Genomic DNA, 243,793 nt, shown 5'->3' with positions numbered 1-243,793 from the left:
AAACTTCAGTATTCAGGTTAGACAGCAACATGGCAAGACAGTTTTAGGCTATGAACAACCAAGCATAATGGATTTGGCTCTGCCAGCCGTAATATAGAACTATGTGTTTAATATCTCATGCAGGTAGAAAAGGAAAGAGCTAGTCATCCCTCCACTACTGGGGTAGGTACTACTGGGAGCTCTGTAATAATGGAATGAGAAATTAAGTCCAGTTTCAGAAAGGTGTTAGAGAGACATGCAGCTCCCATGGAAATGTAAACATACTAACTATCCAAACAGAATGAAGTACCTAATATCTCTGAGAGTCTGCACTGAATACCCACATCCAGTTGGAAACTCACAGGGAATTTTGGTGGCTTTTGGTCCAGGGACTAACTTCTTTCTAACTTCTGCAGTTTCCGTGATGTGTAACAAAACGAGTGCAGATTTGCCAAAGCAATACGCTCCAAGAAATGTCCCTTATACAAATGATCGGGACAGAATTCCCCTGGCTCACTAGGGGAATATTTCTAAATTGATTTTCAGTCAGGAGAAAATATAAGTAGCATCAGGAAAATGTCATCTAAAACACCTTGGCTGCTACACCAAGGATTCAACTATATGATTTGAAACTGATGAAGCAAGAGTCAATTCTAGGCAAATGTGGTCTGAGGACACGGCACCAGCTGAAGTAAGTGTAATGTAAAGCAGCAAAAAAGAGAAGAGAAACTAATAGCCATCCTGCATGCAAAAGCCAGATGCTAAAAATGGATCGTCCTTTCAGACTAATAACCTCTCCATCTCCATACGCATAATCAGCTGCTGATGTAAAATAAAGGACTTTTCTCCCAAACAAATTAATAAGACAGTATAAATAAAGGCATATAGACCATTCATAAATACTCTCTTGGCAACAGAACACACTGGAGCTGCCTTTGCCGATAACTGCATTAACACCCGCAGTTGGGCTGCTGTGGAGGCGGGGTGTCCTTTAGCCGTGTGTTCTGCTTGCTGGCAGCAATGGTGGGATCCGTTTCCAGACTTTCCGACATTTTGTCACAGATGATATCCACGAGTCGCTCGAACGTCTGCTTGACGTTAATGTTGTCCTTGGCACTTGTTTCAAAAAATTCAAATCCTAAGAAAATAAACAACATGTTCACATTCAATGCATATTCCGGTATCTCCACTAAATATACAAACTTTTCTTGGGCAAGGAAGAGTGGAGAGACATTCAGAAAGGAAACATGTGAGAACTCACATATTAAAGAGTGATATTGCAACAGCAGTTAAAATTGTAACACAATCAGAGTAAGTACACTGGTGCTATTTGCTTTATACCCAGCCAGATAAAATCAGGACTGGCCCAAATACATTCCCTTAGAAAAATTCTACTTTAAAACTATTTAATCTAAAAATTGACACCGGTTTGAAAGTATTATTATTTTAGAAATAGTCTATATATCCAGCCATTGGAAAGGAATAATCCACTCCTCCATCTCTAACTATTATGTTCCTCTGAGCATTATTCAGCTGGAAAAGCCACTTCCATTGTGTTGTTAACCTGGTGCCAAAACAGACAACTGTGTTTGGAAATAAACAGGTGAAAAACCAAGCAAGACAAGGAAAGATTTCTGCAATTTGATATTTACTTAAGTTAGAGATGAATCCATGGGACCAGAGGGACTCCTGACCTCACAAACCAAACTAATAAATAAATACATAAATGTATATAAGGAAGAAAATTTCCTTAATTAATTCATATAGAAGGACTTTTTATCTATCCATTCCCAATGACTACCCTAAAGGCTACCCTTAACCCAGAAGGGACACTGGAAGCCTTTATGGAGCAGAGACAGCTTTCCCAAGCTCTCTTCTCTGGCCCCATTTGTCCCATGTCTCACCTCCCATGCCTGCCTTTTTCAGCTGGGCCAGGTTAGCAAATTGCTGGTCAGCCTGCAATCCAGCAGGCTGCTGCCAGCGCTGGATCTGGCCATCTTCTTACTTTCTTTGCAAGAAACAATTTGTTTGTTTCCTAAGCCTTTTCTCCCCATGCTCCACCTTTTCCCACAGTTACCACATTGCTCACCTGAGGGTTCCCTGGTAACTTAACAACTTTCTCCTGCCTCTGTCTTTTCACTACCTAAGGGTTCAATATTAAAAGTTTACAAAACATCTAATCCACTGGTAATTTTACAAAAGTGGCTTAACCTTTGCACAGCTATTTAGATTATTTCTGATTAAATCTGAATAACAATATGCAACTACCACAGTGTTTAATTATGAGCAAAATCCCAGTAAGAAAATGCCAATCGCTTGAAAGTCTTGGCAGAAGGGCAGAAAATGGCTTTTTGTTGGACTTTTTTAATGTTGTGCGTGTTTTCTAGTGAATGAGCTAATCTATTTCAAAAGGCCACTTGAAATTTATATGCAACTGCTTCAATCACATTAGTACTATGCATTCAATATGCCATCTAAACAGGATGTGATGTACAAATTCAGTCTTGTAACAGCTTACCATGCAGCTTTTGCATGTGTGAGTACTAGCCTAGAATTACAGCAGATAATTGTATTTATCTTGCCATAATATCCCAACATGCACTAATAACCCCTGCAAAAATGTGACTCTATGTTCTGAATTTTCTTCCTATTTTTAATTTACATAAGGTGCCTTGCACTGAAATGTCAGGAAGTGCTAAATTATTTAAAAGCAGAGAAGCTAAACACACACCAAAGTTAGCATTCATAGGTAGTTTAGATAATAAGTGGTATAAATATTGTACAGGGATTTAGTTATATAACTTCTATTAATGTCAGCAAGAAGTGTAAGGAAAACCTCACATGTACGAGTATACGTTGTCATGAAAACTTTTCCTTTCGACATTTCTCTGGAAAGAAGGAAAACTGTGCATAATAAGAGACCCTATATAGAAATCATATACTGGGAGGAGGTTTGAATCTACATGTCTACATTGCTTTAGTTTAGCTTCGCTTACACAACTCCTTTGTTATAAACTAGAAGGAAAATAGGGAAAGCCAGTGTAGCCTCACTTGCTGGTGGCTTCAGCCCTCCTGCAGAGCTCCATGCAGGAGAAAACTGTTCAGATCGCTTGGGGGTTGCATGGGGCAGGAAGATCCTCCACATTTTCAGTGCTCTGTGCTGAAACTTGGCTGCAACTCTAGCATGGCAACACAATCAGATCCTTCCACAGGTGATAGTGTCTGCTCAACAGGAAGCAGGAGGAAAGCAGACATTCCAAATAGGAACAAGGAAGACCAGGGGGCTGAAGCACTGAAGGATAACGAGGAATGGCACACCAAAGCCTTGGAGAAGATCACAGGAAGAAGAATGAATCCTAAGGACATTTCTGAGGGGAGCAGTTTTTACAGATAAGAAGACAGAATAACTGGCACATGAGATGATCATGAAATGGCAGATAGGACAGACAGGTAAGAGATCTGGACAGAGGAAAGCAGAAAGTGAAAGGAAAGGAGTCACAAAGGAGAGGAGAGACTGATGTCAGGAAATTCTGTAACATGGACAGGATCAAGACAACAGGTCCACTGCCATGGTGAGGATGTTCTGCATAAGAACACCATGAAAAACCCGGAGACACCCATTCTACAAGTAAGATAGAGATTTACATAGTGTTCAAGCACAAACATATTTATTCAAATAAAATAAAAATATACACTATAGCTATGGTGAAATCTATGGAATTTCAGTTACAATATTCATATAAGAAGGAAATTGTAGTCAGAGTAGTAGTGTAGCTGGGCATCAGGCTATGCCTGTATACACATCTCATCAACTTAGTCATTAATTTCCTGGGTGATCCAGGACCTTACCAGCTAGACCCTGCATAGATGAGACAATGCACTGATGTGTGAGAACATGACTGAACCCCCAGCTGCCTCCACAATAAAGTATTTGCTTTATTCTTTACAGGAACTGTACAGATGGGAATTCTGGACAACCCTGGAGATTCCCCGAAGCAACCCCTGCTGTGCATAGCCCAGCTGTTGGGAACTATTTGTATGTTCAAACGTGCTGAAAAACACCCTAAGAAGAGAAAGGGGCTGTGCGGGTGGGCTTCCCCCAAGCTAGGTCCTGCTGTAGAATGGATTCAGCTGCATGTAGGTAAGACTTGTAGGTTGTCTGTGGAAACTGTTCTTGCTGATGCAGACATGGTCACACAGAACGGTCTTTTGAAGCCAGTTAAGACAGTTAAGAGATGCTTTGTGCACAGTTTAAAGTAATCACTGCCAAAAGATCATGGTATGTAGTGGGCAGGTAGGACCAGCTGGATTACAAGAATTCAGCAGAACATGAATTCAGAGAGCCTCATCTGATGCAGCTGAAGCCACCATTGCAAAAACCCTTGCAACACAGGCTTTTATTGCCATCCAGATAGCAACTAACTGACCTGTGCAAGAGATTCAACTCCCCATGTGAGTGTTACCATATACAAAACATCCCAATAAATTAGAGTCGTGTTTCTTCTTTTTTGTTTAACAGAAACTCTGTCTGTGGGCCAGCTTCAAAGAGACAGGGAACATTTTTCCTAGCAGAGTGTGCCTGGAATAAATACCTCAATTCTGGTTGTTTTGCATTTTGTTGTGGAATATTTTGTGGACCTTTTTCCACATGACCTCTCCTCCTGACTCATCTTGCAATTATTTTACTAATAGTGCTTAGAGACCCTAAGCTTCTAAAATGCCTGTGTATGAGGGCCTCAATTCTATGCCTTTTAATACTTTCTTCAGTTTTTTTTCCACTGCTCATTATTAATGGAGAGAAAAGATTTTCCATGTGAGTATAAGCCTGAAGTGAGACTACTCTGGTGATCCTCAGGGCAGCTGAGCTCAGAGAACACCGTGTTCCCAGTACCCGTGATGATCCGTACTGCCGATGTGGATGAGACTGGGCAGAGCAGATTACTGCAAAGATAAGACAAAGCCCAAGAGGCAAGTGGGCTGGTGAGGCAGAACAGAGCAGAAACAGCAGAAACAGAGAAAATCCAAAATATCAAAGTGCCTGAACGTATGAACAATGTGTGTGGAACAGGCATCAGGATGTTCTAATTTATATGCCTTTTTTTGTGTTTAATACAGTTTTCCCTTTGCTGTCCTTACACTCTGTCTCTTTCCCTTATCTACCTTCTTCCCAATAGTATTGGCTCAAAGCAAGCTGTCAAGCTCTCAGCATCCCCTGCAGAGCACCACAGCAGTGGGGGGCCAGCCAGGACACGGTCATGCTTCTGCTGTTCACCTGGTGAGCTCTTGTGCACACAGAGCAGCTTAGCTGGATGCCCTGAAAACACCTGAACAGCCTGAATTACTGACTTTGTTCCCCCTCTGCTTCACACTACTTCTGGCTCTGCAGAGGCTCCTTCACCAATGCTCATTAACGCTTGTTTATGCCTGCTTTCGAAAAATAACGAAGAAAAAAAAACCACAAACCAGAAATGAGGGCCATATGCAAAGGGAAGAACACTCTGCACCCTGTCATTTTCCTGAGAAAATGTGACATCAAGAGGATACACTATCTAGAAAATTTTAAGCACAATTCCACAGACAATACAGACCAGAGCTATGTTAATATTTTACCAGCTGATCAAGAAGACCTTCTCGTTTCAAAGTGTTTGTCTACAATCAAGACAATGTTATTTACCACCCCTGATGCTATGTTTAACAGAAATCCTCAAGCATCTGTTCCTATAACTCTCCTTCCTTGAAGAGAAGCTTGAACTGTGATCCTTAGTGCTGCTCTTGCTGATGCCCTGTTCAATGCAGTATTTTGAGGAGCAGTAGGAGACTGCAACATCAGAATTAGAAGTGGCTGAAGGAAGCTGCTCCCTCTGTAACACAGCGATATACAAAAGACAAAATCAAGGAAGCCATGGGGATGAATCCTTTAACAATGTCATCATATATAAAGGAGAGGAGCTAATGATGCCTTGTTTTCTTGCATTTGCATCCTGTGGGCAGTTCTGAGGGAGCACTAGCAGGCATTTACCTTCTTGCCTGCTGTGAATAGGATCTAATAGATTTACATTCACATTGCAGGCTGTCAGTCAAGGCAGCTGCAAGGCTTTTCTCCTCTGCTCAGATGTCCACTCCCCCAGAACTTTCAATATCTTTGAGACCTCTACCCCTCTCTCAAAGAGAGACAGACACATGTGGCATGATTGCAAAGGTCATCCCTCCTGGGAAACTGGGCTGAAAGTAGCTGGTGACCATTGCTGTTCTTCAAAGTATCTCCTACACCTGCAACTGTGGTAGCAGATCTGGTTACACTGTGCTCCGCTTTGTAGACCAGTTGGATGGGACCTCTGCTGTCCAAAAAAGCCCAAGGGCTGGACTATGTTAAGAAAAGTATTAAAACAACATTAAACCCAAAAATGGGACTTTGCTGATACTACCCTAGCAATGAGAAGTGCTGTAGCACCATTCTGTATACAGCTAGTATAAAGATTGTTAACAGAAATGCTAAGGTATTTTTCCAACCTTTAGGGTGGCCAAATTTATTTAAAAACAAAAGCTAAGGGGGATTCTCAGCTGTGACAGAATGGACAGACTTGAGGGGCAGTTACTGGTAAGGCTCTAGAGAACACCTTCTTTTCCAGTCATTCGGAACAGAAAGTTTCCATACAAATTCCAGTTGTACTGATTTTGATTGTGGCTTCCAGATACCTTTTACATGAGTGCATTTGGGCAATAAATTAGATTCCTGGCAAAGAAATCGTTTTTGTTTCTTTACATGAGACATTTGTTGAGCAAATACAATTCCTTGCTTCTCATTGTCATTAAGTAACTTTCCTGTAATGCAGCTCCAAGTGTGTGAAAGCAATGGCAGGTTGGCATTTCTCCCCTGTAAAAAATCATCCTGGGGGCAGAAGCCTTTAGTTGCTCTGCCAATACCCTGTGTGTGTTGTAACTAAACAGAAGACTCTGGTGTTTGTCAGTGCTGTCAGTCTCTCTCCTTTTTCTGGCACTAACATTTGCCCTGTAAAAAGAGCTAAAAAACAGTGAAGGGGGGAACGATGGAGAGGCATGTTCCTGCACAACCCAATCATTTTCATTTTTAATGCAAAGTTAGATGCAGCCATATGTCCGTGCTCTCAAAGTTGCTGGCGACCCTGCCTTCTGCACCACAGCCTCCAGCCAGCCACGAAGGCAAAACAGAACAGCAAGTTCTAGCAAGCTGTGTACTAAAGTGCCAAGTCCCACTTGATTCCTGACTTAGATGCCAAAATTACAGCCCTAAAAATGCCTCTTCAGTTGCTGCCTAAGCTCACAGATGCCTAATACCCACAGTGTACCCATAGATGCCTAAGGTACACACTAGCCCCAAGGGCTCATACCCCAAGGCAAGTGAAGGTTCACTCTATTCCTGACACTGGGGAGCTGCTGCCTTGTGCCCCAGCCCTGGCAGGACTCAGAAACCCGTCGTGATACTGCCCCATCTCAGCAGGTCTGGCCGGATCACACAGAAGTGCTGGATGCCGAATTGCGCCATGTATAAACACACGACACTGACAAATGCTCTGCTTTCAGACTTGCTGGGGTGCTAAATGGGTTTAATTTGAAGAAATCTAATCACCCTTGAATCGTGTCTCTGGCACCTCCTCAGCACGACCATTATGCACATACGCGCCTGAGACAAGAACAAAATGAAAACAAAATACGCAAGCCAGGCTGAATTTGGTTTGAAGTGAGAAATTTTCTTCTCGTTTTTCATGGAATTTGTTTTCAAAGCACTGGGAGTCTAGGGAAGGGAAGGAAAGAAAGAAAAAGCTGAAAATAAAGACTTTAAGGAAGAAACGGTCCAAGAGAGATGGGAAGAGGAAGGATGGAGAGTACCCAAATATGCAAAATAAGGTATGTGTTAAAATCTGAGGGGTAAAATTAATACGTCTGTGAATGACCAGCTGTGGAGGTGTACTGAAGCCCCAGGCACTGCTGACGCTGGGGATTCAGATCCCTTCACAGGTGCCCTGAATCCAGCATGAGGGCTAGCTTCTGTTGGCCCTTGCAGAAGGGACTGTGAGAGCTCGCCCAGAAAGGGCCTGTTTAATTTCATTTTCTGGCATTGGTTAGTGACCTCTGGGAGAGAGAAAGTGTGCCAGGATACGTTTAGAAAGCAGGTGAGTGCACCCTAAGGCATTGCTTAGAAGTGCTGGATGCCCCCAGCCACAGGTGACCTTGGGTGGCAGAGTGTAAGAAATGTGGAGGCACTGAAGGTCTCAGGGAATCAGGGAAGGGCACTGCCCTGAAAGCTGCTGGGCAGAACCTAGAGCCAGAAGTAGGTTTTAGCAGGACATCGTCACCAGAGGTCCTGTCCAGCTGACATTTCTACGATACAACGGCTCTGTTTCCCAGACCCTTAACCAATCTGAGCCAAAAAGGGGGGATAGAATAAAGAGGACCTTACAGAAAAGGTGGCCAGACATTTGCAGCAGACCTTGCAGTACCCTCCTAGTACCCAGTGCAGCATGAGCACAACAGGCATGGTTTGGACCTACGGCAGGATTGCACTTTTTCAGCAACCTTAGAGGGGGGAGCCTGATCTTAAAGATGTAACATACTCTGTAATGGCAGTACCTGCAATTAAAAACTAACGAGTGTTGAAATAATTTGTAGCGTGCACATTGCAAATAGGAACCGTACAGAAGCATATAAACAACCAAAGAACACATATAAAATTAAGTACCTAACTTGCATGCACAGCAAAATGTCATAAAGGGAGAAACTGCATGTCTAAGCATATATGCAACTGTCCATTTGAATGTGCAGGTACTCACAGTCTGTTCAAAGCTCTGCGCACACCTCTGCCTGCTAATCCTTTGTCAGGATATAGATCGCAATATATCATACAGATCACAAATAAAAGGAACTAAGAAATTCATGCCATCTCCGAGTCATTCTTTTTATTTCTGTTCTGACAACTGACACCAAACTTTAATGAACGTATGAAGCTTTGAACTCAGCTGAGATGCACGAGATGAACACGTCGGAAAAGCTGTGTGAGTAACACAGCTGGCAAGTGTGCATGCATTTTGCTTGCAAGAAGTTTCAAGCCTTTTTTACTAAAATGCTTTAAAGCATGTAAATGCTGACTATATTGGGGTTTCACTCAATAGCCAGTGCATGTAGTGCTCAGAGCAAACATTCACAATGAGACAAAATAGCATAAGCATTATGTTCCATGCCCTTTTTTGTAATGATTAGCGAGAAAACTTGTTTAAATGTGTTTGCTGTGATTCCTGTATCTGTATTAACATTACATTAATTGGTTTTCTCTACTGGCTGCTTTGTCACATTTCTATATTTTCTCAGTATGATATCTCTGTGAGGCAAAGTTACATGACTCAGCTGAATTTATTTGATTCTATCTGTTTTTACCTCATTCTAACATTACTCTTTTAACGATGCTAATATGTTAAACAACCATGAACTAATTTCTGAAGAATGAAAAGGATGTACCACTTACAGAAAGTACTAAATAGGGTGATAAGGAAAGGTGTGACATGCTCTTTGTGTCTGGACATCTCAGCCTGGAGAAAAAGGAGGGGTATGATAGAGGTCTCTGAAAGTAGTGGTGTGGCAGAGCAGGTAACGGCAAACAATTTTTCACTGTTTCTCAGAATATATCAGTGAAGAAACATCAGATAAAACTAGCATGTGGCCAATTTGAAGCAAAGCAGGTAACTCAGATGAACTTTGCATATTTAAACAATTTTGTGGATGGTAAGATTTTATATGATTTCAAAGACATCATTGAACAAGTCCATGCAAAAAAAAAAGGATATTGAATATAAAAATACTGCCTCTGATTCATGGAACCCATGAACATAGTTTACTACAGTCTGGGATAGTATCAGTGTTTGTTTGCCCTTTTATACCTTTCATGAGGCACCTGCTTCTGGCCATTACCATAGGTAAGGTAGTACGTTGCTTGCAGCTATGATCTGCGATGGTACCACCAGTGTCATGCCCTATGTCAATAACAAAAATATTTAAAAAAATCTAAATGGAAATGAGACAAATTCTGTCATTATAAACTTTTTGTTAATTTCCTTTCAAGGTCAGATCTGGTTTTCTTAACCATTCCTTCCCTCCTTTTGTGAACTTCTGTTAGTGTTAACGAGAGAGGTACCCAGAACTACCAGATAGAATCATAGAATACTTCAGGTTGGAAAAGACCCCTGGGATCATGAGTCCCAGCTCCCTCAGTCTCTCTTCATAAGATCTATTCTCCAGGCCCTTCACCAGCTTCATTGCCCTCCTCTGCACTCGCTCCAGCACCTCGATATCTCTCTTGTATTGAGGTGCCCAAAACTGGACACAACATTCAAGGTGTGGTCTCACCAGTGCTCAGTACAGGGGGACAATCACCTCCCTACTTCTGCTGGTCACACTATTTCTAATACAACCCAGGATGCCATTGGCTTTCTTGGCCACCTGGGCACACTGCTGGCTCATATTGAGCCACTTGTTAACTAGAACCCCAGGTCCTTTTCTGCCAGGCAGCTCTCCAGCCACACTTCCCCAAGCCTGTAGCGATGCATGGGGTTGTTGCAGCCCAAGTGCAGGGCCTGGCACTTGGCCTTGTGAACCTCATACCATTAACGTTGGCCCATCGATCCAATCTATCCAAGTCTCTCTGTAGAGCCTCCCTATCCTCATGCAGGTCAACACTCCCGGTTAACTTGGTGCCATCTGCGAACTTACAGATGATACACTCTGTCCTTACCAAGATCATCAATAAAGATGTTAAACAGAAATGGCCGCAACACTGAGCCCTGAGGAACACCATTTGTGACCGACCGCCAGCTGGATTTAACACCATTGACCACCACTCTTCGGGACCGTCCATACAGCCAGTGCTTGATCCAGCAATGATACTTGACTAGTTTAACCAGACGTTCACAAGTAACACGGCCTATTGCTGGTTGATCTAAATCACTTGTTTGGGTTGAAAAATAAGCCAGCACTGAGATTTAAAGAAATGATTGATTATACTTGTTACTAAAACTGAAGGCTACACTTTTCAAAGAGGTCAGCAGCCACAAAAGAGGCACAATTTTCCAATAATACTATTCTCAACAGGACACTGTGTTTCCTGGGGGGTTAAATGTTCAGTGCTCTTTTTGACCTTTTGAAAACCCAGCCCAAAATGTACATGTATTCATTTTCTCAATGACTTCAAATAAACCAAGGATGAGAACAAAACCACACTTGAGAACAGAGTGTTTCACAACGTGTTCTTTGTACAGCACTCGTGTGTTGTGCTTGCTTGTAATTGTGGCTTTAATCAATGTTGCAGACCATGGCATTCAAAGGGCTCACAGTCTTAAAATGTCTTACTGGACACAAAAATCTATATCGTTATTTTTAAAACTTGCCCTCAAGAGATGTTATCAACTCATTGGCAGAGACAGAAAAGGCAGTTCCAAGTGTTTGACACAACTTGTGCCCTTCAAACTGGCCAATATGGCCAGAGCACTTACTACAATTCAGGGAAACTCATTCTGCTTTCCCTGACATCATCTTCCACAACTTCTGAGCAGATTTCAGAAAAGATTGCAGCTGTACAGAAAAAGTATAAACATTTGTGCATGCAGTCTGGATACAGTAAATGACATACTGGATCAGAGCCACAATTTATCCAATACAATAATCTGCCCTTGAGATAGCCACAGGATGTATATCTGAGAAAGGAAAACCCCAGAGCAGATAAAGATGGGAATAGAGGATAATCCGCTTCCATAAAGATTGAATTCTAAATCCCAGGAGTTAGAGTTTGCTTTAAAACCTGAAACATGAGTTTTGATATCTATCTCATTACATTTTTTGCAAGCGTTGATTATTACAACTGACGATTCTTGACTGTACAACATGCAAGGTTCCTTCTTATCTTGCCAAATTCATGACCTTGGGGATACCTGGTAACTCACTGCATCAATCTTTCTATAGGAAAATAGTTCAAGGAATAGAAATTCATGTAGTTATGTGACATTAGAAAAAAAAAATCTTCAAATTCTACATTGCAAATTTTTGTTTATTGCCAGACATTTTAGTGCCTGGTGTAAATTTGGGGTAAAAGTACACGGTTACATTTTTTTGATCTCTTTCTCCATTGAATACACTTTCCTAGTTCCTAATAAAATGAATAAATATTAGAAATGCTCACAGACAGAAGAATAGATTACAGAAATATATAAAATATGACAGGTATTTCTGAAAAAAAAAAAAATCCTCTCTCAAAGAAGGTGCAATGGTAACCATTTTGGGTTTTGTTGCAAAGAGTTTTAGAGACTCAGTTCTTCACAATTGTTGGCATTTTTTCTGCGCCTAAACAGCTCCTAAATCTTTTCTGTCACCTTTCAAGGACTAATCTATGGTAATTTTTAATGTATACTTTTGAAGTGTGCTTTTACACATATGTAATGCTTATTTAGACAAATATGACAGGAAAATATGTTATTCTGATGAAATTAACTACCAGGACAACCAATTATACAACTGGAAAAATTGCTTTTAAAAAATAAGGTAAATGAGCTATGAATATACATAAATTAAGAACCACCAGCATGGGATTAGATCCAGCACAGGTGGCATACTATGAAATGCCATCATTTCTTTCTATTTCCTATGCAGTTACTCTTATAACACCCTCTGCCCTAAAGACTTATATAGGGATAGTGACAAGGAGATCTTAATTACACACATGTTCACCAGACTGAGCCTTTACCTTTTAAAAATAATAACAAACCCATGCCCAGCACAGCACAGAAATTAACTTCCAATGATATCAGGGCTTGATTTGCACTCCTGCTGAGCATGCTCTCCAGAGACCAACAAATTTGAAGGAAAAAACAGACCAGGTAGTACTATTATGATGATGCTCTGGAGATTTTCCATTACAATTTGGCCAGTGTCATCTCAAAAAAATTTCACAGTATGAAAGGATATCACTGCTGGGCAGAAACAGAAAGAACAGAGATCTTCACAGCCCTGTAATTCTCTTGGTGGAAAACATTTGCCTCCCAGAGGGAGACTTTATGAAACAGAGGTTCATGTTATTTACACCCGTGTAAACGTGCATCAGGTGAACTGTTGGCAGTGGGAGTTGGATACTGGCATCTTTCTGTTTTGAATTATTGGTATTGGAAAACATAACCCAAATGTTCTCAACTTGCAAAAAGGTCTAGTTCACATTTTGGGTAAGTTATTTCTTCAATCTCTCCTCTCCTAATTTTTTTCTTGGTTTGTTGGTGTGGTGGTTGTTTGGTTTTTTTTAATTTTTCCCTGACTAGGATGTATCTGCCTACAGCTATAGCTATCTAAACATATTGTATATATACAAACACGTGCCTGATCTTGCTGCCCCTCACAAAGGCCATGATGTACTTCCTATCTAAGGAGCAGCATAAGGAACATTTTACCATATATGTCTTTAGTCTAAGCCGGCCTCTGGTTTTGTGGACACTTTTAGATGACAGAGAAGTCACAGCTCTGCAAAAGGTCATCCCTGGACACATGTCCATTCTCATGATATTACACTATTAGTGATATCAACAAGAACAGTTCAGACCTCAGCCTGCAGAAACAAAAGGAAGGCAGTGTATGACTATTCCTTTACAGTGAATGTATCACCAATGTTTCATTAGCAGTACTGTAGCAATTAATGACATTACTCTGTGCATTCTCACAAGCAATCATGAAGCTTTTGTCCTTTATTTTCTTACCAAGTTGCTCTGCTAAATGTTTGCCTCTCTCAGTGAAGATTACCCGTTCATCCTCCATGTCACATTTGTTACCGACCAAAATAACCTGGGCGTTATCCCAAGAGTATGTTTTGATTTGAGTTGACCTTAAAAGAGAGACACAGAGAGAGAGAGACAGAAGTCAAAGCAAAGCAAATGCCCCTTAAGTAAATTTCAAACAGAATTGTAACATGATAAAAAAGACAATACTGAGTTTGACATCTAGGGTAACATGAATCTTTGTAATTCTGGATTTCAAATAAAGTAAGGATTATCTGTCAGGAATTATTATTACAGGAATAATATCAACACAGGTTTTACTTTTGCTTGTTAAAACAAGACAGTCTTTCAGCATTTTCTCCTGCCATCAATATTCTTCCCATATTTTTAGAAAGAAGTGGTCACACTTTCTCCCACACAATGAAAAAAAACAGTATTTTCACATTTTAATGCAAACCTTACCATCTAAAACCAGAGCTTTGAAACAAAATCAACAGCTTATTCATTTCTTTTTGTTCACCTTTTAAAATCAGTATCTTAATTTATCAGCAAAACTTCAAAGCCATTCTGTCTTCCTTCTGTTGTTTCTCTCCAGCATGTTCCACTGTAGGTATTTGACCCACTGGGATGACAGCAACATTTACATTGTGCGTTAAGCCATGGACAGAGGGCTGAGTTTGAACTTTGATTTACCTTCCACTTAAATTATACAATTATACAATTATAACTACAGCTGAATTGGAGTATCCGAGGCCTTAAAACACCATGGGACCTTGAGTGCTGGTGGTGAAACAGCTTACCCTACAAAGCTCTCATCTGCAATTTGAATGTGATGCAGCTAATGGGCAACCTGGGAGCACACTGGTAGCGCCTCCCAGTCTCTGAGTGCCACCACTCTGCTGATACTCACACCTGCTCTGCAGGATGGAAAGCTCCATGTCCTGGCTCCAGGCTCACCCAGGAGTGATGCTGCTGGCCACCACCCTCTAACTGAGAGCAGTGCCTGCCTTTGAAAGTAACGCAGGGTGCAGCAAGCTCACTTTAAGCACTTAGCCTTTGCCTTGGACTTGTGACTAGGTCTGGCTTTAGGCTCTGAGTCAGGTGCTAGGTAGGATATCTCTTCTGTCCCCATGTGATGAATGGAGAGAGAAAAAGATGCAGAGCTTACAAAAACCACACTGAAATAGAAACTAACCTGCTTAACCACACATTTAAGAGAGGGTACCCTGGAAGGGAATCCTGTTGTGTATCAGGGCCCTAGGTTTCTATGAGAAAAGGTGAAATAGCTTCAAAAATCTGTTACCGAAGTGTTTGGGAAGCTGGTTTGTGTGGGTGCTAAGTTCACTAGTGACCCCATCTCATATCACAGCTGTTATCTCTACATATTCAGATCCCTGTCTGCAAAATGTCTCATGCAGAAAAAAGATCATGATGTAGTCTGACAACCATTTCTAGTGAAAGACAGAAAATGGATCAAATCTCCCCAGCTGGCTTTGTTCATTCTAAGACCAGAGGGATGGACATGGGCAAAAACTGTTGCAGCTATCTTTGTAGCCCTGGGTCCAACACCATTGTCCACAGGCCCAGACTCCCCTGCATGAGTCAAAGCACCCTTCAGCCATGTGTGATGGGTTTGCAGTGCTGGGCAGAGGAATTTAAGGGGAAGGATCACACTGACTTTAGGGTTGTTTTACTTCATGAGAATGACCAAAAGGAAGCTGGGGCAAGCCCCAGCCCCAGGCATTTTGTGCTACAGATTGTTCCCTTGAGCCTGCCTGGATCTTTCCTTCAGGAAATGGACACTGTGCTATTTTAAATCTGTTTTATAGTAATTTGAGTAGGTGACCATAAGGTAGTGTGACCAAAGCAGAGGTCAGACTTCCCTGTACTCTTACATTTTACTAAAGATACAATTGCTCAGAAAAAAGGGCACCATGCATTCATTTGGCAGAAATGTTATTTCAGAACTATGCTGAGTTCTTTTGGAATTCATGGTTAAGCAAAATAGAATTTTCTTTTTTTTTTTTTTTTAACCAGAAATACATTGGGCACCATAGCAACTTTGTAAATACTAGTAGCTCAAACGTCAGAGGATGTTAGTCCTCAAACGTTAGAGGATGTAGTTAGAGCTTAGCTTTGAACAGTTATGAGTTGGGGTCAACTTGTTCTCTTTACAGCGGCAGGAAATTAAATATGTTTCAAAACCAAAATATACAGTAAAATCATTAAGCTTTACAGAAGGAATTACTTGAGTATTCTGCAAAGGTGAAGTGTATGAAATTGATGAATGAAGAAGTACAACCAGGAGAAATATCATCACACTAGTGTAAAGAGAATTCATTCAGCCTTGCTTTGCAGACTTTTGCTCCAGATCCTTACATTAATTTCTTTGCTTAAGAATGTAACCCCCTTCATGTTACTGCAGGCAGATGTGATTTTTCGTTCTATGAACTATGAACCTGTGCATTCAAATGCTTCTCATTACCAAAGAGACTTACTTTATTCTTAGACTTTTTTATCCGGTTTTGTTTATATCTCATCTTCTAGTTATAAAGAATTTTTTAAGCAACAAGAGAAGAGATCTTGTCCTTGGTGACAATTCCAAGGGCTTATGTTTTGCAAAAGACTCTGTAGTGCAAAAATACAACCGAATTACTGTGAAAATCAGTCAAATGTATCCCCACCCAACCCCACATCAGTAGGAGCTTGGATATTTCAAAGAATATAATAGGCTTATCGCTGTTATGTTCTTTCAGACATACATTTCCACTAATGGCTTCTATGGATTCTGCTTCCCACAATTCTCCATGAAAGCCAACACACAGGTCATTTAAAAAAGAGATTTTGCTGTTCCTTGCATATATGACCTTCCAAATGACCAAGGCTTCTGATTAATCCAAAACTCAAACCATTGTCCTTGTAAAGAACTTTAGCCTCAGGAAGATTGAAGACACAGAGAGGCAAAGCTGATGTTTGCAGTAAGCTGAATACAGCAATTCTTGTTTGACGTGTTGCATGTCAATAGTAATTTACCCTGTAAATCTTTCACATTCTACTTGTATCATAGGCAGCCAACCTGTAACATGCTTGAATTTTTATAATGTATAGACACCAGAGGGACAGATTAATGCAGTAGTTCAATGATCCATTGCTTTCAGTGATCAACACAAGACTTGTTCTGCCTGTACTGCAATTCCGTTACATTCCTTGTCAGAAAACAGCACTTGCTGAATGCTAACTAAAGCAATGTTTTTTGCTCATCTTAAAATAGTGCTGTATTTTCCACTACTGGTTCAAAGTACTGTAAAGTTACACCAATAAATCAAAAGAGTTTTGGGCTATCATGACAGCCTCCATATTATCTTTGACAGTCCTCTTTTTCCTTTGTTTGATGCAATAAAATACTATGTGAAAAAAATGTTCAAAACACACTTTTGTTCCTTGAACACAAAAATCCTACTTTTTTTGACATGAACCCTAAATGAAAGACAAAGTTAAACAGTTCACACTGGCATATGTCCATATGCACACTGCTTCAGTATTACCATGCTACCTAGTTCTGCTCCTAGGAAATACCTTGTAATACTTGTTAGTACACAAAATATTCTTCTGAAAATATTGCTTTTTAGTTCACTAGAGTATAATGAGATTTTGTATTACTGCTACTTTTAACACTGCCATTTACTGAAGGAGAGAATAAAATCAGTGTTGCCTAGACAAAGCTATCCGCCATTACCTCATCTCTCATGAGCACACAGGTTTCAAAGAGAGTATTACAATGCTTAAAATGGTGAACACACCATTATAAAGACCAAAGACACTATTATCACACACTACCTCCCTCCAAGCCTGCCAAAAAATTAAATGTCAGTTCTGGTTATGATCAAGCATAGTCAAATGCACCTTCATGACACAGAGGAAGCAGTAGGCATGCCTGTGTTGCAGGTCTATGTTGCAGCACATTATCTTTTGTGAGAAGAGCAGGTACAAGCTTAAAGGACTACAATTATTCTCAGATAAGACTCTGCTTGAGGTCTATAAAAGACTCAGTTTAATAAAGAACTTCATGCGGCAATGTGATCCTGCACCTCTGAACATGCAACAGCTTCAAATAACTGCCCAGGCATCAATGGTGGGGTGTCTGTGGGTGCTCGTGTGGGCAGTTTACAAGGAGTATTGCACAGCATGATGGAAGGGGATTCAGAAACACCAGCCCCAGCTGGCCAAGGTAGCTAGCACAGAGCAATATGGGAGCATTGACGTGATGGTACTGTTGCGCAAACTGGCTTGTTCACATTAAAATATGTGATAAAAGCTCATCTGCATATCCACAAAGGAACACGGAGAGACAATGGCAGGTGGGAAAGCCCAAATAATATCCTGGCCCTGGCTGCTTCCAGGCCTATTGCAGGAGCCATGAGCCTGTCAAAGGCCCACATCCATAAACCCAGGGGAGCACAGGAACACAAAGGTAGATGAGAACCCAAATAAAGGACCCAGTAGAAGGGATACCACATCCAGGACCCTCCCAGGACTGTCCCAGGAGAGTCTCAGCCCCACAGTCCAGGTGTGAAACCCATCACCACAGGTCAACATTTGGTGGAGGCTTGTATGTCCAGGTGCCAGCAACTGGGGAGACGGATCCAGGGGCTGCTGCTGGGAAGACTGAGTGTATAAGCCCAGCTGATGGAGGGGCCCACACTGTATACATGTCTACACATACATATATTCTCACTAGTGGATCTCCATGCTGCTCTGCAAGGGAAGGGAGCAGGATGAGGCTGTTGGTGCTGTTTGTGTTTGTGGGAGTGCTCTGTGTGTCTGCCTGACATCTGTGTGGCTGGCCAAGTATATATGCATATATATATGTGTTGTACATATGTACGGGGTGTGAACATGCCTGCTGGGAATACACCTTCAGCCTCACTACTGGTTGAACCTGGGGCATGGGGCTGCAGCAGCCTTACCTCTCTCGAGCTGTCAGATCCAGTGTGATATATTTTCCCCTGAGAGTTCACACGTAACTCAGCTACACCCAGGTAACACTGCACTGCACCTGGAGAAACTGCTACAGAAGCCACACTTGCTGCTTGTTGTACTCCATGCATTTCAGGTTGCACCCACTGATTGGCATACCTTAGGGTTCACTCTGAATATATCTCCACAGGATCACTTTTTACTAGTTCATATATGTCCAGAACAAACAATAATCTTACCTGGAATAGTCTCTAGTATATTCTCACCCACAGACAGAAAGGATAGCAAACAAATATATTTGATAAAGATATGCTGATACAGTAAATATCTCAGGAATATGAACTTCTAGACACAGACACAAACTACTCACTACTGTTTGGACCTAGAGCCTTTTGAGGATTCCTGCTATCCTGAGAGAGGCTAGTTTCTATGGGCATTTTACATGAATTATGTAGTAAGTCACATGCACTGACAGCAGAGAAGCACCCTAATGGAAATGCTCCAGAGGGAGTCATGTATAATGTTTATTCCAGCAAGTTCAGGGAACATGCTGTACCTCTGATGCTCTGGTTTCAGAAAGGAGTATGCAATTAACTGGAGTGCATCATCTTGCCAAGAAAACAAATAAAAAAACCCAACAAAGTGGAAAAGAAAAAAAAAACCCAAAAACCAAAAAAACCTCAACCAAAACCAAATTAACAAAACCTCTGCCAAAGCCTTTTTATTTTTTGAAGTTATGTTGAGTTCACTGATTGATCCTTAAAATTCTCCCATCTCTGTCTCCAGCATGGTGCCTTCAAAGCCCATTAGCTGAACTATCAGGGGTTGCAGTGTAGTGACAGGATTTGGGGTGGAGTCCAGGTTATCTATTCTAAAACTTATTCAGTTTATTTAAGTATTTGGTGAGAGGGAGTGTCAGAGAAGCAGGTGTGAGTTTGAAGGTGTGTCCAAAAGCATTTGGTGCCCCCAGTTGAACGTCCTCTCTTTATTTGCAAGTGAGCGTGCCAAATGCCTGGCTACTTCTGAGCAGGAAGGCTTGCTTTCCAGCATTTTCCAGAGACATAATTTTCCTTCTGTAATAGAGGCAATGGAGGGTATCTTTGCCTCCTTCCCCCAGTCATCATCCTATGATGTGGGACCGTATGGCCAGCCCTCTCCAACCCCTGACACAGACTGGGATGGTAAAGGGAAGCTCTGCCATTCCCATCTTTTCAGGGGGTGAGATTGTGTCAGGAGCCCTTGCCCACCCTCCCTGTCTGTCAGGAGCTCTGGCACTCTCCCCATTCAAGCCACCTTTTCCACAGGGCGAGTCTGAGATCTCCCCCACACTACCAAGTGTCTTCTTACTTCAGTGTGTACTATATGCTCCATTCCTTTCTCCATGCCCCCTTTTATGTCTCCAAAACCAGCAGTCCTGATAGCTTATGTGCCTTAGGAATGTCCCTCTATCTTGAGTTTTCCCACCTCTTCTCTCTATCCCACTCATCTTGGGGATATGACGGAGATGGGGCCTATATAGGATTATTCTATACAGCGTGTTAGATGCTCAGTCTTGATGGCCGTTTGGAAGCTGTCTCTATAGCAGCTGCTCTGCACTTGGCATTCAGACCCTGCTGCAGGGAGGGCTGAGAGAGAGGTGGCCTCTGGTTTTCCATCAGTTCTCCAGTAAATAATCCACTGCAATCCAAAATGTATAAACCTACCAATCACAAACCCAAACTCAACTTTCTGATTGGGATTTTGAAGACAGTGCTGAGGTTAAAAATTTGAAGCATTCTGAGCAAACACAAGACAGAAGAGCCCTGGAGTACTTGAATACTAGGCTTTTTGTGGCCATGGTTACTGGCATAGTAGGAATACACCAGCAATAATTAGTAATAACAAAACCAAGATCCTAACATTTGCCAGACTTCAGCTGAACTGATGAGCAGCTTGGGGCATACACAGCCCCAAGAAACAACTAGCTTTGAGAAATAGCTCAGAATCTTTCCTCCCTTACTGATAAGAAAGATCTGGATATTTACAACTTTTAAACTCAAACTACTACTACTCATTTAATCATTCCAGCATGCTCCAGCTGAGGGACATAAAAGCTCAAAGATTATGGACAACACAAATTCTTTTACCTCTCGCAGTCATTAACCCCTTTATAATTTTTGAAGGAATTGGTGAAAACCAGGAAAAGAAATCAATAAAGGGAATAATTATCAAAATAAAGAGCTGAGGTAGATGAACCTGTGACAGGAATGAGGAAATTGCACCTTGATTCTTCTCATCAAGTATTTAAATCTAGTGGATGTCCTAGAATCTATTTAGAATAGAGGACATATACTGAATTTGGGATGCTTATTTTCAGTGATGGTACCAGCAGTTGCTGACTGCAAGTGCTTATCAACCCATGAGAGAGAATAGGCTAAGATGTCCCACAACACAGGAGTATTGAATATGGATGGAGGGGACAAAGAAGGGGAAAAAATGAACAAAATACATTTCTTCCATCCTCAGTAAGGAAAAAGGATCTGTGGAAAAGTGGATGTAATAGCAAAAATGGATATACCAACCCCTTTACTCTTGCAACAGACTGGGATATATGAATATTGGCCAGGACTGACTGTATTTGATGTGTCAGTTATTGTTTATATGATAGTATGTTTTCTATCTGTATTGAAGGGCAAATGAATTGAAAAATGCCATATGATTGTGAAATAAACTGATACTGAAGAAACCAGAAGAACACCAATGACTCATCATTTCCTTCTGACAGGCTTTATCTTCCTTGTGCAGAGCCAGAGTGCACACCATGCAATGAAAGGCTACACATTTAGCCTTCCCTTGGAGGAAAACAAATTAATGATGCAGAAGCTGCATGACAGGTGTGACACTAACAAATTTCTGGTTCATTTTCAGCTAGAAGTCTAGTCAAAATGAACACTACCCAGAGCACCAAAGATTTTCAGTGTTCTGGTAGGAATTGCATCGACTTTAAGGAAAATAAATTTAGATTTGCCAGTGAACAAAACACAAGAGATACCTTAACAGAAGGCTCCACTAAAAGTTTCTGAGGCCATAGCTTCATTTTAGAAAACCACATGCTACATTTCAGTTTTGACAGTTTATATAGATAATCAAAGTGAATCCAGTGCTTTTGAAAGGTAAAGCTGAGATAATCTTTAATATACACATTTTTATAACACTATGCAAGGAACTATGACATAGCACTTCGCAAGAAGATTAGTTACTAAAAAAAAAAAGAAAAAGAAAAAAATGAGAGGACAGCTAAAGATGTAAGAGCTGATATTCTCTGTTTATGACATTTATTCTTATGTAAGTATCTTAGTGATAATCCATTACCATAATTGTAATGAGGAAGTACATGCTTGCTCAATAATGTCCCCTCCTGGGAGTACCCTGGGTCTGCATTTAACACAATGCAATAAGAACTGACATGGCATTGGTAACTATGTAATTCTGTATGATTCCTAAGATGGGAGGTAGGCATCACAGAGATTGATCAATCAGAATTTTCTTTCTTTCTAATCAACAATTTCTAGCTGTTCTTAACTTGCCCACGGAAGTGTCTTCCCATCCAGAGTCCTCTGCTGAGTACTTTATTGAATTACATTTCATTTCTAATGTAATAGGGCTTTCTTAACAGTCCATGAATTAGCTTTGGTGCTTTTTCTGTATAATGTTGTTTCAACTAAGAGCACCAAGTGTCTTTTGTTGTCAGAAGATTATTTTCTGACACTAAAATGCAAATCCACTGGATAATGGTATGAGGTATCAAATGAATATATTGTGGGCAAAAGACACCCATATTCAGACTGTAATTCTTACATACGTCCCTTTATTTGGAGTTACAATGAAAGACTAGAAGCCTGCAGGGCATACTTAATTTGTATTAATCAGATTGCAGATGTCCTTAATTTTTGCATCTTTGGCACAATCTCTGCATTCTGCTTTCTTCCCAGCTGTCAAACACACCTTGAAACTACTTTCCAATACCAAGGTAGCAGAAGCCCAATTACACTTAAAACATTTAAAATAAGAAAAAAGAAAAAAAGAAAAAAGAGACTGTGCTCTAAGTTAGTACTGTAACTCTGTATCCGTCCTCCACAGTACCTCCTGTACCTGAGCTCTGAGGGCTATCTCCTTAGGAGAAAAGCCCACCAGGTGAGATGTCTTCCTGTACCTGCACAGCCAGTGCACTGCAGCTGGCACTAAACAGCTGGCAGTAAGTTTAAGAACAGCCTTGGGCAGAGTAAGGTCCTGACACACAGTATGTCACCCTGACACTGCACACCCTGGAGGATTTTTTGTCATGGAGGCACGTAACAGAGTACTCCTATGGAAGCTCCTGACCTATTCCTGGGCAAGGTGGACTTTGGCAGAAGGTGTGCAGAATTAATAAAAGACAGTAAATTCCCTATCAAAATCAACTGGATTTCTTTCCTTTTCTGATGTGTAGTATATACTTTTCCAGGCTTTTTGATTAGAAAAGTTGAACAGATGTTTACACAGACAGTGGAGAAGAGACAACAAATATCGTGTTAGATATTAATGGCAGAAAGAACTTCCAACATGCTTCCTTGTATTTTCTGTCATGATAAAACAATATAAAATACATTTTAATATTTAATTCTTGTTCAGAGTAGTAAAAAATCCTCTCCTACAACAAGGTTTACTTATGAGCAGACCAACTAATATAACACATTTTTCACAGTGGGACACAGTAACGACACATGTTAATGAAGAGCTTTTATGTCATGTATAATGCTGCAAGCTGTGTCATACTGTGGGAAGCGATTTAGCAACTTACCGCACAGACAAAAGGCTGTATATTTAAATTTTCTCCCCACTGAGAAACCCACTATTAAATTATCATCCTTCAAAACTATGGCTACACATCCCCAGTGCACACAATCATCAAAAATTAGGGTTTGAAAGGAGATGCAAAAAAGTATTTACAGGAAAATAAAATTCATAGAAACAATGAAAGGCAAAATACAGTCTACACTTGCACATCACTGACTATCACCATGGTTTCATGTTCCAGATGCTTCCAAATAAATGATCCTGTTAATCACCAATTTATGTTGATTGCACAGACTGTCACTGGAACTCTGAGTAATGACCCTAATCAATACAGCTGATCCTAACTCTGCTATTTGAAAAACATAGCTGTGAAATAAGGGAGTACTGAAGTCATTTACTAGAGCAACTACAGCATCTGTTTGAGTATATTACACTTTTAAGTAAATGAGCAATTTGCTGTCACTTAAAAATATATTTTTTGCTTGCCATTTTGTATTCATATATCCACACATGAAGAAACAGATACAGACACATATGTATGTGTCCTCACATTTGCTGTTTTTCTTTTTCACAGTGATGTGCTTTTGATAATTTTTTTTTTTTAAAAAAGATAGCTAAGTAAGCAATACTGATGCTGGGCAAGTCCATTTGGTCCTACATGCTCATTTTTAATACTTTCCTTGTCACTGCACCAGCAACGGGCCCTTAACCCTGGACTATATTCATATAACCTTGGAATATATTCATCAATGACCTGGATGAAGGGACAGTGTGTACCCTCAGCAAGTTTGTTGATGATGCAAAACTGGGAGGGGCGTCTGACACACCAGAGGGCTGTGCCGCAATCCAGCGTGACCTGGACAGGCTGGAGAGGTGGGCAGAGAAGAACCTAAAGAGGTTCAACAAGGGCAAATGTAGGGTCCTGCACCTGGGGAGGAAGAACCCCAGGCACCAATATAGGTTGGGGGCTGACCTGCTGGAGACCAGCTCTGAGGAAAAAGACCTGGAAGTCCTGGTGGACAACAGGATGACCTGTTTTCCGTTGTGGTGTGCCCTTTTGGTGACTGAGAAGGCCAATGGCATCCTGGGGTGCATCAAGAAGAGTGTGGCCAGCAGGTCGAGGGAGGTTATCCTGCCCCTCTACTCTGCCCTGGTGAGGCCCCATCTGGAGTACTGTGCCCAGTTCTGGGCTCACCAGTTCAAGAAGGACAGGGAACCGCTGGAGAGGGTACAGCAGAGGGCTACAAAGATGATTAGGGGACTAGAACATCTCTCTTAGGAAGAAAGGCTGAGGGACTTGGGTCTTTTGAGTCTGGAGAAGAGAAGACTGAGGGGGGATCTTATCAATGCCTATAAATATTTAAAGGGTAGGTGTCAGGAGGATAGGTCCAGTCTTTTTTCAGTGGTGTCCTGTGACAGGACAGGTGGTCACAGGCACAAACATGAACAAAGGAAGTTCCATCTAAACATGAGGAGGAACTTCTTTACTTTGAGGGTGGCAGAGCACTGGAACACGCTGCCCAGAGAGGTGGTGGAGTCTCTGTCTCCAGAGACATTCAAAACCCACCTGGACCTGTTCTTGTGTAACCTGCTCTGGCAGGGGGATTGGACTAAATGATCTCCAGGGGTCCCTTCCAACCCCATATCATTCTGTGATTCTGTGACCATAGTCCTCTGATGAAGAGCCTCTCTTGCACTTCTGGTGTTATCTATCAATCTCTTGCCTTCAGCCCCACAAAGCACCTGCACAGCAAATGCATTTTGGAGGTAGCAGTTTTTACAGGCACAGTCAAGTTCTTTCGGTTGGTAACAACACGGATAATTCTGTAGGTATAATTTAGCTGGGTTACACAGAGTTATTTATTTTTGCTTTTTCTCTTTTAAATAGCAAATCCATATTCATATTTGCAATATATATGGCAAGTATCTGGTAACAAGACGTCCTTATTTTATGGAACTCCACTTTAAAAAATTCTCTGGATTGACCCTGACTTTTTACTGTCATATCTCATTATGAAATTCATTGCATATTTGTGGCTATTAATCCCTTTCTGCCTGTTTTGCCAGGAATGCCTTCCAAGCTTCTCTCACTTCTCAAATTCACTGGTTTGGATTTTATTTCCTCTATTGTTTTAGCTTCCATTTTTCCAGTTTAAATGAATTCTGCTATTGCTTCTCTTATATCTGATTGTGTTAGGTCATTTTGGGTTATTTTTCTCATTTGGTATTTTGCACAATCTCTCATAAACAACTCAGTCTTACAGGCATTTCAGAAGACAATTTATGTGCATGTGTTCATGTTTTAACGAAGGGGTTAAAACAATCAGATCTAATTTTAATCACTGAAAAAGCTTACTAGGTCATTGAAGCCACCTGTGATAAATTATTGTGGATTATCCTTGTTAAGGATTCATCCAGCTTGCAAGCCATGTGTCAGGGCTACCATGTGAGTCATTTTACTTATTGTTGATAAGATAGACAGCATTGTTTTACTAAAACATTAAGGACGTTACTTCTGCAACAGTACATTTTATACTGGAACTGGCATATATCCTATCAGCATTTTGTCTTGAAAGTTACTTATCTTGTTGTCTTCTAGAAGCAGAGGAAAGGAAATATTCAGAGCTGTACTTGAACCCTAGGCATAAAAATGGACTTCCAGCATTGTGTCCTTGTACCTCTTTGGAAGTAATTTCCCTATGTGGCTGTACACTTGCAAGCCCAAGAGATTTGAGTTCTGAAATTTTGAGTCAGAATATGCATGGCCTAGTTTTCATCTGAACACTTGAGCTTCTGCCTTTTTTTGCACAGATATCTGAAACTGGACAGACAAAATGTCAACTATCTTAATCCCAACGCTAACTGATACTGGTTAATAAGATGAGTATGAGGTACATATATGTATTTTTTTTTTTCTTTGAGGCCCTGAAGGTAAATTTCAAATTAGTCTGGTCACACTTTTCTTTTGTGGTACTGCTGATCAAAATTCCTTTTGTGAGGGCTGGCAGGAGCCAAAGACAGCAGTAAAAACTGTTTCACTGTCCACATCCTGCCTGGCACAGGGTGGCAGGATTGTCTTACTGACTCACCCTGCAAGCAAGTAAACAGCAGGTTTATTTCTGCCGACTCACAGAGGATGACAGGAGGCATTAGACTTTAGATTTTATTTCTAGGATTAAAAATAAGGCAAGAAAAAGAGTTGTAAAAAAATTAAAGAGTTGCATATTCATTCAGAATGTCAGTAGTGCTGCTGATTCACAAATCAAAAGACTGTGTGTATATAGGTGCCCAGGAAGGCTGGTCATACTTCAAGGAGGAACTCTCAAAAGCACAGGAGAAGGCCATCCCCAGGTCCCATAAAACGAGCCGATGGGGAAGAAGACCAGCCTGGCTAAATAGAGGACTTTGGCTGGACCTCAGGGAGAAAAGGAAAGTCTACAATCTCCGGAAAAGAGGGTTGGTTACTTATGAGCAATATCAAGGTGTAGTGAAGATATGCAGGGGAAAAATTAGAAGGGCAAAAACCCAAGCAGAACTTAACTTGGCCACCACAGTTAAAGATAACAAGAAGAGTTTTTTTCAGTATATCAATAAAAAAAGGAAGGCTAGGGAAAATGTAGGCCCACTGATGAATGAGGTAGGTGCCTTGGTGGTGGAAGACACACAAAAGACGGAGTTGCCGAATGCCTTCTTTGCTTCTCTCTTCACTGCCAAAGCTGCCTGTCATGAATCCCAGACCCTGGAGACAAGGGGGAAGGTCTGGAGAAAGTAAGACTTTCCCTCTGTTGGGGAGGACTGGGTTAGAGACCACTTGGCCAAACTAGACATCCATAAATCCATGGGCCCTGATGGGATACACCCATGAATGCTGAGAGAACTGGCAGATGTTATTGCTGAGCCACTCTCCATCATATTTGAGAGGTCTTGGAGAACAGGAGAAGTGCCTGAGGACTGGAGGAAGGCAAATATCACACCAGTCTACAAAAAGGGCAAGAAGGAGGATCCAGGGAACTACAGGCCAATTAGTCTCACCTCTGTCCCTGGGAAAATAATGGAGCGACTTGTTCTGGTTGTCCTCTCCAAACACATTCAAGATCAAGAAGTTATTGGAAGTGGTCAACACAGATTTACCAAGGGTAAATCATGCTTGACCAATCTGATAGCCTTCTATGACATTTATAACTGGATGGCTGTATGAGGGTAGAGCAGCAGATGTCATCTGCATTGACTTCAGCAAGGCTTTTGACACTGTCTCCCATAACATCCTCATTAGAAAATTAAGGAAGTGTGGGCTAGATGAGGGGGCAGTGAGGTGGATTGAGAGCTGGCTGTGTGACAAAACTCAGAGGGTTGTAATTAAGGGAGCAAGGTCAAGTTGGAGGCCTGCAACCAGCGGTGTCCCCCAGGGGTCAATACTCAGCCCAGTCCTGTTCAACATATTCATCAATGACCTGGACGAGGGGACAGAGTGTATCCTCTGCAAGTTCACAGATGATACCAGACTGGGAGGGCTGGCCGACACTCCAGAGGGCTGTGTCACAATCCAGTGTGACCTGGACAGGCTGGAGAGGTGGGCAGAGAAGAACCTAAAGAGGTTCAACAGGGGCAAATGTAGGGTCTTGCACCTGGGGAGGAAGAACCCCAGGCACCAATATAAGTTAGGGGTGGATCTTCTGGAAAGCACTACTGAGGAGAAGGATCTGGGGATCCTGGTGGATAGCAAACTTTCCATGAGCCAGCAATGTGCTCTTGTTGCCAAGAGGGCCAACGGAATCCTGGGCTGCATAGGGAAGAGTGTGGCCGGTAGGTTGAGGGAGGTCATTCTTCCCCTCTACTCTGCACTGGTGAGGCCAGAACTGGAACACTGTGTCCAGTTCTGGGCTGCCCAGTTCAAGAGAGGCAGGGAACTACTGGAAAGAGTCCAATGTAGGGCAACTAAAATGATTAAAGGATTGGAGCATCTCCCTTATGAGGAAAGGCTGAGAGAGCTGGGACTCTTTAGCCTGGAGAAGAGAAGGCTGAGGGGAGACCTTATCTATGTTTACAAATACCTAAAGGGTGGGTTGAAGGAGGATGGAGCCAGACTCTTTTCAGTGGTTTCCAGTGATAGGACGAGGGGCAACAGGCATAAGCTGGAACATAGGAAGTTCCATTCAAATATGAGGAAAAACTTCTTTACGGTGAGGGTAAACTTCACTGGAACAGGCTGCCCAGGGAGGTTGTGGAGTCCCCTTCTCTGGAGATCTTCAAGACCCGCCCGGATGCAGTCCTGAGTAATGTGCTCTGGGCAGCCCTGCTTTAGCAGGGCAGTTGGACTAGATGATCTCTAGAAGGTCCTTTCCAACTCTGACAATTCCGTGATTCTGTGATATGTTAAGTATGTATATATAAATATACATATATTTGTCTTTCAAGCCCTAGCTATTATATATTTGAATTTTGTTCTCCATCACAATTCTTAAAACAAAATTATAGTGCTTTTCACTGACCTCGGAAGCCAGAGCTAAAACAAAATCCTGAGTATGGCAGAAGCTGTCAGCTATATATGCTGGCATGAATACAACTTTTCAGTAAAAAAATTTGGAGATTAGATTTACAACTTTCTAACACTTTTGAAAACAGAACAGTGGTATTTCAATATGATATGGCCTAAACTCTCCTAGGGCTTAGGTTGTCTTTCATAAATTAAAGTTTATCTCACTCTGCCTGTGACCACTTTACAGCATACTGTTTAAATCATGTTAGGTAACACTTTTTTAAGGTTACAGCTTCTCTCTGGTAATATAAAAAGAAGTGTTTAATATTGTATTATTGACGCTTCATCACTGATTTCAGTGCGTAAAGACCCTTCTCTGAGTACATAAATGAGTGCATTAAGAAGGTGCTTGGGTAGACAGTAATCTTTGGATGGAAAACTTATAAGAGCAAGCATCACAAAATCAAAAGTTCATCAGTGAAATTGTTGTGTATCCCCAGAGCAGTAGAGTGAAGTAATGTTCTGGAAAATCAAGAGAATAAAACATTTCTTATGCACTGTTCCAGAAATGAAAGCCTACAGTTGCAAACAAGTAAGTGTGAATAAAAAGGTTGGACAGCAGGTCTTTATAAGGCATGGAGTAAAGGAAATGACTGTGCTTTACCAGAAAGTGTTTCCAGTGTGGATATAACTATATCAACAAAACTGTATTTTGCCTCGGAATGTAATCAACTACCATACACTGCCAACTCTGATCCTATAGCAAATCAAAATAAAGTAGTAAAACTTTTACCACTATAACCACTTACATATCAGAGATTTCTCTTGGCAGAGCCAGACAGTTTAAGAGTCACAATGCTTCACGGCTCAGACACAGATGGGCTGGCCAGAGGTCTTTCTGGGTGCAATTCATCTGGTCTCTTCTAGACAACTACATTAGAATGAGATGAGCAATGAGCGAAGTGTGTCTGTTTATTGCTATTGACTAGAAGGGATCCTCATGCATTTAATTTGCATACGGATGTCTGCAATGTATCAGCTAAATTTATTCTGAGGAGTCTCACCTACAGCTTTGAATGTTGTGAGTTACTGAACTCACTAATGGACTACAAGACTTGTCTACAGAATAGCAGTACCAGGTGAAGGTTCTCCATACACCTCCACTTTACAGATAGAAACTAGCAAACATCCAAGCAGACTTACCTCATTCCAGAGAAAGATTTCTGCAGAGCTAAAACACTCAGGAGAGAGTTTAGCTAATGAACTTCTAAAAGTTTTGCTGTTATGAAGCATTTCTAGCCAAGGCTGATCCCCTAAAGCATGTTCACTACCTGTAACTCACGAACGAGAAACACAGGATGTAGCTTCTGGCAGACTATGAGGACAGCCGAGCGCACCCGTGTGCGTATTGCAGAACTGCAGAAGGGTAACAGTCTGGGGCAAGATGGCACCATCTCCTGCCACCCAGCTTCCTTTCTCCCTTTCCTTTACAGTCTCCACCACCTGATCTCTTTCTTAGAAGGAGAAGAGGTCCTCTTTTCCTTCATCTCTGCTGCAGACAGAGTATTATTCTCCTCATATTCCTTCATATGGTTTCAGTCTAAACTAAGCATGCCCAGGGCAAGTGGAAAAAAACGTGATGGGTGGACATAAAGAATTCTGAGGATGTCTGGGCACATTTTCTAGGCTGAGCAGATGAGAAATGCTGATGTGATGCTCCTCTGTCATGTGGAAATCTTACAGGTATCATCCTGACCATGGAACAAGATGCAGGCCCATCTTTCCCTTTTCCTTATCATTAGAGCTGTGTAGAAACCCCAGCCTGGAGATAGAAGGACAGTGGTGCAGGGACCTCTATTTCCAATGGACGAGGTGCTGGTAGGAACTCTGATGTAATTAAGAAAAGTGGGATTCTGTGGATCACTTACAGTCAGTAAGAATTCCATGTGAGAATCCTAAATGCTGCAGCAATTTGCTCCATATGAACCATTTAACTATTTATGTCCACAGTCAAATGTAGTCACATGTATTCAAAGAGAAGGCAAGTTCTCATGTTATTGCAAACCCAAGAACTAAACCAATGGCCACAAAACAGATCTGGGGAGGAAAAAAAAAAAAAGGAAAAAGAAACAGAACATATCGAGGTTAACAAACCTAATTTCTTCCCTTGCGTTTAGTTCAGCTGTATCAAGTCTGTGAGCACTATTCAAGATATAGTGACTCTACTCGCTGTTTCTGAAGCTTCAATTTGCTATGCAAAATCCCAGCATGCATTGTTTTCTCAAAAAGGTAAAATTCAGTCATTTTAGTTGTTAAAACTCCTGACAACAGAAAGGAAAAGCAGTGCTACTGCTTGCGTGTGCAGGGAACTAGAAGGGGATTGCCAGCCCCACTCACTGCTGCTGGATGTAGTTCACAAAGGCCTACTAGAAAGTCCATGGGGAGGAGAATTCTTCATCTGACCATTTATCTGTGAATGGTGCCACATTAGGCTGTGAGCGTATTTGGGGTATTAACATGTGTTTTCCTACACTGATCAGCTGAACTAAGAAAGACTAAAAGGGAGGAGTGATGTATCCAAAAAGCCTGATGCTGTTAACCAACCACCAGGTCCCACAACAGAGAGGCCATGGCTGTCTTCATCTAGGAAAATTCCTGGGTTTCACTGAAGCTGAACTCTGCATAGCAACACTTGAAAGTGAGGTCTCTGTTGTTCACAGTTGAATGGGAGATTACAGCAAACCTGGATTCATTTTCATGCCTTTGTCAGCATCCGATGGGACTAGAGCAAGAAATTGCTGGATATAAAACCTTTACACCTCAGGAACTTCAGCTAGCCGTCTTTGTCTTCTTAGCAACATGTGCTGCTCTGAGCTCGTTTAACCCTATAGGCATGGAAGCTGCAGGTCAGAGACACAAAAGGAATTTAAGCGGTTAGTTCCTAGCTCTGACAAATTTTACTATGGTCTGAGTGTTGATCCTTCTTTTCAAGATTTGCCCAAGACAGCTAACAGGTTATCCCCAGATTGTTATCTAACACCAGGACTTTATTGATAGGCCTGCTCACAGGCAAGAGGTATCCTCTGTAGGTAGGATTTTGTACTATGGATTGTGGACTTGCAGATTGGGGAACTGCCAGTGGGACCCATCCAGTGGTAAAGAGAAGGTGAATGGTACACTAAAACAGGAAAAAAAAAAAAAAAAAACATAAGAAATTTCAAGCAGGGTGTTCAGTCTTATAGGGCTTGTGTTCCAAGACACACACAATGACTACCTCTCTTACAGTCCACAATAAGGAATTTATGCAATCCAAGGCCAACTTGAAGCACAGATGTTGGAGGCTTAGGAGGGGAAGTAGAGCGAACTCCAATGCATCTGAACTGCTCTCTTTTCTTGAGGGCCACAGAGCCCCTGGGGAACATGCAGAGACCTTCCAGAGAAAGAGGGTTTGTCCCATGGACCTAGTGCCTCCCATGATAATCCCATGACCTCCAGGTGAGCACAGATAGCTTTGGTCTCCCACATACAAGTAGAGAAGAGAATGTGGACGACAAAGTTTTAATCTATATTCTCTTTTCCCATTTTTCATAGCAGTGCTAAATAGATCGATCATTTCCTAAACAAGTTTTCACTTCTACCCTCTGGACGTCTGGTACGGGAAGGACTTAAAATGTAAGAGAGGATGTGACTGAGAAAGAAATTATGAGTTATCTGAAACCAGTCCAGTTAAGTAAAGGGGGGTATGCATTAACAGATGCTAAGGGAAAATCAAGTACCTTTCTAACATTTGTGGTAGATAATCTCTGAAGGCTGAAGTGCCACACTGTCCTTAAACAATTTAGAATAAGAAGGTAAATCAGATTAAAAAAAAGAGACCACCAAAAGTCACACAAAAGGTCCTGTTTATTTGTTGTAAATTGCATGTTACATATTTATATCTCATGCGTGACTGAGCAAGTCTGAGAGAAAAAACAAATAGCCCTAATCTTACTAAAGCCCAGAAAAAATATGCTATATTTTTGCTAATATAACATGGTTGCTAAATCAGAAAATATTTCCTCCCTCTCCTCAATTTTGCCTTGAAGGTTTTTCTAAAATTTTGCATAGCATTAGAAAACCCTCATTGGATTCTAAACAATGGCTGCTTAAAGAGAAATCTGATGAATAACCAGTATTAAACAAAAAGAAATGTCTAAAGGCAGAAGAAACCTATAAATGATATAAATCCTTAATATAAGCAAAACTCAGTTTGCTGATTCACTTCCCACTTAGTCATGCAGAGCAACAATAAATATTTAAAAGCAAGATAAATTAAGAACATGCTCTCAGCCAGTGTGAAAAAAAAAAAACCTTGAATATAAACAACTCACCTGAAGAGAAGAGATGTATGAGGAGGTAGCTGCTACACTGCACACTGAAAAGGAGTTGGGCCTATAGCACGTAAAAGCAATATGCACAAAGCCATCTTTGGCTGCTTTCAGAAGAGAGGCAGGGGTGCTGCAGGAAGATACCACAGAATCCTTATATGGAAAGAAGACAGTGTGGCGCAGCATGCAAAGCAGGATGAATTAAATGTGCTGATTAAACGAACAGCTTGCTTTTTGTACTTCAGTGAAGTTCAAAGCTTTCTGGCCAACCACTTTAAGCATACCTAGCAATCAAATAAATGAGTTCTGTTACAAAACCCTCATGCAGAGAAACAGTAGGTAATGCAAAATTGATCTCTTTATATGCCTCTGTCCCTCACCTTTGTTCAGGGCTTTAAAAAGAATACGTAATATTTTTTAATGTAGGTATAAATGATAAAGGCTGGGGGAAGGGAGAGACTCTCCGCTACACCGTTGCAGAAAGAAGCTGAGGACAATGCCCTCTATCCTGACCCCTGAAAGATGGCACAAGGAGGTTTCCTCAAAATTATACCGCAGGCATCCTGCATACTCATTCCTTGTGTGCAGATCTTTAGCTAAGGAATTTGTGGTAATACAGTCAATTTTGCCTGCCCTGTTAAGGGTATGTCTCCAAGCAGCAGGACACCTGGGCTCTAATCCTGATTGTAACAAGAGTCTTACTGCTGGCTGTAAATCCACAGCAGGGAGTAAGGTGGCACAGGTGGTCCTGAGGACTCACTGTGAAGAGCAGGAGATACAATACCTTTGGTTAGAGATGACAAAGGAAAAACAAACACATCACAACTTCTAATTCTCAGACTGAGGATGAGTCAAAGAGAAGTATTTTTACTTGTAGTCTGAAGTATTAGTACATAAATCACTGACAGATTCTAACTGTAGCATCCTAGCAGGTTTTGGTTGGGTTTTTTCATTGTTTTTTTTTTTTTTTTTTCAGTAACATATTTTGTGATATAATCCTTCAAACTTGATGACAATGATTTTCAGAGAAAGGACCAGATCTTTCAATCTGGGTGTTGAGTCGAACTAAACTGGGTTGGTTGTTGCCTCTATATGGATTTACGAGTCTATTTTTGGACTGTCAATTAGAATAGTCACAAAATGGTTAGAGCTATGCTTTGCTTGACCTCTCACAGATACACTAAATGGACGCAAGCACTAACACCTCCCTCTTTCTGAGCTTGCCCACAAGCCATGAGAACAGAAATGCAAACCTCTTGTTTTCAGTGCTCCCTATGGTTCTCAAGCACAGTGTGTGATATTTGGATGTCAGACATTCACGTTTGACCTTGAGGTGATCTTGACATGATCTGGCTCATTCTTTTAGTACCAAAGAAAACAAATGGAAGAAAGCTGCTGTTCTTTCTCTGAAATCCCTGATCACTGCTTCCGGTTGGAATACTTCTGTACAATCCCCCTCACATTTGCCATATTTCATGCTGCCACCAAACCTCATCTCTGCCTTTCTGCTAACTCCTACCTGGATGGCCAACCAACATGGTTGATTATTCTAACAGTAACTGCCACTGTCCTTTACAGAAAGCAGCATGATGTGAGCTTCCTTTAAAGCTCTGCTGAAAAACAACCTGTGTAGTGATGTCTCTGTTTAATGAGCAGCTACCTGGGATGCTGTGAATGAAGTTATTACACTAATTCTGTTTCCCTGGTGCCCTGTGTTTCTTTGCATTGCCTTATATCTTTATTCCTTATGCTTCTGCTCATGCTTTACTTTGTCAGGGATTTTTATTTCTTATTTTTTTGATATTCACATACAGTGATTAACCTAATAGTATGCCACATACTCCCTCAGACTTGACAATAACAAATAGAGCTGCAAACACTGAAGGAAAAGCTCAAGGACTAAGCCAAACAGATGGTTAGAGCAAAGCACATGGGATTACAATATAGTATTGGCTTGTAGTTGTCTCACTTCTGGGGCCAAAATAGAGCCAAGCAAGGAAACCAAAACCAGACCTAGATGAAGGAGGGAGACATGATGCACATGAAGGACTCAGGCTCTTGTTTGCTTCTACTGTGTTCAGGGAAACAGGACTCTGCATGCATGTTTGTAAATGAAAACAATATTATACCTGAATAATATAACAAATTTCTCCATCACAGAGAAACAGCTGTGCTAAAGGTTGAATATCATCTAACTCTGTGCACTAAGGAAAACCAAGAACGATAGATATTAAAAGAGAGATGCATCTAAATTTAAAGTTACTTCTAATTATTGCTATAATGACAGAATGATGCAGGGTGCTTTACAGGAATCATGAAATACTGCCCTCTCTTCCCCCGGTTCGTAGCATTCTGAAGCTTTGGTAATAACAACATAATACAAACTCTTGATGTTTATTATTCTTTCAAGGATTTTACCTGTAATTCTACAAGGTCATAGAGAATAACACTTCTTTTGCACAAAAACTATTAAGGCAAAATTGTACTTGGCTCAAGTACTCTGAAGAAATATTTTCTATAAAGCTCAATAATTGTTTTCCTCTTAGCTGTGAACCAGTTAGTTACACAGTTTATTTGGACTGTTAAAAAGTTTGAAACTTTGTTGAGAAGCTGGAGGATTTGGACACATGAAATCCCAGTCATATTTCTGTTAGTCCTGCTGGTGTTTTAGTTTAACTGACTAAACATGACTTCTCTTAGATATTTACATCAACAGCAACATTATAAGCTTATCTGATGATGAACTATGGCTCTGGGATGCGAGCTGAGGTGGTTGAGGTGCAGGCGCATGTTTAGTTCTGCTGAGCTGTGTATAGCAGCAAGAATATGGAAGGAGAGCGGTTACAGAGAGGTGAGGCAGGACTACTGCAGCTGTTTGTGTAGTAAACACAAGTAGTTCAGGACAGTACAAGCACTAAAATATCATCACAGAACAGCAGCTGGCTAAGAGACACAAGCCAAAGAGGGAAATGAAACCAACATTTAATTTGGTGAAAAAAGAGCAGTAATGCCTCCAACTATTGTGAAATGGTAAAAATAACATTCTGAAAAACAAAGTAAAATGAGAACACACAGACAAACCTATGTGAGATAGTCAGGACGGAAGATGACTGAAAAATTCCTTCAGGAGTAAAAGAATCTAAATGAATGGACAGAGTCATGGCTGCTAAAATTTAGTGTTGATAAATTCAAAACATGCATATTAGGAGGGATAATCTGTATGACTCATCTTCCCTAATGAAGTCTAAATTAACTACAATCACTTAGGAAAAACCTCAAGTGTCATTGCAAGCTGCTTAATGAAAACCTGTGCTCACTATGCTGCAACAGTTAAATAAGCAAGCAAAATGTTGGCTGCATGCATAACACAATAGAGGAGAATATTAAATAACTCTTTCTTGTCCAAGGTCATTAACCAAATTTAGGGTTTTGTAGGCAACGTTCTTTTGGGGTTTTTTTGTTGGTTTGTTTATTTTTTCATTTTTGTAGGAGAGTATCACACGTATCTTTGATGCAGTTTTCTTACATTAAAAAAAAAATATGCTCAAGACTGAGATCACAATATAAATTAATAGGAGATATTGATTTTTCTCACAATTCCCAAACTTTATAAAACAAGTCTATTCCCCAAACAAATCCCTGCACAAAGAACTCCTTGCATATTCTTGGAGGAGCACATTCCTTGTTTTTTTCTGTTGGGTTTTTGGCTGTTTCTCTTTCTTCTGCCTTTAAATACATAGAATAGGCTCTACCTTACCTAACCTGAGACATTTACAGTGTAAGTGTTCGTGACTGCAGGTCAGTCATTGCTGACTCCCTCACTGGAGAGACAAAAGCACTTTTAAAGCACAAATCACACAACCCATTTTAGATGTCTGTCTTAGGATGAGACAAATTATGAGACAAAACTGCCCAATTCTCTGCACTGACTGTAAAGTGAACCAAAAGTAACTAGCACAGGGCAAATGCTGACATCTTGTCAGGTGAATGCCAGCCTTAAAGATCATCAACATCTCATGATCTCAGCTCAATAATTTTTTTTTTCCCCCCAAAAAAGTATTATATGTAATATATAGAGAAAGTTAAAAATGTCAACTTTTTAATTAGCTTTTCCCAAAACAGGAATTTTTACTGGTTCTTCCATTTGTTCTTAATGAAACACGGCCATCATATAAATAGCATAGTTTTACCTGACCTTCATCATAAAAATTCAGTAACTCCAATACAAAAGTTGTTTGCAGAAGCTTGCTTGGAACAAGATGTTCAGTTCTAGTCACTCTGGCATAAAAATGTATACATAAAACCAGTCTTGAGATATAAACAGGACTTAAAAAAAGCACACTGTATGATATGGAAATTGGAATTTTTATGTCATGTGAACTATCAGTGTCCTATGTACCTAAAACAAATGATGGCTTCATTTACATTTATTTTTGGTTCAGACAAGTGAATTTATTACTTTCACTGACAGAAGCTTGCCATATTCATTCTGCAAAACTGTTCAGTTATTTTTGAAATTTTCAAAAAGTACTAAAAATGATTCTGTTGTCTTCTAGCGGACTGAATAACTGAGTAGTCTACAGCTGCATGGTACTTGGATGAAGGCCTGGCCTGGGGTTTCAGGCGTCCTAGCTGAAAGCCAGAGTTATGACCAGTTTAAGGCACATGAATGCAAGAAGCTGAAAGTATTCATCCAGTTTGTTGCAACGGATGGATGGAAATAACAAAAAAAGAATATTTAGTTAATATGTAGCAGATGAAAGACAAACAACAATAATTTTATCTGAAAAAAAGCACATAAGACTTAAAAAAATTGAAAAAATATTTTTTCCAGAACTCAGCCTTTTAGATGAAATCAATTCTATTCTTCATGCTCAACATCTAATTTTTCACATTAAATCTAATAATGATTGCCATACACAAATTGGAGACGTCTGCATGGGTAGAACACTAAATAAATCAAGGCTTTCTGATAAGTACAGATAATAGAGATGTTTTTAGCCCTCCCATAGCCAAGTAGTTATAAAAAAACCCAAAGCATGAAGGGCCAAGTTTGCAAATAATTGTAGATAGTAGAATAGGCTGCTTAAAAATTTTTGAGTTCATACAGAGCAGAAACCTGATGTTCTCTGAAGGTGTTAGGAAGGAGAGCTTGAACAACTTGCCATGATAAAAGATCTAGAGAGCATGAAGTCAGTCAGTGCCTTCTTCAGCTGTGTCACATAGATAGCTATAGGAGTCAGAGAACCACAACAAAATCCATCCTGCAGGGACTTGTTCAGTGCCAGATTACTTTTAGGGTAGTTTACAGCAAATAAATTGCATCATAGGACAAGGTCCTTCCAGGTAACGTTTGTGTAAGTAGATGAAGTATGCTTTTTTTTTTTTATTTTCAGCTTGCCAACCCTTCCTTTGATAAATATTTCTAACAATGTTGTGCATTTTAAACATATCTGTTTGTACCCTGCCTTACTGTGGTGATCCGAAGCCTTCACCGCAATTTTCAAATATATCGAGTGGCTTAATAAAATTAACACCTTCGCATATTGATAACTCTCTACTTATGTCTTTACACCATCACAATTACAACAGTTGTAGCGTTCTCTGTGAATGCTGTAAATTTTGGGTTTTGATTTATGTATAAAAAAATGAAGGATTTGCTCAGACCTCCCTGTTTTTCAGTTTTGATACTACAAGTGATTCTACTAATTATACAAAGCATTGGGGAACAGACAAGTGATAAATAAAACAGATCTTCTGTAGGAGGACTAAGATATTTTGAAATTATTATTTTGATGTTAACATGTGTGGTCTTTTTCCAAAATTATTTTTGTTTAGGTTATGGCATTCCTACACGGAGAGACTGGGGGAGGTAGAAGTGTTAAGTAGGATGAGTAAAGACATGGCACCAACTTCACGTCTGTCATAATGGGTATGTAGGTGTCATTTTGGCTGAATCAGAAATGGATGGAAAGGTATGCAGACCTGCAGAGGACTGCCCAGAAGTGTGAGCAATGCACACAAGTCAAGGCATTGTTGTCCTCCCCACACCCAACGCAGATCAGTATTTTATGATAACCCTTGGCAAGAGGCTTTGAAGTCGGTCATCTCAAAGTTTTACCATTGCACCAAGAATTTGTGTACAAAGTACAACCATTTTGTCTAGTCTCAGTCGAAATTCAGTTTTATTACATGTTTTTAAGTCATTCATGTTTTTTCTGTGAGGAATATCTGCTAATATAAAACATAAGATTCAGTGGATACGATCATTTTACAGTAAAAAATACATATTGATTCACAAAATAGCAGAGGAGGTGACTCTCAGTCACTCAGTCAAATAGTGGTTAATTGACCAGTCAAATACAGTACAGAGTTCCCCATCTACCCAACTGGCACTTGTGACTCTGAAGACATAAATTTGTCTTTAATTTAGGTAGTGCATTAAGACCATTCTTTGAATAAGTTTGCAGTAAATATGTTTTGGAAGGAAAGATTAAATCTATCTGAATCTCCTGAAGGACTCTAAGAAGCTTAGTTATAAAAGTTAGCATTTTCCATCAGAAAATTATTTTGTCCCTGAGGACTAAAATGTAAGACAGAGAATACTGCAGGTGAAAAAATTCCTAACTGGCTGTATAAGAAAGGCATCTACAGAATGTCAGATGCATACAGGGAAACTCCCCAAGAAGGCAATATCTTTTATCAGGCCAAGTGACAGAGCTGGGAAAACAGAAAAGATTTCATCTACATATATTCTTCTTTAAGTCTTCATGAAAATCTAAAATCTTGTCTCTTCATTCCAGCTGTATTAGTTGGTCCAATAAAAGCAGATTTTATTTGCATTCATTTGTAACCTGACTTGACTAAGGAGTGATTTTGAAAGTTTCCTCATCCAAGGTGGAGAGGAATCTAAAAATGGGGATTCCGGTGCAGCTTAATAAAAGTGCTTAGCTCCCCAACATGTTTTCCCAAGTACCCAAAAAGTAGGAGAACATATCTGCACAGAAACTGCACTTGCAGAAACACCTTCAAATAAGTGGTGATAAGCAGAAAGTGTTTTCCATGGAACGAAGCTATGAGTACCTACCTGAATCCTTCTGGTTTGGTAGGAATCTGATTCTTACAAGGAGCAAGATTTATGTCTCACACAACTTTGGGGGGATATAAAAATAACAAAATGAAAAGAAAAACTTCTATGTATGCATTAAAAATATGCTAGAAGTAAGCTGGAAATACAGACCTGATGAATGAATGAATAGGGAAGAGTTATGATGGCCTGACAAAGTCCAAGTGCTCAACAGCCTGTACTTGATGCTTTATTTAGTCTTTAAAATAAAGATCGGTTTTCATGCATAATGCAAGTTTAATAACAGGAGATAAAGGTGTGCCAGAATAGCAAATATGTTAATGAATGTTCAGGCAATTTAGACATATTTAAGTCAGCAGATCCTGAGGCTTCCTAAGGCATTAAGGAAACTGAACTATTAGTGATTATCTCTGAGTACTTGTGGTGTAAGTTTCAAGAAATTAAATACAGGAAAGCTTAGAACACATTAAAAAAGAAGTTAAAAGCAGAGGCTGAGGAATTATGGACCAATAAGCCCATCTAATGCCTGGAAATCTTTAACACCAGAACAGTTTCCTGGCTCCTTAGGTATAACAAGTTCATAAGACATAGATGTGTTACTGACATTGCTATGTCAATAACAAAGAATGTCAGACTAATTTGGTTGCCTTCATAGGCTAACTAATCAGGCAGGCACAGGTAAGAAAATGAATGAGATTCCCCTTAATTTTAGAAAGGTTAGCATGTAACAGGAATTTTCTGTACAGCAGCAAAGGAAATACGTGGAAGACAAACTGAACAAAATTAAAATCTGCCCTCAGATTACTTGTGAATGATTCACTGTCAAGCTAGAAAGGCATTCTGAACATGGTCCACCAATGTGTTTCTATTTGCTGCTGTATTAATGACTTGAGTGACAGAATAAGGAAGACACTGATTAAATCTGAAGACACCGAGCTGGAGGGAAGTATTTGCAATTGCTTCAGAGAATGGGATCAGAATTCTAAACAGTCTTGATAGACTGATGGACCAATCTGGAATCAATGAGATGAAATTTAATACAGACAAGTGCAAAGTGCTACCTTCTGGGAGAAGAGAGCAAATGCATAAATATGAGCTTTGAAATAACTGACTAGATGGTGTTTCTAAAGAAAAGGAGACTGGAGCTTCAGCAAGCAAAAATTGAGTACAGGTAACACAATGACAAGACAAATCTGACTCTTGGCAGAGTTAAGAGGTGTTATAAAGAACAAGGATTATTCATTCTACTCAGCTTTTGCAGATTTTTATACAGATCTGAAAGGTCAAAGAAAAATGAACATGAATTAATATGCAACACATGAAAAACAAACAGACTTTTAAGAGGTTGAAGATGACAAGATAGGGAAAAGATATATGAAGAGATAGAGAAAATTAAATTTGGGTTAGAAATATGAAGAGACATCACAAGTAAAAGAAATCCAGCAGTGACCTGAGAAATTACCAAGACAAACGTTTACTGACAATCTCCAAAATGTCCCCAAAGTAAGTATTTACTGAACATACATGTTCTGCAACTTTCATATGATCAAGATCATAAGCAGTTTTTAAAATAATGCAATTACTAGATCTTCTCTTGTGACCAAAATGTAAAAGGCTATTAACCATGACCTAAACAGTATACTGCTTTATTAACAACTTGAATTAAGGGATATTGTAAAATAAATATTTTAAAAATAAATATGCCCATGCACAAAGGATGCATTTTGCTTTCCTGATGATGAAGGCAGAAATGACCTAGGATGTGTTTTATGCTGATTGTTATAAGACATTTTCCAGGACAGACAGTTAGAGAATCACTCACAACTTCCATCAAAGAAATGTGAATCCATTTCACTGCTTCTCATTGAACTGTGCCCCTGCACTGAGACTCTGCAGAAGTTCCATTGTAGATGTAAGGTCTTCTGAAAGTCACCTTCACTAGAGTTACCCAAAGGAGTCACAAGCCTTGAAGTTTACTCATGACAGTGGCTTTCTTCTAATTCTGTCAATAAAAGACTAATTACAACACCCTCTTAAACTGAAGTTTAAGATGATCCATAGTGTTACAAATTAAATGTAAGGCATCGATATCTGAACAACACTCTAGTCACTCATATATAGTCAAAGGAGGCGGCCTTGGCAGAATTTTATTTGGTGAATCACCTGTTCCTTTTATTTGAGACAGTGTCTGTCACAGGTAGTAGCTTTTATTAAGGCGATTTATCTAAATGATAAAACTTGTCACTTTTCAGATAACAAATTAAATTTTCAAAAGCTAAATAGAAAGTGTGTATCAGACTGCAGGGAAGTATATTATGAATGACTTAAAGGCAGTCAGACATTTTTTGATTAACACTAGTGAATTACGGAACAGCTCATCCTGGAAGTCATCTCTAAGCATGTAGAAAAGAAAAAGGTCATCAGGAGTGGTTAGAATGGATTCACCTAGGGGAAATCATGCTTGATGGATCTGAAAGCCTTCTGTGATGGACTGGGTGGGTGAATGAGGGGAGAGCAGTGGATGTTTTCTACCTTGACTTCAGCAAGGCTTTTGACACTGTCTCCCATAACATCCTCATAGGTGAGCTTAGGAAGTGTGGGTTAGATCAGTGGACAGTGGATTGAGAATTAGCCGAGTGGCAGAGCTCAGAGGGTTGTGATCAGTGCTGCAGAGTCCAGCTCAGGCCTGTAGCTACTGGTTCCCCGGGGGTCCGTACTGGGTCCAGTCTTGTTCAACATATTTATCAATGACCTGGGATGAGGGGACAGAGTGTACCCTCAGCAAGTTTGCTGATGACACAAAACTGGGAGGGGTGGCTGACACACCAGAAGGCTGTGCTGCCATACAGCGAGACCTGGACAGGCTGAAGAGTTGGGCAGAGAGGAATTTAATGAAGCTCAACAAGGGCAGGTGTAGGGTGCTGCACCTGGGGAGGAATACACCAGCACAGGTTAGGAGATGACCTGCTGGAGTGAAACTTCATAGAAAGAGATCCAGGAGTCCTGGTGGACAACAAGCTGACCATGAGCCAGCAATGTGCCCTTGTGGCCAAGAAGGTCAATGGTCTCCTGGGGTGCATTAAAAAGAGCGTGACCAGCAGGTCGAGGGAGGTCAATCTCCCGCTCTACTCTGCCCTGGTGAGGCTGCATCTGGAGTAATGTGTCCAGTTATGGGCTCCCGAGTTCCAGAAGTACAGGGAACTACTGGAGAGAGTCCAGTGGAGGGCTACAAAGATGATCAGGGGAATGGAGTGCCTCTCTTATGAGGAAAGGCTGAGACACCTTGGTCTGTTTAGCCTGGAGAAGAGAAGACTGAGAGGGGATCTCATCAATGCTTATAAATATCTATAGGGTAGATGTCAAGAGGATGGTGTCACGCTCTTCTCAGTGGTGCCCAGTGACATGTCAAGGGGCAGCGGACATAAGCTGGAACACAGGAAGTTCCATCTGAACATGTGGAAAAACTTTTTTTACTTTGACGATGGCAGAGCACTGGAACAGGCTGCCCAGAGAGCGGAGTCTCCTCTGGAGATATTCAAAACCTGCCTGGACACCTTCCTGTCCAGTCTGCTCTGTGTGAACCTGCTTTGGCAGGAGGGTTGGATTAGATGATCTCTGAGGTCCCTTCCAACCCCTACAATTGTTTGATTCTGTGATTATATGATTAATAGATTACTAAATCTAGAGCAGTACTATTGGATAATTATACAGAAGATCATGTTTTATATCATTATTAAGTCCTTTGTTAAAGTGAGCTACAGATTTGATACATCTGCTATTGCATCAGAGCAGGAGCAGTTTCCATCTTTCAGCAATTGCTTTGTTTTATTTTACTCTGAGACCCATTTAGGAAATTCTAATTGCTTGTATGGTCAATATTTAAATAAACCAAAACCAAAAAGAAGTATAATTGGACATGCTTTCAATAAAGTACTGGCAACATTCAGAAAGCTCTTACTCAGGTATCATGTCCATACTTTTTTCCAGATAATACTTTTGCAGGGCTTTTTTCATAGCCTCCCTCCACTCTGTACTCGTCTGTGCTCTCTTGCCATGCGTTTTGTGTTCCAACCCTCCCATAGACTTACTGTCTCAATAGAAAAAATAATTTTAAGAAAAAGAAATATCTTTCAGATCTCTTACAGAAAATATTCTAACGTGTGTAGAAGTATGTGGAATATGCAAAGAGACCTCTCTAAAGTAAGTGTTCTGCTTTACATGTTGTTATCAGACCTGTGGAGCCACTACTTAACGCAATGGAGAAGATGGCAATTTGTGCATTAAATGGTATTATTGAATGTCATTTGCCTCTATTGACACATCCTCATTACTCTCTATAAAATACAGTATCCTTCCTAGCTTGTGCAGAGAGAAGAGAACAAAGGAGACTACTGTGACCTGACGTCCACGTACCCAGGAATTCATCCAAAATTAATCTGTAAGAGCTATTTGTTCATGTGCTGCTTGGCACCAGTTACAATACCTCTGAAAATGTGCTACTGAGACACCTGCATGAACAGTTTAAATATTAACCAGCTCCTATTTACTTTTGTTGTCTCCTTTGTCACAGTGGAAAGAAAGCAGCATGTGGTGTGTGTGTACATGTGTGTGTTAAAGTTCAAGCTATATCTCAGGAAATGAAAAAAGCATTCAGCTTCACAAAACAGGTGGAAGCATGGCAGAGATTTATAGAGGATGGGATTGGTTACCTTGGAAACAGGTTTGAATTCTTTCATCAAACAACAAGATGCTCAGTGTTGACCTATTTCTAACTGCTGTGTATGGATTTAAGGTGGAATTTTTTGCAGAGTTCATACAAAAAGGTCTTCCTATCAACATTGATTATTTGTCTACTGCTTATATGCATTACTTTGTTTCCTCTAGACTTCAAAGCTTTTAAAGTGAGAAAGTTGAGAACAGAAAAGCTAAAGTGCAGAAGGATGTGATAATCTCCTTGACAAGAACTTGTTTCCAGTGTATTTGAAGTACTTGTGAACGCTTAAAAATGTTTTTGCCAACATATTATCTTCCTTACAGCAAATACTTAATGAATACAGCTGAACAGTTGTTTATGGAAACAAGCGACTACCCATCCTATTACAGAACTTTCAAACCTGAGATAAGGTTCCACCAGATATTTAGCACTGTTTTGTCTTCCAGGACTTCACCTCTAAAGGTTTGTTTTATTTTTGTAAGAACTGACATTTTACATGTCATTTTTTCATGAAGCCTGTTAAAACTGGCATTCAGTTCTGCTGAGACCTTCAATGCAGTGCATTGCAATGGAAGGGTAACTAACGAAATCAATCTACCTTTCTCATAATTTCCTATTAAACTTCAGGGGACAGGAAAGTGAAAACAGAAAGGATCATTAATGTAGGGATGATATACACGCACAAATACAAATGGAGAGCATGTGTTCAGCACCATGTGTTACTAATTTAGGGATCCTCCTAGGTAGTCTGGATGTCTAAGTGACACAATGCAATGCAGCGTCACACAGACGTGACATCAAATCCCAGAAGCAGTCAGTGTTGCCTAGCACATATAACAATTATCATCTCATCTGAACTATTTGGGGTGAGTTTACTCTCTGTTCCTCAGCATCATGGAAAGTCCAAGCTGGGGAATGAGCAGAAAGAAAAAAAAGCCAAAAACTCACCAACTGAAATTTAAATGAACCTGATGAAGGAAGAAAATAATTGGGAACTGCATAAAGAAATACTGTGAAAATAGGATTGGGCTGCATTCCTAATATACAGTTAATTCACATCATTATACCTAAGGGATAATATTCTTAAGCCATTCTTAAAGTCATTGCATACATCATATTTTCTGAAGCCACCCATTTTTTCAGTAGTTTTCAAGGAGAATAGATGGATTTGTTTGCGATAGCATATATTTCTTGCAAGGAAATACATTAAAGGTTATATGTTTGCAGCATTCCAAATGCAAGATTTTATTTCTCTGAAAATTTCTCATAAAGCTCAGCACCTTCTGGGGGATATTATTGACCCTCATGATCCTTGGTAAAGGTCTGAAAACATTTAAAACACCAAAAAAAGGTGTAACGGTACCTCAACCCATGGAAACAAAACAAAGTGGGAGGCCTTTGCAAACCGCACAGTCCCGTTTACCACAGTGTCTTATCAGTTTTAAGAGAACAAAATATTTTCTTCACTCTGATATTTTTCCTCCAGTTCTTACTTTGGCAATCATATTCTTTTCGAGATAAGAGAAGATTCTTGAACTGACTTGCCAAGCCCAATAATGTAGCCAGCTGCAGGTCTGATAGGATGTGCTCCCTACCTATATATAAGGAAGTCCTTCTCTTTAAAATGCTAGGCACATATCTGCCAGATTGTAGCTGAAAATTATCAGAGCATATATTTTTAGGTCCTTCTTCAGTGTATACTGTGTTCAGATCAGATACTTATTGACACTCTTACAATACAGTTTAAAAATCCATCATAAAAATCATTCATGTGGACAAAGTGTCAATAATTAGGCTATAATTTCTTCGCAGTTTGTAATGCCCCCAAAGTCCAGTTGTTTGATTTTCCTGTATTGACATACAAGTATAAATAACATATTTTACAGACCTCATTCTCATATCCTTCCATTATTCCAATTAACACTGTCTAGTTTTAACTAGATTAACACCTTCCTTCCTAGGACATCTGTCAATGGTGTATCATCACAGATCGCACTTTACCTAAAGCAGAAATCTTTTGTAAGTTAATAGTTTCACGCTCATGACTCCGTTCTTCCCTAAATATTTTTTTTCTTTTTTTTTTGGTTATAGTTCAGCAACATCAAAAATAAGTTGAAATGTATGTGGGAAAACTGATATTGGACAGGCTGCTCATCAACAGCACGGTTGCTTAAGCTGAAGAGCTGAAAACCAACTATTTCTGCAATTCTGAATATTGAAAAATGGTATTCTATTAGTAGTTCTTCCAAGTACTCCTTTAACAGTCATACATATTTGAAAATGAAAATAAAGCACTCTGGATGTGTAATTCGTGTGAGGTATAGCCAAAATAATTGCACAATATTAATGCTGATCTATAAACAACCTACTTTAAGCCTCAATTTGCTGAAGGAACACAATGGCAATATCCTTTTAATCACCACGAGAAGCAACAGGGTGGCTGAAGTTTTTTTAGATAGTTTAAAACCCAGTGCCTCTGTCTTCTTCAGTGTGTGTAAGACTCCAAATGTTGGATGTGTTTTGGTCAACACACACTCTGCTGTTTGTTATATTTCTAGTTTATACTGTATTTGCCGCCTACTCACTAAATTACAGATACTTGATTACATAGTATTGTGTTTAAATAAATGGATACTATGAATTAGCTGTTGCAATGAATTAATACACTGAGCAAAGCAATAAATGCCTGGAGGAAGAAACAAGCTCAGCTCCAGTGTATTTTATTGTCATTTTTCATCTCCAGAGTTTTGTATATGCCAGGAGGCATACATTTTGATGTATTTTTACTGTGAACATGACATTTTGTCTTAGAATTTGTCTGGAATTTGTTTAAAACTTGACAGGCTTATATTTTTGAACACAATACTAAGGTGATTTAAAGCTCTACTGTCCACGTCAAGGACGCCTGTGCTCCAGGAAGCCTGGCCAGCCCTGGCATGTGCCCTGGCTGAGCAGATGGATTCCTGTGGCTTCTAAATACAACAACTTGCTCTGGGTTTAAATTGCCCCTGGCCTGGAGGCTGAGCAATGCTGCTCTTTTGCATCATGGTGAGCTAGCACAAAATGTGCGCTGCTTGTTAGTCGTCAGTGAAGACATGGGGAATTTCCCAAAATGGAAAACGGCTGGAATGAGTACAGCCAATGTTGCTGACCCAATGAAAGCCCATCAGAACCACTTTATTTCTCAATTCTCTTTCTTCAAAAAGTGAAATAATTTTGATGGTTGGACTAGATGATCTTAAAGGTCCCTTCCAACCTAGCCAATTCTATGATTCTATGTTTCTTACCATTTTTCCCTATCCTTCTTAAGCATGGTTTTTACTATTCACGTTCTTAAGTCCCCCTCTCTTATAACCATTTTATTTGGGCCTTTTATTTTGCACTCATGTTTTTTTCTTCTTTATGGTGTAGTCATCTCCTCAAAAGCCAAAGCCCAAAGAAATAATCCACATTCCCCAATTATTCTAGTTTACACCTTTATGAGCACAGATAACAAGCAGAAAAACACAACAAGATAGTGACCTGGTTTAACAGAAAAGATTCCATCTCATTTTCTTCATACCTTTTTCTTCTTTCCCCACTGTCTAAATCCTAAGCAAAACCAAAAGACATTCCCAGCAATCTTCATTCTTAAGGCTTAGAAGGAAACCACGTACTCCATGGTAAGATATATATACATTCTTTACAGAAATTCTCTCTTTCCACTCTCTTTGTTTCCTCAGTTGTTTTTTTTTTCTTATGAATGCAGAATTCAATTTAAAAAATAAAAAAAAAACCCAAAACACAAGGAAATCTAATCTAAATGCCGAAAATGCTAATTAACTGCTGAATATTAAATAAGCAATATTCTAAGCATTCATATTTCTCAGGCACTTAATTATGAAGGATTTGCTGATTTCATCCTTGATGGCCTTAGCTATAGCTAAAAATAAGGGAAAGACATTTAAAATCTCATTTTTAATAGAGCAGAGGACTTCAGCTCTCTGTGCAGCAGGTTCTTATGTGTATGAAATTTGCCATAGCTGTAAAAAAGGAAAAAAACAAAGAGGAGAACAATGAATGTAATTAATCAATACTTTTCAATTAAGTATACATAGGAAAGTACAACAGTGCCTTCAGGATAAACAAAAAAACTCCAAAAAGCAATATAGTAAAAATGAAGGTAATGAAATCTATATTGACAGATTGACTTAGTAATGCTTAAAGTGAATTCAAACACCTGTGTTTATGAGCATTTCCCTCCATGGGATTCTCATGCAGAATGTATTGAGTTTGGGTTTTTGTTCAAAACTTACCACATGAGAAAGTAGTGCTGCATTTCCTGCAGGTTTTAATAAATAGTCATATCAGTGATCCCTAGTAAAACCAACTTAAATATATTCAAATATCAAAATAGTTACTTTATGATGCCATTCACCTCCTTGTGACTTTTACTGTGAGGAGAAGACCCATTTTTTCAAAATCAGGATCTTTAGTCCAAGTCAGTCCAAGTATAGGAGAGATCAGTGTTGACTCCACTACAAGAAAGCACTATTAACAGGGTGAATAACCATAGGAAACATAGAAAAAACCTGGATGTGTACATACATCATGCAATAAGACAGCTAAAGATTCAAGCATTCTAGTAAATAAGAATGAACCTACATTGTAATTTGCTTTGACAGGTCTTGCAGCTTGTAAATCTTTTAAATCTTTTAAATTTTTATTCATTCCCTCCAACATCTTCATTAAAGAAAATGAAATCTAGAAACTGGTTTCAATATACTGTATTTTGGTGAGACTGCTGCACACTACAAGACCTTTGTCTTTACAAAGGCAAAAACCACTTGCATGTAATAAAGCTGTAACAGGGAGCCACACAATCAGTGGGATTTTAACATTTTAATCCAACATGCACATATGGTGCAACTTTACACTTCAAAATGCTCCCCAAGTTCTGTCTGACTGGCTGGGCACAGTCAGAGGCTAGCAAGGTCTGTCCATGGCCGGGGAATAAGCTGGCTGCATATGAGGCAGCTTTAGTCTGGAAGCCATAAAAGCAAACTTAAGCACTCCCTCTGTATATGATAATAGGAAAGAGAAGCGTAGGAGGCAGTGTCCGGTTGTCTTCACTTTGCACACCTCAAAGAAATATGAACCGCCTTAACCTACCCAGTAATTTAACAAAAGCCTTTATTTTCGTCACCTCTCTGTAACTCATGGATGGGATGAAGCCTAGTACTTGAAATTCTTCCCTCAGAAAGCAGTGTGGGTTACCAGCCACGCTCAGGGAGAAGACCTGACTGTGTTCTTACAGCAGAGTGCTGCCATACAAGTGGGGATGACTGTGTTTTTCCAAGCCATCCCAGAACAACTTTTTGGTAGTTTTTGCTGTTTTAAGCAGAGTGTGCTGTGAAAGCACATTCTAACCATTTAGTGCTCAGGAAATTATTTTGTGGAGGAAGGACTGTCATTACCAGTTTCAGCTTTGTGCTATGAATATACCAGATCAATATTGAAACATCCTTTGTTTGGTCTTTTGCTGTGTTGTTCTCAAGACAATATCTTTGTTGTCAGGAGAGACAACTTCAGCAGTTTGTTACCTAAAATCAAACTGAAACTCAAGAGAGCTCCTTCACAGACTTTCCAGCAATTTGTATGTGTCCATGAATAGGGTCTGGCACACCCTAAGTGAAAACACAACCTTTCCAAGACTTGTTTAAATATATTTTACAAACCCCCTTTTACTTTATGAAGTGCTCTCAGTCTGCAGCTTTCTCCTCCTTCCTAGCAAAAGCCTTTTCCCTTCCTCCTCTATTGCTTCCCATGAAGCTTTTCATCAGTTAAGTTTGGAAGAGGAGTCTTAAGAAGATGCTGGTGTTCTGGACTCAGGCAAAAAACTAAGAACACCAAGAAAAATGAGGATGTCAATAAGCTAGAGGGTATGGAAGATAGCCACATAGTAGTGAGAAATGATTTTTAAAGAGCTGCAGTGGAAACTAGGGAGACAAATCAGCATGAGGGGATGTATGAATTAAATAAAGATCAATAACAGAAATAGCGAATAAAGACAAGCTTGCAGCAGCAGCTCCCCATTGATTTTGGTGTGTAAGCCCTCCTGCTCCATCCCACTCGGAGTCTGAAGACAGGTGCTCAAGCTGTGGGGGATGATCCAGGCTGCCTCATTCTCCAGCCCTCACTCAGCTTCCTCTGATGAGTGGCATTTTCTGGTTCCCACAGATCCCTGCGACAACCCCTGCAGCCCTGTGACTCCTACTCCTGCTGCGAGGTCTGTGCCCCTCAGCAAGAGCTGCTGCCCTCCGCCTACTGCAGAAGATGACTTGAATAAAGCCCTGAAGGATGTCTGATCACCTTCCCTGATAGAAAGACATCTACTTTCCACCATAACTACCACTCTTGACAAACACCTTTGCTTCTCCTTGGCTGACTTGGCAAAGCTATTTCTTTTTTTCAGATCCCTTCTTTAAAAATCTCCTTTCCATCCATTTGGCATTTCACCGTCCTCTCTAAAGAAGGAGACAGGGCCTCAGATCACTCGCCAGCTCTGTCTGCACTCCCTCCCTGTTTGCTGTGTGGCACAGCACTTTTGGTCTCTTTTTAAGACAGCTGCAGTTTTGCCACCCCCTTGTACAGTTCCCTTCTGCTTCTTGGGACATTCCACATTAGGCTGACAGGACACCTCTTGTGAGCTCTGACTGGATTTTCCTTGTGTGACTTTATCAGGAAGGAGAGAAATATTTAAGCATAGAACTGGAATTAAATTAAGCTTTAGCTCAAGGTTTGCAGTTTAGATAGTCTTATGCAAGAACTTGTAACATACCCCAAATTTCTTGGTACTATGAGCCCTGGAAGTTCTTTCTTTTGGAAGGGCAAAAATGAGGACACCTAACCAATTATTTAAATTTTAAACCCTTGCCTTAAATGTGAGGAAAAGATTAGGTTTTGTTTTCTTAGTAATGTGCTGTATCCTGAAGACTGTTTTACTGTGGTAGACAGTATGAAAACCCCATTAACAACCTCAGATAAACCCAGATTTCCCCTCTAGCCATCATACCCATGCTTTTGTTTATATATCTAAGCTTTGACTGCAGTAACTAACCCAGTGGAGTCTCCATGGAGACTGAAAAGTCATTTTAAACATCCATGACTTTCAGAATATAAATCTCTCCTAACAGATATTGTATGAATTTTCAGCTAGAGGCAATATTTCCTGATCATTTTCGGTTACTTTTGTATTTTCTGTAACCTACTCACGTAAATACACACATAGACAATAAAACTCTGTGAAGATTATAAAAAAATGAATAAGCCTTTGTATTTAAGATGAATTACCAATATTGATTTTCCTTGATCTATGAAGGAAACATCTTCAAATCTGCTTAGAAATATAACTTTAACTGCTATGTAAAGTGTTGAGCATTTGTGGTTTAAAGCTCAGAAAAAACATAGATTATAAATGCTGTACTAAATAAGGAGAGAGGCTAAAATGGCTAATCTCAATTTGCACATCTAAAACTAAAATACAAAATTGATATTTATTATTTCTCTCAACTTTTCTACAGCTTATGCACATGTAGTTTTAATCTATTTCTTTCTCTCCTTTTTTTTTTTTTTTTTTTAATTGCTGATGCAGGTTTCTTGTGGGTGACTTGTCACAGGGTCTTAATGATGCGTTTGCCGATTCTTCCCCAGCAACCAAAACTGAAAGGACTGATATTAAATATTACATCAAAGGAAGGTTTTCATCCCCATCCTTTCTGGCTAGTTCATATTTTGTTCTCTTCTTTTCTCCCAGAGGCTGTAACATTCAGTTCTGTTATCTCCTTTTTTGTAGCAAGGGAGCTATAATATGCAGGCTCCTCTCACTGACTAACAGCAGAAACTGCTAGACTCCCGTTCTTTCTTCAGAATTGTTTTGAAACAGAATTTGAGTTTTTCCTTTATTTTTGCTTCCTTTAGTACACTTTGCCTGTGCTAATGCATACATATAGCTAAGCGCAAGTTTCCTATGTTCAATTAATATGGATTTCCTACAGAGTTTTGCCCTCAAGGAACCAAAAGGAAAACCAACCACTCCACATGACAGATGCCAGTTTTGTCGCTTAGTGTGTCTGAAAGGCAGTTTAAAATGTAGATATGGAAAAACTGGGGGCATCATGTAGATTTGTTTCTGTGAAACTGGGCTTGAAATCAGTTTTGTCAGTATTATGGTTTTCCAAGGGAGCCATTCCCTATCAATTGTTTTTTAATTGATGTAACACTTTCTTTTCACTTGCCGTGAACAAAGCACTGTAAATAGAGATTTATAGTGCAAGTGATAGGAGGCAATTCAAGATAAAATGCATTGACTTATTCTTCCTCTTGGAGTAAGTTCCTCTTATGATGTGCTGAGCATGATGGCTACAAGTAGAGGGGAGATGAGAGCTTATGAAAGCCTTCCCTGCTGTTAACACCAGACAGCTATGACTCTTCTTGTGATTTCACATGTGAATCAAATTTTAGCTGCCTTTTTAAAAATCCCAGTGGTAGCAAAAAAGAGGAAAGGACAGAGTAAAGTCCCTATTGTCCCTGGTAAAGTTAGACCTGACCTGATATCTAGCAGCATTTGCTTTGCTTGGTGTTTCCAGGGGTTATGCACAAACCCCGTGCCTTCTAATTACCTCTTCCCAACTCCACTGAAACCACAGTTCACAATCTCCTGCTGAAGCACTGATGTACAGAAGAAATACTTGTCATGCGATCACTGAGCCGTCACTGCCTGACCCCTTACAATGAACATCCCTAAACTGCTGAGACTATGCATGCTAGGTTTTGTCACAGGGAGAGCTGCAATGACTTTGCAGGAATAATTTGTATTTGAAGTCTATACTGCATAAACGGAGTACTCCATAGTGATATCCAGGTTTGGGTGGAGCAAATTACTTTTAAGTATTGGAAAGAGTATTATCCCAGAACCTCCCTGGGGCATTGCAGCTTGCACCTTTCTGTGCAGCATTGCATTATACAGCAAAGGCAACAGCAACATATTCAGCCACTGAGATGGTCCTCAGTTGTTTGGTGGGCAGTACAGAGGATTAAAGCAGAAACAGTCCCTCCTCTGGTCCCTCTGCAGAGTTTTATAAGCTGTTTGTGACCTCCAAGGCTTGCTGTTTTCACTGTCAGTTCTGCAAGGGTTATCACACAATGCCTGGAGAAATTAAGTCTGTTGAAGTATGTTTTCCACTAAAACCTACTTAATAAACACACAAAACCTTGGCCCAAATAGAAGACAGGCTTTTCTGTCCTACTTATTCTCCAGAAAGAGAATGCCTCTGGTATTGTGGGAAACATGAGAGAGCACTGGGTGGAAGTAGAACCTCTAATTTGGATTAAGAATATATTTGCATAGAATCATAGAATCACACAATAGTTTGGGTTGGAAGGCACCTTTAAAGGTCATCTAGTCCAACCCCCCTGCAATGAGCAGGGACACCTCCAACTACATCAGGTTGCTCAGAGCCCCATCCAACCTCACCCAGAATGTTTCCAGGGACAGGGGACCTACCGCCTCTCTGGCTAACCTCTTCCAGTGTTTCACCACTCTCAGCATAAAAAATTTCTTCCTTGTATGTAGTCTAAATCTATCATCCTTCAGGTTTTAAAACCATTGTCCCTTGTGCTATTGCAACGGGCCCTACTGAAAAGTCTGTCTCCATCTTTCCCGTAAGCTCCCTTTAAGGACTGAAAGGTCACAACAGAGTCTCCCTGGAGCCTTCTATTCTCCAGGCAGAATGATCCGAACTCTTTCAGCCTGTCCTCACAGGAGAGGTGTTCTATCCCTCTCCTCTGGCCCTCCTCTGAACCCCCGCCAACAGGTCCATGTCCTTCTTCTGTTGGGGGCTCCAGAGCTGGACGCAGTACTCCAGGTGGGGTCTCACAAGGGCATTGCCAGCTCACATTGAGCTTCTCATCCACCAGTACCCCCAAGTCCTTCTTGGCAGGGCTGCTCTCAATCCCTTCATCCCCCAGCCTGTATTTACTCTTCTTTTTCCTTTATTTTATAACAACTCTGTATTCAAAAACCTAGAAAATCAGGATATCTTTAACATCCTGTCACCAGACACTAAGGGGAAAGATGGTTCTTTTAGTAATCCTAGGCAGAATGGCGACAGCACTAAATTGTAGTTACAATCAAAGCTTTATTTTCTTAATAGAATTCTATGATTAGTATAGCACAGAATTTATGATTAGAATTTATGATTAGAATGGCACAGGATTTCTAGAAGCACAATCAATGTAGTAAAATCTATAAGTAGCATAATATAGAATTTATATTACAACTTAACTTCTGATTTCTAATCCCTTAGACCTTAATTTAACTTAACATACAAATTCTTAATCACTTAGACCCTCTGCAGACTGGGTTGGATCTTAATAGATGGTTTGCTGTATCAATATAACAATTATAATCTAGACTCAAGAATCATGTAAAAGGAAACAAGACACTCACTCAATCCTCAGAGGACGCAGATGGTGGTGGAGGTGTCCCTGGCCACCAGTGGGTCCCAGGTCTCACTGCCCAGCAGCAGCTTCCATCCAGGTTCCCCACTTAGGACTTGTAGCTGCTTAATTTTATAGACAGTGCTCTGGGTGCTGTTACACTTCCATGTTCTGTGAGGGGGCCATCAACACCACCTGGTTGGCCAGGTGCCTGGGACTTTCAAGGCTGGTGAGGAAGGGGGTAATCGGCCTTGCACCCAGGGACCTTGGGGCCAGTAGGGAGGGAAAGAAGAAATCTGTTTGGTTTGTCTACTTGGTATCAGGGCCTGATAGTTAGGGGAAAGGGAACAAATATGTGACCAGCTCAGTCACAGAGAATGGCCGTTAGCCTTACAAAATGGCATTAGTTATGCTAACCATATTACCAGGGGTCAGGAGCAGGGGGTACCGGTCACACCTGCATATGATAAAAATTGATGTCCTGGTGTAAACTCCTTCCTGAGGCTGTAGCTTCGGATTTTTTGTAACAATCAGACAGAGCTAGGCCGTAATGCTTTTACAGGTCTGCTGTGTTCTGTTCAGCAAATTTGTGTCCTGAGCTTCCCAAGAGCTGAAGTACACAGTTCCTCAAGTGCCATGCAATTTGCTCCGGCAGCCAGCAGCAATCTATTACCACCGTAATAGTTTTAAGATCCACTTCAAGTCACTGTTGATGACTTTCTTGAAACTGAAATTTCCAAAAGTTACATTGTTCACGACCTGATGTCCCTCCCGTGGATTTGGCAGTAGCTCAAACAAGAAGTGGGACTGACAAGACTAGACTTTTTTTTTAAAGATTGAAAATGTTTGTTATTAAGCATTGCCTACAAATGTCATAGCTTAATGGTCAAGGCCTTGCAATATTCTGATGAAAGACACTCTAAAGGTTGCTTCATTAGGCCAGACCAAAATAGCATTAAGTTATGCTTTGAAAATAACCACTATTACTGGCTCACATTGCCATGTAACTTTGCAGCTTGGGTTTCAATAGAAGAACATCGACAGCACTTTTCCTGCCTGATCAGAGGGCTGAATTCCAATAAAACTTGTACTCACCCACATACAGTCTGTATCTCCCACAGCTATTATCCCTTTAAAAACGCCAATGCTTGACACTCTAAACAAGCGGTGTTGAAATCAGACGCGGAGGAAAGGAGGAAAGAAAAGCAGCAGGGCCCGCAGGAGAAAGGAAGCGGCCCGAGGGGAGCAGAGGTGAGGAAGCTAATGAGGGAGAGGGAACTCAGTTATAACTTCTTCAGACTGCCCACAAGGCAGTACACTGCTTTGCTGCTGACTTGCATGGTCTTGGTTTTGTTGGCTTTTTGAAGCAATAACCTCCAGGCTGCATGAATGAAACGGCAGCCTTTAGCGCTACTGACATATATCCCAATCCACAGAAAATAACTGCAAATCTGAAATCCCTCAAAGGCACAGCTGCTTCAGCGAATCTGAAGGTTTCAGTTTGATGCAGGAGTTCAGTCCATATTCCTCTGAAGTTAAGAATAACAGATTAGAGTATTCGAGTATGGAGAAAAGTACGTCTTTGGCAACTCAGGCTGAGAGTGGGAGCTGTTTAGGGACATTACTGAGTCACTGATAGGACTCACACATTGTTGGCTGGCAGCAGTGCTCTCATTTGGGAATGCTGAGCAATAGTGTAACTTTGTCAACATGCAGGATTACAGGGAGACAAAGAGTGTATTAGTTACTGCTCAGCCAATAAAAACTATCATTGCCACAAGATTTTATGACATTTATTACTAACAAAAATAAATATTGTGAGTTGATGATAACATGCCAGGTTTTGTTTATTTTGCTACTGGCTGTGTCTCTCTATAAAATAGAGACAGCCTAGACTAAATATTGGAATCAGTGTTTCATATACCTCCTTTAGCATACGGTTATATTACCACGCTTAAGTTTGTTTATCTTCCTAATAAACTCCAGCAGCTCACCACTCGTCACTCAGAGGCGTTTTCCACTTTAACTTCTTGAAAAATAAAAGCGTTATCATATAGTCCAGGATAAAGCAGACAAAATAGAAAATCTCATTAAGAGTATCTTAGCATAGTCTAATTAATGGATAACTGTTCAGTGCAGCAGCATTTAGATGTTAATCTGATCATCTGGTTTTCTTTCATCTACCTCGGTGTAACTCTCAGTGACCATATCTGAAGAGCAGGATCTGGTACGGAACAGAAGACATCGGCTTTATTTAGCAACAGTTCTCTGAACGGCTGAGTATCTATATTGCCTCATCAGCCATGCAATGAAACTCCACTGTGAAATTTCCAGTCCAACAAAGCAAGTTTATGTTCACACTGTCACATCTGCACTATTACTGTTAGTTATTCATGTTCAGCTCAGTTACTAGCTGAGAGAGAACAGGCTACAAGATACGTACGTATGTTCTGTTTCTTGCTGTGCGATCATAAAGACCAATGACCAGAAACTTACAAACTTAGAGGATAATTCTGCCACATACGCTCCTGGGAATTAGAACTGAAGTAAGGGAGAATAAAGCCATACCTCTCTTCTTGCCGGATGAACATAGTAGCCAGGCATGATTTACTAATTTGTCATATTTTCCCATTTAAAAGATTTTAGTGGTTTTATATGACTGGACTGCCACATTTTTATGACTGAGGAAAATGGGACAAAAAAAGGAGTGATGAGGCCTTCCTTACTACTGCCCAACTGTGACAAGAAGAGAAGAAATTAATCTCCAGATTAATTATCCACAGCCTTTATCTGTAGGGGTGGGGTCTGTATAGGAGGTGCAGTCACACTCATGATGTAGTTACCAGTCTGAAACTGGTGTTAACAGAGAGGCTGCAATCCCTGATGCTGAAATAAGTGATGTCTAGTTATGGCCAACAGCAGTCCTAATTAACTACCATGTGAGCTGAAAGAAAACAAACAAACAAACAAACAAACAAGCAAAAACCAAACCAAAAAAAAGGGGCAGTTATTTAAGCCACTCACTAGGCCAGTTAGGTCCAGTGGAAGTCAAGGGTGACTTAGTCTGGCTGGTGAATTCCTGAAGCATGTGACTGAGATTAGCCCCCGGGGGAGCTCCACTCAGCCACCAGTGACTGTGCAAGATTTGAGTGAGTGATTGCTATCAACAGCTTCATGACTGTTCTGCCCAATCTCAGATTTGAGAAGGACATGGAACAGCCTGAGAGAATTCTGTCCAGGCAGTATTGATTCCCTTTTCTTATTAGACTCCCCATTGGCAGCATTAATATGGTCCGATGCGGCTGAGGACAGCTGAATGAGCACCCCGATACAAGGTGGCTGCCTAGTACCTGAGAAGATGGCACATCTATAGTGAAGGAGGCTCAAGGAGGGTGCAGGACCTTCTGCAGAAGTGCTGAGTCCCAGTGAAGTGAATGAAAGGAGCAAGTGTGAGTGAGGGCCAACAAGACCAAGAAACACATATGGATAATCTCAGTTCCACAAGTGTGGTTTTTCTATGGTTTAAGAGCATAAAAATAGGAAAGAATGAAAAATGTCATGAAAACTTAACAGCTGTCTTTCCTGATTAACTGCTACAATGCATGAATCACTTTTTGACAGTAAACCTTCTGAGAACATTTTATGATGAGGTTTGAACTTTTAAAGGTTTACTATTTTTAAGACAAAAAACACTCAGATAAGGATTTGCATAAATTTCCATGTGTAATATGCATATCAGGTTTTAGTACAAAGAAGTAGTTAAGAAAATATCTTCATCAAAGCAATGTTGTCTAGGGTTCTGTGCTGTTTAAGCCTAACATCAGATATGTTATCAGGAAGAGCTTTTAAAAAAAAAAAACAAACCAAACAGATATATGCTCTTTTTGTCACTGAGAGTTTTCCAGGCAAACCTAAAGCAATGTATGTGGCAATGTCGATGATAAGGAGGCTAATACATTACTTTCTGGCACATCCCAAACTTCAAGCAACAAATAAATCGTTTCAAGGATGTTGAATATTTTTTCTTGATCTGTCGTGAGTGTTAAAAATGATCTGCTGAAAATTGTCAAAACCCGTAATTAAAAAATTAAAAGCATAAACCATCCTTATTTTTTCTAGACATCGTGGGAGAAACATTACGGAAGACTTTGGAGTGGGTCTGTGAAACTGGAAAGCACGCAGGTGGTTTCAGCTTGCACCAGTTTAGCATCTGTGAGCCAGACTTTGTTGGCACTTTTGAGGGAAAAGATGTCATCTCAGAGAACTAAGTTTTTGGTATGTAATTTACTACATCAGGAATTTGTACCAAACAATGGGTGAAAAATGGTTAAGCAAGCTGACCTGGAATACAGAGTTTAGTTTAAATATTTTAGAACACATTTATTCCACCAATAGTAACTCTTTGATAAATGTCTTGATACTATTTTGAGTAAGAAAAAAGATTTTTTTTTCAGAAAAAATATCTAATTTGCCACTGGCCTTAGTACTTACAGGAATAAAACGTGAAAAGAAAAGTGAAAATAATTTTAGTGTCATTTTGTGCTTAACAAAAGTCTGTTTCCAGTAGTAAATAGTAAAAGGGGAAACTGTAAATTGAATGCAATTGCAACCACTAACAATATTTCAAATTGTAAAATGGCTTTTTACTTCCTATATTTATGTCTGTAAAGAATACCACTTCCCTTTCCCCTTATGTTCAACCATTGTGCAGACACAAATTAAAAAAAAATACCACTCTGATACCTTTGAAATATTCATCCTTAAACTTCACCCTCTTCTTTTCACAGAATAAAATTTATGCAATATTAGCATTTAATTCATTTGTTTTATATAGGAGAAGGGTATGAAACTATCCACGAATGCACAACTTCTTGTACCTGTTTTGCTAAAACTGTAACTATGTCAGAAAAACATGAATCTGCTTATTCTCTGTCCATATTAAGCCCAAGTTAATACATTTAATATCGGCATGCTCCATCAGAATATTTTTCCAGCCGGCTCTGAGCTGCATTGCTGTGTGGAGGTTGCTGTCAGCTGCAGGGCTGCCTCTCAGTTTGTGTGTGGATCACCAGTGGACACGATGCAGCTCAATTCCGGACAGAGCCTGAGGACGCGGGCAGGGAATGGCGTGCATAACTCGCGTTTGTGCTTGGCAGCAGAACCGCACAAATTGTGCTGCATGTCAGGTCGTATGTTTTGGCAAAGAGGGATGGAGGCTAAACTTGCCTAGAAGCGCTTTCCAGATTTGTTCCCTGATACGCAGCAAATAATGGATTTTTCTTAAATGGTAGAACTAAGTTCAATATTGAGAGGTAAAAGAAAAATAGCTTGTCTGTAAATCAAGCATGTGATGAGCATGAATATTAGACTGAAATTTCAGAGGTTGAAGTAAAAAGAAGGTATCCTTTAGAGCATATGCCCTTTAGGAGTGCATATGAGGCAGTGCTGACATTAACTTAATGGGCTTAATTTGCTTTGAGGACTTCTTACATTTGCCCATTAACATGCTAATGTACTTTCCAATTTTATTTTTTCTCTTAATGACAATTTAAAAAATGCCATCATGTCTCTTATTATAAGAGAGACATGATAGAACACAGAAAAAACAATTTCTAGGGCACTGTAGCCGTAGCTGCTAACTTCAAGACCTGAAAGGAAAGGAAAAGCTAATAGTTGGAAGAAATGGAACAATTTTTTCCACAAGTTTGTCCAGAATGATAACCGGTGCTGGCATATCAAGTAAATCCAGCTGCCCAGTGCCATGTTGCACTGAATGTGTAAAGCCTTAAGTGTGAGTGTTATTTTGAATTGATAGTAGCAGAATCGCTCTCTAAGGTTCTGCTTTAAAACAATCTCAAATGATACCTTGAAGAATTCAATTCAAGCCATGTATATTATCGGCAAAAAACCTTACATTCTTGTAATGGCTGAACTCATGTTGTACAGCTCAGGATCTACTCTGGTTTTACCTGATGGCTATTGTTTCATTTCTATTGTCTTTGCCCAGACCCAATTCCCAATAACCATCTCCCATGTGTTATGGGCACAGAGGGAGGATGTGCAATCAGTATTTCATTCCGTTGTCTCTGATTTGAAATTAACTTATTTTTCACGCTGTTCCAGCCATATTGATGAGTACTAAATTCTGCAAATAGTTCCTATGGAAATTCAGAAGTAAACACAACACACCAGAGTTCTTAAAATCACAAATTGTCTGCTGGGTCCTAGGCCTCTGTCTCCTTCATAAAATAGGCAGTTTATGCGCCTTCTGCCAGCTGTTTTCTTCTTAAAGGTGATGAGCTTGAGCTCACTGATGAGAGGGGGCTGTTTAAATGACACCAGAGAAAAAAAGCACGAGAAAAAGAAGAAAGAGAAGCATCTTTCATGGAAGACCCTCTGAATTTCTTAAGAAGATGTGTAAACATAATCCTTTCCAACAGGGACATTAAAAAATATGCATCTTATCATTTTTGAGAATACTTTATTTTTTAAAGAATGAGGGCAATGCAAGTTTTTCCTAGGATGCTATCCTCCCTGCTCCTGTAGGCCTCAGCCAAAAATGCAGGAAGAACTGATTCTGTAGGCCTTGACAGACTTTCAAAACACAGATCGCCTGAAAAGTTAAATAATTCCAAACCTCTTAGGTTCCTTCAGCCTTCTGTATCTCCCAAGGAAGCATCCCTGAGTCTGAGACATCAGCAATGTGGAATTCCCAAATTTTTAATTCCTGCACAAGGAAGCCCTCTACAGCAGTGCCTCTGTAGTCACAAGTGATAAAGATATTGCTGGATAAATACTTGAAGTTGGGACAGTGTTTTCAGGTGCAGAGGAGCAACCTAAGTGTAAACCTGAGTGTAAACAACTGTGCACAATGTGCTCTCTGTCCCTGTCTAGCCTTCAGACTTAGCAAAGTTTCAAGTCTAGGATTTTAACCTAGAACATAAAACTTCAGGCTTTTAGATCATGGTTTAAGTTCCTGCTGTTTCTGACCTAGTTAGAGACATGGCATTGAAATATCCTGAGTATAAATAACTCTTTGATTCCAATTCAGTCATTATAGGTCTAGAAAGGTTGCATTTTTAAAAATGGGTTTAACTTCAACTTAGAGGTGTTTATTTTCCTGTCACTTCTATAGAACTCAACATACTGAGTTGATGGCACTTACAAAGCTATTACAAAGCTTTTACTCTGTCCTTTCTACTGTAAGGTACTGCTGCTATAAAGCTAACACCTTATGTGGACTAAACCACTAAGAGGAAAGGGGACACAACAGCTCCCAGTGAAATGCAATGATGGAAAAGGATAACAAACTTAAATGGTACAGGCGGTAGTATAAAAGAGGAATAATGCAATCACTGACCAGCATGTACCAAACTACTGCAAGTTACACACCTTGCACTTGCAGCATTCGCTACACCTCTGAAGGAAAAAGGCTCCTGGAAATGGCAGCTTCAAAATTTGGGCAGAGCTCCATAGGAGATCTTCTGAGTCAAAGCATGTTTGATTTGCTGTTTCTGCTAGCAGCCAGATTTTTAGCACACATCCACTCTCACTGAATAAAAACAGAAACTGTTGGTCCTTGTGAACTTTTGAAAATCTCTATCTATAAAGGACAATACTGCTCAACGCTGTGACTGCTGCCACTTCAGAGCAAACACATTCAGAGGCTGACCTAAAATTGAAAAGAAATCCTCTTCAATTATTTTATCAAAGTTTTTAAACATTTAGACTAACTGCTGATAAAGGCTATAGGTACAAAAATGTCCAAATGGTAAAAAATTATTAAGGACTTGTCAATTTTGTAGGTCAGTGTCTGCCAAACTAGGCTCATTTAAGCAGCATCTGTTGTACTATGTGTGAAAGCATACAGGGAACACAGAGAACACTTAGTTCAACATACCCAAGAAGGCAGCAATTCTGAAGTGACCAAACAGTTACAGAACATAAGCACTGGCAGTATATTCTTAGCATCACCCGGTAGATGAGACTGAAAATAAATAAATCACTGGCTGTACACACAGCAGAACTATCAGAAGTCCCAATTCAAGATTTCCCATGCCAAAAGTTTTTGGATCTCAAAAGAAAATCTCTATTTAGAAAATCTCTATTTAGTAACAACAAATTTTGTTGTTACTGTCATTTTCAATCTTTAAGGTCTTTTTATTTTAGTTAGGAAGGGAAGATATGAATGTTTCCTGAAGTGTCTGCAGTATGGTTGAAATTTATTGGACCTTCAAGTGATTTAGCTAACTTTTTAGATGAAAGCCTTTCTCAGTCTCACAGAGTAGCGGATAAATGACTGGCTGCTATACTGTTACATACATTTGTGCTAATAAATTTAGATAAAATTACAGATACTGATTTTTTTTTAACATAAAATGTTAATAGTCAAATTAGATACAGAATTTGTCGCAGCTGAATAGATTCATGGTGACCTAGGCATGGCATCTAGAAATATGAGTATCCATCTGTTGTTATAAAGGAAAAATGTCAGCCAGACTTCAGACTGAAAAAAATGCCTTTCAATAAGAGTACTATCGCTTTGAACTAACTGCTTTTAAAAAATCATCCCGACACACATTTTAAACCAAAATCCTTTATCCAAATCAAAAAGGCACCTGTAGATTCATTGTCCTGACTGGCAGTTTCTATACCAAGCCTTGGAGCTGATGTGATTTCTGCTTGGATTTGGCCCATTGTGCATGTAGACAAAATGACACCACTGCCTTCAGAGGCACATTTACCACAGAGAAAAGCATTTTAAGCCCCAGAGAGGCTTAAAAGCTCCCACTTCCTCCCCTCATATCTTTCACAAATGCACAGACACCTGCACATATCCATACTTGTATTTCTGCAGCATTGGTAATTGCGAGTTTTCTTTAACTTCTCTCACATTCAGAAGCAAGCTGTAGTTTTGCTATTACTAACAAAATTGGAGCATGGGCTAATCAAAATCAATTATCAGCTGCGAGATGGGAGGAATAAAACAGAGGAAGAACAGCAGGACAGCAACCGGGTTTATGAAATTAAAAATAAAACTAATGAACAAATCTATGTCTCCTCCTCACAGGCACTCTGTCGTCCCCTTCATCATGAAGATGACTGCTCAGTAGCTCTCGGCACATAATAGTGCAATCCCTCCTGTCCACCAAATTTCTGTAGTAGCTGCCTATTGTTTGTACAGATTCTGGCTAAAAATGAGGGAAAAATTGTCTTTCACAAACCTATTTAAGAACTCCATAGCTTTTAATAATTTTCTTATTTCACTTTACAGAGCCTTTTTTTAAAGTAGTATGAAGCCAAGTTATGTTTCATCAGGAGACAAAGAGTGCCAACCATAACAGACCTAGGAGGCTGGAAAACAAACAGGTGGGAAAATTAATAATAAATACTCATATTTACACTTGCTATAAAGAAACCTTAGTGTTGGAGGAAGCTAGATAATCCATGGCATGCCATCTGGTTTGCCCAGAGATGGGGCAATGAGATTTGCAGATTACAGCTGGTCCTAGACAGCCGTTATCACCCAGTGCTTGAACAAAATGAGCCCATGGACAAAGAAGAGCAGAGGCAAAGCAGGGAAGTGCTGGCAGGCCCAGGAAGCAGTGGTGCTGGCAGCCACCTGCAGGTTCAGCTGGGAGGTTGGGTGTACTACTTGATTCCCTATTTTTGCTAAACTTTCACACAGCAGCATCTATGAAGAACACCTTCATCTACCTCCTGTTAGGTAGGAGATTCTGTCTCATGCTGTTGAACAGAGCAGTACTCACAAATGCCTAACAGCAAGCACTCAGCATGAAGCCTCCAGCTTGTATAAAATGGCCAGAACATCCTCTTGGTGTAAGAAGCCACAGTGACCAAATGCGTTTTCCTCTTTGAGTATCAAGCAAAGACTCCCTGCCTGTCCTGAAAGAAGTACGCAGTAGTGCATAAATTTAAATAAATATTTTTAAAAAAAGAGCCAAAGAAACATACTGAACAAATCACACAAGCTCTGAACAGAATCCTCTCTCACACACAGTTCTCCCATGGGAACAGCATAGAAGAGAGCATGTGGGGCACACAAGAGGAATGTTATTCGTATCACTGAGAGCACTGCTAGGAGGCTCTCAGATATTAAAATAACTTGTAAAGGAAGAGATCACTGAGGTTAACTCTAGCTGTCCTTTTGGGTCACCTTTACTTTAAAAAACCTTAAGATTGTTTGGATCCTGACTGACCCATAGCTGATTCAAATGACGTACTTTTATGGAGACATCTTGACATCCACATAATACAAGGTAATATAAGTACAAGCCATTTTTGGTTCTTCTATTCTGATAGAGTTTGCTCATCATTTCTACACTTGAGAGACAAGAGTGACAGCACAATGTATAACCAGCTATAGTTAAAAGCAACATGATAAAAAATTAAAAGACAACCCCCACACATGGTATCTCATTTTTTTCTGTTAATATGGAAATATTTTCTAGTATCTTAACAGTTACCCTCCACACCAGCATGTTGCTGGTTTTAGTAGTATGAATAATGCACATTAACCAAAATCACAGAAAACACAATGGTTACAATGAATTATATGCAATATATTTAAAAGTATTCATTGTATTTAAAAAAAAACAACATAACCACCCGCTGTGTACTTGGTTATATGAATGCTTGGGCACTGTAATTGGAAATAAGTTCTTGCAAAATAATTTACACTGTCACAGCAGGTGAATGATGTAAAATATTCTCTGTGCTATTTAATATGAATTCCAAGTTTTACTTACCAGTCCTGCACAGCATTGAAAGATTCTTCATTTGTGATGTCATACATTAAAATGAAGCCCATTGCACCCCGGTAGTAAGCTGTGGTAATAGTTCTGTATCTCTCCTGACCTGCTGTGTCCTGAAACAATAACAAACAAAATTTTTACATGTTGCAAATAAATTGAGAAATTGTAATTTTTTTTTTTAAATAGGAAAATAACTCTTGACACAGTTATTGTACAACCCTGCATGTACAATCCTACTCATAAAACTAATCAAGGGGAAGAAAATGGAGAATAACAGGAAAAAGGAGAAATCTACACTGGGTCATAATAGGATAGACATATCCATTCTGTCATGAGGTGAGAGTGGAGACAAGCAGAAAGGCATGGCCCTCTATAAGGTCATATATCTGAGTCATTTACTGATTCATGTCACTCAGCCTAAGAGTTGGGTAAGAACCTTGTCTTCTGCTCCTCCCCAGTTTGACAGAGGGATGTCCTGCATAAAATACTAGGAAAAAATAGTATTCTGAAGATCTTCATTATAAGATTGGAATGGTTCGAAGTCCAGAAACATCCTGACCAAAAAGGCAATGTCTAATGGTTCTGTTCTTGCGATGTTAAGCCATTGATGCTCATGTCAACTTTAGCACCAATACAGATCTGTGCTGACAAAAGCTGGAGGGCAGAGTTTTTAAAATAAGGATTGTATCTGACAAAAAAAGAAGTTTGCTATCAGTCCCTTACCTCAAACCAGTGTTCTCCCTCATTCTCTGTATCTCATTCAATTTCCATTAAAGTAAGAAATGTAAGTCTTCCTTTCTCCTACTGCTTGCTTTACTTATTTCCATTCAAAAAATTTCAGGATTGGGACTACCTGTTACTACATTTATGTGCAATGTCTAGCATAACCACCCTTGTCTGTTCTACGATTGTGAGACAATGGCAATAACTAAAATACAGCAAATACGTAACTATTTCCCATTGCAGCATACCTATTTAATATCTTTAAAACATAAACATTAAAAGCATTAGATGAGACTTACATAACATTTCAGTGCAATCATGTAACTGCCTAACATATCATCTGCGCATATTCAATTTTAACAAATTTTGAAACTTAATTTCATTATTTTAGATTTTTTGAGTGGATAAGAAATAGTTTACTTTACAATATGGATAAATTTATTTAATTTTCCTTCTTACAGAGAGAAGAATTACCAGTGATAAACAGTGTTTTATTTGGCTTATTTTCTGCAATGGTTCCTGGGCTAGGGAACCTACTGCCTTGTGAACAACATATTTCCATCAATAAATATATATAATTTATCTCATAAAATAATAAAGTTAAAAAAGGAGATTCTACGTACATTAGAAACCACTTCTAGTATAAGAAACTTAACCAAGACAGCTACTGAAAACAAATGAGGTCTTAGGTAAAATATATGGATTCTGTTAATTCTGGATTACAGCTGCTACTGCCTTGATGTAGTTTCAGTGATCCAAGATGGAGAGTTAATGTAGAAGTTAGACTCTTACAGGTCTCACAGGAGGTTAGGTTATGTCTTTGTGGGAAAGCCTGGACAGACAAGTTTTTCTGCTTGTACTCTGAGCTGCCTAAGCCTATAACAACTGTGGTCTGGAGGTTGGATTGCTGTATTAACAGAACTGCTCACAAATTTTCTAGTGGTATTACTAAATATTAAGACTCTTGCTCTAAGACAGTGAATATTCTGATACTCAGAGGTTAGTTCTTTCTCAGTAGGTCGTAATCTGTCAATGAGATGAAAGTATCATTGAAATACTGAGTAGAATAATTTATTAGCAGAAGAAATATCATCTGTCATTATTTAAAAACATTTATTTGTATTTCTTCAATGGAGTAAGGTTTGCTCTCACATGTTTTGCTGGCTTCATTTATGTGATTTGATATTAGAGAAAAGAGCTGGGAGGGACAGAAGGAAAATATGGCCTATAGCAAACACACAGCCTTTCTGTACAGAAGAGATACGATTTTCAAACAAGTTTTGTCAGTGTCTATCTGCTTGTTTATCAGTCAGAGACAAGTATGGTTGGAAATATGATGGTATGACAAGCAGAAGCCCACTGCTACTGAAGCAAATCTTATTTTGCTGTGGGTGATTTCCACTGAAGCCTGTCTGCAGATAAGAGCGAACAGCCCTAGCAATAAAGCCGTAAGTCAGTGAGGCTTCCTATCCAAGATACCAACTATTTTCTGTGCAATGTGAAAGGTAGATAGTGTGGGCTCTGGCACTCTCAATTACAGAGAACAAAAAGGTGACTGTAAAGGAAGACAAATCAATATAAAAGTTCTCAAATAATTTTACACAAAGAGAAATTAAGCTGCAGATGAATATCCAAACACTGACTGACTTTGGGATAGGAGATGCTCTTCTGGACCTTGGCATTTGGTTTGGGTCAATCTGGGAAGGAATCAGGGCTGTTCTCAATACAGGCATCTAATATGTGCTTGTAGCTAATGCTATGTTAATGAGATGATAAAAAAGAAGATTTTCTAAAATGGTATTTCAGCATATGGCATACATGGATATGTATCCACATGAATAAAGTGGAGTTTATTAGCTTCAAACAGCAATAATCACATTCCTTTTAGTATTATTTGCTATTGACTTAGTGTAAGTAAGCAACTAAAATTTTAACTGTCCTGATGTACAAATTATGCAGTAGAGTGTTCATGATCGTGTAAGAAATGAACCCGAATATCTGTAAGCAATGTTGTCAAAATTGTGTTCCACACATTCATAAGCATCTCCATTTTATTCTGACTAGAATATATTCATAAATGTCCTAAAGAAATTTGTACAACTGTTAAGGAACTCAAATACCATTTATCAGGAGAAACAGTATGTTAGAAACATCAAATACTTTAATATCAGTTATTACATTTTACTACAATGGTTTAATTTATTTGAAACATAATGCAACAATGTAAGTAGCCTTTCTCTCTGTTTATTAGCTTTTATTCTTATGTAAAAACTGAGCAGAAAAGAACTAATTTCCATATTTAATCACATTTATATCTGTAAATCACTATGATTTTATTCAAAGGTACTGTTTTGTACTTGTATTTGAAGAAAACCTCTTCCAATTCAGGTATTGTTACTGGCTGCTGCTATGTTATCTTAGCCTTTTTTGCCAGACCATGGAATTAATCTAATTACCATCTTTTTACGTTTAAATTCTGGAATATAACATCTGTATTTTGCACTGACTGATGCTTATTTCTAAGCAAACTAAATAGAAGAAGCCTGAGGAAGAATAAAATTTGACTTATTATTGACTGGCATTTTAACCAAAGCAGTTCATTACCATCTTTGATGGGCAGAAAACAAGACACATACATTGTCTTGGGGGCATTTTCATTCATTTGGTAAGAACAACTGACTGTTCATTAACAAAGTAGACTGGAAAAGCAGAAGGGAATGAATAACAGTGAGGGAATGCTCTATGAAAAGTTCCACGCACAGAAGACAAAAAGAGGTATTTTACAAATCTTAGTCAAAACAAAACAAGAACGGTCTCAGCAGCTGCAAGAAATATTTTCAAATACTATATTAACTTTAATGAATTCTGGTTTTAATAAAGGTCCCACAATTCCATTAGCTTCTGGTTAGGTGATCCTATCTAAGCGAATCTTTTTTAATAGGCACCAGATTTTAGATATTAAATCACAGAATAATAAGGTTTAGTTGACATAGCCATTTTGAAATTTTCCAGTTTCTGAGCATTGCAAACAGCATGCTGGCTAATAGCCCACGGTTCTGACCATTTCTTCTTAATTAATTTTTTCACCTATAATTGAAATTAGATATTTGCAAACATTTTTTTATGCTCCAGATCCTGATATGTATAATTTGAAATTACAAAAACTCATTGCTTTTTGCCAGAAATTTGATAGCGAAAAGGACCAGTAAAGCTTTTCCACCAGTGAAGATCTTGAATAGGGCATCTATACCTACAGGCAGTGAAAGAGGAATGGTAGAGGTATAGATTGAGTGAAAAATACCTGTTTCTGGCTCAGGTTGAAGATAGCAATCTGGCCTGTATTTGGCCAACTCTCCTTTATCATATCTGTACCAAATGGTATGGAGTAGATAATTCTAGATTACCTTGGCTGTTCATTTGAGTTAAAGTTGTGAACTTGACAGTACAATAAAGCTTAAAGTGAAGATATGCTAGTTATTTTTACAGTAACCACATGAACCAGCTTTTGTCCTGTGCTTCTCCCTTGAAACCTCCCTTTATTAATGTTATGGAAATTTTCCTACAGGTTCTTATTATTACTGTGTAACTGCCACACCAATGAAGGTCTTAGTGTATGGGGAATGCATCAGCTGCTGACAGCAATGCTCCAAGAGGAACAGAAAGATATAACGTAATAGCCATCTGTGCAAGTAGAAACATTTAGGAATAGTGAGCTAGCCGAGTCTAGAAGAACCTGCATTCCACATAAAGTTGATTTTATGGGGCTGGAAAACTGCAAAACACTAAACAGAGCAACCAAGGTTGTGATAGTAATCTTGAAAATAGTAACTAGTTAGGCTTGCAAAGTACAGTTAGCTGGGTTAACTTAGAAGTAAATCCCCCTTACTGTCAAGTCCTGATAAGGTAGACTTCATCCAGAATGTACCATACCAGCTTAGACTATACCAATATTTTTAAGCAATATGTTAAATCAAGCCCTTGAATTCATTTGCGGAGTCTGTGCTCTCCCTCCCACCCTTGCTTAGCACTGCACCACTGACAGGAGCAACGCTTTATGGAAATAACTTCCAAGTGGAGTTGCTCATTACTAATGCAGACAGTTTTGAAGGTGAAAACAAACAGCATTTGGCGGCAAGAACTTTCAATGAGCCCGTCATGAAGGAATTCAGTCTGAAAACACAAACTTCTCTTGTAGCACAGTTGAGTGACTCTGTGCCTCTGCATTTCTGTCCTGTATGCTAAACATACAAGTATCTTCTTAGATCCACTTCCCCACACTATGAGTTTTACTTGTATCACAATACAGCTTGTGTTATGTGCCAAAAATCCGGCAGCAGCAGAGAAGGATTTCTTGGATGGTGTCTATATCTCTGTTGCACATCTACAACATTTGAAGACAAGACAAACAGAGAGATAAAATTAGAAATATGTATTGGGTGAATTCTCACTTTGCAGGTCAAAATTTCCTTTAAGGTAAACAACATTGGCACAGCAACCAGGAACTGTTGCTCCTTTATGAGTTTCATGCTTGTTTCCTGCTGTTCCTTCCCAGAGGTTATTTATATACTCCATCAAAGCGACTCTGTATGTCTCTAATTTTTCCTATTGATACATAAAAGACTAGAGGCAGAAAGTGAATGAAAATCTAAACTGGCTCTTTTCAGAGCCGCACAAAAGATGTCTCTGATCTTTCCTCAGGGATCTCTGTGGTCTCTGGGAGGAAAGGATAAAAAGAAAAGTATGAGAAACAAAAAAAAATCAAAACCCACCAGTAAGAGAGCTAGCTGTTCAGGGAGGGGCAAGGGACACCTCTGCAAAAATCCTCTTGAGATGGTAGGCAAAGAGGGGTAAACCCACTTGAAGGCTGCTGCTAACCACCCAGGAGGAGCAGCTGTGGCCTATAGCAGAAGCAACTGGGCAGGGCACAAAGGAGGACAGGGAAAAGCTGCTGGAGCAGGAGGAGCTGGCCATTGCAGGAGCACCGTTTCTCAATAAACTGCACTTCCAACAGAAAGTGTCAGGCACATAGAAACACTGGCATATGAACATTTACAACTAGGAATGGAAAACACAGTTCAGAACAGCTATGCACAAAAGATGTAACACTGCATATTGCCAACTCAGTCTTTGCTTATGTACCTATCTCCTGTCAGCAGCTCTTTCCAGTCTTCTCAGGGCTTCAGTTTCCTTAGAATTCTGTTCTTTTATATACATATATGTGTGTACATATATGTGCGTGTGTGCATGTGTTTCTAGAAAATATACATTTGTATATGTATACAAAAACACATTTGGAGCTTGAAAAGCCAACCAGTCAGCTTGCCAGTACGCATCTGCTAGATCTATATCCTAGTCCTTAGAACTCACCCCAAAATCACAGGTGACAGTTCATTCATCATATGGGAGGGATGTGGGACCATGGCAGGGCCAGCTGGAAGCAGTTGGGGCCACAGTGGTGGGGAGACATTACTCCAAATGCTGGTAGTAAAAAGTGGCCTGGGAGGGCTTTCCTGGCAGGCAGAAGGTGCAGCAGAGGTTGCATTAGAGAGAGAGTTTCGCTGCTAGAAAGTCCAAGTTGGGGTTGTAAAAGTACTTTACTGCCAAAACAGATTTGCTTTCTGTCACTCCATCCGTGCAGCTGGTGGCTGTGCCTGAAGTTGCTTTCCTTTTAAATCTTCTGTTTTGCTCCTTTCCTGTTCTTTCTTCTCTCTCCCCCTTTAAGATTCATATAAAATGTTCACTCTCTGTAGTTCAGCTACCATGCCTTTGTAAAGCACAGAGTTTAGGAAAGCCATGGTTTCACTGCCTCCTCTCTAGCCCAGCCAAGTCTGACCTCAGCTGCCAAGGCTCTGGGGACAAGTTTTGAGCCCCACTGCCATTTCAGTGCGTGCTGCCCTCTGTCTCTCCCAAGAAAAAGAGAAAGCTGCAGCTTTCTCTCCTTCTCTTGTCTTCACTTTGGTGGTGGCCTGTCCTGCTCTGCTGGAGGTTTGGATCAATTCCTCTTGTCCTTCTTCCCCGTCTTTAGACATACTTTATAAAGCATCTGTCAGATCAGTAGGACCTGGCATTCTCTTCAATAGTAAAACAGATTAATTCAAGTACCACTATGTACTTTAACCAAGCTCACCCTTTGAGTGGAAGCAACATAAAAAAATATTAGATCTATAAGATTACAAGGAATAGTAATCTTAGAAACCTGACATAATGGACAATCTTCAGACTTCACAGAAAGCCTTCTTAAGCCCCAGGAGTGTACTTGGTAACTTAGACACTAAACAGTGCTTGTCACGGGACGAGGACAGGTTGCAACAGAGTCAATCCTAATGCTGGGAGATTTATGCCTCTTAGGAAAATAAGCAGCAGAGCTATTTCATCCACAGATGAAGCAGGGCACTAAATAGTCCTTCAGTCCTTGTCTCACTTGGCTTCGGTGACTGCTAAAGGTATTTGCAACTTGCCATTATTTCAAACTGGCTCTTCCATCTCAAAGTGCATGGTAGCCAAAAAATAGGTGTGTTCTTTTCCCATGATAAATTTGGGGGGTTTTTTGGTTTGTTGGGGTTTTTTTTGATGGGTGGGGTTCTGGGTTTTTTCTTTCTTTTTGCTTTGGTTTCATTTTTGCTGTTTTGGTGGTTTTCTTTTTGCAGCTCTACTAAAGCTTTTACATCTTTGTCTGATCTTCTACCATTTTTAAAGGCATTTGCCTTTCATTTAGCAGAGATAGAAAAAAACCACTGAGCTATAATGTAAGTTCAGAGACTTAGAGTCAAGCTGACCATTATCACGTAAACAGAGAACAACATTGAGGTGTACTGGAATGCCAGAGTGTCCTCTCCCTCTTCCCATTTCTGTACTTTGATTATATACTTATAAATCTTTTGGATTAACTACTTCTCTCTAGAACTTGTTATTCATAAAATATGAATAATAAGCTTTCAGCTTTCTCCCTTGTCATTCTGTCCTATTCTGCATCTTGAAGACAGCTTTCTCTATTAATATTCATTACTCATATTTAATTAACTTACCCTTATTACTCAGGATGAGTTGGGATCCATGGATAGAGAAAAGTTTGACCAGCCACTTTGATAATACCGCTATGTCAGTGGCTCATTGCACTGAACAAATTTGCATAATACTATCATCATATTACAATATGATGCAAATCCTTGTCCACTGATTAGCTAACAGTACCGCTTAGCTATGGAGAGCTATGAACATAATTCTTTCCTCATGACAACACATTTTTATTCTGGGCCTCTTTTAGAAGCACAGTTTTGTAACTCTCCAACTCTAAGAGAAAAATGAATTAGTGGTACAAAGGACCTTTTAAATCCATAAACTAAGCACTCTTGCCAGAAGGTCCCTCTCCACCCCTGCTTTTCCTTGTGTTAAATCCCTGCGTTTAAATCTGCAGTGAAGTTTCTCTCATTTGGAACAAATTGCAGGAACGTTCCTATTAAATATTAATAACATTCCAAACCTTTCCAGGAGTAAAAGAATGCATTTCTGGGCAGAATATTAAGTTTACAAAACAAGTTTAAAGGCTCATTGGAATTAATATAAATTTGTGCTTTTTGTCCTGTGAAAAGGAAAAGTGACAATCTGCAACACAGAAAACAAGCCACATTTTACCTACTTTAAGCAAGAAACTATAAATGCCATACTTCTGGAAGACTTCGGCCATGGCTGAAGTTCAACCTGATTCAGAACTTCTGTGAAGGCTGGTAAAAGGCACAGTTTACTGCTTTAGAAAACCTGCAGAATGAAAGTATTGGACTACAGTGTGGCTTCTAATCCTTTTAGTTTCCTTTTGGAAAAATTAAGAGGACACATCCTCTGTAACAAAAAGCTACCTTTGTCATCAATATGCTGCTAGAATTATCTACACTTGGATAGGATTTGTCTATTAATTTGGGGAACTTTTAAACCCTATTGAAGACACCAAGAAAAAACCAAGATGTAATTCTTAGATAACACCATAAGAACTGCTAGAATCTCTTCACAGAGGACAGAAAGAAAGGTTAAAGACGCCAAAAAGAAACAAGAATATAATCTACTATATGATTTGGGGTGGGTTTTCATCTGGAGAATACTTTATTTAAACTAAAGGTGTTCTCTTGCTTGCCAGTAAACATCTCTGCACTGGGGCTGCATGCCTAGAACACTTCTCTCGTCCTGGTGGTTGATGAGAGAAATGTAATTTAAGAGAGCACAGGCATTCTGACAAGGAAATACTTATTTATCCTGAAAATGTATCAGCAGTCAACATAGTTTAATGCACATCAACCAATCATGACCGTTATGTTGTTCCAGTTTGACTGTAAATTATTAAAGAGAGAGTTGCAAAAAGAAGTTAAATATGTCAAGTGTGATTAATCTATGAACCTTACATTATTTCAAGTACAGTACCCTTATCCTTGCATTCTCTTCTTGGTGATTTCTGGCATAAAGTGGCATAATTAAGTTAGATTTCAGCTAAATTGATGCTTAATTTGGCCCCTGGTCTCGTCTTTTTTAGCTCAGACTGGTTGAGAGCTACGTGTTTAGCATATGCATAATCATATTTAGTAATTCTAATGATTTCTTTGTGATTTTAAACTCTTTTGAGAAAAACACCATCTTACCAGAAAGCATAATGGCCAGAATGAATAGCATAGCATAGCATAGCATAGCATAGCATAGCATAGCATAGCATAGCATAGAATAGAATAGAATAGAATAGAATAGAATAGAATAGAATAGAATAGAATAGAATAGAACAGTCTATTTCAGTTGGAAGGGGCCTACAATGATCATCTGACCAATTCAGGGCTGACCAAAAGTTAAAGCATGTCATTAAGGGCAGCGTTGTCCAAATGCTTCTTAAGCATTGTCAGGCTTGGGGCATCGACCACCTCTCTAGGAAGCCTGTTCCAGGGTTTGACCACCCTCTCAGTAAAGAAATGCTTCCTAATGACCAGCCTAACCCTCGCCTGGCAAAGCTTTGACCCATTCCCATGCATCCTGTCACTGGATCCCAGGGACAGAAGCTCAGGACCTCCCTCTCCACTTCATGGCCTCAGGAAGCTGGAGAGAGCAATGAGGTCACCTGTCAGCCTCCTTGTCTCCAAACTAGACAAGTCCAGAGTCCTCAGCTGCTCCTCATGGGACATTTCTTGCAGCCCTTTCACCAGCTTTGTTCTCCTCCTCTGCATATGTTCAAGTACCTGAACATCCTTTAAAAATTAATATATTTATTCCTAAATAATAATAAATTATGTATAAAATTAAATACAAATATAAATACAGTGTAAGTATAAATAAAATATTCTATTTCTTGGTTTATTTTAGTAATGAGAAATTAAACCTTTTACATATGGCAGCTCTTTTAGAGTCCTGGCCACTGTGCAACAGACTGTGGTACAGTAGCTGGTATGAGTACCACCATTACAGGTTCCTATATGTTTATATAGGAAGCAGAATAAAAACCACATTATCTTATTCTGTTATTCTCTCAGAAATGGTCACATTTTGTTCCCTTAGGTTTTTGTCCAAAGAAATCCTGATATAATTATCAAATTTTATTTAACAGGTAAGTTTCCAGTGTCATTGTAAGCAGAACACTGAACATGCCCACTGGTAATCTATAAGCAGAGACAGTTCATGATCCAGCACTACAGGAAATGCAGTGATGTTACTTTGATCACTGCATGGCTTTTTTATGAGTTTGGACATTTATTTTTCTTTTTTTTTTAAAAAAAAGTATTATAACTTCACACTAGTATAAAAATAGCTATATAAGTTTTTGTTACATAAGGACTTGGGCCTAGGTGTAAATACATCTCACAAAAGTCTTCAAAAAGAGTGGTCATTAAGTTGGATCCAGATTTTATCAAAGTACAAGTATATAAAGCTACTAAATATATTTTGGGAGATTTACTGGTTTTGTTTTTAAATGCCTAAACAATTTGAATACTTAGGATTTAAATATTTGGGCATTTAATTTCCAACGTCTTGAAGACAATACAACTTCAATATACTTGTCACCTGCCAACTAGGCTTGCAACAGACTTTTCTGTGCAAACTATAAGATCTGTGCAAAAAACATAGCCATATGGGTAGTTGTGAGTATGCAAATTCACATGCCTGGACAAACTAGAAGACAGATACATTTAAAGACTATTTATGTAGAAATACACTTAGCTGTTCTTCAGCCATTTTTCTTACGCATCCATTACTGGCCACCATCACAGAGAAAGTACTGGACTAACCAGACTTTTGGTCTGATGCAATATAGTGCAACATTCAAGAAGGGTCAAAACCCGTATTTAGTGTCAGGTGTTATCAAAATCTTGCTAGAAAATCTGATATTTATTTTTTTTTCTGCAAAGAGGAATGAGCAACAGTGGTTTCAAGAGCAGGTCAAAAGAAATATATATTTATTCAAAAATTTCTTCAATAAATGGAGCAATAAGTGAAGCAAAGCACAGATATCAAAAGAAGAAGGATATTAACTAGGAAATTTTCCTCACATATTTATCTTTCAAAAAGCATCAGACAAACAAAGCAGCAGCAAGATTTCTACACCTGAAGGAACAGGCTTTGAAGTTTTACAACTGTCCATGGAACTTGGCATGAGAATTGAGAACCAGTTCTTAACAAAAAGTATAAGACAAACTTTATAAATGCGTAGATAGGCAGATGCACTTTGAGAAAAAGAAATGTCCAGAAGTCCCCATGCAGAGAAGTAACTTCCAAAAAGAATTCAAGCTTTCAGGTGCTTTGATGGATGAGGGCTAGAATGGTAATCACATTCTGGGATCAAACCTTAGATGAAGAAACATTACCTCTTGGACTTTTAAGGGAATCTTTTTTTTTAAACTTATGTAAAGAAAGAGAGGTGAGAGTTAACATAATTTGTAAAACTAATACTTTGTGTTTAGAAATTTAGAAATAGAATGTGAAACTGCTAATGCTTTATCATTTAGAAGCAATGACAATTTTAACCTGTAACATATGAGTAACAGTTTGCTGACTACTCACAGACAGTAAATAATAAGACCCTATGGAAAAAAATTAAAATAAAATTTTTATTCACTAAAAATACTCATGATTTTAGTGCTAAATTAACTGAAGAAATAATACTGCCACTTTAGATTTTTGATGCAATGTTATTTCCCTGGAAATTGCTGAATTATCCAAATGAACTTTTCCTGAATTTTATGTCTATGTGAAAAAATTTTATTACAGCAAGTAATTGGATCAAATACAATCCATCAAGGAATTAGTGGCCAAAACCATAAAATAACTCCCATCAGAAAAAGGTACTAGGTCATAGGTTGTGGAAACCCATGGAGTAGCAGCATCACAAAACTGTTGGCTGAAACAGACCGTTGGATATAGATAGGCCTGACTGCCCGGGGCTGTCTTCTACTTCGCATCTACAGGCTTATAGAGCACACAGGCACAAGAGATGCCGTATCATTTACACCTGAGAATGTATGCAATTATTTTGAAGATTTGCTTGTCACACAAACAAAACAGGTCTTTTTAGAATTCAAGCAGATAGATTTCTCAGTTTTCTGAGGAACTCAGAGATGTTCTAATTTTACAGTGCTGGTTTTATTTTCCTCTGGCTTACTTTTTAAGCAGGTGAAAGAGTGGATTATGGGATCAAATAACATGAAATTTTCAAGCAGAATACAGATAGAGGAAAAAGTCTTCTTGGTTCTGTAGCTGTAATAGTTACATTATATCCACGCTTCTTTTTCTTTTAAGTAACAAAATATATGTTTAAAGACAGAAAACCTAGATCATACAGGAAGTAAATCAGTTAACTTTTTAGGAAGATCCAAAACCATTTATGTCGATCAAGTATCAAAATTAGTCCTGAAAATACAATGCCATCACAAGAGATCATATCAAGTGCCAAAGTAAAATGGAATGAAAATATTTTGACCTGTTAAGGTAGAAGGCCTAATTGAAATGCACCTTTTTTTATGTTCAACATTCTGTAATTCTTATATGTGTTATCAGGCAGAATGATTGCCATCGGTTATTTGAAAAGTTTTGAATGCAAATATTTCAATAAAATAAAACACGCTGTTATAAATAATTCTAAAGGTAGGATTTAGATCACGTATAATGTACTATAATTAATGTTATTCTTCAGCTGTGATTTTCAAACTACAGGTATTTTTCCAGTAATCAGAGTTGTTCTGTCTTAATGCATCATAAAGGAATAGGAAATTGCAGTCTAATGGAAGCAGAAAAACGACCAGCTGTGAAATCTGCAGCACGTGTAATTATAATCAGAGCTACATTAAAGCACTAGCTACTACAGAAACAGACACCGGGCTTTTACACAGTCAAAGAACGGTCTAAAAACAAATTGAGTGTAAATTACTTTCAAAGGGCTTCTCTGCCTACAGTGCAGCACTGACTCCATTGAAGCAGTAGATGTTTGATGACAACAATTCTGCTTTAATTTATATACTGTGCTATTTCTTCTCTAATTTAAAAATTCAGTAAAACTAAGATGGAGCTTCCTTGAAGCCACCATATTCTACTACAGCCCTACCCCAGTCTTCTAACTGTCACATAATAGTGGTTTTATAGTAGTAGTAGGGTTCATTAATTTGTAAACACGATGGTCACATAGGTGGATGTTTCTGTGTATATACACCATTTTATAAATATATATGTGTATATAATATGACCATATGTATGTAACATAAATAAAACATATATATTCCACTATTCCTGTTATGATATAATTTTTTTTAAACTTAAGTGTTATGTCTTTATGTCAGGGATGAAGAAAGCAAATTTTTCACATTGCAAATTTGTCCCAGAATTCTGACTGACCTCATCAAAGCATGAGGAGAAGAAAATTAACCTATTCATAATTGTTCCCATACACATTTACATTTCATTAATTATAAACAGAGAGGAGAGTTACCTTACAGAAGAGTTAAACTCAGTAGTATGAATCAGAAATGAAAGCATGCTAAGATATTGTAATTATTTCAGGTTCATATATTATTTACAAAAGAAAATCAAATATAAAGTTAAATGCAAATGATAGGCAATCAAATGAATGTTTTTAATTACAGATTAGACTAATTTAATTTCAAAAGCCAAGTTAAGAAATCCCTTGATAGAGCAGCTGTTAAGTACACAGCAGAGTTAACATAATGCAAGTTCCTTAACCGTTCCTCTCCAGCCCTCTTTCACTGCAAAAGACATCTTTTTGGGTGGACGTGTATTTTTCCTGCATGCAATCTCTGCCTGTGACTGATGCAACCTGAATGGAAACCTCAGTAATATTTTCACTGAATGTAACACTGACCAGCATATTTACTGGAAATTGCATTATTAGATACTCAACCATGTGTTCTTTGATCCAAGATAAAAATTTAAGATTATTTCTGCCCTGATTTGATTATGTTGTGGGACATATTCTCCCATTACGCAGACATAACTGAATTATCATCCATCAGCTGACAAAACACTACTGTAACTGACAAGACAGAGTGAAAGCCAAAGAGGAGACTTAAATAAAGGAAGATCAAAGTGAGAATTGACCCCAGAAAGGATATTTTTTTTTGGATATACTTTCTAAGATACTGGTGTGGGGGGAACTGAATTCTGGTCATTTCACATATAAGCATGCCCAAAGACTGCTGCTTCGAGGAAGCAATCTAGAGTTCTTTATTAGTCAGCTCCCTGTATGCTCCTGGGGGTTTGTGTTTCAGCCCACAGCACACAGCTCAAACAGAAGTTGTTGGTTTTGCTAAATCTAACTGATGCTAACGAGGTGGGGAGGGAGGGGGAATAGCCCTTTCCAAACATCTGCCATCACAAACAGCAATTTTAGAAGATTATAGAACTCACTGCTTGAACCTGAAAATTATACTCAGTTCTAGAAACATTGAAATGTGATTTGGGCATCAAAGTCGCCTTTACGACTGAGCAGAGGCAACAAATGAATGTGGGAAACATACGATTTTTCTCCTTTTTTTTTCCTTTTAATCTTCAGTATGATGAAAATGTGACCTGTATGACACACAATTTTGGCTAAGATGGAGGTACTACAATACTTTGGTTTGTACTACATTTTCTTTGATGCCAAGTACCATCAACGTTACTGGACGCTGCAGGAAGTTACATGTTCTCCAAACTTACAAAAATCAAATTTCTCTTCTGTGCCTATACTGGAGTTTCTGAATATTTCAGGTACTCAGTCTTCAAAACTGTGAATGAGGATAGCTCCATTGGACAGCATTTGGTGTTCAAGAAGGTTAAGGAAGTAACTGACACCAAAGAAATAGCAATGAATAATAGGATTTGAAATCTAAAAGGAAGGAGGCCCAATTCTGTCCTAAGTTACACAAAATAATTATGGCTCAACGAAATCCAGACTCATGCAAACCAAAGTGAATATCTCACTTCCCAAGTGAAAGAATTAAAATTTAGATTAATTTATTCTTACTGACATTGGGTTCACCATAACATTTACCTTTTTATATAATGTAGTGTTGTATTTTGGTGTTTCTATATTTTAATTATAGTAACTTCCAAGTACTTCCTGAAAAAAAATTATGTGGGTTTCGGTTGTTTTTTTTTGAAGTGGCTCTTTCAGTGTTAGACCCTTCCCAAAGCAGATATACCAGGAGCAAAAACAACTCAAGTACTTACAGAAAAAATGCACAAACTATTGACTCATCACCAGATACTATATAGTAAAAGTTCAAGTGGTTCCAGTGTGGATGTTTCATGACAAAGTATGACATGTACTTGACAATGTAATATAGGGAAAAAGTAGATTCAATCAATAACTAGTTAATATTTTTAAATCACAAATTTAAGCAAAATACACTCAATTTAGTCACTTCATATACCCAAGCATGGTCTTAATCTCACAGCACAATTTAACTGAAATCGGAGCAAAACCACAAAAATGATTCCCTCATTTCAAATCTTTTATTAGATTTACCATATGCTGATTTACCATATGCTTATCTAAAATAGAAAAACTGGAATATCAGTCACCCTGTATTTTTTCAGAACATGCTGTGAATTAACAAGTCTTTGTAATGACTGCTGAAAATAACTTGTTATCTATTCCAATAATGTTTATCAGAAAAGTACATAGGAACAAATCTATTTTTTTTAGACCATAATATTTTCATTTTTACAGAATGAAAAAATAATTCCCTCCTTAAAAAAAAAACAACAAGCAAACAAAACAAAACAAAACAAAACAACCAAAAAAACCCAAGCATACAGGTTCAAACTTAAAATTGTAATTCTGTTTTTATATAGGATAATTTCGCCCCCCCCAAAAGGGGGACAGGGGAGGAACATAGTGTCTAAGGTAGGTGGTATACTTTCAACCCGTGATGCCCAAACAAATATCTATCTTTTCCTCCGATCATCACCCCAGGATCCATGTAGTATGATTAGAGCTAGTGAAGTTTGAACTGACTAAGTGTGGCATGAGGCATGGGCAAGGATATGGGCCATGAGGCACCAGTGACAATAAATGAAACATGGGTCCTGACTGATGACCTAAGACCTTTCATTTTCCATGATGGTGGCTCAATAAAAACTCACTTAATTTAGAAAGTTCAGAATTGTTTGGGGGGTTGTTTGCTTGCTTATATTTTATTTCAGGAAATATAGTATAACACAATACTGAAAACTAAAGCAAGAAAAACCTCTGCAGGGTAGACTTTCTTTCTTAGTCCTCAATATGCTTTGCAGTTTAAACATGATGTATTGACCTCTCTGTCTTCTCTCTGACTCTTAAAGTTCCTTTGTGCATTAATAACCTATTTATCAATATAGTACAATGAAATAGTAAGGTGAATACCTTCCAGGTGGAGTGTCTGAAACACAGAATAGCTTGAGTGAATTGTCCATGTATAGAAGCACAGAATACAAAATCCAAGACTTCTTCTAACCATGCCAGCTTTCCTCTTCCCTTTTAGCTCTCTCTCTTGCTGAGAAGAACAACAACTGAATCCTTAGCACAGAGTTCATTTTTTCCAAAGCAAAGATGCCTTCCACTATTACATTACTTACATTTACTTTTCAGAGATGTATAATCGATATTTAATGGGATTATTTGACAAAATTTGATAGCATTAATAAAAATTGACATAAGGCTAAGGACAATTTTAAGAAAGATAGAGCTAAAAATATTTACTTCTGTAAATACAGATAGCTTTTTGTAATAAATATCTTGTATTCCTCTGCATATTGTATGTTACTAACCTTACAGAATAAACTTATAAATTAGATCGATGTCATTAGGAAACATCAGCACAGATAATATCCTCTGTTTTTTAGTATATAAAAATGCATGCTATATTAATTATACTTATAACCTAACCCAAAACTCAGATCTGATAAGACACCTCTTGATTTTCAAAGAATTTTTAATAATCTATCATGACATCTTTCTTAATGAAAAACTGATCACATCAATTTGCATTTTTCTTAAGCAGGGACAGGGATCATAACTGCTCGTATTTTTAAGGGGATGCACTAATGAAAATTGAAAGCATTTTTTACCCAAGTTGCTGAAAATTGAAAAACTCAACATGAAAATCTTTATCTTCAGAGGATAATTGGCAACTGCAGCAATGAAGATGTGTTGCAGTATGAAATCTAGTGCTACCAGCAGAAGAGTACGTTACACATCTTGCTGCTGAGGCTTCCCTTTTCAGCTCCAGTGCAGCATCTTAGGCTTTCAGCTCTGGAGGAAGTTCCCCTGTTCAGTGTCGGTATCTGTTGTCCAAGCAGGCAGCCACCACTCGCATAGGAGAGCCCAGCACTTGTCAGTGTGGGAACCGTCAGTTGGATTCTGCAGCTGTGATTGTACACCGTATGCCAGTGCACCAAGGCAGAAAAGCTGTGGAGTACACAACACCGGAGTGTGACCACCTTCTCCTTACCAAGGCTGGCAGTTCATCTGCTCATTCATCCACACTACATAGTTCCACCTGATTCTCTCCTCTGTCTGCTTCCACTCTGCATGGGCTGGTCCCTTAGCTCAGCACCAGGACCTTCAGCCTTTTTCCACTTCAGTCCCCTGCTACACTCTTCTGCTGTACTGCTTACAGTGACCCATTGACCTCTTGTAATCAACTATTACAAATTGCCCCCCGTTACGCCTCTGGTCAGGACGACACTGAGCTGCTCAGAGCAAGAGCTGGGCAAGCCTCTGGAAAACAGGAAGCAGACTGTGGGCACCGCTGCGAATAAAGAGCAATAATAAAACTGTGATTCAGATATTTTCTATGCAAAGGTATGTACCAGGGGTAATATGAAGTGGTGCTCTGAAAATAATGTTAACTGTGAATTGCACACTCTTCCCAACTCCTGCCAAATGCTCTCAGAAAGCAATCTATAAATGCCATTAGCATAAGTAAGGTCATTGGGACTACAACGTGTCAATGTGTAGTTGAACACAGAAGAGATGGCCTTATTTGAAGAATATAATTCAGCTTAGGCAAAATTTTCCATTTAATATGAGCGGTGAGTACAGCTAATACCTATTTGGAGATTAAAAGATATTTTTCCCATGATTTGTGGTAATTTACTCGTTAATACTTACTGTATTTGCTATTATCCAGTTTTTGTAGAAGTTGTTCTAGACCTCTGTGGTGTGGAATATTTGATCCAGCAAAACACTTACACAGTGTACAAACACAAACACTCTCTTAAACACAGTGTTTATAGAATCCTCTGTTAGTAGAATTAGTCAGAAGCTTAAAGGTAAAATAAGCCCTAACTTCATTGCTCCTGTCTAAAATGAATTAAGATGGCTGGGTTGGAGTTAGCTCTTCTGTACAAAATTTTGGCTCCTACAATCATTTGGCAATTGAAAAAAAATGGCAGAAAAGACTGGGATGAAGTAATTTACTTTTCTCAAAACAGCATTAATAATTCTTATCCTGGATTGCAGGACTGGTTCAAAAGACTGACTGAGATTGGAATCCTTCTGACCCTAAAATGACCCATCTTAAGAACTTTGACCAAGGAGACAAACTCTGACCTCAGAATTAAGTCTTTAAAGCAGAAAGATTGACTACAGTCTTTCTATACTGGGAGGCTACACTCCCAATGCTTAGTGAAATATTCGTGTCTGAAGTAGAATTTAGGTGTCAGTCCACAGTTTTGCTGCCTGGCTCAGGCTGTATGTGCTCACCTTATCATTTGTAATAGTCCATTAACATGATGTCATTGTACATGTGTAAAACTTCCCCTTCCACTCTAGGTTATATCTTTTTTTATATATTTGGAAACTACAAACTAGGAACGTGTGTACCTAAAACCCCAAGGAGCTTGTGAGCAATAATCCAAGCATTCCTGCTGCTAAACCTTTGCCAAAAACTATGCTCTTACTTAAAGAAAAAAAAAAAAAGTTAAAAAAAATGCTAATTAGAAAATATTTTTTAAAGCACTTTATCAAGAAACGAAGAAGAAAATGAAGGAAAGACTTAGACAATACAGACATGTACGTACACATTATCCTCACAAGAAAAACACAGCCCCGGTTACAGGAAATGCAGCTACTCTTACTAGGACAGGCTTTGCACGGAACCCTGTTATCCATCACAATCCCCTACTCCTTTCCATAGGCCTTTGGCAGGCCTGCAACTTACACTGCGAGGTCTGAAAATGCTGGTTCTCAGGACAATTAGTTGCTAAATCATCCCTTCCTGTCTCATTCAAGTATTAGCTTTGTATTACTGTGTGCAAACAAATTAAATACCATGCTGGAGAAACAGCATTTTTCAGACTGAGGGACAGCCCCAGAGCATGCCTCTCTTGCTCCAGGAAACAGCATTCTGCACAGTACTTGCAGCTTCCTCTTAAGTGTAATTCACTATGTTAACAAAATGGTTATTTAACAAATGGCAACAACAGAATTAAGTTGACAAGGAGTTTGAACATGAAGTTATTATGTAAAACCCACAGTGGTCTCCATGAGTAATTTGGATTTCTATTTTTACTAGAGTATTGGGTGAAAAAAATGGACTTTAAAGTTAAAAGATAGAGCTAAGTGTTCTTTTTTAATACTGTTCACAGCTGTGCCAGACTTACTTTCTAAATTAGTACAAACAGGTACTTCTCCACATTGTGTATTTAGGAAAAGAAGTGTATGAAAAGCAAACACAGGAGCCTATTTCATTTATCCTATTTTTTTTCTTCCAAACTTTGTATAGGAAATAACTGCACTTCAAACCCACAGAATGAGTAAATGCTTTTGAACTGAACTAAACATCTAACATTAGTTTGGTTTTTTCTTTCAAGTTTGCAGAAGACACCAAGCTCAGTGGTGCGGTCGACACACTGGAGGGAAGGGATGCCATCCAGAGGGACCTGGACAGGCTTGAGAGGTGGGCTTGTGCAAACCACATGAAGTTCAACCAGGCCAAGTGCAGGCTCCTGCACCTGGGACGTGGCAATCCCAGGCACAAATACAGGTTGTGTGGAGAATGGCTGGAGAGCAGCCCTGAGGAGAAGGACTTGGGGGTGTTGGTGGATGAGAAGCTCAACATGAGCTGGCAGTGAGCACTGGCATCCCAGAAAGCCAACTGCATCCTGGGCTGCATCAAAAGAAGCGTGGCCAGCAGGTCACAGGAGGTGATCCTACCCCTCTACTCTGCGCTCGTGAGACCCCACCTGGAATACTGTGTCCAGCTTTGGAGTCCTCAACACAGGAAGGACATGGACCTGTTGGAAAGGGTCCAGCGGAGGGCCACGAAGATGATCAGAGGGATGGAGCACCTCTCCTATGAAGACAGGCTGAGAGAGCTGGGGTTGTTCAGCCTGGAGAAGAGAAGGCTCCAGGGAGACCTCATAGCAGCCTTCCAATATCTGAAGGGTGCCTACCGGAGAGCCGGAGAGGAACTCTTTGTCAGGAAATGTAGTGACAGGACAAGGGGTAATGGTTTTAAATTGGAAGAGGGGGAGATTTAGATTAGATATTAGGAGGAAATTCTTTACTGTGAGGGTGGTGAGGCACTGGAACAGGTTGCCCAGGGAGGCTGTGGATGCCCCATCCCTGGAAGTGTTTAAGGCCAGGCTGGATGGGGCTTTGAGCAACCTGGTCTAGTGGGAGGTGTCCCTGCCCATGGCAGGGGGGTTGGAACTTGATGATCTTTAAGGTCCCTTCCAACTCTAACCATTCTATGATTCTATGATTCTATGATTCTTGGTTTTGTTCATGAGCTTCCAGATCCTAGATGGCTTTTTGCATTCGTAGTGTGAACATTTTCACCACTCACAGTGTTTTACTTGTGGTCTGTGTAGTTCTCCTAACATTCTCTAAAGAGATTTATTTCCAATTTAATAAAAAGTAAAAATGTTGGGATTTAAAACATACAACCAACATTTGCCTAAGAAGGACTGACCAAGTATGCTACAATTGGCAGTATTAAAAAAGAACACTTACCTCTGTCTTTTAAATTGAGAGCCCACTTTTAAATTGAGAGCCACTTTTTTCTCGTTGTGGAGGCCCTAACCATTCTGAGGGTTTTTTAAAATTATTTGTTTATGTTTGTAACATAGCACATCTAGACTGATCTATCTATTTCTATAATTGAAATACTAAGACAATAACATGCACTTGCAGCCTTTTTTTTTTCTTTCTTTTAGAGAAAACCCCTGAAGGTTATAAGCAATTTGCATTACACTTCAATATGGAAAATATCGATCTTCTCTGCATCTGTGTTTGTACCAAGGATAGTAACAAATGAATGCATTTCCATTGCTTTTCTGAGTGATCTTAAGACTACAAAGGTAGTCTTCTGGTATATTATAGCTTGATGTTTATATAACATCTGTTTTATCAAGACTTACGGAATATACGTGCAGTTATCACAGCAACTGAATTCTGCAGGAAATTTTGTCTTTTTCAGCTATATTTTATGAACTTCTGAGTTATTTGCTAATGACATTTATGCTTTCATGAGTATATGGGGACACACTTCAGTATAAAGTTGATTCAGATCCAGAACAGGCAGTGTGGCATATTTTTACTGAATGCCCCCTTTATAGAAATTAATTTCACATGATGATTGTATATAATTTGCACAATGACAGACTTTATTGATTTAATGCAAGGTTAGAGTGACCCAGGGACCCAGGAAAATATGATATAAAGTTGTCTCATGCAAAAGGATCACAAATATTTCTTAAACAAATTTGATCCAGCAAAAGAGTTTATAAAAGGTCAGTGCTTTCTATATGCAATGGTGTGGTGGCAACTGTGATTCAATACTCCAGCACTGTTTTCTCAGAAAACCACAGTCTATACTGAGAAAGAAGTGGAATTTGATCATTTTACCATCTCTTAGCCTGGAGCATTTCCCCACTTCAGCAGAATTAGATTTTGCACTTAATGTTGGTCTAAAATATGCTCTGAAGTGGACAGAAAATGCCTGAGAGCTTATCCACATTAAAAGGCTCTCTTGTACAGGTCCTCCTGGGCCTGAAAAATAAAGGTGTAGAAGAAATACTGAGAACACTTACAAGCTTGTTGCTATGAAAATAGAAAAAGCCTGAAGAGAAGATCTGGAGAATTTCTAGCCAATTCATAGATATATGCATATAAATCGTCCTTCTCCACACAAATTTGGTCAACTTGTTGCTTGTTTTATCTTTCAAACACTGACATAATCCAAGTTTCATCATCTGTTACTGTTGGAGTGAGAACTTGAAGGCTGACTGACAACATAGATTAAGATAGCACTTGGGGATGAGAAACTTCAAGTGTCACTGTGCTCCAACTTGAATATAGGACCTAGAGAAGAAGCAGAAGTAAAAGTACTGCCAAATCAGAAATAAAAGCTAAAACATCAAGCAAAAGAGTTATGGCTGTTCAATATATTCATCAGTGACCTGGATGAAGGGATGGAGTGTACCCTCCGCAAGTTTGCTGATGACACAAAACTGTGAGGGGTGGCTGACACACCAGGAGGCTGTATCGTCATACAGGGAGACCTGGACAGGCTGGAGAGTTGGGCAGAGAGGAACCTGATGAAATTCAGCAAGGGCAAGTGTAGGGTGCTGCACCTGGGGAGGAATACCTCCTGTGCACCAGCACAGGTTGGGGGCTGACCTGCTGGAGACCAGCTCTGAGGAAAAAGACCTGGGAGTCCTGGTGGACAAGTTCACCATGTAATGTGCCCTTGTGTCCAAGAAGGCCAATGGTAATCTGGGGTGCATCAAGAAGAGCAGGTCGAGGGAGGTCATCCTGTCCCTCTACTCTGCCCTGGTGAGGCCCCATCTGGAGTACAGTGTCCAGTTCTGGGCTCACCAGTTCAAGAAGGACAGGGAACTGCTGGAGAGGGTACAGCAGAGGGCTACAAAGATGGTTAGGGGACTAGAACATCTCTCTTATGAAGGAAGGCTGAGGGACTTGGGTCTTTTGAGTCTGGAGAAGAGAAGACTGAGGGGGGATCTTATCAATGCCTATAAATATTTAAAGGGTAGGTGTCAGGAGGATAGGGCCAGTCTTTTTCCAGTGGTGCCCAATGACAGGACAAGAGGTAACAGGCACAAACATGAACACAGGAAGTTCCATCTAAACATGAGGAGGAACTTCTTTATTTTGAGGGTGGCAGAGCACTGGAACAGGCTGCCCAGAGAGGTGGTGGAGTCTCCATCTCTGGAGACATTCAAAACTACACCTGGACCCGTTCTTGTGTAACCTGCTCTAGGTGGACCTGCTCTGGCAGGGGGGTTGGACTAGATGATCTCCAGAGGTCCCTTCCAACCCCTATCATTCTGTGATTCTGTGAGAGGTCTGGCTAAGGTGCACAAGTAGAAGTGTACACATGCTGCAAGGCCAGATACAGGCTGAAGGCATGTAAAAGGTGAGGAACGCCAACTGAAGAGAAATGCAGGGTCCACAGCTAGAAGCAGGCATGACAACAGAAAGGCTAAGAAAGTCAGTCAGAAAGAGGTAGCAGGATCAGTGTGACAGAAAACAAAAACAGGGACAAGGACGCAGGTAAGAACTAAGTGGTTTGGGAGAATATGGTGCAGATGCTGATATACTGATCAGGACAGAGCTAAAGACTGGGGCAATAAAATAAAAGCTGAAGATAATACAATCCAGAAACTGGCTGAATAGCAATGGGAAAGGACTGAGATTCCCTTATACATTGGAAAGGGGACAAAGTTAAGTGTGTAGGCCAGTCCTCACCTGGTAGGGATTTGCTAGGCTGTCAGCTGCTAAGGATGCTAACTGAAGCTAGCTGAAAGGCTGAAAGCTGAGTGAGAGCCTGATGGAGACACTCTTTAAATGGCACACAGCTTTTGTATTCTACAGTGTTGCAGAGTTATTCTTCTAAGAGCTTCTTTTTATTACTATAATAAAACAAAGATGCTGTACAAACAGAACATGAGATCCCATTATTAAATTCACTTCGAGGAACAATGCTGATTCATCCTAAGTCCCATACATTGACTTCCTTATGGGAAATGTATGCCCGACATTAACTACTCATTCAAAAGGAGAATTGGACAATCACATGCAAAAGTTTAAGGGAAAGGAATCCCCTGCTTCCTTGGTACAGCTGGCAGAAGGAGCTCTGCAGAGAAATTCTGGCTTCATAGAAACAAGGACAAAGTTTCCAGTGACTTTAAAATGTAAGCATATGCCTTGGTGATCAACTCTGCTATGTGGCAAGAGCTTCACACGCCATGATGTTATTGCAAAATGGGTGGGCAGAAAATGTTCAGGTAGTATTGGCTTCTACTGTTGATTGAATAACAACTGTGTGCATCTCTCCCGCTAATGTTACATATATAAGATGGATTGGGCCCTAAAACGTGGCAATAGTATGATTTATTTTTCTGTATATACTTAATCAGGTATAAATACTTAATGTGAATAGCTTTGCTCCAGAGAGCCATGCTAGACCTTCCTGAAATGCAAGCAGTTGTACAGATGGATATACATGATGGGTGCACAGTAAATAAGTAAAATAAGTAAATAAGTAAATAAAAGTAATAAAAATAAGTAAATAAGTAAAAGCCATGACAATCAGGAAGTAGCATAGGCAAAGCAATAGTTTAGTCCATGATACGGAAAATGACCAACTTACTAAAGAGTTTATTAAGGAAAGCAAGGAAAAACTGTCATCAAAAACTGTCATCACTGTCATGTGATTCTTCCCAGCTAGAAAAGTCTGTTATTTGCATTTAAGCATCAGCTATTAAATACAGTTAATTGTGAGAATTATGCACTTCTATTTAGCATCCTGTTGTTTCCTGTACCACTTAGGAGCTGGAACGTTAAAATTCTGAAATTACAGAAGTATAGAGATGAAAAGTGTTTCATAACAGTTTTTATAACACTTGATCCTCATTGTTCCTGTCTTGTAGGACTGGAAGAAGCCAAACATTGTGGTCAATACAACCACTGGTCAGGTGTTGAAGCCATATCATTAGTATAATCTACAGTCAGTTTGATCAGTTACCTAGGTTCCAGGAAATCTGCAGATAATCTTGTACACAACTGAAAAATGATTTCTTAGAAGAACATCTGCTCATGTCTCATACTAGAGAAATAATCAGTTACTCATATAAAAATAAATGGTGGACCCCAAATATTTTTTTCTAATTAAAAATGCATTGCTAAAATGCAGGCTTTTTTAACTGGTTTAAGTCTTCCCTTTATATGCTTTACAGAAGAGAAACCTAAAATCAACATAGACATGAGATTAAAGAATCTACCAGTGGGTTCTTTAGAAAGGCAAAGTATATAACTCATAGGTCTTAGGGGAGAACAGGAGAGCCAAAACAGAATATGGAAATTCTGATAGGAATATGTCGACAGGAATGTATGATTTATTAAATCTAGTAGTTCCTAGATAATAAGGAATAAGATTTTATTAAGATTTGCTATTTGAGCAGAAGCGTGATGTTATTTTCTCTGAAATACTTTCCTCCTTAATCTCCTACCTATAATCCAGCTGATTTGTGATTCTTATCTTACTGCATCCTTCTTTTCTTACTCCATCCTGCAGGAAGCCATTACTGTGAGAGAAAACTTTTCCATCCTTCTGCTTCCCAGGACAATCTTGGCACTGATGGTAGCAAAGCCAAACCCACTACTCATCTCAATGGAAGTAAGATTTCCATCTCTTTCCCTTCATCAATTCTTTCCTCCACAGCCTTCACAGAGCACAGCTTTCCTGTCATGTAGGAAGGGAGAGTGTTAAGCAGAAAGTCCTCATCAAGGAAAGTCAAGAGGATGAGAAACATTGGGGTCTACACCTTGTCAGTGTTAGGAACTCCAAACCTTAGCTCTTGTCAGTTTTGTGGGTTTGCAAACTAAGGCTAATAGAAACATCAATTGATCTCTGAGACCTTCCTTCTCAGGTATCAGAAGTTATTTCAGGATCTGCAGCTTCACATTCATCTCAGCTGCTCACAGGACAGGTTTAACCTTCCTTTCTGCCAGTACAGGCAATTATTTTCTGTAAGCTCATTGACCACAGAGACATTTATATTCCAATAGAGTTATTCTGTGTTTTTCTATTGAAACTAAACCATAACAATGCACAGTAGAGATGGCCGTCCGCACATGCAGAACTAGTATTCAACTGTGTAATATATCCACATATTAATTAAAAGATTAGGACTTTCCTCAGTTCTTAATTACTGAGGACCAGATCTGGAATAACAGTGAAAATAGTTATTCACAAAAAATTTAAATTGAATCCAATTGGAATGAAATTGCTTCAGTTCTCCTTTTTCTTCCACAAATGTCCTCAAACTATTTTTTCTTGGGAAAGAAATGTCATTGCTGTAAGAACAATGCAGTACCATATGAATATGCGTGAGGAAAGCATACTCATATATCAGCTATGGCACTGCTTGCTCATCTAGCTTTGTGTCTTCAAGCATGTCCTCATTACAAAATAGCCATTTGGGAAAGGCATAACTTTACCAGCACCTCTGAAAAACAAAACAAAACAAAACAAAAAACAAAACAAAACAAACAAAAAAAAAAAAAAAACAAAAAAAAAAAACCAAACCAAACAAACCAAAAACCAATCAAAAAAGGAGAAGCTCAGGGAGAGAGGATGCACAAAGACCTACTGATTTCAAGCATTGATCTGGACAGGCTGGATTGACGGGCCAAGGCCAATGTGATGAGATTCAACAAGGCCAAGTGCCAGGTCCAGTAGTTGGGTCACAACAACTCCATGCAGTGTTACAGGCTTGGGGAGAGCTGCCTGGTGGAAAAGGACCTGGGGGTGTTGATGGACAGCCGGCTGAACATAAGCCAGCAGTGTGCCCAGGTGGCCAAGAAGGCCAACAGCATCCTGGCCTTATCAGAAGTAGTGTGTCCAGCAGGAGTAGGGAAGAGATCGTCCCCCTGTACTCAGCATTGGTGAGGCTTCACCAGTTTTGGGCCCCTCACTACAAGAAAGACATTGAGGTGCTGGAACGTGTATAAAGAAGAGCAACGAAGCTGGTGAAGGGTCTAGAGCACAAGTCTGATGAGGAGAGGCTGAGGGAACTGGGGTTATTTAGCCTGGAGAAAAGAAGGCTGAGGGTAGACTTTATTGCTCTCTACAACTACCTGAAAGAAGGCTGTAGCGAGATAGGAGTAGGTCTCTTCTCTCAAGTAACAAGCAATAGGACAAGAAGAAATGACCTCCAGTTATGTCAGGGGAGGTTTAGGTTGGGTATTAGGCAAAATGTCTTCCCCAAAAGGGTTGTCAAGCATTAGAACGGGCTTCCCAGGGAAGCAGTGGAGTCATCATCCCTGGAAGTATTAAAAGGATGTGTAAATGCGGAGTTTAGGGACACAGTTTAGTGGTAACTTGGCAGTGTCAGGTTTGCAGTTGGACTCAATCACCTTAAGGGTCTTTTCCAACCTAAATGATTCCATGATTCTATGATGTTATGAGTAGGGGTCAGAACCACATGGACAGTTATTTAAGAATTCAAATCCATTTTGCAGTCAGCTTATCAGCAGTGATGCCTCACAGGATGATCTTTGCCAGAGAGTGAAGGGCACTGAGACTGTACCTGAGATCTTTGAAAAGCAGACAGCATCGGTCAAAAAGTGAGATTTAATGTAGCCTTCAGCATGTTTCTGCTTATACTGAATTAAACATAAATTGCACTAAGTATCCAAAATGCTTTCCACTTATTTATGAATGGGGTTTGTGCAGAATATATTTCTGGGTCAGAAAACCAGATACACAGTGTGCCTTTTGAAAGATATCATTGGTCAACACTGTTAGTGTTCTGGGAAAAGTCAGTATCTGAAGCAATGGAATAATATTGGTTATTGGTCTTCAGTCCCCAAGTAACCTCTCACCACTGCCCTCCCTCCCGCCCCCTTTTTTTTTTTAAGTACATAACCAATGGATATAATGTAAACAAGGATTAGGTTTTAAAATACAACTTGTGATTGTTCTTGCTGCATGAGCACCTTCCCAAAAATGTTTCTGAAATGTGTGAAATACATGTAACTTCTTAATTTAAATAAAGAAGATGAGAAAAATTTTCCTATTCCCATGCTCATGTCAGGTGACACAAGAAGCAATATCAGGACAGTTGTTGGAGGGGGAGAGTGTTCCCATGGATTCTGTAAAACTGCCATTGCCTGCACTATAAATGCTGTATATCGCACATGATTAAATATGCAGGTAGATGCCAAACATGTTAGAAAGCTGTTTTGTCTCATATTATGGAAACATTCAATTCAGAAAGAACCTACAAACAGAGGCCAGGTGAAACAAAAAAACCTCTACTTCAAATTTTGATGAAATGGACCAAAATAACCTGCAGCTGGTTTTTTTTTTTCTTTATTCTTTATCTCCTGAACAGAAGAGCATCAAGGCAATTACAAAATGGCATCCATATTTCACTTTTACTAGAGAATGAACTGTTGCTCTCGTCCACTTAGATCTTCTCAAGAAATATTAAACACCAAATCCAAATATATTTCATTAAAATACAACAACAGAAAATGTCTTTCTGGAAAGAGGTCTTCTCTACTCTGTAAGGAGAATTCAACACAAAAATTTTGGTTAAAAGACCTACCCACTACATCAAGCAAAGAGCTTGAAGGTCCTTCCAAAATAAAATGTCCTTATACACAGGGTAAGTGAGCAGGAGAACAGCTGCTTCTCATCAGGGAGTGACGAAGCTGGTCAGGCTTCCTGACTTGTAAGCTTTCAAGCCTTATCTCATGGCTCTTTGTGTCTAAGCCAACAGTCTTTTCTACCACTTTATTCTGATGCTGCTTGCATTAGGTAGATTTTACTAATATAATGAAACCCAAGTGGGTAAGCATGAATAAGGTGGTAGTCTGAGAATAGAATTAGATAAATCTTTGATTAAATAAGATATTAAACAGAATTGGTCGCTAAGAGGAGTTGAATGCCTCTGTGCGACATACAAGAACATACCTAAGAACCTTACCAATTTGGGCAATAAACTTTGGCTCCCACAACTCTTTCCACTCTTCTGCTTTATCTGTTTTCCTATCACATGCTGCTTTCCCTTCCTTCTATCTGCTGGCAGCCTGCCACATGCTTCCCCACCCAGAGGCTGTTCTTCCATCACCTTAAAACACTGCAAGTGCGTCCCGGGTCCTGCTTTCTTCTCATAGGGAAAAGGAGAGGACTGAGAAAAGAACTGTCAGTGTCCAGCTCTTCAGCGCTGCAGCACACAGCCGAGGCTTTCTCAGGACAACCTGTAACTGAGTAGACTGAACCCCTTTATGACCCTGAACATGGGATGAGCATCATGGTTCAGTGAGCAGCTTGGCAACAAGACCATAAATCTACCACTTAGGAATCTGAGATACTGGTGGATAGGTAGAAGGACTCCTGAAGTCCTATTAAGTATAACAGTTCAAACAGTAGCTATTAATTCTGTACTGTTACAGCCAAATTTGAGTTCTTAATCTGCTAAATTTGCTATGTTCAGAGCACATTCCTCTCCCACCCTTTTCTGAACACACTTTTGTTTTTAACATGAAGATGCACACAACTGTTCTTACTGTTCCTTGTCTAAATAACCACAACAGCTGCAGATAATAGAGAAGTTCCTTTGTAATATGCACATAAGTCATCCAGCCAGGAAATGAAAATGGTACAAGTGTTGTACTGTGGTGTACATCACCTGATGGAACTTACATTGATAATATTGATTTTACTTTACAGATTTTATTTTGTTAACTTTGTTTTCTTGATTTTATTTTATCTGTTGCAAAACCAGCATTTTACTGCAGTGTAAATCAACTGATAAAACCTATGTTGATAATACCAATTTTATTTTACTGTAACAGTTGGCTGAGGTGTAGTACTTCTCAAGTATACATCCCAAAAGGATTCATGAGGGTCATTTCCAGTGTCCCCATTCCACAGATGTCAGGAGTATATGCTATATAGTCCAGGAGAGCAAAATTTCCTTTTTGTGTGCCATGTCAGTGCAAACTTAATTAATTAGACCTGTCAGGCAGTAAAAGAAATAGGGCTCACCTCTCTTGACATACCAACTTCAATCTGCTTTGCAGAGCATATCTACAGGGATGGACACAGAACTGAGATGGTTCTACATTGCTATACCTGAGCAAATACATGCTGTCTCCTAACCTGACTGTATAGGCATATCATTAGTCACTTTTCCCCACTACACCATACGAATACTGATAACCTACAGCAGGAAAACATCACAGAATCACAGAATCTTCTTGGTTGGATGGGACCTTTGAGATCATCGAGTCTAACCAACAAAAAAAAACCACACAACAACAAAACCAAACCAAACACCCACAACCCCACACCACACCCACCCACAAACAGACACAAATCAACAATCTCAGGCACTAGAGCATGCCCTGAAGTGCCATGTCTACACGTTTCTTAAATACCTCCAGGGATGGTGACTCCACCACCTCCCTGGGCAGGCTGTTCCAGTGCCTGACCACTCTCTCAGTAAAGTAATTCTTCCTAATATCTAATCTAAACCTCCCCTGCCGCAACTTTAGACCATTTCCTCTAGTCCTGTCATTATTCACTTGGGAGAAGAGCCCAATGCCCACCTCTCTACACCCTCCTTTCAGGTAGTTGTAGAGGGCAATGAGGTCTCCCCTCAGCCTCCTCTTCTCCAAACTAAACATGCCCACTCATATTATGGCAGAGCTCCTTTACATGCACACTGCATATAAGAAACCAAGGGGCTTATCTGCTAGCATACCTATACCTTATCCAAAGGAATAATCTCTGTATAGCACAGCTGTATCTGAGACATTGCTGGGATATTGAGGTTAGCTGAGAGCATGATAATAAATAATTACTTACATCCTCAGCCAACAGAAGTACAGCAGTAAAAAAAATGTAATTTATAGTCAAGTGAAAAGAAGATACTAGAGCATAATTGCACTTCCAGTTTTACACAAATTTATTACAAAATTCTAAGCACCATAAGAATTTAAATCCCACTGCAGCAACTATTGCAGTAAATCACAACTGCAGACTGATCAATTATGCAGTTCTCTTCTGTGGTTAACTGTAGTATTATAGTACATATCAGACTGGAAGGGTCCTTGGGAGGTCATCTAACCCAGCCCTCAGCTCCATGCAGGGTCAGTTACAAGATTAGACCAGGTTGCTTAGAGCTGTATCCAGCTGGATATTAAACCCCCCCCCCCAAACAAGATTGCGGAAGCTTGCAGGGCAACATTTCATTGTTTTACTATTGTTATAGTGAAAAAACTTTTCCTCATATCAAGCTTGACTCCTCCATATAGGCATGGGAAGGCTGCTCTGAAGTCCCTCTGAAACCTTCCCTCCTCCAGGCTGAGCAAGTCAAGGTTCCCTCCTCACAGGACAAGAGCTCCACATCCCTGGGTTTGATCCCTCAGCTTTTATACTGAGCATGGGGCAGAAGCGATGGAATACCCGGCTGATAGTTTTGGGTCACTTGTCCTGTCCGCTCCTCCTGGCAGGTGCAACCCCTCTACGCTTTTCCAGTTCTGACCCTCCAACGGGGCAAATAACAAAGTGAGATGACCTGGCTATTATAGCAATAAGTATAAGCAAGAGCCTCTCTGCATAACACTCCTTGGAATAAATTACAAATAATCAGGTCTTATCAGTTCGAGAACAAACAGTGTCTCCACAATATGATGTTAATTTCAGAGTTCAGTTAGTTAGCAGAGGCTTAGCTAAAAAGTAAAATTACTGAACCGAAATTGGTTCTGGTTTACCTCAAATGAGGACATTATCTTGGTGACCCTCTGCTGAACTTGCTCCAGTACATTGGTATCATTCTTGTATGGTGGGGGAGGTGAGGAGAGCAAAGGGAACTCAACACAGAATCATGGATGCAGTTCAATGAAGAGGAGCATGCTCCTGCTAATAGAATCTCCAATGTTACAGAATTCTATTACAAATTTGCTAGCAGCGTCAAGGGTGAATTTCTATGTAGTATGTATATTATTAAAGACCACAAAACATGTATGTGTAAACATGTGCATTGTACATGGTAATTTGAGTTAACCAACGGGTTAAATTATTTTTAGCTGTTAAAAGACACAATAAATTGAAGATAGCTAAGGAATCCAGTTCCACTTAAACCCTCAACGATTTTCCTGGCCACTAAAAGGCAACCCATACTGCACAAGGTTCATCCAGCAGGACACTCAGCAACACTTCCCCTTGATTTTGCTCTATTCACTCTGGTACTCCATATAAGACTGACACAAACATCAGCAGTTGTCCTTTTCTCTAGCTGGCAGATCAGTTTAACTTTAATTCTCACCTCCACATTATTTTTTCTTGGACTCCAACTTGGCCATACTGGACAGGCTGCCTTCTAATTAGAATTTCAGTCTGTCTGAATTCGTGACATTTATCTTCCTTCATCTTTTTTAGATAGGAAGCCTAAAACCTGACCATTTCTTTGAAGGAAAGTTGTTCTCTGAAGAATTTGCAGGCTCATAATTTCTTTTCCCAAGACAGACTGAAGATGTTGGACCTTAAGAGGTATCAGAGGTGTATAACAACTTAGGAATTCTGCTAATGCTTATTTATCAGACAAAAAAATAATAATAATAATAACAAAAATTGTACATTGCTTTAAGTGTAAAAAATATATTTCAGATTTTAAATTCCCCTAGAATCATATAAGCAAAACACCAGAAAAAAAACCTCAACATTTCCAGTATAGATTTTAAGCATTTTTTAATTACTATATATATTAAGGCTTATTTCAGTTAACAGCACTGTAACTGATATTTTTTTAATCCATACTCTTCTTTTCCAAGTTTGCAAATTAATTCAGGTACCATTTCAAGTTCTGAAAGGTCTGAAATAAAAGCACTTGGAAAACCATACCAACAGTAGATTGGAGTTAGATTCTCATGCTGCTGATGATGACTGATTTAAATCTTTTATTTTCAGCTATAAACAGAGTGGAGGTTGCATAATGTGTTAGTTTGATAACTGGTGCTTATGAAATAGTTATTAGTTTGTCCTTTGTGCAGAATTTTGCCAGGAGAGGCATGCTTACTATTATTAAAATGTGGAAAATCATAATTTTGTGGCAAATCATTCTTGATTAATCTCCTAGTAGGTTCACATAATACGAAAGAATCCAGAAAAAGAAAATATCTTCTAAGCATTAACTGTTCTTAACAAATATCCAAACCATACCAGTAATTCACGTTGCCAAAGTAACCTCTAATTTCATGATACATATTCTCTATATGTCTTGCTGAAGCTCAGCTAGACCCAGTCAAGTTAGCCAACACAAGCACAAGCCAACACAATTAGATTAACCCAGTTTGCAAGGAGAGTTGAATCTGCAATTTGGCACAAATTTTACTCTTTGTATGTATCAGCAAATTTTTTTCCAGGAAATCAGCAAATTTTAAATGGAAATCATGAGAAAAGAAAATCCAAAACCTAAACAAAACAGTTTTGGTCCTCTATTCTTACAATCTTGCTCTCTTGCATAGACTGAAGTATTTTTTTCCATTTCATCAGAGAGATTTCTTATAATGCTCCCTGGTCATATCCAGATAAAACCAAAAACCCTTAAAAGTTTTTCATTTAAAAAAAACCCAAACAAAACAGAAAACAAAACCAAAAACCAAACTCACAACAGGAGAGAAAAACAGGTTCACTCCAGAACATTCATTATATCAACAGCAGCGAGAAGTCAGTTGGGATGTGACAGACCCAGCTACCTACTGCCTTCTTTGGACTCTGCCACTTCTTGATTACTGACAGAAATTCTATACAGAACCTCAGAAAGCTTTCTCAGTAGAAATTTGATCAGAAAATTTTGGTTTCAACAAAACAACACAGAATTACCAGCAAATGTTCTTCAGTAGCTACTTTTTGTCCTCAATCCCTGTCATTTACACTACAGCTAATATATCTGTCCACTCTCAGGTTTTGATGCAGAAAGCCAAAGTTTTGCAGAAATTGAGAATACTTCTAAGCAGAAAAGAACAGGGAGAGATGTCATGGTTCCCAGAGCTTAAATTATGTTCTGTTGGGAACAGCTATAGTTCAAAAAGAAATTGGAGAAGCACATTATTCTCCTTAGTTAAAAACACGATAACATCATGGGTTTTTATACGAAAATTTATGTGGGTTTATGAGACAATGAGACCTTGGAGAAACAAGCTAAGAAAGAAAACAAGAAAAAAAAATAACAACATTAATTCTTATTGATTTGCTACTATTAGGAGTGGTTGCCCTTCATTATTGCATGAGTACACCTCTCATTGATCAAAAGAGCTCCATCCCTGTGACAATGGGCAAAACTGAAGTCTGTTTCACTAATGTTCATGAATGTTTCACTATATATTTAACATGGAAACAAAATACACAGTTTGGAATAAGTCACTCAGGTTCTAGCAAATGACAGAGCGAAGTATCTTAGGTTTGCCTACAACAAACAGGAGGAAATTTCAACAACTCAGTCCCTGTGAGCAGTGTCAGGACATGAGCGAAGCAAAGGCACTCTTTGCTTTCAATATTGACCTACTCTTGAGGCAATTCCTGTGTTACAGTGCAAGACAACTTGTTGTCCATGTTAACATATACCTGATCCCCACAATAACCACATCCGTAATCCTGTTTAAGTCTGTCATCCTTGTAGTCTCAAGGTTGCCAGCACACAGAATCTGGCACTGCAAGGTTTCTCAGTCGCACTTAGCCTGACCAGTGAAGGCTGGTGCTACGCTGTGTTACGCTGTGCTACGACAAGTGCTACGCTGCCCCACGGGGTACAGTGATTTAAATATACGCAAGAAGTGAGATCTTTCAGTAGCTTATTAATATGACAAATTTACCTTGTCCTTGTTTTGTTAATACAATTTGAACTGGTGAGCAATTCATTCTTTTCATGACAATTGTATGGCTTTTTCTCAAGTCTAATAATTACGTCTAAAAGAAATTGGCCTTTCAGAAAGTCTGTCTGAATCTGAAGCATCTCACCTGCGTAAATAATACACATTGCTCCATTAGAAAGAAGTACCAACTTTCACGCTCACAGTTTTTTGAATTCTTCAGAGGCAATAAGGAATAATGAAGATAATTTTCAACCATATTAGCTGATATGTTAATTGGCACTGGAGTAGATCCTATGCTCATGTAGGTCAGGGTAACTCCACAAAAGCCAAAGAAATAACAGAGACTTATCTCAGCTTGTAATCTAGAGAACTGCTGTAAAACTGTGTGTTGCATAAAGTAAAAAAAAACACTCCTAATCTGCCTCACACTTGGACAACTGATGAAAGAATCTGGAAACACCAAGAAAAAGTTTCTATACTGAAGCTGTAACTATAATGCCGTGAGAAAGTCTAGAAAGAGCAAGGCTGGACAGATTTTATAGTAACTGAGTAGAAACCCCAAACCATTTACAGCTCTGTGTGGATAATGCATGGATAATGAATCTACTTGTCCAGATTGATTTGTTTTTGCAGGACTGTCTCTAATAGCTTTTTTTCATTTTTTTTTGCAAGGAACATATAATATTCCTCTGACAGAAGATGCTTAAATTCCTTTGACAGAATAAGCAGTGATACTCATGCCACACTGACTATCCTGAAAGTTTGTAAGGGATCTGTGATGCCATAGGGATTTCTCTATCGCATACAGAAGGTATATCTGTTTATATCAAGTGACAAAAAAACCCCCTCTTTCTCAGCGGTCAGCAGCTTCACACTAACGTCTGCACATTGCTGTCTCAAGCTCAAGAGCACCATAAAGATGTCCTGAGGCACTGATTCCACTAAAGCATCTGCACACTAGGCTTGTTCCAGTTGCTGCCTCCGTGAAGACAATGCACACAAAAATGTACCTGTGCCATTCCTAGTTCACACAAACCATCACTCCATAACCAAATAACAGAGAGGCTATTCTGTAGTAAAACCAAAAAAAGCTGTGCTTAAAAAATGAGATAATTTTTAAATGAACAGTTGTGACCTTTTATCTGTTCCAGGTTCTCTATTTAAAATCCAATCATTGCAAACACAGAGATTCGATGGAGATCAGAACAATGATGGGAGGAGGAATCGAATGAGCTATTACTGAAAATGGAGCAGACTAAATCATCTAGTCCCAGAATCCATCCAAGGGGAACAATTAGTGCTCTTCACTCCACTTAATTCCTACCATTGTGGAGTTTGACCTTTAAGAAGAAAAGATGTGAAGAACAAACATCATGTTCAGCTTACAATGAACAGGCCAAACTATACCGAATTACTCACTATGAAGTCTTGAAAGGCAGCAGGGAAAAAACCATGAAAACAAAGCAAAACACATAAATGCAGAATTATTGTTTTCTGAAGTAAGAACAATATTTTTCCGTTTCCTAGTTGCCCTTTTTCTCAAGTACTGGTAGACATAAAAACCTGTTTTTTATTTTGGCATGAAACCAGTTCAGTGACTTTTCCTATTCTATGGGAAATCTTTGGGAATTTAGGTAGAAATTCTTCACTCTTTAAATAGCCCCACATTCTTCTGATAGCAATCTCTCATTTTCGGATTAAGACTGATATTTATCCCTATAAAAAGAGCTAGCACAAGATCTACACACTGTTTAGGTACACCTAACAGATACAGAAACCATAGTTTTATTGTTAGGATTGTCATGTAGCATGTTCTCTATAGCAGAGGACTGGGGAGAAATATTGCTTTAAGCAAAAGTTATCAAACTTCTCTGCCAAGCCAAGTACTCCCTGCCTGAATTCCCTATTTTCAAATAACATTAGAGAATAACACCGCAAAGTTATTAAGTCACAGTATTTCATAAAATGCTTGCAGGTAATTAAAATCCCAGTGTCAAGTAAGGCAAAAATCACATGCAACTGTAATTTTGTTCTGCAGCTTTTAATAAGCTCATTAGCAATCACAAAGGAAGGCGATATGCTGATTACTTCACAGATGTTCTGAGAAATTAATGGCAACGCGTGGAAACAATGTCAAAGGGCAAAGCTCAGGAGGGACAGCTTTGTTCTGAAATCCTGGGCAAATTGTGAGAGTCTTCTGTGCCTCAGTGGCTTTGTCAATGTTGTGGGGAAGACACCACTATTTACCCTACTGCCGAAAGACCGTTCCCAGCAACTACAAGAATATTCCAAAAGGTGCAGTGGTATTTGTCTTGAGCATGGAAAAGCCATTCTGATTGCACATTTCATATCCGCTAAATGCTGAAAAAACCCTCTTCTTAACTAGTGTAACGTGAGGAACTCATAGAAAGAGATAGCAATGAGAGAGGGGACACTTTAATTTTGAGAATATTTTAAGAGTAGAAAAAATGCCATAGCATACTTCTGCTCCTACATATAGTTTGTTTTGTCTTATTTTACCCTACCTACCTACCTAGCTGCTATTCTGACTTTATCTCTTTTTCTGAAAAAAAATAGGTCCCACCCTAGCCCTGCTCTAGATGAACAGGTCATGAGTGTAAAAACAAGAAGCATAAATAACGTCTTGACGATGTGACAGCCTCCTGTGAAAAGCAGTAGGTTTCCTGAGTCTGTAAGCGCATCCATCCTCCTTCCTTTCTCAAAAACTCAGTAAGGAACCCAAAGAGCATTACCATACCTCACAAAACATAGTAATTTTTTATGACAAGTAACAAGAAGAAAGGAACATACACATTTATGTAACACCAATATTTCAGATATTCCATTACAAATTAGAGACTCCAGAAATATAAGATATCAATATGAATTCTTCTTCTCTTTCTGAAGATCCTTAGGCATTCTCCTTCACAGAGAAGAAAGTAGATGCTTTCTCCATGTTAATTCTTATAATTTTTCTCTGTGCAGACTCAGTACTACACAGATCATATTAAGTGGACAATGTAACCAATATCAGGTAGCCCTGTATGTAATTAATGAGGGTCTCTAAGTGGTTAGACTCTAATAACATTTCCAGGTCCTCTGTCGTAATTAACTACATATGTTTCAGGCACATGGGTGCAGAATGTGATTTGAGAACAGGCAGCTGCTACCAGGAATTAATTGTTACTAGGTTGAAATATATTTAACTACGACTCAAATGAGATAAGTTGATGGTAACATTCGAAGCTGAATGATTGCAGATGCAGACCTCTAAGGGGAAGGTAATATGGACCCACTCTTTCAGCTTTTATTTGCCTGGGTAGCCTCTTTATTTGCAATAGTCTAATTCATTAATTCATGTGACCACCAATCAATCACATAGAAGCTGCAGAACTGAGATCTAAGACTGACAATTAGGATTCTCACTTGCAAGCGATTTCAGTTCTAGAAGCTTCTGAGAGCAGGAGGGAGCAAAGACAGTTTCTCTTGAACACGTACTCGTGCATTGCAGAGACAAGCATGTTATTTTAATGCAAGTGAACAGCTTACTGGCATGGAGACCAAATCACAAAAATGAGTTATAACTCTCCCCTTTGAAGAGCCCCAGAAATAATTTTGAAAAGACACAGGAAAGTACAGATTTGTGCCAAAGCCTATTACAGACTGAAAAAGAGAAACCCAAAATGATAAGTATCACATGCAGCTCATTTACTTAAAGACATATGCTGTAAAATCCTGGCTTGCATTCAAAGGAAATGCCTGGCTTTTAGGAAAAAATACTATTTAAGATTTCTGATGCAGAACAATATAAGGGACAATTAAATTACAGTCCAGATAATTAACAGTAAGAAGAATAGCAGCAAGCATTACAGAGTGTTCTCTGACAAATATAAATAAATCAGAAAATGGATTGGTGAGCAGAACTCTCCACTGAGAGAATTAATTACGTATCTTTTTCCTAAGTTATGGTTATGAAGCACAGATTCCTGCTCACTCCCACAGATAACAGGAAAAAACAGAGAAATTCTTGCCAGGTCATTTTAAAGTTCTTTCTTGATCTCAGTTATTGCTCCAGGAGTCTTTTGGCTGCCTGGTCCATGTCCCAAGGGAAAAATGTATGTGATCCTTTTCCAAACAGTAAAACATACCCATTTGTAGAAGATTTTGGGGAAAGAAGAAAACTGTTAGAAGCTGTTCTAAAAATGACCATTCACAAATTTTAAAAGGCTTAAGAAAACATACAACCTGCTTAGCAAGGTCTTTTTGAGGCACTATGCCACTAACTGCAACAAAAGTAGGTTTTCCCTATGAAAAATCATAGAACCATAGAATCATTTAGGTTGGAAAAGACCTTTAAGATCGTTGAGTCCTATCGTTAACCTAGCACTACCAAGTCCACCACTAAACCATGTCCCTAAGTGCCACGGCTACCTGTCCATGCCAAAAATGCTTGACAAAATGTCAAATTTAAAGAAGCGCAGCCTCTTTCTCCATGGGAAGCATCCATCACAAACAACACCCCTAGAAACTATTAGCAGTGTACAGAGGATCTTAAATATATCAGCTTGCAACAGGTATTATGACTATCTTCGAAGGACTGGAAAATACAACCTCAATCCAAAACAAACTATATGAGCTCTATTCTCAGTTCTCCACCTTTTTGTGAAAATATAGGATAAGGAACATTTTCTGGACCAAAAAGTAAAGAGACTTTCTAGAATATTCTGGATTCTGCCTCAAAGGTTTTTCAGGATAGACCCATGATTACAATAAAATTCAGACAATCATTTGGTCTCCATACAGACATCAGACCAAATCATGAAGATAACTATTTTTCTGTAAATTGGATGCAAGCATCTATCCATACACAGTGGGATTAGACAGCTTTATTGTTTTGCTTAAAAATTCTGCCTTGACGGCCACTCTCTTTCCTACCCCCTTTCTCAAAACTTTAACAATGCTGGCATATTCATGTCTTTGAGCTCTAAACCTTCCTGACTAATAATTGTTAGTGCCCATCTTAATTTCACTTCTGCAAAATCCTTTTCTTCACCAGGAAATTCAGAATAAAAACAGAGTCACCTGGTTCTAATAAGCAAAAAATGCCATAACGTTATTAACCACTACCATCATCTCAGCAATGCCATCCAGCTGAAGGAGGCTGCTGCATGCGTAACACTGATTCATCGGTTAGTATCTGTCTCCTTAATATCATTTGTGCTACTCATAACCTGTCCAAAGTGCTCTGGTGGTTCTTCAGGGCATGCTCTAGTGCCCAGGATTGTTGGTTTGTGGTGGGGTTGTGTGTGTTGTGTGTGAGGTTGTGTGTGAGGTTGTGGGTGTGGGGTTTAGTTGGTGGGTGCTTTTTTTTTTTTGTTTGTTTGTTTGTTTGTTTTTGTGTGTTGTGGTTTTTGTTTGTTTGTTTGTTTTTTTAATGTGGTTGGACTCGATGATCTCAAAGGTCCCTTCCAACCACTAAGATTCTGTGATTCTGTGATTAATTTACAGCATACAGAATTTTGCAAAAAATATGAAAACTCATGACTTAACCAGGAGTAATCTCTCAACCATTGGCTCTTCTTGTTGTCAAAGGTATCCCTTTGTTTTCCAGCTGCTAAGGGTGGGATTCAGCCATCTAAAATATAAGCACCTATTTTACTATATTTTAGGCCTACTTCTTTCTCAGTTTAATGGAACATACTTTTCCACAAAGGAAATTTTTATGGGGAATATTTCTTTTAGACACATATTTTAGCTCAGAATAAATCACCTTATGAAGACAGGGATTTCTGACCACCAGTTACAGAGCCATGGAAGACTACTAGCTTAGGGTAGATACACAAATCGTAGCTGACTAAGACCTTAAGTTTCCGATTCCACTTCTATGTTACCTCTCCCTCACCCATTTTCCAATATAAAACCTGGATCTCCACCTTACCAAGCTTTTTAACTTGGCTCTTCTCACATTGGTGGAACAACACTGATGTATATCAACTGACAGTGTGCCCCTAAGTGTAATGGTTACTTGAAGTTCCAGAATAGCTAAAACAAGAAGTTGCTATTCTATGCTTTTCTGAAGGCTTTCTTGTTTGAACTACTCAGGAGCAAACATCACCAGGTTTGGAAATTCTGTCCAAAAGCTTCACAGATTTAGAAATCTGAGTGGAAATGTTATCAGGATGGGTCTGGAAAACATCAGTCAATTTAGCAGGGTAAGAGAAAATCTTCTGACATAATAATCAGAGATTGACTTTCCTACAATGTAGCTGCTGACTCAGTCACAACAGGCACAGCACTTGATAAAACGGTTAGATCCTGAACTTAATATAATGTCAAATTCACCTGTTTCCTTGCTGTAATGAAGTTAAATCTTTCCTAAATCCCTACTTCGTTTTAAGGAGTTTGGCTAGCTTTGTGTACAGGAGATGCAAATTACAAGGTAATTGCTAAGTTAGATTTGTAACTGATTCAGTTCTGGATGAAGGACTGTCAATCACTTCAATGAAGACCCTCAGGACATGAAAAGTTGTTAAACCTATTTCCTTCCTCCCTAGCCTATTCAAAACCTGACCAAAATCCCGTCCAGAAACAGAAAACACAGCCTATTAATCTCCAAAATTCTAGAAGTCTGGCAGCCCTGGAGACACAATTTGGGTTACCAAGGGATGAATCACAGTAATTCAACATTGGTTCTTTCAGACGTGCAAGTGATTTGCCATAGAGGAGGATTTGCCCTATTATTAAAAGTTATATGTGATAAAAAACTATGAAACAGTCAACCACATTTAAAACCCTTGGTCATACACCACTTGCAGAATCCACAAGGCAGTTAGAAAAAATATTCTATATTACTTAGGTTTGCAATTATATTTAATGAGAGAAATCAATGGAAGATATACTAATGAACATTATGTGTGGGCGACTCTACCCTTTTTTTTAAGTTGCTAAAAGAAAAGAAACTCCCAGCATTTAAAATTCATTCTACGTAGGCACTAAACAAGATACCCCTCTGTCACTGGACTGTACTTGTGGTTTTAACTATATGTTTCCAAAAGAAACAGCCATACTAAAAGATGAATGCCACTCTTGAGAACTCAAGTTCTCACAAGACATACACTCATTTTGGTCTGTTGAAAGTTACATTTGGGCAAATCATTAACACAGGCTCCCTTCTGCAAAATCAGAAAGAAACAGCTGTAGGAAGTGAATTGTCCTGACCTGCAGAACGATCTTATTTCCTAAGAACTTCTGTACATAGGGAAAACCCACAAATTTACCTTCGCACTCAGTAGAATTCGTCTAGAGTTGGACTGTAAATTAGGCAAACCCACTGGATACTCTCTATGTCCTCATGGTACTACATGGAAGTAAATCAAGTAAAAAAGCAAAAGGGAAAAGAAAGAAGACCTCAAACTTTAAAAGGTTTAGAAAAACACGGCCTGCTTCTACTATGCGAGGGCTGCCATGCTGTGCTTCCGTGTCATTGCTTTATGTCTGAGATGCTTTGTGTGCTGGAAACTGCTTTGCACGCAATTGTACTGAGACAAAAGACATATTAGATGAACATGTGTCCATCATTGTCAACAGAGACAGCCCCTAGCATCTTTCCAGAACATTTTAAAAATGCAACAATCTCCTTATGCAAACCTAACCCACTCTTCCCTGAAAACCTTCTCCTGCTCTTATAAAGAAGGTATACTTATTCTTTTATAGGCAAAGAGAAAGTCATACAATTCTATTCCACTTCCTACCCATCAACACAAAACGGAAAATGTCAAGGAATTAATTCCCAAAGGCTGTTGTGTGGTCATAGTGAACTCTATATTTTATACAAAGGAAGAAGAAAAAAGAAACTAAGAGCTCAAGAGAGAATGGTTATTGCAAGTCAGATAGGAGGTAGTAGCGTTCCTATGTTTGCAGAGGGAAAACAGGGCTTTCTAAGTCAAGGTTACTCAACTGGAGACCTGGTTACCCAGGGCATGGAGAAGGCTAAGGTGCTCAATGACTTTTTTGCCTCAGTCTTCACTGGTAAGGGCTCTAACCACACTGCCCAAGTTGCAGAATGCAAAGGCAGGGACTAGGAGAATGAGGTACCACCCACTTAGGAGATGACCAGGTTTGAGACTGGCTGAGGAACCTGAAGGTGCACAAGTCCATTGGACCTGATGAGATTCACCTGCAGGTCCTAAGGGAGCAGGCAGATGAAGTTGCCAAGCCACTATCCATCATATTTGAGAAGTCATGGCAGTCCAGTGACACTCCTGCTGACTGGAAAAGGGGAAACAAACCACCCATTTTTAAGAAGGGAAAAAAGGAAGACCCAGGGAACTACAGGCCAGTCAGTCTCATCTCTGTGCCTGGTAAGATCATGGACCCTCCTGGATCCTTCCTGGAAACTCTGCCAAGACACATGGAAAATAAGGAGGGGATCGATGACATCCAACATTGCTTCACTAAGGGCAAGTCATGCCTGACAAACACATAAGTCATGCCATGCCAAATTCTATGATGGTGTTACAGCATTGGTGGATAAAGGGAGAGCAAGATATGTCATCCACCTGGAATTGTGCAAAGCATTTGCACATTTAGGGCTACAAAGATGATTAAGGAACTGGAACATCTCTCTTATGAAGAAAGGCTGAGGGACTTGGGTCTTTTGAGTCTGGAGAAGAGAAGACTGAGGGGGGATCTTATCAATGCCTATAAATATTTAAAGGGTGGGTGTCAAAAGGATAGGGCCAGTCTTTTTCAGTGGCGTCCTGTGACAGGACAAAAGGTATCAGGCACAAACATGAACACAGGAAGTTCCATCTAAACATGAGGAGGAACTTCTTTATTTTGAGGGTGGCAGAGCACTGGAACAGGCTGCCCAGAGAGGTGGTGGAGTCTCCATCTCTGGAGACATTCAAAACTCCACCTGGACACATTCCTGTGCAACCTGCTCTAGGTGGACCTGCTCTGGCAAGGGGGATGGACTAAATGATCTCCAGGGGTTCCTTCCAACCCCTATCATTCTGTGATTCTGTGATTTGACACTGTCCCACACAACATCCTTGTCTCTAAATTAGAGAGACATGGATTTGACAGATAGACCACTCGGTGGATAAGGAACTGGCTGGACAGTCACACTCAAAGAGTTGCAGTCAACATCTCAATGTCCAAGTGGTGAATAGTCACAAGTGATGTTCCACAGGGTACTGGGACAAGTACTCTTTGTAACATCTTTGTTGGCAACATGGACAGTGGGATTGAGTGCACTCTCAGCAGCTTTGCTGATGACACCAAGCTGTGTGGAGTGGTCAACACCCTGAAGGGAAGGGGTGCAATCCAGAGGGACATGGGTAGGCTTGAGAGGTGGGGCCCGTGCAAACCCATGAAGTTCAACCAGGCCAAATGCAAGATCCTGCACCTGGGCAATCCCAAGCACAAATACAGGTTGGGCAGAGAATGGCTGGAGAGCAGCCCTGAGGAGGACTTGGGGGTGCTGGTGGATGAGAAGCTCAACATGAGCTGGCAATGTGCACTTGCAGCCCAGAAAGCCAATCGTATCCTGGGCTGTATCAAAAGAAGTGTGGCCGTTCTTTACTGTGAGGGTGGTGAGGCACTGGAACAGGGGAAGTTGTGGAGGCCCCATCCCTGGGGGTGTTCAAGACCAGGCTGGATGGGGCTTTGAGCAACCTGGTCTAGCGGGAGGTGTCCCTGCCCATGGCAGGGGGGTTGGAACTGGTTGATTTAAGGTCCCTTCCAACTTTAACCATTCTGTAGGCAGTCTTAGCCTTTCAAATAAAGCAAGAAGTGCTCATGATTTTAGCTCTAAATATATATGGATCTAAACCCCAGAGCTGCTGTCCAATTAAGGGTGTTATATACAAATGTCATCTTCTATCATTGTTTTTTTCCATTTAACTTTCAAGACTACTGCTCCTGTACAATCATAATGGCATTCATTATCTTCAGTGTAGAGGCATTTCTCCTGGACTCTGTGACTTTTCTGTAAGGTCTTTTTATTCTTCAGGCTGTTAATTACTGTCCTGCTTCAGGTGTGACATTATTTTTCACAGGACTCCTCATATATGCTTCAATCGCATAATTTTTTTCTCTCTTCCCCTTCAATTAGCACAATACTGCTTTTCTAAGCCTTTCCATTTCCCAGCCAAAGCAACTATAACTCCCTTTGCCATTATATAATCTTTTTAATGCCTTTCTGCCTTGATAGATTCTATACTCCCTGCAACACAGCAAAAAAATATGTTCATACTCAGTTGCTGTTTAGTGAGTTTCTTTGTCTACCAGATTCATCATATCCAATGACCAAATTGATTTCCTGTTGATTGCCCTTAAGTCACGCTTCTGTTATTACTCTTCCTACCTGCCACCAGCTGTGTCTTATGGGATCCAGCCAGCTAATGACACTATTCTGACCCTCTCATTTCATTAAACTGCCTGAAGCGGAGTTCTGTGAAAAAAAAGCATTCTAAGCAGCAGCATGGGTGGACTTTCCAAAAGGAATTTAGCCTAAATAAGAACAGGAAGAAGAATGGTGGCTCATGGACATGAAGCAAGACAAATACTTGAGTAAGACTACTGCCATTTTCAAAATATCATAAAGGCATTCATTTCCACTGTATGTTTGGGAAGGGAGCAATTGGAAGCATTCAGAACAGTGCCAGTCAGCCCAACTCCACACATGCTTTCTAAGGCAATTCATGAATGCCTCTGTCTGTTATGCAGATCACCAGTGCATATCCTGTTCATTTGTTACAGGTTTCCTCTAACAGCACCTTAACCTCGTGTATAGCACACACGCCTACACCGTTTTCCCATCCAAACTCTTTCTCCATGGAGAATTGTGCATTTTGGACAAAATTAAGTATATTTATTGAAAAAACACACAACTTAATTAAAAAAGAAAAAAAAAAAAGCACCAGTCTTGCTTTTATTTTCTAGAGTAAAAAAGCCACACTTCTGGTTTCCTTCTATTTCCTTTAGTTCCTCAACTCACTATGATAGGGTTTCTCTGCACTTGAGTTCCTTGAGTTCCTTTCTCCACATGAATTTTCTCCAATGCAGTAGATAATGGAATAATCTAAGGAATACAAATAAGGAAGTATTCTCCTCTGGGAATACTTCACCAGGCACATGCAAGAGCCATATTTACTGTTTTTCATTGGATGGTTGGTAGGAATCCTTTCTCTTTCTTGCATACCCAGATTGTACCTTTCTTCAGTGGTTGCTACTGAATAACTTTTAGTTTATAAAATAATGTATTTTTATTGTTCCCAAAGTGCCCGATTTGGTACTGTTAAGTTAAATTTTATTTCTGTTAATCGACACTTGAAAGTCATTATTTTTTCTGTATGATATACTGATCCTCTTCTGTACTGCTAACACTTCCCAACTTCCCATCATTAGCAAGTTTCATTAGCATACTGACTATATATTAAGTTTACTAACTATTTGAGTCCTAATACTTTTCCACAATGCATTCTAAGTCTGATGTCCTCTCCTTTTAAGACATCTTGTCATTAGTTTCTTACCCACCCTTCATTTCATTGCTTAACTCCATCTTCTCCAGCAAATTTCCTTGATTCCTTTTGTTCATACATTTAAAGAATCTTACATTTACATCCAGCCAACTGGGATGCTTCCACACTTCACCCTCACGTTTCTAGTTCACACTTAGCATAGGTCAAGCCATCTCATGTGTTGTCATATTCACTAAAATGTAGGAACCCTAATCATAAACAGGTATCTCCAAAGAAATTACAACTGAAGTAAATTGCACTTACTGCTGTTAAGAAGTCTCATACGATGACTAGAATTTGAATATCTTTTGGAGAAGAGGTCAGAAATAAGCACTCCTGGAAGTTTTCAGGACACTGCAGAAAATAGAAGTCCTGATTATAGGTGAATATGGAATTATAAAATATTATGCTTCCAGGATTTTTTTAGCTCAGCTTATCCTAGAATGATTCATTAAGCTGAACAGATATAGGCCTTGCTAGCCAGTGTGACAGACCAAACCATCTAGAAAGGAAAAACAGAAACTCCTATGAGAGGTTACCTCATATTGCTTTCTGTAGGATTGGCTTTATTTCCAAATAAAATAAACCAAATTCAGTAGTATCCAATCTATATGGGGCAAAAAAGTCCACCAAGTATCATTCTCGTTGCCCTAATTTTAGAGTAAACAAGTTGGCTAAATTACATTGAGGCAAAATGCTCTGTATTTCTCAAACCACAACTAATGAATAAAGTCATAGCAGGTAAAAAACTGTGGAAAGAACTTGTTTATGAGCGGTTAGTAATAAACAAATCTGGGTTGAACCAGAAAATACTTAGATGATTACGGAAGAACAATATATCTATTCAGAAAAGATTGAAGGAGATTAGCCTTCAGCTACATTGAGAAGAAAGAAAAGTGAAAAAACCAGCTTCTCTTCCAGAGAAAAATGCAACCAATATCCTAACTGATTTTTCCTAGTTGAACAAGAAATAAAAATGTAAATACAGAACTAAATCCTCCAGGGATGCTGTTTTGCTTGATGTCATCATTTAACACGTAAAAGCTGGGTGCATTTTCCATAATGTGTTAGCTACTACAAACATTATCCTGATGTGACACAGAGCCCTTTATGGCTCTGGCTTCTCACAAAATGCACTTAAGCTTCTTCCAGAACATAAGGCAAATTGGGTAGCGTTAAATAAAAATGAATTGCTTTTGTGTGACCCCCATCCTCCCTCAGTCACTTGTGCCCTTCTCAACCCAGCATAATTTCAGAATGACTGCAAGCTGTTCTAAAACAGCACAGGGAAACAGCTTGCACTGAGCAGCAGGAGAAGGCAAAAGTGAGTTTTAAATACTGTTTCTACACACCCTTTTTCATGGTATTTACATTATGGCTCCCATCCAAGGGTCTGGTCCTCCAATTTCAAAGCAACAACTGCACAGCAAGAGTGCAACATTTTGCTCTAATCTACAACACGAACCTTATTAAAATGCAGCAAAGAGCCTGTATGGGCTTTTTTTTTGCCTTTGTAGATTCACTGCAGCTGTGTAAATGTCTTAAATGTGCCGCTAAAATGGTTCACAGGACCTGGCAGTGAGTTAGATTCCACTTTAAAGAATGCTGTCAACATTAAATTCATTTTAGAAATAGACTTATTCTTGCTTCTTAAAATGATAGTTTAGGAGGTATAAGTTGCATCTCACAGTTTAAAGCATACTGTCAGATTTCTTTGGTTTTTATTGAACCTGAACAATTAAAATAGCTTATTTGTTTTTCAGCGTTAGCCCAAGGTTATTGCTCTTGCTGCAGATCCCTATCACAGCAAAATTGTTCCATTCCCTTTTTCTTTTTTCTTTCCATTCTGACTCCTCACTTCAAGCAAAATCAAAGATCTTGCTATTTGGGTGCAAATGGATGAAAAACTTTTCTATCTTCCCTTTCCCATTCTTATCACCAGTTTTTAAGGAGCCTGTGTAGCATCTACATGATGCTTGCACACATGTAAATGCTGGTCCATGAGAGTTCTTCCACTGGTATATGCTTCCCTGCATGGGAAAAGCTGGTGACTTGCAGATCATGATGTGGAAGGCAAAGGCAGCTGAAAAAATGTTATACCAGACTGCCTAGTCACAAGATACGGGGAGCTGCAATTACTTTAGGTCTGACAGGATGATGATTTGTTGGCCTAAATGATGGCAGGATGCATTTCCCAGGAGTACAATGAAGAAAACTGCTTAAAACATACTATACCAAAGTGTTCTAGAAAGTGTCTTAAACTAGCTCAGTTTCTCTTAAAGAATCCCCACGGAAATTTCCACTTTAACAGCGAGATAAGCCTTACTTAGAATTTTAATTATGCTAAATGCCACCTTCTTTTTCCAATTAATCTTTGCCTTTGAATACAGATGTATCGTTTTACTGATAACAGGAGTCTTTGTTATAGAATATTTAAAGTCCAGCTACGATATATATAGTGCTAAGCTGGTCACAGGGACATGATTTCTATGCTGCAAGCAAAGCTATGCAGCAAAATTGTTGAAGTAGGCAATGGAGGGTTTTGTAAAGCACAGAACTTCATAAAAGACTGAAATCTTGGACCTAACATTACAGAAGCTTTCACAAAACCATTGGAATATTGGGAAAAATAGTGGCATTTAATGCTAGTTGCAGTTGCAGGACTGACATTTACCTCAGGTTTCCATTCTAAACTATCTGAGGCCAGGAGTTTGCAACCACTTTGGTGTGTATGAGTGCAAGAGCAAGCACATGGGATGGCGCCACAGGGCTCTCAAGCCCACTGTCCTGACAGTGGCCTAGAGCAGTTGCCTAAGAAGGAGTATAGAGCAAGTACACACGATACTTCTCCAACTATTCTCCTAACGCTTGTGACTCAGGAATTTTGACATAGATAACATCAAGCAAATAGCTAAAAAGCAATTTTCCATCTAAAAGAATCAGTAGAATAATGCATGTTAAGAATATGCAGAAGTGTTTGCAACATCAGAATTTCAGATAGTTATAGGAGAAGCCAAGTGAACATGTTAGTTAGAAACCACTCAATGACTGCTGAACTCATTTCACATAGATCAACGAAACATCCATCTATCCAACAGCTATTGATCAACTCTGACCTGGATTTAAATCATAGGCCTGAAGCTGAGGGGCTCTGTAGATGGTTACCATTCCCAGAACCATGTAATTCCTTAGCAGCACAACTTTAACCAGAAAACAGAAAAGCAGATGTTCCAGCTGAAAGACAATCAGAAGTCCAAGTATGCATTTATCCAAGTAGATGGATTCACAGACTAGAAGTAGAAGCAGCAGGAGGGGAAGGAGCTGAAAAGAAACATGAAGATAACCACTTTGTTTTTAGCTAAGCAGTAATACTAACATTACATCTTCTTGCAGCATTTAAGCAACCAAGAAGCTTCATATGCCTTGATGCTGAACACATCCTATCAGCTTTCACAGACATAAAGATCAGAATGTGTCTTTCAATTCATCAGCTGCTGTTGTGATAAGAAAAACATTAAGGATACTTTAAAATCACAGTAAAGCAGCAGTTTCAGCAGTGAAAGCCAGGATGCTGAAGTTATAGGCACCATCCTTTTTTTGAGTTATGTTTAGAGCCAATGCTTGAAACCCACAAGATGTGCTTTTAAGAGCAATAAAATTGTAATGTCACATCAATATTTGAATAGCCAGTGGTACTTTTTAACTAAAAGCATATCAATTTTTAAAGTGCCACCATGGGCCAACGTGGCCGGTCTCACAAAGCATGCACTCTTTGCACTGAAGTCCGTCTGAACCGAGTATGTCTTTTACATTGCCAAGATCTTCTTTGGCACTGAAGACTGGGTCCTGGTTCTATAAAAGAAATACATCAAGTTATTTTACGAGATGTGTTTTGTTTATAATGGATGCATCTGTACTTTACACCGAGAATAGCTCCCAAGGTAGCATTTCTTGCAAAAAGTTTTAGAGTTCAGTTTTATGTTTTCCAGTAAAGGACCACAGTACCACTTTTGCAGTGTGATTTGCAAGAAAATAATACAAGCCATCACATGTAGCATCTGTAGTTGTTTCTGAGTTTTTACACGATTTATCATGCCCTGTCTCATAAACTCTTGGTCCCATTTGGTTCTTTCTCTCACATCATTGTATGAGCAATTGCAGTCAAACTTCAAATAGCAGCACACATATGAAAAAAAAGGCAAAAAAAAAACCCAAATCTGGAAAAATAATGATTAATGAATACCAATTATTTCTGAGAAATAAAGTATACCAAATATGACTTGGACATTAGAGGAAGAGCTCCCAGTGAAGATGTAAGAAGCACTGCATGAAATAATACAACAATATGAAAATAGGTTCCTGCCCCAAAACTTTCAGGTAAATATTCTTTATGGCTCTTCAAATATATGTATTGTGTAGAAATAACCAGAACAAAAGCTGCCCATAATTTCACCTTGTTTCAGCTAACATGGAAAGAACAGAAGGAGTTTGCATTCTGGCCATCACAACTACATTTCTCATAAACCATGTTCTCCCAGTAATGGTTCCTTTATAGCCTTCTGACAGAACAACATTTGTGAACACATTGCATTGCTTATCACCACAGACAAGTCAGCCTAACCCAAGGCTGGCTGGAGCTGCTCTCCTTTCAGGCGGTGTCTGTAACAGCAAATTAATTTGTGCCAGGGAGCATTTTTGGCTATGGAATTTGTCTACACTGCAAAATTGCCAGCATGTTTTCTGGCACAGTGCTGACCCAGGCTCGCTAGTACTCTGCCAAACAGTTCCTGGGCAAGGTTCAGGGCTTAGCACAGGACAGAGACCTTTCCCAATAAAAAATCTGGATGCGTCCATACTCTTTCAAAGACTAAGAGAATTTAAACATATGGACAAAAGCTATTCCATGCCAGCTGGACTCAGTGCCAAAGGACAGTCTTAATATGTTTAATTTACTAGTACGGATGGATCCAGAGAAATCCCAAATCCCTGCAGTTTTCAGCCTTCTGTATTGCTGTCTTCAAATCACATGTTGCCTAATGTATTACTGGATATATGTTTGACTTTTCATGCTGAGATGAGGAAATTTCATTTTCAACATTAGATTCACTATCCTCATGTAAAAAAAGGGCGTGAATACACATATGTGTATTCAAAGCAGGAGCTACACATTGTCACCAGCACCTGAGAAACGAATCATCAACTAAACTTTGATGTGGCTATCATACCAATTAAAATACTCAGATGAGTCAGATGTGACAAGATCGGGCCCTGAAATTCCTGTGATGAAACATTTGCTACATTCGCTATCCGCTATCTCCACACGCTCTTCTTAACTCCCCTTTGATTACTTCAGCTTTCACTACCTTTCTTCTGAACCACTGTATTTAGTGATTCTTGCACTGGTGCTATATCCTTAGTCACTGTTACAGGATATCTCTGCAGTATTGCACTGCCTCCACACTCGTAAGTTACTGTAGGGTACCCCTTAAAGACTCCAATATCAAGGCAATTTTCATTCACACTGGTACTCCCCCAGATCCTGGAACACACAAACACACACAAAAAATTATTCTCATTGTAACTGAACCTCTTTTTAATGCTAAAGCACTGCTAGGAAGCTTGTAGAGCAAAAAATCAGGTTCCTAACATTTATTGATTTTTTTTAAACAGCTACTACCATTTTAATTATAGGATGATGACATTGGATTTCCTTGTTCAGCTTATAAAACCTGTTCCTTGCTTAGTCCCTAAGCTCTGTGACAATTTATAGAAAACAGTTGACACGAAGACAGCAACGTTTTGGGTATCAAATGAAGCTGTCACAACCAGTTCTAGGAAGGATATGCTGGTATAAGCAACTCTTACACTGCTCTAGGAGGGTATATTATTTGTGTGTGATCATTGTACCTAGTCCATGAAGTCCATGGCTAGTCCCAGGGCAAAGCCTCTAAGCAGCAAAACGCAGTGCAGTCTTCTTGTTTGAAAATTGCACCAACATGCTGCAATCGGATAGAAACTATGCAAATATTGCTGTCTTGGAAATTCTTGAACTTCGTAGGAGATAAATTCTTGTGACAGGTATTTAGTGAGCCAACTAGGAAAGATGCCTTCCTGGACTTGCTATTCGTGAATAGAGACGGACGCATAAGAGATGTGATGGTAGGTGGCTGTCTTGGCCACAGTGATAATTAAATGGCTGAGTTTAAAATTTTCAGTGTAATGAGAAAAAAGGACAGAAGAGTTGCTACCCCAGACTTCAAGAGAGAAAACTTTAAGCTACTCAGGAAAATATTTAGCAGAATATGCTGGGAATCTGCTTTCAAGGGCTTAGGAGTCCGCAAGTGCTGGTCAGTCTTTAAGAACCACCTTTTAGAAATGCAGGAGCAGGCAATTCCACTGTATGATAAGTCAAGCAAGTGGAACAGAAGATTGGCTCGGCTGAACAGGGAACTCCTCATGGACCTCAGGAAGAAAAAGAAACTATGATAACTGGAAGCCAGGTAAGGCTTTGCAGGAAGATTACAGAGCTGTGGTTTGCATGTGCATGGAGATGACACGAAAGCCCAAAGCTCAGAGTTGAAACCAACCAGTATTGTTTCAGATAACAGAAGAGGCTTCTTAAAGTATGTTAATAGCAAGAGGAAGTCTAAAGAAAACACTGGATGGATACTTGAAGATAGTCATTGGACACATAGGAATGAAAAAAAGCAGAGGCATTCAATGTGGTTTTTGCCTCAGTCTTTAATAATCTGATAGACCTTGGGCTGCCCAGTCCCCTGAATCAGAGGACTGCAAGTGTGGGAACAACGACTTCTCATTTCTACAGAAATTTGTGGACGCTGGAATTGTAAGGGACCAGCTGTACCAGCTGAATGTTCACAAGTCCATAGGGCCTCATGGGATTCATCCCAGAGTTCTGAAGGAGCTAGCAGAGGTTATGGCAGGACAAGTGTCTATCATCTACCAAGTGGGAATCTAGGAAAGATCCTGCTGACTGGAAGCTAGCCAACGTTACTCTGGTCTACAAAAATGGGGTGAGGGGAGACCCAGGAAACTACAGACCTGTCAGTCTAACCTCAGTGAAAGGGCTGGAAGGCATGTCCTATGAGGAGTGGCTAAGGACTCTGGGCTTGTCTAGTTTGGAGAGAAGGAGGCTGAGAGGCAACCTCATTGCTCTCTACAGCTTCCTGAGGAGGGGAAGTGCAGGCAGAGGTGCTGAGCTCTTCTCCATGGGATCCAGTGATAGAACACATGGGAATGGTTTAAAGCCATACCAGGAGAGGTTTAGACTCGTCATTAGGAAGCATTTCTTTACCAAGAGGATGGTGAAACCCTGGAACAGGCTTCCTAGAGAGGTGTTGGATGCCCCAAGCCTGTCAATGCTTAGGAGGCATTTGGACAATGCTGCCTTAATTACATACTTCAACTGTTGGTCATCCCTGAATTGGTCAGGCAGTTAGACTAGGTGATCGCTGCAGGTCCCTTACAACTGAAATATTCTATTGTAAATCACAGAATCACAGAATCTTCTTGGTTGGAAGGGACCTTTGAGATCATCGAGTCCAACCACAGAAAAAACCCCACCAAAAAACAAAAAACCAAACACAAACACCAAAACCAAAACAAATACAAAACCCACACAAAACAAACACCCACAACCACACACCACACCCACCCACAAACAGACACAAACCAACAATCTCAGGCACTAGAGCATGCCCTGAAGTGCCATGTCTACACGTTTCTTAAATACCTCCAGGGATGGCGACTCCACCACCTCCCTGGGCAGGCTGTTCCAGTGCCTGACCACTCTCTCAGTAAAGCAATTCTTCCTAATATCAAATCTAATCCTCCCCTGCCGCAACTTCAGACCATTTCCTCTGGTCCTGTCATTATTCCCTTGGGAGAAGAGGCCAACACCCACCTCTCTACACCCTCCTTTCAGGTAGTTGTAGAGGGCAATGAGGTCCCCCCTCAGCCTCCTCTTCTCCAAACTAAACATGCCCAGTTCCCTCAGCCTCTCCTCATATGACTTGTTCTCTAGACCCCCCACCAGCTTGGTGGCTCTCCTCCGGACACGCTCCAGCAGCTCAATGTCCTTCCTGTAGTGAGGGGCCCAGAACTGAACACAGTACTCGAGGTGAGTCCTCACCAGGGCCGAGTACAGAGGCACCATCACTTCCCTACTCGATGTTAGCTAACAAATGTTAGCTAACAAATTCTACTGGAGCATATATTTTCTCCTTAAGCTCTTGCACTCTGTTATTTCTATTAAACCACTGTCAAAGTTTACAAAAGTAAAGCAAACCTTTATGGCATCACAGCTACAGCGTATACTGAATGCAGTGATTTATACAGTGAATACAGTGATAGATTTATAAGTTTAAACATAATTTTATTTTCTGATTTGCACCTCTGAGCTTTTAATAATTTTATTTATTGTGTATTTTTGTCAGAATTAGTATTGACAAGCCTTTTTTTTTTTTAAATTCAAAATAATTTAAAATCTAGAAGTTTGAAACTGAAAGAATCTTAGAGTCTTCCATTCTCATCCCTTTAATATTACTAGTTCAAACCAAATATAAGAAAAATTTATTCCTTTTTATTATGACACTATAAAACATCCTAAAACCCTCTGATGGACTTCTATCCTATGCACCTATGTGCTGCATAGAGACACAATTCCTTTCCAAAATTTCTTATAGTTTCTGTTGAGAAATCAATACCTTTTTAGGTAAAAAATCCTTTTTTTATGTATTTCTCTCCTTTAAAAGGTAAAAAACCTGTTAATATGCTGTTTTCGTAATGTCCATACCAGGGCTGTCACATTTATAACTTGCTGTGAAACAAAATTTCAGGCCAGCTGGTGGTCCTATGACAAGGTAATGTCCTATCACTAATGAATATAGCACTTGAACTCTGAACCTCTCTCAATTCCAGTAAGAAATATTGTGGAAAGAAGGTGTTTGACTCAGAAGAAAAAAAATCAAATGCCACAGTTCACCCAGCAGGCTCTTTCTGACCATATGAGAAAGTAATAAGGGTAGGTATTAGAGAGAGCTCCATCCTCCCAGACTGAACAATGAAAGAAGACAATTCAATTCAGGTCCTTTGAATCCAAGAATAAGACACCATTGCCTCAAAGCAAGAAAAAAACCTCAAACAAACGAAAGAGCTGTAGGGCATCCCGGTATGCAAGATACCAGCTACTTCAACCCGTTAACCCTTGCTAGTTCATCTGTGATAATCATACAGAATATTTTGTTAAGAAATAATGACTCTGCTTCCTCGAGGGCCCATGCTGACTTTCAAACAAACTTGCACCCTTCACTGGTAAGCATCTGAGAATCTCATTCTGAGAGTCTTTCAAGCTCCTACATGCTTCAAGTTCAACACAAAGTATCATGCTGAAAGGGCTATTAAACATGAAGTTTAAATGTTTGCTCTAGAAGAGTATGTACACAATTGTAACAGGATACATGCTGGATTAACTGGACCTCTAGCTACAGATTTGTAGTGACTTAACAGCATTACGATTTACCCATTTCTGCATCTTACTGCCAGGCAAGGACAGCAGAACAGCGGCATTCCATGTATTTCTTCACTGCGGTACACGGTGAAGTAATTCAGTCTGGATCTTGTCATTCAGAACACATTTTAAAATTGCATTTTCAGTTTCTTCTGCCTATTCAAATCTGTGAGATTCTGCAGAATGTTTGATTTCATATATGCTGAATATAATTTATCACATGATGTCACCAAATACCTTGCCAGTGATTTTGAAGAAAGTGTTACAACCTCATGCGTGTTTCTGCTCAGAATTAACATCAAATCACACTCACTGTGATTAACTCAATTTTATATTTTATCTAATATAAATGATCTTTCATAAATGCAGTTTTAAATGGAAATGGATATTGAAGAAGTACTATTCATTTTAGAAAGATTTGCATAATCAAGGGAAAGTAATAAAGTATGATATTATATAAACAGATGTTACATGTACAGATACGGCATATTAAGAACAATACGGCCGCTGAGATAGCTCACGAGATGAGGTAATAGTGCTCTATTTCAGATTTTGTGCACTAGAATAGCTTTCTGAGATACTTAACTGATTAATTTAAGGTCCTAGAGGTGCAACAGTCAACTGATTTACTAGCAAGCCTAACTGCAACACAATGCTCCAGTGCAGAATGCTCCATATAAAAAGTGCAAACAGAAATAGTGAGCTGGTTTGAGTTAATTTGGCAATGACAAGGCTTTTTAAGAACTGATATTAAAATTTTAATGGGAAAAAAAAAGCCACAAACCAAGATGCAGTGCTGGCTGAGGTAAAAAGCTTTAGTATGAAACTAAGACCTGAAATCCTGTCTCTAACCCTACATCCTGGTAGGCGATGTTACAGAGTGACTTTAAGGTGACTCTTCATCTCTTCCTTCTTCCCTAAAGGACATGGAGCCCTTGTTTTTCACGTTTCAACTCCAAGTTTTTTTAGGCAAGGACTGCCAGAGTCCACTTGGACTCTGCATGTTGCTGCCATGCAAAGAACAACAAAATGTCCATTTTGCTAGAACTGGAAATGTATTCCAGCTGGCAAGAATACAGCTGCTACATCCCTTCTATGCCACAGATAACCCTGAACACATTTAGATTAATGGACTGCTTCAAGCAAGCACGTAGTTGTAGCCTGCCATGGAGAGGCATTATAAGAAATAAACTGGTGTGAAACTAATCACATTAATATAACATCATAAACTAATGTTCCTGCTTTTGCCAGGAGAGACATGAACAATAAAATCTATTGTAGAGGATACTTGGTAGTTAAAAGAACTGTGTAAAAATTATAATGTGAACACAGTTTTATTGCTCCGTTATCAAAAAGTAATAAGGTAATGTCAAAATGAATTGCCATGTGATCTCCAACATTAAAATACTACAAGGAAACTAGCAAGTTACAGCGGTGAAAGCATGCACATGACATATGGTTACCTAGTATGTAACACTGCTATGATAATCGCAAGAATCTAAGGTTAAAAAGGTAGAGAAGTTGAAAGACAAAGAGCCTGTTCCAGTTCTTGGGGGGCACAGAATGACAAAGGATTTGAGATATCAAGGGCTGAAGCCTACCTAAAAAGATATGAATGAGATACAGCCTAGGAAACTCTGGGAAATTCACCTTTGTGCCATACAAAAAAAGATACTCAGTTTATCTGCTGTTCAAAACGTTAGATGAACTAGATGTATTTGATCCACGGTTTCCCAAGATTTAATGGCTGCCCCTCATCAAATAATTTTTTTAATTACTTGTATTCATGCACAAAACCCCCAAAATTCTTGTTTAATAAGGCTGTTACAAATATCACGGAATCACGGAATTGTCAGAGTTGGAAGGGACCTCTAGAGATCATCTAGTCCAACTCCCCTGCCAAAGCAGGATTGCCCAGAGCACATCACTCAGGACTGCATCCAGGCGGGTCTTGAAAATCTCCAGAGAACGGGACTCCACAACCTCCCTGGGCAGCCTGTTCTGTCACCCTCACCATAAAGAAGTTCTTCCTCATATTTGAATGGAACTTCCTATGTCCCAGCTTGTGCCCGTGCCCCTCGTCCTATCACTGGAAACTTCTGAAAAGAGTCTGGCTCCATCATCCTTCAACCCACCCTTTAGGTACTTGTAAACATAGATGAGGTCTCCCCTCAGCCTTCTCTTCTCCAGGCTAAAGAGTCCCAGCTCTCTCAGCCTTTCCCCATAAGGGAGATGCTCCAATCCTTTAATCATCTTAGTTGCCCTACATTGGACTCTCTCCAGTAGCTCCCTGTCCCGCTTGAACTGGGGAGCCCAGAACTGGATGCAGCGTTCCAGTTGTGGCCTCACCAGTGCAGAGTGGAGGGGGATAATATCTCACAAAGGAAACATTGCGCAAAATTTTCAGTCATCCAAGGAAGATGGCAAAGACCTGAAGCTTAGCTCCGGGTTCCACATTGTTAAATGTGCTGTTATCCCCGCCTCTCTTTTAAGTGAGTATCACCTAAGAATTAGGAGATGTGAGCATCAGAGGCTCCCGCATAAATAATATTTGGCTGTCCTTTCTTTCTGAGGGAAGTTTGCAGAAAAGAACATCTATCCCCTGGCATCACACTTTCCAACATTTGACACCTTTCTACCATCTCTAAGGTGTAGACAAGGGACCGGGGTTTCTGTACACTTGGGCAACACATTTGTTACAGTCTCTCTTTCCACGTTTGCTTCCTCAGCAGAAGGAGGAAGATGTTTCAGGTGATCAGGATGACAAACATAACTAATAGAGAAAAAAGTTATGCCTTCTGTTATGCATTCACTATCGTAGCTCCTACATGAATTTATAATTTTTGTGGGAAGAAACAGATCCTAACTGGTATTTCAAGGTACTTCTTAATAATTTTCAATCATTTTCAATAGCCTATATATTGCACAGTTGTTTACATCTCACTGCACAGGTACCAATATGTGTCAACCTGTGTTATTTCTTAATGGAATTTAATTCAGAATATATACTCTGCTGTACTTCAATACGTTAAAAATACTGTCTACACTGTATTATTCAAGACAGAAAAATGATACAGGAAATAATTAACTGCATTTTCATTACTATGCGCTATATATGTATGTATATAAAGGCTATGACATTCAATGCAAACCTACAGTAGCTTAAATGCTATCTATCAAAGTGCTACAGCTCGCTTAGTTCATGGAATTATTATTTTAGGCTTACCCAAATCTGTAGCTTAATTCTTTTTTCATTTTTGAAAACTGTTTTTACTTTGAAATCGATCCCAACCGTGCTTACAAATGCAGACGTAAAGGAATCATCAGCATATCGGAACAAAAAGGAGGTTTTCCCAACACTGCTGTTGCCGATAATGAGCAGTTTGAACATGTAATCAAAGTTCTGGTCAGATGTATCTTTCTGGCCATATCTGGAATCTTGAGCAGATGCCATCTGTAATTCAAAATAAAAAGAAATATTTTATTGTCTTTTGCAGCATATAAAACTTGAAACATTTTGATCTTATTGAAGTTTTTGATAACGGATATGAATCAACTCAAGAAGAAGTTCACAGAGGTTTAATTCTTTTTTATGATTCTTGCTTCAATGTTTATAGTTCCAGTTGCAAAAGAGAATGTAAACATCATTGGTGATTGGTACAAAAAAAAAATAATTCTAAAAATCCAGGACAGTTTTTGAGTATATCGTTAAAAAGTTTTACTTTCAGAAAATGTGATGAATGAAATAGATGGTGAAAATATAGATGAAGATACTTGTACAAGAAGAAAATAAGAGATAAATGCTGCATTATAACAGCATATTTCCAAGCAAAAACTAAGTATGTTTAATATATGATAGAATTCTGTAACTATTTATTTTACTATAAATATGTTGCAGTCTTTTCTAATCCCTACAACCTTATTCAAAGCATTTTGCCATTACCAGCTTTCACTTATCATACCATTAAGTAGTAAGTTGGGCATATAGCTCTGAAATAAGGTCTTGATTTTTTCTAGTTCTAGTCTCTTCTATAGTTTGGAATTTGCAATGTTAATGCAACATCATCATAAGTGGCAGGTGTCAGTATTTAAAAATTTGAGTCCTTTAAATGCAGTTTCTCATCTATACAAAACACCTGAGTAAGCACACATTACTGAAAACTGCTAAATATCAAGATTATTTTGCTCTAGGGACTTCAAATGTCACAGGTTCCATTTATAAAAAGTGCGCTTTTGGCTTTCAGAAGAGTTGCAGAGATCAACTTGAAAACCTGACCAAAATTCTACCTGGAATGCTCAAAAACAGATGGCAAAAATAAAGAATTTAGAACTAGGTAGTGCTTCACCTCAGATGCTTTTAAAGAAAAAAACTGAAGTACCTTGAGAGCCTGGCAAGATTTGAAATTCTTGGAGTCTGGCAATACTAAGGGCAATACATTTGCACACTGATTTCAAACAGAAAGACAGACATCATATCTTAAGATAAAGGCTTATGGAAAAGCAGCTCACATCAAAGCTTTCTAAGTTAGATATCTGAGAGTGCATTTGGGCAGCCAGAAAGGACAGCTGGAACCAGAACCTTGCAGAAGGGTGAGGGCTGTACACTAACCCACCTTCTCAGCAGAATTTCAATTACTGCATACGTTTTCTGAGCTAATTCTGCTGTCTCATAGTACAAATAACAGTATGCCAGCCTCTTTGGGCTACTGAAATGACATATAGAACTAGGGACAAATGTCCTAAAGGAGACAACAGAAGTAGCAAGCCTTTGAGACAAAATTCAGTGTAAGATTTGTATTTCACAATAAATGCAGCAGGGAGTGTTTGACTTCAGAATTATCCTTTTATTTGGTAGTGACTAAAGTTCTTGATTAAATGTAGTCCTGGGTACCTACATGCTTGCATCCTGAGTGTTTGCATTGGCCTTAATATTTATTCACTTCTTTCATGAGCGTGACACAAAGAAGTTTTAAAACAAAAACCTAAATATTACCAAGCATACATATCACTAATCTTTCATCTTTCTGATTGCTATAGCAAAAGGTAGAAGAAAATCCTGTCCACCTCTACTACTCTCCGTTATTGTAAAACTATTTAAGGATGTTTTGCTTAGAACGTGAGAAAAAGAAAATCAAATCTTGTCTACACCAGTCTCAGCACAACTGGCTATAAAGTAGTAAAGAGTACAATGATACGTGCAATTTGCAACAAGGCAATAAAGTGCAGCCAACAAAAGACCGTGCAGTGGCTGGGGATGCCAGTGTGTAACCTTCCCCCAGTAGCCTGTCTTGATGCCCTTCTGGCTCCTCTCTGAAATGCAGCAGCTGAAACCAGTAGTTGCCACTTCTTGCAAGAATAATAATAATAATAATTTTCTTTCTTGATTTTATCTCCTAGGAAGCCTTCCATGTAGCTTCCTCAACTCACTTAAGGTTTACAAAAAGGGGTTTTGCTGGCCTCAGTCTTATGTGCCTTACAATTCATCCCTATGAACATCCCTTTTAAGACCTAACACTTCAGAAACAGTATGATTCAGTGAGCAGAGGAATCAGGAGACCTGGATTCTAATAATAGTCTTGCTAAATCTTGTACATTATGTAGCCTTCCTGGGTAAGAACACGCTTCCTATGGATGATTTTAAACACAGACCTTTTCCACAACGAAATTTCAGTGCTTCTCTGAATTAATGTGCTTATGCAGATTACCCATGTGGATAACCCAATAGTTTCCTTAAAAATTCTTAAAAAATAATAAAATAAAATCAAACACCTTCCCTGTGCCTTGAACTTACAGATCCATTACTTGCAATACAATAGGCAGAATTATGGGCAAATCAAACACAGAATTGCAGACAGCTTTTATTTCAGGGGTACGAGTATGTCTGCCCATACAGGATGCAGAAGGCTGGGAAAGGGCTAATGTCTCCACCTCCCGCTGAGGAATCCTGAGATGATTAGTGAGGTATTGATAATAATTCAAACTGTTTGGAGAGACTAATTTTAATCTAGAGAGCCAGTCTCCCTAGACTATTGACAATGATCCTTTCTTGTGTCCAAAACCCAAATGAGTTTTAGAAAAGTACTAGTGTTTGCACTAGTCTGAAACATCAGACTCAGTACTGGTGCTACGTCTTTGCCATTGCTTCCCAAACTCACTCATTCTGTATTAAGTACCAAGAGAGAGTCTTCAGAGTGCAATTCACATCACCACATCAGGCTCCCACTCTAAATGATACTCTACAAGAGTCTCTATTTTTCTGCTGACTGTAAGGGAAACCTAGATGGTTGGTCCTCTTGAGCCTTGTGAATATGCCTGCAGCGCTTCTCTTTCTAATATGCAAGTTGCTGACTTCAGTTAAGTATGGGATGCACTGTAGGCCACTTCCCGATGTATTAATATGTCCATTCGCTCCTAACAGGACTTCTTTTTGTGATGGAGGCATTTGGCAAAGAAATGTAAAGAAGCTAGTGCTATGTCATGTTCCTCCTTTGGAAACGATGCTGAAAACAACCACCAGGAATGCCACGTTCAGGTCTGTTAATTAAATACTATATACATTGGAGGGATCCAAATAGACATGCCAACCTTCCTAATATTATGATGTTCTGTTTCCCAGAAAGTAAAAATCTTATCTTTATTTCAACAAAGTTCTCTTCTCAAATGATTAAATTAATATATTAAACATGCATCACTTTCAGCAAAACACACTGAGTTTTCTCTCAATAAAAATTTGTTCTTGTTTAGTAAAATTGAAGAGAGAATGCACAAGGCTATTTTCATTAGCATATTGCATACTTGCTTTTTTGTAGATTGAGTCCCTTTTCAGAACCCTACGCTCATCGGTGTGTTCACACCAAAGGCAGTCTCAGGCCACCTCCCAGAGGACTCAGGACAGACTTAAGAGCCCACTGAGAAATCTAAACTCAAGACAGCGATCAGAAGACCTACAGTGAGGAGATCTCACATGCCTGCTCCTTACCAAAACTTGAGAGCAGGTATGTCCCCAGCTTGAATACAGTCCAAGGACAAAAAAGGATGGCTTTGTTTGCTTCCCTGCTTAGAGCACATCTTTAAACTCCTTAAATGAATATTATTTATGGGCACAGTCAAGTTTAATCATTAAGCAGAACTTTCTACATCAGACCCAGGTACTTTTCAAGTCTTGTGTTCAGCTGTTTTCTTGATCCAAAACGAACAGGTTAAAACAGGGCAGGGTTGAGAACAAATGTCTGAAAAAGTATGTCTTCAATAATAAAACACTTAGCTATGTTACTCTGTGTGGCCTTAGAGGACCTCATTCTTTGATAGAATTAATTTGAACAGCTTTCTCACTTAAGCAGAGCCACATGCCATGACCTCTGCACATCACTTCAGTTTGCACTTATATATGCACCCCACTCTGGACACTTTATGGAGGATGAATTGCCCTTGGAAAATGCAATGCAAAAAGTGAAAAAGGCTGGGATTGGAAATACTGAGGTGCATTCCTTTATGCCTTTATCAAATACATAATTTTCTTTTAAAAGTTACAGTAACAGGCATCTCTTAAAGGAATTTCTTAAAGGAAAAGACAGACAGTAAGCCCCGGGAAAATGTTTCGTTTCTACCGACAGTAAAGATAGACAGACACTGATTAGCTGATTTACAGTTGTTTCAAGAACAACACTCCTTTTCTATATACAGTGTAGAAATATGTACATTTCCATTGCTTTTTATCTAAAAAGAGACTGACTTCAGCCATTATTTTAGCAAAAAGACAGAGTTCCCTGCACACTCAGCTTTTTGTGAGGTGACCTTTATGCTTTTTGTCAAATATAATTAGTGAAACATAATCAATGGATATTGAAACAATGGAAAACAAGGGGAAAATTCAATGTTTATAACTCATTGGACTCTATGTAGGATGCATTGCAAGTGACTATCTCTAATGTGCAAATGTCATCACCAGTCAAAATGTTACCAAGATCCTTATATAGAAGAATGCTATGACAATATAACCCAGTCATGAAGAAATCAATTATTTTCTAGGTAAAATACCAGACCAATAATCTAGATATTAGATTTTATTTCAAACTCTTTCAGAGGCATGACTTTTGTTTTCCTGTTTTCTATATCTTGGGCAAGCTGGTTAGCTTCTCTCACTTTTGTTGTGCTCTCAATTAATACATCAGTATCCACATATGCAGACCACAGCCAATTCTCACAAATCCTTATCATCTAATTTTCAACTGACCAATTAATAAGACTTTACAGAGTTCAATGGTCAATGCACCAGCCACTTACTTGGAATTTACGGATTGCCAGCCATCTGCAGAGCACAGCTTGTAACCAATGTATTTGGCAGCATCAAGAGAAGCTTATCTGCTTCAAGGTATTCTGAGGTTAGATTCATGAATATGTGTAAGCGTATCATAACCCAGTCTGAAAAGTGTAGTTAGAAATGTAAAGGTTTATTATAAGTGGCATACTGAATTGAGAGCCTAAGCCATTTTAAAGAAGATCTGCTTCCTTCATATCAGAAGTAGCATGAGCGTGACCACAGTGCTGGCAGTTGCCCAGGACAGCAGAATGCAAGGTGCAATAAAGAACAGTCCTGGCAAGGCTCTAGCACACGAATTCTGGTGAATCCACCTGTGGTGAGCTAGGGCATTATCCCTCATTTGTCTTTCTTTAACCTAAGTTTACCTTCTCCATGAAAGGGATAGCTTAAGAAATATATTTCCAATTCCCACTGTAGATAATATGGCAAAATCCCCTTCTCCAAATAGTAGCAAAACCACAGATAAAGTCCTAAGTGGTTTAGTCAAACACTAAGGATGTCAAGAAGGCAACAAAATAGTGCAGCTCTGAAAAAAAAATATACGAGCTGTGTCAGGCAAGGTACTCCAGCAGAAATAAATTTGGATTTACTAGGGGGTAGGAAAGAGAATAAAGACAGGGGATGGCTACTGCCATTTGCCCTATGCAGTGCAGCAATCAGGGTCATGAGACTAACAAACATTGTGCAGCTTCTCAATTGCCAGGGCAGCTGCATCAGGCCAAGAGACAAAGTGAAATACTAATGCCACTGTCAAGGCCATTGGTGAGATGCCATTTGTAACATTTCTGGTCAAGTGTGTTTATGAAAACTGAGTTTGAATGGAAAAGTATAGAAAAAAGGTTATTAGGAAGACCAGAAGAATGAAGAGCTTGTCTTATGAGAAACATCTAAAGAAAAAAGAGTAAGAAACACATAAGCTTGTTTCTCTAGATAATAATCTGGAGTGAACATTAGGGAATGAGAACTATTTAGACTTATATATATGGGAACAGACACTGGACATTAAGAAGTGAGTATAAACTAGTCCTGAATGCCTCTGAGCTGGAGATTAGAAAGTATCTACCCAGCAAAGGAATGAGCTTTCACAGTACACTTACAAAAAGGGGTACTGACAGAAAGAGGGCTACTGACTCCAAATGCAGCTTGATCAGTTAACAAAAAGGTGCACATAACTTGGTCTGTGGACTGAGTGGCTTGGAAGTCTCCTCTACTCCAGTACTTCTAATTTGAACCAAGACTCACATATCTAATAATTATGCTGAGTGTAAGAGATGAATTGCCATGCTTACTCCTGTGTCTGATAGCTTTGACTTGGCTTTTTTCATCATAATTTTATAACAAGTTCTTAAGTACCTGGAAGCAGCCTTTTTGCTTGCTATTGCCATTCTCCATTGTGTTTGGATGTGTCTGTTACAGACCTGTTTTCCCTGGGCTTGTCACTGTCATTGCCAGTGACAACAGGATATGAAAAGCTAAGGAGAAAATGTTCTAATTTATTTCCTTGATTAAGCAGATTATTTACAGATTATTTCCCACATCCTAGTTTTCCCTCAACTCTGTGGCCTCAGTCACCTTTGAAATGATCTGATGCCCTGGCAAGTGAAAGAGAGGGTCTCTAGAGCTCTAGCATTTTCTACAAACTGCTGCCATTAATGCCCATATGCTCAGGTAAACACTAAGAACAGGTTATTCAAACTACCATCCTGCTTTTTTATTTTGGCAAAGTGCAGGTATGTGGAAAATTTGCATGCTACAATCAGGTAAAGACTGAAACTTGAAGCAGTGAACCACTGTATGAATCACTGAGAATTTCCCACTAAATATTCACTTTTGAAAGTACCAGCAAAGCCTTAGGGGAAACTATTGAGAGATACACAGACACTTCAGCTAATTCAGACCGATTCTTAACATGCAGAAACCATATGGATGTCTAACTTTCACAGCAAAGAGAGTTTGTTGCTTTTGACTTCCAAATGAAAGCCCTCTCCATGGCCATAAGCACTACTAAGACTTATATCTGTTCTTTGAAAACATGGCTAGAAAAATGAAAAGTTGTCACAAACTCTGACCCAGATGCAATTACATCCAGCAGATGACAATAGCAAACTTTTACACTAGGTAACTCCTTCTCTGGAAGGACTGTTTGGGCTGCATTTCTGGTAATTTTTGGCACTTCTTGTCTACAGAGAAATGGTGTGAGCTGGAGACTGAAACAAAGAATTCATAGACATAGACTATGCTGTTAAAATATTTTAACGTTTTAGTTTTCTTTTTAATTATTGCTTGATAGAAATGGAAAAAAAATGCTTACATTCTCCTCTGAATTGTTTTTGTCATGATCAAAAGACATAGACTTGATCACTCTTTCTGTTCCTCTACAGTTCAGAGATGGTAGCTCTGAAACAGACCGCTCCATAAATTTGTTGTGTGCAAAGAAGCAACTACATTTGTTTCATGTAATAGGAAATCAGATAGCTAAAAGACATAAATCAAGCAATTAGTTCAGCCAGTCTAAACCACATTTGAACAAAGACCAGCCATACTAGCCTAATGTAGGAAAACAAAAGGACTCTTAAGAATAAGAATCCACAATAGAATATTGTTTTACTGGAATCTTTAGTAAGAATAATATTTGAGTATGCTGGGAATAGTGTAAGTGGAAGAAAGAAAAAAAACATGCAGAAACTACAAGTGAAAATCAAACATTTTCTGCCAGACTGCATTTTCCCATCTTGGAAAAATCCAGATGCTTGTGATTATAATTTTGGATGAGATATGCTTAAAAATAGACACTGTTTGACCATCTCACTGGCCTTGAAAAAGTGGAATTTTTAAGGATTTTTATAGCTCTCTGATATCTCTTTATATACTAAGGCTGTGATTTCTGGTGACTTTTATTCAATTAACACTAATTCCGTTTGTACTGACAATCACATAAAAAACCCGAGAAGCTGTTCTCTGATATTTGTCAGGTAAATTTGTTTTTTAATATATAACTGGACTTCCTTTTTTTTTTTTGATTGTGTTTTAATGTTGTGCCACCATTTTGTTTCCATAACTATTTAACAATGTCAGTGAATGCAACATCTGTCAAAAATGTCAAATGCAATAATGACCAATCTGTACTTGTCATCCTTGTCATCATAACTAGTGAAATTTGCTTTTCATGAATGCTCTCCAAAGCCAACACATACTAAACAAGACTTCAGTATCTCAATAAGTATGTGTAAATAAATGGCAAATACCACATAAATATTTCCAACACATGCATGTAGCATACAGAACTAGGCATTTTAAACAACATTCTAATTATTGCTCTTCTCCAATCAGAAAACTGGAAGACATTCTTAAAGAAGAATGGCCTGTTTCTAGTGCACTTCTTTGGTTCAAAGGTTTCAGCAGGTTACATCTGAGCAACTGCTCTGCAAAAGATTTATGAGGTTATCAGTCCCTGTCCGAAGTCAAGCAAACCCAACTCCATATCAATGAAACTTAAGATTTCAGACTTCTTTTTGGGCACATAGATTGAAAGGGATGCGGATCTTCCCTTCATGCTGAAATTCTATTACTGCCAAAGTAGATATCCAGCATGAAAAATTTTAGCTAACAGAGCTGCAGTTCACAACTTAAATCACAGCAGACTGCAAAAGTGCTCTTTGCATTGTATAACATCAGTGAGATCAATTGTTACCAATCCATGCATAACATGACCAATCTTCTATTAAAAAACAGTCACGTTTGAATCTATACTCCATGGTCCTGCATGAGGTTATAAAAGAGATTCTAATTAATAACAGAAATACGGTTCACCAGTGTAAACTGTTTTGCACCAATAACCTAGAAACTGCTAAAAACTCTGCATAATGTAACTTGTATCCGCACAGCATCTGTTTCTCCAGTGTTATGGGGCATTATATTTTACCAGACATAGAAACTTCATAGAAACCCCATAGAAAAAGGGGCCACCACTTTGCTACCCTCAGTTCTAGCTGTGAGCCATCTCTCCCTGGTGCAGATGGATAACTGCTCCTTGAATAAACAGGTGGAGATGTCATGCCAACTTCCTGTGCATCCAGGTAGGGCCTCATTGCATCTCATCACCTAACAACTTACAGCCACTCACTCCAGTGGGAGCTGCAACCAATGCTCATAGGGCAGTATCTGCAACATACTGTTCAGTTTGCCTGAATGAGACCCAAAAACCCACCTGCGGCCAGGACGGTGGGGTGGTGGCTATCACAGGACCGTGCTGCCCAGCCTCCCACTCTGGCTGCCCCCTCCCCCCCCTCCCCAGCCCGGGCAGCTGTAGAGGGGACATAGTGCCCCACCGCACCCCTGCCCCGTGATGGGCTGCCCTGAGACCGACCCGCCGGGGACCCCTCTCACAGGGACACAACATCCCCTGGGCCACCTCACACACCTCTGGTCCCCTCTCAGACACCACTGGTCCCCTCCCACACCCGCACCGAGCTCCCTCACACACACACACCCCTGGTCCCCTCCCACACTCACCCACCTCACACATACCCCGGGTCCCCTCCCACACACACACATCGGGTCCCCTCACACAAGAGGCGTCCTAACCCCCGTGCTCCTCACACCCCGGGCGACCAGCGGCAGAGCCCGGCCCGGCGGCCCCGCCATGCCGCTGCAGGGCGGAGGGGCTCCTGCTCCGTCCCGCGGGCGTCCGCCGCTCCGGCCGCACTGCGCCCACCAGCCCCTTTCCGGCTCGCTGGGCTCCTGCCCGGGGACCGACCTGCATGGGCGCTTCGTGCCTCATCGCCGGGCGCGGCCCGCCGCTCCCTCCGCTGCCGCCCGCTCTCCGGCGCACGCCAACCCCCGCCGCCGCCGCCGCCGCCGCCGCCCGCCCGGGTCTGCCGACAAACCCGCGTCGCGATCAGCACCGGAGCTGTCCCCGCTCCTCCCCCCGGCACCGCCCCTCCCTCTCGGGTTCCCCTGGGAGCTGTAGTTCTCCTGCCCCTCTCCCCCGCCCCCGCCGCCGCCAGGGGCTGAGGAAAGAACTACAGCTACCGACATGCCCCGCGCCTGGCGGCCCGCCCCCGCTGGGTGTGGCGAGGGGTGGCGGGGAGGCGGTGCAGCCCTCCCGGCGGCGGGGCCAGCGCCGCGCTTTGCGAGCTCCTGTCGTGGCGGCGGAGGGGCTGGGGAAGGCGAGGTCGCCCGGGGCGGCGGCGGGGGGACGTCGCGGCTGCCATTTCACCTCCCTTTATCCCCGCAGCCGGGGGCTGGTGCCGCTCCGCCCCGCCGGCCGGGGGCGCCCGCAGCACCACCCCCCCCGCCCCATGGCGGCCGAGGCCGGGGGGCTACGGCGGACGGGGTGCTGCCATCACGGGTTGCCGGCAGGGCCCGCCGTGCCTCCGACCCTCGCCTGCCTCCCTCCGCTTTCCCCACAGCCCGGCCGAGGCAGGCTGGGTGCCTTCCAGCAAGGGGGCTGCTGTTTAATGTCCTTATTGTACAGCAACACGCTGTACATGGCTGCGCACACCATGGCTTCTCCCCATCATAGCCCGTGGTCCCTGCTTTCTCTGTCCTTGCTTGGGTGTTCTCTGGCCTTTGGCAAGCAGCAGCAGGCTAGTGCTGGGCCGTGCTGGGGTACGATGGCGGCAGCCCTGCCTGGGGACGTGTTGCCATGGCCTCTGGGTGGTGGTGGTGGTATTGAGGTCCCCAGGAGGGAATGACAGTAAAACACCAAAAAAACTTACCGCACCTTCTGCATGTGTCCCCCACGCTGGCTTTTGTTGGTCAAGAAGATGTTTTAGATATCCTTCTTGGCACTTTTTCCATAACCCCATCTTTTAATGCGGAGTCCACACTTACCTTGGGCCCGCAGAGGGGCAGAAAAACATATAGACAGTGACGTATGCAGATTTGAGATTGCGGCATGTTCTCCTATACCAAAAGGGTGACGACGAGCCGTGGGTGTGAGCAGCAGAGGTGCCTGCCCAAGCTGCAAGAGCTAGATGTGGCCCAGGCAGGAGAAGGCAGCGGTGGTGGCCAGGACAGCATGCACAGAAACATCAGACTGCCCTGAGGACCATCCACTTCAACGTATGTGGCGTGCCCTGCATAAAGTAAATCACCTATAGGAGTTATGACATAGGGAAATTGTATAATAGAGACATGAATACGGATTAAAGCATATGTCAGAAGTAATTTCACTCCATCCTTGCAGGTTTTTAGTTTCACTTCCAGCTATTTAAACCTACCTCACTATAACTTGAAAATAGGAATTAAGTGGAGTTTTGTCCAAAAACATGATGTATGCCATTGTGCATTTCTGTAGATAATTCTTCTCTCCTGCATGAAACACTGAATGTTACTTTTTCTGCCAATGCGGGCATGTAGACATCACGAATTTGTTCAACATTTTAGGCCATCTATATGTGTGCATGCATGCATGAGCATACTAAAAGTTGATTTATTTTTTTTTGTGTGTGTGGTTTATTCCTGCTATTGATTTTAGGTGAATACATACCAAAAAATCTTGAGTAACAACCCATTTCCCTCTGAAATGGGCACATTATATTTGTTATCAATTGCAGTTATGGAAAAACAGCTATATTCTTCCTCCTGTTAAAGCATTGTTTTATGGAGTTTTGTTTTGAAGGTAGTATTATAAATATATTACACAATCATTAATCTATAAAACTATAGCTTTACATAAAACAGTTCTTATTTTGGAATGTCATTTTAAATCTTAGCTGAGTAGATATTTGAAACAGTAGATTAAAATATTCAGAGAAGCTTTTGATTACAGAATTTAGAAAGTAGATACTCTGGATTTCTTATTCTATTAAACTTTTTAAGTAGATTTACTGCAGAAATTGCAAATTGTATGAGAAATTGCAAGATTTAAATGATGCTGCATTCCCAAATTTATCCAATTTATTATTAAATTCCCAATTTATCCCAAAACAAAGCTCCTTCACATCTTTTTATTATATTGGCATTTATCTTAGCATTGAAGTCTCTAGAACTTCCATTCAGGGAACTATCAATAGAACAAAAAGCAGGATGACTTTTTAAATTGTCATATGTCCTTCTTTAAAGCATGGGATCATCTTTTGTTTGTTTGTTTTTACTAAAAATGTTAAAGTAAACAACATCTCTGTATAAACAATACTTTTCTATTTCTTTGTTTATTTTTTATAGGCATAAAAACACAAGAAGTAACTTCAAGATTTTGCTTTGTGTGTTAAAGGGATGATACTGGTTTTTTTAATTCCTCAAGTTTTGTTTATTATTTGTCTTCTGGCAGTAACTTTGTCCTTTTATTTCTGTCTTCTTTAGAGGCTTTTGAAGATGGCATGGGAAAGAAATGGTCCAGAATTAAATAATAGAATGCTAGACACAAATGAAGTTTTGCACCTGAAGCACCCTAGTCCAGTGTCATGCTGTGACAATGCTCCTGAATATCCTTGTCTGCAGAGCACTGTTTTTGTGGGGCAGGAATTTCTGTTGATTACTAATCACTGGGTTACAATATGTTAGCATTTTGGAACATGGTGTGCTTGAAGCTCTCTTTTGTACATCAATACTATGAACTAGCTGTTTTCACCAGGTGTTAACGTACAAGGGACCCAGTTTAGTAAAATATCTAATTCTTTGAACCGGGAATAGTAGAAACACTGCAGATGTACTCATGAGCATCCATTCAGGTTTTCAGCAACTGCTTTGATTATACTACCTCCTTTTCATTTGCTAACACTCACAAAAGTGAATTCTTTCTTTCATACCAAATGTTGGATCATGGAATGTACACATCAAGCCAGTTATTATTTGCTTATTTGGATGGAAGAAAAAAGGAGATTTTTTTATTTTTTCCTTAGGTGATGGCAAATAGCCATTCAAATAACATATATCATTACAAAACCAGGAGATCGGACTAGATGATCTCCAGAGGTCCCTTCCAACCCCATATCATTCTGTGATTCTGTGATTCTGTGAAAAGCTAACTTCGAATGAGCATGCTGCTCATGAGATAGCTAGTGCAGTCAATCTGGCTTTTCTAGATGTAGAACAATGTGGTTTTAGGACATTTTTCAATCTTTGTAGCAGTTTGTTTTTATCTAACCCACTAATTTTACAGTACATAGAAGACAAACAATATCTTTCAGGCCTGCATACTAAATATAAGAAATCTTGTATTAACAAAGGCACCAGGAGACATCTGATTTGTGTGCAACTGAGTTGTTTTGGATGAGTGAATTCTGGAGTGATGGACACGTTAACAAAGCTGTTTCTCAATTTTTCACTGGAGATCTACATAAGCAAAAATCATATAATGCAATGTAACTTTTCACAACTTCAATGCATGTATCAGGAGCAAATATTTTCTGTGCTTTCAAAACTTTCAAGGTGTACGCTGTGCTATAAAACTAACAAGTAAGATTCAGAAGCAGAAGCCTAAATTAAGCCTAAATAGTAAGGCAAAGAGAGATAACTACTGATCACTGTTCCTCTCTTGTAGTTTTTAGATCAAAATACAAATCCTTTCAGTTTTTGACTTAAGAAAATAAAGGTTCTTGCTAGATAGAAAATGCCAGACATTTTGAAATATCTATACATCTTGACAATGTTTTCTCTTATGTTCTCTTCCTTAATGTCAAACAGATTTCTTTTTTCCCCTGACCTTTTAGAACACAGTATTTCTTTTACTCTTACATGCCATTTGTCTTATCCTGGGATTGGACTTTGGATGCAAAGAAAAGAAAAAAAAAAAGAAAGTCACGGGTCTTTTACTAAGCAATAAAGGTTGCTCAGCGAGACTCAGTCCGTCATGTTTCCAAGTCTGGCTTATGCTTGAAAAATGTACATTTTGAGATATGCCTTCTTTATACTTTTCTTGGGATATGGGATCTTTATATTTTAGTAGGTAAACAGGAAATGTAGAGGGCAAGAAAATAGTGACTAAAGGTCTCAGGATTTTTTCTTTCAAGCATAAATTATCAAAATAAAGTTCTGAAATGAAACTAGAAATTCTGTTGAGGGCAGATGTGGCACTGAAACAAGACAAGATCTGTCTCAAGCACAGATCTCACATGCACACCCATGGAAAAAGCTCTGTGGGGACTTCTCATCAGACTAGAAGACAGATACACTACATAGAATCTTGTCATAGGGTAAACCAGTGTAATTGTTATATCTGCAACAGATGAAGATGCTTCACTGCTGTGTAGATGCTTGGGTTTGTGACCTTGCCAGATTCTGCAAGTCCTTAAAATCCCGACAGACAAGACTCACATGTCAGGCTGCATGACAGCATTCTGCTGATGCATGCACTGGAGATGCCATGGTGGGGAATGAGAAAGCAGTGGCTAAAAGAGCAAGTCTGATGCTCATCGCATGAGACTTGACAGGTCTGCATTGCAATGAAAGACAAGTAAATGGTTCCTGTCAGTGATTTTTTTTTTTTTTCCTTCTTCTGATTCTCAGTATAGAAGATATTGTTGGTCTCTTTTCTGCTAAACTTTGCAACCGCTAAAATTGTAGCACAGACCTGAAATGCAGCTTGGCATTTTGTGGATAAGGCACCAATGTAAATCACTGCAGTTCTGCCCTTGATGGAAATGAGCACTGGGGTAATCTGTCTTTGCACTGTTGTTGCCATGGCTACTGGGTCACAGCACCAGATATGCCATCACATTTCCTGCATCCTCATATCCTACATACAGTGGTTTCATTGGCATGTAGAAAAGTGAAAACTTGCATTGCATTTTTCATTTTCTATTGCATTGGACACTGTCTTGTCTGCAGTAAGCTCACCAGAGTCCGTGGAGATCAAACAGGCGTTTCATATATCTCCCTTTGCTACGTGTCCTGGGGCTGAAGAAAATAGACTCTTATTCTTGACTCCAGTCACCACCTAATCTGAGCACACACACCACTGTGCATCTGCACCTTTATAGGCAAGGGACAAACTGCCACCTGGAGCTGAAGGTGGTAGTACTTTAAATTTTCCAGCACAGTTTTTGGTATAAAGTGTAACTTTAAAAATCTTTAAAATGTCTGCTCAGCCATTTCCTGAACAAGGGCTTTATACTCAGAGTCTGCATACCAAAGAAGACCAAAACAGTGTATATAACCTGTCCATCACGATGAATAAAGGTTACAGAAACTATGGAACTAAAACCCATGCTTGGAATCATGCATATATCTGGAGAGATATTTAGCAGCAGTGCGTGCATCATCAAATCAAAAAATGCACTTAAATTACAGATTAAATGTATTGCTTATGTAATGCGTTTGCAACAAGCTTTCCACTCATGGGGAAATGTCATCATTCTAAGCTCCCTGTATATCAGAAAAATGGTTCTTTTGCTGTCCATGCATTTCTATACCATTAATCACAAGACCTGTCCTAGACAAGAGGAAGGTCTGATGGGAGGAAAGAGCATGCATTAGTTTTTATCAATCATGGAAATTCTTAAACATGACAAACAAAATAGAATTTTATCACGTCCATGATATACCGTGTCACAATTCTGGATGATCATTAGATGATGTTGATGGCTCAGTGCAGACAACAGCTCAGACCAATCAGGTGACCTCGAGAAAGGGGTTCTGGGGTGACTGGTCTGGTAGGAATTTTCACACAGTTCCTCCTGTCAAATCATTTGTGCACTGCCAAAATAGTTGTTAAAACAGCATAGCAGCAAATGCTGTGTAATGAATTCAGCTATGTTAAGTTCTGCAGAACAGCCAAGGGAAGCAGCTGCCATAAACAATGGGGTTTAGGCTCTCAGACCAAGCAAGCTGATTTATTATTTCTTTTCTACTCTTGGTCAAAGGCTGGCTGGTTAAAGAAATAATTTTACAGATTTTATCAGATATATACACAGTGAACGAGACTTCTAGGGATGTTACGTTCATTGATTTTGCATCTGACTTTTCTGTCTTCCTTCAGTATGGTATGTTAGCATAAAGCTTCCAATAATTCATAAATGACAGTGACATATTCTGCAGTTCACTAGATTTTCTTTTGAAAGTTTCTGCTACAGAAGCTATAGACTGAAATATAAAAAGAAGGTGAAAAGAAGAAACATTTAGTTAAAAGAGCTGCATGGAATCAGATTGCATATTTTTCAGCAACAAAAGGAAAAAATGCATAAGGAAAGAAATATATTCACATCTAGCTCTAATATAATTTAATGTTGCCTGCTTTTTCTTGCCTAAGAATTTCAAGATAGAAACACAGTTGCTGCTAATGATATCATGGTGATTTTATCAAGTACTTCCCATGAATACTCTGCAGCTGTGTTAAAAGAGGCTGTTGTGGCAGGAAACAACCTAATAGCTATTTTTGCGTCCCTTAGCTATGCATGACTCAGGAAGAAAAAGAATCATTACTTGATTTTCTATTCTGCCTAGGTACTTAAAACACCAATCACTAGGCCTACTCAGACATCAGTTCTGTTTCATCAGGGAGATGAAGAATAAGCCTCTGGAGCTCAAACGTGAGGATGTAATTCTGTGAGATGCTGATCCCCTGTAGATCTCATTAGCTTTCAGTTAGAGGCATCCACCTTCTCTCAGGTCTGAGATCTTCGTCTGAAATTCTAAACCAAGGAACGAGCCCCAGCTTGGCCTTAAATGTCACATCAACTTCATCATTTGGAGTCTTGAGAACAGCCAGTGATTTTTTTCACCAGAGTAGAGGTGTTGAGTGGTCAGCAGATCCCATACATGAATACAGTCATATTATTCTGCCTCCATTCTCCTCCTTATTTCCAAGTTAAATGCTTCTACACTTCATTGTATTCCTTGTTATACATGCAGTACATTACATTACCATGCTAGGGAGCTGGCAGTAGCCCCTAGCATTAGGTCTTACCATTGTTTTCCATTAAAGGAGAGTTTTCTAACCATTTCAGAGAAATCATTCCATCTTATCTCTATTATCTGCAACTGTCTCTTAATCTGTTTGGAAAAAGCGTTGGGGGAGTATGTCCATATTTTGAATGTCTATTTCATTCTCTTTTGCTCACTGCAAAATTGTACATCTCGCCAAAGTAATAACTGAACATGAACATCTGAACCTAAGGGCAAGTTCAGCAATAGTAATGTGGTTTAGCTCATTTTGCCTGGCAGTCCTAGGGGTATGCTCATTTGGCACACAGGACTGAGGGTGTGGAGGAATTATTAATCAGGAATTAATCAGGAAGGGAATCAGACTGTTTGCATAGTCTGTCCGAGTGCTTTGGAACCTGCAAAATATGTAGAAAGTGAGACCATAAAGGCAGGTAGATAATGATGGGATATGGTAGATTAGATTGACATTTTGCAAAAGAACCCAGTTCTACCATTATGACTTCTGCATAAGGCACCAAGCAAAACACTGGCAGCTGGTCAGTGTCCACAGTTAGATAGTCACTTCAGAAACCGTACTTGCAAACAAGGACAAAAATAATAAGCAGACTATTATTCCTGAAGCAGCATCTATCTACACACTTTCTGAAGAAGAGAAATTAATTTTACAGTTGGAACTCTATATTATGAGAAGCCTGTTCCTATATTTCTGGTAACTGTATTGAAATGCAGAGGAATGATAATTAATGTTGGGCTGGCAACAATTTTTAATGTTCCTTTGGATTTGCTAACATTCTCTGGGATAGTTTTTCAGTCAGCATGTTGCCAGAAAAAATATTCCTTCAAGAAAATGTGACATTTTAGAAAATGTTAGTTTTTTGGGTTTTTTTTGTTTTGTTTTGTTTTAATATTTCTCAAAGTGTCGCTACTAGCTTTGCATAGCAGAAGGAAAACAAAAGTTTCAATGGCATACACAGTTCCAAAATTATCCACCGAGATATTCTGGTTAGTTTTCAGCACAGCCTGATGGTTGGTGTTTAAAATTTCTTCTATGAAATCGTTTATGAATCATTCTTTATGTTCTTGGAATAGGCACGTTCCTAAGGAAGGATTTACTTTAAGCTGTATCTGCTTCCTCGGATTTTAATACATTATTGTTCTCATCTGGTTAGAAACACAAAGCAAGGTCATATGGCTCTAGTTTCAAGAATATGAAATGTAGATTTGTGGTTGTTAATCTCATTTGTCACTAACATTGCCTTCATAATTACTCACCCGTCAGCCTTGTAAAGTAAAAACATATGTACTGTGGTAATGTCAACCTCTTTGTATTCATCCAGTGTCCCAGATCATTCCAGCCCTATGACAGCTACTGAAATATATGACAAGTTCAGTCAACCAGCAATGGCAATGAACACCCTGGTTAAGGACACAACAGCAAAGCATTACATCAAGAGCTCTACTGTTCAAATATATGTATTTTTAGGATGGCCAGAACTGCAATGTCAGACATCAGTAAAGACAGAGAAAAATGCATTCAATGGAGAGACACATACTGTATCTTTCATGCATAGATCTTTTGACATGACACCTCTGAGGTCTAACAGCTTGCAGGAAGCCAGAGTGAAGACTTTCTTTGAGCTGAGCTGAAGAAAGAAGTCATCTGTTACACCCAGGAGGCTGTTTGTTCTTTTTTTTAGCTAAAGATAACAAGACAACAAAGCCATATATTATCTGTTTTATTTGAAAGGTCTAGTATCAAAAAGCTTGGAGTGTAACTAAGCAGAAAACCTTTTTTCCATGTATTTTTAGACCTCTTGATTTAATTTCTTCTGAGGTAGCTGAACCTATTTTTCTGCCTGAGACGTGCATCCATGTGTGTTCTATCATACATGCTTACTGAGTTTTGCAGCATCTCCCTCAAATGGGAGTAGTTTCACTACATGAACAATTGATTTTACACAGCTAACAAACATAATGTTGCTTTCTAAAAGCAATGCATTAGGAAGTGAAGACAAAAGCCAGCAGGAGCTTCAATTATACAGAGGAAAGGCAGATGTATGAATCAATACACTGTATGTGTGTAGCAGCTCTTGAATCAGCCATGGCAAATGGCATTCAAAGGGCTGGCTTCCCTGGCTTCAGAGTCAAGGTTTATCATAGAGATGTCGCCTGCTCCTATTCTTCAGGGAAAATTGCTGCACATTCTATTTGATTTGTAGCAGCAGTATTTACTGGAATTGTTTGTCATAGGGAAAAGTTTGTTATAGGTAAGAGTCTAAGAAGCCTACCTGAGCTGCCCCCACAACTCAGGAAAGTACACTGATGCAGTGCCCAGGCTCTGTATAGAAAGGAGAATGAGAAACACACACATTTCAACTATGTGAGCAGCTGCGTCACTGGAAATCCATATAATTGTGGGCACTCAGGGGAAACTTATTTTCTTCAGTGACTTTATACAGAAGTCAATTGTGTTTGCCTTTGCATATGGGGCCAGAGGTGTAGGGGTAATACAAGAAAGGAAAGAAACATTACTGCCCAGAGGCTGGTGAGCGCTTTGCACATGTTGCCAGAAGTGGGAAGTGGTCTTACACACTTTTCTTGACCCCAGGATTCTTCTTTAAAGGAATCCTTGATGCTTTCTGGGGAAACAAACAAACAAACAAACAAACAAAACCCCAACAAAAAAACAACAAAACAAAAACCCAACAGATCAGCTGATACTGAAAGCAAATATAGCTTTTAAGTTCCATACATCCCAGATGTATGAAACCATCCCAGATTCAAATACTTACTCTAGTGCCCTCTACTTACTTCACAAGAGTTTTCCATAAGAAAACAAATCGGGTTACCCACCATGCACTTTTTTTGCTCCTGCAGGTTTTAGCTGTCTGAAGTAGTCTGCTTTTCTCAAGTCCCTAGCTCTGCACTGAGTATGTAGTCTATAGCAATATTTCAGGCCTCTGGGCAGTGTAGATAATCTTGTTGAGTACATCTAATAATAAAAGAGACTTACTAGTACAGCATAATTGGCAAAAGAAGAATGAGTGACTACTGTCCTCCAGCAGCTTTGACCTATATGATGTTAGACTCCAGCCGTGGTCTGTAAGATTCCTTATGATTTTCTTTAGGTCATCTCTCCCTTATAACCACCTTCAGTTGTTTCTTGGTAAAATCACCAAGAACTGACAGAATTAAGCTCCAAAGGCATCTTCAATGTGGGATATTTTTGTCTGTGCTAACCAGAATTGCATATAGATCACATACGTTATTTTGAAGAGATGCAGTGGAGGTTTTAATTTACATTCAGGTTGCATATCTGGTATTGCAGATATCAGTTTAAGTAAAAAAGGTCAGAGTTGGCAGGTGTCTATTACACAATACCAGTAGCTGTGCTGTATTTATTCTGCATTAGATCGTAGCATCTGTTCTAAAATCAGAAGTAAAAAAAGCAATTCATAGCATTTAACAGTTCATAGCTAATTTTCCTGTATGATAATAATATAGGTATCTTGTATATCACAGAATCACGGAATTTTTGGAGTTGGAAGGGACCTTCTAGAGATCATCTAGTCCAACTCCCCTGCCAAAGCAGGATTGCCTGGAGCACATTACTCAGGACTGCATCCAGGCGGGTCTGGAAAATCTCCAGAGAAGGGGACTCCACGACCTCCCTGGGCAGCCTGTTCCAGTGCTCTGTCACCCTCACTGTAAAGAAGTTTTTCCTCATATTTGAATGGAACTTCCTATGTTCCAGCTTGTGCCCGTGCCCCTTGTCCTGTGACTGTGAACCACTGAAAAGAGTCCAGCTCCATCCTCCCTCAAACCACCCTTTAGATACTTATAAGCATTAATAAGGTCTCCCCTCAGCCTTCTCTTCTCCAGGCTAATGAGTCCCAGCTCTCTCCGCCTTTCCTCATGAGGGAGATGCTCCAATCCCTCAATCATCTTTGTTGCTCTATGCTGGACTCTCTCCAGTAGTTCCCTGTCTCTCTTGAACTGGGCAGCCCAGAACTGGACACAGTGTTCCAGTTGTGGCCTCACCAGTGCAGAGTAGAGGGGGAGAATGACCTCCCTCAACCTACTGGCCACACTCTTCCCTATGCAGCCCAGGATCCCATTGGCCCTCTTGGCAACAAGGGCACATTGCTGGCTCACGGATAGTTTACTATCCACCAGGACCCCCAGATCCTTTTCCTCAGTAGTGCTTTCCAGCAGGTCCATCCCTAGCCTATATTGGTGTCTGGCATTCTTCCTCCCCAGGTGCAGGACCCTACACTTGCCCTTATTGATCCTCATTAAGTTCTTCTCTGCCCAGCTCTCCAGCCTGTCCAGGTCACGCTGGATGGCAGGATATCCACTACAATCTCAACTGCTTGAAGACAAGATCAGTCTATTAAGATCATCAAAAATCTTCACTTGCACACACAGGAAGCAAGCATAAACAAAATCTGTATCAAGGTAATAAATTAAAGCTTATACTAGTTTAGTAATATGTTGATTATTATTACCTTCAAGTCAGAAATATCTTTCAAAATAAATATGTAGATATCATAGGATATTTTCTGATTTTTGACTGTCATTTTTTATTAATCAAACAAAGACAATATTGTTAACTAAGTATAATTTAAAGCAGGCCAATGTTTAATTACTGGGTATGCAGATAAAGTGTGTGTTTCCTTTCTTTTAGAATTATTTTGGCTAAGATTATAATTATAGATGGTTAAGGAAAGGGGCGTTCATTTTGGGGCAGAGTCATTACGCTATGGTAAATATGCAAGACCTAGCAGTATATTTTTTATATAAAACATAATTGCTTTGAAAAAGGGAGATTGAAGACTATTTAAGCCTCATGGAGGGATCACAGAAATATTGAGTTTCTATAGGATGCTTTAAAACATAGCCTTTATCCTCCACATTCCCTTCCTGCCAGGTCTTTCCCAGAACCCTGGTAAAGTCTGATGTCACATCTGAGCAGGCTAATGTCATGGTACAGCTCTTTCAGGCTGCTCTCAGATTCTTATCACTCCGTTTCCCCTACCATCTCTTTCTGCATTTGCTAACAGAAAACATTTGTGTTTACTTTCAAATGGATGCTGGAAAGCTGGCAAGTCCCTCCTCAAAGACTTCCTCTGCAGAAACAGTGTCAACAGCATAGAGCTCCTCAAGTACAAAAAAAGTCAGAAGTGGGCAGTGCTGGATCACATATGCTGCCTCTCTTTAAATGCTCTGACACAGCAGGAAATGAGAAAGTAGCTTAATATTACCATTATTGAACGCTACAAGATATTTGTCTGAATCTGCATTACATTAACTGTCAGCAAAACACCAAGCGAGGTCATGACTACATCCACGCATAATTCAACCCTGACCAATCGGAATTGACTTCTCACATGTAATTATGTCCAGCAAATATATTTAAGTTATCTGTACTGTGCCTTCAATGGCTGCAGCTCAGCCTCACATGCTGCATCTCTTTTAGTGGACCCTCTGATTACTGCCAGTGGGAAATTTGTTGGAGCAGTAAACAAGAAAATAATAAGCAGCTAAACTAAGCTCTTGGTTTTGTTAACAGATATCATTTATGCCATTATAAAATGTCCCCTGCTGAACATTTCTCCTCAAGAAACTGAGATAAATGGAGAAAAAAACCCTATAAATATTTTAATCTTATTATCCTTCAATGATGACCCCCTTCTCTTTCTTCTCCCTGGGATCCTGAACTCAATGTTCAGGTGCTGTGTAACACTGATTTTCAGACCTGACTTCGACACTTTGCTTTGTTCACACCTTTCCACCCAAAGAATACCACCTGTATAAGATGCCGGAATGATTAGTTTGTATAAGCTAAGCTACGTAGGCTTGGCTTGTATAGGCTTGTATAAAATAAGCCTTCCTTGAGCTTCAGCCTGTGCAGTTAAATATAAAATCCAGAGGTTTGCGATTTGCAAGCTAACAGTGTTATTTTGAGTGTTAGTCTCCCATATTTAAATGGAGCAATGATTTTTCCCTTTTTAGACTAAGCTAAAAATAATTTGCGTTGCTTCTTCACTGTTCTCGTTTGCTCTTTAGTCAGCAAAGGCTCTTCCAGGTAGGCAGGCTGGAAACACTTTTTGGACAAGATTTGTCAGGATCTTAATCATCAGTGTCAGTGGCTGTGAATATGCCTTTGGTGCAGCTGGTCCCTTGACTTTTCATATGCTTCAGTTCCCCTGATATGTTTTCTGTGTTGCAGAAATCATTCGCTTAACAAGGTGCATTAAAAAGCTATGGAATTCTGGTTTTGAACAAGCACAAGAATTATTTCAGATGGGCAGCTGAAGTGTTGGAGAGCTTCAGTAAATTTCAGGTCCATGGAAGTCAATGGTTTTTTCCACTATTTTCGATGAGGTCAGCATGCCTGTGCTACTGAATGGCATCTTTAGAAATGGGCTTGGGACATGTTTTCTTTTACTTCTAATCAGCACTGCAGAATAATTTTACAGAATTAACCAATCTCTGCTCATGTTGATTGCCTGTTGAAGCCACAGGGAGCTGTTTCACAAGGGATTCACTCTTTGTGTCTAAGTCCTTCTGTGGTTTCACAGGAGTTAACTACTGCACACAAATCCCCGAATGCACAGAAAGGAAAATAAACATTCCCCATAGCCTCAGATTATATTTGGCTCAATCTTATCCAACTTGTTTACATTGTTTGAAATTAAACACTTACTAAACCAAAGCCTAGTGTCTCCAAAACAATTCTAATGTATTTGCTACTGTTCACTGCATTTTAGCTACTCAACCAATGTTCCTCTCTTGAAAATAAACCCTCAAAGTACTCAGGCCTGATAACAGTAAAATAAGATCATCAAAAGCTTTGAACCATTTGCATCCCTCTCTTATCATACATGACTTTCAATTACTCATGTTACTTTCTTCTGCAGAATATTCCCCAATATTTACTTCAGAATATTTATTAATATTGTTATCCAAAGTTCTTCATGATGAGGTAATGAAAAGATTAATATTGGTACTGTGGTGCCACATCACATTTTAAAATATAGCCAGCCAGCTTTTTAACTTTCCTTCTTACAACAGTTGTTCCCAGCTTTGGAGATGGAAAACCCTAAGCAGATCTCCTCACTCCATCCCACGCTATGCAGCCAGGTGGAAATCAGAGGGGTGGACACCTGTTCCACTTGCATCTTCTTATTTCTTTGGCATGTTAACAATTCACCTGAAGCTTTCATTCATAGATGATTTTCACATCATAAAAATTTTTCATCAAATAATTGAATTTGGCCTCAGATCCTACGCAATTTTAAAAGTTGAGAGTTCTCAGCTTTGTGTGCATTTCCATGTTCTGTGGCCAAATCAGCACTGCTCCTTAGCTATCCTTGCTGGTAGCTCTGTTGCTGTAGCTAAAAGGGACCAAGAAAGGAATCTCAATGCAGAAATTTCATGTGTACAGAAAAATGACAACATTAAACACAAAATTGGGCAAATACTTTAACATATTAGCCAAGGCTATACCAGGTGGGTTTTTGCTCCTCTTCGTTTGATTTTAACTGTCTAGTTTTGCAGCAACCTGATACTTAAGTAGCTTTCTGCTATCTCTCCTTTTGCAGGCGGTCTGGTGTCTCATTTCTCCTTTGTGAGTAATTACTGTTCTATTGAATCCTTAGTTAGGAGATTGATTTTTCACAAATCTATTAGCAAATGTTTTCTGGGTTTATTCATTTTTTACTGGAAGTTAAGTGTGCACAAGGAATATTGCCAGTACATTACTTGCTAAAAACTTACTCCATCTTCTGGATCAATCACGAATAAAGGACTTAAATTCAGCTTGGCATAGCACACTCTTGGAGGAGGGTGCTTTTCACACACCCATGTATGCATACACAACCTCATCCAGGCAGTTCCCCCTCCCATCACCATCATTTGTTTACAGACATGTAGCCAGTTTCTTTTAATTTAGCACTGCTCTTGTCTGAGGTGTTTTTAATTAATTTTTCTCTTAAGTTTTTGTAAGGCACTGAACCAAATAACTACTAAGTCCAGATTGCACTGACTGCAATCACTCCTTCCATTTCTTAGGGTTGACCACATTCATCTCATATCTCTTCTTCATACACTGATACCGTTTATTATTTTTAGTTCCATTAACTTCGGCAGATCTAATCTTCCTACTGTCATGTATGCCTGACCTCCAGGGGAGGTAATGGAAATTTTCTGAATTTGGAATAACTTTAGAATTAAACTTAAATACACCTTTTATTAAACTTTTTTTTAATAGTCTTAATTTCTTCCTTACAATAATTCAATAGCTTTAAAATGCTAACCCTGCCTAGTCCATGCTATTTTTATTTTTTTTCATCTCTTGATTTTCTCTTATTTTATTAGTTAAAACACCAGTTCTTGCCCTTGCAGCTTGACCTCCTACACAGACACATCTCTGCTCTCCATATTTATTACTTTCTTCCCTCAACTTTCGTCTGACCACAGACCCTGACACCATTTCGCTTCCTTCCTGGATGAGCTTTAGATCTGAGAGTCTTTGATTCTGCCTCCCCTTGTACCCCTCATAACCCTCCCAGGCTTCCAAGCCTGTGGCTGAATTAGATGTAGTTTCCAAAAGTGTGAAAAGCCAGAAAACTTCTGAATCATTTCTAACAGCAAGAAAAATCCGGCAATCTTTTACAGAAGGACAGGCAAAATGAATAGGCACATTTGTGAAAGTTACTCAATCAGATCAAAGAGTTGCATAGTCATGCAGATGTATTAGCTACCCAGCATGTCCCACAGAACCATTAGATGTTGCATCTTCTGAAGAACGGTTTTCTTTCAGGACACTATAGTACTGGAAAGGCCATTCCTTCATTTTTCATGTGCCACAGACATCCAATTTTGCAATATTCAGGTTTTGAAAAGCATGTCTTACTCACCAAAAGCCCATCTTGAAAGTGGCCAAGTGCCTGCATCTGATGTGATCTCATTCAGCAGTAAAGGCTGCCGTTTCTTTGCGGTTTGGCAGAGTATGTACTCATTTGCACCAGTACTTGTAAGTGTAACCCACCCCAGCTGGTTTGCCCAAGTGCAGTCAGTCATAGAGACTTTGAAGGAGCAGAGAATCAAACCCAGCAGTTCTGACTGCTGCCCCAAATGTCTCTCGTAATTTCTCTACCTGATCTTCATTACCACAAGCTTATGCAATAAATTAATTTTATATATATCATTTTCTCAGAAATATTCAGCAAAGACACTTCAATACAATCATCATGTGACAACACATAAATCACATTCTAGCTCAAAATTTACTTAGCAGGAAAACACTTAATCTATGATTTTCAACCTGAAGGATATCTCAACCACTTCATTTGTAAAAGAGCATCTTTAAAAAAGCTTAGTTAACGAAAAGCCTGTAAGGCAATCTGTCCATCCACTGAACAATGCTAAGGTGGTCTATAAACATAAAAAAATTGAAAGGAAAAGATTATCAGATGTCTTCCATGTTCATAATCCCATTTTTTCCTTACACAGATCAAGAATTTTTCATTTAAGACAAGGAAATCGCTCACAAAACAAAAACGCGAGCACTCCGGAATCTATAATTTTAGCAAGCCAAAACACTTAGACAGGTAAAAAATAAGCTAAAAAGAGTCTTATATTTATTAAAACTAACTCCTTTCATTTTTCAAAACACTGGCTGTTTTTTTTCCAGCTTGCATCCTGGCAACAGCAAACACAACTTCATTTACTTAACAGGTATCGTTGATCATTAGGGACTTTGCCCTACTTTTTTTTTTACTGGTCATTAAATATGTTTCTTAAAATACTGTTCAATTAAAGTGATAGTTTTATCAACAAAGATAAGGCATAATGTTGTTGTTACTGAATGCAGGAATACAGTTGTGTATCAAGCCATTCTCAGTAATTGTTAATTTGTATACATTTGAGGACTGGGGGAAACCATATTAAAGTAATGAAAATTGCTTTTAAAAGAAATGCCTTAAAGGTCAGACATCAACATAAGTTTAAGGGCCTGACATGAGTTACTAAAGTTCAGTTATAGCAGGTGTAGCAATTTCAAGAGAGAAAGACTGGGAGCTTGTTAAGTAAAAGCCTTTCTATTCCTTCCTTCCAAACAGCCATGGATTCAACAAGAGGCATCAAGTTTAAAGCGTGAAATACCCAGAAAAGGTCTGGCAAGATTATGATAAAAGAGTAATCAATTTATTAAGATCAGATTCTTAAAATGTCTTTTTTCTTTTTTTTTTCTTTTTTTTTTTTCCCCTTTGGTTATCTTTTTCTTTTACAATGGCAAAAAAAAAAAAAAAAAAAGAATGAGGGAAGTGAAGAAGCTATCCTCACTCTGCTTCACAGCAAGTCCTGTGCTGTAGTAAATGGTACTGACAGCTTACCCCAGCACTGCCAGACACCCACCACTGTAAGACAGTTGTCAGCAGCTTCTAATTTTTGTGAAATTGTGCTAAAGTTTTCCTTTTCTGTGGGCAGAGAATAGCTCAAAATAATATTACATTTTCCTGTTGAAAGTTTAATTAAAAATCCAATGTCCCCTAGTGACACTTTGATTTTGTCAAAACTGAATGTTATCTAATAATAAGGCTATCCATTAAGTTCATGAATATATAGGATCTGCTTAGCAGCAGCACTGAATCCAGAGGAAACTGTCTAGCTCATAAGAACAGGACTCTGAGCATACTGAATAGTGCTACTTTTCTTTAAATTACATTTAAAAACTCTGCGATTAGGCATAAAAAAAAAAAAAATCGTGAGTGTTCTCTTACCTAAATATTTTTGTTACCAACTAAAAAATGGGAATGACTAAACTCTACCAGCAGTTTTCTTTTTTATTAAAAAAAAAAAAAAATCTCAGGTATAGATAATATATTGAGAAGAACTATTGAAAACCAAGCAGAAAATTAATAATACTCTCTTCAGAGCAGACTCTAACTCGTGGGCAATAAATATTAAATGGAAACTCATTAGCTGAGTGCTGCCTGTGCCTATCATATGCGAAGAGAGTGGAAAAAACACATGCACTCTGAAGTTGAGAAGATTCTCATAAATGCAGCTACAAAAGGTGATTGAATTACGTTACAGAGACAGCCTTAATATTGTCATTTTGGGGTCCTCTTGGGGTCCACATATTAATTTTTTCTGGTGCAGTATTATACTGTAAAGATTCCTGTATATATATTTGTACAAAGTGATCTGGAAGAATTGAAGTCCATGAAAACCCTGGATCTCCATACAGATTTGTCTTCTCAAAGAATGAGTTTTGGCCTCTCCTTTTGTCCACAATGATGGCCACATAGCAACTATTTTGTGCTTAAGTGTTACATGGTCACCTCTGTTCTAGGATGCCTTTTCAGGGCAAGACCTGTAGTTTTCCCTATTGTTCTGCCCAATGCTAATGTGCTTCTTTGGCTGTTTCTGAGTTTGGTCTACCTGAACTACTTCTCTCCACACCTCTACTTGTGTTGAAAAAGCACAGTCCTGAGGAAAAAGGAGGTTCACCCAAGACCTCAAACACCCTTAAGCTATGCTCATTCTTCCCTAGGCTGGACTTACACATACACACTCAGGACAAGGCCATAAGGATCTAGATGGAAAGTGCTGAAGAAAATTATCTTGGGCTTCCTTTCACAGAACAGTGTCTGCCTGCAGTGGAAAATCCCCTCAGAGACAAAGCAGAGATGGTTTTTGTCATGACACAGAAAGAATGAAATAGTCCACTCCATCGCCTTGGGGCCTGAATTTTCATCAGGCCACATTGACTTGATTTTCCAGGAGTATGTCCCTCAGAAGGTCACAGCTAGACAAAGCAAAGAATAAAGGCTAGATCTGCCCCTGCCTTCATTGCGGAACCCCAGGACCTCCCTGGGTATCCACTGGTTCCGTTCCAGGCACCAACATTTCTCAGCTCGTGATGTGTCTCACACACAGGTTGTGCTACTTCTGGTCATTAAAGCTGATGTTCCACAGCGGCTGCAGAGAGCGCCCATGGACTTTGTGCCGTCTGGCAAGGCTGAGGCACACATGCTGGTAGTCCTTCAGGTCTTTCACACTCTCCCTCCAGCTATGCCCTGCCATGCTCAGCTGGGAGAAAAACTGGAGAGCAGCTCAAACGTTTTACAAGTGTTTTCCCTCTGCCTTCACAAAATATGTAAAGATAGTAAAGGAAAGGGAAAAGAAAGATAAAGGAAGATCTGCACTGCATAAACCTATATTGCAGTGAAATAAAAATGCTGTTAGATATTCTCTGCCATGATTTTTTTTTCCACTTCTTGTACCTTTAGGAAATTTAAAATAGCACAAGCCTCTTTTCAGCCTTCTCCCCCCTCACCCCTCCTGCCGCCTCCCCAGTTATGCCTTATCTCTTGCAATCTACTTTCTGCTCAGCAGAGTATTTTTGGGCAAGTTACAGTCCATTCCACTTCTTCTATTTTCTTCCTACCACTCCGACCTGCAAAAGTAGGATTTATTTTACCTTCCTTACTAATGAGCCAGTACCGTGTGTCACATTAACAGCCAAGTACAAGAAAAATCTCTTATTAAAATATACTCTTTTGAAAAGTGTAAAGAAGGAATATAGACTAAAGAAAAACACAAAGCTGGGCACAACTCCCTCACAGAACAGTTTGTTTGTTTGTTATAAAGCTCTAAAGCTGGTAATCTCTAACAGGCCCTCCATATTAATTATGTTTGTTTACAGCTCGTGATCCGTCCACCCCAAACTGGATTGTTGACTTGGTACAACTTTTGAGTTGAGTAATGTGTTTCTTGTCCTGCTGAAGCTTAGTGTCCTTCTTTCACATAAATTTGCTCTCTTTTGTGGTCGTGTTAGCACAGTGAGAAGTGAACTCATCCTTCATATGTTACAACATTCCCAATAACACATAGCTCTTTTGCTTCTTATTGTTGGTCTGAGTAGCTCAAGGACTCTTCTGAGCTACCAGCCTTTCAAAGTTTTGCTGGGCCATTTCAAAGGGCTATTTGGATCCTGAGCAAGGTGTGACTCATTTGAAAGGACTCCTCTTTCACTTAACTACAATCTTTAAAAGTCATTTGGTCTACAGTTGGGATCCTCTTTTAATTTCTGTATGATTATAACAACACTAATGACCACAACAGTGCTATCTCATTTTCGTAGAGACAGTATGCAGTAAAAAAACCCCAATAGGCAACACCTGAGAAACACTGGGTTTTCTTCATCGTCACTTGTGTGTGTTGTGAAAGAGACGGTGGGCCGTGACAGCACAAGTGGCCAGGCATCACTCCTGGTATTCAGGAAGTAGATTTGAAGAATAGCCTAGTCTATTTACAAGGAAAAGGATCATTTTTCTTCTGGCAGTTACTTTTCTCAGTATATCAGTACATCTCAAGCACTGCCCTCTAGAGTTGAGACCTGGACCAGCATCATATGCTGACAATACGTGTTATTATTTAAAAAACATCCAGCACACCACCGCCATAATTCTGATTGAAACTCTGGCACAATAGTAACATAAATAATTGTAATTCACTGTGAATCCCCTTTTCCAAGAATGTAGTGGGAAGGGTCATCAAATGACTCATGCTTCCATCTAAGCACTCACAATAAATATTCACAGGTCTGAGTCCCCATTTTGTGGCAGATTCAACCTAATTTACTTTGTCTGTTTGAACTGAGGAGGGGCATATGGCAGTGCTGCCTGTGTGCCCTGCTGCTGCTTCTCCCACCTGGGTCCCAGGGTCCCCTTCTGCTTTCCAGGTAAGGTGCCTTGAGCACTAACACCAGAAACACTACAAAAGATCAGCGTCAATTTAAGCAACTGAGAAAACAAGATGAAGAGGAAGGAATGAAAAGATGTGCCTGAATGAAGAGTCTTTAATATCAAGGGTGTTTTTTGAATAACAAACTGACAAGAGACGAAATCCTCTCAGAAGTGCCTAACACAGACACTCTGAATGTTGCTTCTCAGTTAGGTAGTTTAACATTTCCCCTCTGGGTGCACTAAATCAAACCAGAGGGATGTTCTAAGGCATCTTGACTCGGGCATTCTCCTAGACGTGAAGGGCCTCTAGTGGCTGATGGTCTCATTATATTAAAAACAACTCCTAACTCAGGCTTTCAGAGTAACATCAGGCGTTTTAAGGTGACACTTTCTCTCTGCCTATCATCTTTAATACAGTCTTGATGAACAAAGAAGGCTTTGGCAGAAGGATACTAAAGCCTAGGGTGCTGATGCTGTTCCACATGTGATAGAGTGATATAGAAAGTCAGAGACCAAGGCATACCATTTCAGGCCACAAAAGTATTTTATATGCATGAATCTCCCTTACACAGTCTTGCTGTATCCATAACATCCCTCACCTGCACTGGAGTTACAAGACCTTACTTTTCAGAAATGTCAAAAAAGTGTATTTTTTTTTTTTTTAACAGCTGACATGCTTAATTGATTTAGCTTGTGAGGGAAAGGGTAAGAGATGATTTAATTGCACTCTGAAGACATGGCTAACAGAAAGCTGATGGTAGCACATTATTTAGTATAGCAGAGAGAGGCAAGATGTAAGAAGTTTGAAGCTGAAGTCAGCAAAGCTCAAACTGGAAATAATGCAGGATTAACAAAAAGAACAATTAAGCATTTAAAGAGATAACAAGATATAAAAAATTCCAAGTGGTGGAAAATAAGCATCAACACTAGTTGACCTTCTAAAGTAACCTAAACCCAATAGGTCGAGAAAAAGCTAGTTAAGGCTAAATGAAACATCACTAGGCAAAATTCTCTGATCTGTATTTTTAGGACAGTAGAGACTAAATGACCTTTTCTAGGCTAAAAAATGATTAAAATGTTTATTATTATCTGAGATATGAGATAAGTGGTAGGGAGGAAGAAAATAGGAAAAATCAAAACCACAGGGGACACAAAGCATTAGGGAACCAGCAAAATACAAGCAGCAGATAAACCATAGGTTTATTTATCCAAGAAAGTCTTCAGCAGGTGAACTGTCATTACTGGAGTGTAGACAGTGTTATATGAAGCGACAACAAAAATCACTTCTCATCGAGACAGCCCATAGCATTCATCATCCCAAGATACAAAAGTCAACAAATCTGATGTAAATGCCTTGTAGGTTACAGTGTAGAATTAGAGTTCATGTCTAGCCATTATTATTGACATTATGGGAAATAAGCACAGACTCTCACACATCTTACTTGGCAACTGCTACGGGGCAGCAGTTGGACAAGGCACCCCAAAAGTGTGCAAAGAAATCATAACAAACAGTAAAACAGTAACCATCTCTGAGCCACCAGGCTTTTTCAAGCTAATCTTATTTTAAATGTTCCCCCAGTTGCAAAAGGTCTTTTAGTTAAAAGGCCAAGCTAATTTTAACCATTATTTCCTGTTTCAAATCAAATGTTTTGGTCGGGCTGGTTGAGGCTTGCTCTTTTCATTTTAAAAAGAGAAAGAATCCTGGCAAATATAGTAATAGTTAATAAAAACCAGCATATGCTTCACAGATGAATAATGTTTTATGGTAGCCAAGATGTAAAGTTTCAGGACAATTCTCTTATTCACAAATGCAACTACTTTCCAAAAAACTCAAGCAAAATGTTCCAAAATGTGTTTAATAAGACAAATCCATTTACGACTCACCTTGCTGCCTGTGTTCACAGTTCACAGTACAAACACGAATCATGTTTTAATAAATGTTTTAATAAATGCTGATTTTCCACTCTGGAAACCCTGTATGTCCTGACACTTGTCATTTCAGCTTAGATTTGTTGAACTTTTCTCTTCACATCTGCTGAATTAACAGTGTCATTTATGGAAATTAAATTACTATCATGGATCTTAATGGGAGTGACAGTTATTGGCAGAGGATGGGGGATATAACAACCCTTTACCTATTTCTGGGATTTTAAATGGCTGATGGCTGGTAAGTGCACTGTTACAAGTCACTCTGGGCTATTTTAATCACCTGCAAATGCAAGGAAAAGCATGTCCTGTAATAGTCCACCTTCAGGGGAATTGACGTTGAACCTTTAAATTGATTTAAGAACAAAGCAGAGAGCTGTCTGGTGCCATCACGTTGTAGGTCACTGGCAGTCCTGGCTAGCAGAGGGTAGTAAGCTGACTTTATAAGGCCTCATAAGCCACATCTTTACCTACAAGAGGTTCTGTTGTGGATGAATATTATCCTTCCAAAACCAGGATCCAGGGTACAGCTGCTCAGCTCCTTAGTCACGATTATCAGGGAGGTTGAATGGTAAGTCAGTAGTGCAGCAGCAAGTAAGTAGCAAACACCAAAGCAACCTGCATCTGCATCTTTGCAACAGTCTGTGGGGTATGGGCTTGAGCATGAAAATGGGATCTGGCCACCCCAAGTGTGTAAGTATTAGTGTGCTCCTCAGCCCAGCCAGGCTTCACCCCTGAGGCAGTGCCCAGGCACAGCCCTGGGCAGGGCAAAGGACAAGGACCCTTCACAAAAGACCATATAGAGAAGGCCAGGAGATTTCACTAGTAGGATGGGATTTTTGCAGTATAAAGATCCCGTCTAAACCCCAGATGTGATCTCCATGTTTGTCTATGGAATGTCACCACAGACATTGTGTATGTGCCTCTTCTTTGTCCTCAATACCCCCCAGGATTACCCTGGGTGGTGAATTCTTTAACGTTTGTCACTTGATGCCCTAATGTGAGAAGACAAAGATATGAAAGAGGATTTTTTTTCCCTATTAAACTATTGAAAATATCAGCTGTGAAAATTGTGCAAGGTGCTTCCCTTCCTCTGCTTTACCTTCCAAACAAGAAACAACAAAATTGGACCGAATCAACTGAAAAAATAGGATGGAACAAGTGAAGGGAAAGCAGTAATTTCCACACCTGGAAATAGGAGCAATCAAAAGCACAGGCTTATGAAATGGAACAACTGACTATGCTACATTTCTACGGTAGAGTATCCAGAGCACGAAGAACATCAAACGACTAACACCACCATGAAAAAAAAAAGAGCAATACTTTGAGATCTACTAAAACATGAAAGCTAGAGTATGGCTGGGGAGTCATACCCCAAAGTCCTCCCATTGCATGACACCCTTGCAAATCTCTGGTTGCAGTCCTGCACAATGATCCTGCTTCTGGAAATGTATGGGCAAGTTGCAAAGAATCTAGAGAGGTCCAGGCAGCAATTACAGGTAGAGGTCTAGAAACTATGTGAGGAAAGAGCAACAAAAATTGTATTTGGTTTAACCAAGAAGAGACTGGGAGGCAATGCAGCATTCTTCAAATATCTGAAAAGGAGGAAAGCAAGAAGTTCTTTGTATTCACCAGAAACGGGGTTGAGAATGATGGGTTTATACTGCAGCAAAGTTTCAACCATGAGGAGAACTCTAACAGGAAGGCTAGTTAAGCATTAGAAGTATCTGTTTGTGAATATGTTGCACAGTAACCTGCAAGGAATAGTCTCAGTGTCGTTGAATCACTTCCTAATTGCAACTGGTTCCAGTTCAATGTTAACAACTACAGCTCTGCCATAAAGCACAGGTTTGAAATGGGCCCTACAGATGGCACCACAAATGCCAATACACTAAATGCGGCACTATTTACCTCCTTCAACCTTAATTTCACCCTTAGGAGCTACTTACAGCTTTCCATAACCTAGACCAGGGAAAAAGATGTCTCTACTTTATTTCTCAGGAGGGTGGCTGAGGCTGGAAGAGGAGAGTTGCTAAGGCACAGTATCCAACCTAGATTGCCCTTGTCACGGAGTGGAGGATGCTGTGACAGATGAGAGGTAATTGACCATCCTTCCAGTCCCTGCTTTTCAGGCTAAAATGGCCATTTCAGTGATTTTCATGCTACACATACGTTTGCTGGAACAAGAAAATGAAGCTATGGGTGTTTATTTGATTGGTCTTGTATTAATATAGGAGGAAGAAAGAGTGTACTTTCGTACTTGCTTTTGGTAGTCAGCCACTTTTTTTTTTATTCCCTCCTTCCCCCATTTTCCTCTTTCGCTTTATTCTTTAGTATTATAATGTGTTGCTGAAATGAGATGTTTTTCTCAGTGCTGTTTGTCTAACATCTTAGAGCTTGGAAAACTCTGCTTATTAAAGTGAGTCTTTATCACTGTCAAGGTTTTTGAAGCTTGAAGAAACTCACTCCCTTTTTCCTTTACCCTGAAGGAAGGCACATGGGAAAGGAACAATTGGGGCCACACAGCTGAGTTACATCTTCCAAGATGAAGGGAGGTCAAATTGTATATCACAAGTTGATATAGAATATGAGCAGATCTGTCCTTGTCATCATTTTAAATCAGAGCCACTTTGTCACCTTATTAAAAACTGAGAAGAACAAAACATACTCTGGGAAGTCTTCAAATGCTCTATTGAAATCTCTGTCCGGCAAAAGCAAGTAGCCCCCTTTTGTCTGATATTTCTTTGTACATTTCCTTAAGACGAGGAGATAAAAATCCTATTTATGTCTTTCAGCAGCACAACAAACATGTACCATCTGTAGATGTAAATGTAGGGAAGCCTGGGGAATATGCAAACTTCAATTCAGGATGAATTAATGGAAGCTCATTTTAATATCACTTGCTCTTCTCTATATACTGAGCAGAACCAAAGAACATAACTGGCATACTTACCCTGCCCACAATTGGCCAAAGTGCTCCTGAAAGGTGTCAGAATTTATTTAGACATCTGGGATCAGGGAAAAGGGCTCATGATCTGCACCAGACAGCTGCAATTTTTATTCCAGCTCCCAGGCAACAGAAGCAAACATAAATCTGATGAGGAATCTGGGTCACTGCTGGGTTTAGTGAAAAAAAAATCCTGAAGGAAATAAAAAACCTGAATATTTCATATTCTCTAATTGTGTTTCATCATGGTTGCCAATGACTTCAAAGTAATCAGAGACTTGGAAGCTGCTTCTGAATAAACAACTGAGCCATTGCAAGCCACAGAGCTCTGCATCAGGAGTCCATTTTGTATCAGCAAAGCCACCAATTCCTTTGGACTCAGAATTTCCTCTGTAGGGAGCTTGTTCTTGCAAATAAAGCTCAGGCAAAGATATTTACAACAATTAGCAATGTTCTTCAGTGAGAAAAAGGGAAACATTCTTCATGAGAGCTGCAGATCAGCTTGCTAATGGTATAGTCTGAAGGTATAGTGTCAGAAAGGAGGTTTGGGGTTTGCACCCTGAGTATTTTAGCAGCAAGGCCAGGGACTGGTAAAATTCCCACCATTAGAAAAGGGGCTAACAGTAGGAACAGCAGTGCTGATCACACCTGGATGATTTGGGGAGGTGACTGAATCACCACTCACCGCATGTGCAAATGCCTGTGAAAGAATGCCTGTGAAAGAACGGTATTTGGCAAAACCAGGGGTGCTGAGGAATGTTAGAAACAGGAGTTGGGAGGGAGTTGAGGTGCAGGAAAGGTTACAGTGCTCTTGAGAGGCCTGTTGCCATTGAAGGGCCTCAGGAGAAGCATCAGGTGTTGCAAGTCAAAAAGAAGCGGAGTGGAGGAGAATTGCAGCATTTGAGAGTTACAGCAGTACATGTACTCTACCTTTTGATTTCCCAGTTAGCTCCCTTTAATAACCAGCTTATATTTTGAAATAGATCAGGCTTCAGAACCTTCTAGTGAATCTTTCCCTGATGATTGATCTATTTTTTTTTTATTAACGTAATACAGGTTCAAGAAAGGAGCTTACTAATTCTGCTAAATGAACTATAACATGACTGAAACACACTCCATCTTGTGTTTTGAGCAGATAATGAAGCTTCCATTACCTAACCAATTAAGACCATTCAGCTAGACTGGGTTTTCAGCTGTTCCATAGAGGGAGGGCATTATGGACACAACCCTTTGACATCTCTTGATCTGGGACCTAAATCATTATACACTGTAGAAGTCTGGCGTAATACCGAACTAACTTCAACAGAGTAATGGCATCATAGTGAAAGATAAGTTTCCAGTTTCACTTGTTAGTTCCTCCTTCTCTCCCCTGATTTGCTTATTGTATGGAGACAGCATGCTTTGCTATATACAAATTTAGGTGAGAAAGCCCCTTTTTCTTCCCTTCAGCCTTAGTCTGCCCTGTCTTTGAAGTAAACATTGGTCTGCCTGATCCAATTTGACCCTAAAAACCCTGAAATGACATTCAAGTAAGGTTTAAAGTTTGTACATGAATGTATTTTACGTACATAGAAAGGGCTAAACCACCAAATCCTGATGTAGGTATGGACTTGGTCTGAAGCTGGGGATTATTTATGTGTGGCTTTTTATGAGGTGAACTGGAAGTGAGACAAATGCTGCCAGGCATGCAAGCTGTTATGCAATCGACTGCTATCCCAAAGATAAAGTTACTTCCTGAAATGGCACTGAGACTTTCATTACGACTTGTTCCTGCAGAAGAACAACAAAATGCAGATATGAGAAGGCTGGCCAGGTGGTGGCACAGAGCCTGGTGTGGCCGAGTGGGAAGGTGCCCCGAAGATCAGTGCAGAAAGGGCTGATGCTTTCCCCACCTGCTGTCACTGGGCCCTTAGATGGCCTCTGCACATGTCCCATCTCCCCTCTTGGGGAATATCCATTAGAAGCCCACAAACTTTCATTTCACCCTTGGGCCCCTCAAAGTGATCCTCAGCAATACAATTGTCATTTTTGTGAGGAAGCACTGGGAACCGCAAAAATCAATGCCAAGCACTGCCCTGTAACACTGGGGGAGTGGAAACTCCCACCCGCAGGACCTTAAGTGGTCACAAGTTGTAAAATCCTATTTGGAGCACGCATTGTATCTGGCAACAAAAAAATACATGCAACTGCTTTAAAGTAACACTCTTGCTAGACACCGACCTTCTTTGGCTATGGATCTTCTGACCTACATGCAGCTTCAAAATCTCTCTTCTACTTGTGCTGTCCTGCTAACTGGTGCCTCAGGTGTTTGCTGCTTTCATCTCATGACCTGGAACATAAGTGCTCCTTTCTAATCTCTGCCTCTTTTGTCTGGCAGCCTCTATACTTATAACATTCTCCTACAACTGTCCAAAACATTTACACTGCATTGTCCTACAGCATGTGAAGCACAAACCTGGCACCATACCATACCTGAATGGCAGATTTAGTTGTCCATCCTGTGGCAGTTTAGCTTTGCAAAGACGACAGTTTGGAGCAGTTCCGCACAAGATTTCCTTAGCACCTCTGCTATGAGGACAGACCAAGAGAGTTGAAGTTGTTCAGCCTGGAGAAGAGAAGGCTCCAGGGAGACCTTATAGCAGCCTTCTAGCACTTAAAGGGGGCTTATAAGAAAGATGGGGACAAACATTTTTAGCAGGGCCTGTTGTGATAGGACAAGGGGTGATGGTTTTAAACTAAAAGAGGATACATTCAGACTACATACAAGGAAGAAATTTTTTATTATGGGGGTGGTGAAACACTGGAACAGGTTGCCCAGAGAGGTAATAGATGCCCCATCCCTAGAAACATTCAAGGTCAGGCTGGCCGGGGCTCTGAGCAATGTGGTCTAGTTGAAGATGTCCCTGCTCATTGCAGGGGGGGTTGGACTAGGTGTCGTATAAAGGTCCCTTCCAACCTAAACCATTTTATGATTCTGTGCCCACTTATTACTGTGCCACAACACACCATTAAAAAAAATTGTCCTTACAGTAGGCATCATTATCCATAGATCATGCATGGTGCATAAACATTACACCGGCTCTGTTGCTCTCAGCCATTCTGGGGAAAATCTCTCAATGCTATTGCCAACATGACAGTATTGGTGACAGAATAAAAACAACACTGTAAGATCAAAACCAGATTTGTATTTCACTCACAGTAAGATTCGTATGTTTCAAGCCTCTAGGCTCACCCTCGAGAAAGGAGAGTGCTGCTTGTTACAAGTACAGTCTGGCTGCCCAGACTACTAGCTAGGTTTCTGGCTGCTGTCAGCTAGGGCTTTGGAAGAAAGCAGCAGATAATCCAGTTTTGAGACATAACCCTCCTGCTGGTTAGGTACTGCTGGTAGTTAAAAAGTCTGCTTCCTTCTCTCCACAATCTTGTCTAGATCCTGGAATGTCTTATACCTAGTCCCTGTGAAATGTATTAGTTGCAATGGCATCATATCTTTGATTTTTCCTTTCATTAAAATAGTGAACCCATATTTGACTATGTTATTATACTTACACTGTGACAGTCAAAACAATCAAGTTATTTTTGAACAGGAACTAATACAGCATGTATCTTTCTCTCTGTGCTTTCCTCATGACACCTAGTCTATTCAGGAGAATAAAAGGCTTATTTTACCTTGTTTATTCTCATGCGGGGTACACACAAACACTGTGAACACAAACATCATCTCTTCCTAGTGGCTGAGTCACTCCTGCTTCAAAAGAGGAAAAAAAAAAAACAACCATGTGTTAGCAGCCACGCAGATTGTGAGAAACTACGTACTTCAGAAATTGTTAGACTAGTATTTCTATAACTACATCTTATCTACCCAGAAGTATTTTTTTTTCTTTTTTTTCTGCAGCTTTCACTTGCCTGCAGAAAATAATACAATCCTTCCTTCTTTATTCAAAGTTTTCATCTTAGATGTAACTCAATCTACCTGAGACTCTGCACACCAGTACACTGCTGAAGAAGTCACCAAAAAAATTGCTCTTTATATAGTTGATCCTCCCCTATGGCTTTTATCGCTTCCAATTGTAATTAATAACAGATAAAATTGGGAAGGAAAGAGGTGAGTAAACAAGCTGGAAAATGTTATTTTTAAATGCAGATATTAAACAATGTGAAGCCTGATAAGGAACAAACTGTACTATTCATGTTACCGCATATCTTGCAACAAGAGGTTCTCATGTCAGTGTCCAAATGATTGCCTGCTAAAAATAGTCTCTCTTCTGCCTTAGCTTTCTCATAACACAAAGGATGTTTTCTCTACTTTTCCTTTTCCTCTTCTGCCACTGACGCAGCAGAAAGTTTCCTTCGCAGGTGTGCCATCTGGAGTGACTCTGCGCTGTCTGTGTTGAGTGCACGGGCAGGGAAAGAAGGGGGTGGCAGTTCCCAGAAGATCCTGGCAAGTGGGGGCTGCTCTTCTCAGCTTCCCAGAGAAGATGGGCTTCCCAATGGGGCTGTCATGACGGGATCAGCAGTTCTTTTAAAATGGCATCCCTTTTGCTGCTACATTTTTTGATCAAAACACAAAATGATCAGGATACTGGAGCTTTGATTAATGTTCATACACGCCAAAACACAGGATTCAACAGTTTACCAAAACTGGGCACCCAAAAGGGGATTTTATGCTCCAGACCTCATTCTCATTTCTAATCCACTGCAATAAACAGGATTGTACGTGCCAAACTGTGATCGTGTTCTCAGATAGTACCTGTTTAATACTGTGTATTAAAGTGCTTCTGTGTTTTAATAATCAAGGGATATTGCATCAACAGCGCTCGTATATGTGAATCAATCTTTTCCAAAGTGCTGAGCTACACAGATGAAAAAAGCAGTTAAAGTGATTAAGTGGTTGTTGTGACAGCTGTGGTTGTATTGGGCCCACACTGAAAAGGAACCCCTTAGCAATGCCACCTATTCCAGCTACACTTGGAGAGTCAGGACATGGGACCTCTAAACCCACTATCCGTCTCCAGAGATGTACAGAGAACTGCCTCTGCTGCTTTCCCCAGCTCATCCTTGTCCAGACTCTGGGGAGCCCCAGCCAGCACGCTGCACCCGTGCACAGAGCCCGAGCGGTGTAGCAGCAGCTGAATGCTGTTTTCCCCTCTTGCTTAAAGCCAACTATTTCTTTTTCCACAGTAATATCCTGCTGTAAGTCTGGTTTAGTAGTGCTGAATATTTCCAAAATGTCTTGATGCTTCTGTCATGGTAGTCCAGCAGGCCTCAGGGATGTTGAAAAACATCCTGAACTCAGCACCGACAGCCTTTAATGCTCTGCTTTGAATTGTGGGCAGTGTAAGGGAGCAGGTGCTTGATGCTAGGAGGTAGGCTGCCTTTCTGGGGCAGCGAAGGATAGAAATACCTCTTCCTGCTTTTACTGAGAATTTGCATTTTATCAAAAATGGCACATCTTAAAGGGATTTGAACAGGATGGTTGTGACTTGAAAATATTGAAAAGGGGAAAGAGGAAAATGAATGCTTTTATATATAAAGAAAGTGTATACAGTTACATACGGCAGGAAAAGAAAACACCTCTGAATCTTGAAGGACTGAATAAACTGGAATCAGAACCTGATGTAATGCACACAACTTGGAAATAATGGTTAATAAATTCACGCAATAGCTTTATATTTTTAAAGCAAATACATACACTTAAAACTATACAACCAGTTGTCTCTTAATAGGGCTATTAACCTATTCCACCTCACTTGTGGGATCTAAGTGTATGATCTGAGTGTAAATACTTGTTTTTCACAAAATTCCTCTTTCAAATGTATGAAAAACTCAAACACTTAGATTACTACCCAGGAACAATGACGCAACAAGTCAGATGCAATAAGAGTTTAATAGAGCTGTTATTAAGAAAAACAACCTTGCACAGACATATCCATAATGATTTACTGTTTTCTTATCTGAATGGAAAAGAATAATCAATTAGCTGCCAGATAAATACCTGCTCTATTTTCTTCCCCTTTGGTTTTTGAAGATACTAGGATAATGTGATAAGAACCTTTTAATTAAAAATTAATATTCACTTGTGGTAATTTTTTAATGTTTAACTTCTTAAAACTTATGAAGAGATGCTATTACCTATTGCAGATATGGTTTACCTTTATAAAAATACTTGTATGAGTGATGAGTGTGAAGGTGTGGAAGACACTGCTCTGAGAAGTTAAGGAGACTATGAAAAACGAAACTTCTATAGTAATTCTTTGTAGCACCTGCTTTTCTGTATATTTTCTTCCAAATGTGAGAAAAGCTTAGAGCATTGAGGTGGAAGGGGGCACGGGGAACTGACTCTTCAGGGCAGAGGATAATCTCTTTCCTACCTGTGGGAGGCTATGTCTCCAAAAAACATACTCCGTGTGAATATTATCTCTGTTAAGGAGATAATTACTTTGGAAGGTAAGAATTCCTTGGCAACATCTTCATTTTCAAAGGCTTCCTCACTTAAAGATTCTCTGTAATATAACATTTTAAATTTAAAGCTGATTACCCTTGAAGGCACATGTGTCTACTAAATAATATCTATTTAAAAGGGTTGGAAATTCCCCTTGTAATAGCAACATGGAGACTGTAGCAGTAGCCATATTGCTTAGTAAAACAGCCTCTAAATAAGCGATCACCAATCCAGGGCTGCAGATTCTGACACAAAATCATTATCCTTAATGCGGCATTACTGCTGAGACATCTCCCAGCAAATATGGGCTCACTTTGGATTTTGAGTGTTATTTGCAGAGACAACCCTAGTGGTTCTTGCAATGGGTGAATCCTTTGCCTGAGGCCAGTCTTGCTAAACACTGTCTACTCTGAGTATGTCTTAGTATTAATGAGTTTTTCCACAAGTAGGTGGAAGTGATAGCCTGCAGATATATAGTTTAAAATTGAACTGCAAGTTGTTTTGCTTGTAGTAAAAGTATGAGCACTTCTTGCTAGTCAGACTTATGAGGACATTTCTTTGTTACTTTTTCATAAGCACTATCTCATGATCTAAACCCTTCAGAAAAAGTAGTTTATCTCTAATAAAAGGTATTCTCTAATGTCTGGGAAAGGTGGAACCTGGAAATATTTAGTAGGTGTCACTGTTTTGTTTTTAATCTCTTATTGTGTCTTCTCTTCCCCTTTTTGAGGTCCATGTACCTCCATCTGTGCATCTGTGCCAATACTCTTCATGCAAATATTGTGTCAGGTCCTCTGATTCTTGCATATATTTTTCTCCTGGTTTATCTTAAGCCATTTGAGGTCTACTTGAGCACCAAATGTGTTCAGACAGACAGATATTGAAAATAGAAGTTAAGGCTCATACCTACTACTGACTTTTGTGTACTGGAAAGAAAAGTAAGTGTAGTCAATTATGAGCTAAAATTGCACCTGTAGCAGCAAGCTACAATTTTTAACACTGCTAGTTGCAAAAACTTCCTTTAATCTTCACTTAGAGTCCACACAAACATTACTATCTAAGAAAAGACAGTAAATCATTATATTGCTTTGACTTCCACTAGTCACAGTTCACATAATTCATGTAAGGAGATGGATAACATCAGCTGAGCTGTTTGGAGGCATTAAAATTAAAGAAATATCTGACCTGTAGGCACTGGAACTATTAATTACATCAACATGAACCACTTGTTGAGGATAGAAGTGCACCTTCATCCCTCATACCTGCCAGTCAAGTGGCTGGAAGGAAGCAATGCACTTCTTAGAGGAATGTGCTGTGTTCCGCCTTTCGGTGCCGTGTTCCACTTGAATGTAGAGAGGCAGAGCTGACAAAAAGTTGGACCCAAGGCATTTATTCATACCTTGAAATGGATTTGAATTCAGGGGGTTGAAGAAGGATGATATGATTATTGCCATAAGAAGTTTTTTGCATTTCAAGGAAGCCAGAAGGCCTTTCTCCAATCCTGGACTGAGGAGTTGTCCTGGTTAGAGGAGAATGCATTTTCCAGGTTTAGTCAGATTGTGAAACCTCTCTATGAAGTGACTCAAAAGAAAAATGAGTTTACATGGGGTCCTGAGCAACGACAAGCCTTTGAGCAAAATAAACAAGAGATTGTGCGTGTGGTAGCACTTGGACCAGTCCAAACAGGCCAGGACATTAAAAATGTGCTCTATACTGCAGCTGGAGACAATGGCCCTACCTGGAGGCTCTGGCAAAAAGCACCAGGGGAAACTTGAGGTTGACCCCTAAGATTTTGGAGTCAGGGACACAGAGGATCTGAAGCCAACTATACTCCAACTGAGAAAGAAATATTGGTAGCGTATGAAGGAGTTACAGCTGCTTCAGAGGTAATCGGCACTGAAGTACAGCTCCTCCTGGCGCCCCAATTGCCAGTGCTGGGCTGAATGTTCAAAGGTAAAGTTCCTTCTACTCATCATGTCACCAATGCTGCCTGGAGTAAGTGGGTTCCCTTAATCACACAGCGAGCTCAAATAGGAAACCCAAATCGTCCAGGAATTGTAGAAGTGATCACAAACTGGCCCGAAGGCAGAGACTTCACAATGCCGCTAGACAAGATGGTAACACGTGCTGAGGAGGCCCCACCATATAATGAACTCCCAGATAATGAGAAAGAGTATGTTTTGTTCACTGATGGATCTTGTCATATTGTAGGAAAACATCGAAAGTGGAAAGCTGCTATATGGAGTCCGACTCGATGAGTTGCAGAAGCAACTAAAGGAGAAGGTGAATGAAGTCAATTTGCAGAGGTAAAAGCTATTCAGCTGGCCCTAGACATTGCTGAATGAGAAAAGTGGCAAATGCTCTATCTCTATACTGACTCATGGACGGTGGCAAATGCTCTGTGGGGATGGTTAAAACAGTGGAAGCAGAACAACTGGTGGCACAGAGGTAAACCCATCTGGGCTGCTGAATTGTGGCAAAATATTTGCCAAACAGCTAGAGAAATTAGTCATAAAGGTACGTCACGTAGATGCTCATGTGCCCATGAGTCGAGCCACTGAGGAACATCAAAACAATCAGCGAGTGGACCAAGTGGCTAAGATTTTCCGGACAGATTTGGACTGGGAACATAAAGGTGAACTGTTTTTAGCTTGGTGGGTCCATGACACTTCAGGTCATCAAGGAAGGAATGCAACATACAAATGGGCCTGGGACCGAGGGGTGGATTTAAACATGGTCGCTATTGCACAGCTTATACACGATTGTGAAACATGCACCAAAATCAAGCAAGCTGAAAGGTTAAAACCTTTGTGGTATGGGGGACGATGGTTGAAATACAAGTATGGAGAGGCTTGGAAAATAGACTACATCACACTCCCTCAAACACGCCAGGGTAAGCGTTACATGCTTACAATGGTGGAAGGAAGGACCGGACGGTTGGAAACCTAGGCTGTGCCCCATGTCACTGCCCGGAATACCATCTTGGGCCTTGAAAAGCAAGTTTTGTGGCAAATGGCACGCCAGAAAGAACTGAGTCAGACAATGGGACTCATTTGAAAAACAATCTTATAAGTACTTGGGCAAAAGAACATGGCATTGAGTGAAATATATCATATCCCCTATCATGCACCAGATTCTGGCAAAATTGAGCGATACAATGGATTATTGAAAACCACCCTGAAAGCAATGGGGGGTGGAACCTTTAAAAACTGGGACAAGAATTTAGCATAAGCTACCTGGTTAGTTAACACCAGGGGATCCATCAATCAAGCTGGTCCTGCTCAATCAGACCTTTTACATAATGTAGAAGGAGTTAAAAGTCCCTGTGGCACATGACAGGAATAAGTTGGGGAAAACTGTTTGAGTTTTTCCTACTTCAGGCAAAGGCAAACCCATTCGTGGGACTGTTTTTGCCCAAGGACCTGGATGTACTTGGTGGGTGATGCTGGAGAATGGAGAAATTCAATGTGTACTTCAAGGAAATTTAACCCTTGGTAAGAATACTCAGTTGTGAGCTGTATGATGTTATTTGTTATATAATACTAACATTATCCAATAAGTGTTTTTCAGGATAAATAGTGGTGATGAAACCTGAGCTAGCTTCTTCAAGTGATGTCCAGCAAACTCTTCAAGATGGACATGGTACCTGTGGATATGGACCACAATGAATTTCATGTCATCTTTTCTGCCCTGAGAGTTTGCTATGACAAAAACCTGCAATTATGGACTAAAAGAACTCAATGAACTTCTGTGTATAAAGATAAATCATAAATAAGGGATTTATGTATATATATATTTGTATGTATTTGATGGATAAGAAGTAATAATAATCAGAGCACGATGCAAATGGTATGGAATAAGGGGTGGAATGTCCTGGTTTGAGGTAAAACAGAACTAATTTTTTGTTCAGTAATTTTACCTTTTCACTAACTAAACTCTGAAATTAACAGCATATTGTTCAGAAACTGTTCACTCTCATAGTGATAAGACCTGATTATACCAAGGAATGGTATGCAGAGAGGCCCCTACTTATACTTATTGCTATAACAACCAAGGTCAGGTAATTTTTTTTTTTGCCCCATTGGAGGGTCAGAAGCGGAAAAGCATAGAGGGGTCACACCTGGAGGGAGGAGTGGACAGGTGACCCAAAACTGATGAACAGGGTATTCCATCCCATCTTCATCATGCTCAGTATAAAAGCTGAGGGAACAAAGGGTCAACTCTCTTCCTTCAATGGCCAGCATCTGAGGAGGACCCTGTCTGTTCGTCTGCCTTTGATCCCGATCTGAGCATTCCTGACTCCAGATCCAGAATCCAGCTCCTGTCCATCACCGAGTCCAGTCTGGGACTTTCCTGTGCCTGCTGGTGACGTGATTATCATCCTGGGAGCTTGACATGGTTTTGTATATACTGTATACTTTTTTCCTTTTTTTTTTTCTTTTATTATTATTATTTCATTATTTATTAATATTTTCATTAAAGTAGTTTAGTTTTTTCTAAACTCATAAATCTCTTTTATCTCTTCCTCTCTTCTCTTTTCCTTAGAGGGGGGAGGGAGGGGCCATCTGTCGTTCTGATTGGTCAACCCAGTCAAAACCACGACAGGAGTTGTTCATGTGTCTGTGCTTCACAGCAAGGAGAAGCATTGGGCCGTATTTCAGAAACAGGCAGCTGAAAATACTTAAGCTTTTCTCAAGCTGCCTGCCTTCCTTTGCTATTTCCAGGAAGCAAAAAGGGAGAATGGAGTCTCGCTTTCTTGCTCAGAGCGAAGTGCTGAGAGAGAGAAACCTCTGGTGTTCTTATTCTGGAAGTGCCTATGCATCCTCATAGGCTGGAGAAGGGGAGGGTGGGCTGACACAGGTGTGCTCGGCATCTATTTGGAATGACTGATGGCAGGACAATCTTAGAAAAACTACTAGCGGCTCTGTCCTGCCCCATTATTGCCAGAAAAAAAATATGTATTCCTCCCATGGATGGGAGAACAGTTTGCTCATGTTTGCAGTTATGGCTTTCACAAAAAAAGATGTATGTTCTTTAGAACTGAGAACTGCTGAATTCCTTGTGCCTGGGTGAGTTTTTACAAATGTGGGAGTTTTCTGCATAGTCTGTAATGAATCTGCAGTTATATCTTAAGAGTTCACAAGGGCAATGCTAATGGTTAGTTTTTCAATGGTAACTGGATGTATTTGTTGGACTTATTTGGAAGCATAATTACCAAGCATCATACACCTAGAGCTGGAGATGAACTGCCATACACAGAATCACAGAATCACAGAATGATATGGGGTTGCAAGGGACCTCTGGAGATCATCTAGTCCAACCCCCATGCCAGAGCAGGTCCACCCAGAGCACACACTCCTCTTGGAAAACAAATGACATGACAGTTCAGCTCATTTTGGAGCCATTATTGTTAGGAGGGAATCTGCAGAGAGATCTGCAGTGGGAATCACTCACGTGGGGAGTGGAGAATCACATTTTCATACCCCAAAATGGTGGGGATATAAATTACACCTATTTGCCTTTAGATAAGAACCAAATGCAGAGTCTCTTAATATTCTTTTCTTTTCCTTTCCATTATGTGTTTTTGTTTCTGCTAAAGCATTTTCAGTGTGCTTTAAACAGGGTCTTGGGAGTTGCTGGCTGCAGCCTATTGAACCACAGCCCTGGGTGCACAGGGGCTGGAGCAGTCAGGAACCAGCCAAATGGTGCCAGCACACACCAGTTCAATTGTGGGGAGGTGTTGTGGCGGGTCATAGCTGTGGATCTGAAAGAAGCGGTGCCTGAAGAAAGGACCAGAATTTTACCTGGTCTGGATCTCAACACGGTTATGGAAAGAGCATATATCATAAGTTATTCCCTTCTTCTTGCAATAGGGTTCTGTTTAATGGTAAAAAAAGTATTTCGCACCCAGCAAGAAGATCCCTCCTAACCCTCCACTGGCTAGGGAATGGACTCAGCCTGTGCTAATTCCAAACAGCCAGATGACTTGCATGATTAATTGTTTTGCACCCTCTATGTCTGGGGATCAGGATCTGATCCCAGTCGCATGTACATGCTCTCTCTGGCCATAGCACAACGTAAATCAGATGTCCTGAGCCGATCAGTCAACACATCTCTGCAGGTGCAAAGCTTTCTCTCCCTTTTAGGATGAAAATAGTAGTTTTAGCCTCAAGGCATGCATACAACAAACAGACAAACACCTTACAGCTTTCATTCCTGAATTTTGCAGTCTCTGAGAAAGGACTTGCTCATAATTTCTCCTAAGATTACAAAGCAGGTGATAGACTTTATTATCACTTCTCCCTTGCAACTAATTTGAACATTAATGAATCAAATCTGTTGAGAGAATATGCAGCTGATGAGTAGTGTCATAACTGTTATTTGGAGAGCATCTCATCTCCCGCACAGGCACTGCTTTGTTCCCTTGATGAAATGGCTGTTTCATGAGGCAGAGGATGATGCTCACAGGACAAGCAGCTGTATAATTAATGCTCATGGAACAAGGTGTTTGCTAGTTCCTGAGCCTGTAGCTGTTTACTGGGATGTGTGCACTGTCTCTCCCCATAACACTCTTCTCTTTTTAAACCCCTGTCACCCAACTAAAAATTGTAAGAGGGACACAGTGACTAAGAGAAGATAAACCAGATTACAAGCAGAAAAAAAAACCAACCAAGAGGCAACCCAAACCAAAACAACCAAACTTCAAATCCCCCACAAAAGAACAGTTCACAGACGTGGGAAGCAGGAAAAAATTAGGGGACAGAATTGTTATCCCCAAAGTTTCCTCCCAACAGTTCTAGCAAAGAAGTCCTAATAGAAAGTCTCTTTCTCAAGCAGGAATGAATGTATGTTAGTCCAATGCAAATTCCAGGTTTTCTGTCCCTTGTTTCTTCAGCACAGAATACAATAAAGTCTGTTTTATTTTTCCTTTTGATCATGTCATGGTTTAACCCCAGCTGGCAACTACGACCACACAGCTGTTCACTCAACCCCTCTGCCTTGGTGGGATAGTGAGAAGGGAGAGGGGAAAAAAATCCAACTCCTCGGTTAAGATAAAGACAGTTTAATAGAACAGTAATGGAAGAGAAAAAAAAAAAAAATGTATACATATATATATATACAAATTGCAATGCAATTGCTCATCACCCGGTGATCAATTGCCCAGCCTGTTCCGAGCAGGGATTGCAGATCCCTGCCCACCCCAGCCAACTCTCATTTATATGCTGAGCATGACCTCTATAGCATGGAATATTCTTTTCATCAGCTTGGGTCACTTGTCCTGTCTGTGATCCTTCTCAGCTTTTGTGGGAAGCTGAAAAAGACCTTGACTTCCTAGCAACAAGTGAAAACATTAGTGTGTTATCAACATTATTCTCATCCTAAATTCAAACCACAGCACTATACCAGCTGCTAGCTAGAAAATTAACTCTATCCCAGCCAAAACCAGGACAGTATTCACCTATTATTCTATACCATCTGCATCATGCTTAGGTCCTACACTTCCCAATACTTTGTAATTAAACACCACCACTTTTCCTGTCTTTATATATATATCCCCAGATATAATTCCCTTAGTCTATGGGCCATCTCCATAAAAATGCCTTTTCATTTAGCCCAGGACTTTGGAAAGTCAGTTCTTGTTCCATCACCACTGCACTTTACTCAGTTTCATCAAATTCATTCTTCATTAGTCTGCGTGATTCTTACTGTAATACATATAGATATAGCATACAACAGCTATAGTAGTGATGACATACAGTGGCAGGCTTATATAGCAATTGACATAATACAATTTAATTAATTGGCTATTCTTGCCCAAACTCAAACCCCCTTGAGGTATACATCAGAACTCTCCATCCTTCTGCATCACCCACCAAGTGCACACCGGTCCTTGAGCAAAAGCAATCCCACAGATGGGTTTGCCTTTGCCTGAGGCAGGAATAACCCAGACTGTCTTCCCGAACATGTTCTTCATGTGCATTGTGGGGACTTCTAGCCCCTTCTACAGTATGTGGAAGTTTCGATTGGGCAAGGCCAGTTCCATTGATAGTGCCCCTACTATTAACTAACAAGCTAGCTTTTGCTAAATGTGTATTCCAGAGGTTTAAGGTCCCACCACCCCTTGCTCTCAGTGTACTTTTTAACAGTCCATTGTGTTGTTCAATTTTCACAGAGACTGGCGCATGAGAGGAGATGTGATACACCCAGTCAATGCCACGCTCTTTGGCCCAGGAAATGAATCCTGTTGTCTTGCTCAATTCTTTCTGGGGTGCCATGTCACCATAAAACCCATTATCCCAGCATCAGAGCAGCCAGGTGACAATGTGCTCCCCTGGACAATGCTGAAATCTTTTCGCCTATCTTTCAGATCACTCAGCAATAGGGATCAGGTAATTATCTCTGGTTCTGCCTCTTCCTCCTGTTCCTGTGATGACCCTGCTTCATCTTCATCCCATACTAAGTGAGCTGTTTTTTTTCTGTATGGGGTGGCTGATACCGACATGGGTTAGCTCTCTGGTTCAGCTGTGTGTCTGTTGCCAGGGTTGGATTAGCCGCAGTGCCTGTCAGTCTGGTTTCCCTCTCTTCTCCCTGAGGGTGCTGCGCAACTTCGACCAGGGTTTGGTAGATACTGGCCAGGGCCCAGCACAGTGTGGTGAGTTGTGCCTCTTTGGAATAACAACAGCATTTTTCTTTCAAACATTCTATCATTTTATAAGGGTCTTGTAGTTGTTCGTGAGCGAAGATCCAGACCATTGGAGGTGAGTAGTTCCCTAGATACCTGCCCATATTCTCCCATATGCCATGCCACCCATGATCATACTCTCACAGAACCTATGTTACATTCCTAGGTTGCTTGCTAACTTTAAACAATTTCAAGACCAGAAACAAATTCAGAAGACATGGCAATAGGAGCATGCTGATTTGAACATCCCAAGGATATTGAAAATTCTCAAGAGCTACTGTAATTAGCCTGGAGGAGAAGGGAGAGGTGGAGGAACATGGCTCCTTCACAGACTGATTCTTCGAAGAGAGAAGTTAAAAAGTGTAATTATTAATAGTTTCCGCTAGATGGCTCCCGAAATACGAAAATGACGGCAGTGCAGAATACAGCTACAGTACTGATCTTATGATCCCTGATTTTATCATACCATAAACCAGTATTATACCGTACAGCAAAGCAGCAATCTTAATCCAACTCCCACAGGTGAAAAACGGTACATAAATACTGGTAATCAGTGTATACATCAAGGGAGGTATTACATAACACAACTCCCTGAGCAAACCAAGCAACATTGCCACCAGCGACTATTAAATTAATGTAATGAATGGTTATAAAAAATATATAAAAAAAAAATTAACTCATTCTGGTCAGATCTGTCATTATCGCAACCCTTTGAGCCCCACGTTGGGTGCCAAAAGTGACTATTGTGGTTTAACCCCAGCTGGCAATTAAGATCACGCAGCCGCTCGCTCGCTCTCCCCTGCCTCAGTGGGATAGGGAGAAGAGGGAGGAAAACAAACAGCTCCTGGGTTGACATAAAGACAGTTTAATAGAACATTAATAGAAGAGGGAAAAAAAATATATTGATGGTAAAATAATATACAAAATGGTCCCTGTCAGCTTCTATGGGAAGCTGAAAAAGTCCTTGACTGCTTAGCAACAATTAAAAACAGTGCATTCTTAACATTGTTCTCAGCCAAAATCCAAGACATGGCACTATACCAGCTGCTAGTAAGAAAATGAACTCTATCCCAGCTGAAACTAGGACAGGTCAGGTTTTTGTTCCCATCAGTGACGGGACTGTGCATCGAGTTCATCACTATGAAAAGTCTCAGTTGTCTGGTGGTAATCTATGGGAACAGTGACATAAGAAAATAGATTTTGTTTGAGTCTGAATTAGGCCTGTGCTTGTAAAGCTGGAGCAAGTTCTCCAGTACCTAATAAATATTGTCAGGCATAGCAAGGTCTGTGCAGAAGAAGTAATTCTGCTGGCAGACTTGTGTGACAAATATTTCCATGCATTGAGATGACAGGTGAGAATAACCTAGTAAGCCTGGGTCTAATGAAGTCCAACAAAGTCTGTAGTCCTTAATATGTATAGACTTGGGCATCTGCGCTTCTTGGTCAGAGACCTTGTTAGGTGGTTTACCTGCTCTGTGCCTTTCTGTACAAAGGCATGCTTGTGGACCAGTCTCACTGAAGCCAGCGTAGCTCTGAAGTGGGTTTTTGACGCAGTGCTCTGTGTGGGACTGAAGTATGTTTGAAAACATTTGTTCCAACCACAAATGGCCATGTAAATTTAACATCTTTGTAAGTCTTTTTAAAGCACTCTAAGGTAGTTGCAAAATAATACTCACCACATTGTTTTCCACTTAGGTGACCTTTTCCTGTTTTTTGCAAAACACATACAAGTGACTGCTGAAAGGGCAGGAAACCAGAGTTTGTCATCACTGGACTTCTTAAAGCTGCTTACACTTTCTGCCCCCCTCAATCAGAATTGCTCTTCTAGAAGCAGCCATGTTCCCTTAAGCACCGTATGTCTAACCAGAAACACCAGGGACCCAAACGGCAAGAAAACAAAGTTCTAATTTTTAAAAATAGGTATGTTTTGCACAAGTGATTATTGGAGGATTTCCTTCATACTTTTCACTTACCAGTTGGCTGTTACTCCTTGTCTCCATTTGTCAGATTACTGAAAGCCATCCATGTCTGTTAAGAGTCAGAAATGTGCTGATTCCACGGTTCTCAAATCTGTCATTTAAGGCTAACAGCTATGAGCTACTTCACTAAGAAAAAAAACAGCAAGATTGTGGTGGCAGTATGTCCGCCATGAGAATCTAAAGACATAAGGCAGACAAGGGGAGTAATATTTTTTATTTACTCAGGTTGATGTATGTAAAAAAAGAGACAGGTCTTTCAGCACACCAGCCCTCCTGGAAGTCCAAAATAGAAGCAGGAACTTTAAAGCTAAATGCAGACTTCGATAGGAGAAACTTCACAGTTTGCTGTGAAGGTCACTGCTGCTCTTTCACTGGAGGAAGTGCCCTGCTCTATTTGAAATGAGAGCTAAAATTAGCTCGGCCCCATCTCAGAAGTCCAATAATCCATGTTGTGGGCTGCGCTATCACATCCTGTTGCTAAACTTGTATTTGCAATATTTTACTTCCTTTCTGAAGGTTCACTCTTTGCCGGGTACCACAGCTTCTCTTGGCATCATAGAGCTGCAATAACTACTTGTGTTCACATTTTTACCTTGCCATAGGTTCAGTTGAACATTGCCTTTCTGCATTATTTTGCATTTGCTGTGGGCTATGACTATTCACTTTAGACATGGAAGTGTGATGTAGAACAAAGTCACTGCAGTTGCTCTGAGCCAATAGTAACTGCTCTCAAAATTTAAAAACAATGTCCCCACATCAAGTAATACAGAACATAAAAGGCCAACTGAGAACCCACAGCCTGAACCTGCTTAAAATGTCAATTTGAAATAGAGTTAAAAATTAGATAGAACTAAAGTTTCCCAAAACATGCCCTGTGCTGGACAAGATGCCTGGGTCAGTTTGTAGCTGTGGAACCGAGTTCTCATTTTCCCTTTTGGTACTCCTGACTTTCTCCTCTTGTGCAGAAAAGCACCTGCTATGGTGCTGGGAGGCAAATGTATTTTTTACTTCCCGGTGTGTGTCCAGTGTGTGGGGTCAGTGCCTGCACCCCGACAGACTCTCCATGTTCAGAGGGCAATATTTGCCCTTCCAGCTACTGGATTTAGTCATTTTGCCAGCAGGTTTTCAGTCATAGTTCTGGCTTTGTTTGCACTTGTCAGATAACTTCCCCTGGGTTTTTTCTTCATACTGCTGAGGAGCTTTATGCAAGGTACTGGTTTCCCTAGTTAAAATAGAAGATGTCCAATAACTGCCTGAGGTCTTCGGCCACTGGTGGAGCACACAAACAAGTTCAGGAAGAGGAAAGTACTGCACTGGCCTACCTACCCTCTCTGGGTGGCTGATGCTAGTAATAGCTTCAATCAGAGAAGGATGCTAGAACAAAAAGATCAAAATGAGTTGATGGAAAAAAATCTAGTGGGGATTTTCACTTTCACACCTAGCTATTTAGGGCATGCTTTTTGTTCATAATTTCTTTTATCCATCCTGTCTTAACAACCACCTGTTCTCATTTCTATTCTTAAACAGGTCAGCAGACCAGATTTTCTATGTCTCTCTTTCCTAGATACCTAAATTTTCACTACAGGCCATTTTTTTGTGTGTGGTTTATTTTATTTTTATTTTTTTGGTACACTAACTTTGCTAATGACATGCTTCAACTCTTGAGATCAGCAGTCAGGATAAGTGCAACTCAAATAAACTAAAAGTAGTGCCACTTTTAAATATTTACATAAATAAAGAACTCTCAGCTGGAAAAGCTGTAGTGATCTATGTATAAAACAAAATGTAGGCAATAAACACTTAAAAAAACTTCTAATGTATGCAAGACAGAAAACAGTTAATTGAAAATCGTGATTCTCAGAAACTTTCCCCAGAATCTCTGAATACATGCCTCTGTCACGTTGTGTCTGATAAACAATGACTTTGATGGTAACATATGGTGCTAACTCCTTTCTATGTGTTTTTGTTTAAGCCTGTTGCTTTGATATTAGAGTGGTGGATAGAAGAAATCTAGGAAAGTCAATAAATGTTAATTGAGTTTAATCTGATCCCAATGGGCGAAAGAGCACAGGATCCCCTTCCTTTGCAGACAATGTGGTTGCTTCTCTTGGCTCTGACAACAGCAGCTCTCAGCCCACTTTTCCTTCCTGTGCAGGCTATCTCTTCTGCTCTCTTCAGGATTGCTTCTGGCGTGTCTTGCTTTGGTAGCAAAGAGCCTCTGTAGCACCTGCAGTGCTGAAAGGAAGCACTGACTTGTATCTAATTACCCAGTAACTCAGTTTTCCGTTGACCATCAACTTTTCTACCTTCAACTCTAGCCTCCCAGAGTTCCTCTATATCCAGGCATGCATAAGACATGCATCACTGTGCTGAAGAGTTTGAACATTATATACAGCTGTTGAGGATTAGGAATAATGGCTTGTACTCCTGTCTGCCACAACATTTTGTTCTTTGTAGCTGTTTTGTCCTACAAGCATAGTTAATTGCAGAAAATAAGGCAGCAAATGCTTTCAATCTCCTAAATACTTGTTATCCTCTTTTGTGCTTCATGTTTATAATATACAGTCAGAAATGGCCTGTACATGTCTAGTTACTGGCAACCTGTGCATGAAAAACAGATATGGTTGTTCTTGACAGAAAGGAGTGTCATGGAGAACGATAACCTGTGACATGGGCTCTTACCCCGTATATCTCATAACTGTGTTCCTGCGTTGTCTGTGTTATCTGAGCACCAGTAACACTGACTCCTGCTCTGTGGATTCAGGAAACTGCTTTCCTACCCGGAGAAAGAAAATGAGTGCTTAGCCTAATCGGTAGGAAATTGTCTCCTGTCCTGTGTCCTGCAGTAGCTGAAGACTGAAACAAGAAAGGAGAAGAGGGAGCAGGAAGAGAAACAAACTGGCTGAAGTAGTGAACTCTTTGTTCTGTTTAGAGGATTTTGACTACCCTTTGGCACTATTTCTTTTAACAAGGAGGTTTATGTTTAAGATATTTGGGCATTGAGAAGGGCTACAGAAAAAACCCGCAAAAGAATCTAGACAGTTCTTTTAGGGCACAAAACACTACTCTGATTGTTCCTCAGGTTTGAAGCCAAGTGTCTCTAATACTGGGCACGATGCTTTACCATCACACAGATCTTTGTTCTTTCTGCATAATTGATGCAGTTGCATAATGGGCCTAGACATCTTTTATAAGGGAAGCAGGATAATTCTGGGCATAGCCATTATATCACTGGCTTGTGGTACCTTAAGTCCTGGTCTCACGAAGTTTCAAGCACCTTCAACAATGTACTGAAAATCACCTGTGCTTCAGCAGAAGCATCTGGAAAAAGCTGCTACTGGCAGAACAGGTGGCCCACTAAATATCCTGTGGACAAAAACTCTTTGGTTAAGTGAGCACTTCGGAGTGGTCACAGCACAGGCAGTGGCAGAGTGGGTGTGATTCCTACAGGACACCGCATGGAGTATTTGCGTGTGTTTGTGGTCATTAGGTTGAACTGCTTCTTATGGACAGGTGATACAGCTGGTGTCGCGACAGAGGGAAGACAGGGACACTCAATATGAGTGATCAGCAAGCTTCGTTTATTGAATAGTACAGCTGTCTTTTATGCTTCGTTATAATTAGCTGATACATATTCTGCAATACATCTTTCTGATTGGCCTGTCCTCCAAACTTCAACCCCGCCCTTAGTTCCTTCTTTACAGTTACTTTCATCCTCTTTTCCCATGCCTGAGCAGTTGCAATCTCCCTGTTATCATACAACAATTACAGTCAAGGACAGGGTGTCCTTGCCAGCTCAGCAGTTACGGGGGCTGAATCCGATGTTTCTCAAGTTCTTGCTTGGCCAGCTGGACCATGTCTACGCGACCCTTCTCAGCTAGCCAGTCTCCCACACAGCTGGCACTCTTGGTTCTCCCCAGTGCATTTCAAGGGGGGCAAATAGAGGCTGTAGAGAATGTCTTTGAAGGAAATGATGTATCTGACAGTATCGTCTGTGCAAACACATCCTCAATCTTGAAAAGTTTAAAATAACAATTTTGATCAACATTTAGAGGTAAAGGCAAAGGCTTTAGAGCCTTTATTTTTGTAGTAGTGATAACTTTGAAGTTAGTATAATCTTTGTTTTTCTCTGGCATGTGCAAGAAAACCAAGTCAAGCTGTGAAAAAAACGAGAAAAATACCACAATGTGTAAACCTGTGGTCTGAGTTCACTGTTAGAAGCAAGTGCTATATGACAGTGTTATTGCACTTCCTGAGTGCAGGGGCTAGTGCCTGAAATCAAGCTGTGAGACATTATTCAACCAAGCATCACAGGGAAGGAATGTGATAGTAGTGAGGGATAAGAGAAAGCTGAGTGTCTTTGACACTGATGCTTGATTGGAGCTATATTATTCCCTGTAATCTATCTTTACACTGGGTAAAGTGGGGTAACACTTTTCAGAGACAGCCGTCCATCCTGACCATGTAGGTACTCATTAAACTCCAGGAAATAGAAAGGATTGTATCTTTGGGGACATAATGCAGGATCCTATAACCACCACATCTGCAGCCCTGCCTTCCTGCTGGCCCCAAGGACCCACACTGAACTGGCAAGGTGGGAACAGAACTTGGCAGCACCTCAAAAGGAACCAAAAACTAGCACAGCCTATGTGACCAATGGGCTAAGCACCCTCTTTTCTGGAGATTTTTCTGGGAAAACATATGATTGCCTTAAGCTCTTGGTAGTCTGCCTGCTTTTTAATTAGTAGATGACTTCAAATGAAACTGCGAAAGAATTCAGGTCTTTGGAAACTTTCCCAAGCTTCAAACAAAGGAAATGAAAATACATGAATTATACTAGAAACAAGTGCTTTGCATTAGCTCGGCAGTGAGTTAGGGAGGACAATGGGTATCACACCTATGTGTGAGGATGATCTGTGACAATAAAATCCTGCAAGGGAAGTGACACACTGAAGCTGCATGGCAGCATCAGGCAAATCTTTAGTTCTGTATTAAGTTCAGCTTTTATGTGTTTTATACTTTATTTGGTGAGTCTGCCTATGAGATACCCTACAGTCTATGAAATGAATGATTTACTGGAAGCACGACAGCAAGTGCGCCAGGGAACAGGGAATGTGTGGAACACAAAAGCAGAGCACGTACAGACCCATATGGGGTGATGGGAAGAGGCTGGTGTGGAGCTGGTGGGGTAGAAAAGGTTAAGCTAGAAGAATGAAATGAGAGGGATGAGCTGGTGAAAAAGTCAAGAGGAGAAATGAGACTTAGCCATTCATTGAAATACAGCAAGATTATCAATAGTTTGTCCAGACATTACTCTCTCCTCTGACAAGTCACAAAAGAAGCACTTTGTGTACAAGTCTGATTTTTAATGACATAGTTTTTATAGGGTGGTGTTCTAGAAATAAACTGCACATTTTTTATCACCAGTGACGATGCTATTCACGGGGCTCATGAGTTCATCCCATCTTCAAATAGAATACGGTTCTTTTCAGCCAAACTGTCATAACTTCATTTCAGCAGCTGAGGGCACTGTATGACCGGCTAAGTGGAAATCACAGTCCTGCCGACGGCTAACCTGAGGCAGAAGGACAGGCCTCCTGGTAGCTGAAAGCCGGGTAAAAGGCCATTTCTCCCCGCCAAACCAGCGTGGGCTGCCTCGGAGCCCAGTATGGACTGCAGGGCTATCAGTGTGTGTGGCTATAGGGGCATAGTGAATTGGCTCAGACTGGCACACTGATGATGGAAAAGTGGGTAAGTGGCACCGTGGGAAGGAAGTTCAGTTGTGAGATGGTCTGGGGGCCAGGTAGATGGTATTGATACAGATTTCACATAAGGGCTTGGTTGCCCTGGCAAATTCATGGCCATGAACAGTGCTAAGGTTCTGTAATATGCAGGAAATCCAGGATTTAATGCACTTGTTTCTGGAAATTTAAGTCTTCAAACACCTCATTTTCCCAATGCTAGGGTAAGAACGAGTAGTTCCTGCCAAGGCCTTCTTCACACAAGTCTGTAATTAGGCCACTTATGACTCTGTCAAATTCCCATTCCTCATCTGACCCAAGGATTTATGCATGCCAAGGTTTCCCAGACCCCCAGTAACCAGGCTTTTATGAAAAAGCTGTACACTTGTGTCAAAATGAAGTTGTAGGGATAAGGGAGTAGGGGTTTTTCTGGAGCCAGAGACAGAATGCGTGTCTGAAGCTTGAGTCCGGGCTACATTTGTCCTGTTTCTTGGCAGGGTAACTGCAGTGCTGCACACTGATCTGGCTACAAAGCTGCTGCTATCTTAGCTAGCTTGCTAGGCTAGCTTGCTAAATGAGCTTCCTAAATGAGCTTCTAGGGCAAGCTGCAGGTACACTTAAGCAGATGTAACTTGGAAGAAAAAGTGGGATGTTATAGAGCACTGGCTAGGATGACTTTCCTCTTGCAAGATACGAAAGGATTAGTTTCAAGCTTTTGCAAGAATGTTATTTTATCCAGGAGAACTGCTTTAGAAGGAAAAAGTTCAATATGTTAATTGCAAAATATCCAGTAGCTCTCCACAGAAGCTAAGAGATGTAAGTAATGTAAGTGTAAGAAATGTGCCAGCACAGAAGCTTTTAGAGGCCTCTGGAACACTTAAGTATTGAATTTAGTATTTCCAGCTAAAGTTACCTGATGAGCTGTACATCTTTGGATTTAAAAGGCAGTGCAGAACTTGCAAGACAGTGGAAAAAATGGAGAACAGGAATGATAAAGTAACAAATTCAGAGGCAGAAAGGACAGAAGCACAGTTCGCCAACAGGGTCAAGAATGCTGTCAAAAATTCTTATTCCTGCAACAGCTTTTCCTTTGCAAAACCTTGCAATCAATAGCATGGTAAACTTGGCACCTTGAGATAAGAGTTAGGTAAATGCTACCTGTGCCAAAGCGGGAGCAGCAATCTCCGAGTAACTGAACAGGCTGCACGGGACAGCTCAGCAGCCTCATGGCCTTTTGTAACCCAGAGGGAATACAGCTTCAAGACTTTGCTTCGGCAAAGTACTTGAGAATGAACAGTCCTAGTCTTGTGTAGCAGAACACTTTGCATATTCAGCTTTAACCATGTGCTTGTGTACTCTTAAAGTCAAGCTTAACGATCTCCCCTGAACCTTTATCAGACAAAGCCTGTTTTTCTTAAATTCGCATTTTACCATGTGTAATACCACTTCTTTCCAGTGGAGGGAAAACGTGTACGTCTATCCAGCCTATTTTCCCTTTTCCCCACCGCCTTTCAGCAGGGCAGACCAAAGCAACTTAACTGACAGAAAACAAAGCATCAACAAATCGCGTTTACATTAAGTAATTTATTTTGCAATAACGGATACTAATTTGGAGAAACTTTCATTTCATGAGGGAAACAATATTCGCGCAGGAAGCCAATGCTTGTAAGGTTAGGGGTTTAGTAAGCACAGGTCCGAGTGCAGCCTGTGTATCCCAGTTTTTCCCTCTTCTTGTTTTTACCTCTGTCCCTATGGTTAATGACTAATAATGCTAACATGACTTGGCTAGACTTTGCAGAGCGAGGTAGGAAGCAGGACGCCTGCATGCAGGAGCAGTGTCCAGTGCGCATCCACTAAAAAACTGTGGGTGGGGAAAGCAGAGTGTGCACAATCCAATATATTTGACATTTGAGCACTGGTACCTTCATAATGCAATACCTATGTAGGGAAACTTAAAGGTTGTTGTTCTGTACTTTTGCTGTTTTGGGGGAGGTTCTAATAAAGCATGCATCCTCATGTTGACACTGTAAAATGAGTGTATATTTTGCTGTTATTTTAAGATCTGAAATGAGGAATGTTCAGAGACTGACACTGAAATAATTTATACTGTTACATGCTCTGAGAGTCATTTGTATTCAATCAACTAGACTTTGATTTTTTCCAGCAATGAAAGTAGGCAGAAATATTCTTAGTATGTTCCAACAAGGAAATAATACTTCAGAAATGTGTAAAAAACTAAGGATGAAGATCAGCATTTTTGCCTCTTCAGAATGGGAGAAATGCAAAACTATTCCACATTTCAAAACTTTTCTCCCGTGTACACACTTCACTCTTCAATAATCGCCTGTACTCAAACCTCTAGATTAGAGGTCCTGGACTACAATTGCTGTCAGGGGTCTCCAAAATTAATTTATATGTGTTTGGGTTGTTTAAGGAAATGCTTCTGCTTGTGAAAAGAACATTTTAGAACTGTCACCAGGCAGCTCTGGAGAGTGTCACTAGGCGTGTGTTCCCCACGCAAAAGGAGGGACAGGGTAGCTCCTTGGCACTGGGGGACGCACCCCAGTGACTTACACTGACCGTCTGTCACAAACCCCTGCTGCCCCACAAGCGGCAAGTCAGCAGAAGACACCTGTGTGCCGAGGTTCGCCTTGGCGCTTTCCCAGCCGGAGGGCAGAGCACCCTCTGCAGCCGCTCGGGGGGCAGCCTCCAGCAGCATTCACCCCCTCTCCCGCCGCGCCGCTGGGTTCCCGCGGCCGGGCACGACAGCGGAGGACTGCCGGACCCTGCCCGCTCCCCTCGGGCCGCCCCGGGGCCGGGCCAAGGCGGGGGGGCGGGCGGAGCGGTCCCCGGCGGGGGGCCGTCCCGCCGCGCCGGGGCGGAGCCGCCGCCCGCCATATAAGCCGGGCTCCGGAGCGCAGCCCGCTGTCTGGAGCGCGTCGGGAGCGGGGCGGGAAGGTGAGGCGAGGCTCAGCGGGCAGGACGGAGCCGGCGAGGAGCGGGGATGGAGCTGCTGCGGACCATCGCCTACCCGCCGGGCGGCGGCGGCGGCAGTGGCGGCGGGGGCAGTGGCAGTGCCACCAAGGGCTGCGAGGCGGCGGTGGGCAGAGCGGCCGGCGGCGAGTCGCGGAGGAAGAAGGCGGAGGAGCTGCCGCACCAGCACCCCCACTCCGCCGCCGAGGTCTCCCGGATTATAACCGACCCCACGACGGGGAAGCGATACTGCCGCGGCAAGGTTCTCGGAAAGGTAATGGCCGCGGCGGAGCGGGCGGCGGGGGATGCTGGGGTGCGCCGGGATGCCGGACCCCGACCGGCCCGCGGTGGGATTTGCCCTTGCAGTCCAGGCGCGGTGGGTCCGAGCACCCTTCCCGTCCCCGATTCATCGCTGTCCCTAATTACGAGCGGAATCGTGCCTTCAGCTCGGGCAAGCCTGCAGAAACGACTTCGGTGTTGCGTGCGGGGCCGGGGGGGGGGGGAAGCCGCAAGGCGAACCCTCAGATGGGCGATGGACCCGAGACCGGTCTTTTACCAAATTATCCTGTGCGAAGGAAGTTGTGCGCCTTGACTAATATGTGAGCTGGTGAATGACTAAGTGTGGGACTTATTTCATACCTGCTATAATTGCCTTTTTCTCGTGTGTCTCTCTAGGGTGGATTCGCCAAGTGTTACGAGATGACAGATTTGACAACAAATAAAGTTTATGCTGCAAAAATCATTCCTCACAGCAGAGTAGCAAAACCTCATCAAAGGGAAAAGGTGTGTGTGCATGAACGGCTTTTTTTTTTTATTTCTCAAACTCTTTGTGTGCTGGATTGCCCAGCCCTTTTCCTGAAATGGTTGTGGTACGAGCTGTCTGCTCAACCTTGTGGATGCAAGGCTAACAAATGCTTTTTTCTTTTTTTTCTCCTCTTGTCTCTTCAGATTGATAAAGAGATTGAGCTGCACAGAATGCTTAATCATAGACATGTTGTGCAATTTTACCACTACTTTGAAGACAGAGAGAATATTTACATTCTTCTGGAGTACTGCAGTAGAAGGGTGAGCATCAACTAGGAGAAATCCAGTATTTACTTACCTGGAATCTGCAACTAATTTAAATGTGTGATGTGTAAAAGGTATCTTTGTGGCTTCTTTAGTTGTCATTTCTCCATGCATTGATTTACTTCTCCTTAAGGTGAATCTTGTACGTGAATGTCCTGTGACATTTCTGCATTTGTTTTTCCTCTGCAGTCAATGGCTCACATCTTAAAAGCGAGGAAGGTATTGACGGAACCAGAAGTACGATACTACCTCAGGCAAATTGTGTCAGGGCTAAAGTATCTTCATGAGCAGGAAATCTTGCACAGGGATCTTAAACTAGGTAAGTTCTCCTCCTCGCCAACTTCAAAACACACTCCTTCAGTCCGGTCAGCGTTGTACCACTTTATGCTTGTATGGCGATAGCTTAATTAATAGAATCGGCTCAGTCTGTCCTCACAGTGGAAACTTGGAGTGCTTAAGGCATGATATTAAGCATTCCTGCTTTAAAAAAAAAAAAAAAAAAACCCAAAACAAAACTTGGCCAGCTTCTGGCTTTGAACAAAGTATGACTCAGCACCTGTGGCAAATGCATTCCTACCTTGCAAGAAAAGAGCTAACTGGCATTTCTCTCTGCTAGGTAACTTCTTCATTAATGAGAACATGGAACTAAAACTGGGTGACTTTGGCTTGGCAGCTAGGCTGGAACCACTGGAGCACAGGAGGAGGTAGGAGCCTCAACATGCAAAGTCTAGTAGTAAATGAAACCAAATTCATTTAGAGATGAAAAATCCTGTTCCATAGCAAAACCTAATTGCTTCTGGGATCAAGGCTTCCCCTTCTAGAAAACAGGCTGCTCTGATTTGACTTCTGCTTTCCTCTGAGCATTTGAATAATAGCAAATGCCGGAGGCAGGGTACCTGACTGACGAATAGTGCAGATAGGAGTCTGCTGTTCCTCTGTCACATAGATGCATTTCATGGTGTCTCCAATATTAACATTCATACAGCTCCTCTTTAGGAGTCTCTAAGTTCTTGTCTGAACTTGAGAAGAAAACCTGCCCTATGAAAAATAGCTTCTCACTTCTTTCTATCTGAAATACTAACAGGCTCTGTGGCCTCTTTGATTTGCAGAACAATATGTGGCACACCAAATTACCTCTCTCCAGAAGTCCTCAACAAACAAGGGCATGGCTGTGAATCTGACATCTGGGCCTTAGGCTGTGTAATGTGAGTACTTCACTACCTTTGAAATGAAATATTTCTGTTGCTGGCTTAGGCTTTTAAGAGTTCAAAGTGGATGCAGTACTGCATCAGTTTGCAGCCCTTTATACATGTCTAGCCCAAGTGCAGAAATTCTCCTTTGTGTTAGGAGGCAGACAAAGCCTTTTCAGTAGTTGTAGAAAAGTATGGTGGGTGTGTAAAATAAAATTGGTTTCCTTTGCTTTTAAACAGGTATACCATGCTGTTGGGAAGACCCCCTTTTGAGACCACAAATCTTAAAGAAACGTACAGATGTATAAGGGAAGCAAGATACAGCCTGCCTTCATCTCTCTTGGCACCTGCAAAACACTTAATAGCTAGCATGTTGTCAAAAAATCCTGAAGATCGGCCCAGTTTAGATGAAATAATTAGACACGAATTTTTCTTACAGGTTTGTACTGTCTAGTATTCTGGCTGAAAAAATGTCCACCTTAGAAATGCATTGTGGTCTAAAAATTATTTTTTGAATCTCATTTCCACAGGGCTTTACACCTGATAGACTTTCTGCTAGCTGTTGTCACACCGTTCCTGATTTCCATTTGTCAAGTCCTGCTAAAAATTTCTTCAAAAAAGCAGCTGCTGCTCTCTTTGGCAAAAAGGATAAAGCCAGATACTTTGACACACATAGTAAGTGGATTGTAGCTATGCTTGAAACTTATCTCTAATGCCATCAATGTCATGCTAGTAATGTACAGCTATGAGATGTAAGTACACATGCTCTGTTGCTATGTCCTCCCTGGGTTAGTTTTGACCTCTTTATCAATAAGTAGAGATGGTAGCCTGCAACTTACACCAACTGACATAAGTAAATGCTGTTTATGGCATACTGAAAATCTATATTGGGCATCTGTTAGTCTGTGGTCTCTAATGGTACTGTAGTTCTGGGAAACTGTGGCAGGTTTAGAAGAAGCTACTGAAGGGAGACAATGTGCTTTCTGCAGTTAACTTATTAGAGTTTCTGTAATTGAACAGTACTTCCAGATGCAGCATTAAGTATTTTTTTTTTTCCTGTATTACAGACAGACTAGCTAAAGAAGATGAAGAAATCTACAAGCTCAGGCATGATTTGAAGAAGACATCGATAACCCAGCAGCCCCACAAACACAGAACAGATGAGGTAAATGCAAGTGCAGTTCAATTCAAATCCAATAACAGTTGGGTGGAGTGGCTATAATTAAGTTATATTTGACTTGGATATCAGAGCTGGGGCTGTACACAGCATAATCAAGCTTAAATGATTAGCAGGAGTTGCTTTAAGAGGGCTTAGCAAAGCTTCACCAAAGTATGGTAGCCTTTGTAGGGAGACTATCAATTTTGGCTTTTGAGTAATTATAGTATTTGCCTAGAGTCCGTTGTCATCTGTGTGGTAACTTGTCTGCCAGGTGCTCTTTCCCAATATTCCAAATACAGGGCTTCAGTTCATGATTAACTAGGACTTCTTAAAGAATAAATCACTGAGATCTAACTCTTGGCATTTGGTGTTCAGACCTGCATGCAGCTGTTCTCTTGCTAGGGCAGGAGAGCAGAGGACTGATTAGTGTGTAAGATGCAAATTGAAGATCTAAAGGAATGGAAAGACCTGGTATGCTGCTTTAAGCTCAGTCTAACAGCAGCTCTTTGTACTTGCTGGAGACACTAATACCAGTTTCCCTAGAATTTATCATTTGTTGAGAGACGGGAGAGCCATGTAAAACTTGTGTATAAGTCTTGGCTTGTGTTATGTTTGATGTTTACATGTCTGACATCTCTCCTAGGAAATCCAGCCTCTTATCACAACAGTAGCGAAGCCGGGAGTGCTACCGGAAAATAAGCAGATTGGAGACTCTATTCGGATGATAGTCAGGGGAACTTTGGGAAGCTGCAGCAGTAGCAGTGAATGTAAGTGCAGCAAAACATAATTTCTAATTCTAAATCCCACCTTTAGTTTTCTCATGTCTCAGACTCAGAAGCTGGAAATAAACAGCTGCTTTCCTACCCACCCCTATTTTTGAGTCTCTAAATTTCAGAGCTAATATTTTGGAAGAATTAAAACTGGAAAGCTATAAAGGCTAAGCTTCTTAAAATTACAGTCTAGATAACCAAAACGTTTACAATGAAAGCCTGCTCTCTGTGTGTTCTTGTCAGTCTAATAATCCTTCTCTTTCAGGCCTGGAAGACAGTACCATGGGGAGTGTTGCTGATACAGTTGCAAGAGTGTTGCGAGGATGTCTGGAGAACATGCCAGAAGCAGACAGCATTCCCAAAGAACAGCTGACAGCATCCTTCCAGTGGGTTACAAAATGGGTGGACTATTCTAACAAGTATGGCTTTGGGTACCAGCTGTCAGATCACACTGTCGGTGTCCTTTTCAACAACGGGGCGCATATGAGCCTTCTGCCAGACAAAAAGTAAGAATGATTACAAAACCAAGAACTCTCTAAGGTGGTTTAAACATGAAAAGCTTTAATCTCATCTCTAACCTCCTTACTCTTTCTCCTCTTACAGGACAGTCCACTACTATGCTGAGCTAGGCCAGTGCTCTGTCTTCTCAGCCACAGAGGCTCCTGAGCAGTTCATTAGCCAAGTAACTGTACTGAAGTATTTCTCTCACTACATGGAAGAGAACCTCATGGATGTAAGTTCAGCACCTTCTGGATCTTGAGCTGTAAAAAGGCGCAGAATGTGAACTGAGTGATCAATGTAATGTCTGTTTCCTTTCCTAGGGAGGAGATTTGCCCAGCCTAACAGATGTGCGCAGGCCCAGGCTTTACCTCCTGCAGTGGCTTAAATCTGATAAAGCATTAATGATGCTCTTCAATGATGGCACGTTTCAAGTAAGTTTGGTAGCATTGCCAGAGGAAATGTTTCTAGAATACTTTATCCAGTTTTACAGTAATAAGTGCCAGAAATTGAGAGGAGAAAGTATACAAACAGGAACTTGTTTGTCTTTTACAGGTGAACTTCTATCATGATCACACGAAAATCATCATTTGCAATCAGAGTGAGGAGTATCTCCTTACTTACATCAATGAAGAGAGGATATCCACAACGTTTCGTCTGACAACTCTTCTGGTTTCTGGATGCTCGTTGGAACTAAAACACAGAATGGAATATGCTCTGAACATGCTGCTGCAGCGATGTAACTGAAGGAACTGACTCCGTTTAAACAAAACGGACCCTCTTGTTCACTGTGAAATCTACAGTGGGGATAGTGGAGCAGTGGGGATGGTGGAGCAACTAGTATGTTGATGATGGATGTGTGGTGGTACGAAAACTTGACTGTCCTAGTGTGCTGGGCACACATCTATTAGAAGCTTAAATCTACTGTTGGACTAAAATGGTGTGACAAGGAGTTCTTTGGATCATAGTTTTCCTTGCTTCATGTGTGTGTTAAAGATATTTTTGACTTGAACTCTGAGCAGAGTGTGACTGCTTGCTCTGTAAGACAGCATTTCTGATGGAGTTAAACTGTGAATACGCATCTGGAAGGGGAGGGAAGGGAGAGCTCCATTGTAATAAGCAGCTTCTGGCTGCTTAACTGTGAACTATGGCCATACTCTTTTTTTTTTTTTTTTTTTCCCCTTATTTTTCAAAAACACCCACACTTGTGGCTGGCAAAGTGCATTCCTTGTTAATATTTTTTTTATTTATTACAGCCTAAAGTGAAGTATTTATTACACAACATTTTTTTTGGATCTTGGCATTTTAAATATAAATTTCTTGGCAATAAAGAGAATGGAAATCTGAAGCATCATTCTCCACTCTTTTTACAAGATACCTTACCATGCTTTGCTATGCCAAAAATCTTGCAGGTCTGCTTTCCTTATACCATTTTTAAAAAGTCTGGTACAGGTCAGGATATGAATGTCAGGCTCTAACACTGAGCAGTTTGCCTGTGTCTATGGATCCTCATAGTCACAAACACCAATGTGCTGCTGCCAATTATGGAGCTTGCAGATGTAGGCCTTGACACTTTGTTATTGTCTGAGGGGCTAAAACCAAAAGTATGGATCTTTTCAAGATACGATATCCCAAAATTGATATTGATGCTTTGCAGTGACTGAAAAAGAACTTCTGCATGGTACTTGGACAGTAGCTATGATGATAAGCTTCCTCCTCTTACTTGCTGTGGAAGCACTGCTTTTACCCACCAGGAGACTGAAGTATCCTGACACCTCAATGGTAGAATGAATTATCCATACCTTTCAATGCCGCTTTATTGTGTGTGTGTTTCTGCCCTTGGTTAAATGGTAACCCCAGTAAAGTAAAATCAAAACAGAAGATGAAATGCCAACTTCTACTATATACTTTAGGCTTACTCTATTGAGTTGATAACATTGGACAACCACAAGTGTTACTAAGACCAAATACCATTTATGGTATGCCATAAGTTCTCTGTAAAGTAGCTCAAAACATCCTAAGGACAGTGTAGGGATGGCCTGCTGCTTGGTGCAATCCTACTGCTGATAAGAATACACTTACTAGAGCAATTGTTATCCAAAAGTGAAGGCAATGCCATTTGTCAGTTAAACTATGCAAATAGATGGGTTTTTTGAGGTCTCATGACTCAGTGTGGGGTGGGGAAATGTCTACTTGGGAGCTGGGCTTATTTCTCTCTTGATATTACGTAGCACCTGGACTTACATAAACAGCAATCTCCAAGGAACTGTTCTGATGCCGCAGCAAGCAGTTCAATGGTTTATTTGGATTAGTCTTTGTATAACTGAACGAGGGCTGTTCTGAAAGACAGATCTCCATTGCCATCAGTGTTTCAATCACAGCAGCGGAAAGCAAGGAGCAGGCAGTCAATGTAATAAAGTGCACACTGAACAAGATACAGATGTTAACCCAGAATGGTGAGCAGAGGAGGTATCACTGGCTTGCTTCATCTTGCAGCAAGTGTGTATAAATGTGATTGTTTTCCCTGTATTGAATACCATGCATTAGGTAATATTTATTTACTTCTCAAGTCTAGACAGGAAGACCTAATTGAGTTCTTCAGATGGATTCATTAATGTAACTCTAGGCAGTTCAGTGAAGTTAAATATATAATTGCTATAGTGAGCAGAATTCAGCTTCACAGCTGTCTGCTTTCTTCAAGGGATAATGACTGATTTTATTCTTGGGAGGCCATGACTGACTTAATTCTGCTGCACACATACAGCCGCTGTTGAGCCCTTTCCCTTACAAAGTAAGATCTCACTTTTCATTTATGACACCAGTAAGTATACAGTTTGTGTGCATTTGAAAAACAAAAATTACATGAGCTATAGTGCTTAACTTCAACTGGAAAAACAGTTGGTTTTTTTGATTGTGTGCTTAAGAAAGTATGAACCTTTACTTCAGCTGCTATAATTTCTTTAAGAATCAAAATAATTTTTCTATGGCTGGAATTCATTTGTTGGTGTAAGCAAATAAACTGACTTCAAGTGTAGGATGTTTAAAAGTGGATATAAAGGCCCCAGGTCCTATTGTAGGATGCTACTTGGTTGTGGATAGTTGTAATGCACCTCACTCAAATACAGTTAAGTGAATCAGTTATTTGTATGCAATGTGTATGTGTGGTACCAGGATGCTTGGTGCTTTCTAAATCCTTCTGTATTTTTCTGGTTAGTGCTCTGCATGCTTACCTCACTTTTTATTTTCATATTGCAAAATTGCGAGATGATTAGATCAGGTTAAGGAGAAATACCCGTTTTAAAGTACACTACCTTTGCTCTAGTCCCTCAGCCCAAGGAGGGAAAGCTGCTTTAAAATTTGTAATATAAGAACTTGCATCAGGTGCAAAGGTTCTGAAATTCTTTCCCAGGGTGGATCCTGTCTTAAGACACTGTAGTTCTCTAATTGACCTTCTTATGTGACCAGTCACGTAACACCCCTGTTGTAATTGCGCATATAGGAAGATTAATATTAGAAAGGTACTTGTCTACTCCTCTTTATAACAAATGTCTTACCTTCTCTTAAAAGAAAGTTATATGTTCTGGATTTTATGCTTTTCAGGCAGTGATCCTAATCTTTTATATTGAAAACGAGCAAACACAGCATAAGAGTTTAGTTTGGGAGCATATGTAGTTGAATGAAAATGTGGGGATTAAAGGATTAGGTGAAAGTTGACACATAGGTTTCACAGGTATTAGTGGTGGACACAGGAAATAACATTGCCAAGAAAAGAAATCTCTTGTACTCTTATCAAAACATCTTTTCAAAGGTTAAAAAATATTTTTGCATACATATACATATGTACTTGTGCAGCCCAGTGCGCTAAAACTAGCAAACAAGTTAAGGAAACGATTCAAATAGGTCATGCTTCAATGTCAATGTAATGTATTACACAGTGAAGCCACTCATCACTCAAGTGTTCTAGGGTATTCTGTAATCCGTTTAAGGTGTTCTGAAATTATTCCATTTCATTAAATCACTTCATACACTCTATATGACCAAAAAAAAAAAAATTCAGGTTATATGCTTCTCTGCAGTATTGAACAAACTTTCTGACATTGTGCAGGTTATTTAGGAAACTAGAAAAAGATTCAGTCATTTTAAAACTATTTCATTATTTCTGAAAATAGTCAGATTGGAGAATGATCCTTCAGCTGTGAATCTAACATCACTAACTGTGAATTTCCTGCCTTATTAGATGGATTCTGAATGTAAACGTGAATTTTCAAAAAACCCTTATAGGTTCTTATAGGTAATTATGAACCCCCAACTAGATGCCTACCTAAGGGATCAACCAGAATCATACATGGCATAGGCCATAGCTTTTTTCTTTTGGTCTGGTTTTATACTCTTTATGCCTTATTAAAATCAATAGTGGCAGAGATGTCTTTAATTGGCACAATGTTAGACCAATACATACAAATTACGAGGTTAAACTCCATTCAGACACATAGTATTGGAAACGAATACCATGGTTCATCAGTGTTTGGAAATTAGTATAATAGAATGTAATGTGTAAATTAGCTTTGAAATTGAAACAAAATTGATTTGAAAGATTCTGTCATACTGACATAGAATTATGCTAAGTTTGAAACTGTTGCTGATTGTTTTTTAACTTGTCTGCCATGAAATCATGGGGAAAAAACTTTTCACATTGTCCGTATCATTTAGATGTGATCTAAACAAGAGTAAGGTATTACCTTGATTGACTATTTACTGCTCTTTCCTACTTAGTATTTGCAGAAATACTTTAAACTGTCATGATGGAAACATAAAAGAGTTTATGAAATTAACCGTACCTTGCACAGAGGCATTATTGGTACAAAACTGACCCAGGTAAGGAGTTACTAAACACTGTTTCTTCAGAGGTTAAAAACCAGGTATTTTAATATAATAATAAGGTACTTTACAGATACCTCCATGAGGGATTCTGAGTGGAAGAACTGAATGAACTTCCAGCACTTCGCCAGAATGTAATGCTGCCTTCTTTTGTGGCAGGCCAGAAGTGAAGATTACTCCATGCTCTGCCTCCCTTACTTATCTTGAATGATCATGAAAATGACTCCTTATTTTCCATTGATAATTTCAAAAGTCAGATAAAGGTCACGGTGGAACAACTGTGCCCCATGAGTGGGTGGGCAGCTGTCTCTCCATATGTGAAGAATCTTAGGCAGAGGTGGACAAAAGAAAGCGGAGGGGTCAGCTAAGAGCCCCAGACATGCTCCATGCTCCATTTCTCCTCACTGACCCTTCCCAATGACTTCAGCACAACTTCCATAGTCTTCCCACCAGAGAACAATCCCAATCTCTTAGTCCAGAGAAATACTCTGGCTGTGGATATTGAATGGATAAATAGTTCAGATTAAAATTCTGTTTAATTTAACAACTGTCTTTAAAAAAAAATTAAAGCTAGATAGTTGTTTCATGGCATATTTAGTGCTTTACTACTATTATTACTAGAGGTCTCAAATAACCCTTTTTCTCTTTCTGGAGATCTCTTTTCTACCCTTCCTCTGATTTTCTGTTCTTTTTTTCTCAAGATCCCACCCTGGGAAATAAACACCAGTTCATTTCAATTATTTACCAGGATTTAAGATCTTTGGGGCTGATAACCTGTCACAGAGCTAGGTCTTCCTAGGCAAAGATGACTCCAAAGTGCTATAGTAATTCAAATAACCCATTTAGAACCTGGTCATCTTGGACTTCATTCCTGTGGGCCATTCTTCTGAAGGACTCAGTTCCCAGTGTATCACATCAAATGACCACCACATCAACACTGTTAACAAAGTGAATAAAAGAAGCTTTGAGGTCACCTTTTCGATCTTACTGCAGACTCAGGAAGACCTCACCTGCTCCCACTTGTGTTTCAAACACTGATTTCACAGACACAGCATTAGAATCAAATTGATCGGTGAAGTCTGACAATTTACAAAAGTTCTACACATACGACATTTTCTGCTCTTAAAAGTAGCCTCTGTAATTTATAACTTACGGTGATAAGACTTTTTTCCTTAATTATTGTAAATAAAGACTTTTAAAAGTTCAAAGGAGGTTTATCGGTTCACTGGAGGAGAGAAGGAGACAGGGCTCTTGTAGTGGGATTCTGGGTCCAGTGGATGAAGACTACTGGTTCTGGTGGGAGGACAAGAGGGAAGTATAGCGCATTATAAAGTAGGCTGTGGCAGAGAGGATAGTCAATGAGAGCAGAAGAAAGGAAGCAAGGTTATGCTATCAAAGCAAGTTTAATCTTCTAAGGAAAAAAACCAATTTGCTTATCATCCTCAAGGCCGGCTTCTCATGCCTGCAATCAAATTAAGTCATGGATAGCTGCAGTAAAAAATGCATGAGAGGTACAATAAGTGGATAGAACAGGAAAGGCCGGACTTTTCAGTACAGGGAATCCAAGGCAGCTGAGACAAGTTCATGCTAATTTAAATGCCTTTTATTATATATTAGCACAGGCTGCAACAGTTGTATATGATGTTTTACATAGCAAATGAAAAAAAACACAAAAACCTGGCCTGATTTTCAGGTGCCCTGACCTCTCTTAGGGCTGAGCACCTATGGAAATGAGAGGGGATGGTCTCTGCTTACAATCGAGGCTAGATATCTTGTAACAGGACATGGGGCCTGATAGTCTCAGGAAGGGGTTATGGAAAGAGGAATGTACACAGAGTGATTATAGGATTATTCAGTAGTATATGATGCTGTTTCTGTCGCTCTAAGCATTTACACTGAGCTTCTCATTCTCACATCTGATCATCTCCCCATCATGTCAGTTCCTTCTTGTTATTGTTAATTATAAATAATTAGAAGGTTAGCTCAGAAGGGTGAGTCATGGCACAAGAGGGTATGTGGGAATATGTGGGTTTACAGAGGGGTTCTGGAAAAAGTGAGGGAGCTCGTAACACCAGGAGGAAGGGAAGGTGTTGGAGAACCTTGACTTGGGGGAGGGAGGCCTGGGGAGGAAAGATGGAGGAGGGCCGGCTGGGGCAGCTGGTGGAGGGGAGATCCTGGGAGGCAGAGGCACACATATTGGGCCCTCCCCCAGCGCAAATGTGTTGTGAAGGAAGTGGAGGCAGGGAGGAAGGAGAGAGCCAGGTGAGGTGCCTGGTGCGGCAGGGGCAGGCCCCAAGGAGCCGGGGCCAGCCCTTGGAGTGTTCTAGCTGCAGGCCCAGGCCTGGAGAAGGCCTGGGGCAGGCCCAGGGGAAGGCAGCCTCGCAGCAGGCCTGGAGGAGGAAGGCCTGAGGGAGGCCTTGCAGCAGGCCCAGGGGAGGGGGGACTCGCAGCAGGTCTAGGGGAGAGAGGCCTCAGAGCTGGCCTGGAGGGGGAAAGCCTGAGGGAAACCTTGCATCAGGACCAGTGTGGGGGAGGCCAACTTTCAGCCACCTTTGCCACACAGATGAGGGTTATTGTGAGGTTAAGGAGAGGTAGAAGAGGAGATGGGAATGGAGTGGGGCAGGTGAAAGCAGGAGGCACACAGGGAGAATGAATTCCCCTCCATGTAATGAAAGAAGGTGCTATGTCTGGAGGCAGGACACTTACTACACACAATATGCATCTCTGAGGAAATTAAATGTGAAGTAAGTGTTTAGAAAATTTTCACATTCTCAGTAAAACAAAGGATTAACAATGATCCAGTTAGATTAGAGGTGCTAACACTGGGGACCAGTATGGTAAGACAATGCATTAGTCCTCTGAGTCACTGGTTTCGTTCTCACATGGGCCTTTATTAACTGCAAATCTTTACCTCCTGATGGTTGCCTATGGACTATGTGAAATGAGTTGGTGGCTCATTCCTGTTCATACTGAGAAGGTATCCACATTACAAAAATCATCACTGCTAATTACAAGCCATTTGCACTAATTGGTATCCTTGCTGGAAGGCTTCAGAGGGAAGAAGGCTAATGACTAAACAACAGGCATAGCAACTAAAACACCCTGTTTCCATGAAGCTGCGCTCCTGACTGGTCAGGGACTATGTGGGGTGGGTGACCAGGGATACGGTTGTTGCCTGAGGTGTGTAAGATATGGGTGGCCTTTTTAGAATCAGCCACTGGTTTTCTGAGCCTAAGATTTCAGCTGTGACGGGGATTTGTGACTTTTGTAAGCTGTACCTGTTCTGTACAGAGCTTCCTATGTCCAAGTATTTTACCATAGTTTATTTTCTGACTTTTTGGATGTTGTTGCTTTCATTTGATTGTCCATCTGCATAAATGACAAAGTAAATTATTTCTATTTTCTAATCTATCCATAATAAGTGAGAATAGTGTCTTCTTAATAGATTACTTTTGCCTCAGGCCTCCCTTTTCAGATAGTTTCAGATGTAGAAACCCCATAGAAAGTCATTGTAACCGTCCATCCTTCAATGAGAAGAATAAAATGAAGCAGCAAACAGTAAGCCACCTGTCTCTGGGATTTACTAGTTACTACCTTTGCATCATACAGCATCTATATAACTGGAGAAGCAGGGGGAAAACCGCACATATTAGCTAACCTAAGTAATAGCAACAGCAAATATACCACTCAGCCAGAGCGTGAATGTTTCCTGTGTATCCAGGTATCACAAATTTGGCATAGAGATCTCAGATAATCTGAAACATTTGGAACAACAAGCAGAAGGACAGTTTATGGGATAAACAGATTTCAGGGAGGCGTATGGAAATTGAAAATACAGTTACCTGAAAAGAGTGACAACTCAGCAACATGAAAATGGGGCCTTGCCCAAAATGAGAGTCTGTAGCCGACAGTCTGGTTCCCCTTCTTGAATGTTATATCCACACAACTCATACCTGGAGTGCTGAAGGTCCCCTTGGAAATCTGTTTAGTATGTAGGGGCTCTTCTGCAGGGCTTCCCAGTTCACAAATTGTTCCTGGATACTAGCACACTTCTATGCGGAACAAGCCTGTTGGATAAGGAGCACTAGTATGTCCATTTTGCAAAAGTAAAACAGAGCTTACAGGGAATTTGTTTATCAGTTTGAGATCTCTTTCCCCAGTGTTTCTCAAGTGTTCAGAGTTCTTACAAGTATTACTCCTCTTCTTGCTCAGCATTTCTCATAATCAAGTCTCAAAGTAGGAACCTGGAGGATGAGTAACTTGCAACTAGTGGTGACCTTGCTTTTGGGGGAGGGGAAAAAACCAAAGCAGCCAAACTCACAAAAGGATCCTATTGTCAGACATGGCATATTCTATTTAACCATGGTGCTTTCCACAACTGTGGATTTATGCTGTGGACTTAATGAAACCAGGGTCTTGGAAAAACAAAGGGTGATCCTCTGAACATGTAACCAGTTTATGTTGTACGAATAACCTTTGTTGTACTGTTTCCTAAGTTTGACTATTGGACATTGCAATTGTAATTATGTTCAATGGCAGAGGTTTATAAATGCTGTTTGTTTAACCAGTTGGGACTCCGCTAAACTAGAGAATGGAGGAAAATGTAATCAGTGTATTGTCTGCCATTTCAAAGACTTTTAGAAATTTCATTAAGTTAATTCTCTCTTTGATAGCCTAAAGAAAGAGCGTTTTCATGTTTGTAATTTCAATACCACTTATAAAAGGCTTTCTGAGTTCACTAGAGAGAACGCATCAGTTATCCAATGTTTTCTACTAGACAACAGATGTAAAACAAAAACTCTAAGTCCTTTAAATCTCATGCTTTCCAGAATGCTTACAAAGTAAGATTATAGCAGGAAAAGAGAACAATCAGAATGACTCTACCTAATATTACCTAGGGGTGAGTAAATCCATAACAGTTTTAAGATAAATTTAGAAGAAACCTTGCAGTATTTCACATACTGCATGGCAAATTGCAGCACAGATTTGACATCTTTTCTGAGCAGACCAATAAAGAAATGTAAAGAAGTTTTATCATTTTGGCTGAATTTGACTTAATGGTCTCATTTAAAGAAGGACTCTGTCTATAATGAATGCTTCCCAAAAATAAAGGAAGGTGAAATCATTACCTAATTTAAATGGAATAGACACTCCTTATTGCCTTAGGTGCTTATTATGGGTAAATCGTGCTCACTTGGGTCACATTAGCAGTTCCACTGATATCAGGAAAACTGCACTGAGAAAGGGAAGCTGTATTTGTTGCCAGTGCTCTCATTAGGTAAGGGCCTGAGATAGCAGATCTCTTGGAATGTGACTAGTACTGATGATTTCTAGGGGTGGTTAAGTCTCTTTCTGAAGAGAAAGGACGTGAGATCCCTTCCCCTGAGGGACTTGCAGTTGCCACCAGTGGCTGCTGTCCTCTGCAAAACCCTTCTGATTTCAGGAAATGTTGAGACAGGCCCAAGGAGCTGAGTTAGTATGTCCTGTTGCAGCAGTGTGAACTAATTATAGACACAGAATAATTGTTGAGTAATAAGGTGGTGAGGAATGACATGAGGAACAACAATAAGATTATGTGGTCACTTGGCAAGGGATGGTGCTTAGTATAATGCAGTTAAGGGGGTTTATTTGTTTGTTTGTTGTTTTATTCTAATTTGGGCGTATATCCTATTTGGCTAGTGTTATTAAGGTATTGTGAAAGGAGTGTGTCTGGGGGACGGACTTAAGAGAATTCAGGACAGTCAACTTGCAGAACAACTCAGGACAGGCACTCCATGCAGAGGGCGTGATATGGAGAAAACACAGAGGTGCTGTTGGACCAAGATAGAGAGACCGATGACATTTGCAAAGTAGGGGCCATAGGTCATTGGGTCACACCCCCACGTAACAGGACACAGCGAAGTGGTTATATGGCCTGATCTGACACCACTAACTAAGGTCAGTGAACCATTTGCCCAAATAAGAAGCATGATCAAGTCCAGAAACATGACTTTTGAGAGAACGTCTCCATAGGCAGAACCAGATGGGCCTGAGCTGATGCTCCGTTTTCTCCGGGCTGGTCAGAATCAAGCATCTCTGGTTCTCATAGCTGTCATCCCAAATACACCCTGAAAAAGGACAGTTTGGGTATGGCATAGCTATATGGCTTGTGAGCAGAGCTGGCTTACACTCAGGCTGTTTGGAATGGGCAGTGGTGATCACACCTGGTGTGCCAATCTGTGTAAACATACTGACTCTGCCACTAACTCTGAAATCTTCAGTTTCAAACCTGAGCGTTTTCACAAAGTATTTAAATTTGCAACAAATGGGTAATTCTAAACATGTCCTCTGAAGTGCGAATTTCACTATTGACACATACCACCTGGAAGCACACTTCAAAGAATATGCTCCCCCCCCAATCCCTTGCCAGTAGCATGGCTTGAATATGCAGTGGATGACCTCTGGAGCAAAGATGCAAAGGCCAGCTTGTGAAAAGTTGGGTTTTGAGCATGATTCTTGTGGTTGGTACTGAGTCCCTCGGGAGAACTAATGCAAAATTTGCCACCTCCTGTGAGGCATGAGACTTGCCTTTTTTGAGCTGTGGAAAGTGGTAAAAGCTACTTGTACTTGATCTGTTTCATGAATGCTCCTAACTTTTACTACCCCTCCTAATTTTGGACTATTTTTCTTTTTTTTCCTTTTTTTTTCAGCGTGAAAAGCTGATGTGGAGAGCTTCCAAATTCACACAGGCAATAGCTGTCCAAAATTCCTGTTAAGAAGTTTTGTCTGATCATATAAGTTCATACTCAGGTGCAAATTCCAGATAAGTCCTGTTTCCTTTCTGTACTAGTTCCTGTGCTAGATCTTCTTACTCTCTCTTCAAAGCCTCCTGAGATATTTTGCTCTTTCCAATGCAATAGCACAAGTTAGATGGAAGTTGATCTATCTGGACATGGCTCCATTTCCTTTTTCTGTGAAGGAATGTTCTCAAGACAATCTAAGAAAGCTGATTTAAATATTGAGAGAAATTGTCTTTTTATGTTAGAGCTGCTAAGTGTTTACAAGTGTTCAAATGTGAGTCAGTATGAACAAACATGCTATTGTACACACACGGCAAGTCTGATCCTGGATTTATTGTATGGGAAATATAGTTAACTCTGGATCAGTCTGCTCTGTATCAGTTAGGGAAATGTGGGATACTAAGCACTGGGAAAAACTAGCCAGTTACTGCAAAAATATGAGAAAAGCCCTCTTTCTTATGTTGTGGTGTTTTGGTTGAGTTTTGGTGGTTTTTTTTAATATACTAAGTAAGACCTAGTCATTTAATACAGGACATTCTGTTACTGTCTAGGACGACCTGAGAGGCATGGCTGGCATCCCACCTTTTCTGTGCTTCTTTACCAGATGCTTTCATTGACATCTTAACTGATTCTTACTTTGGTGTTTTATTCTGTAGTCTTTGTAGTTTGCCTACAAAGATATCATGCACCTCTGCTGTGAATGCACATGCCTTTGGCTTCCCCTTCATCTGATGTTGTTGGAGTTCCTTAGAAAACACTGGATTTTTTTGCCTACCACACAGTCTTATTCTTTGCTCTTATTCTTTTGCCAGGTAGAACTTGATCAGTGCTGATGCAGTCCACAAGTCAAACAATCCTTCCCTGGTTAATGTGGTTTATAAATACTATGTACAGCAAAATATAAAATTGTAATAAGATGACTAAAATCTCATTAATTACAGAAAAAATGATGCCACTCAGAGCTAAATTTTTGATGTCTTGAATATAAGAAGTTCTTCTTTACCCAGGTTAAAAGGAAGATACGTTTTTCAGGGAGTGGGTGGACATTTCTGGTTCCTGTAAGAAACCTCATTAAACAAACAAAATTGAGACACTCAGATTCATTATTCTCTTTTGAAAATCTAAGAGTGTTGTCATTATGCTACCAGATAATTTAACACTTCTTCTAACACATTGTTCTGTTTATCTGCAGCTACTCAGCTAGAAGAGTCATTAGCTTCTACATGTTAAATATCTCCCATTTTCTTTTTGTGGTTTGCACTTCTACTCTATTTTCCAAATTAATTTTGTATTGAAATTGATGACACTAAAATCTACTTAGCCACTTTCTCTGTTTCAGTTTTTATTCTCTCTCACAAAATGTAGAGTAATTTATTTTTTTGTTTACCCCATGAAAGAGCGAGAATGAATGCTACTCTCAAAAATAAAACGTCCTATTCATCTTTTATTTGTGTGAATCTACAAAACTGGGTTATATCTGGAAAGGGTAAAAAACAAACGGGGAAACTATTTTCAGTGTGGCCAAGTGAAACTAAAGAGTTAAATTCTGACAGCTTTCTTTCCTTGAGTTTTGTCAATTTTGAGTGGGATTGCATTGCCATTTCCTGCATGATGGAGATTGTGATGATTTCTGTGACCTTTTGTAACCTTTATAGGTAATTTAGGGAAGTTCATCTAGAGGAATAGTGAAGAAATCTTAGAGAATAAATGAGATGCCTTGAGTAGAAAGCTGTGGGAGCACAATGCCCCCTCACTTTTCGTTCAGATTGTTTGGTTCGTTTGTTGTTTTTTTAAATTTATTTTATTTTATATAGCGTCATCCAGATAAAACCTGGGTAAGTACTTTGCAGGACAGTGCGAGCTTCCTATGGATAGTCAAATGGTTAATTCACAGATTAAATTGAAGTTTAGAGTGTGCTCCTCAACAACAGAGCCAATTTGCATGAGGGAGCACAATAGTGAAAAGGAAAATTGAGGCATTTTAAAACTAGTTAGTAAAATTGTGGTGTACATTGAGCAGATTTCAGGAGTAGGCTGAGAAGGAGCACAGTGTTTACTGATCCCCCCCGTGAGGCTACAGAGGCATACCATGTGTGCCATGCCTTAGAGCCTCGCTTCCCAGCCCTCTTGTGGCAACGCTCTGAGATCTTTGCCCTGCTGTGCAGGTACTCTGAGGACACGGGAAGAATTTCTTGCCAAACACTTGTACATACATCCTATTAACTCACAGTTGGCTAACCGGAGAGGATTTCTCCCACTGGGAATAGATCCTGAAACATTATCGTTGGGCATAAAAGCAACCACAGAATATTTTTTTCTTTTTTTTTTCCAAATAGGAAGGTAATCATATGAGTACTCCACATTCTTTCCCAGCATAGGCATATATATGATATTAGTAGTATAAATAAGTGTTTTTAGACTCAAGGTCTGATAAAGTCTCTTTATCTGGAAAAGGAAGTTGTAACACAAGATTAATTCTCATACACGTTTGAAAGTACCAAGGGTATTTTGGTAGAAATTTGGTAAACTTCACTGGCTCACATCTCAATGGTTTCATGGGACTTTGCCTTTGGATTACTTATAAGCTGTTTCTTATTTGATATTTTCTTACTTTGAGGCTCTTCAGAAGTTTCCTTTAAGTTCACACATAAACACATTGGCTGTATCAGACCTGTTAGAATTACTAACTACTCTGCCATGTCCTTCTATGACACTGGCCAGTATAAGAAGTATAAATCATTGTTCACATGGCACTGTCAAGTAACATTTCTTTTAGTGATACTGGTAAGCAAGTTTCTTAACATGAGCTTTTGCAGGACTTTCAAAGTAATACTAGACATTAATATTATCTTTTTGGTGTGTAAATGGAAATCTGTCTTAGATTCATGGATGGGAAAGTAAAACTTCTCTGCACTCTTCCAGGTTCCATTAACAAAACAATGTCATGAACAGTCAAGTGCTTTTCCGGTCTGTACAAATACTTTGGTGAAGTCTAAGCTGTCAGAACAATATAGCAGTTTTTATTTATTTTTATACAACAGATTTGTAGGGCAAGACTCAGGATGTCTTTCTCCTGTTGCCCACACAGAAATGAATGTATTTCTACATATGTGAATTTCAAGTAAGTGGACTCTCTGTTTGTGACAGAATGATCTTTATTATTGTAGGAGGTTCTCTGATTCTTTGAAGGGTACTTGCACTTTTCGAAGTGCAAATTCCTAAATTCCTTTTTTTTTTTTTTTTTTTTAATTCAAACTGGTAAAAAGCAAACTTTGTTCTAGGAACCTGGTTCAGAAAAAAAGATTCAGCTGTACCTGCCCATAAGCCTCTGTCACATATGCAGATCTGAAGGATGTGTGAACAGTCTTAGAAAAATTTAGGGTGAAAGAGACTTCTATTGACCATCTAGTCCAAGCTCCTGCTCCAGGCAAGACAAACTTAACTGGTGCACCAGTTTGCTTAGGACCTTGTCCACTCCAGTTTTGAAACTCTCCAAGGATGGAGATCCCACAGTCTCCCTGGGCAACATGTTCCAGTGCTTAACCACTCTCATTGTGAAGAATTTTTTATCTTACATACAACTGTGATTTCACTTGTTGTAGCTCTTGTCATTTTGTTGTCCATATCCAAAAGGGTCTGGCTCTATCTTCACTATAATGGTCCCTCAGACAGTGGAAGACTGCAGCTAAATTCTCCCTTAGCCACTTTCCTTTGAGTATTGAGTACTCCCCCCGTTTCATGTCATCCATGAACTTGCTGAGGGCGCAGTTCATCCCATGGTCTCTGTCCTTGATGATGATGTTGAACAATATTGGCCCTCACATCAGCCCCTGAGAAATGCTGCTTCTAACTGATGGTTATACTTTCAATGATAAACGACTGCAATGGTAAAACCCTGCTTACTAGCCAGTTCTTCAGCTGCCTTGCAGCCTGCTTATCCAAAACTCATCCTTAGCTTTGCTATAAATGTGCTGCGGAAGGCCACACCAAAGCCTTGCCAAAGTCAAGGTAAACAACATCCACTGCTCTCCCCTCATCCACAGAGCCAGTCATTTCTACAGAGACGACAATCGGGTGGGTCAAGTTGGCTTTGGCAAATCCATGCTGGCCACTCCCAGAATGTTGAACAAGGACATTATCCCATGCTGAATTGTAAAAGCACCTACAAGAGACCTGCATACAGGTTCCTGGATGCTGGCCATCATGATTTCTTCCCCTTCCTGCCAGTCACATAATGTCACATACATGTCATCCCTCTAATGGACAGGAAAAGGTCTTCTCTATTCTCTGGCATGCCTCCTCAACCTTCTCTAGTTATAGACTGCTCAAGGATTCTTGGGTGTGGAGGATTATACACAGGCCATATCGGTGGACCACACTCCAGTGTGCTACAGTATTATTATGAAGAGGTTTTGCTAGTTTATGGAAGTAACAGCTTATACAATCCATACTATTACCCGGCAGTCCTTTCTGCTAGCGAAGTATAAAATAGTTCTTAGGAGAAAGAAGGTCCTCCCTCAGCGGGTACAAAGTTGGTAGATGAACTCTGAAGAGAAATTTGTGATAGATGTAACTTTGGTGCATATCTGGTGTTGGACTGATGCCCAACAGTCTGGTCTTTCTTGGCTCATTTTGTTACTGGCACAGAGAGGGAAGCTGCTGGCAGGGTTTTGGGAGAAAGGCTGCTGTAGGCAACTACCTTGAAGTGAGGTTTCAGATCTGTTAACCTTTAAAAAAACAGAACCACTTCTTTACAGATTGGGAAAGTTGTCCAAGGCCTTCAGAAGTACAAAGTTTAAGACTTGTCCTTTTTGGTATTTCTTTTTGGTGAGTTTGGCAAGCTTCTATACCTGATTTAGCAGAAATATTTGAAGGTGCCTTGTCTTCATGATTATCCTGGGATTATGGATCCCACTTGTGGTAAACAGGTAATGGTTATGCACTTCAGTGCTCAGTATTTTAACACTTTGATCTGTTTCAGAGTTGTCACCTTCAGACCTGTTTGGACCATTTTGCTGATTGGACTTTTTGAAGCAATTAAACAATTGTGTCTCATTTTTGCATTTTGGTGGTTGAGGCTTGAAATAAACGTTCATTGTATGATCAGAATGTTAATTTCATTTGTCTGCTTGCTGCTGGCTTTTAAGCCTTTTGCTATAGAGCAAGGCTTGATTTTTATTTTACGTGGTACTTTGAAATAATAAAATCAGGAATTTCAAAACCTTTTAATAAGCATTTCTGTGAGTTTTATAAAAAAGCATTTTACTCTTAACCCAAGGATGTTAAGTGCTATATTTCCAAGGTGAAATCTACTATAACACCTTATTGTCTGTGAAGATACAGATGTTCTGTCCAGTGTATCCATCTGTTATTTAACAGCCTGGATCTTTTGGAATTACCCTAGTGTATATATTAACATTCTCCAACAGTAATGCTGCAAATATATTGATTGTTTTTTTCCTAAAAAACTTGAATTTTTTGGTTTTCTACTGAAGTACAGTTATTCATTAGATAAACATAACCCATCTCATGTTTTACTTCAGCTTTTTAGAGCAGATTTACACATTTGACAGTTCCTCTGTGCCAAGCCAACATCTGCATGAATAATGAAGAGTGTCACAGTAAGGTAATTCTTTACAGCAGCAACACCAATACAGTACTTTTCCACCTTCCCTGACCCATTTACCACTGTCTTCTCCTGCACCTTTCCGTAGCCATAGTTGCAATCTAAATGCATATTACATGTTATCAAATTTGTAATTTCTTTCTTTAGAGAAGATAAACCAAACCTTTTTCTGACGTTAAGTGCTGCAAACTGAGTGAAAGAAGCATCATTTTCTAGCTGTCATGCTTGATACTGTGATTATTTTAGTGCTCAGGCCATAGAAATAGGGAAAACATTCAAGTAAGAGGGCTAAGATTACTCTTTCAATATTCTTTACTGACATTAGTCCAAATTGCAAAATATTTCTCAAATTTTAGTCAGTCTTTCTCCAGCCAAACTTCTACTGAAGAACACAGCAGATATAAAGAGTATGCTACTAGGTGTAAACTGTAGAGTTTCAATGTGAATTTAGCATAGTAAGGCAGATTTAGTAAAAAAGGTTCCTGCTTTCAGGAAAGCGGGGGGTTGAATTGGTGCCTGATGCACTTGCTATACAACACTCTAAGACTGCAATGCTGACTCAAATTAAAAGAAAACTGAAATCATCTGTATTTGTTTTAAAAACATCCTATCCATCAATGAAGCTATATACATAATAAATAATAACAACATAGATTTGACAACAATAACAACATAGATTTAAACAAACAGCCTGTTTTATTTCGTCAATACATAGTGTTAGTCTCAGGACAGATTTAGCGTCTAAAACCAGTAATTTTAAATAACACAATTAATCTGTTCCCCTTAACACAGGCACTCATAGATGAGTACACAGAAAGCAACATGATTCTTTCAAGTCAAGCCATGCTATTCTGAATAGATTATAAATCACAAAGGGGAAAAAATACTGATTTTATTAAACACCTAATGCTTCCAGGAATTGGTACAGGAAGGAAGCTGTTAGCAAAGGCTGTATATAGTTGGACTAGAAAAAGAATCATCTGATTTGAAGGGCTGAAAAGGTGGTAGCAGGGGCAAAACGAGAAGTAAATACTAACTACTGTGAAAATGTAATTGCTTTTTTTTGCAGAGGCAGTGGGAAAACACCAATTTACATGTACATTTAATCTCAACAGAACACCATGGCAAAAGGTTTTGGTTGAAGTGGTGAAATCCTGTGTTTGAAAATTGCCTGTGAGGATTTCATTTCATTTACATTCTTTTATGCATGTTTAATGAGTATTCAATCTTATTTTAAAGTATAATGATAAATATGCTAATACACTTTTTGTTCTCTCCAAAAGTAATTGAACATCTCATTGCTGTGCTCTGGGCTAACACAATGTGAATATCTAATGCAGGAGTTCATGCACTCTTTTATTTAAACAACACAGTCTGGACACTGCTTATTTGGAATAAAACCAGGCCTGGCACCCATCAGATCCTTCATCTTCCTCGTGCTGTACTGGGCACAGTTCCTGGCTGGCTGGCGTGGGATGTCATAAAGCAGTAGGTGAAGGAAGCCTCAGCTGAAAATCCGCAATAAGATTACTGTGTAGAAGCTGTAGAACAGCTGGGGCAGGTCAAAGCCAACTCATCTACCAGCTGCTAGCAAAGGAAGCAGCTTGCAGGTAGCCTCAAGATGCTGTAGGCTGGGGGTTGTCATGCTCCAGTTCTGTGCTACCACTTCCAGTCTGTTGGATGCTGTGGGAACAGACCACAACGAGCAGCCTGGGAGCTGCTTTGCTCGACACTGTTGAGCTGACTTCTGATCACTTTGCAGAATTCAGGAAGCACCGAAAAAAAATGGGTCAATCTCTCTTTTTTAAAATTCTGGAATGGCATAGGCCTCTAATTTCAGATAGTTTCTGAATGGTACTAAAGGGAGAGCAAAAACTAAGTGCCTTGTCTGTGACCAAGACTGACAGGTTGTTTCACTTGGCTGCTTTTCCTTTTCCTCAGGATTAGCAGTCCCTAGTCTATTCTTCAGATTTCTTCTTTCTGTTGTTAAAAGCAATATAACCAATCTGAGGTAATAAATTTCTCTGTCGTGTATGCTGAAGTATAAATAAACTGCTCTAGGTGAAAAGCTGGGCAATTAAATTGTTTATTTAATGTTCTGTATTGTGTTTTTAAATTGACATTTGACAATTATCTTTGAAAAAATAATTTTGTAAGAAACACTTCAATCCATATGTGATTTACTCATAATACACATATGGTGTCTCTGCTATATTTTTCAAGCACCCTATGGGAATGGACGCATTTTCTTTAACTTATGTTCAACACTACACCGCGACTTTTTTTCTCATTGGATTGAACTGTCTAAAAATATCTTTCAGTATTTTTTGCCTTGATTGCATTATTCTCTGATACCCTTAGCACTGCATTTCTCAGCTGACTGATTTGACAGTTTGTGAAAGGGTAGAAATTATCACCTGAAACTAACAAGCTGATGTTATTTCACCAGATTTTACTCTCTGCAGAACAATGTGAAAAGGATGATCCATATTCTCCTCTTCCCAGTATTAAAGGCCAATACACCAAGAATCCTGAAACTATCACTAATTTTTAGTGATTTCTGTAGGCCAGAGATGCTTCTATTTATATATTCCACCCTTTACAGTTTGCTACCTCTTTGATAAATACTTCCCTGCCTTGCTATAAAATGAATTATTGACAAAGATGGGGAAGCATGATTGAAAGCAAACACAAATATAGTCATTTGTGTAGAAAAATTAGAAGTTGCTAACATGGTCCATTTGTTTTCAGTGATCCAGATGCAGATATACCCTTTGGCTGACAAGGTGAAAGCTCCTTCAGTAGTACTTGGTGCAGCATGCCATCTTACACATCTGTGGAGTTCCTCTTGCCCTCCCATTCACCCATAACATCAATAAAGTCAAAGACTGCATTTCAATCAGTGCTTCCTGTTTGTCACAGGAGTTTTGTAGGCTATGCTAAGTAGTCTGTAGCACTGCGTTTGTTTTCAGCTTGAATTTTGATGATTAAGGTACCTAGTATCCTACAGAAAATGTTGATGGTTGATAGTATTAACAATCTGGGAATTTGTCTGGAAAGTTGATACTGTTGTTGTTGCCTCTCAAAAGCAGCGTAAGCTGTGTGATGGGGTACAAGAAGCATAGAGCCCCGTATGGGCTGCAAGACCCAGCTGAGTGCTGGGTGAATTCCAGTGACTGGTCTGTTTGAGCTCCATACTGCTGGCCCTAGTAACTGTAGTACTGCTGCTACCTTTTCAGTAGGAGAGAGTGTGTGTGAAGTCTGTAAAGAACGTGACACTGTCTTCATGCTTTTCCTAATCTAATAATTTAGTGCATAACATGGAGGAGGACAGAAGGTCTTGTGACTTCTGTACTGTTATGGGGGCTGGAGAACTATTGTGAAATATGTAATAATCTGGAACGAAAGCACACTGATCCTTGTGCATATATAGTATGTCGATTCTGTTTGACCTCAGAGCCATGCATATCCTGCATGCCAAAACATCGCACAATGAAATAGGTGAAACAGTGGAAAATCTGTAGCCATCAATCTAGCTACGTATATATCTATTTTAAAACAACCATGCTAGTGTGATGAATCATATAATCTCCAAACATTCTCTATCTCTGCCTCATTAAACCTCCCACTACTTTAGATTTCAAATCAACACCTCATCTGTACTTAAACAATAAAAACCACCCAAACCCTTTTAAATATAGAAAATTATAATTTTCTTCTGTGAAATCATCTTGTCCTTTCCATTTTTATGTACTTGTCACCATTAAGTTTTCACTTGTGGTTTGGAATTTTCTGTAGTTTCTGCCTGTAAAAACATAAACAAAACATGAAAGAAAGTTTTTTTTATCTGCTGAAAGTTTATAATCTGTAAATATGTTTTTTTTTTAAAAAAAAAAGCTAGAGAGACTCCTGGTAAGGTGACATCTAGGTAGTTTAAATGTGGATTTATTCCTGATGGTAGAATATAAAACATTATATATATTAAATCTTTAAGTTCTCTGTACAGCTGTCTTCACTTTATGCAGGTACGAACTTTTGGACAAGTCTTTTTTTTGTCAGATTCTAAAGAGAAGTTTGTTCCCTCTCATCAGCATTAGGGCACTGCATTTATCTTTGCCATGTTACTCTCTCACTTGGTTTGTTCTGAATAGATAGGATTTTTCTTCTAGAAGGTATCGTTCTTCATTGTTTGAGGCAAAGTGTTTTCAGTGTGAGGTCTGCCTCTTCAGACAGTTAAAGGGAAATAGATTGATACCTATAGCCATAGGGCCTAAATAGGACTGTCACTGCAAGATGTTCTTGAGAGGCTATATCTGTCAGAGGCCTCCTCTCCTTTGGTATTCTTTCCTGCCCAGGAGCCATGTACATTTTTCCAGCTTTTTATAAACATTATTCACTGAAGACCAGATTCTTATCCTCTTATTCATTGTCATAAATGCCTTATTTTAAAAACTGGTCTGTTGATGTTTCTTTGTAGAGAAAGGAGATATGCTGTGCTATGCTATGAAAGGGATATAAAGCTGACTCCTCAGGGACCAGGTTTTGATCCATAAGATAAATCTTTGCATATCATGCTAAATTCCCTGGTAATATACTCTCTGGCCAGCAGGTATTTGTGATTGCATTTCACGGATTCTCATGCTGTTATATTCTTAAAGTCAATAGATGGAAGGAAATAAAGTGGCATTTAGAAGCTTCTCCACCTGCAGAAATAGTCCAAAAAAGCCAAAGTCCAAAGAGGCATTTGTAAGAACAGAACAGTGCAAAATACCTCTTGTGGAGGAGCTGTCTGAGCCTATTTCTCTATGTCAGCAGATCCTTCAAGATTTATATCCAAGCAGGGTTTACAGCCTTCACTCTCACTGTCACCAAGCCTGCAGAGAAGAAAAGGAAATGAGCAGGGCTAGCATCCTGGTTTCCTTTTGTTCTCAGGCCGAGCATACAATTGTAATTTGTTTGAAAAGGATTCTGTTTCCTTCCCACTTCAGACTGACATTCAGAGCATGAAGATAGACATTGCATTAAGTATGCGTGTGGACAGAGGTAGCACATTCTGTTGTCTCATGACTGATCTTTGCAAATTTCTTTTTTAATTATTGTTGACTGTTATTGTTACTTCTTCCAATTATTGTTGGGCAGACAACATAAATAAGATTCTTCCCAACAAGAGATCTCTTCTAACTCCCATGCAAGATTTCTCACTATATATAAAAAAGAAAACCCCCAAACCCTGGATAAAAACCCCAAGCACTTTCTAACTTATTACAGATCTAATGACATCCACACAGATGGTGACTATTTGCAAATCTTCTCGATGCAGAGGTGCAGGGAGTATGTGACATATCCTATCAAGTATGTATTATTGAAATAGTTTCCTTCTAGAGTTTAGAAAATGTCAGCAACACTTAGGCAAGAAAACAACAAGAGGGAGATGACAGAGATAGGAATAGTTGAGTGAAAGTAAACTGTGTGGTCCTATTTCCTAATCAAAGAACATGCCATGGGGAGAGAATCCAATGATACTGAAATTGCAGCATACATTAAAGAGGGAAAAGATATTCAGCCTGGGAAACTATTTGCCAAAAGATGCAGTAAGGCCAAGACTTGGAAAATATTCAAAAGCCACTTGGCACTTGTACAAACGTAATCACCCCCAATAACATAAAAGATAGTAAATTTTTCAGGAGAGACATAAAGATCGTTGTTTTAGAATGTGAGTCAATCTATAATTGCCTGAGAGCGGAATGAAACTTCCCATTGGAGAAGTTATTCCTCCACTGCCTGTAATGGGCTTTCTCAGACCTCTTACTTGAAGTGTCTGGTGTTGGCCATTGCCAGTGGCAGGGCACAGACTGCATAACTTAATAATTCATCTTTGTTACAAATATTTAGGCCAAAAAGAGCTCTGGGATGATAATTGAAGTACTTACACAAACATCGTTGAATGGCAGTCTTGCAAAAGGGCCTCTTAAATAGTTCAGCTAGATGCCCATGCAGTTAACTGTGTACTGCTGTGTAATAAAGTACAGCTATCTTAAGTGTTTAACAGTCTCCACAGGACTGCTCTGTCACTGTGCCACTCCTGTATGATCACAGAATACATAAATGGCTAAGCCTCTGCAGAGGACCTGATCTCCTTTGGATTCGAGGACACTTAATGTAATCTACTACAGAAAGACTTTTAATATCTTTCCTGCCAGGTAAAACAGGGCACAGCAGTTGGCACTATACATTTAGAGAAGGATGTGGGTAGAGATTGCAGGATGTCATGGGTGCACTCATGCCACAATGTTTTTGCAGTTCCCTTTTGAATAGCGTGCAGTGCTTGGAACAAGATAAGGTATATCTTATCCACACAACAGAAGCGTACAGCGCTTTTAAAGAGCAATTTGATTAGCAGTTCTGTGGTTACAGCCATGCTAGACAGTCAGGGTAAATACACCTGTCCAGAAGTCTGTGTTCTCACTGGTAGATTGTTGGACTCCTCTATATAGTTAAATTAAAAAGTGCTAGACAGCATTCCTGGGCACTGAAACTCAATTGTTTATACTGTTAGATCATTAGATTTGGGCACACCTTTCACCTTACCCAGCTAACTCTGGGCCAAACAATTCCTGAACATGACAAGGGAATTAGCGTGGTTTGAGGAGCGTTCCCAAAAGGCAGTTGGATCATTGTGTTTGAGGCAGTGGAGGAGTTTAAATTCTATAAATAAGCTAATTTCAGCCAGCTAATATCAGGTTTCAGTGCTGAGAATGACCAAGGTGTACAGAAGTTAACAGTGTAGAGGCAGCCTTATTCTCTTTTGAATTAGCATGTTTACAGCTGGCTTGACTATACATATCTGTGCAGAAGAGACATACCTAACATATAAGTAAAAATCTAATTAAAATTTGTATGTTCAGAAGGACCACGAGGGAAGAAAATAATTGCCTTGGAGGTATGACAATGGAGACATATTCTGCAGGACAGTAGTTAACTTCAGACTCTGACCATCTTTAGAAGAAGGTTTTTCATATGTGACACTCAGCATACAAGCTTCCACATTTCACAAAACCCACCCAAAAGACTTATTTCACTGAATTTCACTGAATTTTTTTTAGAGTTGGAAGGGACCGTATAGATCATCTAGTCCAACTCCCCTGCTGAAGCAGGATTGCTTAGAGAATGCTACTCAGGACTGCATCCAGGCGGGTCTTGAAAATCTCCAAAGAAGGGGACTCCACAACCTCCCTGGGCAGCCTGTTCCAGGGCTCTGTCACCCTCACCGTGAATAAATTCTTTCTCATATTCGAGTGGAACCTCCTATGTTCCAACTTGTGCCCGTTGCCCCTTGTCCTGTCACTGGGAACCACTGAAAAGAGTCTGGCTCCCTCCTCCTTCAACCCACCCTTGAGATACTTATAGGCATTAATAAGGTCTCTTCTCTTCTCCAGACTAAAGAGTCCCAGCTCTCTTAGCCTTTCTTCATAAGGGAGATGCTCAAAATTAACCCAAAAGACTTTTAATACAAACCGTAAGTCTGTTAGAGATTTTCACACTGCTATTGGATTTATGTTGGTTTTTGTGGGTTTTTTTGTTGGTTTGTTTTGGTGGTTTTTTTGGTTTTGTTTTGGTTTTTTGGTTGGTGCCAGATACAGTGCCTGGAATTGATGGATTGATTAGAGGCAGTGCAAACATTCAATAGGTTTCCTTTTGGAAGGACAATGTGTATAAAGGCCAAAAGGGTTACCCTATAAACTTCAAGAAGAGGTGAAATGACATCTTTTTCCCTCTTCTTTTACCTTTGTTATAAAAGTATTGCTGGCTATTCAAGCCATTTGTGCCAGCAGCCTGTAGGTGGATATATATCTGGTTTGTGGTTGTCTATTTCATCTTCCTATGTCTTTTCCATATCTCTATATTTGAGGGGTAAAAGGCTCTCATACTGAAAGAAAAAAAAAAATCATCTCACGTCAAAATTTAAGCATATGCTAAGAGCTTTGATGAATTAGAACTTGAACATAGGATAGTGCAGAACACTATCACATTCTGTAGAAATTATTTTGCAGGGTGTACACCCTGCAACTCAGCGACAAGCAGAGTTATCTGAGCTAACTCTGGAACTGGATGCGGAATTGCTGTGTCAGCACAGTGCTACACCCTAATTAATTGGCACAGAGGAGTTAGGTAAATTAGCTCAGGTAGAATCGTACAAATGCAGCTCTGCATCTTTACATGGTGTCTGAGCTGTGTTGGATCAGGTAAATGTTCCAACTTGTTCAGAACCTGTAACTTGGTCAGAACCTGTAACTGCATCAGGTGCCATGTCTATTGGGGGCCTGACTTTGAATCTCCCTGTCTTTGAACAAGCAGCCTAATTTTGCAATCAAACTTAAAAAATAAAAAACATTTGAAAAGAGTAAAAGACTTCAGAAGCAGAAATCTTTTAAAATTGAAACAGAAAGTATTTTAATTTTCCAAAATAAAATTCAGAAGATGTGTCTACATTACAGACTTGCATTTATGTGTGAATGTGTTAAAGTTTTCCAGTGCAAACATTACCCCATTCTATTCACTCAAAATCTGCAACAGAACAACAGCTCTTATTCTGGCCAAACTGCACTGAATGTAGCCAAGAGAAAGCTTCTTTTGTCTATTATGAATAAATAGACCCTGCTTCTGTAGGCCAAATAAGAGATTAAGGAAATCCAAAACCTGACTGGGTGACAGCAGCTTCTGAATGTCTCGTGGGGCAAAAACACTTTGAAAGGACCATAAGTATTTTAAAAAAAATTCAATCCTGTAAGACATAAAAAACACCAGATAGAGGTTCAAATTTTCCATTCTTCACAATGAGATACGCTGAGACACACTCTAGGCCAAACTGTATCCTTGGTTTTTGATAAAATTATGCACTGGAACACTTGGGAGTTCTACATGTAGATGTACTCTAAATTAGTTTAGGTCACAGGGGGCTTACGTCTTTGGTGCTCATTGCAACACAGTAGGTTATGGGATTGTGCCTTGAATTATTTTGAGTCTCTTAAACTGCGACTTAAATAACTTAATTCTTCATGTTCTGTTTCTTGTCTAGGGATGTAGGTTCAAAATTTCTGTACATATGGAAAAATTGCAAAGCCTTTAATGCATAGTTTTCTAGCCTGAATTCCTGTTGTGGTTTAACCCCAGCTGGCAACTAAGCACCACACAGCCGCTCGCTCACTCCGCCCCCGGTGGGATGGGGGAGAAAATCAGAAGAGTAAAAGGGAGAAAACTAGTGGGTTGACATAAAGACAGTTCAATAAGTAAAGCAAAAGCCATGCACACAAGCAAAGCAAAAGAAGGAATTCATTCACTACTTCCCATCTTAAGGCAGGTGTTCAGCCACCTCCAGGAAAGCAGGGCTCCATCATGTTTAAAGGTTACTTGGGAAGACATTATGCCATAACTCCAAATGTCCCCCCTTCCTTCTTCTTACCCCAGCTTTATATTCTGAGTATGATATCATCTGGTATGGAATGGAATATCCCTGTGGTCAGTTGGGGTCAGCTGTTCTGGCTGTGTGACCTCCCAACTTCTTGTGCACCTCCAGCCTGCTCACTTCAGGATGGCGTGAGGAGAGGAAAAGCCCTTGACTCTGTGCAAACACCACTCAGCAGTAACTAAAACATCCCTGTATTATTAGCATAGCCCCATACTAGCTACTGTGAAGAAAATTAATGCCACCCAGCCAAAACCAGCAAAATTCCAAAGGAAGGAGAACTTATGTAATCAGACCCTGTATGCTTCTACCAACAGTTTTGAACACTTTGGCCAGTATCTTCTGTGTTTAATTGTGATGTAGAGCTCTTAGAGAGATTAAAGTCCCTCTTCTCTCATGAAGTAGTGGCTCAAGGATATGGAGAGGGGTGCTCCTGTTCACCCACTGGTGGAAGTGCTGCAGTGTTATCATTTCCCATGTTTGATATCTGACATTCTACAAGAGAAACAGACATTTTGAAAGGAGGAAAAGCATCAGTCAGAGCTTTTTCTTTCTGGGGAAGAGTCTTGCCACATTACAGGAAGCCAGCAGCAACCACCTTTTATCCATTCCGTTGCTTATAAAATTTGCTTTATAAACCCCTCTATCTTCTGTACAGAATTAAGACCACAATAATGTTATCACTTGATTCCCAATGGTTTACAGTTTGACATCTGGCAATCCGTTATGGCTTTACCTGTATATCTGTGATGGACACCTCTGGAGTGAATCAGTCATTTAATAGGAATTTTTGATTTCTAGCTGTGGGTGAATTTTTCATAGAGCTTAAGACTGGAGGTAAGACACTTAATAATACATTATGGTGACAGAATCTCCTCAGGCACCCACAGTCTAGTGAAGCAGGGAGTTATATAAGAGGCTCAGCCACTTGCTAAAATTATAAGTGTTTGCATTAGGTTGTCCAATTTCTATTAGACAAATTAGTTTTACTCATATTTCTAAAAGTTGTATTTTTTGCTTTTATTAAATTGCTATGATTAAATTGCAACAGCAAGCTGATCTTTACAGTCCCTTATGCTAGTGCAGGTTGGGAAGAAATGCTTGTGGCCTGCCCTGTCTCCATTTCCTAGTGACATTTCAATATTTTCTTACAAGTTCTGCTTTTCATTTTGTCTGCCAAGGTTTACTATGCTGTGTTGAAAATGAAAAATTATTCTGTCCTGCAGTGTGTAAGATGATGACAGCAACACTGAACTTTCAATTGAGACAAAAGGGATAGATGTCAGTGTGGCATATCCAGTAAGCACAACACATACCAAACAGTAATAACACCATTTCATAGGAAAAAAACCAACATGTAGAACTTCGGGAAAAGCATTATTTTGTGAACTGGTATGACTAAACTGAATCAGGTAACCAAGTAACAGGTCTTGTCTTTTCTAGCACATGAGACGGCATGGTCACCTTTCCCTGGCTGGGATATGTGTGTGGCAGCTCCATTTTGCATATGATACCTCTTGCCTTCCTACCACAGGGGCTACTACTGTGGCAAGTTACATGTTATTTTGGCACTAAACTGCAGCTAGGGAAAAAGCCTCAAAGCTAAGCTCCTCTGAGTACCGGACACAACTCAGTGCTGCAGCTTCTCTCCTGCTCTCTGTCCTAGATGGAAGCAATTAGGGAATCACCCAAATCTGCAGAGCAGCTGCATCTGGCACGGGGCTCATGGGCAGAGAAAAAGGCCATAGCACAGTGTTGCATAAATGCAGGAGGTACACTCTTCACTATGTGCATGTCAAGTCTCAGAAACGCCAAATACTTGATCTATCTCTCTCCTGCCATCCTGGACAGGTGAGCAAAGCCATTACACTCCCAAAATCCCAAGTCATCTGGTAATAGGAAGGCGTCGGGAAAAGGTTTCTTCAAAACAAAAATTTGCATAATGATGAGCTTCCTTGTGCTTTCCTTTGAGCTTCTTGAAAGTGATTCTGGCATCTCCAGAGACAAAACAGGGTATAACGTGAACTGCAGGTCTGGGGAGACACAGCAGTCGTTAGTGAAGTCTTGCCCAGTACAGGGTTAACACAGCCTGCTCTCGATGGCCTCAGTTATACAGCTCTCCTCACATATTGCCACTTAACTCCCTTCCCTATGACATTGTCACAACAAATTAAAGCCCCCATCCTGCAAGCACTTCATGCATGTGGGTAGTCAGAGTTAATCACATGCATGAGTGTTTGCAGGACTGCAGCCTGAGAGATTAAAATCTAGAAAAGCAACCACATAAAATGACCTATTTTGAGCAGGAGGAGAAAGGCCCCCAACAGAAGTTCCCTATAGCTTGCTTGGATATAACATTGACAAATGCGTTATCTCTTACTTTTTTTTTTCCAGAATATCTTTCTCTGCTATACCACCCGTATCTACAGACATAACAGCAAAAGCTGAAATGCGACGCTGGCACTCTGCCAGCCCTTTAAATCTGTTGATGTGGCCATGACACTAAAACCCAGACACAGGAACAGCTGCCTGGCACAGGAGTGTCCTAGACTTGTTCATTGATTAAATTCTCGAGCAACATTTGTCAGCCTTGAAGATTAGGAGTTGTGATTATGGAATAGTAACATAATGAAAAATAAAACAAAGGTAGAAAAACAAAGGGAGATGCTGTTACTTGCTGATTGTCATGCTCTCAGCGGCTTCAACAGCCTAGTTAGCACCTGTCTCTTTAATAGGTTTTAGCAAGAAGTCTGGGACCAGACCCCTCTTTGTTGCAGCAGTTAGTTTGCAAGTCAGCCCTACTGGATTAAAAAATGTGTTGTTTATCCTGCTTTCTTTGAAAGGCAAATGCTAAACAAATGTCTCTTTTAAATTTATTTTTTTCTCTTTATATGTATATATATTTAAATAAATATGCATAACTGAAAGAATAGCATGGTACTTTGTGACTTGCCATTGCATTGCCTACATATTGCTAAATATGTTACATTATGTTGCCAGACAGAACATAATGTGGCAGGAAAGAAATCTGGATTCTTTTTCAAGCAATTGCCAAACCACTTTTCATTCCCCCCCGCCCCGTATCATGACTTTGGAATAAAGCTTCATTTTCAGTACCTCTTCTAGACTAATTTGATCTGTCATCTTTAAATCCCATCACTTGACACTGTTGTGGAGATGGAAATGTAACACTTATTATGAACAGTTAATTATGATGGCTGATATAAATTCTCCTTCTCCCTCTCTGTCCTCTTTTCACAACAAAAGCACAAAACCGAGTAATTCTTTAGCTGGTGAGGGACTGTGGGGAGATAGAATTCATCTCATTGTCTAAATTTATGTGCATTAAATCCAACCACAAAATGCTTTGTTCAGGCCATGCAAGCGATTGGAGTTTGTAGATCCATAGGAGTACTACCAGCTGTGTTTTGCTTAGAAGTGTTCTTCTGTGTTCAGGGGCAAAGATAAATTTAGCCTCTTTGGATAACCCTTCGGTTACCACCATTTTCAGTTCCAGCGTGGCATATAAGTGAGCTTTGCGTGAGATTATCTCTACTTGCCCGACTTTCACCCTAAGGGTTGAAAGCACAAATAGTGGGTGGGCTTCAGGTAGTGACTAAACTCTCAAACGTTCAGGTTGCTGGAAACTTTCTTAAAACACTGTAACTGGTAACTGGATTTAGTTCTTTGGAACAGAATCTGAGATCTTTCTGTATGAGTTACATCTGAGTCAGAAATACAGCAAAAGCAACATTTTTGCCTCCGTCTGGCATGTCATCTTCTAGTTGCAGATGGGGAAAAGAGGAGAACAAAAATATAAAATATGCTTAGCAAACAAGGATAACCAACAGTCTAAAGCTTCAGCAATTTTTTTTTTACAGTATCAATTTCCCATCTTGGTTAAATGCCATGAATGCAATTGCCACTGCAGGAATTCCACTGTGGTTAGTTTGCATGGGAGTCAGTGCTTGTAATTTGGATGTAGGACCTGGGATATCTGTTGTAACTTGCCTTAAAAAGAAAAAGCTTTTGAGAAAAATTCCTTTTCCATCCACAGTGGCTCTCAATGCCTCCATGATGGCATGCAAAGACTCTGTAAAGAAACCTCAGGGATTTCTCATTGTGTAAATTGCAGCCTGGACTTGACATAATTATTTTATGTTGTCCCTCCTCATATCACCCACAATTAGAGGGATGTGGCTGCAACATTGTAGACTGGGGTCATTTTTGATTGAAAAGCAGCCTCTAAGTTCTCTAGGGAGTCACCAGCAAGATGCAGTGGGGAGTTATCATGCCTTAATGGTGAACAGATGGGTACAGTTGCTTAACACTAGACCTTTTTCTCAAGCCCTTTTGGGCTAAGCTTTCTGTCCTGTGTCTCTGAAGGCATGCAGTAAAAAGTATACATCTCCATCATTCAGCCGTACAGACATACTGATGGAAGTACGTAGACATGGCAGAAATTTTGCTACAAGCAGAAAATTAGACATAAGCAGACAGATGTGTTTTCTGTGTAAATGTGGTCTGAAAAAAGACAGAAAAAATTCTTCGTGAACATTGTATATATATACACCAAATCCAATGGCTTCATTGTGGCAATAGTTTCCTTTTAAATGTTGTGATTATTTTTTTTATTATTACACAATAATATAGTGAGATAGTTTCCTAGACAAGTGGTTTTTTCATACCACAAGAATAGTTCTAATTAATGCAAATTTGAGTTTCATCTACACATCAAAAGGAAAGCCTGCTCTTAAATGGTCATTGAGATTTCTTTTTTCCAGGTACCTCTTTTGCATCAGTAAGCAGTGCTACATTCTCTGGAAGCATCCATCATTTTCTCAATTGGATGACCTAATAATAATTCCAGCCATTGAAAATACAGTTATGCTTTCCTTCTTTAGAATATCCTCATGATGCAGAAAGACTTCTGATGCCTTTCATTATGTGTTGTGAACTGCACTAACAAAAAATTCTAAAAAGGGCCACTGCTATCATCCCTGACACTAGTGTAGTCACATATGCATTACCTATTTAAACGTGAATTTTTTGACATAATCACTCTGCATTTGCAGCAAAAGTGGCTGCTCCTCCAAGAAATTCTTAAGTGTCAGTGGCATCTCATTTTACTGGAGGTAGAGGTACAAATCCTTAATTGTCATGTGAAAGATTTCTTGGATAGCTCTAGGGACATTTCTTTAAAATCTTGCTGCACTCTACATATTTTAATTACAATTAATGAGATTGATACGGTTTATTTAAAACCCCAGTATATAAGCCATCAATTAAATTAAATAACAAATCCTCCAAACATTGATTGAAGTACTGACTGCAGTCTTAGTCTCTGCAGGCTCAGTTCTACCCTGCATGTCACAGTGGATAGGTATAGAGGCCTTGTCTGAAAAGCCATGGATGTGATGGAGTGAAACGTATTGCAAACACCCTGCAGGAAAGCTGAGGTACAAAGCCTGAAGTGTTGCAGCTTAAGAAGGATTATAGTTTATGAAATTTTGCTCAGTCTATGTCCAGTACATCACTGATCCCTGAAAACTCTCCTCTCAGCCTTTTATTTTTCCTTACAATGACATTATGACCAGCCTGGTTGTTATGTTGTCATTTGTTCATGGGTTTTGGCCATGGTATCTTTGTTTAATTAGTGATGTGTCATTAGGAAGTGCCTAAGGATACTGAGGTGGAGGATTATTTTAGAGATTAAAGGAAACTGAAGAGTGCTTTTCCCATCTGTATTGTATTGCATGCAGGAACCTTGGAGCATATGTTTTTGCAGTCGAAGTTAGAATAAATAAGAAGATGAAGGAAGTCTGTCCTCCTCCATTCCCTTGTACTATCCAGGCACTGCAAGAGAAATAGACCCTACCCAGCAGGGAAGGCTTCTCTGGTGGGGTCCTTGGTGAACATGGTGCTGGCACAGACACCACCTCTTCCTTTCCCTGCAGGTTCCAGGACAGGCATGGGCAAGAGCATGGACAAGAGAAGCACCCAGAATTGATACTTCATGGCATGTTATTCTGGGAGAATATCATTTGTCAATGTGAGATATAGTCATTTCTCTGCTACACTTTCACAAGCTTGTGAAAAACTGAATTGTGCCAGTGAAATTGATAGCAGCTCTGTCTATTACTAAGATCCGGTACTAGATCTGCTTTACTGTCAGGTCTAGTAAAATGAGGGGTCCAGCACCTACCTGCATGTAGCAAGCAGTGAGGTGGCTGAGCTGCAAAGATCAACCAGATTCTCACAGTCACAGATGGAGAAGCAGAGCCCAACCCTGTGCCTGTTTCAGCCTTAGTGCATGTGTGCACAATGAGACACTGTTTGCACAGGAAGATGGTCCACTGTAGGAAATTATTTCAATACCTGAGTGTAGGATGTGGCAGTCAACATCTAATTTAGCCTTCTGTATGAATCCTGCATTTCCCTTCTGAATTCAGTGAAGCGCTTTAATATATTTGTGGTTTTCCTTTTATTTCCTTCTTTTTTTTTTTTTTTAGATGTTTTAATATTTGGTTTAAATGTGAAGGTGAGACCTATGCTGAGGCTGAGACTTTTTGCCAAATGTTATACTGCAGTGAATTTTTACGGTTGAGCTATAAGGCATGAAAATAGAGATTTATAGGAGAAGCTTAACAGACTGTTAACAAAAACAGAGCTAGAGAGTAGTTACAGATTAGAAATACATCCCTATCAATATGTATTTCTGCAAAGTACCAGAACAGCTTTGCACTGCATGTTCCCTCCCGCCTCCAGGAAAAGCCAAGGCTCTGCAATGTGAAAAAGGAATTCTCGCTATTTTAAAAAGTGTTCAGACATGTCCTGCACCTTCTGTTAGGAAATCATACAGTCAAGTGCTTACTAATACAGAGTGACTAACCTTCCATTGAGCTAACTGTGACATAAGCTTTGTGTCAAAGCTTTCACTGTACAAGCATGACCTATCATTGTCATGAATTCCTCCTGTGAACTTTTCCCTATCACTGACTTTATTTAATTATTTCTGACCATATTTAAATAAGGCAGTTTCCCTTTCTGATATGAATGCTCCTTTTCAGAACATAATTATTCCATGCACTGACTGACCTATATAGATCTGAGTGTCTACCAAATGGATAATGCTTAAATAAAGAACCGAGAGAGTTACAGAAGTCCTGTTGCTGTGAGACTGTCCTTTTCTCTTAGCAAATGCACTCATATTCCAAAATGTTCCCTGGGTTAGAAAGCTGGAGTGGCTAATATGATGTCAGATGTTCATTGAAGCGTTGCAGCTTCAAAGTTTTGCTGTCTCATTTCTTCTTGGTAGTTGCAGCTTTGGATTTGTCCTGGTTTTACTGAAACCATTATATTCTGCAAGCCTGCAGGCATGTCATTTTGAGAAAAACTTATCCTTTTGCAGATTCAGATACCAAAATTCAGGTCTTCACAAACTTTCTATTGCTCACCGAAGTGAAGATATGCACAGTTACAGATGTATTTATTACCACAAGTTTTGGTTTTTTTACCTATCCACGCACTATCTTCTCTGTATGAACCTACTACTTTGTGGTGATAAAGGCATTCATTAAAGAGGAGACTGAGGCTGCCACACTTTTCAGCATTTATCTTTTCATGCCTGATGCTACAGGAGAATCCAAAGCCTTATCTGTAGCCTTGATACAGTGTACGTGGAGGGCTAAGCTCCTTGGGATGAGATTCTGCTCAGGGGAGAGCTGTAAAAGATGTCTGGAGTACTCCCATGTGAACCACGACAACAAAAGTGTGTCTTAAATCCCATGCATTTTCACCTTAAATCCCATGCATTTTCACCTTAAATCCCAGGCTCTTTCACCTTCATTGGTGATCTCTGGCATCCCTCCACCCAGGAAGGATTCAGAACCTGATAATCTGGAGCAAGGTACTTAGCATGCTCCTGCAAACCTATTGCTTCGAGAATGCAGAGTCATGTTCCAGTCTGTACATAGGGCAGGGAGGAAAAGTCATGGGTCCCAGGCCAGTTCTAGGGAAAGTCCTTACTTCATGTTGAAGAATCACTGGGTACAATGCAGAAATGCTTTTTGGCACACAAGGAAGGCACAGCTGGCATCTGCCGGGGGACAGCGACGGTGTCTTCCTACACAAGAGAGATGTATCTTTACATTTCTATCGTGCCCGATGAATCTTTAATCTCTGTTCAGCTAGAACGGAGAATACCCTTTTCTACCAGAATAGCTTGCGGTTTGTTATAGCGAGACATTTGTTTTTGAAATTACTTGTGTATACTTTTTAGCAGTGAACAGCTTGACTGCTTATTCTGTTAATACTTCAACAATGAGTTTGTCCTCCCCATCTAAAACTTCTGTCCTCCTTAATGTTGATAGCACAGCGTGAGGTCAGTATGGGCTCAAACGCCAGAACTCTTGGCTTCTTGTGAGAATTTTCTAATTATAGATACACAATTTCAGTATCATTTTTTTAAATGTGAATTGAATGACAGTGCCTCTGGGGCTATCCCATGTCAGATGGCATGCTGTTTAAAAATCTGGGATTAATAAAAAGAAAAGAATTAAAAAGAAACCACTGGTCTGATTTTGTTATTCATTTCCACATTTACCTCAATAAAATCTTAGCATTTTATAGCTCTTCTAGAGCTATGGTGTGATTTCCAGTCTGCAAAAAAGAGTGTGAAGGAAGTAAATACCTTACTGTAGAACCATACAGCAAGATTTCTGAGGGAACTGAGGGACCTTGGACACAGGATGGCGGGTCTCATATTTCAGGCTTTCTGAAAAAATATAAACTGACACTTAAAGCATGTCTGTATGAAGAAGCCACATTATTAGATCATTGCAGCTGTTTCTTCTTTTCATTTTAATTGCTTTCTTGAGGGAGTGAACAATTGATTATCATCATCGTTGGAACCTGCAGTTCTTCCACTGATTTGCTGTTTTGCTCTGCTGGCACATCTTTAGGTGTCCTTTGCTGATAAATAATTAGGTTAGTTAACAATCTCACTCAGAACTGTTGTATTCTTACCAGCTGAAAAGTGTCAAACAACCATATAAAAATCACATCACTAGATCAAAAAGATTACTATGATAAATATTTTTATTATGCACCCCAAACTGTTTTCCACCAAAGTAAAATTTGGATTTTTTCTGAAGAATAGGGCAGATTTTGTAGGAATATCAGCTGAGCATTCAGATTTTTAAGATACCTCTGATTGTTATGAATAGGAGCCTATGTATGCTTGTGGTTAAAATGAGTAAATACTTAGGAATAAACTGTTGCTGAAGAGCTGTTGGAAGAGTGCTGACATGCCCTGAACTTGGACAGACAATTCAGTTCGAAGGGCCCTTGAAACTGCAGGGTGTCTGGGAGCTCTGTGAGACTGAGTGATCAGTGAGCTGTAATGGCACCGTGAGCTACTGTGACCTTGTCACAAACCCAGGGAAATTATTAGGCCCTTAACTTCACCCCTAGGGGTGAATTTTACGAGAATGGATTATTGCTATCTGGATATGACTACATTTCTCTTCTGTATTTCTCCCCCATTTCCTTTAAAGTAAATCCCTGTCTCCACCAGCATATATTTGTTTTGCAAAGACTATCTCCACCCTACCTTTGTGCAATTTTTGGCCATTTTTTTTGTTTGTGGGATTCTCATGCTGTGCACACTACTAATACTGATCTGGGAGTTTTATTGGGAGAGTTTCAAACCAGAGTGAGTTAATTCTGTTGAGGAAAAAAAACAGAAACCTCAATTCCTCCATGACAAAAATTCAACCTGTCAGAGATGCCAAAACTGGCAGTTTCACTGTCTTGCTTCTCTGTTTGAAATGGTAAAGTGTCATCTGAAAAGTTTTTCTTTCATAAACTTGAAAATATGAGAGTAAACTCACAGTGCTCAGTGTACTTTGCAGGAAGCACAAAGGAAACTCTAGGTGCACAAATGTAGCACTGTGTCATGCTCTGACACAGGTACATCTCACAGGTCCTGTCCTGTCTCAGCATGCTACCTTGATGGAAATAACTGGAAGCCCCACTGTTGGTAGCACACAATTTCTCAGGTGCCATGGAGGTCAAAAATGTGGTGATAAGACACATCAATCCTACAGCTACGGCATGGACAAATAATCCCATAAGTAAAGCTTGGAGTGGCAGACTTTCTGCTGCTTAAGAATATGTTTGTTAATAAAATGGCAAGACTTTAACCAAGAAGGCTGTTAGTCTGTGTCCTTCCTAGACAACAGCTTTTGGGTACTATATCTTTATGGGAACAAGCTAGCTGGATTGAGGTGACGTGCTATGAAGTTACTCATGTTGAGCAGGGATCAGGGGCTTGGTGTGAACCTGGCCTCTGCCAGAGGCTGGTCTCTGATTACTGAGCGACCCTGCAATACAACTGTCTTTGCCAACGATGCTGATAAAGGAGGAGGGAGGGAAAAGTAGAGAGGAAGAACAAGAGTAACCGTAGCCGTTCAGAGAGCCACTTGCGGCTGTGCACTGCATGAGGCACTAAGATAGCTTGAGGCCCCCTGTTAAATTCAGGTCTGCCAAGGGCAGCTCACTGCTAATGAAGTAACACGCAGAGTGCAGGCTTTAGGAACTGTTTGGGATTGTTTGATGGTCCGTGTGAAAGGTAAGTGGGCTTGGTCCATTTTCCCAGTGAACTTGGCCAGAGGTGTGAGGCAGGCTTCTCCTTTGGTGGAGATTTCTCTGCCAGTTGGCTTTGTGAGCTTGATATCTGTCCCAGCGGTGCTGTGGGACCAGCATGTCCTCAAACTGTTAGCCTGTCCCTTTTCTGTCTGTCCATTCATTCCTGAAGTCCATCTATCTTAATCACGTGGCAGGCAGGAAGCACAGCCAGGACTGTTTTGCTGGCTGGTGTTCAGCTCCCTGCTGTGTTTCATCAATGAATGAAGCAGAATGATGGATTACTGATGTGTTGCACTGATACCTTGCCAGCAGATCAATTGCTCTCATGCCGTGTTGCCATTTGGTAGAGTTAATTGCAAGCTTTGACAAAGAGTGGGCTGGGGAATACAGCATCTAAAGTTACACAAGGAGTTAGGACAGATTCTGATTTAGCAAAATGATTAGCGCTAAATAGATGCAGTTCTCCATTTAACAATTTGAGAGCCAAACCTTCACCCCAGACCTCATTCATACATTCATACTTAAATGCCTTAAATGTGTGAAATGTTGTTTTTCAGATCCACATGACTGGGACTGTTTCTCTCTTGTTTCCAGTCAGATGCAATTTGGAAAATTCATGCAGGTAAGCCCAACAATAATCACAGTCATGATTTTCTGATCATATCAGGACAAATTGGTCAGTTGCCAAGGGGATTTGCTCTGGAACTGGTCCAACCCAGAGCGGAGTGGCAGAGCTTGGTGCACAGGGGGTTTTCCTGAGGTAGGAAAACACCAGGGCAGGGGAGGGACCCTCCAGGAGCCAACAGCTCTGGGGGAAGATGCTGATGAGGCCTGGGCATTGTCAGAGCAACCACAACCAGCCCCATGCCTACAAAAAGGAGTCTGGGAAGCATGAGTGACCTGGAGCAATGTGAACAGAACGGGCAAACACAGCATGGGGCATCAGCCAGGGCCTGGTGCTGCAGTTTGCCTGGAAGCGAGCATGAGAAGGGCACCTCTTCAAAGGAGGTGCATATCTAGTTCCAAGGACAGTCAGCAGTGGACCCACAGCCCATGGCCAAACAACTAAAAACCACTGCACTCTGCAGTGGACCCACAGCCCATGGCCAAACAACCAAAACCACTGCACTCTGCAGTGGATCCACAGCCCACAACCAAACAACCAAAAACTGCCCCACCAGCACCCACAGAGTGTAGGGGGGGCAGTAATGCAGAAGAATGGAAGCTTGCAATGGCAAGGACCAGCAGCAGGAACAGAATTCCCCTGAATCCTGAGGTGTCCTTGGAGAATGGCTTCACTACTCTGCAGACTGAAGATGAGAGACCAGTCACACCAGGAGAGATGCTGGAGCTAAGCAAGACAGCTCGATCTGCTCCATATAACAACCAGTCCAACTAAGAAAAGCAATGGGTGGTATTAGTAGACGACTCTTCTGAGAGGTACGGAAGCACCCATTTGCCAACCTGACGCACTGTCCAGAGAGGTGGGCTGCTTACTAGGGGCTCGTATCAGGGATGTCACTGAGATACTACCACGAAGCCTTGCACAGTCCACTGACTATTATCTGCTGCTGTTGTTTCATGTGGGCACCGGTGATACCTCCAGGAGCAGTCTTAGAAGAATCAAAAAGGATAACAGAGCTCTGGGAGTGGTGGTAAAGGACTTTGGAGTGCAGGTAGTTTTTTCATTAGTTCTCCCAGTCAAAGGGAAGGGGTTTGGAAGAGCCACTTGAATCTGTCAACAAATGGTTACAGGACTGGTGCCACAGCCAGGGGTTTGGCTACTTAAACCGTGGGACTCACTTTGAGAAACAAGGTCTGCTGGGGACTGATGGGGTCCATCTGTCAGAGAAGGGGAAGAGCATCTTTGGTCAGAGTCTTGCCAAGCTGGTGAAGAGGCCTTTAAACTAAAGTTGCTGAGTGGAAGGAACCTCAGTCCATCCCACTCTTACCAGTTTGATGCCAGTGCCAGCAATAGATGCCCAGATCCTGGAGAAGGGTCACAGGTCAGCAGAAGAGCACCTGGAGTTCAGCACAAAGGAATTCCAGCCACTCCAGCCAGTAAGTTAGCTTTGTCGGGGGCCCAGCTTAAATGCCTCTACATAAATGCACATAGCATGGGGAATAAACAAGAGGAGTCAGAGACGTGGTCACACCTGCAGGGGTATGGTATTATTGGCATCACAGAGACATGGTGGGATGACTTCTATGACTGGAGTGTTGGAATGGAATGGTACAGGCTATTTAGGAAGGACAGGCAGGGGACATGAGGAGGGGATGTCACTCTCTGTGTCAATGAACAACTGGAGTGCACGGAGCTCTGCCTGGGGATCAGTGAGGAGCTGCCTAAGAGCTTATGGGTCAGGGTTAAAGGGAGGGCAGGGACAAGTGACATTATACTGGGGATCTGCTATAGGCCACCTGACCAGGAAGAGCAAGTGGATGAGGCCCTCTATAGACAGATAGGACCAGCCTCATGTTCACAGAAGCCCTGGTCCTTGTCCAAGCCCTGAGCCAACATCCTTGTCTCTAAACTGGAGAGACAGATTTGATTGACGGACCACTTGGTGGACAGGGGATTGGCTGGATGGCCACACTCAAAGAATTGTGGTCAACGGCTTGATGTCCAAGTAGAGACCAGTGATGAGTGATGTTCCTTAGGAGTCAGTATTGGGACCGATGCAGTTTAACATCTTTGTTAACAACATGGACAGTGGAACTGAGTGTACCCTCAGCAAGTTTGCTGACAATACCAAGCTGTATCGAGTGGTCAACATGCTAGAAGGAAGAGATGCCATCTAGAGGGACCTGGACAGGCTGGAGAGGTGGTCTTATGTGAACCTCGTGAAGTTCAACAAAGCCAAGTGCAAGGTCCTGCACCTGGGTCATGGCAATCCCAGGAACAGATACAGGTTGGGCACAGAATGGACTGGAATCAGCCCTGAAGAGAAGGACTTGGGGATGTTGGTTGATGAGAAGCTCATATGAGTCAGCGATGTGCTCTTGCAGCCCAGAAAGCCAACCATATCCTGGGCTACATTGAAAGAATTGTGGCCAGCAGGTCAAGGGAGGTGATTCTGCCCCTCCACTCCACTCTGGTGAGACCCCACCTGGAGTATTGTGTCCAGCTCTGGAGCCCTGAACATAAAAAGGACATTGAGCTGTTGGAGAGAGTCCAGAGGAGGGCCATAAAGATGATCAGAGGGGTGGTGTCCTCCTGTGAGGACAGGCTGAGTGAGTTGGCGTTGTTCAGCCTGGAGAAGAGAAGGCTCCAGGGAGCCTTCTAGTACTTAAAGGAAAGATGGGGAGGGACTCTTTATCAAGGATTGTTGCTATAGGATGAAGGGTATCAGTTTTAAACTGAAAGAGGGGAGATTTAGATTAGATATCAGGAAGAAAATCTTTACTGTGAGGGTGGTGAGGCACTGAAACAGGTTGCCCAGAGAAGTTGTGGATGGCCCATCCCTGGAGGTGTTCAAGATACAGGGTTGGATGGGGCTTTGAGTAACCTGGTCTGGTGGAAGGTGTCCCTGCCCATGGCAGGGAGGTTGGAACTAGATGATCTTTAAGGTCCCTTCCAACTCTAACCATTCTATGATTCTACGAAATCTAGATCACAATTATTTATGATGTTTACAGTTTCACATTTTCCTGTAAAATTCTAAGTTAGTCATTTGTTGTGTAAGACCTCATGTGCAAACAAAAATAACTTTTTCTGGCAAGAGTTATAACCTAAGCATGTTATCAGCAGGACTTCTTCTACTCTAAGTGCTGAATGAGTTTTCTTTTCTTATTCTGCAAAGTGTGTTTTGTATAACTGTACAATCAAACCTGGAGAGTCATAGTTATTTAATTGGTTTTGGTTACATTGGTCTTTCTGAGAAAAAACTGTTCTCCTGTTACATAATTCAAACAGTCAAAATAAGTATTTGGCACGACAAATACGTGATGGTAGATTTGTTAACTTTGATGGCAGCCTGGCCTCCTCAAGATTACGTCCTCAAAGATGACCCAGAAAAGGGCTTAAATTTTTAATGATTGTTTCTTTCTGTTCTTGTTTCAATCAGTCAGTCAATCATTGAGACACAACTTACATTCAATAGTACATGAAAGACAAATGATCTGTAAAGAAATGCATCTCTACCAAAGAAAAGGGTGCAATCTCACAGGTATCAGGTTGTCAGCAGCAATCCAGGGTCATTTTTGTGTTTACCCACACTGACAGCCGAGTTATTTATTTATGTGTTTATTTACAGATTTGCAGAATTTCTGACATGCATATTGTTTCCCCCTTTTTTTCAGGCTACAGGCCCAGGTGTTCTGGGGAAGAAACGATATAATTTTCAAGCATGCTGAAGAAACTGTAATTTTGTAAGTCCTGTATGAAAAACATTATCCCCTACAGACAGAAATTTGGGAGGCGAGAGATTAGTTGCTTTTAATGTTTGGCAAAGCATATATACTGAAAAGGCTTTCTAACTTGTTCTGAAGACATGAAACACTAGTGAATACTTAGCCCCCCTTGGACCTTATTCAATAACTTATTGCTTCATTTCTGAGGAGTTGGTGTCTTTTTCAGTATTCAGATAATTTTTCTAACTCTCTTCTGTACTTTTTCTGATATTTCAAGATCCTATAAAATACAACCAGCAGCACTGACATGCTCTAGTAATTTTTTGCCTATGGTCTACGTAAGGTAAAGTTCTGCAGATACTTTTTTCAATTTAGCTCCTATTTAGGAGTTCTTGCTTTCTCTCTTAGCTCCTATTTTCTCACTCTTTTGTCAAAGGGTAGTGGTAGCTAATTTGCCAGTGTCTTTGGCCTTCAAGCTGGGGTTTTATTGCTTTTCCACCACCCACATCCTTTTCATGAGTAACTTTCCAAGATGCAGTCTCTCATTCTATGTATGTGGTCTACATCCATTGTTCTTAAGAACTGCAAGGGATTTTACTTTCAGCTATATATAATATATTTTCATGAATCAGCTTAATTAGCATTCGAGATTACACCAAGGGACTGTCTCAAATAAAGGGACAGTTGAAGAGGTTCTAAAATAAATCAATATAATGAACAGTAATTGCTTAAGGCAGATGGTATTCTCTCCAGAGTTCTAAAAGAACTTAGATATAAAATTGCTGAAGTGCTAACTGTGATATTTAAATAAGCCTTACACAAAATGCTCTTGTACCAGAGGGTTGGAAGATGGCTAATATGTCACCAATTTTAAAATAATTTCAGGAGGGATCCAAGGAACTACTAACCATATTGATGAAACTGACAAAAATCACACTAAATAATGAAATTAATTAACACCTTTATAACTATAATATGATGACAGATAACCAACATTTTGTTTGTACAGAAGATCTTATCTCATAATTCTATCAGAATTATTTGAAGGAATCATTGATGATATGGATTGGTTAGAAAAATGGTAAGATTTATTTGGATTTTCGAAACACTTTTGGCATAGTTCGTCTCCAACAACTTTTAAGGAAACCATAGTGTTATGGAATGAGATCTTCTTGTGGGCCTATGACATATTCAAGTCAGGAATTAAAAGATAGAAGTAAACTGTGAGTTTTCAGAGTGGAAGGATCTTCTCAGTATAGTCCATAAAAAGCTATCATGAATCCTGTGCTGTTAAACATAGTCAAGAATAATTTGGGAACAGGGTGAACATGATGATGTGTGGTGATCCAAAGAGGTTGCAGAAGAGTTTCATAATCAGTGACTGCACTATAAAATGGCAAATGAAACTAAATGCTGACAAATGGAATGTAATGTGTTAAGGGAAAAAGTCTTGAGAAGCTACATATAACAAAAATCTTTGCATTAATGTCATGGTTTAACCTCAGCCAGCAGCTAGGACCAGACAGCCACTCACGCAGTTCTCCCCTTTTTCCCCGTGAAGGGCAGGGGGAAAAGGGAGAAGAAGAGGGGAAAGGGAAGGGAAAACCCAAACTCGTCGGTTGAGATAAAGACAGTTTAATAGAACAATGACAGAAAAAGGGAACTAATAATCGCAGCAATAATAATAATAATAGGTGGCATTATTATTAATTAATAAATAATATTAATATTAATCATTATTATTATTAATGGTAAAAGAATAAACAAGATAAAGCAATACAACAGAAGTCACTCTCACCACGTGGTGAACTGGTTGTCCAGCCAGTCCTGAGCGGTGCTCGTGGATTCCTGCCCCCCAACCAACCCTCATATATATATCGAGCATGACGTCTATGATATGGAATATTCATTGGCCATTCCATTGTTCTGTCTATGCTCCTTCTCAGCTTCTACGGGAAGCTGAAAAAAATGCTTGAATAGTATAAACATCACCCAGCAACAACTAAACCAATATGCATTACTGGCATGCCTTTCATAACAAATCTGAAACATAGCAACTATTAGAAAGAAAATTAACTCTATACTAGCTGAAACCAGCACAGTTAATCTATATCACTTAGAAAAAATATTTTTGAGGCCACTGTGACGACTTCACTGAGAACTTCAGCTCTGTGTTCAATAGCAACCGAAAACAAACAAAAAACTTATACACGACCATAATATCCCAAGTAGGATATTAATGTTCAGAAAAGAAATAATGAACAGCACAGAAAAAGTCCAGTAGAAATCCATGATATACACATTCCTTGAAAATTCTGTATAGTGCCCATTACCCTCTAAAAATGATGAAGAGAAATAAAAAGAATATGGAGAACAGCAGGAAAAGTAAATAAGGAATTACGTATTTATACTGCCTAGCAGTATTCAACCCAGGAACAAGACATTTAAGGGAAGATATATGGATGTTTATGAAATCATGACCGTCAAGAAGAAAGGAAAGAGGAAACTATCAGATGGCACTTTCAAAACAGGAAAAGGAGAAACTTGTCTAGATAACATGTAGTTAATCTGTGGAGTTTGATGCTGTGAGATACTGAGCGTATTGGAAAGATTACATGCTTTCAGAAGCCAATTAGAGAAAATCCATTAATAGCTCCTTTTAATCATGAGGACAAACACCACTGAAGTAGCAGTTCCTTAAACTTGAATTGGGGAGGGCATTGTGTGAACTGTCACAGTAGATTTACCATGTTCTTATTGGGTTTCGTAGGCATCCACTCTGGGTCACTGCATGCAGCTGAATATGAGGCTAGACAGACTTTTGTCTCACACAGGACAGTTGGTTCATATATTACATTTTAAATTAAAGTTGTTTGTATCATTCTGGTTATTGAATGCTCAGTTCAAATGCATATCTTTATCATAGTGCTTTTTGAGTGTTGCAGTTACACATAGAGATCCCTGTAATAATGCTGTGTGCCTCGAGGAGTTCAGTTGTCCCTGTTCTTCAGACAGCACTGGAAGAGCTTCTCCTCTCGTGCCTCACTCTGCCAAGATGCAATGATCAACCAGCGCACCTTAGTGAGCAGGGAGAGCTCTCCTCCTCTTGTAGTCCGCTTTAGCTACTCCCTGCCTAGGGTAGCAGCATAGCTTAGGCTGTGGTCAGAGGGCCAGCCTAGGAGAGGAGAAAAGCCAGGATAATGATGTATCTATCAGGAAAAGCATGGCTGGTAATGCCCCTCAAATATTACAGTTTGACCGACCCCTTTCATCAGCAGTAGGATTCCAGCTGTGGCATTAACACTGAAAAAACACAATTCTTGATCTACCCTTTCAATTATGTATTGCTAAATAATAATTGAAAGGAGTTGGGTAAAATTTAAGCTTATATGGGCACACAATTTATTTAGAAAACTACTGCGTTGTATTTGTATCTGTTCCACACATTTTGATGGAGTTGGATATAATCCCTGAGAAATTGGTGAGAACTCTCTTAGAGTGTCTAGGGAATTTAATTATCTTTATTTCCATTTGTAAATTTTACTGCAGCTGTTTTCCAGACAGAAAATTAACCATTGTCAGCTATGTGCATGGACACTTTATTTTATATCTTCCGTCTTTTCTGGCTCCAAGAGAGCCTCAAGAAACTGTCTGAGCTTTTACATTCACCTGCATGGCATTATGGTGCTTTTGAGACTAGGAATGGCTGAAACTGCAAAGTTTGATAGTACTTGTTGTTAACCACTTCAGTGAAAAAAAAAAAAAAAAGAAAAAAAGATGTAGACAGTTCTAGTGCATAATTACAGCAATAAACCAGACCAGGGTGTGCAAGCCTGAGGCATCTGTGTATGCTTTGGGTGTGTTAGGAGACAAAGGATTAATCTGCCCAAATTCTCTTTGTAATTCAGATTCTATGGGAGAGGGCTAACATTTTTCAATTAGTACTGAAATAAGAAGACAGATCCCTCCACTTACAAGGAGTTTCTCAGCGTGGAATTTCTGCATGTGTATTTGAAGTGATCCCAAATGGGAGCCAGACGAGTTGCTTCTAACATATAGGAGGTATTAAAAGCAAAGAAATGAAAAAATCTCTTTAGCAAACTTGCAGCACTGGTTTTACATAGAAATCTATAAGTATCTTCATAAACTAGCTCAGTGTGCTTCATAGCTAAGACTGCAGTGACAGAAGCTAGGGTGAGGTAACTTTAAAAATGGATCTTCACACATGAAGTATCTCTTAAACAGATCTCACACTGGTCCTGAAAATGTTCTTATCCTAGTCAGGTGTTAGTTATTCTACAGTGTACCTCTGCTTGTCAAGCTTGAGGATTGAAACTGGGCTATCAAACAGATGGGTAGTTCCCATCATTTTTTATTTGGGATAGTTCTGGCAGCAGTTTTCACATATTTTCTGCCAAATCTTTCATCTACACCCTGAATTTCATGGGTCTGATTCCAGATGCAAATCACATACTGTGTGATTGTATTTCTATTAGATCCTATGACTCCATTTGAAAAGAACAGGGACCCCATGGTACAGGAATTAATAAGGAGGAGTGACTAAATCAAAAAAAACAAAATTACATGCAAGGTCACAGCCTCCATGTGAAATAAAGGCACACCCATATCTCAGGGTGCCAAATTCATGTGTCAAGTTCAAACTCTGTGTTTTGGGTTAAATGACTGGGATTTGTTCCTTCAAGGAGTCCCTGTCTTCTCTTTTCTACCTGAACTCTGGTAACAGGAATACTTCCAGGATTTTGGGTTATGACATGGGGACAGAGAAACATGCTGGGCTCCAGAAAATAAGACATGGAGCAACTGTCTTTAACTGAGGGAATGGGGATGCAAGGATGTTTGGTTAGAAATTTAATTACCAGGCCTATGTCTGGTATTCCAAGACGCGTAATCACCTCTCCATGCTCAGAAGGATTTTCCCATAGAACATAAATGTATGCAGGGCTAGAGGCAGATGTATGCAGGTTGAACCCGTAGGATCTTGTTTTCTGACTTTATTCCTTTGAGGGCTATAGGATTTGCACTGTTATTATAGCTTCAAGATAGCATTCCAGCCTTTGGAGACTTATTTTTCTGTTCCAGGATAGTTGGGAGGTGGGGGAGTTAAGCTTCTCATCCTATATATTGTTTCCTTTAAAACTCTCATGAAACTCTGACCTGTGGTGAAGAAGAGCAAAAAAAGCGATGACATCAGTAGGAGGGAAATTGCACAAACATTTGCAGCAGGATCCTGTATACAGTTCATACAATTCCGACTTAATTCTCTGAATTAAACATTTGCTCCCTTTTAAATTGTAGAAGGCCTTTTTTTTGTAACAGTTGTTGGGTAGACCTTCAACTAGGAAGCTCATGAATTCATCAAAGATGCAGATGTGTTGAAAGAGAGCTTGAATAAAGAGTCATGTGTCTTATATATTAAGAACTACCTTGTGATAATACATGTGTACATGTGCAGCACAGTATCTGGCAAAAAGAAGGGTCATTAAAATGTGTTCATGAGAATTACTCTGTAATTTCACCCTCTCCTGATTTACAGCCTTTAGAATACAAGTTAATGCAATTCCCACCTTGAATACTTTTCAAGAGCAGAGAACATGGACAGCAAACATTGACTACTTTTTTCTCTAATTATGATACCATTTAATGCATTCCTTGGAGATATTCCCACCAGCTAATTTAACTGCACATGCACACACAATCCTGCTTGGATAAGAAAGTAATGAAACCAGAATAATTCCCTAAATGCAATTTTGAACTCTGCATAACTCAGTAACATCACCATCAGTTTTTCCAAAAACATTTTTTCCAAGACATTTTCCTCATTGAGGATTATTTTTTTTTGGCAGAATATTTCTCTTTCTCAAAGGTCCTTGACCAGCAATGAAAATGCATTCTTGTATGGAAAGTGGGTTTTTATTTCAGCTTTCTCAGGTTTAAAGCACATTTAGAGATAGTCTCTCTGCTGAAATCCTGAAGCAGAATGACAGCATTGGGCAAAAACTAGCCCAGGGCAATTATAACCAATTTCAGGAAGCAATGAGTAATTGGAGATAATTTTTTTAATGGAAAAGCTGGCACAATCTTTGGCTCGGTCTACATTTAAATCTGATCTCCTAACTGACACAGCAGAAACCCTCATGCAGGATAAATACCACCATTAAAGAAAATTTCCTTTTGCCATCAAAGCTTTTCATTCAAGAAATGAGAATAATTTATGCCAAGGAGTGGAGTGTCTTGCCCATAGACTTGTGTAGACCAAGAGAGACCACCAGCATAATTGCGTGGTAGGGCAAATTTACATTAAAAAAAGTTAGAAGAGAGGCTGATACAAGAAGCATATGTTTATAATACCTCATACCTAAAGCTGCTTCACGTTTACTTTGTCTTCCTATATGTGAAGTTTAGTCATTGAACTGAAGGAGGACTCTACAAAAGTGCATAGTTCCTAAACCTACTTGTTTGAATGATATTTTCTTTAAACCCTATCTATTTGCATGACTAGAAGGCACTGAGATTGGACATTGCCTTTGATTTCTCCTCTGTCCTTTTCACTTTGTTCATGTCTTGCAAGGTGCTGGTTAAGTCACAAAAGCACCTAGTAGGACCTTCTGTGACTGTTTTAGACAAAGCTATTGAGTGCAGGTTCCTTTTGTAGTGACACAATTTATAATGACTGCTATCAAAACAACAGCTCTTCAGAATGGGCTGGGTGGGTCCTATTTTAACCTTCTCAAAACAAGAAAATTTAGGAATAACAGCACATTTGAACAGAAGGCACAAATTGGATATCGAGTCCTTTTCTTTTTCATCACCTAAGAAAGAGGTCTCTGTCTTGACATTAATTAAGGTTCTTGGACTGTACCTTCTGTTGGAAAATTGCTCCAAATTTTGTAGCAAGAAAATAGCTTCTGCTTCCCAGCAGGAATAAGGAATAAAAATCTTATTTATCAGGGAGATAAAAGTAGTGTCTCTGGAGCTGTTATAGAATTTGGAGCATAGATAGGATTGCTAAGGAAATTAACTGATATTTGAGTGATGTTTGACAGCTTTTGGGTTTTCTTTCAAAGTTCTGTATAACACTACGGCCTAAAGGATGGAAGTCTGAGTCCTATTGTGGTAAACATCCTACACAGTACAAGAACTTTCTGTCCCAGGAGCTTAATGCCTGTGTGAAGAGTTTACAGTAATGTCACTAACAGCTTTGTGAAAAAGAGATTAAATAGCAAATTCTGCTGCACTAACCTATATTTCATTTTATATTTCCATTCCAAGTTAATATTATGGCAGATATACTCCAGAGTTATACCACTACTAAATGAGCAGATTTTGGCCAGCTGACTTGTTTTCTGTGATGAGTTCTCACCGTTACCAAAATTTTCAACTGTCTTTGCTGTCCAGTAAGCATGGAGGAATTATCAAGCCCAACAGTGCTAGCAAAACTAGAGTGCGGACTGCTCTGCTTGATTTCAGTTTCCTGAATAAGGGCACAGTCATGTATTTTCTAACACATGATGTTTCACCTCAACAAATGTAATTTCTAGATATAGTCATAGTCTCAATCCTGACATTTGAAAACTCACCTATTGGAGATCCCAGCACTTGCACCAGCAAAGATGGGCACATGTATTTGGGTTATGCACCAGGAAGTTCATAACTCTGTCTAGTTGTTGAGGTACAAAGTCAGGTGCAGGTGTGGGGCAGGGCCTTCTCTGTGGTGAGCCCTCCTCAACTCTAAATGTGAGAAGTGGGACCAGAAGGTTGACAGAGCTTCTATGCTTTGTAAGAATAGATGACAATCAATACATGTTTGTGCAGGTCTTCTCAGACTGCAATTAGAGAGCCAGCTAGATCGTTACCACACACAGCATTTCCATTTTCTCTTAGAAATGTCAGCAATAACAGAACTAATCATAGGTATTTGGTTAGTCACAGACATAATGACATTTTTGAAATGTGCTCACTTAAAATCTGATAATAGATTTCTTCACGCTTCATAAAAGACATTTATGAATGCCATAAACTAAAAGCTTGTCACAGGCTATATTCTCTACATTGTAAAAGTTCCTGTCCTGAGTGCAGTGAACACACTGGCATACAGTGACTTTCATCTTTGGTGGGGTGGAGCTTAGCTATTGGACTTGGAATCAGGTGTCCAACCAGTGTCCAGGTACCGTAGTGACTGTGTTGTCTAAGTACCCAAAGGGTACTTTTGAGAATGGTCCTTGGTCCTCCTCTCTTTGGGAGACTGCTGTTTGGCATGAGCCAAAGTCATGCCAGGAGCTGTGCTTCTGAAATAATGATATGGGTATGCCTGTGTGAGTACTTCCACTGTGGTCCTGTTTCACCAACAGTGACTAGGTCAGAATGAGAAAGACTGTAGAAAACAGCAACATGGGTTTCATTTGCTGAAAAATAAACATATATGACAGAGAAAAGTACATCTGTGTTAGTCCTTGGAAGACTACAGTCAATTAAAAGACACCAACATTTCTAATGCATGACTCAGCTCTTCTTAAAGTACTTGTCTAAAATAGGTCAGATGAATTGTGCCCTTAAAATGCCAAAAGACATCCCACTCCATTGACTGTAAAGGAAGTCTGCTAGCTTGGTGATAGGTATCTACACTGTTGACACCAAAAGTTAGGGAAGATGACTACACTGTCCATGTCTGCAGATTCAGCACTAAAGCAGTACACTTAGGACAAGCTCAGAAGTATGAAATGTTCAGCGGCACTGTCAAAATATGTTTCTCCTAGGGCCCGAGCTACACAAACATGTAACACCACCAGAGTTTGGTGTTTTTAATATACATAGTTATGCCAGTAAAGTCCATAGGATGACTACAGTTTTCCTTGTATAAAAATGCCTTATTTCAACATACAATTATTGTTTCCTTTCTTGGTCTAGAATAAAAGACATGAACTCTTTATATTGAGATAATTGCATTTATCCTGAGCTGGTTATATTGCTTCAGCTACACTTGCCTAGCTGAAGGATTACAATTCTTTAAAGCAGAGAAGGGAACAATGGCTTCCTCATACGCTTTGCACAAGATTTCAGTACGTTAACTACATTTAAACACATTGTCAAAAACCATTTACAAATTAATAAAATTCAGAAGCACTTAAAAACATCACAGCAGTATGAAATAAAGATGGTAGCACAACATTGTGTTTATAAGGGACTCTGTCATAATAATGAATGGGTGGGATTCAGCTCATCTTCAGAATTCTACAGTGTAGTTGTTTTTGAGATCTCTGAGCTCTGTTAGCAAATGAAAAATAAATTCATGCAGAGAATGATTAATCTCTAGAGAGATGTCTAAAATAAGCAAGATTTATTCCATTTTACAAGTGCCTGTTTCTTTCCTCCCACTGCACAGGGAGTCCAGATGACTAACTCTGATGTAGGTGGCTACAGTGTAGACATTTATAGTTGGGGAAATTAATCCTGTCCCACATTTCTCAAAGGGGTAGCCAAAAATGGGTGACCAAATAAGGGATTGGATGCTGCCAGATCAGTTCCTCACATAATCATGGAGTTCTTCTAAAGTAACATAAACCTTTTTCCTCTTGGCTTAGCAAACAAGAAACCAGGTTTTGAAAAACAGTCAGGCCAGGTTTGTCATATATTAGTCCCCAGGGCTAAACAGAGGACAAGATTCAATGTATTTTAAATTAAACAGTTCATTAATGTTATATATGTATATTATGTAAAGGTGTGTATGCTTATGTGTCAGAGGGAATGGTTAAGTAAAGAACTGGCTTTCCCACACTGATGTACAAGAGAACTGTGGAATGGCTTTTCTGCTCAGCTCTGTGGGCATTAAAGAAAACCATCTCCAGGAACCTTAGGGAAAGGTTATGTCTAGCGAAGCCAGAATTGCTCTCTGCTGCTAAAACTTCAGCTGTAGGCAGAGGACGTGCTGAGAATGGATCTGGTGGCTCTCCTCCCCTCTTCCCTCTCCAAGAGAAATTGTGTATAGCTCAGAGCAGGTCCCAAACTATTGCAGCAGATACTAAGGGACCCCTATATATCCCTTAACCCAACAGTGACTAAAAGGAAGGCTATTTAACAAAACGGCACACATGAAGATGTTTTTTAAAAGATCTGTAAGTAATCATGCTTTCTTTATCAGCAGCGTCAAGGAAGAGAAATGACACTGCACTTCA

The 243,793-nt window shown here is 40.0% G+C and overlaps 2 protein-coding genes across 3 annotated transcripts; one reads left to right on the top strand and one right to left on the bottom strand.

Moving 5' to 3' along the window:
- Positions 1-929: 929 nt before the first annotated feature.
- RAB3C (RAB3C, member RAS oncogene family) lies at positions 930-135,672 on the bottom strand. Of its 2 annotated transcripts, XM_074166197.1 has the most exons (6): positions 135,626-135,672; positions 135,061-135,076; positions 125,799-126,026; positions 66,439-66,557; positions 13,737-13,861; positions 930-1,117 (listed from the first exon to the last, which is right to left on the bottom strand). In XM_074166197.1, the coding sequence occupies exons 1-6, from the start codon at positions 135,670-135,672 to the stop codon at positions 930-932; spliced, it is 723 nt and encodes a 240-aa protein (XP_074022298.1). The 2 variants fall into 2 exon arrangements, with proteins under 2 accessions (XP_074022298.1, XP_074022299.1); XM_074166198.1 differs by lacking the exon at positions 135,061-135,076 and having other exon boundaries at positions 135,649-135,672.
- A 51,448-nt stretch (positions 135,673-187,120) lies between these two features.
- PLK2 (polo like kinase 2) lies at positions 187,121-195,000 on the top strand. Its single transcript, XM_074165835.1, has 14 exons — positions 187,121-187,443; positions 187,845-187,952; positions 188,118-188,234; positions 188,427-188,556; positions 188,854-188,941; positions 189,347-189,442; positions 189,668-189,866; positions 189,958-190,102; positions 190,495-190,592; positions 191,230-191,353; positions 191,622-191,862; positions 191,960-192,089; positions 192,178-192,288; positions 192,410-195,000. Exons 1-14 carry the CDS (start codon positions 187,201-187,203, stop codon positions 192,599-192,601), a joined length of 2,022 nt encoding a protein of 673 aa, XP_074021936.1. The 5' UTR covers positions 187,121-187,200; the 3' UTR covers positions 192,602-195,000.
- The last annotated feature ends 48,793 nt before the right edge of the window (positions 195,001-243,793 follow it).

Source organism: Numenius arquata, chromosome Z, assembly GCF_964106895.1.
Source record: "Numenius arquata chromosome Z, bNumArq3.hap1.1, whole genome shotgun sequence".
Classification (NCBI taxonomy): domain Eukaryota; kingdom Metazoa; phylum Chordata; class Aves; order Charadriiformes; family Scolopacidae; genus Numenius; species Numenius arquata.
Note: the sequence above shows the minus strand (reverse complement) of the source record. Positions and strands in the feature narration are given on the sequence as shown.

What these genes read in the sequence shown, in the direction of transcription:
- PLK2 (XM_074165835.1), top strand. Translation starts at nt 187,201, where the DNA reads ATGGAGCTGCTGCGGACCATCGCCTACCCGCCGGGCGGCGGCGGCGGC. An exon ending in GCGGCAAGGTTCTCGGAAAG is followed by an intron (nt 187,444 to 187,844) that starts GTAATGGCCGCG and finishes GTGTCTCTCTAG; the next exon opens with GGTGGATTCGCCAAGTGTTA. An exon ending in TCAATGATGGCACGTTTCAA is followed by an intron (nt 192,289 to 192,409) that starts GTAAGTTTGGTA and finishes TGTCTTTTACAG; the next exon opens with GTGAACTTCTATCATGATCA.
- RAB3C (XM_074166197.1), bottom strand. Translation starts at nt 135,672, where the DNA reads ATGAGGCACGAAGCGCCCATGCAGGTCGGTCCCCGGGCAGGAGCCCA. An exon ending in GAATTAAGCTACAGATTTGG is followed by an intron (nt 66,558 to 125,798) that starts GTAAGCCTAAAA and finishes TTATTGTTTCAG; the next exon opens with GACACAGCAGGTCAGGAGAG. An exon ending in TTCAATGCTGTGCAGGACTG is followed by an intron (nt 13,862 to 66,438) that starts GTAAGTAAAACT and finishes CTCTCTTTTAAG; the next exon opens with GTCAACTCAAATCAAAACAT.